This window comes from Mercenaria mercenaria, chromosome 16 (genome assembly GCF_021730395.1).
Source record: "Mercenaria mercenaria strain notata chromosome 16, MADL_Memer_1, whole genome shotgun sequence".
NCBI classification, from domain to species: Eukaryota; Metazoa; Mollusca; class Bivalvia; order Venerida; family Veneridae; genus Mercenaria; species Mercenaria mercenaria.
In genome coordinates, this window is record NC_069376.1 from 38,299,605 (window position 1) to 38,526,986 (window position 227,382).

The window sequence follows — 227,382 nt, forward strand, 5'->3', positions numbered from 1 at the left end:
AACTGATATCGTAATATACCAAAAACCAATGAAAAATATAAAGTTTCATTAACAATCTTAACAACACAACAATTTCCATCTGTAACTATCAGAGAGACTCGCGTTCAAAGCTTAGACAGTAATAGTATGATTCTCAAACAGTGGATCCCAACTTCTCAAATTTTGATTTACCTATTCATTCCTTATATGAGCCGTGCCATGAGAAAATCAACATAGTGGGTTTGCGACCAGCATGGATCCAGACCAGCCTGCGCATCCGCGCAGTCTGGTCAGGCTCCATGCTGTTCGCTTTTAAAGCCTATTGGAATTGGAGAAACTGCTAGCGAACAGCATGGATCCTGACCAGACTGCGCGGATGCGCAGGCTGGTCTGGATCCATGCTGGTCGCACACCCACTATGTTGGTTTTCCCATGGCACGGCTCAATTATATTTTTTCAAATAATAGTCAGAAATACCTTTAAGAATCAAATGATCATTCATAATGACAGTGTTCATAAAGGTTTTCAAGTATTACAGCGTAAAATTCTTCCTATATTATTTTACAATATTTTTCACTTCAATAATACATTAATGTACCTGTATATTTTTATTGCCATATTAAGGTGAATTCAATTTTTGGGACATTTTTTTTTTGGAAATTTCTGCACTTTCACAATAATGTGTTAATAAAAAAAAAATGCTTTCTTTTTTTGCTTTTGTTGGAAAATGCCCTCTTTTGGTCTACTTTGTTAAATTTGTGTAAAGTGAAAAAAAAGCAATGTAATGCCAAACTAGATATAGTATAATTTTCAGTTCTCAAAATTCAAAGCAAATTCGTGAGATGTCCCAAATTCATTTGACCTTTTCTTTTAGAAATGGCATGTGAATAAACAATGTGTCAGACAAAGAGCCTGCAGATTTAGCATATTTATATAGATGTGAAAAGAGTTGTATCTCTAATGCTATGTTATATCACATTTACGGGCAGAGTAAATACAACATTTTGGTATCTACCAGTAGACACCCAAACACAACCGGCTACATCTAACAATCACTTCACACACTTTACTCTCAGATTATAGATTCCAATATGTCATGCCATCTCCCAACAAATATAATACATATAAATCTCAGAAAAAAAATATATTCTGGCATGAGATATTGAAAATATCACAGCAATATTATTCTAAGGCAACTCCTAACCTCCTGTTCTTACTGACTTTGACCTATAAGAAAGTTCAAAATTAACCTTGACCTTTAAAAGGAGTTCAAAATTAACCTTGAACTTCATAAGAAATTCAAAATTAACCTTGGCCTTTACAAGAAGTTCAAAATGAACCTTGACCTTTACAAGAAATTCAAAATTAACCTTGACCTTTACAAGAAGTTCAAAATGAACCTTGAACTTCATAAGAAGTTCAAAATTAACCTTGACCTTTACAAGAAGTTCAAAATTAACCTTAAACTTCACAAGAGATTCAAAATTAATCTTGACCTTTACAAGAAGTTCAAAATTAACTCTTGACCTTTAAAAGAACTTCAAAGTTAACCTTCACTTTTACAAGAAGTTCACTGTTGATTAACCACAGGCAAAGAGATACAACTATTTTCCATCAAAAAAGATTATAAGTCTAGTACAATATGCAAGAATTTTTTTTAATTTTGTTGTATTACAACACTGATATCGCTATGGCAACCATACAAAGTAAAGTTTGCACAGTGAACAAATTCCAATAAATTTATCTTTCAATATATTTGGAAATGTACACAGAAGTAACAATGGTGATACAAAAATAAAATCTCCTAGCCACGACACGATTGCAGCATAAAGTAATTCAGCACCCAGCAACCGTTACCCTGGAGATCAAAAGTGTAAAGATCAAAATGAGGTCAAACATCAATGACGGCTATGATGATAGTTTTAAAAGTCTAATGAGGAAATAAGCTCATGAGTATGACATTGAAATATGTCTATGGTTTTAATACAAACATTATCACAAAAGCACATATTTTGGCGAAGCAAACAGCTAATGTTAATGCATTCTGCACAAAACAAGTCAAATAACATTAAAAGCAAGAACTTTAGAAACTACTGAATGAAAGCCACAAGATTTTTTCCATTCAAATTCTTTTTTTCATTCCACTCAGGCCAAATACGGAGAAAAGCGAAGATCAAAGTGAATTCACCGGTACTGTTTCATCCGCTTCAGAAAGACCATCACATATGGCACTGAAGTATGGGGTAAATATGAAATGTGACACAAATGACATATGATTTAGACTGGTTATCAAAAGATACTTTTTAACTATCATAGACTGGGTAATGTTTTCAGCACTTTTATTTTGCAGCTTGATAGACAACATACTTATTCATGTTAAGAATTTGAGCTTTGTAGTCACTTTATACTGCTGAAGTTAAGGCTTTCAATTTCCAGGGGAGGTTTTAAGTAGTTTGACAAAGCAAAAATGAATCCTCAGGAATATTCTTCAATGTACAGTATTTCCAGTATTTATTTTGTGGTTGAAGTTATCAGGAATATTTCTACATAATGGTGTGTTTACTCCTATAAGCCACCCACCAGCTGGATAGCTTCCCTCATTAAAGAATTCTATGCTCATAGTGAGGTTTAGAATCACCAGCCATGGAAGCCCCAATATTTTTATTGTGAAGTGAGTGGTCTTAAGAGGACTGCTTGAGGCTAATGTAGGGAAGAATCTGATGTTAATCCATAAAAATAAATAACAAAACCATTTGTTTCAACTTTAAATGTTATGTTAAGTGTGTGTAACGGCAAGACACTAGGAACAAAATTTGAAATATCAGTAAGTTTTTGAGTGAAAAATACAGAAATTCCTCTGTATTAAAAATCACAAGGGGCGAGGTACATTTGTAATTAGTAGACCTTAGGTAGAACTAAATGACTTTCCTTCAACCACCTGCACTGCCAATGGACATTAACCTTTAGCCTGCTGGCGGCAAGTGATTCTGCCTTTGTGACCAGTGCAGACCAAGATCAGCCTGCACATCCGTGCAGTCTGATCATGGTCTGCACTGTTTGCTATCCAGTCAGTAAATTTTCAGTGAACACCCCTTGGAATAACTACTGGTATTGCCAAAACTGAATGATGGACCAGTCCATTTCAGAAATTTAGCAGGCTAAGGGTTAAAGAAATTATCATGGAAGTTACATTTCTCTTCCTTTCAAAAGGTTTAACCTTTCTCACTTTTAATCTACTGAATAAAATGTCTATAGAAAATAAAATGTCATTTTCTTGATACATAAAACATTATAATTACTTTTTTTTCTATAACAAACAACCAATTTCTTTGATGAATCTATATAATATGTTTCCATGGTTACCATGTCTGGAGAAACTTTATTGCAAAAAATGGCAGCAATATGCCCAAAGAAGTTTCGAATCATAATTGAGCCCTGCCATGAGAAAACCAACATAGCGGCTTTGCGACCAGCATAGATCCAGACCAGCCTGCGCATCCACGTAGTCAGGTCAGGATCCATGCTGTTCGCTAACGGTTTCTCTAATTGGAATAGACTATGAAAGTGAACAGCATGGATCCTGACCAGACTGCGCGGATGTGCAGGCTGGTCTGGATCTATACTGGTCGCAAAGCCACTACATGTATGTAGGTTTTCTCATGGCGCTGCTCATATGTTTTTATGAGAAACTCCGGATAATTATATTTCATCTTGACATTACTACAACTGTCAGTTTATTAGAAACCCAGACAATATTATAAAATATTTACGGTCAGTTGTTGTTCAGAGATCTAGACGGCATCAAATATATTATGATCATTTTTTTCTTAAATTACATCTCCCCGCCTACCTGTGTCAGTGATATTTTCTCCACAGACTATTAAAGGGTATTGATCCTTTAAGAAGTACAAAAACAGCTTCAAATTTGTGAAGACATTCTACACTTAAGGCCTAAAAAAATAATTGTTTGTTTCCAGTATCCCGACCATTCTGTCAGTATCTTTTTGGTATGCACTCCTTTTAAAAGTTCATAGTACTGGCCAAATTGAATGATTGATAAGTTCATTATAGAAATTAAGCTGGGTAAGGATTAAAGTGTCTATGCATTTAATAAAACAATCTGGTGATAGTTGATTTCATCATAGATCAGTCCCCCTAAAAGAAGACCTTTTAATGCCAAGTTGGATTTTATTTTTTAACCACTTTATATAAAAATAATATACAAATGCTTTAAATAACCGCTATATCAACCTGATCACTATTTATGTACCCAAAACCTTGGCATCCTAACAGATCTGACATCTTCTTGTTTATGCTGAAGACATAAAAGGAAACTAGTAACAAATGTGTTTTCCTGGTTATTTTAATTTTTTCGCCATTATTTTCGAAATACTAATGTATATAAATACAAGGAGCTGCGTTCAATAAACGCTTGATGTCCCCGGTGGAATCCTTGCCGATACAAATCAACCTAAGTCGAAAACGAGGTCAAGGTCAAAATGAGGTCAGGTGATGTTTGAAGATGAGGAATGGTCACAGGTTACATCTGTATTAGTATCAATTCATTCTTGTAAGCGGTATTGATGCTAGACGAAATGGTCCCATTTGGTTAACCAAGAGATGGCCCATATAAAGCAACCTAAGTCCAAAATGAGGTCAAGGCCAAACTGAAGTCAGGTGATGTCTGAAAATGAATGGTCACAGGTAACATCTGCATTAGTATCAAGTCATTCTAGTAAGGGGTATTGATGCTAGACAAAACGGTCCCATTTGGTTAACCTTGTACGGACGGATGAACGAGCGGACGTTCCTACATATGGATACTTATGTGGCTACTCTTTTGTTCTCTCTATTGTTCTTTTAGCCAGGTAAGAGAAAAATAGCCACATAAAAGCCTTACGGAATGAATGACATCAAAGAAAAAGTACAGTTACCTATTGTTCCTATAACCACCTATGTATGCAAATGTGAGCTCGGACAAACGAACAGATGGACAGGATAATCACTATATGCCTCCCGCATCAGTAGATGCCGGGGGCATAAAAATATTAACAAAGGTAATTTTGTAGATTCTAGGTATTTCCTGAAGAATAAGTCAGTTGATAATGTCGTCCTTGATTAAATATTTTCAACAAAGATTTCAATATCCATCTACTAAATACCAGCTGATCCCAACACTAATTGGAAATCTTTTTAAACTTAATTGAAAAACGTCTGACAGAAAATCTTAATTAGTGTTTTATAGCTACCCTAATAACTTTTTATTTGTATGTAAACTCGATACCGACAACTGTCTTCATTTATTAACTTTTCAGTCTTCAGAGGAAAATTATTGTCTATGTTTTGATGATCATCTTAACCTTTACCTTGCTAAATTTCTATAAAATGGACTGGTCCATCATTCAACTTGGACTGTACCACTTATTATTTGAAGGGGTGTTCACTGACATTTACCGACTGAATAGCAAAAAGTACAGACCAAGATCAGCCTGCAAGGATGTGCAGGCTGATCTTGGTCTGCACTGGTTGTAAAGGCAGAATCACCTGCCATCAACAGGCTAATGGTTAAAGTGTTCAGATATGAGCCGTGCCATGAGAAAACCAACATAGTGGGTGTGCGACCAGCATGGATCCAGACCAGCCTGCGCATCTGCGCAGTCTGGTCAGGCTCCATGCTGTTCGCTTTTAAAGCCTATTGGAATTGGAGAAACTGTTAGCGAACAGCATGGAGCCTGACCAGACTGCGTGGATGCGCAGGCTGGTCTGGATCCATGCTGGTCGCAAAGCCACTATGTTGGTTTTCTCATGGCGCGGCTCATATTATTATAAAGCTTATTTTTGTGTATAATTTGGTAAATACAGCATGTATTCTGTGGCTTGAACATTTATACACGTGCATATCACTCTTCGCTGAAGCTTGAGGTGAATTCTAAAATATAATGTCAATTTAACAAGTACTGTAAATTGACAGAAAAATCTGACATTCCACGAAAATTTTGTCAAATGAAATCATTATGAAAAGTAACTGTACATCAGACTGCTTGTACAAAAAACAATCTACAAACATTTAAAATACCAGCCTTTTGGATGGACCTCAGTTGAAGCCCCTTTGGAAAATAACCATGTACAAAACTGTGACCTCTGCCATAATATTATACTGTAAAATCATTTATATTTGTGGGGGGATTTTTGTGGATTCCTTAGTAACATAAATCCGTATAATCAGATCCCAACAATCATCAAATATCCCTTATAGCCTATCTTTAAACTTTGAAATGTACAAATTTAAGTTTCCATGAAATACAAGTAGCTGTTTTGCCCCAAACAAGAACTTTTATGACCAAGATATTAAATTATTTCAAAGTATCATGTTAGTTGGGTACATTAACTAAATTTAAACAGCACAGAAATTACTGTCACATACATGGGGAAAAAAACTAATCATTAACAGACAAAAAATTTCACCGACATTTGTCCAAAACAAAGAGAATGGAAGCCGTCTTGCGCCCATTTTTTTAGGCTATAGATATATATATATATATATATATATATGATTTATAGCCCAAAGCAAGACCCAACAGTACTCCAAACGTTTAACAGTGTAATAGTGTTAAAGTTATAATCATCCATTCAACAGCTATACTAAAATATTCACACTTCTATAATAGACTCTAGGTATCAACAGTGAACACTGCTAAGCAGTTAAACAACAGACATGAGAAGGCGGAACAACATTCTCACAACAAAATACATGTACTCATAGTCAACATCAATTAAAAGAAAACACTTCAATGACAACAACATACACATTTTCAACTCCTGTTTTACAACATGAACGAATGATATCTACAGTAACAAATAAAGAGCGAAAAATTTAACAATTATCACAAGAAAACAAAGAGAAGATAATCAGAAAACTTCAAAATATCACTTTTAAAGCACATTTCCAATGCAAGTGTTTTTCATAATTAATTTAAGGCTCATTTCAAAATTTTCAGAATAAAATGTAACTTCAAATTTTCAATTCAAAAAATTTTCATTGTCCAATATCACTGAAAGCTCATTTCCAAAAGCTTCATTATTCATTATCACTTAAAACTCATTTCAAAAATCTTTATTATTCATTATCACTTAAAGCTCATTACTAAAAGCTTTATCATCACTTGAAGCTCATTTTCAACAATTTACATTTTGATGGAAAGAGCCCAACAATCATCCTGACTATGACATGCAAAGTAATGCGCTTATGAAATGTTTCTGAACTGACAGTCACATATATTCAACATTTAATGAACAATTCAACATTTAATGAACACAGCAAAGAAAAGGCAAAAACCTTTTAAAACACACACATTTTCCACCGGAGTTAAATGATACATACAAAGTAAATGACAGAAGTTCCAGAGAAATTACTGCATTTCTTCACACAGTACATCCATAGTGCAGAGAATACATTTTGAAAGTATAGATAAATTATGCACAAAGAAGAGAAGTGTATTTCCTCACTCATATCATTCACAATACAAAGAATACATTTTTCAGACTAAAACCAACTCATGTACAAAGTGAAGTTTAATATGTGAGACAATTTACATATATTTAATTATATACAAAAAAACATAATACCCATAAGTTTTTTAGAGGTAGACTTTGTCTTATTACTATCAATAAGCGCATTGTAAAGAAATATCAATGTCAATGGTTGAATGATATAATATATACAGTACAGTATACAACAACCCTACATTATTCTATACATACACTTTACCAGCAGGCAGTGTCTGAACACAAACAACATAACATATAACAAAAGACTTTTGAAATAGCCATTTTTGGAACCGGCCTCAAATTCATTTTGAGACTGGTTTCCCAAACTCAGTATTATAATCTAAATCTTACATGATAAATGAAGGGTACCAGTCTAAAAAATCTCTGCCTCTGATTGGCTGTTTCGAAGCATTATGTTTGAAACTGACCAATGACAAATTCTCATTCTGAGACTGGTTTCAACTGAGAAAAATGTCTCAACAAATTTGTATCCCAAGTAAATACCGGTAGTTCCTTTAACTAAAATCACAGAATTTCATGTCCACGAAAAAAGTAAGTTGTTTTGGTCAAAATCATGGAGAAATAAATGATTTATACTATCTTATAATTGTCAGAAACACATAGTCTGCTTGTTACATTTTTAGGAAGAACTTATCTTATAATTTTTTTACACATTAGCAAAATGTTTAAAATCTATAACAATGGAATGCTGGTAACTAAAACATGTAACAATACAACATACACCAGGGTAAATATCCTCCCCGTCACATTATAATGCCACCTTCATGTACACTAAAATGATCATTTTTACATATAATAACCGGTATCATAAACATGGGAGAGAAAAAAACAATGAAGCAAATAAAATCACACATATATATCCCTTGTAGAAATTATAAGTGCACATATTTTGGTACATACAGTAACATCAATAAGCATGTCAACATTATATTTACAATTACCATGACAATGAAAAATAAATGTATTTTTCAAAAATTTTGTAAAAAAAAAAAAAAAAAAAAAATTCAGCACACTTGATCTGTAACGATTGGACCATTATTATAACAGCATCAAAACTGAGGTAGTTGTTATGGAATTCAAATCTCTAAAAAAATACCTTGTACGACATAATGTACTGCGAATACATTAAAAAATAAAATTTTCAATCATAACATAATCACACTTCTAAAAACAAGAGGACCATGATGGTCCTGAATCGCTCACCTCTTCCCACATGACCAAGTTTTGAGTATGACGTCCTTTTTTCTATTATTTGACATAGTGACCTAGTTTTTGAGCTCATGTGACCCAGTTTTGAACTTGACCTAGATATTATCAAGATAAAAATTCTGACCAATTTTCATGAAGATCCATTGAAAAATATGGTCTCTAGAGAGGTCACAAGGTTTTTCTATTATTTGACCTATTGACCTAGTTTTCGAAGGTACGTGACCCTGTTTTGAACATTATATAGATATCATCAAGGTGAACATTCTCACTAATTTTCATGAAGATCTCATGAAAAATATGGCCTCTAGAGAGGTCACAAGGTTTTTCTATTTTTATACCTACGGGCCTAGTTTTTGACCGCACGTGACCCAGTTTTGAAACTGACCTAGATATCATCAAGGTGAACATTCAGATCAATTTTCATGAAGATCCATTGAAAAATATGGCCTCTAGAGAGGTCAAAATATTTTAATAATTTTAGACCTACTGACCTAGTTTTTGACCGCAGTTGACCCAGTTTCAAATTTGACCTACATATCATAAAGATGAACATTCAGACCAACTTTCATACAGATCCCATGAAAAGTATGGCCTCTAGAGAGGTCACAAGGTTTTTCTATTATTTGACCTACTGACCTAGTTTTTTAAGGCACATGACCCAGTTTCAAACTTGACCTAGATATCATCAAGATGAACATTCTGACCAATTTTTAGGGAGATCCATTCACAAGTATGGCCTCTAGAGAGGTCACAAGGTTTTTCTATTTTTAGACCTACTGACCTAGTTTTTGACCGCACATGACCCTGTTTCGAACTTGACCTAGATATCATCAAGATGAACATTCAGACCAATTTTCATATAGATCCCATGAAAAATATGGCCTTTAGAGAGGTCATAAGGTCTTTCTATTATTTGACCTACTGACCTAGTTTTTGAAGGCACGTGACCCACTTTCGAACTTGACCTAGATATCATCAAGGTGAACATTCTGACCAACTTTCATACAGATCCCATGAAAAATATGGCCTCTAGAGAGGTCACAAGGTTTTTCTATTATTTGACCTACCAGGCCTTTTTTTATGCTGATTTTAGGGCCGAAATTCGGCCCCATTCCCCAATCTAAAAAGTATACTTTTTTCCCCACCTTGGCCAAAAATTCCCCATACAAAAAAAAATGAAATTAGTTTTGATTTTCAGTCCTGATTTTAACAACTTTTCAGCAAATATATTCCTCCAAACAATGATTTCGCGACGTAAATTTCCCCTCCAAAAGGGACCTGGTACCCTTCCCCAAATTTACAAAAAAAGGGCTGCCTACTGACCTAGTTTTTGATGGCACGTGACCCAGTTTTGAACTTGACCTAGATATCATCAAGCTGAACATTCTGACCAATTTTCATGAAGATCTCATGAAATATATGGCCTCTAGAGTGGTCACAAGGTTTTTCTATTTTTAGCCCTACTGACCTAGTTTTTGACCGCAGGTGACCCAGTTTCGTTCTTGACCTAGATATCATCAAGATGAACATTCTGACTAACTTTCATACAGATCCCATGAAAAATATGGCCTTTAGAGAGGTCACAAGGTTTTTCTATTATTTGACCTACTGACCTAGTTTTTGACGGCATGTGACCCAGTTTCGAACTTGACCTAGATATCATCAAGGTGAACATTCTGACTAATTTTCATGAAGATCTTGTGAAATATTTGGCCTCTAGAGAGGTCACAAGGTTTTTCTATTTTTAGACCTACTGACCTAGTTTTTGAAGGAACGTGACCCAGTTTCGAACTTGACCTAGATATCATCAAGATGAACATTCTGACCAATTTTCATGAAGATCTTGTGAAATATATGGCCTCTAGAGAGGTCACAAGGTTTTTCTATTATTTGACCTACTGACCTAGTTTTTGACGGCACGTGACCCACTTTCAAACTTGACCTTGATATTATCAAGATGAACATTCTGACCAATTTTCATGAAGATCTCATGAAATATATGGCCTCTAGAGAGGTCACAAGGTTTTTCTATTTTTAGCCCTACTGACCTAGTTTTTGACCGCAGGTGACCCAGTTTCGAACTTTACCTAGATATCATCAAGGTGAACATTCAGACCAACTTTCATACAGATCCAATGAAAAATATGGCCTTTAGAGAGGTCACAAGGTTTTTCTAATATTTGACCTACTGACCTAGTTTTTGAAGGCACATGACCCAGTTTCGAACTTGACCTAGATATCATCAAGGTGAACATTCTGACCAATTTTCATGAAGATCTTGTGAAATATATGGCCTCTAGAGAGGTCACAAGGTTTTTCTATTTTTAGACCTACTGACCTAGTTTTTGATGGAACGTGACCCAGTTTCGAACTTGACCTAGATATCATCAAGGTGAACATTCTGACCAATTTTCATGAAGATCTTGTGAAATATATGGCCTCTAGAGAGGTCACAAGGATTTTCTATTTTTAGACCTACTGACCTAGTTTTTGATGGCACGTGACCCAGTTTCGAACTTGACCTAGATATCATCAAGATGAACATTCTGACCAACTTTCATAAAGATCCCATGAAAAATGTGACCTCTAGAGTGGTCACAAGCAAAAGTTTACGGACGGACGGACGCACGGACGGACGACGGACACCGCACGATCACAAAAGCTCACCTTGTCACTTTGTGACAGGTGAGCTAATAATGCCTTGTAAGTACTCACTAAACTTTTTCATTTACTTTAAATCCATTTATTAACAATACTGCCACCTAGCTAGATCACACATTCTGATTCTTGACCACCGAGTGTTATCAAAATGAAATGTCTTTTTCTCAAAAATTGAGTGTTGGAAAGTTTGAAGCATGTATTCTCAAAAATTGGGTGTTATTATGTTGATTTTTTTTCTTAAAAATTGAGTGTTATTAAGTGATAATTATGTTGATGTTTTTCTTCTTAAAATTTGAGTGTTATTAAGCTGAAGTGTCATTTTCTCAAAAATTGAGTGTCATCACATTGAAGTGTTCTATTCTCAAAACTGAGTGTGACTGAATTAATATAATGAATTTCCAATTAACCAGCAAAGAGCACATCTCAATAGCCTGAAGATTAAGGAAATAATGTTTTATGTCAAATGTAAGTGATAATCTCCTTAGCATGTTGAGCTTGAAAGAATAAAGAATTGTAAGTTTTGGGGTAAGCATCTTAATGTATGTGCAATTACATCTTGAAAGAATGAAAATTGTAAGCTTTTTTTTTTGTATTTCTGAAGCTGCATTCAGACACATCTGAGTGCCATTTATTTAAGTTTGGGCACAAGTTTAATATGTCCCTATTTTGGGTAGAAAGCATTTCTCAAGACTACAAAATCATTGCAATCTGAAGAGGTATAGAAATACTGACCAATCTAGAGCACACAAAGAGGAATATCCATCAACCAAGATTAAAGCCTAGTGCAATTGGCATCCATCAGCATCTTCAACTGAGGACAATCCAAAGTGCCTACAGCCATATAGCACCTCTGGTTGAGGGCAACATCACCTCCAGCCAAAGGTGAATAAGTGCTTACAGCTTTACATCACCTCTGGTTGAGGTCAACATCATTACCTCTGCTTTAAGGTGAACCAGTGCATACAGTTTACATCACCTCTGGCTGAGGTCAACATCAGCACCTCTGGCTGACATAGTGATTACAGCCCTATAGCACCTCTGGTTGAGGGCAACATCAACTCCTCTGGTTAATAGTAACATTAGCTCCTCTAGTTGAGGCTAAACTAAAGTTCTTTCGACACCTCAAGCAGTGGGCAACATCAGGACCTCTGGTTCAGGGTAGGCCAGTGCATATAGCCTTACAGCATCTCTGGTTAAGGGTAAAATCAGCATCTGTAGCTGAGGATAAAATGCAGTGCATCTGTGAAATGTGCATTTATAAGTATGCTTCTCTAACATAACAGGGGAGATGTACAAGCATAGTATCCATATACTGTAAAAGAATGGTAGTGAACAACTGGCATCTGTACAGTCCTGTCAAAGGATACATCAAATTCTTAGTGGAAGGTGTTAGAATACTGTAACTTATGAGAAATTTTCTGTCCTACTTTCAAGAGGAAGAAGTGTTTATTATCAGTAACGAACCACTAATAGTCAAATGCTGTTACTGAATAGTGTTGTGTTTTTTTTGGTTCATATAAATATATTAAAAATTTTGACATGTAATGTTTCTGTGCCATTTGCATCATTTTATGGCTGACTAGATATATATTTGATTCTATTATATAAAGTACTAGTATGAATCTGAGTACTAAATTTTATTCACACTAAATGATAATTTTTACATATAGTTACTGGTAAGCAAAAAATCTGGATCAGCTATGGCTATAGAAAAGGTTTCTTTTGTGTCTAGATATTTGATTGAAAAAAATGAAACCTCAACGCATGTTTTGGAAGTATCCTACAAAGTCATTTGTAACAATGTAAGTCTATGGCAAAAATCAATAGCAGTGTCTGACCTAATATGCATACTAGTACTGCATTAACAACTTGTACTTTACACTGTATAATCATGGAAGTCTACTTTCTTTGGATTTCACGGCTGTGTCAATTCACAAAGTTCAGTCTTTACAACAAATGTAATTGGTATACTTCAAAACAACTAAGTGTTGTTTTTTCTTTCTGTATAAATCAACAAATTCTTCCCCCTATGCTTTCATAGTCTAAGCTTGTATAAGCAGATGTGGGGTGCAACCCTACATCAGGTTTACGCCCTAACAGAAATTTGTACCTTGTTTTTATTTTCTTCTAACAAGTGCCTGATTAACAAAGAGCTAGGCTTGTTATATGACAGTAATAGAAGGTTATAAAAAGTGATGTTTTCCCTTTAATTAGGACACTAGTATAATTTTACTACAAAATTTTGTCAGTCAATAAACTCTGCTTTTTCATGCGTTTAAAATGTTGATCTTGTACAATACTTAATGGATCCGAATAAAGTGAAAACTATCCAGTTTCATTGTGAAAGTCATTGATGTGCGTTAAAGTACACGACAGCCAATAACAAGTATGTAAATACGTAGCAATTAAAGCGAGCTGCGGACCAATTACAATGACCTTGAAAGGCATGATTTTACTTCATAAAATAACGATGAAAAGAAGGCTTGGACCGCTTAGTACTTTTGCCCCATTTTTAAACAACATTACATATATCCTACTTTGCTTGGTTTATTTTTCTTTATTGCTTTATAAATTAAATCTTATAATGACCTTCTCATTGGTGCAAAAAAGATACATGCTTACGTCATTGCAGTTATAAACGCATGGGGAGGGTTAACTATTACTATGGTATGTCAGTTAAATGGAAAATATCTTTTTAGATTTTTCCTGACAAGAAAACAGTTCATGCACTAAACAGATCTTCCGGAATGACCTGTGAAAATCCCATCAGTGTGAAGTAATTTCCACTATCTAAGCATCCAAATCTGTCTGCCTGGACATCAAATGCAATCTTATTTCTCCAGAAAAAAAACAACATTTTCTAATCAAGAATAACAAAATGTGACAAAACATTTTACTTGCCCTGAAACATCTAAGCCAAGTCATATTTTCTGTAACAGTGTAAGTGGTATTATAATGACCTTCTTTCACTAAACTTGAAACCTAGTTGGACAGACTGACAGATGGAGTGAAGGACAAATGGAGCATTTACACTGTCTTAGTTTTTTTTAAAGTTTATTTTAGAGATACCCTAAAAAACATGCATAATGTTCTAAAGCAAGAGACAAACAGGCAGATAGAGGGACAGGCAGACCAATCAGTGGCAAAAAGGGACATAACTCTGTTAAAATTCAAATCAGAGTTATGGTGATTGTTGCTCCTGGTGTAGACTTTGATTGTAAATAAATATTTTAAGTTTCAAGTCAATAGCTTTGATAGCAGCAGAGATATCTGACTTCATAAAAAACTTTAACAAACAGCGATAGCGACACAGGGGAGAGTGCAATAGCTCTACTTTTTCTTCAAACAGCCGAGCTAAAATCAAAATGTCAGTGGCAAAATCAGAGGATGAGTGGCAAAAAACCAAAGGGTCAGTAGCAAAAAATAATACTACTTTTATGCTGATGCTAAAGTAATAACAAAAGCCCTCTGTGTAATCAAAGGTCGCAGACAGACTGACAGACAATGAATTCATCACCTTTAGCATATTTCATACCAGAAGACAAGCTGCTGTGAGATATTCATTTTACAGATTTAATAGGGAAAAAGTAGGCTAGAAGGTGAGTGACCGCTGGTGTTAATTTCATACATAAATACATGTTATACTGGATCAATATAGCATGGAGAGCAATGCCCTGTAACATGCTTTAACAATCAAGCTGTTAACTGTTAAGAGCAATGTCCTGTAACCTGTCTCATCAGTATGTGTTTAACAGGTATAAATACATTTGCTACACAGAAAATAATATGAAGGTGTATAAAACTTGACTCTGACCTTTGAGATACAACCATTTTATTTCAAGTTGCAGGATTTCTGTTTTAACAACCTGCTGAACAGAACATGACTGAAATGTATAACCAAGAACAGTTTTACAAGAAAATAGCCTTTGTTTAAGCTCGGCAGCAGTTTTGCAGTATGAACCTGTGTAAATAAATTTCACATTCTAACCAACATTTTCAACAGAATTTCACAAAATTGTTAAATATATTTTCCTGGATTAGACAAAATCCATACACATAGGCACATTATGAAGGTCAGTGTATTAGGACATTTTTCATAGATTTAAGAATAGTAAGTATAGCATGCTTTTACAGCATTTACTATGTTATTTTCAAGAATTTCTAAATGTTATATGTGGAACTGTATCATATAAAATTCAAAACTGGTCTCGACTACAAGATGTTTTTGTTCCATTCTTATAGACATATCATGTAGATATCGTTCAAAGATGCTCGGATCTACTAGCCACATTATATCTAGTTTGGCTAGAAAACTTTGTAAAAATGCGATTCGTTTGGCATGTCTGTACTCTATAAGGTAAATGTCAATTTTTATTGCCATCTGAGAGTCTAGACATAAAAGATGTTATAAATCAAAGTGAAAGGCAATCCCACTGACAAAACACTCATTTCTTCATAATTCCACTGACAGTCACAACATGTTTTTGTCTGAAGCTTTTTTCCTAATTTGTAAATGAAATACGAAACCCACCCCAACCCCATTAATGAGCCCATTTTTCTTACAATTTCGATGTAAATGTGTAACATAAACAGTTAACCCTTATCACGCTGGACACGACTGATTCTGCCTTTGCGACCAGTGCAGATCATAATCAGCCTGCACATCCATAGCAGGAGTCTGATCATGGTCTGTATTGTTCGCCATTCAGTAAGTAACTTTTTTGTTTGAAACACTTTCAACATTTAATGGTACTGTCCAAACCTAAAGATGGACAGGTTCATTATAGAAATTCAGTGGGGTAAGGATTAAACCTGTGCTAAAGGCTACCTGTGAACAGAGACACCCTGGCTATAAAGACCATTAACCTTAATTCCAAATAAAACATTTTTAGAGTATTTTAACCTGTGAACAAAGTACACCTGCACCTAAAATCTGTAAGGTGATCCTTTGGTAGCTTAGAAAGTAGCCAACAAAAAAAAAATTAGTAGCAGGCTCTGTCTGACCGAGTCTGTTTATGAGAGGTAATGAAACATGCATCACTCCTCATGACCACTAGCACCAGCTTAAGCAGAACTCTTTTCATACATTATTTAACATTGTATGGACTCCATGATCCCAAAAGACCAGAAAATAGAACAACACTGAGTCTACGTTTGCTTCCCAGAACATGGTGTTGGCTATGTTCAGAACAAAGGACGTCGGACACTTAGAACTAAATAACAGGCTATTGGTAATGAACAAAGTCAGGATTTTTTTTTTTCAAGGAACATAAAGAATAATGCTCTTGCCAAATAATAACTTCAGTGTTCATTTCTACTACCTATTACTCATTGCATAATGATAAAATATGGCAGGTTCTTGAGAAAAAAATGCTTTGTTTTATCTCAAGTTTAGAGAACCGTGCCAAAAATCTGACAAGTAGCTCCCAGAAATATGCCTCATCTAATTGAATAATAGATACCCATCACAGTTTTAATGCAGAATAATAGAAATGCTTATATCTATAGATGCTTATTTTTTTCTAGAAATAGTGGAATTTTCAGAACAGCCCAGTCATTATTGTTCGTCCTGCATGGAAAGATTCTGTTTCTTTGAATACATGGGAAAGACTCTGTCTGCACTTGCTTACAGCATTCAGATTAAGCTGTCCTGCTATAAATGCAATGCTGTTTGCACAAGTTTGCAATGTACCATTCTGTGAAGTTAATGCTTTTGAGTCATTTTTAAGGCTGAAATTTGGTCCCCTTTTCCTCTCCAAAATTTGTCCCCTTCATTTTTGACAAAAATTCCCCCTTGTTTTTTATTTACATTTTCAAATCAAAATTGTCAGTACAGATTTAAAACAAGTTATTTTAACATGAAACAGCATGTGACCAAGTATTGCAGCAACAAAAGTGTTCATGTACTGTTGCAGATGTTTACAGTTGCTGTGAGCACATGTTAACAATACATAGAAACTGTGCTTTGTGATATGTTATACCTGTATAGATACTGTGTTGTATGCACAGGTTTACAGTACTGATACTGTGTTGTGTGTACATGTCTACAGTGTAAAGATACTGTGCTGTGTGTACATGTCTACAATGTAAAGATACTGTGTTGTGTGCACAGGTTTACAGTACAGATACTGTGCTGTGTGTACATGTCTACAGTGTAAAGATGCTGTGCTGTGTGTACATGTCTAGTGTACAGATACTGTGCTGTGTGAACATGTCTACAGTGTAAAGATACTGTATATTATCTGCACAACTATTCAGGTCTAAGCATACAGATACTGTGTTGTTTTTACAGGTTTACAGCATACAGATACCATGTCATTTGAACAGATCTACACCATACAGATACTGTGTTGTTTGTACATATTTACAGCAAACAGATACTGTTTTGTTTGAACAGGTTTACAGCATACAGGTTTACAGCATATAGATACTGTGTTGTTTGAAAAGGTTTACAGCATACAGTGTACAGGTTTACAGCATATAGATACTGTGTAGTTTGAAAAGTTTACAGCATACAGTGTACAGGTTTACAGCATACAGTGTACAGGTTTACAGCAAATAGATACTGTGTTGTTTGAAAAGGTTTACAGCATACAGTGTACAGGTTTACAGCATATAGATACTGTGTTGTTTGAAAAGTTTACAGCATACAGTGTACAGGTTTACAGCATATAGATACTGTGTTGTTTGAAAAATTTACAGCATACAGTGTACAGGTTTACAGCATACTCTGTATAGGTTTACAGCATACAGATACTGTGTTGTTTGTACAGGTTTACAGCAAACAGATACTGTTTTGTCTGAACAGGTTTACAGCATACAGAGTTCAGGTTTACAGCATATAGATACTGTGTTGTTTGTTCAGGTCTACAGCATACAGTGTACAGGTTTACAGCATACAGATACTGTGTTGTTTGTACAGGTTTATAGCAAACAGATACTGTTTTGTCTGAACAGGTTTACAGCATATAGATACTGTGTTGTTTGTTCATGTTTACAGCACACAGATACTGTAACAGTATTATTTGCACCGGGTAATGACTTGATTGTAATCATTCACTGATCTGTCTGAACCATAAGAGTAGTTTATCACTCTGCTCTATGTCTAGGACACCAAAAACTCATTACAGATAATATCTTACAGTTTCATAAATCTAGTTTCCTTAGGTCTCTCTTATTATTACTATGCTTGTATTACCCTTAATGTCTTTGTGCACTATATACTGCTTTAGTCTAATAAAATTTCATTAAATTGATTCAATACTGTTTTTGAGTGATCTCCCTTTTATCTCTAATCTATATTCCGTACTGTTCTTTCAAAATGGTAAGTTTTGGCAAAATGCTTTCTACCACCATTTTATATTTTGCATTCCTTTGAACCTGAAATATGTTTTTTTTTTATTGTACTCATTTGGTGATCTATGCCCCTTAAAGGAGGTATAACTAACGTCTATGTCATTCTGAAGGCATTACGTGCCCATACAATTATTATGCTTAATTATGATAAATGGTGCATGATATCAAAATAAATGAATATGATTTTGAACTTGATTATGCATTTTTTTTTAAAAAAAGAAAAGAAATGAAAATTTACAATTGAACATTTCTATGGCACATTTTCATGAACAAAAATGCAAAGGTTATGATATTCTACATTATATAGGATGATGCAAGCTGAAGTCTCAGCCGTGAAGGATATCTGTGTACATGTATATAAAAATGGCAGTTCCGTCTATGTGTTTTTAATGATTTTCATCTGAAATTGTAGTGCTACGGAGATCAATAAATTTTGCGCTGCGTAGATTTTACTCACTCTAAAATGTGACTGTGTCAATATGCCTACAGTAGCTCTGAACACATTTTAGCACTAATAGAATGCAAAGCTTGTACAAAAACTAAAACATAAACTTTCATTTATCTGCCATGTTTCCCAGTAAAAAAATGTTGTCACTGTTGAAAAATCAAAAATATTTGCGATGGCTGAATTTTTACCTAATTCAGCATCTTATTATTACTTTCCGAAATATTTGCTGACTTTGGTTTCCATTACAACTTACGGGAAGTTTATGCCTGGAGTTACCGGTCATTTCTAGATCATGTGAAATTTTGGTCGATCATGAAAATATGTGACATTAGAGTATTCAGGTTAAGATTTAGTTCTTGCACAAGCCTGGCACGTGAAATTTATACCCTGATACATTTGAACACAAGACATCTTAAAAGTCATGCTAAATGATATATCGTATAATGAGAATGACTGTTTGCAGAGAAAAAATTCTAAATAAAACATAAATGCACATAACAATTAAAATCTCTTTGATACCATGCTTTCGTTGCTATAGCAACATTTTGATTATGCTTGAAGAAATTTAAAAAAAAATTCAATGGCACAATTTGTCTGTCTGAAAACCTTTGGTGGTTAAATACCATGATATAAACATAGATCTCTTACTACACATGTATACCTTTAAATGCAATTTGTGCAATTTTTAACACATTTTGTGTACAATACATACACACTATTCTACAGTCATTTTGATTGTGTAGCTGAAGCATTGGTAATACAAAAACAATTTCAAGAAAAAAATACAAGAAAGACTTAAATCTTGGATGTATCCTTAACACATATATTTCAACCTTAAAGGTTGTCGACCAATAATCACAATCGGTAATTTATGTGCAATTTCGTATTCGCATCTTCTATTTCAGCATTCTAGCTCAGTTTGCTTTCTATACCAGTCGGGAAATGCTGAAACTGTACACCGAGAGTAAGTAAACTAACCTTTAGAAACGTATTTGCCTTATGTGTTTTCAGTACAGGTCAACTACCTAAATTCAAAATTAACATTATTAAAAATTTATTTCAGAGCATAACTCTGATTATGTCTACTCCTAATTTAAAAAGGCTAATTTACATTGTCTTCAAGTTGTTTTGATTTCACATATTATCAATATAATTTTAACTGCTTCTTTAGGTCAATGCAGTTAACAGCTTTTGGCGCCAAGATGACAACACTAAAAGTACAGATTTTTATTACTGATTTTATGGTTTTATCTTATTTTGAAGTATATACACAAGTTGTGTACTTGGTACACTGCCTTCTTTCAGTGAAACAAATTTTCAAAAAAAATTACCACTGTTGTTTTCTTCACACAAATGTATAATATAGATATATATACATGTAAGTTAGACTTCAAACATGCTTGCAAAAAAAACAGCTTACAGTACTCTGTACTGAAATTGTTACATCATTTCAATTTATAAAATAAACCCTTCAAAATAAAACAAGGAAAAAAACATTTACCCGTATCGAATAGTGGATAATGCTTGATAAACTTTGGAATTACCGTCATACCATAATTACGTTAGAGTATACTGTAACAATATACCAGATATTTTAAATATCAAAACAAAAAGTATTACGTAAAGTACCCGCATAATAATTGAGGTAACAATTGTCTTATAAATGCTTATACAAAATGCTATGAAATATCAATCATAAAAATACTATGTACACAAAAAAATACAAATTTCTTGTCTCAATAACAATGAGGTAGGTGAACAAAACCCGCTCTATATCAACAATAAATTCGCAGTAAGACTATCCCCGCACAGATATAATGCCAACTTAATATGTAGTATATATAAATTGCCCTATCACTCCATAACGACATTGGTACCGTTTGATGTACTAATATTTTAAACACACATTATGTAATTAAAGTAGTACTTCTTGGACATACCAGTACTATTTCAAAAAAATATTTACTGTGAAAAATTTACTGTTGATGACACAGAATAGAATGGCTATGCCAAAATCTGAGCCAAAAATGAACAGAATCGAGGTAGATGTTCTTATTAAGGTACCACTGAACTAACAGAAATCACAGAAGATAACAAATTACATTAAGTTCAGCAATTAACTTAAAACTTAGCTCTACTGTACATGTAATTCTACGATTTAGCTAAGAATTTAGGTCAACCATAACTAATGTGTGTGTAATACCTGTGTGATTTCAAGAAGTGATCTGACAACATCTTCCATCTAAACTGAACCTTCTTTTCTATAACGTTCTGTAATAGACCTGTAATCAAAGAAATGATCAGTGTAAAAGTCTGATTTACCATACCACAGAACAATGTAGAAAAGACTAGATGAGTGTTCATATCTGACACAGGTACCCCAACATAGTTATTGAGATATGTGACACACAAATGTCTGATGGACAGATGTAGACAAACTGGCAACTCTATAAATAAAAACAAGAGAGCAATATATGCTTGAAAGTATGACCTTTGACCCCTAAGTGTGGCCTTGATTTTGAAGCGAGCCATCCAAAACATGCACTCTGCACGTCGTCTCGATGTGGTGAACATTGGTGTCACGTTTCTTTGAAATCCTTCAAGGGGTTCAAGAGTTACAGTGCAGAAATGAAATTGCTAACGGATGGACCAATGGACACCGGCGTCTTAACATAATACGTCCCTTCGGCCATATACAAATTAGGGTTTAGAGGCAAAAATGCTCTAAGTTAAGGACAGGTTCAGATACAACAAACAACGTTTCAATATGAGAATTTTCTCATCTCCTAACTCTGAAAAACAAGAATTAATTTAATAGCCTTAAGTTCAAGAAAACAGAACATTCAATCTTTATTCCAAGACAATGGAATTTTCTATCTTTACTTCATGAAAATAAAACTTTTAAACTTCAAGAAAATCAAATTCCCCATTTTATCATCAAGATATTCACAAGACGATAGTATTTCCCCTCTAAACCCTAAGGGAATAAAACTTTTAATCTTAATTTCAGCATCTACATTTAAGAAAATGAAGAATAATTCACTTTAGGAAAGGGGGAAGCCTACCTATATTTTTAGTCGTCATTGTGGTCTATTTCTTCATTGTCGTCTGGTTCAGTTATCATGTAGCTTTCCTTGAATGACTGATATTTTGGTATCGTGTGCGGGTATTTCACATGCCATACAATATGAAACATGAACTCTATACGATCCTGGCATCTTTTCAAACATGATGGACACATGAATGGGTCCTCGTCAACTGGTGAGTGTAGACTTTGGTGCAGGTTATACATGGTGAAATCGTGAAAGAAGATGTTACAATGATGACAATGGTGTATCCCTGAATCTACTGTTGGGGTGTACGAAGTTGTTGTCACATCCCGCTTTGAATCGCTCTCTGATTCGGAATCTGGACTCTTTGATGACAGGGTTGACGAGTGTCTAGCTTTCCAATCAAGTTCGCCGTCCTCTGATTCGACGCTTGACAAAGATTTGTTGACACGAAGGTCCATGACGCTATCTGAATGGTTATGCATCGAGTTGAATGCTGAGTGGTAGCTACGCTGTAACCCATGCTGTTCCGGATAGTTGAAGAATTTAGGGTATTCGGAGGCATGAGATTCATGCGAGTATGGTCTGTCATCTTTCTTTCCTTCGGGAGATTCTAACTGAGTGCCATTGTGTCCATTCATGCTGGCATATGGGGAGGTAGTAGACATAGTGGGTGGGGAGTGGGCTTTGTTTGATGCTGGTGAGTATCGTGACTGTCCTGGGCTGTGGTTATCTTCACTGTTATGGTTTTGTCGTTCATACTGACTACGTTCTCCTGGTGGTGGCGTCACCTGCAATAATATTAAATATTACTCACTTCCTGCGTCAACAAGGCTGTGTTTTAAGTTAGCTAACATAGATAAAAGAAAGACTTTGATTTGTAAAATATTTCCATATGTCAATGCATTTAACAAGACTAATATTACTGTCACAAACATAGGCTACGAAATATTTAAAATTTACAATGGTTCTACTCTTGACTAAGTGCAAGTAAAATCATCTAATCTGAAAAATCATAAAAACCGCAAAAAATACAAAATCAAACAAGAGGGCCATAACAGCCCTAAGTCCCTCTCCTGACCTTGACTATCTGACCTTGAATATATTGCATGAAAAACAGAATCATGAATGGTAACAACTGAGTTTTGGCACATGTCCAATGAAAATGCTTGATAGAATAATAACTAAGTCCACAACAGGGCCTATCTCTAGAAAAAATAATTAGACATGAAAGTTCAGACAATATGTGCATGTCCACTTTATGTTGCTAATGTATTACAAATTTCATTTCAACTGCATGGAAACATGGAGTCGGGTACACAATGTTATGATGTAGTTATAATACTCCAAAGTGGGGGAAAAAACACAAAATAGATCAAATGCCCCCATTTGAACAAATTAGAGAACACGGATGTGCTACTAACCAAGGTTAATGAAGATCCATCAAGCAGTTGTAAGGGCAAACCTTGTTCAGTTTTTAGCTCTACTGGTATCTTGGGAGTGAACCTTATATTGTTGATACAGGATAAGTTTGATAAATATCTATAAAGCAGTTCCTGACAAGGTCTAAACTAAATCTTTTTATCTGTTTCAACTCAAGTGGCCTCAAAAAGCAGCCAAGTGCTCCAATCTAAACAAATTTTGCATAGGACCTTATAAATAATGCTACAAGTCCAATGAAGATCAATCTAGTGGTTAATGAAAAGAAGTGCCTCCATTTTGATGAAGCAGTTCCTGACAAGTTGTTTGAAGTTTTTTCTATTTCAGCTCTAGCGGCCCAAAAAGGAGCCAAGTGGCCCCCGACCCCCTGAACAAATTTGTGAGAAGACCTTATATAAAGATGCCACTGACCATCATGAAGATCTATCATGTGGTTCATGAGAAAAGTTCATTTTAAGACTGTTATGTTTAGCTCTAGAGGCCTCACAAAGGGAAAAAGTGCCCCTATTTGAAAATTTTAGGAGATGGTACAGAGCAAGTCTGGTGTAATTCTGGTCAGTAGTTTCAGAGGAAAAAATGTTAAAGTTAATAAGCTGACGATGGTTGATGGACGCTGGACCATCTGCCTATATTTAAAGCTCAACCTTAACAATGTTCAGGTGAGCTAAAATTTTTTATAAATGTTCATTTAAAGGAACATGGCCAGTCAAAATTTCAATGTGAACGCTCATCAATACTTCCTTAAGCTTACCTGTTCTAGTTTAAGGGGGCGGTCTCCATTGTGAGGTAGGTGTAGTTCTTCATGTTTGTCATGATTACTGTGAGCGTTGCTGGCTGAGGTAGATACGGTACTAACATCATTATCATTCATGGCAGGCAAACTTGAAAGAGATCGTCCTGTGTGTTGGAGGTAGTGAGACGCAGTCGTCATGGCGACTGAATTCTGCATTAAACTTTCATAAGTTAAAGCGTGTTGTAAAATTGCTCGTTGCTGTAGTGCGAATGCCTGGTATGCCGCCAGATTCATCTGTCCCGGATTAGGGGCCGCAGGTGGTACAGGTCGTCCTGCGGGAGTTTTGTAACTGTACAGCTTCCCTCGCATATGCACGTTCCTCTCATGTCTTCGCAAATCATTAGACTGGGTGAAACATCTATTCAAAAACATAAAATGTCTGAATTAATCAATTTGCAACACATATAATTACTGGTATATAAACCTATGCCTGCTGTGTTCAATAAACTATAATAAGCAAAAATCTTGCATAGCTTTCTGTACTTGAAAAGACAGGAGCAAAAATAATATAAAACTTAATATGTACGAGATGAAATGGTATCGTCCACCCATTACTGAGACAAGAATTAAGATGATAGCAGGTGTTTTTAAAAAATATATAAATCTGATTAAAATCAAGAACTGTTCCCTTAATTTGTATAAAACAGCTAAAATTTAAGTTACCTGTGACAAATTTTACATTTGTAAGGTCGTTCGCCAGTATGAACACGTTCATGAACCTTCAAGTTTGATGACCAAAGGAACGACTTTCCACAGGTCGTACAAATGTATGGGCGGTCAGCGCGGTGAAGCTGTTCATGCTTTCTTAATGTCGCAACCTCCCGGAACGACCTCTGGCAGATATCACATCGGTAGGGACGAGGACCAGAAGTGGCTGGAAGGGGAACGGCTCCATTTTTGTCCCTAGTCTCTGTGTTCATCATCTGAAACATTTAAGCATACAGTGAATGAGTGATGGTTACATTGTAGCACGACTACTTTCAATTACATCACAAAATCTAATCAGAACTGATTATGAATACATCGGATTTATGATAACGTAATTTCTAGTAGCATCTCGGGATAATTATCTATACTGTGTTTTAATAAAAATCATAAGGCCTGGTGCACAGTAAAGTGCCCAATTCAGCAAAAAATCATGTACATAGCCCCCTCTTTCAAACAATACATGATAGAAATAAGATATAAAGTTTATAAGTTAGGTATGATACAGATGTAGATGTGGAGGTGAACATTTATCATGAAAATTTAGAAATAAAGTAGTGCGACAAGTTTAAGTAGGCGAAAATTAGCCATTTTTGCATGTAACAGGTTAGCATCTAAAATTTTATCATTTTTATAAGCTGTCTCACAGAAATTCTGTTCTTCTTTAAATCTTCACTATTAAATTTTGTGAAAGAAAAATATCTTAGCTTTCATTTGATATATAACATCATGTTCTTCTGTAATTCTTGTTCTGAGAATCATGGTTTGAACCAAAGTTGTATGGATGTAACGCCCTAGAAATCTGAAAAAGCTATACTTAAAAAAGTGTAGAAAAAAGTAGTATCTTTTGGTGCTAGAACATGTGAGATGGCCTTGAAAAGTTTGAAAAATATGTAAGTTGAAATAGTCAAAGTATCATTTCTGTACATCAAGTCTATAAATAAATATGGCCGAATATCTCATCAAAAGTTAGTTTGTGACAAAAAATCCGTAATGTCCGTCCCCCTACCATAAACTTCATTAAGTGTAATAAAACTAGAAATTTGCAGCACATTTTTATTACATATGATGACATGAGTAACATTTCCAAAAAATTTTGAAATCCATCAATCAGTTTTTTAGATATTGACAAAAGTGTAAAAGTTATCTGTAATGTCCGTCCCCGTAATGTCCGTCCCCACTTATCATTGATTTTGAATGTTGTATATATATTATTATTTTCTATCAAATTCAATTCCTTTTATTTCTGTTTTACCAATAAGACCTGAAATTTTTAAAAAAATGCATTTAAAATCAGTAAAATACATTATTTTGTGACATTTTTTCTTAAAAACACAGTGTGTGTACAAAAAATGTCAAAATTTGTTGAAATCTTCAGCAAAATGAATCAGTTTCATACATGAATTTTACTTTCATATAAAGAACTCATGCAAAAACATGAAAAAAGACTAATGAGTATATATATAAAGTAAAACTTTGCCAAACATTATCTATAAGCACATTTAAAGTGTTGGGGGACGGACATTACATTATTGGACTAAAACTACATGTTGGAAAAAGTAAGTAGAGTTTTAGTCTTCTGTCTTCTTGAAATTTATAGTGTTGTAATTTATAGGTTTTAACATCATATCCAGAAAACTATGCCCCTCTTTTGTCCCTAATTACAAAAACTTTTTGAAATGCTACCATAAACACTTGATCCCCCTCCCCTAGTGCCCTACTGTATATTTCTTATCTTTTATATTTTCTCTTATATTTTCATCTACACAATAAAGGATCATAAGATGCATCAAAATCATTCCTTAATAAAAACAACATAATTAATAAGTGACCTATATTGAGATGGCAACAACATGCCATAAAACACAGGTGGCCATAGAAGATCACAAAATCACACTTTCTCAACAGGGTGCCAATATACAAGGGACCATAAAACCCCTAAACTGGATCTTAATTGATCATTATGTAATCTTTACCTAAAACAACACTCTTTGATGTAAGTGTTATAATCCTGTGTATTGTATAAAATTAAAACCCCTAGTAAGGATATATTTTGCCTTTTTTGCCAAGGACTTCCACCTTTAAAAAAAAAAGCATATATTAAATTAAACCGTGAAAAATAAGACTGGTACAAGTATACAAAAAAAGACAATGTGTTGAAGTGTTATATTTTTTCAATCATAGACAGAACATTTTTATGTTATCATTATTTCTTTTTTGTACCATTAACACAACACTGATAGAAAGCTAAACTGATACAGTAATGTTATGGTCATCTACATTTAATATGCTTGTATTCTACTGGAAGGTTGTTAGATATGGATTAGTTTAAAACTTTTATGGGAATGCTTGTACTGCATGTATGTTTTTTTTTCTTTGAAACAGAACAGTACTTGCATATATGATAATATGCAGTGAAGAATTGATTGTAAAGCTGATTTTGACAAATACTGCTTAATACTAGTAGAATACTTTTTGAAAATTAGTAAAAATGAAATACTTCAATCTCGCTAGCTTTTTAACTGCTATTTAAATGAATTTCCTTTATCATTTAGTAAAACCATTTACTATATTTATAGACATATTACCTATTGAAATGACACAAATGTTCCCTTAGTTAAGAAATTTGAATTTCAGAGTAATTTATGTTTCAAAGTAGTTATAAAAGCTGAACCAGTCATTTTATGTAATGTCCGTCCCCCGTTTCCGGCACTATTTATTTATGATATTTTCTGCTTAAATGTAATATAAATAAGAGTATTTATGTTTCTACTTTGTTGTTTGTATTAATTACTTGCTTTAAAGGTGTTTTCCTGCTGTAAATGTTCCCTTTTCCAAATTTTAGATTAAAGTGAATTTTACGATTAACAGAAAATAATCGTAATTTCAAAGAAATTAGCTATTTTTTTTTTTTAAATGGAAAAGCAAAGAGTTAAGGCTTATATTTTCTTGATCTGTGACCTCAAACTATTAGAAAATACACATAAAAGAAGTGGTTTTGCATAAAACATTTTCAGTAGGAATCTAATTTAAATGAAGGTGTAATGTCCGTCCCCAACCCGACATGGCAACTTGAATCCACTTTTTTGAAAAAAAATCCCAAAAAGTTATCTATTTGGGTACTGATCCTTGTGCACAGCATGTTGAAATGTAGAAAAAAGGTATTTTTCAAGGCAAAGTAAAAACTTTATTTTTTGACTTAGATGCTAACCCAATTGGGCACTTTACTGTGCACCAGGCCATAACATCATTCACAATATCTTTTGCAAAATGCATTGTACCCTGGTATATGCTTATGGTTTAGCTTTCCTTTTCAAATATTACAATAATGGGAAGTGAAGAAAGATGAACAATATCTCTATCTAATTCTTTAAATAAATTGTATTTCTGGGAGACTAACTTTTGAATATTTTTTGGTATAGAGTTAACAAACAAAATTTAATACCAAAAAACCCCAATAAATTCCCATTCATTTCTGGGTTCAAATGTCCAGATTCACACTTTATATCCCTAATGACATAGCTGTTCTGGTCAAAACTCTTAAATTTGGTACCCAATAAATTTTAATTGATTTTTTGTCAGTAAATGTTTTTTTCTTCTGTTCTTGAATGAAATATATTTCTGTATTCCATTCTAAAGGTCTAAATACTCTTGAAATACAATAATTTTAATTACACTCACTACACTGATTGAAATATAATTTCATTTTGAAGTGCCCAGTACAAGGGCAATAACTTTGTCATAAATACTTTATAATAAATACTCAATACGCTATATACCAATAAAACAAATTGTTGTTTGTTTCATATAGAATTCAGCTACTTCAGATCAATTTTGATACAGTTTCTAGATTTTCACTCCGTCGTAGACCTATTTTCCACAAGATATCGATCCATACATTTGCTACATGAAAACGAAAGAAAAAAGGGGTGTTGAATAGTATAATGCAGCGAAATGCAAGTCAACTGAAGTTAGGTACTCTCATATTGCTGCATTTCAGAAAGCGGTCCACAGAATAAACACCCTACTTTCGTTTTGAAGTAAACAACATGAAAACATGTGAATAATTATTAGCATGAAAAGTGTCTTATTTTAGGTAAAATTCATTCCACCAGTGAAATAATGCCAATTTGGCCCCTGGTTTACGCGCAAATGCGCGAAAAATGGAAAAATTAGGATCTATTTATTAGGGACTTTTCTCTACTGATGACCACAGAAGCACATTTTTGACTGAATGGGGAACATTAGTCAGTTACTTCCCCTGATTATGTCCAAGATGTAGATTGGTCCTTCCTCGGTTTTTATCGTTGACTTCTTTGTAATTTTCAAAAGCAATATCTATACTCAATTTCATTGGATTGGAAAATGATTAAGGACAGGTTTTCTTTTAGTGGCCCTCTGTTAAATTTAGGTTGGATTAATCATTTTATTTAGAAACCTACTCATAAAAAGCATATTAATTTTGACCAACCGCAACATCTTGGATAAAGGTTATAACGAAAAAGTCAGAGGAATCCAACTCAAAGGGACCAATGTAATATTTGGTTATCCTTGCGCTTTATCATACAACAATTCAAGGGAAGTAACAAGCTAATGTTCCTCATTACTGCTTATATTATAACCAATACAATAATAACATTCACTACACTGATTGGAATATAATTTCATTTGGAGGTGCCTAGTACAAGGGCAACAACTCTGTCATGAATACTATTCACAAACACTTTGCCCAAATACTTTTCAAGAACTGTTTTGATAACATATACACACTTTCATGGTTGGACAAACTGTTTTCCCCACTTCACCAACAAAATAATTACTTTGAACATTCGATTTAACCCTTATCATGCTAAACACGACTGATTTTGCCTTTGCGACCAGCGTAGAATATGATCAGCCTGCACATTCGTGCAGTCTGATCATGATATGCACTGTTTGCCATTCAGTCAGTCCCTTTTAACAGTTAATGATTCTGTCCAAATTGAAAGATGGACAGTCAAGTTCATTATAGAAATTTAACAGGGTTAAGGGGTAAAATTGATAAGTATCACCTTAAAAGCGGTATTTTCTTCATCTTGGTTCATCTTCACTTAATTTTAAAGTTTTCATTCCACAAAATCAAAGGGGGGATTTTGTCCACCATTGTCAAATTGAGCAGGGGGAATTTTGTATTGGGGGGACTTTGTCCTACAGTCCCCCACCATCCACACCACAAACATCTACTAAGTGGCAGTAGAAGAACCACTTTGCTGGTGAAACTTTAAAGTATTATATCAGAAGACAAATATCGACGATACATCGATATACTGATTATTAAGTTAGATTAACGACCTATTTGTTCATTATGACATATAATACTATATACCTTCCTGTAAATGCTATTTTAAGTTTTATTGCCTATTTTCCATATTTCTGTTTGATTGTGATGTATTTGTATTTATGAAAAAAAAGAAATATATAAAAATTAATAACATCTTTCATTTTTATTTTGCCTTCACTCCTTTTTTGCATTCATCCAAATTTACAACTTTGTGAACTTAAGTTGTTTTTTAGGGTCTGAGTGTTTATTTGGGTAGTTTTTTCTCCCTGTAAAATATCGATTTTTGGAAATGGGAATCGATAATCGATCGACAAAAAAAAATTGTTGGTACATCGATATCGTTTCTATCGATGACAGCCCTACTTTAAAGCTGCACACTTGCAGAGCTTCTCTGACAATTTTTTTTCAAAATTTACAATTTTTTAAAGTAATTGTAATAAAACTAAATTTGAAAGTTGTAGGAACTTTTTTTAATCTGCTAAAAATTAGCACTCATTTAGCCAATTAATAGAGTATGTACAAAACCTTAATGACATTAGTCACACTATAAAATAGAAGGAATTTAGCTTTACCTTGTATCATACACATTAAATTAGAAGTTGAAATAATAAGTACTGATTCATCATTTTTGATAACAATTAATATGATATGAAGGATAATCCTGTCCCTGCCCCCACCCAACGCCAACCCCAATTCAGGAAGATGGCCCATACCCATTGTCATGGGAATTTCAGTGGTATTTTGCCCACTGGAAAAAAATTCAGTCATCCACCTCAGTATAATGACAAAGCTATTTAAGGTAGTTCTGCACGTTTGATAAACCGGAAGTGATGGCGTAACATCATTTATCCGGAAAACATGGAATAAAGCCTGGATTCGCTGTACGGAAATGAAAATCATTTTATGAATTAATAGCAACCTATGAGTAAATGTATTACAATGGCACTGTTTTTTTAAAGTTAAAATATGATATTAAAACATCTGACACGTTAAAAATTCAAAATAATGTCTTAAAATAAGCGTGAAAAGTGCGGTTCACTTTAATCATGGTCAAATATCTCAAAATTAAGCACATAGACCTATATATTTTATTTCACCATGTTATAGGCGACATGTTTATTTACAACTTTGGGAAGTTTCATTAAATTATACATTGCAGAAAGATTTCTATTCGCGAAAATGTTATGAAAATTATGGTTATCCCATAGACTTCCATTATGAAAAATTGCGTGAGGTCTAATTTTTTCAAATCAGTCTAGCAAAAAATCAAGCACACGACCCTATCTTTTTTATTTGCTGAATTTTCTAGGTATGTTCTGAAGTTTTGAAAAATCAGAGTTTAATCAAATTCTACATTGTAGAAAAAATTTCGATCCAAACGTGCAGAACTACCTTAAGTTATTACTTTTCTTTACAATGATTTGTGTTTTTGATAACTTAATTATAATTTTTCTGTGCTTTAAAGACAACACTTTTTGTTCGTACAACCATGACAACTTGGGATTTTTATCTCAAAATTTGGGGAAAAGTCTTTTTTTTCAATTGGGAATATGACCCAAATAACTGCTGATAAGAAGTGTTATCAACATAAAAAAATTTATTTAAGGTCAGGCATAAACAATATAAGTATTAACAGATCTGTAGAGCTAAATACTATCCAACGTACAAAACCAATTATTGCGTTTTATTTGAAATATTTTAAAATTTTTATGTTGAAATGGATCCTCCTCCTTTTAGTTTGGTTTTAAAATAAATTCACACTTTATATAATGTGTTTGCTGTTAATTCATTAATGTGTAAGACCAACCGATGTGTGTTAAATATGCCTTGTCTTAAAAACAAATTAAAATGCATGTCATTTTTTTTTAATTCTAAAAGACATTTTATTAGATGGGCAAAGGACTCACATGGTGTATTTACACCATTGTACACATGTTGCAGAAAGCAAGACTTAATCTGACTTGCCCAGATAAAAATTAAGTTCCATGTCCAACCTAATTTAATTCAATGACATTAATTTACGACCTTAAAACATAATATATTCCCCCGTCCCGCTAATCATATAAATTTTAAGTTCTCTCAGCACACGCGAGTGTCCAGTTATGGGTCAATGACCGGAGAATATTCCCCTCCGGCCACTTTTCTCACCGCGGCTATTGAACCTGCTTTACAAACATGTCAATTTGACTGATCCCAATACCAATTTACAGCAAAGGTCGCTGCCAATTTATCTATTTATTTGGTTTTAAAATTACTTCTTTCTTGAATTCAACTGCCCAAAATGTTAAAGAATTATTCTCCCCTTTAAAATGATACAAAAGTAACACTGATCCTTGCTGCAAAAGACGGCTTTTCGCAATTAACCTCAAAGATGCTCGCGTAATTATTACCCAACACCGACACACAACCACCTGCAATCGGCCATTGGAATTTGGAGATTGGCGGATTTACGTATACTTGTCCTTAAAACACCCACATAAACCCATTAAACTTCAATAAATATTTCTGTTAATTATCTTTAGGTACATGCAATTATGATTCAATAAAATCAACTTACCTTTAAAGCGAAAATTTATCCGAACATCTTCGAAAATGAAATTTTGTAAACAAATGGCCGCGGTGCGGTGTCTTTGTTAAGTGTTACAGTGACCTAAATACCTTAAACACGTGACATATTTTCTCGTCCAATCAAAACTTTCGCAATATTGCATAATGAATACATTAACGCTGTATTCGCTGTAGCGAGCGGCATGTTCAAAGAAACTTAATGCGGTCCAATTAAGAGATGACAGGCGGGTGATAGGTGAATGAAAAATTACTTTGGACAACAAAGTTGTTTATAATTCAATTAAAACTTCGTGGTTTAATTAGAAATTAGACACTTGAAAGTGACAAAAAGGACTGGGTTATTATTTTCGCTCGTTCATGAACAAACTATGCAATTTCTTAGAGGATACCTGCATTTTGTCATATGATGTTATGTCATGTCTGTCTGTCTGTCTGTCTGCGGCTTCTTACAGCAGCGTAGCTACACTGAGGTAGAATGTTGTCGTTTAAAAAAGTATTTTGCTGGAATTACAAAAGCACATCTGCACACATAATTTTGCCGATGGAAATTTTAAAAGGGATCTACATCTATCTACATGTTACTTCCAACAATCATTAGCGATTATGACTGGAAGGGATGTAAGTATTTAGACACAAAGGTATTTTCCATAAATGCGGTCATTGTCGTCATTAGCATATATGATCACAGAAACTTGAGGCTGAATTAAAAAAAAACAAAAACAACCAAAGAAAAAAAAAAAAACAACAAAAAACAAAACAAAAAAAAAAACAAAAAAACATGTAGATCTATCCTCCGAAAAAAAGACACCCACCGCCCTCTAAAATACATGTTTTAGCATTTTCGGAAGGTGGTTCTATGTTATTGTCTGTTTGAATATCAACTTTCTAATTAATTGCTGTTGTATGACAGGGTCTCGTGCCTCTGATTTTTTATCATTATATAACATATACTTCTCATAGGGAGAACTGTCCTATACTAAAGAATTTTATAGCTGTTTGTCTATACTAAATGCCGGAGAAACATAAAATGAAACTTGTAATCAGGTGTGCAGCATGGAATTTCGAAACCTGAGTGACGCATTCTGACAGTGGTAAGAAGATAATCTAAGGGAAGCAACAATAATTTAATTCGTAGATGGGCAGAAGGAGTTGTCTCGCTTGTAATAATAACAACAAGCACTTTGGCTTATGCCGTTTTATTTAGACAGTAAGAAATTGAATAAAATATGATTACAAAAAATGCAATATAAAGTAGTAGATAACTTGTTCTTACAACTGTCACCTGGCATTCATATTTAGTGTTCGGTCTAAAGATAACGGGTCTAGATTAGAGCAATATCAGTCTGGTTTTTTTTGTGTTTTTTTTTTCAGAAAAAAAAAGGTGTCAAGCCTAAAATACGTTATTGGTAGCTATTCAGCGGTATAATGCCCCCCCCCCCCCCCCGAGTCTGATTTAAATTCGTGAAAGTTATTTCCTTAAACAAGAAAACAGATCGAAAATTTCGCTAATAGTCTGTATAGTAAGTAGGCACTAAAACTTCTAAAAATCGACTGTGTTGCAAAACGCTTGCGGACCTTTCTTTCCGAGGTATTTCGTCAAATGTTGTAAGAAACTGATACTCTGTCGTATGTAATGGGAAAAAAACAAAACAAAACAAAAAAACCCCAGAAAATAAACAAAGAAGTCAAATATTTATGAATATTTCAACTTTCTTGCTTAAGCCGGTTTATGAAGAATGCCTGAATGTTACATACATACACATTTTTCATATCAAATTTGTTTTACTTGTATTTTGTTACATTCTTTTACAATCCTCTGTATTTTACGTTTTAATCTGACTGTAGGAAACAATGTTATATACCGATTACCGACAATACATTGCGAGGCAGCATAAATTTTAACTCTATTACCAGGTCCGTTATCTTTAGACCCATGTACATCCTTCTGAAATAGTAAACTAAAAAGCTATGCTTTAAAAAACAACGAACAGTGCACAGGTCCCAACCGGGAAGCACACATAGATTGCTTTGGCCTAATTAGCAAATACTGTAAATATCTTTGGTTTATTCTTAGCTATATATGCACTAAAAAGCCTATTTAACGCTTTTTTTCTTCTACACATATGTTTTAGACACATTATCAGTATATGTAGAAGAGTATGTTAGAACAAACATCAGTATTGCACCATTTTAACACGAGACAGTGATAAAACGACATTTAAAATCAAACAATAAGTCTGTGTCAGGCAAACAAATTTATGAAGTTAATTTTATTACGATTTTCTCTTTCTCAAAAGAAGGCTGTTTAAGGAATACTTTGTACACGACCCTAACAGGCTCCCATAATCAAGTTTGGTAATCTATATTCAGTCATGCATTCATATGTATCCAACAAATGCTTTCGAATTTCTTTGATATTTTTCAAAACAGAAAATAAACATGCTGCTGAATTTTCTTAAAAATGTAAAATTTCTTTCAAGAAAAAATGTTAAAGATAATAACTAAATACGAAAAAAAAAAAAAAAAAAAAAAAAAAAAAAAAAAAAAATAGACGACGCTCATTTTTATCACTCCCCCTTGACCACAAGTTTAACATGAGTTAATTAACAGACACTTAATATATGAACAAACAATCTAACTTTAAAGTATTGAAATATTATGCAAATGAGGACGAACATCCTAAACATTATGCTTGTTAATAAAACTGCTGGTTGAGCAGTTATTAAACGTTTGAACGTGTTTATAATGTTTCTCATTATATCAAACTTTTTGTATAAACACGGACGTTCATACATTACAAAACGTTATAATTGGTATGCTACGCCCCGTGCAGTCATCAAAAATGCAAATTTCAGCTTTGCATTTATTGTTGGCTCATGAGTCAAGACGACTGTTAGTTTACACCTCTTTAGAAGAGGTGCACGTGCTTCAGCAATTCATAACTTGCGTCAACAGTTTAACATATATATTTATCATTATCATATTCGTTGTTCTGAACAATTTATCAGTCTGATTTAATCTTCTTTCTTTTCTTCCTTGTTTTGAGTTTGAGCCTCGCCGGCCTTGAGGAAGTCTGGTGGTTCCCTCTGTTTGTACGAGGACTGGTTATCGGTGCTGATGGTGCACCTCTGTTTAAGCTGTTCCAGCTTGCCCGGGAACGATTTTAGTTTGTTATCTGAAACGTCCATCTCCAGCAGGGCCGGAAGTTTGCACACTGACTCCGGCAGCGATTCTAACAAGTTGTCTTTCAAGTCCAAGATTTCTAAACTTGTCATCTTAACCACGTCTGACGGTATGGTAGTCAAATCGTTGCTCTGTGCTTTCAGCACTTTGATTCTGTACAGATAAGGCAGGTCCATCGGCACGGTGTGCACGTGGTTTTTGGAAATGTTAAGTTCCAACATAGAGGCAAGCACATCCCAGCGGTCCTCTGGTAGCATCATGAGCTCGTTGTTGCTTATATCTAACCATATCAGTTTGTGCAGCTCGCCGAAATTTTCCGGAAGCTCAACCAGGTTGTTGAAGCTAATGTTCAGTCTTTCAAGCTGATGCAGCTGCGTTAGACCTTCGCAAAATTCACTTAATCTGTTCTGGGATACATCCAAAACCCTTAAGTTTTGCATGTTTCGGATATCATCGGGCAAAGCGCCTAAATCGTTGTCACTTAGGTCAAGCTCCTCAATAGCCCTGAGTTTTGTAAGCTCTTCAGGAATTTCTTTGATGACGTTGTGCGCTAACTTTAGAGTTTTCAACATCTTCATGTGACAGAGGCTTAGTGGCACTTCGTCCAGTTTCAAGCTTGAGGCGTCGAGGAACACCATGTTCGAGGCATACTCCCTTTCTCCAAGAAGTGCGATAACAGACTTGGGGTCTTGTGAGGGTAGAAAGAGGGGATTTCCGGCGAGGCTGATGCTTGTCAGTGTTTTAGGCATAATAAAATCGGTCAGAGCATTTTTCGATACGTCTAAGGTAAATAAAAATCTTAAAGAGTCTAAAGACTTTGGTAATGCTGATATCTGGTTCCCAGCAACTTTTAATGTTTCTAAACTCCGCAAACGTTTCATGTCCTGCGGAAGTCCTTGGATACGATTATTGCTAACGTCCAAACAAGTGATAAGCTGGTTCTCACCCAGCATCTCTGGAATCTGGCTCAAGCGGTTGTCGGACACCAAAAGTGTTTTCAGAGTAGGAATTTTGTTCAGTGAATCCGGCAACTGTTTGATCTGGTTTGATGATATATCCAGTGAAACGAGAGATTTAAGCTGGTTTATGTCATCTGGTAGTTCAGTCAGACCGTTGTTTGAAAGATTCAGCGACTCGACGGTTTTTAACCGGCTCATTCCGGTGGCAGTCGATAGCTTATTTCCAGACAGATCAAGCTCTTTTACCGCCTTTAGCTCGTAGAATTTGGACGGAACTTGATCGATTTGGTTGCTACACATTGACAAAACTTGCAACCTGAAAGTAAATCATAAGATAAGTTTTATAACAGCATTTCACATCGTTACTGTCGAAATGTATTCTGTGGATAAAATTAAACAAAGTCAACATATGCGATGGAAATTGAGCCTGAAATGATAGAATGTCTACGCATAAACATTTATTTAGTAATAAATAGCAACTGTAAGATTCTGAGTCCGAAGGCTGTGTAATCCGAAGGTTTGTGTAAACGACTGACGACTGCATTGCTCAAGAAAGCTCTTGTTACTATCATAATTTTCTTATGCCATTATAACAGCTATTTAATGCTACTTTAAAGGAACATGTAGTAGTTTTTTCAGCCACATTTTCTGAAAATGCCAATTGTTTTCAGACAGAATGTTTTACAACAGATCAAACCGTAAGATATATATCAAAGGCATTGTAGAAAGTAGTTTATGTCTAATTTTGAACGCAACGCGAAAAATCCCCCAGTTTTCGTGTTTTTTGACAATTTAAGCTAAAGTTCGATCTAAAAGTTTTCTTCTTCTTCCAAAATGAGCACTATGATATGAAACGTAAAAACACACGAAAGGAGTGGTTACAACTTTCTTATTTTCTCAGCATTAGACCAAATTATTTTCAATTTCATCTAAAACGTAGTTACATTTTCTCTTCAGCATGGGCTTCTGTTTATTTCTTTAATGATTCGCTCGCTTCATAAAAACCAAATTGTATTACCGGCATAATAAGATTACCTTTGGAGTTTATGGATGTCCTCAGGCAAGTTTTTAATTTGATTGTGCCCAGCTCGCAAGTATGTCAGCGCATATTCCAGTGTTGTTACCTGGAATAAAATGGTAAATATTCGAAACAACAACAAACAACAAACTGATTATATTGGCAACTCAATGCCTATAGGAAATATTATGAAAGAAATATGTCCTGTGAAAATAACAGAATTCGTTGTCATTCTATGTGACGAAGGATTAGTTTTCTTTCTATAGAACTGATCATTAAATTACTGAAGTTTGTATTGGTTTTAAAAAGTTTTCAATCAAATGAAAATAGTTTATGTAATTTTGCACACCAAATATTTTCTTTCAAGCAGTTGTTACATTGCCAGTTTTTCTTGCGGTTATATACCATTAAGGTATACAAACACTAAATAGGGTAAGGTGCGGAACAGATAGTATCACAAAATGGAGGATTTAAATAGTTTTCAGAGTTTTGTATGCTCTGTAGAGCAATTCACCTTACATTCATTTCACTTCTTTGCAGAAATCACATGAAAGATCTATGCTTGACAGTAGCATTTTCATCTTGAAATAATTGTATTAAAGAATTTGTGATGGAAACTTAGGTCATACGCCATCACTACAATTTGGGGTTTCATTTTTGAGCCGATTTTACGGTGTGTTTGTTTGACTGAAAATGCTTTTTCTGCCTCAAACAAAGCCCCCACTAAGTCTTTTCTTCTGGTATTTATTCAGCATTAACAATATTCTTCAAGAAAATGAAAATTACTAAGAAAGGAAATTGGTCCTAGTGTGTCATGGCTGCAGCAACTGGAAGTTTCTCAATTACATACAGAATAAAGAATACCAGCTATTTAGTGTGTTTATGCCTAAAATTCACTCTATAAGCTTTTAAATAATTTTTTAAGTATATAGGGAAGTTTTTTATATACAAAATTACTAACCTCGTCTGGTAGAGACGCGATCTTGTTGTGGCTCACATTCAGGGAGTGCAGGTACTTCAAAAGCCCAAGTTCCCGGGGCAAATCTTCAAGGTCATTGTGTGAGAGGTCAAGCCACGTCAAGGTCACCACATTGTTGATGTTGTCTGGGATATGGGCTATCTGGTTATGGGAAACATCTAAAACCCGTAAACACGGGCTCTTCACAGCAGCGTCCGGCAGCTCTCCAAGACGATTATGTTGAAGCACGAGTTTCGCCTTCAGCTCATAAATGTTCTTTTTCACAGATCTTATCACATTGTGTGAAACATCGACTAGCTCCAGCGTAGTTGATTTGTTGATTGTTTTCGGAAGAGCTTTGATTTTATTGTTTGACAAATGCAAATATTTAAGGACAGGAGCCTTGTTAATGGTCGCAGGGATGGCTTTAATGCTGTTATTCTCGGCGTTCAAAGTTGTCAAACTCTTCATCTTGAAAACTGTGGCCGGAAGTGCACCTAGAGCGTTGTTTTGAAGGTTCAAGGTCTCCAAGGCTTCAAGGTCAGAGACCTGTTTCGGTAATTTCTTCAGACGGTTGCTCTCTGCCCTCAGCTCCACAGCGTTCTGTTGAATCTCCTCGTTCGCCCATATCTCTAGTGGCAATGTCTTCATACTGGCCGTAGAGAAGTTAAGAATCACCGCTTTGCCCTGTCGTATCATGAAACGACGCAAGGGTGCGGCCAGGGCGCTGATTTTACTCCCCGGGCCCATGGCCGGGATGACCTCATCTTCTTTCTTCTTATTACTCATCGTTGTCGTCACCTGCAATGTGAAGAACAAATATTTTTAAAAAAAATTGTTAATTTCAAAGGCAATGAACGAGTAAAAGAAAACTATTTACGGACTGGCTAGGATGATTTATATACACAAATACCTGGCGTATCATTTTACGTGATCTGCTTATTAATTACATATTTGAAAAGATTTGTTGTAGCATTTTCGGGTTTGTGCCAGCCTTTTTGAAATATTAATATACTTTTGAGTATCAGGTTTTGTTTTCGACATATTTTACATTGATTTGTAAATGATTAATGACTTTTATAGACATCTTATCATTTTATATTGAACAAATATTTACAAACACAGTTCTACTACTTTTAGGTGTAAAGAACGGTATTTATCAGTTAAATTAGGCCTTAGGTATGTTTATTTCTGATTTACAACGGTTCAGAGTTCAGATGCCATGAACTGAAGCGCGCGCGTTAACCCGAGCGGTTAAATACCCAAGTACAAGTTGACATTGCTTATTTTCATTCAAACATGCTCATAGAAATATTATGATAACAATAACGCTGGGCTTCATTTATCCGAGTACTAAAATACTGGACCTGATGCGGCAATTGACGTCAACCGTTGTTTATCGCAGAATATACAACGCTTAATTTTTTTTTTGAGCAGACTGAACCATGTTAGAATTCACGTTTTAATCATTTTCATACGTCTTTAAAAAGTCGGCACAAATTAAAAGACGCCTACGGCTAATGAATATTCATCACGTTCATGATGTTATTTCATTGAACTATGCAATAAATGAAATCTCTTGATACTAACATACATTTGAAATAAACCTTGTAAGGTCGGTGTCTACACATCAAAATCACAACGGAAAGTTAAGATATTGGATTAAAATTGATCAGTGGATTGCATAATCAAAGTTGTGTCTTGCATACAAAATATTCCCCCATATTATCATGTCTCGGCCTTGTAATCTCAAACTTGATTCACTTTAAATTCGGTTGCGCAAATCCAACGTAATATTTTACAAAGATTAGCTTGGCAGATTACAACAGGCTTACACAGATTAAGCACTTTAGATTTTCATTTAGCTGACATGTATCATAGATGAATGGTTTAACTGGTCATAAAATTCTGCCACCAATCTAGCTAACACCATTTACTAATTACTTGGTTTCAATGGGACCCTAAAGTAGACAATATATCGCATGAAAATACAGTTATAATATGTAACTTTATAAATTATATATACCACGGCTTAGAAGAAAATACATAATCGATAGACTGATAGACTTACACTGACTTAAATTTCTGTCTTGGTCGTACATGAGGCTTTTAGATATGTGGCAGTATGAACTGGGCCGAACTTTATGAATTAGGTAATCTGCACAATCTTAAAATGTCCTAATCCGGTGATTTGTTTCATGAAGTACAGCTGCATAACAGTGCACATGTTGTACTAATGCCAAAATGAAGGCATGGGAAAAGGGATTATACGGATTTACTTTCTAAAATCTCGGTAAGGAGGCCATCCATTCTGTATGCGGAAGGTCAGTGGTTCTACACAGCTGGCCATCCTTTGTCTGAAATCATATTGAGAGGAGCACCTGAAAATCGTTGTAGATGACTACATCGTAAACATGGCTAGATTTTATTTATCAGTTAAACAAAGAAGAAAGTCAAGCGTTGTATATTCTGCGATTAATAACGGTTGACGCTCGGACCGTTTAGAGAACATGATTATGGTGTCAATTATGACGTCAAATTGGTACATGACGCACGCATCATCACTACTCGGTTGGGCGGTCTTCAACATATTTTATCATCATGTTTTAATTAGCATGCTATAATGAAATAAACAATTCTTTCTTTTGCGACTTATTGTCTGATTTACATGTTTCATCGTTCTGATGCTTGTATATTTAACAACAGTTCTTCTAGACATTTGTTAATCTGGCGGTAAAAGACGCAATATAAACAAACAACAAATAAAACAACACCTTTTACGGTAAATATATACATGAAAGAATGAGTACATAAATATGCCATAGATACAAACACTGATCTTTTAAAACCATAAAAAGAAACAGTTCTGCTAGATATTTTTCCACAGGATTTAAAGTTTACACTGACTATGGTCTAAGTTAATATATCGCTAAAAAAACAGAATATAATTATTATCATTTGTAGCCATGGTAAAAGTTTCATGTTTTGACATATCGACTTTTAAAACACATTCTTATCACACCTGAATTGTGTCGAGTAAGGTGTAACAAATGAAAACAACACCACTTAGGTTTTCTTAACTTTTGAAATCGTACATAAAATAAATGTTATTACGATTTTTTTCTCTACTTAAACACAGATAAGATCTTTATCAAATTATTTTTTCCCTTTTATAAAAGACAAACCTTCGATCAGTCATAAAGAAAGAATTTAGGAGATTATATCCTATTTATGTTACCAACCTGGTGATCTATGATTTAAGTTTCGATTAATTCTCCGCTAATTAAAGATTTGAACAGAATATTTTTTACCTTTAAACAGATTTAAACGAAATCTAACGCCCATTTTTATCCTTTTAATGTTAAAACAAAAAGACGACACTCGGACAGAGCACTCCTATCTGTCTGACTGATACTATGAAAAGTTAAACAAATCTATTTTCTTACCTGCCGAAACTCGGACTCCTCAAATATTTGGTTTAATGTTTGTTTTTCTCACTTAACAGTCAACTATCCGTCATATATCTGCTGTAAACATTTCATTTTCTCAATATTATGTCAATGCAAATAATATCCGACGTTTAATCTAAACATATACGAATCCAGCTCAATAACGTATAAACTTCTTTAAGTAATATAATATACATGACAGCTAGCGGCCTTAACAACAGGGGAGGTAATATGTCAATCAAGAGTTCTCCGTTATTGGAGAATTTAGCGGGAAAATCGGAATTTGATACCTGTCTGTCAAGATTAATTAATGTTTGCTAAATATTTTTTTAATAACCTCAAGATTTGAAGTGTCAAATATCCAAAGATATGGCGGTAAAATAGAAAAACTAAAATTTGATCTTATAATTTGACTGATATTGTATCATACGTGTTAGATCTAGGAAAGATTTTTTTACCGTGATATTAAAGCAATATTTTTAATGGCGAAAGGTAGTCAACACAATTTATCGTATTTTCGTATAGATCTAGTTGCCTACAGGAATCCTAAAATGTTTTTAATTTGGGTCAGAAATAGCTCTACACAGCCTCTGCACAGCCATTTCAACAATTAACTCTTGGGACATCGTATACGATGTGATATTCACCAGAAGAGGGCAATATGATATTGAGCAAGGCGATAGCCGAGATCTGTTGAGTATCATGTCATATCAAATAACTGATGAGTCCACAACTGATTTATTGTATCAATAAAACATTTTCAGAAATCTATTAGAATCTACATGTATGCTAAAACATGTGAACAATAAATATGTAACGTTGTGTTGATGACGTCATTCCACTTGACGTTGGTACTGGTACTCTTATAATATTCTGCCAAGTCTAAATTAATAAAGTCGAAACGTGTTGTGAATGAGAGTTGTGTTCTTCCTTGGAGTACACATTCTTCCTTGGAGTACACATTCTTCCTTGGAGTACACATTTCTATGTAGTATAGAACTTAAATAGATCTACCAAAACATTGAATGTTATATTCAGTGTTTTACCATTGGAAAATTAGTTTATTTTACAGATAACATAATAATGGCCTTTAAGCTATCTTAGGACTTCCTACTCTGTCATTTATACAATTTATTTTCCCCTTAAAAGTTACAACTCAATAAAATATAGTACAATAGAGGTAGTTCCAATGAAACAGCCGACCAGAAACGGCCAATATGCCAGGGGAGTTGCTAACATGTTATAGAAGAAGTTATATTCTAACTTAGTTCAGTAAAAACACGTGTAACACTTTGCAGTAACACACCCGAGACGATCTTCCCTTTGCCAACCTGCTTGAGTTTTATATTGCTCAAACAACTGTGCGGACTTTAAAAGTCTTTCTAAGTTACTCAAGTTGGACATTGCAATACATTTAAAGATGTACTTTTTATATTTTAAGTTAGAATATCCGGCCAAAATATTCATTAAATAAAAATGACAGCATCTTGTGCGCAATACTCATTTAAGTAGTTGCACGTTCGGATCGAAAAATATTACAATGTGAATTTGATTAAGCTGATTTTTCAAACTTGAATATAAATTTCTTTTTCTAAATGAGTCTAGCAAAAAATCAAGAACACGAACCTATCTTTTTTATTTGCTGAGTTATACAACTTCAGAATATACTTGTATAACTCAGCAAATAAAAAAGATAGGTTCGTGTTCTTGATTTTTTGCTAGACTCATTTGAAAAATTTGGACTTTAAAGCAATTTTCATAATGGAGTTATTGGAAATCAAAAGCTTCGTAACGTTTTTCGCGGACAGAAACTTTTCTCATTGTAGATTTAATGAATTCTAGTTGTAAATAAACATTAGGCCTTAATTGGCGAAATAAAACTTTATGTCGTGCGTTATTTATTGAGATATCCGACCACAGAGTTAAGTGACGACTTTAGCCTTAATTTTAAGACATTATTTGATGTTATTAACGTGTCAGATGTTTATATAATATTTAATTTTAGAAGATAGAACAGTGTATTGTAATAATTTATCACTAGTTGCATTAATTCATAAAATAATTTTTCATTTCGTACGCCGATATCCAGGCTTTTTCTATGTATCGGATAAATGACGTTACGCCATCACTTTCGGTTTATCAAACTACAAAACTTAAACAATGTTGAGATAATTTAGTATACCTTATGAATGGCTCACAGTCAATATCAAAACAATTTCGAAGTGTTCATGCACAGAAATAAAGAAAATGAGCTGCTTTTTTGAGAAAGTGAGTTTCCAAACTGCTAATCATCTGAATAGTATGTATCTGAGTCAACCATGCACCATACAGTATCATGGCAACTGTGTACAGAGTGATTCAGTTTTAAGGCATATCTGAAGTGCCTCGGCCGATTGGCTAGTTATCAAATGGCCGAGGACTTATTGGCAAACATTTTGTTCAAGTTGGTGAAGATGGTGAGAAGTTGATAGAGTGAGAAAGTTGTCAGAGCGATTTCGTGGACATGGACACACCAGACAGCATAAATCATATTTTCTCCCACACCATATGTGGTGGAGATAATAACTTTTCACTTATAGCTTAATTAATATGCATTAAAATTTATGTATGGAGTCACAAAATAATATTAATATCACAATTATAAGAATAATAAAAACCCTGTTTTTTTCTCAACTTTATTATCATTGAAAATAAAAATTCTCTATATATGTTGCATATATATAATATGAATGTACACAGTTGATTGTGAAAACACTAGGGAATTACACATGCAGTGACTTCAATCATTCATGGTGATTCTTTCAAACTCTGGACATATACAATGATACAGTTAATGGATTCTGTAAATGAGTGTTTTTACATGAATGTAGAACAGACTGTGATTTAGTGTATGTCATTTATGGCTTTAGTGTCTATATTTGTCTCCACAAGTAACTGACAACTTCCCCAAAAGAATCAGAGGTGGAGGACAATTGACTTCAGATGTATCATACTGTGTCAAACTGACCAAAGAAATAATAAACAACAAAACTGAAACTGGCTATTTTTCTCGTGAAATCTCTTATCATAGTGATCAAACATGAAACACCTAGACGCTTATTAAGTTAGATAAGTGATCAAACATGAAACACCTAGACGCTTATTAAGTTAACAGAAACAAAAGCATCTTCATTGATAAATGAAATCTCAATTTGGTTGTCACAAGATTTTGGGAGATTTCCCTCTTTCTTCTTTTGAGAGTTTCAAATCTTTTTCATGTCAGATCTTTGGTTGACAATAGTTGCACTGAAAAATCACTCTGATCTTTTAAAAGAACTTTATAAGACTCATTTATTTCCCAAGGTACTGATAAAGCATGCATGGCAAGGAAAAATAATAAGTATCACACTAAAACAAAATTGCAAGAAGTTACAGAACCAGTGTGTAGTAATTCACTTTAAATACTGAGTTACGAAGTACAAAATAATGTCTACAGATGTATATAGTACATTTACATAGCCAATATTCTATCAATATTTCAATACATGTTAAACTTTTTTAATGTCACAACAGTAGCTTTTCTAGCTGGTATAACAGTAGTAATAAACTCAAAACAACATGCATGCATGCAGATTTTATTTTTCTGACAAAGGAAAAAAGTTTTGCTGCAAAATTCTTTTTTTTTTTTTTCTTCAAAGATTTAAACAATTTGAGCCACGCCATGAGAAAACCAACATAGTGGCTTTGCGACCAGCATGGATCCAGACCAGCCTGCTCATCCGCGCAGTCTGGTCAGGATCCATGCTTCGCTAACAGTTTCTCTAATTGCAATAGGCTTTGAAAGCGAACAGCATGGATCCTGACCAGACTGCGCGGATGCCACTATGTTGGTTTTCTCAAGGCATGGCTCATATGGCTGTATAAGCTTGCATGTTGCACATTCAGTGCTCATCATCAACGCCTTTTCTTTCTGAAAAGATCAAGTATTCATGCCTATCGAGCAGGAAAAAGATAAGGTTATCCAGGTATGAGATAACCTCATCTTTTTCCTTAGAAAAAGTTAACCTACATGTGTGCAGACTGACGCCATAATCTGACGTCATAGCAAATGAGCAATTAAAAATTTATAATATCTTTGAAAATGTTGCAATCATATTAATGTTAGGCAAGAAAAATGATCTATGTGTCTACCTGAGTAAGACTGATGTTTTCCCAACCATTAGAACTGCGTGAATAAAAAGCTAGCCCTTGGCATTCCACCCTATGCTGTTCCTCCCGTTTGGAAAACCCTGTATTACACAGGCAGTCATATACGATCGTTATATTCTTTTTCAATAACTAGTTTGATAATTTTATACATACTGCCATTACAAGAAAACGGCTGTGAAGACTCTACACACAAAATAAATATATGTACACATATTGTGCAATTTGACACAGAATAAAGTAGTACCTAAGTTAAACCATTTTGCACAAAAAATTCTTTGGGAAAACCTGTGTTCTATATACTGTGGAAGCGCTATTTGTGGAGAACTAATTTTCTTGGATTTTAAGGTTGTGTAAATCAACAAGACCCAATGAACAAATAAAATTTCAATTTATTTTATATTTTAAGGGATGTTATCAGTTTGCTCACATTCTCTCAAAAAAGCTGTTTTGGCTATAAAAAACAATAAAATTTCATACTGACAGAACTAAATAATTTACAATTTCCTTTCTTGAAATTTCAATAAATGTATGTGCATTCATAGTTAATCCATGCTCATAACAATAAGCCTCTGCTAAAAACAGTCTACAGTCATGTAGCTTCACTATAAGCAAACGTCTATGGTTCTGAAAAAACACAGTTAGGTTTTACAAAAGTTTTACAAATGTTTACAGCTAAAATTGGTTAATATTCTGAATTTTTGACATCAATAATAGAATGAATATAAATATTCTTTAAGTACAATTTCAAATTCACTTAAGTATAAGCCCCCATACAACAGCTGTATCAAACATCTAATATAGAATATCATAGTTGCATGGACCTGTCTTCTATAAATACTTTATGAATGAATTAATACACCTAGACACTACTGTATACTGTGACTCACCTAAAATATTACATTTTTACATTTCATTAAAATATTACCATTGAAAACATCTTGTACAATCTTTAACAAGAGCACCATATGTAAAATAACACCTGTAGTTTCAACAACAGTTGTTTTAAACAAGACAATCATGACAGTCAAAGCTAAATTCACGTATTTTTTTTCCAGAAATGAAACTGATTTCATTTGGGGTTTAACAGACAGATTCTATGGCTTCAAGAAGGATGAAAAAGTTTGATTTTACATCTCATTTACATAGAAATAAAAATATGAGATGGAATAAAAACTTTAACACTTAAAGGATTCAGCAAAACCAAGTGTTCAGACTCTATAAGTCACCTGTTAGTCATGCAAGGGCAAGGTAGAGGTTCTGCATCCCAGAACAATATAGGGCAGATAGAAACTGAACATTTTATTCAGGAAAACTGCAAAACAACTCATCTAATTAAAAAAAGCTTAAAATATATTATATCTAAATTTCAAAGCTGTAAATATAATTAATTTCTACCCAGTACCTTTGTTAACATAAAATGAACAATTTTGTTTGGGTAAACAGTATTGTATGTTGCGAAAAAAATATTTTACACACAACTTAACACAATGTAATTATGTCACACTACTAGTACCACTATAAATCCAAGTTTTTTTCTAAAAACTTTTTGCGACTGTATCTCTAAACACAGTTAGTATATATATTTAGCCAATTTAAATAAATTTTAACAGGATTTTCTTGATTTAGATAAACTATTTTTAGTGAAGAGATGGAAATGGTACAGCTTAAAGTACATGATACTTAATTCATAAAATGCCTGTCACATAAACTGCTGTAACTTAAAAATCTACTAACTTAACATACAGTAAAACAAACTATTACAAAATATCATAAAAATTTAAGTTAAATTAAAATGTTTTATATTATGTTCCTAGTTTTACATTAACTTTCTATACAGTATTATTTCTTTTGGTCCATTTCCATATTTATGTAAACTAGAGTTCATTAGTTTTCTCTCCTCAATGGTCAACCTGATAATATTTTTGATACATCTACCATGCTTGATTCCTATACAGCAGAATCCTGTAATACGACCAACTCTGCATTAAGACCACCCCACTATTAAGATCACTATTTCGTAGAACCACTCTTATTAGAAAAGTGCTATCGTATTTATCAACTATATACCCAGTATCATTTGCTGCAGTTGACTGTATTGGTAAATTATTAAACATGATTAAACTATCCCGCAATGAACATTTTGCTTTTCCAATCCTTTTTTTATACAGCAATATTTTCCCTGATTTTTTTCCCAATCAAATTAATCAGTGCATATGCAACAAAATGATCAAAACAAGATATTCCAACATGGTGTTAGTAATTTCCTGACTCAGGATAACATAGAGCAAAGAAAGCCATTCAGGTCTTAGTACCTATGCTTGCTTCTTCAAATGCTCCAACACAGCTACCAGGTATTTCTGGAACTTCTATAGTTTTTGTATCAAAACACGAGTTGCAACTTTAATGCAACTCAAATTTTTGGTAGATGTTGTGTAAGAGCTGAAGTAATACATCTCAAACTGATTGCATGCTTTGAGTTAAATAAGTAGTTGTCATCCAGAAGTATAATTATATCCTAAGGGCAACAACTCCTACACATCTAACTCCTAACAATGATTTTATTTAAAGATAAAATAACTGTCTGGGCTATATATATATTTTTTTCAATTCAAATTGAAGTTTACAATATGACCATATTTGTTACTGATTGATATATCTAGTTTGGTAATAATTCACAAACATGAATTTTTGCAATATCAAGAATAAATGATACATATAGAAGGTAAAAAGTCTGCAACAATTCTAATGACTACCAAAATCATTTTTTTCCACTTCCTTTATTATTTCTTGAAGAAAGAGGAAAAGTATTCACCAGTGAACAAATAGCTAAAGTTGTACACAGCAGGTCCTATATTGTAACAGGCCATTTATTTACGCCTAATTCGTCCCTGTATATGCACATATAAGATTGTACATAGCCGTGTAATTTATTTATTTTCTGCAAAATGCCTGCAGGAGAATCACTGATGACTATTTCTTGATAATACTTGAACACACACATGCTGAAATGACCATCTCATGAAATACATGTTAAACCCTCCTAGAAATTCTGCTGTCTTTTCTTTTTAGCATCTATGGCTTCTAGAATGGGTTGTCTTTTAGCTTGGAATCTTGCCCTCAGTTCATCAATTTCACGTTCCATTTCTGGATCAAGGTCAGCCAGTCTCCTCTCCAGCTCTTCATATGCCAGATTACGTAACTAAAAGAAATTGGCTACAGTTAACAATCGTAAAGATACACAGGGTCAGACACATTTTGCGTGCGTGTCTAAAATGTTTCTCTTGCTTGAGTATTTCCATCAATAGTAAACATTTTTAACTTGGGTGACATCAGAATAAATTTTCACGAAACTGTAAAAAACCATCCATATTTATGGCATAAAAACTTCTGACAAACAGAACTGATTGATAACTATGCAGAACAACTGCACTTACACACTGTTTAAAAAACCAGCATATACATTCCAATAAATACACACATTTTCTATTTCACTGAAGTCCTGACAAAATACCTGCTGCGACTGAACCCACTAAATTTATTGCCGACAAAATTTAACAATATCATATTTTCTATCATTGTGAAAATTTCACCTAATCAACAAAGCAGAAAAGAAATTTAAAATTACTGGTACTTACAAATTCAAAGTCACCATCAATGAGTGACCTCTGGAAGTGATGAGGCGGTGTGACCTGTTTCTGTGGCACTGGCTGAGGGGCTGGGGCTGGTGGTTGTGTACGCTGGGACTGAGATTCCTGTTCTTTCTTCTCAAAATGATCCAGATAGGACGGACGATACTTCTCCTTACCTCCTGTTGCTGTACTGTGTCCTGCGGAAATAAAGTAATTCAAATTTATAAACTGTTTTGCATATTGTAAAAAGACTTCAAATTTGCGGACACTTTACTTCGTCAATTTTTGCTCTGATTTGTCTAATTCTATTTATTCGCAAAATGTTGACTCTGATCCAATGTCAAATTCAAAAACCTGAAGTGCATTCAGATATGCTATATATATATATATCATAAATTGATCAACTGATAAACTTGCAATTTTTTTTTGCAAAAGCCTTGGATTTACGCCAGATGAAACGTGACTACAAAGTTATTACAAACAGCAAGTGATTCAGAGTAGATTTCATGAAGTAACTGGAAGAATGTTTTTACCCTTGTCTGAATGATTTCTGGCAGTCTGATACATATACCAAACAGCTTTTCCCAGAACTTGACTTCCATTTCTTAAAAATCTGGTCAAAGTTTGAATCTAAATTAATGTTCTTTAATAGAAGGAACAGGTACATGTAAACAAAAAATCCCCCTCATCAAATTAAATGGATTTATTTGTTTTGTTGTGTTTTGTAAACAGATATATCATTGTTAGATAATTACAGTTCATGGGCACAAATTTCGTGGATAAGGCCAGAACAGCAACACGAATAATATGGATTTCAATGTCTGAAGATAAAATGAGTGGAAAGTTCATTTGTTTGCTGGGTTTGACCAAACCACAAAATCCACATTTATCAGTCCATCATGAAAATTAACAATTTCAAATTACAAAATTAAAATTTGTGGCAAAAAGCCCACGCATTTTAATTTAGCACTATTTTTGGCATAGGCTATCAAATAGATTTCTGTAAGTCATTCGAATGGCTCCTCCCAATGCAATTAGAAAAGTATCAGCTGTGTCTCAGACAAACAATGGTGAGGAACAAGGGATTCAAAGTCAGAACCTTTTGGCTGCAGGCGCTCTTAATCTTAAAAGACAGTCAAGAGAAAAAGAGAAAAGTACAACTATGCCAGCTCCAAATTAAACGACAGCTGTTTGTAAAACACATATCAGGGCTTTTTCCCCCTATAAACCTACCTCCGGTAAAAGGAGGTAATCCCAATTCAAAGAAGTATGTTTTTATCCCAAAGTTGAATTTAAAATTCCCAAATGATTATACCTTTTAGGGTTTTTGCTGTTTTAAGATAAGTTTGCTAATTTGTATGTATATTTAGGTAAATTATAATACTGTTGAACAGTTACTGTAATGCAATTCATTAATAATTCACACAAAAACACATTTATGTAGATTTTTGGTAATTTGCAAATTGTCCCAATTAAGACAATTTCCGAGAGCATTTTCCCAATTCCATCGGTGTCACTGGCATTCCCAAATTGATGAAAAAAGACCTGCATATATATTCTCCCCCCACCCCACCCAATAAAGGCCTGTCGTCACTGCAATCTTAACCTTTCACCTACTTACCCTCAAAACAACAGCGGTCATCTATTAAACACAGGCAATCATCCTATGAATTTTGACCACAGTAGACACAAGATTTCTACAATTACTTGTACTAATCATCGGAAACCATTTTCAGTCTCAAGGTCAAGTGACACTGACCTTCAACCTCTAAAACAGTAAGGGTCACCTACTAACCACAGGCAATTTACCATTTAAGTTTAAACATTTAGATCAAAGCATTCTCTACTTACTGATAGGAATTTAAATTGTTTACAGACAGATGGATTGACCATCATCAGCAAACAATATACTCTCTCTCAATTGAAGGCCCATAAAAAGCATCTTCATGTTCAAGTCATGCCAATAACATGAGAAATTATGAAAAGCTTAAGGTAGTAACTTGCAATGACAATCAGTATTTTCCATTTGGTCACATATTGGTCACATATTTTATTAAGCTATTTTAGCATTATCCACTTTTTATTGAAAACCAATTTTCTGTCATGTCAGAAGGATGCTGATATACAATGTACATGATACTTAAACTGTGACGAAATGAAAGATTGTCATAAATGGTCCAATAACTAAAATTCTGAGCTTGAAAAGGAGCTATGGATGGATTCTGAGACAGGTGAAAAGTTATTTTCCATTATAAAACTGAACAAGCATAAAAACATGCTATAAATACTCATTGGAAAAGAAGAAGAAAATAGTGAATTACATAAACCTCTAAAATTCCAGTCACTGTACTGTCCATTCATATGTTAAGAAGACATAAGAGTCCTTGATATACAATGCAGAGCATACACAAGTGCACAGTAAATTTACATTTATCTGGTTTCTTACTGACAAAACTGGAGACACTGGTGAGACTAGACACACCACTGGACATTGTGTCTTGACCTGATAGGTAAATCATTTCATCAAATACACATGTACATAAAAGATATATTATTATATGTTAACAACAAAAAAATTGTGAGAAACTATTAACAAAATATGACATATGGAAATGATGTGACATTTTGCGTTGTATTATGAAAGGTAAATGTAAGCAATTAAGTTGCCAAAAAAAATCATATTGAATTTTTATGGGAAAAAAATTTCATTCTAAACAATTCCCATCAATGAGCTGAAACCTTCTGCCTGACCGCACAAACACCAATTACATATGCAATAAACAAAGCTAACAGACAAGCAGTGTCAACATCAACCCCTAGTTAATGAACTTACGTTTCATTGTCCCATCATCTTCCTCCTCGGACTCGTTAATTACCATGGTACCAAGATCTGAGTCAACCATCGTCGATGCTTCACTGTTACATATAACTGTGCCACTCTCGGACTGAAGTGTACCTGAAACATGTAATATAACATAATAACAAGGACAAAATCAACCATCATTAATCTTTACCCTGCTAAATTTCTAAAATGGACTGGTCCATCATTCAACTTGGCCAGTACCACTTATGAATCAAAGGGGTGTTCACTGAAAATTTACTGACTGAATAGGGAACAGTGCAGACCATGATCAGCCTGCATGGGTGATCTTGGTCTGCACTGGTCGCAAAGGAATCAGTTGCTGCTAGCAGGCTAAAGGTTAATGCAACAAACCAAGACTGCTATTATTTTGCAGGATTGTGATCTCTGTTGCCAAAGAATCTCCTTAAGGTTTTTTTAAGCAAATCAAAGTTATATATCCCATGGAATAATTTCATTAGGGTGTAGCCCATTTGATTATTCTGTGCGGACAGTAACGAGTTCAGAGCGTTAAATTTAAATATTTAAAAACACGCTTCCTCTTATTTTGATTCTACTATGTCTTTTATGTAAAACAGTATACCGAATATGGCAGCATCATTTCTTCAAAGCTATAAATAGCTTGACACGATGTTACCGTTACCTTGAATTATTATAAATGAACAGTATTTTTATAAAATGTATTAGAATGTGACAGAAAACTGTAGACAGTTTTATCAATTTTACCTGCTTGAGATCCTTTCATAGTTCCCTCATCATTTCTTAACATGGTTCCTCCTTCTTGATCATCCTCACCCTACAAACAAACAAATAACTTTTCAGCAGAATTCATTTAAGTACTAAATAGTTGAGGTTTCACCAAACTTCACAAAACTGGCCATTTGGTGAACATGGGTAAGAAATTTTCAACCCAGAGTGGACAATGTCAATTTTCACAATTTTGAGAAATTCAAGGGCCTATCTCCAGAAAGGTTTGGAGGATCCAGTTGGTTATCAAACTGTATTATAAGGTATTATGCTCATAAACACTGTGACCAAGTTTGGTGAATCTTGGATAAGAACAGTGTTTTTATTTCACTTTAAGGAGAAGGGGGTTGGTGCCCTTTGGAGGGGGAAAAAAACGACTTAATTCTCAGAAAAGGGGAATGATGTGCAGCGATGATACTGATTTATCAAGGGAAGTTACCTGTGTAATACCAATGTATATGTAAACAAAACGCGAGAAATCTAGGTATCACGGTGGACTGTTTTCTATATAAAAATGAACAAACTTATCTGAAATATTGTCATAAAGATTGTAACCAAGTTTGGTAAATACTGGATAAGAACGACTCAAAATTAAGGCAGACAGTCATTTTTTGCAACCTTTGGTAATTCAAGGGCAATAACTTCAGAGCCACTTGGACAATCTAGCTGGTTATTATAAATATTATGCCCATAAAGATGCTGACAAAGCTGGGTGAACACTGGATAAGAACTTCTCAAGTTAAGAGTTTAGACAACTTAAGTGAAATCCTCCTGCTGCCGCTGGTGATCAAATAATAGGTCACATTTCATGGGCCTATAAAAGTTTAAGGAAAATAGCTGAGGATGAGCTGTCTGGTTATTCACTTAGATTATATGATACTTACAGATTCATCTCCATTCACTGTGTTTAGTGTTTGTTCTTCCTGTATTTCTTTGGCTTCTAGTATCATCTTCTGTAATACTGTCACAGGCTTTGCATTCCTCACAAACTCATGCTGAGAAAAGACAAAACAAGAGTTGTCTTCAAATTAAATACATATGTTTTTTATCAAACTCTGGGAGATTATAATAACTAGAGAGCAAATCTGTGCATTTTTCCAAGGATGGTACTTTTAGTCTCAAAGTCATTGTGATGTTGACATTGATCTTCTAACCAAAAACTGAATAGAGACCATCTACTAATCTACACAGCCGATCATCTGATGAAGTTTGGAACTTTTCCGAAGACTTCGAAAATACAACAGTCTATCGGAAGATAAACACGATTCAAATATAATAAACCCTCTTCAAATGAGGTCAAGGCAGGTGCATTAAAATTTCACCAACTGTGAGGCTTTAATCACACTACTGAGCAAATTTAAGATATTATTACTGACAAACAATTTCACCTACCTCTAATAATTCTTGAGCTGTTATTCTCTGCTCTGGGTTTTTGACGAGACATTTTGAGACAAAGTCTATAAACTCTGGTGACCATTTATCCGGGTTTCTAAATGATGGAGGCGGCTTTGTAGGGATCATAAATATTGCCTGAAATATTGAAACAATAGCATCAGTTTTCTGTCTAACAGCTGTAAAATAATAAACATTCACAGGGGACTACCTTTATTGTGGATTTCATGCTTTTGTCAAGTCATGAAATTAAAACCAAACAAGTAAAATCCCCATTCATTTAATCTTAGTAAAATACATGACACATAAATGACTCTGAAGTATCACTCTAAAGTGTAGAGGTCGAAACGTATTGTTACACTCAAAATGAACCGAATTTACTTATAAATGTAATGATAAATAAAATCTAAACAAATTTCTTTTTCTTGAGCTGTGTCATAACTAGTTGTTGTTGTTAGGTTTGTGACTTTAAAGCTTTTTAAACAGTGCAGGAAGACCCTATAACCATTAACACCTCTCTTCCTAATTACTTTTTAATTGTGAGTATACTGTGAAAACATTTCATGGGTACAAAATTTCACGGTTTTAGTCAAAAAAGCTATTTTCAGGGGATATGAATTCGTGAATGTTTCCTTTGCAACACTGATCAGAAATTTTACTAGTTTGTCAGGATTAGATTTCATGGATTGACCAACTACAAAATCCAGGAAAACTATAACCCTAAAAATATTAATGATTTCATAGTACTCATACATTACAGTTACTCTTTCTATGGATGAATAGATTTAACGAAAGAAACCACTTACCCTCATTGGATGAATGTCGCCATATGGTGGTTTTCCCTCCGCCATCTCTAATGCAGTAATACCTGTCAAATAACAAGATATACTTAGTACCGAATAGTCATCTAATAGGCTACTTTTGGCAAAATTGATGAAATTCTAATACAATTTTTTTTTTCTTAAAAAGAAACTGCTGATGGGGAATAAGAGGCAGAAGAACAATAATTTTATGACTATACTTCTAGTTACAAATTTTCCCCCTTTAACTTGGTTCCAAAGGACAGAGGTGCCGTCTTGAAGTAATGTTTAATTTATAATAGGAGTATTTTTCTAAATTCAGAAAAGGCCTTCACTATTTCAAAAAATCCTTTTTTTATATCTAATCAATGAAAGTGATCTCCTTCAAACCAATTCCACCCTATCCTTAATGAGATTATTACTGGAATATACTAATAAACTATGTAAACTTATTCAATTTTTATGGCATAAAATTGCTTGATTTCAGTGAAAACAGACAGCTTCACAGTTTCATAAATTCATGTACTTTAATTTCAACGATAAAATAAACTGAAGTTTCATTTGGGGATTAAAGTTTGTAGATTTATGCAACAAAAAACAAATAATGGTCCAACACAAATAATATTAATTTTACAGTATACACAACAACAATGTAAAATCTTTTTCAACCTCTGTCTCCACCAGCCATTTTCAGAGGCACAAAAAAACTTCCATCTTTTTGCAAAACCAGATATAAGTAACAATTTTTACAACAGGACCTTACAATATTTACAACATGAGGTAACTATTTACCTAAACTCCATATATCTGCTACACAGTCATAACCAATCTCTTGTATGACCTCAGGAGCCATCCAGTAAGGTGTTCCTATCACAGTATTACGTTTTGCCATTGTGTCCTATAATATATATCATAACTTAATCAATTAACATAAATTTCACTACTGGCTATAATAAACTTTGAAAATAATTTATTTGTGAAAGTCATTTTCTCATACATACTGTGGCAGTTCTTCAATTTTAAATATAAAACTGGCGGGATCTGCCATTTTCTATGTTCAGCTTTATATTAAGTCCAATAGTACAATTATAAGTTTATAACTAAGGTGACTCTTATTTCTACTGTGATCTGACAAAATTGATCTTTCTTATGTTTCACAATATCTGCAAAATGTTTCTGTGTTCAGATACCGGTAATACATATTAAAGTTCCATTCCAATAAATGCAAAAGTGGCAACCAGCTTCTACCATAAGTAGCAGGTTTATATATCATAATAATTAAGATAATGGAGCCAAGCATACAGCTTTCTTGAAACACTCTCAATTCGACTTCCTGGAAAAACTAGTACCAATGGCATTTAAGGTGGTACCCACCAACTTGACAGGCTCACAGAATATTTATAAGCCAGACCACAGCTCCCCTATCAGAACTAGTTATTAAATTCTGTTTCTAGAAATTTTCAGAATCTCAAAATTGCAACTGGAATAATATCGTAAGTCTCTACATTTACTGCTATATGTAAGTACTACTTACTGTGAGTTGACCAGCAACCCCAAAGTCAGCCAGTTTAGCATGACCTTCTGTATTCAGTAGGATATTTCCCGCTTTTATATCTCGATGAATTTTTCTCTTCGAATGGAGGTATTCTAATCCCTTCAATGTGTAGTATAAAATAGTTGCAATCTCTTCTTCATTTAACTGGAAAATAAAATGGCAGTTTTAAAACACAACAGTAGTTTACATGAATTCAAGCTTGGTCTTTTCACCCTAAGGCCACCTGTATTAAGCAGCTATTTGCCTTAAGCACCAGTCAGCTACCGGTAAATTCCCAAACTTACTTTTTGTTCTTAATCTAACCTCTAACCTGCCCTAAGCATTCACCTGTTTTAAGCAGCCAAACTATGCACATCTCCTTGACTGGCAACTTAATGCAGGTTTGATAGAATATGTATCTTTGATTTTATTCAACAAAGCAAAAGGAAACATGCTATGATCATAGAATGTGGGTGACAACATTCAGCTGAGATTAAAATCATTCTTGCAAGATAGTTTGACCTTGAAATTTTTCTGAAATTTCCAGCAAAAACTGTGTTTTTGTACAGTCCGCACAAATATTCACCTGTTGAAAGCTTAACCTAATGTTACCAAATGTTAACTGTCTTATGAAGAAGTTATTAGAGGATGTTGACAATATTATGACAGAAATAACTTACCACTTTGTTGCGTAATCTCATAATATCTGCCACAGACCCAGCACCACAATACTCCATCACAATCTGTAAAACATGGAAAGCTCTCCTCAAACTGCTTGAAATACATTTTTTGTTGGGATTTTAGTCAAACTGACACCGTTCAGTAACTTTCCAGTTTGAACAACTGAGGATGCATGTCAATGTTCCTGTCCAAACAAAATCGGACAAATGGATGTACACATGCACTAATGCAAAGACATTGAAAAGCAATTCTGATGACTTTGCTCACCACTAGCGGTCTTGACAAAAATCTGGGAAAGAAAATTCTATATCTGGGTCATATTATAATTTCCGACTTTTACTGTACTCTGTGAAAAGTAAACTGACTTTACAACACAATAATTCATAGGTTACCCATAAGTCTGTGTTTTTGAAATAACTGCCGTAATATTTGACGATGTATGGACTGTCACATTGCTGCATGATGGAAATCTCCTTGATGATTTCCTGAAGATCTGTATCCACTGGAACCTGCAATAGACATAGATCTATGTAAATATAACTCAGAAGTTATTAAAGATATTTACAAAGGTTTTATATCAACTGGATAAATAAGACATCTAGGCACGTTTATAGTGCATAGTGTTCATCTCCATGCATCCCACACCTCACTTCCATGTTCTCTTGAAACTCGAGGTATTTCATATCATATCCAAATGAAAATTATTCACTCAGTTATTCTCTGTTTTAACTGAACTTTTATCACTGTTTATAAAATAATACTAGTTATCGAAAAAGCAAACATTCTAATAAATATCTAAAATATACAGCAATTAAATCACTCTAGATCAGCAATGTTACAGCTTGGAAGTATTTACAGATAAAGTGTCTTAACTCTAAATCAACAAACTGATGTAGTAGACATTTTAGCAGGTTCATTGGACTGCCGTATTCAATAAAATGATTCTTAAATGAAACATCAGGCATATAAAACGTAAGAAACATACCTGTTTAATAGCCAGAACCTGACCAGACTCCTTGTGGAGGGATTTATATACACTGCCATATGAGCTGAAATTTAATATATTCAGGTCATAAATCTATGTATCATTTTAACATTCAGTTTCCAAACATATGATCTTCAAAATTTCAGTCATTTGAACAAGGTTTTTTTTCTAACTTTTCCATGGGAGAATCCCATAACTGATTATCTTATAATTATGAGCTTTAACAAGAGATTTGTCTGTTAAACATAATAACAGTATAAATATATCCAAAATGATTGTCTGTGACATAGGTAACTAGGTATCTTTCTATCACAAATGCCAGTTTTCTGCATTTAGTGAGTTACTGATCACAAGCATTAAAATAGTCCTTGACCTTCAACCAACTGGTACTACCGCCTGGTAATATTTTCTTAACCAAAAATCTGAGATTTAAATATGTATCACATCTTAAAAATGTAGCATTTTTTTTATCAAAATTTGGTTGAAGTGTTGTTTTTTTTTAACGATGACAATTGCAAACAATAAATATAAACATGCAGAATCAGTATACAATAACCATGGGGAAGAATATAACAGCCAAAGTAAAGCTCACAGCAATAAAGTCAAAACATAATCACAAAGTGTTATATTAAAGAAAATGTTCTTCAAGTAATTAAATGTCTTGTCCTACAAATAATTAACATGCAGTTTGGTGACAAATTCATCAAAGGGAAGCCTAGTTTATGTATCTCCCATCAGGACACTGTCACTGAGAAAAGCCTTTCAAGCTATCTCTATATACGTTACTCATCATTTTGACGATGGACAAATAATGTGCTTCTAGACACTTTTTCTCTCTTTGGATTGAAATATTTATGTATCACAGTACTTAACAAGCAAATTCGATGAATTGGTATCCCCCGCCGAAAGGGTTTGTGGTGAGGAATGGCAAAAAGATATATCCGGCAAAAAGTTAAGGATGTTTATAAGAAGCAAACAATTTCATTAGTCAGAATCAATTTAACAAAAAACAAATGTTTAATTAAAGAGTACACAATAAATGTATGATACTTTGATCCGGACTAAAGAATTTATTTTGAATGGGATATGCTTACTGTAATAAGCTTAGCTTTTAAAATTAAATGCAGTTAATTGAAATGTGAGCTTGAAAGTTAACTGGAATAAAATATTGTCTTTGAGTGGTTTGGCACCAGGTGTTGCTGTTTTGCATGTACATTTGAACTTAAAAGATCAGATGTCCTTAAGAGAACACAGATAAGATATCTTGAACATGGCTGAGGGCAAGGTTTGTGCAGTCACAACTTAACATGTTGAAAGTTTGAACATTTAAAAAAAAAAAAAAAGGAATGGAAATATATATATATCTATATATAGATATATGTATATATTTATTTTTTTAGGGGGTGGGGGTGCAGGGGAACGGGAGAGGAAACAAAATTTCACATGCTGATTATAAATATTGATTGAAAATTAAAAATGAAAAAAAAAAAAAAGGGTAAAAGGGTGAAGTTGGAGTGGGGGGGGGGACAGAGGATGCATGATCAGTGGTGGGCATGACTGGGTGGAGAAGTGAGGTGGGGGAATAGTACAACTTGGAAGGTTTGAAAAAAATCTAAAATAAGAAATGAAAAAAAAAAAAAATTTGGGAGGGGGGGGGGGAGTGGGGTTGGGAGGGGGAGGGGGGTGTGACCAAGGCAAGTGGGTGACCAGGTGTCGGTGCGCAACTTCACATGTTTATTATAAATGTTCACAGAAAAGAATGAAAGAAATTTAATGAAATTCTGCCAAATGGTAAGTTTGTTATGTACAAATATGTGGATTTTTTAGACAATTAAAGGGCAATAACTCTGAAGTTACAAAAAGAAATCCGTACAAAATTGTCTGTGCACAACCACATTATAGTGCTCTAAATTCTGTTAAAAGTTTCATAGTTCTAGGTCAAATATATCAAAAGTTATGATGCAGAAATTGGCATATCTATAGATCTATAGTACCCTATATAGTTAACACTAGAAACTTCGAAGGGCCATAACCCTGGTGTTACTTGGGCAATCTGTCTGAAACTTGATGGGCCCCATAACCTTATGTGGTGAACATGTATATGAAGTTTGTTTGAAAAAAATCTAAAATAAGGAATGTTTTTTTTTTTTTTTGTTTTTTTTTCTGGGGGTGTCGGGGTATAGGCGGGGAGGTGTGTGATCAAGGTAAGGGGGTGACCACGTGTGGGTACACAACTTCACATGTTTACAATAAATGTTCATGGAAAAGAATGAAAGAAATTTAATGAAATTCTACAAAATGGTAAGTTTGTTATGTACAAATATGTGGATTTTTATACAATTAAAGGGCAATAACTCTTAATTTACAAATAAATCCAAATGAAATTGTGTGTACACAACCACATTATGGTGATCTAAATTCTGTTTAAGTTTCATAGTTCTAGGTCAAATATATCAAAAGTTATGATGCAGAAATTGCCATATTTATAGTACCCTATATAGTTAACACTAGAAACTTCTAAGGGCCATAACTCTGGTGTTACTTGGGCAATCTGACTGAAACTTGACGGGCCGCAAGAACTCATTGTGGTGAACATGTATATGAAGTTTTGAATAAATATTCCCAACCATTTTCTAGATATGGCTCCGGACAGACGGACGGACGGAAAGACGGAAGGACGGACGGACGAACGGAAAGACGGACGGAAGGACAACGCCAAAACTATATCCCTCCGACTTTCGTCGGGGGATAACAAGTGCAAGTTTGCATAAACAGTGGATATTTTGTTTTTATAAATCTGTCTGTATCATTCATGTTTACTGAAGTGCATATAGATAAGATTTTCTAACTATTATAATTCATTTTCTTATGCATTCAAACACGCCCGCTTAGCTCAATAGGGACAGCACAGATCTATGAATCGCGGGGTCGTTAGTTCGATCCTCAGGTGGGCTGTATGTTCTCTGTGATGATTTGATAAATGACATTGTGTCTAAAATCATTCGTCCTCCACCTCAGATTCATGTGGGGAAGTTGGCAGTTACTTGCGCAGAAAAGGTTTGTACTTGTACAGAATCCAGGAACACTGGCTAGGTCAACTGCCTGCTGTTACATAACTGAAAATTGTCTGAAATACTGTTGAAAAACGGTGTTATATCCAACAAAACAAATTATGCATTTGAGCGTCATTTATTATGAAAGTCATATCATGATAATCCTACAGTCTGAAAGAGAGGAATTTTAAATATAGTTTGACTTACAATGTAAATAAAAAAACAACGAAAAAACGAAATAAATAAAGCATAGCGTAAACTAGAAGCTCCTTAGAAGGGATTTCTTTCCGAAGCCATCCTATTCCTAAATAGTGCTAGTTTATCTCTGAGATCTATACATGTTACAATTGCATGTGGATAAAGACAAGTGTTGCGGGGCTAGACAATATACACATCCTGATTAAAATCATCTCCTATTAAAGCCAAGCATTTAGGAAGATCAAGTACTTTAGTCACATTGCATTACTGGCAACAACCTTCAAAGAACTTAATGTATCCTAACTCACCTTCTATTAAACAAAGCGACAGATTTTAATGTTAACCGGAGAACAGGGACAGAAAAAAACTCTCCTTTAAATGACTGGTCATGCGGGATTAAGCCCGTGGTATTGTACTTCATTATCACTCTTTAACCTTTATCATGCTGGGCACGACTGATTCTGCCTTTGCGACCAGTGTAGATCATCATCAGCCTGCACATCCGTGAAGTCTTATCATGATCTACACTGTTCTCCATTCAGTCAGTGTCTTTTTGGTAAACACCCTTTTAATCGTTAATGGTACTTCCAAATTGACAGATGGACTAGTTCATTACAGAAATTTAGCAGGGAAAGGGTTAAGGTGACAATGGCAATTGTCAGTATCTTATTGATTGTGACTATATCCTCCAAACATAATTTCAGCATTTTCCAGCTTGTATGAAAAGTTATCGGTTTGGTTTTATACCAAAGTAAAATACAGAAAATATATATCCACATTAAAATTGCCATGTGTGCACTACCTTAAAATAATATTAAGGAGAAGACAGACACAAACACCAAGTTTCTATAGAAGAGCTACGTTAGCTTACCCTTCTCCAAGTTTGCCTAGTAAATCAAAAACCTCCTCTGGGGACTTGGCTAAATGGTCTTCACTCAGCCGCGGCAGGGGCAAATCACTAAAGTTGTAACATACACATTTACAATAAGGTAGAGCATGACTACATCAAGCAAGTGAACATTCTTAATGCATTACAGAATTTCTGTACTGAATACGTGAACTATTTACAGGGGATGGAAACATCCGATATTGTGCTGATAATCACAATGTCTTTCTGTAAAAGTACAGTACTGTTACTAATAATGACAAACATTAGGTTTTGTTCAGTTTTGTTCAGTTTTGTATTCTCAGGATGCGACTTTGAAATACTCCAACTGGTGTGGAAAGCAACGTGCTAGTGGCCAAAGAGTCCTGAAAAAGCATTTGAGAATGTGTAATCGTGCTAATCTTCCAAAACTTTGAACATAAATCATTATTTTGAAATTTCTTCACATAGACAAATACTAAGTTTTTATATAAGAAACTTAGCGTGTTCAGTACACAAATTCCTATAATTGTACAATATACCCAATGAAGGCAGCTATCTACTACATGACATATAGGGGTGCAATGCTGGGATGTTCTACAAGGGAAAGAACTGAAAATAAGAAAATCAAGAGTTATTAGCATGCACTTTGTATAGCATGCAATTTCTGTCAGAACTTATATCTTAAAATTTCAGAAAGATCTCAGTTAATCATTTTGTTAATGGAATTCATGAGTTACAATTACAAAAGAAAGAAGCTAAAAATCTGAGTGCTTGCCATATCTATGCAAAAATGCTCGAAACTAGATCAAAATGAGAGTCAAAATCCCAAGCACTACTAGAACAAGAGCGACTTCTGCAAATTCTTCCTACAGAAATTGCATGCACTGAAATGCTGTTAAACCATGCACTATGTCCAGCAAAACAAAATCAGGCACACGATGGTAATAGCAGGGCAACTACATATAGCTGTACTTGTATCCCTAGAATTTACTGTTAATGAAGGAAAAATTAAAAAAGTTTTCAACTTCCTTGAATTTAAAAGAATTCTACCAAAGTTGATAAACAGGTATCACATGACACTTTGGATCTTGTGTATAAAAAATCTTACAACAATTTTATCATATTTTGTGTTTTGTTAAATATATCATAATAATTATCAATGCTTTTTTTATAGATTCAAAATATCTTATATATTTTACGCTTATTGGTTTTACACAGCTATACATGTAAAAACTAAGGAACAACAAGCAGCAGTAGTTGCATGACTATGTGGACATTGTCGGCTTACCCTCGACCTATTTTACATATGATATCAAAGACTTCGTCAGGTTGACGAGCCAAGCTCTCGTCACTCAGCTTCATAAGTTCACTGCAATACAAAATCAATATAATCATTCTGAACATAAACTATCTAATCGTACCAATGTTTCTTTTCAGCATCTTACATCGGGATTCAAAGTTTTCATTCCTTGCTTAAATCTGGATTAAGTAGACAAATTCACTGACCATTTGCTTAGCTCAGCAGAGACAGTACATTACATATATATCCATGACCCATATTTACCAATGCTTTAAGTCTGAGACTTGAGTTTACAATACTTAATTTTCTTTTTGCTCATCACTGAATTTTACTGACTGCACTGTGAATACTTGTCGATTCAGACTTAAAACTTTGATGACTAGGCCCAGATCATATAAACATAGCTACTCTTTAGGGTCTCATTTTTCAGCTGATTTTACACTGTGTTTGTTTGTTTGACTGATAAATAATTTTCTTGCATCACACATGAACCCCACTTTTCTTCTTAATTTTCTTCAGAACTGACAATGTTCTTCAAGAAAACGTAAGTTACAGACATTTAAAGTTAGTCCTCGTGCAGTCACTGGAATTTTCTCAATTTCATATAGAAAAAAGATCAGCTATCTAGTATGTTAATCAGATCAAAAACATAGCCCATCTGGACGACGCTGCTTAATTTGAACCAGTATGGACGGAACAACATGTCCTTAAACATACAATATACACAAATGTAATAAGTAAAATAATATCAAATTGTGTCAGGGCTTTTTTCCCCTATAAATCTACCTCTGGTAAAAGGAGGTAATCCCAATGCAAAAAAGTATGTTTTTTTTCCCCAAAGTTGAATTTAAAATTCCCAAATGATTATACCTTTTAGGGTTTTTGCTGTTTTAAGATAGTTTTGCTAATATGTATGTATATTTAGGTAAGTTATAATACTGTTGAACAATTACTGAAACGCAATTCATTAATATTTCACACAAAAACACATTTATGTAGATTTTGGTAATTTGCAAATTGTCCCAATTAAGATAATTTCCAAGAGCATTTTCACAATGCCATCGGTGTCAGTGACATTCCCAAATTGATGAAAAAAAGGCCTGTGTGTATAAAAATTTACAAAAAAAAAAGTGCAATGAAAAGTATAAACTTGCTTTATTGTTTTCGTGCATACAATTTCATCTGAGTATATTTCCTGCTCTATCAAGCTACATGTATATAAGCAGCCTAGACTTGATTGATATTTCAATTTTGCCGCAGACATCAGATACTGACTTATCCCTAAAGCAGGCACCATTTGGGTTGTTTTTCTAGAGATTTAGGGTTATTTACATCTTAAATTTTGCTAAAAAAGAAATAACAAATAAGACATAACCAGTATTCACTTCAAACTTGGATCTAAATGGTTTACAGATATCAGCATTCACCCCATTGTTTACTTTTTCTTTCAAAACCTAAATAACCAAGGAACTCCAAATGGATACACTGTTCCATGCCGATTGTTTATTATAGAATAAATTGTTGATAACAGGTTAATGAGTGAATCTAACCCTTGAATGAATTATATGAAATTCAGCAGAAAAAAATTAATTTGGCATAACAATATGCACCTATTTATTTTGTTATTTAACAAGATATAATGATAATTGGCACGAAACTGATTGGTTAATAATGTTGGTTAAGTAAAAGAAACTGTTTGTGAAAACGTACCCCTAGACACTTCCATATTTATTATTTTAAAGTCATATCAACAACTAGTCCGACTAATTTGATGCGATCTTAGGAAATATTGAGATAATTTTTTTATATGGACAATATCCCCACTCGCGTAAAACACTAGAAAGATCAAACTAATTGAAGCAATTTCCGATGAAATTTTCATCGCTGTCGACGCTTTACATGCTATAGCACTAAATGCTGATTATTTCACGAATCAGCCATAAATTCAAATAAAACTTACATGTATCGAAAGGGAATTCAATTCCTCATTGATTTATGTAAAAATTATCAAATTATATCCGGTGATTTTAAACCTTTGTATGTACTACACTTGATTAACATTTACCATGTGTCTACACGCCGATATGCGTAAACGCAAAGAAGTATAAAATACACAGAATGGCAACTGGCTGTAATCTCGCGTGATCTCGTGTCAGAGATGAATCGGCGTTATCTTAGTAAAAACAAACATCGGCGAGCATGGAGTTACAATTCGTACCTTTAAAACTACATTTAAAATACATGTGACCTTCTAAAACAAAGTTAGTTTAATGTGAAATAGTCTTAAGACACAGAGTACACGTTTCTTACCATCAGAAGAAGCGTGGTCATACGGTGATAATTAATTTACCGATGAATAACTGCTTTCGCATACAAAACGGCACATGGAGAACGCTTCACTTGACTCACTTCCGGTAAACGAGATCTCATTCAGTTGTCACGGGATGTTGGCGAGATTTGCTCTATATGCCTTTCAAGTTGCTGATCTATTTATTTGGCTAGAATGCACTTTACTGGTACGCATTTCTTGCTAGGATTGTAAAAGGCAGGGTGTGCTCGTTACAATTATTTAAATGAATTGTAACAATAATCTATTTATTAAAGACAAAAGAAAAAATGGGGGTGTGGGGGCAGTAGCCCCCATAAGAATAAATATGGAGTATCTATTGAATGTGCGTACCGGTAAAGTGCAGGTCGACGCCCCAGAATTAGAAGGGCGTAAGTGTTAGTTACGCCCTTTTATGAATCATACATTTTTTGAAACTACACACCAAGGGGCATAATTCTGTAAAAAAAAAATTTTAGTCACAAACTGCTGTGTTGACCAAATTCACCAATAATAAAAGGGTGTAAGTGAAAAGTTTTTCAGAATCCTAGTAACAGAAGGGCGTATCTGCACTTAATTGTTGTACCAGAAAAGTCCACTTACGCCCTTAGAATTAGAAGGGCGTATCTGTCATAGACAGTTTTTTTCGTTTTGCCGAAAAGTATGATTTTCCACTTACGCCCTTCTAATTCTGGGGCGTCGAGGTGTCCCATTTATTTTTATAGCTCTTCGGTAAACAGTAATACCAATAACTTTACATGTATGACAGTGTACTGTGATTTATCCTCCATTATTTTGGTCCTTCAAAATTTTGACGTTAGATTGCCCATCCAGGGCCCTCGTTTGCCAATTTTTGGGGCCGAAATTCGGCCCCATTCCCCCCTCGAAATAGTATGTTTTTTTCCCCCAAGTACAGAAAAATTCCCCCTCGAAAGAAAAAAAAAATCAAGAAAAAAATCGATACCCCATAGTCTTAGGAGCCCGGGTCCGGGAGATTTTCAAAAGACGCTCAAAGGACCCGGCATGATAATTGCCTGTGCGTCACTCGGGACCGGAGACATTTTCCTTTGATAATCCTTTCTCTTACAGTCATTTCTAAAGTAAAACTATGTCACATAACAGTTATTCAAACTATTACATCGCAGTTCAGCATCTACCATGCCTTTGATCTTCATGACCTAAATACCCGCTCATTGATCCTGTGCATGCCGTGATTTTTTTTATCAGCAAGTTATACAGGTAAGTGGCACCCAATGTAATGAAATTAAAGAAGATTAATTCATAATTGATATATTTGTTAACCGTATTAGTGCATATGGCAAAAACGATTATTAATATTTCGATTAAGAACAGGAAACGTATGTGAAAAGTGTCCTCAAATATTTTAAGTCTTCATGCAAACTTTAATTTAATCATTTTTGAATATTGTACATAATTTTTATAGAGACAATCCCAACTTTAAAAATGGAAAGTAAAACTAATTTGAAGCATTTCCGTATTTCATACCTCGAGACATTATGCCAATTATTTTCACAATCACCTAAATCAAAAAACTTAATGATCGAGGTTCAATCCCATTTTTAATGAAAAATTATCAATTATATCGGAACTATTCTTTAACCTTGTGTACACAGATAACTTCCATGGCAAAAATGCGAACTGCAAGAGACAATTCACAAAAAGTGAAATCCGTGTATCCGGTCAGATGTCGGTTATTTAGAAAACAAATTGTCGAGATGGTTACAATTCGTCTTTAAACTAACATAAAATAAGTGAAACCCATTTAAAATAAGTTGATTAATAAATTTTAGACAATAGTAGCATTTCTTACACTGAAAACGAAATTTTAATTACCGATGTAAACTGTTTGCATATGTAAGTAGAGCTTAATTGACTCACTTACTAAAGAATTATTCAGTTGTCACGTGTGTTGGCAGGAATTTGCTCTTAAAGGCCCTTCAAGTTCTTGACTCAATTGGCAGGAACCTTTACTGGCGATTTTCGCTAGATTGAAAGCCTGACATTTTAACTGAATTGTAAAATAATCCTGTTTATTAAGACAAGATGGCGTGTGTGCAAGTACTCCCTTAGAAAAAAATGATATCATATTCGACATCATACAGTAAAGTGATCGACGCCAGAATTAGGGGCGTAATGTATACGCCTTAACAATGCTTTTTAACTCACACCTAGCATAACTGTAAAAAAAATTTACGTCACAAACTGCTGTTTATGACCAGAATTAGCACAATAGGTAAACGATGAAGGAAGTTTTTCCAGGCCTGTAACAAAGGGCGATATCTGCACTTTGCTTGTACAGAAAATGTCAACTCGTTAGGATTCATAACTGATTTAATAAAGACAGTATATATTTCGTTTTCAAAAGTATGTTTTCACTTACCCTTCTAATTACTGGCATCAGGTATACTCCTACTTAATTTAAGCTTCTTCAGTGTAAACATAATCCAATGAATTTCCCCATGTTGAAAATGACGTGAATTATCCCCTCCATTTGGTCCCTCCAAAATTTGAGAGAGATTGCCATCACAAATATAAAACAATCTGAACGTTGAATTATTTTGACTAATCACAGCATGCCCACTCATTTTTAAAGTTGAGGGTACAATTACCCCCTGCTTTTGCAAAATAGGGGTACACTACATGGCAGATCTGAAAATTTTCTATTTAACTACTGAAATTTGTATATTACATGTTTTTTGGGTTTGTTTTTTGTTGTTGTTTTCTTCATACAGAACTCTCGTGGGTGGGGTATAACAGATGAGATAATTTTAGAAAATGTAAAATGTTTTTCCAAAGTTAAGATAGGAAATTCTGAATCAAAACACCCCTCCCTATATTATACTAAATATAAATAATTTTTCAGCAAGGTTCATGTATTCCCAATTTCGTGAACAGAACACGATTCGTCCAAAATAACATTAAGTCAACTGAAGACTGGTAAAATTCGTCCATCAATAATAAATGGCTAAACTATTACAGATATGCAATGTGTATGAAAATTGCAGTTAAATATCGAAAAATAAAATACTGTTAACCTTTTGCTGAGTTTATTAAAGCTAAAATGCCTTTTTGCGTTTCGTATCCATTCTTTTTTTGCACACGACCCGTATGACGTCCGACTAAAACATTTACCAAACCCCTCTATACAGCTGACAATTACGTCGAGAATTCGGTGATGGAAACGAAATTATAACGTTCGTGGACCGGATCTGCGTTTTTGACCATACCAAACAATTGGCAAGTGCGCGATGAAATAAACAGCGATATTGCAGCTGAACTAGAGTTCCGAATCTCTGCGTGCATGTACCCCCAACATGTGATTTTTATGCGTGCATTTGATATTTTGTACGTGATTCACGTACTGCAGTGCGTGAATGGGCATGCTGAATCAACAACATCATGAACATGATGATGTGGGTAATTCTCTCGAAGGTATTGTTTTCATCATTAATGAGGTCTAAAACCCAAATTGCTGTGAGCCATTTGATTCATTTTGGCTCATATGTACATTATTACAATATGGTTACATTATTACAATATGGTATGTTTGAACACAGGAGTCTGAAATTCTATCAATAAGACCATAAAAGTCTATCTTTACAAAGAATACCCCCTATATATATAAAATAAACACCAGGAATGAAACGTCAAAAACCCAGGGTCCCCTGAAAATACGCACGGAACACAGGGTGATCGCAATTTAACGAGCGTAGTTAAGAAATAACACTAAAATACACCTACCACACCCGACAACATACAAATCTGATACACTTTACAAGAGTAATCAGACATTTTCTGAGGTTTTCTGAGATTTTCAACTGTCGCCGAAGCCATTCGCTGACGTCACAACAACAACAACAATTACAGCGCCGAGATAAAGATAACATACTTATTTTATCCTTTAAAATTTGTACATCGAGTAAATAAGTATTAGAATATTTATATGTTTACATCAGTCTATAATATCCACTAGATTTCTTTTGCAATAAAAAGATAATTTACAAAATTTGATTGGGAAAACCCGTAAAGGGAGGTTACTCTTGGGATAAGCCATTTACGATGCAGCGGAATATCTAAATTTCAGTAGTAAAATTTGATACTTGGTGTACAATTACTTTTTTATATGAATAGAGCAATATGAAAATGTCTGTTATGTAATTTGAAGGTAAGACAGTACGGGAATTGATACTTTCTAATTTCATCCCGGCGCTGTAATTGTTGTTATTGTTGTGACGTCAGCGAATGGCTTCGGCGACAGCTGAAAATCTCAGAAAACCTCAGAAAATGTCTGATTACTCTTGTAAAGTGTATCAGATTTGAATGTTGTCGGGTGTGGTAGGTGTATTTTAGTGTTATTTCTTAACTACGCTCGTTAAATTGCGATCACCCTGTGTTCCGTATGTATTTTCAGGGGACCCTGGGTTTTTGACGTTTCATTCCTGGTGTTTATTTTATATATATAGGGGGTATTCTTTGTAAAGATAGACTTTTATGGTCTTATTGATAGGATTTCAGACTCCTGTGGTTTGAACTAGACTTGTTCAAATGAATCTGCCTTATCCAAATAGGGCTATGTCTTTGACCCGTTTATTCCAAAAACATCCTGAACGTGTAAGAATTGTCTTGTCTAAATAAATACAAACAAAATACGTATATCTACCTTTGATTTGACATATTTATGGTCTTTATTCTTCATTTATCTATCAGAAAAAATATTTATTTGAAGCAAAAATTCAGCGTAAACTACTAAATAGTGTGTTTATTATTTCATTTTTTTCATTTCACCTTCCAACCGGAAATAACATATTTATAGTCTCAATACCAAATCAAAAATGTTTTTACGAAAGTATACTTTAACTTCATTAACTGTACGGCAATATTATAAAATTTTCTAGAATAGTTTTACTCAAACTCTAAATACCTTACACCGTTTAAAAAGATTAATATAAACTATAAATTTTTAAAGCAATGATGATCACGTGATAGTCACATGATCAAACAACATGGCTTCTGGTGTAAAATTGACACCGCTGGCTGCGATTGAAAAGCTGTCTGAAAGGATTATTCGAATTCTGGGATGCAATCCAGGGAATCATACATTACAAGGGACAAACACATACCTTGTTGGCAATGGGAAAAAGTATGACAACTCCGGTATATTTTTTTTTGTAAGGTAATGCAAAGGGCAGAAAGCACACCCTATAAACGACTGTAGCCCCCTCTTCCTCTTGCGAGTGATCAAAACAATAAACTGACAGCTAAAAGTTAAAAAAATACATTTTAAAGTGACTGATTTGCTTTGAAGGTATGTATATTTACATTTTATTGGAAGCTGAACATGATTTGTTTCTGTATATAATGTGTTAGTCTGATGACAGGTAGAATTATAGCAAAAAACTTGATTGATCACTGATTTTGTCCAGAATTATACATTGTCGGCGCCAAAAGTACTTATTTTCTTGCTTGAAGAATGACCTACATGTAAATTTCACTGTTTCATAGATGAAGAAACAATACTAGTTTGGTAAAATAAGATAAAATCATTGATAAATTCTCCAGTATGTTCATACCCGTCAATGAAAGAAGATTCGGTGTTATTTCCTGATTGTATGCGTGCTTGCTTAAATACTGTACAAGTCCTTGCGAGTTTCGTAAAAAGACTGTATGCCTGTTTGTGAGTGACTTCTTTATAAAATATCGGCGTTTCCTATGGTCCTGTAGTACTTCTTCATAATTATAACCTGCAAACAAAGTTTGAAGGAGGGTGGAATATAGCAGTCAACATGCGGTCTGTCTGTTCGGTCTGTTTGTATATGTGTCCTCATATATTTGGTTGTGCAATTACTTCAGTGCTATTACACCTACCTCTCTCAAAGATTACGTACAAACATCGGCAATATGTACTTAATGTCCATCTTATTATTTTCCTTTTTCTTTTTAAAGTAACACCTAAAGGTGAAACATGGTCTGCTTTTTTGTGTCAGTGCCGTAACTTCTTTATGCATTAAGGGATTTTGAAGTAACTTGGCACAAATGTTCACCATCATGAGACCATAATTAGACAATGTGTCGCATACAATTCTATACTTTCTAGAATTTCAAACCATTGAAACCAGTATATAATCGCAACTACAATTAATAAGATGTGAAAATATGAACAGTGAATGGGGTGATTTGGAGTGAAACGGCGACAGACTGAATCTACTAATCCTTTGTGAATCGCTTTCTTGATAGTGTCGCACAGTAAACAGCATTATTTTAGTTTTGTCTTTGTATTTGCCATAAACACACGAACTTTAACATGAAACTTGTCTTATTTTACTGAAAATACGTTCTGCGAATGAAATAAGTTCCCACTTTACAAGCAGAAGTGCCATTAGAGGAAAACCTAACCTGAGCAAGAAGTGCTCAAGGTGAGCTTTTGTGATCACCCTGTGTGCGTCGTCCTCGTCCGTCGTCAACAATTTGACTGTTAACACTGAGAGGTCACACTTTTGATCCAGTCTTAATGAAACTTGGTCATAATGTTACCATCAATAGAATCTTGGACGAGTTTGGTATTGGGTAATCAGGGCTCAAAAACTAGGTCACCAGGTCGAATCCGCAAGGACAGATTCCTGACGTGTTATCACTATCAAATGTAAATTATTTCTAACCTGAGAAATAGCAGTAAATCTTGACAGGTAGTAATCACAACGGCTGTACTACTCGCGCACGGTATTTATAACGATAACATGTTTATGTTATTATTGAGGAAGGGGGACTTGGGTAGTTAAACCATTAGGCCATTCGTGACAAAATAGTTGTACTACTTTTGAATCATGTTGACTGGTTTACCATGAAGTAAACTCTGAATTACTAATAAGGACTTAATCGACTTTCCCGGTAATGTTTTCATTATCCTTTTCTATTTATACGTTTATTCGCAGGATACTTGCGGGTGAAATAGGTTTTTTTTTAAAAATCAGAGGATCATTTTGTTGCAGACGGACAGACAGATGGGAGTCAACCTATAGTCCCCTCCTGTCTCATCTCATATTTACTTTTAAATCGTCAGATAACCGTGATTTCCGTAGGGAATCGACGGTTTATTTCTTGCATGAAATAGTAGGGACCCTGTTTATACTTTCAGTTTCTAATTAGTATTTTATGATAGTATATGCTGTGACAGGATGGACGTACCGGGGACAATAACTATCAGAACAAATCAACACCCATTACAATATTTACAAATTTATTTACAGAAAATGATTATTTACAATGAATAAATGAAAAGTGAAACAAAAATCTTATTAAAAGAAAGAAAGAAAAAAATCTGAGCTCAGTAACTCTTTTGTGAAGTGTAAAGTTCTAACACTGACTGTTCATTGACACAGATGTTTCCGTTAACTTTGAACATTAAGTAGCACAAAAATACAAAATATCTTCAAATAAAGTCCCTTTAAACCGTGAATACGTTGACTCCGTTTTGGCTACCTATGATGGTAGGTGATTGCATCCCTGAGCTGACTTCAGTGGATCACAAAAATCATCGTCTTTGCAGTTTACGGCACAACCATGGGACAAAAGCTTTGCGCTGGGACAATCACATCCAGGCGAGTGAAGACAAATGAACCTCGGGTATTGTACTTCCGCGTCGTGACAGCATCACCAGGTAAAAGTTGTCTGGTGGAAGAAGCTAAAGTATATAACATATGGTAAGCACCATAGCAAAACAAATAAGTAAGGGCATAAAACTGCTCCTTTGGGTACACCATACCTCCATAGGCTCCCATAAATAATACGTGCTATTTATACAAAATATTATGTGCTACTAAGTTCATACGTCACATGATTAGAATACGTCACTTATTACATCCATTATTTCTAAGATTACTAACAAGTCTAAAGTTAAAGTATGGAAAAGATATGAAAAGTTTATGATGAAAAATTATAGATAAGGAAATGATAAACTGCAGCTATTATTTATAATCACAAATTAATACGATGTAATGCGAAATAAACGTAATACAAAAGCAAGCATGAATATAATATAAATTTGATGTAAATTCTTCTAATGTCGAAAGTGGTGTGCACTAGGCATATCTAGTCCAGTCTATTTGTAGGGTAATGTCCCGTCAAATACTAAATTTCATGGGACTCACGGCTTATGCATGTACTCTGATTATTTGCATTTTCACGGGAATCACATTATAGCCGGGAAATCTTACTACTTTGGCGCGGATTGAAATTTACAATTTAAGGCCCGTTTTAGTGGTTTGGGGGATAAAAACATAAGTTACTGAAGTTTATAAAATACCAACTTTCTTGTTACTGAACCGAATTTAATAAAATTTACATGGAAATTTAACTTATGAAATACAGAAAAACATGAGAGGTATTTTATGCGTAAAATCTGACATTTACCTCAATAACTCAAAAATTTACAAAAAGATGATGCAATACCTGTATTTACACTACAGATGCATTGAGGCCCGTATGTCAGTTTGTGACATATGTGTGTAAAACCAACACCAAATACTTGCATGTAAACAACGCTGAAGCATTCAATTAATTATTTAATTAAGTAGAGTAGCGAGTCACAGACACTCCATCCCCACCCCAATGGTTAGTACAAGTATCGCACGAGGGGTTAGACATTAAATGACATTATAAACATGACGACTGATCAAAAGAGACAATTTTGTTTGCATTTAAAATTTCATTGACGCCTTTAAAGGACATAAATCGTCTACTGTACTCGCAAGATGGAATACAGTATCACTCGCAAATACGCGTTCAGATCAAATATCAAAATTGGCAAGTCGGCATACAGTAAATGTTTTTACACAGACTAGATAAAAAATCAATTTCATTCAAAAACGCAATAAATACGAAACATTTTATTTACATATATTTATGGAGTATGCATACATATTACAGAAAGCATCATGGATAATTGGATTACAAATCAATTTGGCTTAATCTTTATCAGTTTCGTGACTTGGACGAGTGAATTTTCATGCAATGAGTGTGATTAGTCAACATTTTGTAAACATTACCTGTCAGTTTCATCTACTATATCACCATATACACATATTTATGTTAGACTTATCGTTAAACTTTAATACACATACAGTGTAAAGCAAAATAATGAATTTGAAGACGATTCTTACCTTTCGCGTGTCTGTTTATTGTTTTGATCACTCGCAAGAGGAAGAGGGGGGCTACAGTCGTTTATAGGGTGTGGAAAGTAGGTTTAGCAACAACTTGAACAAGCACCACTTTTTGTTGATTTTGATTACAAGATGAAAATTATTTTTTTGGACCTTTGTATGTGTATGAACGACAAATAAATTGTGTTTTTGAACATAAAGTTTACTGATGAAGTTTTATTTGGTGTTAAAACTCATGTCCTAGATTTTGACACATAACAATTTTTTCATTTTTTTTTAGCAAAAGTGACCTCAGCTAATTGCATGGCTTTGCCATATAATGTTAATTGATTTATTTAAATATGACTTATTAATCTTTTACAAAGGAATATTTCCCTAATTTTTTTAGAGTGTTTATGCAGCCATTCAGTAAAAATATGAAAATGAAATTTCAGCCCCATTCAAATACATGGTACTTTCACTTTTGAAAACAGTGTATAATTTCCATTTGTCCATACTTTCTCGTCTAAAAAATTATACAGTATTTAGAATACCTTATTTGCAACATAATAAGCTAGGTTTAAAAAGTGTTTTCAAAAGTTTTTGGTTGCGGGTTTATCCCGCTACCAAAGTTACAAGTGTATTTCTGACAATCATATAGCATCTTTATTTGATTCCAAATCACATCGAAAGGATGTTCATGTGCTACACAAAATAGTCCCATTCATGAACAATGCGGATGAATTATCAATGACCAAGCAGTTCTTATTCAACCTGTATTCATTCACACTGACCATTAAGATTATACAAGATCTATCAATAATAAGGTATTCCAGCCATTGCTTACATCACTGACTTCCAGCTGGCAGTTTAGATAAGTTCATGTAAGGTCAGGCAGAGTTAATCTTAGATATAAGGCACATTTATATTTGTTTTTCATACATCTATATATTTATAGATTGGCATTTAAACAGAAAATAAATCTACCAAAACCCGCAACCACCAGACATCGCAAAGCTTTGATTTTGTTTGGGTCACATTTTTTTGAAACTGTGAACCAGGTGTTTGCAAGAGTTATGTTTCCTGTGGTTGTTGCTAGTAGGTTTTGAAAATCCCCACACTGGGCATAGGAGTGGGAGGAATAGGAGAGATCGTGTGTGTATACAAGTCCGTATTATTTTCTAATTTTATTCTCTGATAAGACATTGATTGGGTGGTCAGACGCTGAACGTCCATTTATTTTTAAGCTCACCTGAGCCAAAGCAGTTTCCTTTAAACAACATCTCCTAAACCACAAGGCCAATTTTGATGAAACTTCACAGGGATATTCCTTGGATGGTCTTCTTTAAAAATAATTAAAAAAAATTTAATTCCTTATACAACTTTGGTTGCCACGGCAACTTAAAGGAAAAAATTTAAAAACCTTCTTGTCCAAAACCACAGGGCCTAGGGCTTTGATATTTGATATGTAGCATCATATAGTAGTCCTCTACCAAGACTGTTCAAATTATCCCCCTAGGGTCAAATATGGTTCCGCCCCGGGGGTCACATGGTATATATAGACTTATATAGGGAAAAACTTTGAAAATCTTCTTGTCCAAAACCACAGGGCCTTGGGCTTTGATATTTGGTATGTAGCATTATCTTATGGTCTTTTACCAAGTTTGTTCAAATTATCCCCCTAGGGTCAAAAATGGCCCCGCCCCGGGGTCACATAGTTTAAGTAGACTTATATAGGGAAAAACTTTAAACTCTTCTTGTCCAAAACCACTGGGCATAGAGCCTTGATATTTAGCCTGTGACATCATCTAATGGTCATCTATGAAAATTGTTCAGATTATGCCCCTGGGGTGAAAAGAGGCCCTGCCCCGGGGGTCGCAAGTTTTATATAGACATACGGAAAAACAAATCTTCTTGTCATAAACCACAAGACCTAGGCTTTGATATTTGATATGTAGCATTGCCTTGTGGTCCTTTACCAAGATTGTTCAAATTGTCACCCTGGGGTTAAAAGAGGCCCTGCCCCGGGGGTCCCAAGTTTTACATAGACTTATAAAGGATCTTCTTGCCTGAAACTGCAAGGCCTAGGCTTTTGATATTTGGTATGTTGCATTGCCTAATGGTTTGCTACCAAAAGTGTTCAAATTATTCCCTTGGGGCCAAAAGAGGCCCTGCCCTGGGGTCCTAAGTTTTACATAGACTTATATATGAAATTTAAAAAAAAAAAAATTCTTGTCTGAAAGTTCAAGGCCTAGGCTTTTGATATTTGGTATGTAGCATTGCCTAATGGATCTCTAACAAGATTGTTCAAATTATGCGCCTAGTGAAAAGAAACCCCACTAAAGCGTTGGTCAGGGATTGATATTGATGTGATATTAGATATAAAAAAGTATGTTTTCAAATGTACTTATTTTAGAAAGAAATAATTTTAATAACTTACTAATGTAATAAAATATATGAAAAATATTTGTGTTTCTTATTACTATTATTTAGTTCAACTACGAAATGAAAAATGACCCTGTCTGTCTTAAATTATAGAACAGAACAGAACATTTGAACATTCATTGAAATAAGTTTTGTTTGGCTTTTTCTTCGAAATTCTGTATCACCCTTGTTATCCAGATAATACGAAATGCTGTGATAATTCCAAAATGCTACAAACTGGAGGAAATGTCAAACTTGGTATGGACATTGTTTTTGTCAATATTTTCTAAATACTTATTCTGATTGTTAAAGTATTATAACTGATTCAACATGGTTTAGAAGCTGTACCATTTGCACTAAACAGTTTGCATATGGGACATATTGTTCAGTATGGAGAGCTCCGAACAATTTATATTTTACTTTTGAGAATGAGTTGGGCGATTCAAAGCGTTGTCAACCTCATTTAATGGACTTTCGGTAATGAATATTACTTTGTATTATTCAGTTATTATATAAACAATGACATGAACATGTTCAAAAGATTTTATTTTAGATCAAATAACCCACATTGATAAATATATAAGCATAATTATATAGTAGTCGATGGATACTGACCCAAGTGTTCATAGAAATTTCGAAGATAAAGCCCGAAATACTATGAGGATAATAGCCAATATTGAAGTTTGAAATTTTGCATATGCTGTTCTAAAGGTACCGATTGTTGTTTATTGAAGAAGTATATTTGTAAAATGTGGTAACTAATGGCTGTAGCATGCCCAAAGTAATGTTTTCTACACATGGTCAGTACCAGATGTTTCTGAAACATTTTATTAATAGGGTAAATGTCTATATCTTTGTAAAATTCTGTTTTAAAATTCAGTTCCTCTGTAAGAAGGTTCTAAAGCTTACATGCATGTATCTTTTCTGCTAGATTTGGGTAAACAAGAGGGTCGTGATGACCCTAAATCCCTCATCAGAGTAATATGAGCCACATGTTTCAAATGGCAAACTGATGCTAAAATATTAAGAAGGTAGGTCAGTAGGTTACATTCATGGTAACTGAAAGTCAGTTTTAATATCCGTATACAAAACTGTACATGTCGTCCAAATTTCAAGGCTGTATCTTAAAAAACAAGAAAGTAGGTCGGTAGGTCACAGTCAAGTAATCCCTAATCACTTGGGGTCATCAGGTAATTATAATTAAACAGTCTAGGAAATATGATCTGATAATTTTTGAAGTATTTTTTCCTATTTAAATCATAATTATAACAAGTGACCCCCAGGGCGGAACCTCTTTTTCACCCCAGGGGCACAATTTGAACAAACTTGTTAGAGATCCACCAGGCAATGCTACATACCAAATATAAAAGGCCCAGGCCTTGAACTTTCAGACAAGAAGATCTTTATATTTTTTTTCCTATATAAGTCTACGTTAAACTTGGTACCCCCAGGGCAGGGCCTCTTTTCACCCTAGGGACATAATTTGAACTTTTTTGGTAGAGAAACACTAGGAAAGGCAACATACTTAATATTAAAAGCCTAGGCTTTGCAGTTTCAGGCAAGAAGATTTTTAAAGTATGTTTTTTATCCTATATAAGTCTGTGTAAAACTTTAGACCCCCGGGGCAGAGCCGCTTTTCATCCCAGGGGCATAATTTGAATAATTTTGGTAGAAGATTACAAGGCAATGCTACATACAAAATATCAAAGGCCTAGGTCCTGTGGTTTTAAAAAAGAAGATTTTTAAAGTTTTTTACTATATAAGTCTATGTAAAACTTGTGACCCCCCGGGGGGGGGGGGGGGGGGCTCTTTTAATCCCAGGGACATAATTTGAACAATCTTGATAGAGGACTATAAGATAATCTCACATGCCAAATATTAAGGCTCTATTGCCTTGCAGTTTTGGACAAGAAGACTTTTAAAGTTTTTCCTTTTGGTTGCCGTGGCAACCAGAGTTCTGCATGATATTAAATTCTTTGAACAATTTTGAAAGGGAACCACCCAAGGATCAATTCTGTGAAGTTTGGTGTAATTTTGCCCAGTGGTTTTCAAGAAGAAGATTTTTTTAGAAAATGTTGACGGACGCACGAAACACGACGCACGACGGACACTGAGCAGTCACAAAAGCTCACCATGAGCCTTTGGCTCAGGTGAGCTTAAAATTAAACAAGCCAGAACAGGTAAATTTATCACCTGAATCTAAATGTGCTGAGATTCCACAGGGGGAGTGGGTACACCCATATTTAGAAATTAAATATGCTAGGGTTCTGTTAACATTTTAAGAGTGTGAAAATTATGGCACTTTAACAGGTCAGTTTTGCTGGACTATGTTGAATACTGCTGTGAAGTCATAGAAGAAGTACATTCCCTTAACTGATAATAGTTTGATACTGTACTTATTAATTTAGTACACTTGTAAACTTTTCCATACAAAGTTGCCCCCTCCCCCCCCACCACCCCTAGAATGTTTACCCTACCAAAATTTCATCTGCAATACAAGACTCACATACATTTCTATACTGAAATACAAAGAGTTGGTCCTAGTGTACAGGAAGATCTACGTTCAATAACTTCATATTTGTTCAGTATCCCCTTCCTTCTTCTTCTGTAAGTTCAATACATGAAGTTGGTGTTATGAATTGTAACTGAGATCATTTTTTTGCTTTGTTCCTTGGACTATAATAACCATGGTATTTTGACTGCTGTTCAAAATCTGTGGCATATTTTGTGGTGTTGAAAATACTGTTGTTTTTTTGAAGACCATATTATACGTCCTGTAGATCTTGGTAGGTTGAAGATAACCTCCAGTCAAACTCCAAAAGTCATTTCTAAAGGAGCCAGAGATCTGTATAGGTTGACTACAGGAAACCGCACCCCCTTTTTTCATATCATCATGTTGTTACAAACTCATTCACCAAAACATGTCCACGCACAAAACTGGTCAATGTGTAATGAAATGTAAATGAAAGAAGTCAATGACAGCTATTATCCACTTTCAAAGACAACACATGTAAGGCATTATCCATGGTCATTTTTGGCTATTATCCATTTTTCACACAAAGATCAATATAAATGGTTTTGACATGAAAACGGCAAACGTAAACAACTTACTCTAAACTGTGTCAGATAATGAAATGGTAGGGCTGTATATACAGTGAATTACAAGCATAAAAACTAATTCTATATATTTTTTATGAATTTTCAAACTAAACTTACATGGATTTTGTAAACTATTTAACATATTGTGTATTGTATTCACAAAAATAAAGTAACTAGTTTGAGTTCCATGGAAACAAATCACCATTCGTTTTTTTTGCAACATCTGAAAAATCTCTTATCAAGCCTAAGCAACTTACCGAAAAACCTGAAATTTTCAGAATCTTTCATCTATCATTTTGTTGCATTTTGGAATTATCACAGCATTTCGCATTATCTGGATAACAAGGGTGTATATTCTGAAAATAATTTTGCAGTTTTAACATTCATTGAAATAAGATTTGTTTTGCAATGATCTTTTTTAAAATCTAAATTCTGAAATAATTATGTAGTCATTAGCTTTTATTGAAATAATAATATGTAACTGATTTTTTTTCCATTTTGACATAAAGTTATATATCTACAAATTTTGCCTAAAATAAATATTCATGCAATACAATTATTTGAAATTATTTTACTGAATGATTTAAAAGTAGGAATCATACCATTTTACTTTTTTTTCATATTTTTTGTGAAATTTTAAAAAAACAATACTTTTTTTAATAAATTATTATCCCCCGCCGATGAAATCTGGAGGGGGGTATTGAAATGGCGTTGTCCGTCCGTGCGTCCGTCCGTCTGCAGCAATTTCTCAGTAACTGGCAGGTAGAATTTCATGAAACTTGAAATAAACATGAACCAACATACTGCGATGATGCCCGTCAAGTTTTTTTTTTATTGGTCAATTATCCTTAGAGTTATTGCCCTTGATTTAATGAAAAAATGCCCAAAAATGTCCGTCCGCAGCCATTTTTCAGTAACTATCAGGTAGAATTTCATAAAACTTGACATAAACATGCACCAGCATACTTCGATGATGCCCGTCAATTTTTTTATCGGATTGGTCAGTTTCCCTTAGAGTTATTGCCCTTGATGGTCTGCAGCCATTTCTCAGTAACAAGCTGGTAGAATTTCATGAAACTTGAAATAAATATGAACCAACATACTTCGATGATGCCGGTCATTTTTATTTCAATTGGACAATTTTCCTTAGAGTTATTGCCCATTTAATTGTTTAAAAATCTACAGATTTGTACATAACAAACCAGCCCATTAAACTTCTTTCATTCTTTTCCATGAACATTTAGTATAAACATGTGAAGTTTTGTACCCACACCTGGTCACCACCTTGCCTTGGTCACACCCTCCCCCTCTCCCCCCCCCCCCCCCCCCCCCCCCCCCCCCCAAAAAAAAAAAAAATCATTCCTTTTATTATTTTTTTTTCAAACCTTCCATGAATATTTATTAGCATGCAGAGTTGTACCATTCCCCCACCTCACTCTCCACTCGGTCTTGCCCACCACCCCGATCATGCATCCCCATCTCTCACCCATTTTTTTTTTTTTTTTCATTTTTAATTTTCCATCAATATTTATAATCAACAGGTGAAATTTTGTACCCTCACCCAGACACCCCAGCTGCCCCCCACTCCCCACTCCGCTGGATTTCGTTGTTGAGTCAAAATTTAATCCCAACGAATAAGTAAAATTCCCATTCATTTTATGTTCAAAAGTTGAAATCCACGAATTCATATCCCCACGAAATTGCTGTTTTGACCAAAACCACAAAATTTCATGCCCACAAAATTAAATGATTTTACAGCAATCTAAGAGTTGCATAGGAAGGTATAAATCCCTTGGCCGCTCAGTAAACCCCTACTTTCGGCTTTGATCTGCAAAACTCTCCATTGCTGAAGTATAAACATGAAAACAGTCTCATTTTGTTTTCATGCAGAATATATTCTAGCAGTGAAAAAGTGTGATTAAAGCACTCTTTCTACATGACTTTGTGCAAAAAAATGGAAATTGTCCCATACCTCTATATCCTCAGTAATAAATTTTGCAGGTAAACTTATGTGTAAAAAAAAAAAAAAAAAGGTTCATGAAATTAAAGGGAGGTAATAAATATTTGTTATGTCATGTTTTTTTCTTCAGTGTTTATGTCAATAAAGGTATACTAAACTCATTTTATTAATGAAATCTACTGCGCAAAATGTATGAAACTGTTCCATACCTCTTTATCCTCAATAATAAATTTAGCAGGTAGGCAAACTTTTGTACAGGAAAAATAGTTCATATTAAAGGGAGATAATAAATATTTGTTATGTCATGTTTTTTTTCTCAATGACATACGTCAATAAATGTATACTAAGTAAATTTTACAAAATAACTATTTTGGAAGGCATTTTACTCACTTTTGATATGTTTTTAAAGTTTTCTAAACTTTTCTGGAATATTTCACTCTGCAACTATATTAATAGATATTTGGAGTTGAAGTGTTAGGTCATGATTTGGTCAAATTAATTGAGGATAGCCATTACAGCAGTCACTCTGCTGTATGCTAATATTGTTTGAAAGTCCAGATTGACAGTTTGGACTAACAGAGCAACATATTCTGAATTCCAGTTATGGAATTTCACACATTGAAGGTTCCACCTGCACAGCCATATGAATACATCTCCAGGGTTCAGTGCAATAAGGGCGTAACTACATTTTTGAAAATTTTACAGGGAAAGAAAAAGACTCAATTGTTTTCTTCTGTTTTTAAGTACATATAAATTGCCTTGGTTTATGAAACAGTTTAAACAGCTTAAATGAAATTCTCTTAAAACGTCTGACTTAAGCCCTTATTGCGAGATTTTTCATGTGAATCTGGAGAAATTTTATATGCAAGATGGGTGTAAGTGGACTTAAGCCTCTATTGCAGGAAAATTTCTACTGAAGGTGGAGATGTTTTGACATGCAATATGGTAGTATGTATAACAAAGTAAATGCAACTTAGGCATTCTTGCACTTTTAAGTTTTATACTTACCTTAAATAAAACTTTTAAGAATATTATTGAAATTTAAGAATGTAATAATATATTTGAAAATAGCTGACATGCACCCTTGTTGCAAGATTTTGTCATGTAAATCAGGAGAAATTCTACATGCAAAATGAGCGCAAGTGTTCTGTTAAGACTTTTGCAGATTTCTGTTAAAGTTTGTAAGGATTTTATCTCTTTTTTTTTTCATGAAAAATGATATAATGTACAATGGAATACATACAACTAAAGCAAATTTAGATTCTTGTCTGCATTTTTTATTTATTAAACTCAGTATTTCAAATAAAGTGCAGAATTTAAAATTTCATTATGCATTTTATTAACCATAAACAATTTTATTCAGCGTCATTAAATACTTTAACATTTAATTTACACACAAAAATGTTAATTGTCTGTAACAAAGTGTGCTAATGTCCAAATAATTATCTGTAGCTGCTTACATAATTGAGTGCACACAGTTTAATTATTAAATAACGGAAAACAATAAATGTCATAATGAAGTCAGACTGAATAGCGAACAGTGCAGACCATGATCAGCCTACACATCTTGGTCTGCAGTGGTTGCAAAGGCAGAATCATTTGCCACCAGCAGGCTAAATTTAAGGTTAAATATAGCAAAATCTTCCATTGGTAAGTCTGTGTAATATAAAAGTTACCCTTTCTCTGATATTTTGGTCTTCACTCGGAGACCTTTATCATAACTATACTGTTACATTTTAAAATGTTTGCAGAAATTAAAGTCTATGTGACACACAAAAGTCAGCATCCATAACCGCCACATGTCAGCAATATTTTCACTGCACATCAACATTATCATGTTACAGTGTCATGACCAGGGAAATGATACCCACCAACACAAAAAATTAAGGTTTGAAGCACTCCAAACAAAAAGCATGTTAATAATAGCATGATACCACATATTAAATGCTGGTGCTGCAACAGGGTGAACACTTGATATTATTCCTCTGGTGCACAAATTCAGTAAGTCAACATATTTGTCCCTGCTAACTTGCGCACCATCTTCCCTTAAAATTAGGGCTGGGACGATTACTCGATTAATTGGATCCGATTTGATTACTAGGTGAAACCGATTTCATTTTTGCAAAACCGCTAATCACTCTCGAACAATAAACATCCTACTATCCCAACAAAATTTATATTAATGCATGTATACACTTCTTTGACCAGCATTTAGACACGCAGTATATTTCCACTAAGAAAACATCAACATCCTCAATAGTCTCTGATTTGCTTGTCGTGATATATTTTAAATAAAATACACCAAAATATGACTTATTTATTAACACATTGCATGCAAATGTTAAAGTCTGTAAGTTCCTGATGAAGTACCTTGATACGGTCATCAGGAAAGAAAACAGCATTTTCAATATGGCGGCTGATTAACCGGTTCAATTCGATTTCATACAAATGATTAACCGGTTTCAAAATTTTGAAATCGCCCCAGCCCTACTTAAAATATGTATTAAGCTAATGATTTTGGGACATGGAATATCTTTTGATCTTAACCGCTTGAAAAGTTCAACACACTTAACCAGTAATTATTATCAGTACCAAGCCTAGTTGTGCATGTGCGAAGCAGGTCCTATTTGGATGATTTTTTCACTTTAAAAAGTTATGGCCCTTTACTAATATTTTCTTTATATGTATATGGAAAACATTTGTCCGTGCTATTTCTCTGCCCTTATATGCTATACTTTTATCAAACTTTGTAATTATCATTTGTACCAAGTCAAGTTGCGCATGTGCAAATCAATTTCCAGTTGAACGATTGTTCACTTAGTTATGGCCCTTTATTAACTTTTTCTTCATATGTATAGGGAAGAAACTTGTCCACACTATTTCTCAGTCATTGTATGCCAGACATTTATCAAACCTTATTATTATTATCATCGGTTTCAAATGTAGTTGTGCATTTGCAAAGCACGTTCCATTTGAATGATTTTTCACAAAGTTATATATGGCCCTTCGTGAAAAATAAAGTTATATATGGCCCTTTATTTGTTTCAAATATGAATAGATTTACATTGGAAAAAACTTCAGTAATTTTCTAACATATTTCATTATGCTGTTAATTATAACTAGTTGATGACCCTTAGTGATTACATGGTCGTTTGACCATGACCATGACCTTGACCTACTGACCTACTAACACCTTTTTAATTCAGATTGTCGTAATTAATTACTCAGGTCTTTGGCTATACTAGCTCCTAGACTATGATATATCTTTTTAGCTCATCTGATTTTTTGAAAAAAAAAGATGAGTTATTGTCATCACTTGAGCGGTTGTCGGCGTCGGCGTCGGCGTTGGCGTCGGCGTCTGCGTCGGCGTTGCCTGGTTAAGTTTTATGTTTAGGTCAGCTTTCCTCCTAAACTATCAAAGCTATTGCATTGAAACTTGGAAGACTTGTTCACCATCATAAGCTGACCCTGTATAGCAAGAAACATAACTCCATCTTGCTTTTTGCAAGATTTATGGCCCCTTTTGTACTTAGAAAATATCAGATTTCTTGGTTAAGTTTTATGTTTAGGTCAACTTTTCTCCTAAACTATCAAAGCTATTGCTTTGAAACTTGGAATACTTGTTCACCATCATAAGCAGACCCTGTACATCAAGAAACATAACTCCATCTTGCTTTTTGCAAGAATTATTGCCCCTTTTGGACTTAGAAAATCAGTTTTCTTGGTTAAGTTTTATGTTTAGGTCAGCTTTTATCCTAAACTATCAAAGCTATTGCTTTAAAACTTGCAACACTTGTTCACCATCATAAGCTGACCCTGTACAGCAAGAAACATAACTCCATCCTGCTTTTTGCAAGATTTATGGCCCCTTTTGGACTTAGAAAATATCAGATTTCTTGGTTAAGTTTTATGTTTAGGTCAACTTTTTATGCCCCCACTTTGGGGGGGGGGCATATAGATTTGCTCTTGTCCGTCCGTCCTTCCGTCCGTCCGTCCTTCCGAAAATGTTGTGTCGCGCGTAGCTCTGAAAGTATTTGACATAGAGTCACAAAACTTTACAAGAATGTTGGTCAGCATGTGTAGTTGTGCACCTGGGGTTTCGCGTCCGGATCCATTCAGTCATGTAGAAGTTATGGCCCCTGACTTTGTAAAAATTGGTCATTTTAATGTTCTGTCGTGCCTAGCTCCAAAAGTATATGACCTATAGTCACAAAACTTTACAGGCATGTTGGTCAGCATGTGCAGTTGTGCACCTGGGGTTTCGCGTCTGGATTCATCCAGACATATAGGAGTTATGGCCCCTGACTTAGTAAAAAATTGTTCATTTTAATGTTGTGTCACGCATAGCTCCAAAAGTATTTGACCTAGAATCACCAAAGTTTACAGGAATGTTGGTCAGCATGTGTAGTTGTGCACCTGGGGTTTCGCGTCCGGATTCATTCAGTCATGTAGAAGTTATGGCCCCTGACTTTGTAAAAATTGGTCATTTTAATGTTGTGTCGTGCCTAGCTCCAAAAGTATATGACCTAGAGTCACAAAACTTTACAGGCATGTTGGTCAGCATGTGTAGTTGTGCACCTGGGGTTTCGCGTCCGGATTCATCTAGTCATGTAGGAGTTATGGCCCCTGACTTAGTAAAAAATTGGTCATTTTAATGTTGTGTCGTGCATAGCCCCAAAAGTATTTGACCTAGAATCACCAAAGTTTACAGGAATGTTGGTCAGCATGTGTAGTTGTGCACCTGGGGTTTCGCATCCGGATTCATTCAGTATTGTAGGAGTTCTGGCCCCTGACTAATGTCATGTAGTGGGGGCATCTGTGTCCCATGGACACATTTCTAGTTCTCTTAAACTATCAAAGCTATTGCTTTGAAACTTGCAACACTTGTTCACCATCATAAGCTGACCCTGTACAGCAAGCAACATAACTCCATCCTGCTTTTTGCAATAATTATTGCCCCTTTTGGACTTAGAAAATCATTTTCTTGGTTGAGTATTATGTTTAAGGCAACTTTTCTCATAAACTATCAAAGCTATTGCTTTAAAACTTGCAACAGTTTTTCACAATCATAAGTGGACACTGTACATCAAGAAACATAACTCTATCCTGCTTTTTGCAAGAATGATGGCCCTTTTTAGACTTTGAAAATCATGGGTAGGACAATATTTCTATTATACAAAAAAAATCAGATGAGCGTCAGCACCCGCAAGGCGGTGCTCTTGTTTACATTTTATGATTAAATGTAGTGAATAGAGCCAGTCTATATCCTATGTCCAATATCATAGTCTAGTTCAATCCATGCCAATCATCTCTCTGAGAGCATTTCGAATCGTACTAGACTGATAATTTCAACAGAATTCCTCTGTGAAAATCTCTAAAATAAACTGGCTTTTGTCTGGATGAAATTAAATTTGTCAAAAAAGGAAAAATGTGGAAATATATTTATTATCAGTCTAGTGGCTAGTCTAGTCTTTGGTCTTCGTGATTAGATTACTATGCATCTGAACTCAAAACTGTGTTTTATTTGTCAAAAAGCATGCAGAACTAAAATCTATTTTCTAACTAAAAGAGCCCAGTGCACTGTCTCTTTCAACAGGTTTTAATTGTTCTGTTACAGTAAAATATGAATAATAATTAAACCATTAGCAGTTATTTCTTTAAAATTAATTCTTGGTTTATTTTGTATTTCAGGAAAATTCTCATTGATACAGGGAGCCCCGATAATGCAGAATACATGAGAAACTTGAAGAAAACTCTACAAGATCACAACAGCACTATACAAGAGATTGTAATTACACATTGGCATAATGATCATATTGGAGGAATCAAAGATATTTGCACAGACATACTCACTGGTATAACTGCTAAATTTCATCTGTTTGAATTCGTGTATGTTAGAGTTTAACGTCTTTTTCCACAGTTCTTCAGTCATATAAATGATGGTATCTACTTGTAGCAGTGAGCACAGTGCCCAGCTTTATAGTGCCGCCTCACTGGAGTATCAGCCGTAGACACGTGAAATGATACCTCACCCAGTCACATTACACTGACACTGGGCTGACCAGTCCTAGCACCATCCTCTTAATGCTGAGCGTCAAGTATACTACTGGTACCATTTTTTACGCCTTTTGTATGACGCAGCCAGGGATAAAACCCACAGCCTCCTGCACTCAAAGCAAGCACTCTACCACTAGCCTACCGAGGTGGTGTGTCTGGTGGAAATTGAGAAAGGGATGAGTCAAATTTAACGTTAAAAGCTACAGTTTACATCAGTTGATTTATATCCTGAGGTTAACATGTTGTTTTTTTTTTCATGTTATAACATCTGCAGATTTCTAAGAACATCGGCATATCCTGATGGATTCTGCAGATGCTAGAACAGGAAACAAACATTAGTTGATGTTATTCTACTCAAATGATCACCTCATCAGGACGCTGTGCAGAACTTATGAATCAGTTATGTCGACTCAAGGTCAAGGTCACAACTCAAGGTCAAATGTTTGAGCCTTCCATTTTTTGTTCACTCTGTATCTCCTAAACACCTTGAAGGAATTTCATGAAACTTTGGTCAAATGATCACCTCATCAAGATGATATGCAGAACTCATGAGTCAGCCATGTCTGCTCAAGGTCAAGGTCACAACTTGGGCTTTCCATTTTGTGTCCGCTCTGTATCTAACCCCTTGAAGGGTTTTCATGAAACTTAGGTAAAAGGATCACCACATCAAGACGATGTGCAGAACTCTGGATTCAACATGTTGGCTCAAGGTCAAGGTCACAACTCAAGGCCAAATGTTTGAGCCTTCCATTTTGTGCCTGCTCTGTATCTCCCTAAACACCTTTCAGGATTTTCATGAAACTTGATGAAAAATGATCACCTCATTAAGACAATGTGCAAAACTCATGAGTTAGCCATATCTGCTCAAGGTCAAGGTCACAACTCAAGGTCAAAGATTTGAACTCTGTATCTCCTAAACTCCTTGAAGGATTTTCATGATACTTTGGTCAAATGATCTCCACATCAAGATAGTGTGCAGAACTCATGAGTCAGCCATGTTTGCTCAATGTCAAGGTCACAAATCAAGGTCAAAGGTTTGAGCCTTCTATTTTTTGTTCGCTCTGTGTCTCCTGTTTAACCCCTTGAAGAATTTTCAAATTCATTGATGTCAACATACATGGACTATAAAATACACTTACCACCTTATACCATCAACCCTTTTACTATCCATAACAGTGGCGGGGGATATAGCTGTTTTTCAGACGCCTTGTCTTAAATTTCAAACTATATCTTTTTTGATAGTGGCCAGATTTTAAAATTCCATTCCTTGAGTGTTGTCAATGGTTATATATATACTACACCTTAGGGTTTATTCAAGAAATGAAATGAATTTTTTTGGTGTTCATGCGAAATGAACGACAGAATAGGATCGGCAAATCCATGTTTAATTTGCCGATCCTATTCTGTCGTTCATTTCGCATGAACACTGAAAAAAATAGTTTCATTTCTTATATTTACATTATATTTCCTTTCCATTTGTAAACAAGATAATATTATAAATTGCACGTATTTTGTGGCATTTAACATTAAAATCAGCTTCCCGGCCATTCTGTTCACCACACGGAACAACTGCGATGTCATCTAAGGAACGTTCTCCCTGACTATACACGGACATCGTCAAAACAGCGGTTGGTTAACACTAGGCAGCGATGACGTAAATTTCGCGCCTTTCCTTTTGCTGTTCATATGAAATAAATGTCATAATTTTCAATGGAAAAGAATAGGGCAAATGTAAATATTTGGGCATTTACAGTAATTTGGTTTATACATGTAGCAACATTTCATTGAATATTCTTTTTAATAAAGAGAGACAAAAAACAGTGACATCATATGCATTATGCATTTTTACTTTTACAAATATTACAGATCCTGTGAAGATTTCTAAATTGGAGAGAAAGTCTGTACCTGATCAAGATGTAAGTCCTGGAAAATACACATTTGTTGAAGACAAACATTTGTTTACTACAGAGGGTGCTACTCTAAGGTAGGTTTCTTTGAGCGGCATTTAGTACTTTGTGTAGATGTGACTTTTTCAAACTTAATGATGATATATCAAATTTAATGATGATATACTGATATAGTGCTAACAAGTATTTTTTTGTGGTTAACGCTTAGCCTTACGTTTTGAGGAAAAAAAATCAAACAACACCAAATCATAGAAAGAGAGAGTTGTTTCACATGGAAATTGATCAGCCTGTAAAACATGTATATTACTCTACGAAACAAGTGTCAGTATACTGATATAAGCATTGAATTCCGGAAAAGGACTGCCTAAAGGGGCCCCACTTCCGGACAGTCAAACGCCTTTAAATACTCATCATTTTCAAAGAACTGTTACATATGTTCGTTTTGATGCATTTGCAATAGCGTACAAGTGTTGAAATTTCACGTAACTAGGTGGAACACAGTTTTCAGCAATTATTTATTTTTATTTCTTTACAAATGGCATTCATTTTCAAAGGGGGACAACTTTTTCAGAATATTTTAAGTATCCGTCGTACGGGACAGTACGGCAGAACATGTAATGGTCAGGTAAAATATTGGTAAAGATGTTGTTCGTTTATCAAATATTTCTGTGTTTTGATGATATACTCCTAAACCTTAATTGTCATTTGGCATCCTTCTTCAAAGACAGTTATCCATCATGTTTGTTCTCACATCTGTCTGTCATGATAGTTATCATACCTGTCTGTCGTGTCAGTTATCATATCTATATGTCACGTCAGTTACCATATCAGTCTGCCATGTCATTTATCATATCCATATGTCATGTATGTTAAAATATCATATCTATAAGGCCTAAAAAAAAAAAGAATTCTTTGTTTACGGTAACATGCTAAAAAGAATTAGGGTAGTTAGGTCGCAAATTAAAAAAACATTTTTTTTTATTAAGTGAGACTTTTCGGGAATTATTTTTTGTGTCAAAAAATGAATACAAATAAGGGGGTTATGCCTTTAAAGCATCAGTAAGTTGATTTCTAACATCACTGACCATGTTAAAAGCATAGAAAGGGCAGTTTTGCAACTTTTTATTAAAAGTTGAAAAAACTATTCTCAAAGGCCATATTAACATTTAGGGTCACACCAAAAATGTAGGGTAGGTCGGGATACCGGAAACAAAAAATTGTTTTTACCCCTTAGCCATGTCAGTTGTTATATCCATAAGCCATGTCAGTTATCATATCCATATGTCATTTCAGTTACCGTATCTGTCTGTTATGTCAGTTATTGTATCCATATGTCATGTCAGTTATTATATCCATATGTCATGCCAGTTATCATATCCATATGCCATGCCAGTTATCATATCCATATACCATATCAGTTATCATATCCATATATCATGTCAGTTATCATATCCATATGTCATGTCAGTTATCACAACAATAAGCCATTTCATTTATCATATCAGGGCCCTCCGTGGCCGAGTGTACATATTAGGTACATATTCTTCTATGGTGTATTGGGTTAGGACGCGAGAAACTTTTTATTGCCGAGGCGGCTAGGGTTTGATCCTGACTGGGGCATGTTTTGTTTTCTTGATTTGTTATTTTTTAAGATAGTTTAGAAACAAAATGTTCTGTTCTAATGTTCATTATATGACCAAACTTTGGTTTGAAAGAAATACCGTTTAAGCGAAATTCCGGAGGTTAGTGTCTCTGAAACATGCTGAAACTATATTGTTTTAAAGATACAAGTGGTTTTATATTGCAGGGCTATACATACTCCTGGTCATACTGAGGATCATATTGTGCTATATATGGAGGAAGAAAATGCTCTGTTTGCAGGTGATACCATACTAGGCGAGTCAACTGCAGTACGTGCTAACTTTTTAAATTGGAACAGAAAAAATCCATAATAAATAGAGACTATTTTTCCATTTTTAGCTGATGAACAAAAAACTGGGTGGCTGAAGCAATATATTTTATTGGTTGATGCATTTTACATAATCTGTCAATTTTCTTAACCTTTAGCCTGCTGGCGGCAAGTGATTCTGCCCTTGCGACCAGTGCAGACCAAGATCAGCCTGCACGTCCATGCAGTCTAATCATGGTCTGCACTGTTCGCTATTCAGTCAGGAAATTTTCATTGAATACCCCTTCGAATAATAAATAGTACTGTCCAAATTGAATGATGGACAAGTTTATTATAGAAATTCAGCAGGGTAAGGATTAAAACAATAGGGATATTTACTGAGTAATAATTTTTCTATGATCAACACAGTGAAAATTTTTTTAGATACTTTTGAACAGGAGATACACAGTTTTGCTTATGTCGGTCTGTTTGGTCAATCATGCAGACGACCGATCCATCCATCATTATGTAAGATTGTTTGGTTTCTGGATACATTGGCCTATGATCAAACTTTATAGGATGTTTGCTTGTCCTCAGTAGAGGGTCACTGTTATAAGCTTTGGTATCACTAGTCCAAAGGTAAAATTCACAGCTGCTGTAACATTGAAACTGAAAATAGTTTCCAATTAATAACTTGAAAATCCAGGGGCCATCTTTAAAAAATTTTGTTTGCAGTTACCCTTACCAGAATTTTTGCAATGGGTAGGTAGGTAGGTTTTTTCCGCCTCCAAGGTATTGATCTTTTATGTGACACAATCTTACTAGTTAGAAAACACTGCTTTAGTATAAGATGTAACATGTATTTATGTCTCCCGCCTCCTTCTTGTTGAGGGGGGCCTCCTTGGTCAAGTGGTTAAGGTGGCTGTTTTCAAATCACTTGCCCCTCACCAAAGTAGGTTTGAGCATTGCTCAGGGTGTTGAATTCTTCATTATGTAAAAGCCAGGTGCTCGCCCTTGATGAAATAATACACGGAGTGGCACATGGGATCTTCCTCCACCATGAAAAGCTAGAAAGTTGCCATATGACCTATAAATGTGTCAGTGTAACATTAAATCAAACAGAAACAAAAAAAACCTACTTGTAGTGGAGGTGACAAACCAGTTAAGTGCTGCCCGTCTTTCTGTCAGTCTGTATGTTATAAAATTTTCCACGGAACTCCTCCGACACCAACAGGTGAATTTACATAAAGCTTCATAAAGTGTTTATTGCAAAAGCTTAGTTGTGTATATCATCCCTTTGTTTGGTTTGATTATTTTAACTGGAGTTATGGCCCTTTAGTTTTGGTAACTTCTCTGACACAGTTTAGTAGATTTCCACCAAATGTTACAGAGATATTAGTGCTAAGCCTCATTGTACATTTTGTCAGCATTTTACAGTTCAGTGATTTTTGACAGAGTTATGACCCTTGATTTATCAAATTTTATGATGTTTCTGTCAATTCTGTTATGTTATTGGGCATATTTCAGCCTAGCCTCATTTTGCATTATTGTTGTCAATTTTAAAAGATTTGAGTTCAAGTAAATATTTTTAAGTTTAACTGTGATTGTTTATGATAAAATAAGAAAAAAATCAGGTAACATTCAGATAGTTCAGACAATCTTTTCCACTCAAGGGAACTAATTCAGTTCAAAACCAAGACAGGGAAATATAGCAAAGAAGTGAGGTATTTGTGTACAATTCTAACATGACCAGCAAATAACCTACATACATATAGAGCAAAATCTGTCTCGGGTTATTCTGCAATAAACCACTCGGGTGCAATGACGTCATCCAATTTAGGTGCATAGCATGGTCGTAAGAAGTAGTTACCATTTTTTCTAACACTGTTGATACTTGTATGTTGTGTTAGAATCGTAATTATAAGTTCCCAAGTGTGATTTATCGTAGAATAACCTGAGATTTTCGTTCTCATGCGAAATAATATATCACTCAGGCCTACGGTCTTCGTGATACATTCTTACACATCAGAACTATTGATTCTGCATTTGCGACCAGTGCAGACCGAGATCAGCCTGCATATCCATGGTCTGCACTGTTCGTTATTTAGTCAGTAAATTTTCATTGTACGCCCCATCGAATAATATATGATACTGCCCAAATTGAATGATGGACCAGTCCATTTTAGAAATTTAGCAACTAAAGGTTAAATAAATGCTACAGTATAAGAACTTGCTGTTTATATCTGTTTCAGGTTTTTGAAGACCTACATTCCTATATGCAGTCTTTACAAAAGATATTAGATATAAAGCCAAACATTCTGTATCCAGGTAACTAAATGAGACGCACCATGAGAAAACCAACATAGTGTGTTTGCGACCATCATGGATCCAGACCAGCCTGCGCATCCATGCAGTCTGGTCAGAATCCATGCTGTTCGCTTTCAAAGGCTATAGCAATTAGAGGAACTGTTAGCGAACAGCATGGATCCTGACTAGACTGCGGATGCGCAGGCTGGTCTGGATCCATGCTGGTCGCAGAGCCACTATGTTGGTTTTCTCATTGTGCGGCTCAATATTATGTATTTTAGAACTGCTTGTATTCAAACTATTCATATATATTAAGTGTTCATACCACTGCTCATACCTACATGTTGTTTTGTTTTAAAGATCAGTTAATCTAGAGAAAGAGTAAGGATTTTATGAGGTTTTGATTGGCCAGAGTGAAGTATTGGGATGATATATAGGTGTAGGTGATAACAGAAACGTCTGACATCCACATTTTATTGTGTCCCCACCTCTTTCAAAAAGTATTTGACCTAGAGTCATCAAACCGCATAGTACTGTTATTCAGCATGTGAAGCTGTGCACTGGGATTTTGTTTTGGATTTCTCAGTTAGATAAGAGTTATGGCCCTTTACTTTATCAAAAATATGCTTAAAGGTGTCCTTCCATCACGTACAATTTCAATTCAATTGAAATCATCAACACAAAGTGGACAAGCAGCATATTATTAGGACTTCCATGTTCTATGATCATTTTAACTGGAGATATGTCCGTTTTATGGACTTTGAAATATTACCACTATATCAGTGCTTTGAATTATCACTCTGTTTTGGACTTGATATATTACTTTGTCAAACATTATCAGAGGGCATGTGTCATTGATTCTGTGTGCGCAGTATCTGGGTACACTCCCTATCCTCCCCCCAGCACCTGAAAGTTTTAAAAACTGTCAACAATTTTTCTATTGCATTTTCTGTATTTTTCTGTTGCATGTTCTGTAAGCAAACACAAAGTACTTTTGACAACTATTTTCCCCAAATTTTTAGCCAGGTAATAATGATGCAAATTTCATAATTTGACACTCTATACAGTAGTTTTCATATGTGTTAAGTCTAAAATAAAAGGGTACTTAGGTATCTTTCATTGCCAGTACAGACTTTTCGAGCTTTTTCGAACAATACAAATCACTTTTATTGCTAGCTCCAGCTCTGACGTGTGGGCACATTGGACCAGAAGTAACACCATTTGATAATGAATGTTAAGGCCCCTCTGCTCCTCCAACTTAAATTAAGAACATTTAGATAAGAGTCCCATGTATTGGTGCACACTAAAGGACCAGGGAAGCTTCTGGAATCTTTCATATCTTGCACTATCCATCGACTAAAATTTCTACATGTTACAATACTGTGAAATCATTAATATTTTTGGGGACTAATTTTCATGGATTTCTGGTTGCGTTAATCCTTTAAATTAAATCCCAATTCTAACACAATCCGGTTCATTTTCCTATTAAACAAAGAAGGCTGAAAACATTGAATTATTGTACAACAATTCACTGTTCTGACCTCACAATTATTACGTCATAGCGTCAAACGGCATAGCGGCATGCTGGAAAAGAAACCAATTGAAAATGGGCAAATATTTAATGAATGTTGTCAATAGTGTATTTTAAAATCCTTGGTTACGTGTTAGAATCTTAATAATATATCTCATTTAGTGATTTGCTCTTGAATAAAATAATTGTTTGTCATTCAGATGCGTATTATTACATCACTTGGGCTGCGCCCTCGTGATGTAATTCCTTCGCATCTGAACTCCAAACAATGATTTATTCAAGGACAAATCACTAAATGAGATATATTATTTCTTAATTAACATGTTTTGTCATCAAAACTGGAAATCCATGAGTTCTTTTCCCTATGAAATAGCCATTTTGGGTGAAACCATGAAATTTTATGGCCACAAAAATGATTTGAGAACATATTTAAGACCAGTCTCCCATATGAGCCACACCATGAGAAAACCAACATAGTGCATTTGCGACCAGCATGGATCCAGACAAGCCTGTGCATCCACGCAGTCTGGTCAGGATCCATGCTGTTTGCTAACAGTTTCTCTAATTGCAATAGGCTTTCAAAGCTAACAGCATGGATCCTGACCAGACTGCATGGATGCGCAGGCTGGTCTGGATCCATGCTGGTTGCAAATGCACTATGTTGGTTTTCTCATGGTGCAGCTCGTATGGATTGTCCAGTAGTAGTTCTGTTTTACATGTATTATTTCAGGTCATGGTATTGTTATAGAAAATCCTGTAGAATATGTGACATACTACATTAACCACAGAAATGAAAGAGAGAACCAAATTCTAGCCGTTCTACAGAAAAATACAGGGCAGAATCTGTCAACTCTAGATATTGTAACTTCTGTATATGTGGTATGTCTAGATATATTATAGAATCTTGTCAAAGAAAACAAGCACTGTGATGAGAATGGTGTATAAGTCTTTTTCAGAAATACTTACAATTTTTAAATGAAATTACACAGTAAGAGTAGTAATGTAGGTTGTGGGAGTCATACTCCAAATATTACTTCTAGTCAGTGGTTTGAACCTTTCAAACAAGTGTTTAGTTGTGAAGAAAATGATGTTAGTGCAGAGATATTTGCCGAAAATATAACTATGGGTGAAGTAGAAGCTATACTGTTTAATAATGATATAACTGATGATGAAATTATTGAAGCAGATAAATCTATCAATCCAAATAAAGCTTCAGAGGGTAATCTTGTAGCAGAACATTTTATTTATGGAACAGAAATCTTATTACCATATATAAGGAAACTTTTTAATAAAATATATAGATCTGGTCATTTCCTGTCAACTTGGACTAAGTCTATGATAACTCCTTTGCATAAAAAAGGTAACATTGATAATCCTGATAATTATAGAGGTGTTGCTCTTGTTGATATTTTTAGTAAAGTGTATATAGGTATATTGACTACACGAGTAACTTTTTACTGTAATGCATTTAAAATAATCACTGAAGCGCAAGCTTTTTTTCGCTCTGGATACTATTGATAATGAATTGAATATTTATTTTGCAAACCACAAAGTTTCATTTACGCTCAGTAACTTAAAACGAGATACTGTGACCAAACTTGGTACATACCTAGCTTTCTTTATGAATTAGGTCAATGGGGACAGTGTCACTGTTATAAATAATAGAAAATGGTTTCCATTCAATAACATCAAATAAGAATGAGTTATTGTGGCCAAAATTGGTATGCGTTTATTTGCAGTTGTGCATTTTGGATTGCTGGTGTCAAGGTTTAGGTCATTGTGACTCGAAAAAAAAAATTGTCACTCAGTTGCTTCAGTTAGAAGTGATCTATTTAGACTAAACTTGGTACATATGTAGGTTGCTTAAAGACACATCACAGCTGAGATATCTTAGCATTATTGCGATACGCAATCGGTAGTAAAATTGTTTTTCCAATACATGTGCTCATTAGATAAATCCTCAATATCTATATGAAAATAAGGGATCTGTATTGTATGATTGGGACACTGTGAGTTAGTGACAAATGTCTGAAACAATAGGAATTCTTACAAGATTTGGATAGACAAAACGACAGTAAGGTAACAATGTATTCTTTTATTGTTTTAATTTATGAGTTGTAAGCTACAATATAGAAGTTCCATTTTAAGAAAATCAAAATGGAAGGTAGAAATTACAGAAAATTTTTAATTAGGTCATGCGTCATCATACCCTGTCAAATTTTGTCATTAGTTTTCACAAGCTGTCAAAATTATTTTTATCCCTCCATTCTGCATATGCATTGTTTTTGTAAGAATCTTGGTAGGACATTGTAGTGTGTAACTTACTTTACATTTTACATTAATATTTGTACTTGAAATTGCTTTGTTGAGCTCAATGAAGTCACATAAGAATTCCTATTGTTTTAGTTTATTGCCTGTAATAAAGGTACTAAACCTCGATATTAAGATATAAGAATTGTTTCTTTCTGGTGGACAAAGGAAACTATTTGGTTGAATCATAACTTAACGGTTTTTGGAAAGAACTGAATATTCTTTGTTTTTTATCATTCACCAGAAATTCAAAACGTGATACTAACTTAAGATCATGGTTTGGTTAAGTCGCTTGGATCAAAGCTCTTGTTTCTCAAATGAAAATAGTGTTTCTTATAATTAGCCCACCATCATCAGATGGTGGGCTATTAAAATCACTCTGCGTCCGTGGTCCGTCCGTCCGTCATTCCGTCCGTCCGTCCGTCCGTTAACAATTTCTCGTTATCGCATCTCCTCAGAAACTACTGGGGGGATTTTGACCAAACTTTGTCAGAATGATGTGTTGGTACCCTAGTTGTGTCCCCCTGAAAATCAGACTGGTTCAACAATTTATGAGTGAGTTATGGCCCTTTGTTTATTTCTATATTTTACATAGATTTATATAGGGAAAAACTTTGAAAACCTTCTTGTCCAAAACCACAGAGCCTAGGGCTTTGATATTTGGTTTAAAGCATTATCTAGTGGTCTTCTACCAAGATGATTCAAATTATTTCTCTGGGGTCAAATATGGCCCCGCCCTGGAGGTCACATGGTTTATATAGACTTATATAGGGAAAAACTTTGAATAACCTCTTGTCCAAAACCACAGGGCCTAGGGCTTTGCTATTTTGTATGTGACATCATCTAGTAGTCTTCTACTAAGATTGTTCAAATTATACCCCTAGGGTCAAAAATGGCCCTGCCCTGGGGGTCATATGGTTTACATAGACTTATATAAGGAAAAACTTTGAAAATCTTCTTGTCCAAACCACAAAAACCTAAGGCTTTGATACTTGTAATGTAGCATCATCTAGTGGTTCTCTATCAAGTTTGTTCAAATTATCCCCCTAGGGTCAAAAATGGCCCCGCCCCGGGGGTCACATGATTCATATAGACTTATATAGGGAAAAGCTTTTAAAATGTTCTTGCCAATAACTACAACATTCAAATTTGGACCACATGTATATTTTTGAGTGGCAAGATGAACCTTGACATGAGTTGACCTTGATTTTGACCTAGTGACCTACTTTCACATTTCTGTAGCTACAGCCTTCAAATTTGGACCACATGTATATTTTTGAGTGGCAAGATGAACCTTGACATGAGTTGACCTTGACTTTGACCTAGTGACCTACTTTCACATTTCTGTAGCTACAGCCTTCAAATTTGGACGACATGTATATTTTTGAGTGGCAAGATGAACCTTGACATGAGTTGACCTTGATTTTGACCTAGTGACCTACTTTCACATTTCTGTAGCTACAGCCTTCAAATTTGGACCACATGCATAGTTTTGTGCACTGGAAAAACTTTGACCTTGATTTTGACCTAGTGACCTACTTTCACATTTTTGAAGGTACAGGCGTCAAATTTGGACCATATGCATAGTTCGTGTTTCAAAATGAAATTTGACATTGATTTTGACCTAGTGACCTACTTTCACATTTCTCAAGCTGCAGCCTTCAAATTTGGACCACATGCATAGGTTTGTGTACCGAAAAAAACTTTGTCCTTCACGTTGACCTAGTGACCTACTTTCCCATTTTTGAAGATACAGGCTTCAGATTTGGACCCCATGCATAGTTTTGTATTCCGAAATAAAATTTGACCTTGATTTTGACCTAGTGACCTACTTTAACATTTCTCAAGCTACCGCCTTCAAATTTGGACCACTTGCGTAGTTTTGTGTACCGAAATGAACTTTGACCTTTACATTGACCTAGTGACCTACTTTCACAATTTTAAGGTACAGGCTTCAAATTTGAACCACATGCATAGTTTTGTATTCCAAAATAAAATTTGACCTTGATTTTGACCTAATGACCTACTTTTACATTTCTCAAGCTATACCCTTCAGATTTGGACCACATGCATAATTTTGTGTACTGGAATGAACTTTGACCTTTACATTGACCTAGTGACCTACTTTCACATTTTTGAAGGTACAGGCTTCAAATTTGGACCACATGCGTAGTTTTGTATTCCGAAATAGAATTTGACCTTGATTTTGACCTAGTGACCTACTTTTACATTTCTCAAGCTACAGCCTTCAAATTTTGACCACTTGCATAGTTTTGTATACCGAAATGATCTTTGACCTTAAGATTGACCTAGTGACCTACTTTCACATTTCTGTAGCTGCAGGCTTCAAATTTAGACCACATGCATAGGATTGTGTACCGAAACAAACTTTGACCTTGACATTGACCTAGTGACCTACTTTCACATTTCTCAAGCTACAGCTTTCGAATTTGGACCATATGCACAGTGTTGTGTACAGAAATGAAATTTGACCTTGAGCTAGTCAATAAGTCTTGAAATTTGGAACACCCAAAAATGGCACATTGGTGGGCGCCAAGATCACTCTGTGATCTCTTGTTTAGATTACAAATTAGGTATTGAGACCAGATATGATATAAAGGTTCCTTGCATGGAGACCAAGGCTCACTTGGTTGAGTGGTCAAGGTCACTGACTTCAAATCTTACCCCTCATTGATGTGGGTTTGAGCCTTACTCGGGCCATTGAATTCATCATGTGAGGCAACCATCCAGCTTGATAACCGAAGGTCAGTGATTCTACCCAGGTGCCTGCTTGTGATGAAATAATGCATGGAGGGGCACCTGGGGTCTTCCTCCACCATCAAAGCTGGAAAGTCGCAGTGTGACCTATAATTGTGTCGGTGCGATGTTAAACTGAACAAAAAAAAAGAAAAAGAATAAGTGAAACCTGATTTGGGGTGTAGAATTCTTCCATGTGATGAAGCCATCCAGTTGGCTTACTGAAGGTGGACAGTTCTTTCCCAGTGTTTGACCATGATAATTTAATGGCCAAGGGGCACATGGGGTCTTGCTCTGCCATCAAAAGCTGGAAAAGTCTTATGACCAAAATGTGTTGGTTTGACTCTAAACCAAATGAAAACAAAACAAAACAAAGTTTGGTTTCATTTTGTGTTGCTAGGGTGTAGGTCTAGGACATCTTTTTTTTTTAAACAGAAACAATGGTTTTCAGTTAGGAATTAGATGTATGTTGATCAGAATACGATGAAACTTCATCAAATTAATTATTATGGTTCTGTTGGACTGGCTTAGCGCTTCCAAATCTAACAGTAATAAGACATTTGGCACTTTATGAGATGTCATTCAATTTGTATCTTTTTTAATATATTTAGAATATATCAAAAGTTTATCAATCTATACATTTGTGGAAAGTTTTTTTAATCCCGCGCCGTGGCGGAGGGATTATAGGAATGGTCTGCGTCCATCCTTCCGTCCTTCCGTCTTTCCGTCCTTCCGTCCGTAACAAAATCGTGTCCGGTCCATATCTCCTAAACCCCTTGAAGGATTTTCATGAAACTTGGGTCAAATGATCACCTCATCAAGACGATGTGCAGAACCCATGAGTCAGCCTTGTCGGTTCAAGGTCAAGGTCACAACTCAAGGTCAAAGGTTTGAGCCAGCCATTTTGTGTCCGTTCTATATCTCCTAAACCCTTTGAAGGAATTTTATAAAACTTGGGTCAAATGATCACCTCATCAAGACGATGTGCAGAACCCATGAGTCAGCCATGCCAGCTCAAGGTCGAGGTCACAACTCAAGGTCAAAGGTTTGAGCCTTCCATTTTGTGTCCGCTCTATATCTCTTAAACCCCTTGAAGGAATTTTATAAAACTTGGGTCAAATGATCACCTCATCAAGACGATGTGCAGAACCCATGAGTCAGTCATGCCGGCTCAAGGTCCAGGTCACAACTTAGGGTCAAAGGTTTGAGCCTTCCATTTTGTGTCCGTTCTATATCTCCTAAACCCCTTGAAGGATTTTCATCAAACTTGGGTCAAACGATCACCACATCAAGGCGATGTGCAGAACTTATGAGTCAGCCATGTCGGCTCAAGGTCAAGGTCACAACTGAAGGTCAAAGGTTTGAGCCTTCCATTTCGTGTCCGCTCTATATCTCCTAAACCCCTTGAAGGAATTTTATAAAACTTGGGTCAAATGATTACCTCATCAGAACGATGTGCAGAAATTATGAGTCAACCATGCCAGCTCAAGGTCAAGGTCACAACTAAGGGTCGAAGGTTTGAGCCTTCCATTTGGTGTCCACTCTCCTTAACCCCTTGAAGGATTTTCATCAAACTTGGGTCAAATGATCACCTCATCAAGAACTCATGAGTCAGCCATGTCAACTCAAGGTCAAGGTCACAACTGAAGGTCAAAGGTTTCAGCTCTGTATCTCCTAAACCCCTTGAAGGATTTTCATGAAACTTTGGTCAAATGATCACCTCATCAAGACATTGTGCAGAATTCATGAGTCAGCCATGTCAGTTCAAGGTCAAGGTCACAGCTAAAATCAAAGGTTTTACCCTTTCACTATCCATAGCAGTGGCGGGGGATTTAGCTGTCATTCAGACTGCCTTGTTTGCATCTCAAAACAGACTGAACACAACTGATTTTCCCTTATCATGCTGGACATGATGGATTCTGTCTTTACTACCAGTGTAAATCATGATCAGCCTGCAAATCTGTGCAGTCTGATCAAGATCTGCACTGTTTGCTATTCAGTCAGTATGTTTTTGGTAAGCACCCCTTTTGATAGTTAATGGTACTGTCCAGATTGAAAGATTTCATTACAGAAATTTAGCAGGGTAAGGGAAATAGAGCTTATGACTACAGAATGATCACGGTCATAAAATGGAATTAAATGTGTACCCAGAAGGTTTACAGTATTGTTATGCACTATTCCTTGCCAATTCCTTGCTTGAGAATTACACTATTCCTTGCTTGAGAATTACATTATTCCTTGCTTGAGAATTACACTATTCCTTGCTTGAGAATTACATGTATGTTGTTACAGAATATTTGGGAAAAAAAATCAGTTATGTAATCTTTTTTGTATAGTTAAAGGGATATAGCCCTCTGTCGTGATAGAATTAATTCAAAGACTCAAGCAAGGGATACTGTATAGAATGAATTAAAACTTTTGGATACAGGGGGTCAACTTCAGCTATAAGCCTTGTCCAAATATTGATGGCGAGTTAATTCCTTGTACTGACCTATACCTTTTTGTAGTTATTACCTCTTTGCTCAGGTTTTCTTTGTTCAAAGATTTGAAGGACCTTTCCAAAAAGGTATAAGTTTATAATCATATTGTCTCAATAAACTAAGTTGCCTTTCATGAGTCATTATGTCATGACTCGCATCCAAATATCTGATTTTCAAGGTCAGGTGAGCAAGTTTGGGTCTTAAAGCCCTGTGGTTTAACTATTTAGATAGTAAAGGACGTCTGTAAGTTTACATAGTTTTCTGTGTAATTCCTCAGTTATTGTTTTGTTATTGTTTTGTACATACTTCATGAATTACTGATTAAAATTGTTTGAAATGTTGGATTAACTTTCTTCCCAAGAGATGTTGTTTTAAGCACATGTTAACAGCAAGCTTTTTTTCTACCTCCAAAAGGCCTAAGAGTATAGTTTTTGAGTTTTCCATCTGTTATTTCCCCTATCATCAAAATGTATAGAGAATACAAACCTTTTTTTAATGATAGGGGATAGGAATTTATTGAATTCGCTTGTTGTTTTTCATTTTCAGGGTTTGAATCCGAGTCTAATACCATCAGCGTGTGGTAGTGCCAGGCACCACCTAAAAAAGCTTGTTAAAGATGGAAAAGTTGGTAAGTGTACTACTGTGTGTCCTTGAACCATCATTTGTCATATTGTGAAATCATTAATATTCGCGGGGGACTAATTTTCATGGTTGAGTCAATTCATGAAATTTAATCCCAACAAAATTGCAGTTTTGACCAAAACCACGAAATTTCATGCCCACGAAATGAAATGATTTCACAGTAGTAAAAGTAACTGTGATGGTATTTTTCCTTTTTCTCAAAAAACTTTAACCAACCCAGATCTATTGAACTTTATCTAATGACATATACAAAGGGTAGCTGGATAATTTTTTAGTTGGATTTTTATTAACAAGGATTTTCTGTTGAAATGGTTCTGAATTATATCAAGTCAGCACAGTTTTCAAAATTAAAAACCACTGGTTATTAGAATGCCAAATACTGTCGGACAATTTGTTAAGGCAAAGTCATCATGTCCGCTGAAAAGCTGTAGTTTTGATTGAGATATTGAAATGAAATTTGGCCTGTACGTAGGTTATGATAAGACCAGTGTAGGATTGCAGGTGGATATGACATTGTGGAGTCATATTAAGGTCACTAATAGAAAATAGAAAGACAGTGTCCATTAAAAAAAATCGAGTTTAGATAATTCAAACTGAGTGAAATTTGGGCTTTTGAAAACTTATATCAGTACTAAGACTGGGATTGTATATGGGAGCAGTGGGTCAAGGTCACTGTTTCTATAAATAGAAAAACAGTGTCATTCAATAACTCAACGACAAAGTCAGTCAGATGAAACCTTGGCTTGAAGAAGCTCACATCAGTACTTAGGCTGGGATTGCAGATAGAATCAGTGGAGGTAACTGTTGCTAAAAATAGAACTTAATTGGTGGTTGGTTTGATATATTTAAATGAAATTTGGCCTTTTGGTAGTTTGTAGTACATATAGAGATTCTATTGCATATTTAGCCAGTGGGGTCAAGGTCATGGGACAGAATGTGTGTGCTCTGTAACACAAGTTGTTATGATGAAGAAAATGAAATGAAACATATATTATGGGAAGCTTGTATCATGATCGAGCTTGGGATTAAACATTGGGCCTCTTGGGTTAAGGACAAGTCACTAACTAAAGATAGAACAAAATATTCAGCTAAATATTTCCAGTTAGGATAATGTTATGCAATAATAAAGCTGACATTGAGACCAAGATTAGGATTTCAAACAAGGTCATCAAGGTCAAATTGACTGTTTCTTAAAATAGAGAAAAAAATGATTTAACTTCGCAAAATCATAGACAAAGTCATGTAGGCACAACTTTGTTCAAAACAGTTTGAAAAAACCTAATTTGTGTGGAATTTTTGCCACTCTTTTTAAACACCCATCTCTGAAAGTGTTTTCATCCTATCTTCACCAAACTTGTTGACAATGTTTGTGGGCATAATATCTCGGTCAAGTTTGATAACCAGCCATATCGCCCCAGGCACTCTTGGATTATGGCCCTTGAATTACTCGAAAAACTGCAAATTTAGCCTTGTTCGCTCTCTAAGTCGAACAGTTTTCATCCGAACTTCACCAAACTTGCTGACAATATTTGTGGGCAGAATATCTTGGCCAAGTTCGATAACCAGCCAAATCACCCCAGGCACTCTTGGATTATGGGGCCTCCGTGGCTGAGTGGTTAAGGTCGCTGACTTCAAATCACTTGCCCCTCATTGATGTGGGTTCAAGCCTCACTGGGGGCATTGAATTCTTCATGTGAGGAAGCCATCCAGCTGGCTTACGTAAGGTTGGTGGTTCTACCCAGGTGCCCGCTCATGATGAAATAATGCACGGAGGGGCACCTGGGGTCTTCCTCCACCATCAAAGCTGGAAAGTCGTCATATGACCTATAATTGTGTCGGTGTGATGTTAAACCCAACAAAATAGATAAATAAATAAATGGCCCTTGAATTACTCGAAAAACTGCGAATTTAGCCTTGTCCGCTCTCTAAGTTGAACAGTTTTCATCCCATCTTCACCAAACTTGCTGACAATGATTGTGGGCATAATATCTCGGCCAAGTTCGATAACCAGCCAAATTGCCTGAGGCACTCTTGGATTACGGCCCGTGAATTAGGCCAAGTTCGATGATGGGCGTATTTTGTGACAGTCTGGCACACTTGTTTATAATTGTTACACATCAAATGTATAGCATATTGAAAATTGGAGCAAATATAAAGCTGTGATCCTAAATTTACTGTCAAACATACGTTTCTTTTGCAGATGTAATGTTCAAATTATGTAAGCTTCTAGTCCGTTTATACAATTCATGAATTTGTTTATTTCAGTTGAAGCAATTTTGTTGTTGTTCATTTCAGAGCTTATTAATGAGGCAGATGAAGAAAAATGGACACTTGTCACACGGAAGTCAAATATATGATTGTTTGGCCATTTGCTTGTTGACTCAAGCAGTCATCTTAAACAATATACAGTGATACTATTATGTCCACTTTTTTCCATAACAAGGTTTTTCCTTGATTTCTGTACTGCTATAAGATGCCATTATACACTATTCTAAAGGGTGGTAATGGGAACTTTTTGAATTTTCAAAATATTGTTATTAGTTTTTAATTTATTGTCAAAAATGATTTGAATAGGGTATCTTCATTATATTTGTTGTAAATTTCAGCCATTTTGGACACCAAAATCTTTCTTTTTTCTTTTCAGTTCTAACTTGAAATTTGTTGATGTTTAGTTTTAAAGTTTTAAAGTTTTAAAATTCTCACTGTATCTAAATAAGCATAACAAGAACATTTCCATTAAGTGTGTAAATCTACATCGGCCAGAATTTTGCAATGGAGACAATATATTTTGGGGCTATAAAATTAAAACTCTCTCAAAAATTGAAAAAAAAGTTCCTACAACCATGCTTAGCAACATTTAGAATGACGTATAATTTTAATCTTGGAAAACCTTGCCATGGATTTGGTGGTTTTAACCTTTAGCAAGCAGCGAAGACCAAGGGTCAGCCTGCACATTCTTTACAGGCAGATCATGGTGTGCACTGTTTACTATTCAGTCAGTAAGTTTTCAGTGAACACCTCTTAGAATAAGAAGTTTCCATTTTAGAAATATAGCAGGCTAAAGGTTAGAAGTCTTTCAGATGACTGGTTGGAGCTGATGTCTGTCCTAGCTGTAAATGCAACAGAGCAGAAACATATTCCAGAAAATTGTATAGAACACTGTGGTTCACATATTCAAATACTTGCATAAAAAAGGGAAAATTGTTGTATAATAACGGCTAATCATATACATTGTATATACAAAGTATAGTTAAAGACTCTTGCTGCAGTTTCTTATATGAGAGATGAGGCAAAAATTTCCCAATAATAGAATTTGTTCAAACTTTGTATAATATTGAATACAGTTTCATGTTAGAAACAGAAAAATGCAAAAACAGTCATAGGCCAATGCGCTTGTTTAGGAGTTATCTGCCCTTAAAACTGGATTTTCTTCAAATTTGCATATACAAGGGCAGATAACTCCTGAACAAGCATGGTGACCTTTGACTTTTTAAAATATTTTTTTTGTTTCTAACATGATACTGTGTGCGTATACAAAGTTTTCAAACAAATTCTATAATTGGGAAATGTTTTACCCAGATCTGCCGCATGCGTCCTTGGTACTAAAAATACATATCATCACTGCAATGCAAAATGTTATGAACTCCTACTTCATGTCGGTACTGGTAACCACTTTTTAAACTGAGGTTACAGATGATTACAGTCAAACTTCATTTGCTCATACTTGACAAGGCCAGCATAATTTGTGCTAGTTATTGGTATTTTGAGGCATCGGACCAAATTCATTATTAAGGGATTTTGCCGATCCAGGCGATGAGTTTAAGGGAACGTGATGTTCAAATTATCCCTGTTTGAGGGAAAGCAGTTTGATCGTATATCTCATTCAAGTGTGAGGCTAAATAAGATATTTGACTCTGTCAAAATTTAGTGTTCTTTGAAATAACTAATATTTGTGGGGGACTAACCCTTATCATGCTGGACAGGATTGATTCTGAATTGGCCACCAGTGTAGATCATGATCAGTCTGCACATCTGTGCTGTCTGATCATAATCTGCACTGTTTGCCATTCAGTCAGTATCTTTTTGGTATTAGCACCCCTTTTAACAGTTTATTGTACTGTCCAAATTGAAAGATGAACAAGTTCATTATAGAAATTTAGCAGGGTCAGCGCTTATTATCCGAGTCTGAGGGAAAGCAGTTTGATTGTATTTCTCATTCAAGTGTGAGGGTAAATAAGAAATTTGATTCTGTCAAAATTAAGTGCTTTGTGAAATCACTAATAGTTGTGGAGGACAAAATTTCCCTACTACATTGTTGTGTCAGTCCATGAAATTTGATCCTAAAATCACATTCGTTTCAAGTTTAAATGTTAACCACAAATTCATATCTCCACGAAATAACCATTTTGCCCAAAACCACGAATACAGATAGTATATACAGACTTATATTATCATCAATTCGTATTCATTTTAAAAATTCAGACCATATTTTCCATTAATTATTTTTGCCTATATAATGGATTAAAATATATTTGCGTGACTATGCTGTTAAGTTGTTGCTCAAGAAACAGGCCTTGAACTATTGTTTGGGATACCAGTTCAGTATTTTTCTTTTTATACCCCCACCAAACATGTTTGAGGGGGGTATATAGGAGTCAGTTTTGTCGCGTCCCGTCCCGTCCCGTCGCGTCCCGAAATCTATTATCTCAGTTATTACCAAATGGATTTGATTCAAACTTAAAATACATGTTCCACCTTATCACCCACATCATGTGACACAAGGTGCATAACTCTTGACACCAAGTTTTCATGAATTATGTCCCCTTTTACTTAGAATTTAGGGTTAATTTTGCTGTATTTTCACTCTATCTCAGTTATTACTAAATGGATTTGATTCAAACTTAAAATAGATATTCCACCTCATCACCCACATCATGTGACATAAGGTGCATAACTCTGACACCAATTTTTTTCATGAATTATGCCCCTTTTTACTTAGAATTTAAGGTTGATTTTGATGTATTTTCACTATATCTCAGTTATTACTAAATGGATTTGATTCAAACTTAAAATAGATGTTCCACCTCATCACCCACATCATGTGCCCACATCATGTGACACAAGGTGCATAACTCTGACACCAAGTTTTCATGAATTATGTCCCCTTTTACTTAGAATTTAAGGTTAATTTTGTTGTATTTTCACTATATCTCAGTTATTACTAAATGGATTTGATTCAAACTTAAAATAGTTGTTCCACCACACCACTTACATCATGTGACATAAGGTGCTTAATTCTGACATAAATTTTTTATGAATTATGTCCCCTTTTACTTTAAATTTAAGGTTGATTTTGATGTATTTTCACTATATCTCAGTTATTACAAAATGGATTTGATTCAAACTTAAAATAGATGTTCCACCTCATCACCCACATCATGTGACACAAGGTGCATAACTCTGACACCAATTTTTCATGAATTATGCCCCTTTTTACTTAGAATTTAAGGTTATTTTTTTACTTAGAATTTAAGGTTATTTTTTATGTATTTTCACTATATCTCAGTTACTACTGAATGGATTTGATTCAGACTTAAAATAGATGTTCCACCTCATCACCCACATCATGTGACACAAGGTGCATAACTCTGACACTAATTTTTCTTGAATTGTGTCCCCTTTTACCTAGAATTTAAGGTTAATTTTGATGTATTTTCACTATATCTCATTCTGATTGGCTTAGAGCCAAAGGGAAGTAACCTTTTTTAAACTTTTGTATGGAGTTTCTTCACCTTAAATTCCAGGAATTAGTCTATTTTTAGAAATCCTATTTTTAGATTTTCAATATTTTAGGTATTTTTCTAACTTTTTTATTATAAGTCCTATGTAAAAAGTAAATACATTTTTCTGTGGTAACATGGGTCGGTAAGACACTTTTTTGTATTCACTTTTAGTGTATCTCTAATATTAGAGATTTAATATATTTACTAGTATTACTATACTAGTATTATACTAGTATTACTTACATGTGGAAGCCCAGGATGAAGTACTCCAAAGACTAAGTATTTTTAAGATTTCTTATGGTTGCCATTCTTCTGTGACAAGACCGTATGGTGGGGGTATGAATCACTCCTGTGACAGTTCTAGTTGATTTTATCTTTACTTTGAAAAAGCCAAATCTAAGTTTTGCATCATTCTCAGGTTTCTAGGGGCATAGAAGGAATAATAACATTAAAGCTGGTGTTTAAAATGAAATTATTGAGAAGTCTTCTTGAAACACAAGTGTTGACATAGATAACATGTTAAAGCAAATTTAAAGCCGCATAGAGCAAAAATTCTCTAAACAAATTCTAATAGACCTTGAGCTGACAATTGACCCTGCTCCCCCCCCCCCCAAGGAGGAATTTTCAACTCTATGATTTTCTTAAACCGTATGGTAGTTGCTATTCACAGACAAAAGTTTGCAAGTTTCCGTTGGGGCTTTAACGAGTTACGGAGATTTAAAATACGTTACCATGCAAATTTTCATTTAATTCACCATTTATGTTAATTTAATATTATAAACATGCCTGTTGTACAATTAATCGTAATTAACAAGTTGCTTAGATATGTTTATGTTTTTAAAATAGAAATTATCATATGTTCGTATCATTTTAGGTGAATAGATGTTATGTATTATCCGTAACTTACGTTACTTCTTTTGAAATTACTAGAACATAGAAATATATCAACAATGATGATTTTTTAAGTTGTAAAATACTGATAATGGCCAATACACAGTTCAGTAATTAAATCTATATATAATAAAACTGTCCCCAGAGTATGTCACATATGATACGTTACCTTTCCGAAATATGTGTTAAAGAAAAAATATTTAAAATTTTGGTATTACCTATATGGTCAGGATTTTAAAAAATTTATACATTGGACTATAAATAAACATCACCAGACATGAACAACATTATCAAATAAATGTATATAGATTTTATAATTCATTAGAAATATTAATTAAATGTATATTAAGAATATATAGCTCTTTGAATATACCAGTATTACTGCATATCATAATTATAATTAAATAACATAGACTCCGCAATGCAAAGCAATGTTAGTCCTAAGGTATGACCTCTGACGACTAAGTGTGACATTGAGCTTGAAGTGAAAAATGGTATTCACTATACACTCTTATTAGGGGTGGCAGAGGTTTCTAACGGTAAAAGGCAGATGGCCTTAGATTTCGGTTGTTGATGATAAATACAACTGCATTCAATAGAGTCTGGTCTGGAGGAGATACTCCTCGTAAACGATTGATCCTCCTAGCCATGTGACGTCGATCCTCCTCGCTGATTTGCTGTTTCTCCTGTGACTTCTGACAGTGACCTTGGTAACCATTAACAGCATTCTCACTACACTCCCACAGCCCTGTTCTATAAAGTGGGTCATAAGGGCTTGGGGGGCCACGAATGGATTCCTTGCAGAATCAGTCATAACAGGGATACCCTGCAGGATATTTAACATGGAGGTTTTGCCAATAACAATCATACATCTAATGCGAAGCAGACCAGAAGTACTTCCTTCTTAAAACAGACGAGATTCCCCAATAGATGGTTAATTACTATACTGAAGCAGTTATTCCACACATATCTTATAATAACAAAACTTAAGGTCATGGGATACCCTGACCCAAGTTCATAAACTTCCGGGATGCCTGGAAAAAATACCAATTTATCAAGGCCCTGGGATACCCAGAGCAAATACCATAATACTGACACTCATGTATGCCAGGTGATACACATACTGTATTAGTTCATAAACTCTTGGGTTGCATGGAGAAATATACCAAATTATTACTGTGCTGGAATACCCATACTAATGTGTAATATGGGATACTCATTCTGACCTATATTTCTAAAACACAGTCAAGATACCTAGCAAAACATACAAATCTGAGAAACTTGGGTTTTCTTGAAAGTTTGGCGGATGGATGGACATAGCTTCTGCATCTTTCACAAGGATAAACCTGGGATACCCAGGAAGCTGGGAAGACTTCAAACAGATGGACACAGTTTCTGCGTCTATTGCTGGACTGAGCTTTGCCTCTGCTGACACATATCTAAACGAGGGTCTCAAGTAAATGATCCATAACCCAAAGTCCCTTTCCTAGGCCTCCAGCCCAAGAATCTCTATTGCTTAAACCAGACAGATCCCTCAAAAGATCCCGAAATACCAATACCCATCTGGAAGGGACTCGTGTTTTAACCCAAGTACAAAGGATGTTGTGGTTAGATAAAGGCTGCACAGCCATATCTACCATCAGTTTTAGAGACTGCAGTCTCACACTGGGGATAAGTTGATCTTACCGCCACTTAACCAAATCCGCACGTCCATTTACTGAGTAAGGGTAAGCAAGCCAAAACCAGACCAATAAGTGAGACTCTGGCACAACGTGCCCCTACTGGTCTATCCATCAAAACAGGAGACATGAACACATCCCACAGACCCAGCCCCTCCAAGTCGATGTTTCCATAATTGTGTAAAGCCATACTTTCAGGAGCAAGGTCCATACAGTAATTGTTGTCATAACCCAACCCTTTCCCCCGAAATGTGCACAGTAAGGGTAGTGTAAACTACCAACCTCGGAATGAAGGAATTAGTAAAATAGACATGAAGGACACTGATCCCCAAACAATGACACTGCAGTTTGCGACGCAGGACAAGTATTGCTCAACATATATTTGTTCCATAGTTGCTGTCATGGAGATGGACTTGATGTACATGCACTTAGGTTAAATGCAGGAAGATGGAACCATGTTAGAGAAGGTGGTACTGAATACAATAAGGTTTCTAGTGGTGGCAACCACCAGGCCTGTATGTCCTCATGACCTAGACAAATGCCCTCGTGACCTAGAAAAAACAATGATAGATTGACTGTTGGTACCCAACATTATTAAAAGGCAACTGCCCAGTATGATTGAAGGGCAGTACTCAAGCGGGCTTTTGATGTTGATGTTGAATAGGGTTGCTAGTATGAGGTACACAAACCTTTGGAAAAAAGTGGCCTCCGAACTTCACACAAGTGGCTTTACTTTTAGTAACAATATTCCCCAATAGTGTTATTTGTCTCTGACCTTAGATTCTCTAGAAACCAGTTGAGGTTCAAATGACTGGAAATCAAATAGGTCCTCTGTCTGGAATAAACTTGTCAATTGGTAACGGAATTCACCCGTAAAAGTTTAAAGGCCCATATTTGCCACAAAAAGAGTTAGTTTTGTAAGAACTTGCCTTCAGAGTGGGCAATCAAATGCACTTTACTTTACCTACTAGAGTTACATTAATTTCAATTGCAGAATATCCTATTTTAAGGCAGTTCCTATAATTGTCTTATTGAACTACCATCAATATATACATACCGTATTAAAGAAAGTCACAGTATTCCAGTCATGACCATTACTGGATACCAGCTCCATAGAAGATACATGTACATGGTATATCTACTTAAGGATACAGTTGAGATTGACAACATGTTGGATGAAGTCTATGTTGATGAATGAATCTACTGTACATTCAAAACAATCACAGTTACAACATACAGCAGTTAACAAAATGTAAAATGTGTGTGCATAAACATGCACAAGATTTCTAAATATCGTGATATGCCTGTTTTAAATTTAGCATCTTTATAGAGCACTGTGTTGGGCAATGTCTGTATATATTATAAGTGTGGCACTTCAATGGACTTAAATTGCTGAATATATATATCAATTGTTTAAAAAAATGTTTGGCTGCATAGTGTTCTCGTGAAGGTGTAACCATGGACCATGTAAATTAGGTTCTACAATGTGTTTAGAATTGAAAGCAAAATATTAAAAACAAAAAAAAATCATTGTAAGTTTGCTATTTTTCCAAGATAAAGTATATGTTCACAATACAGAATACATGAAAATGTATAGCTTATATGTTAGGTAACGTACAACGTAAATTGTAACGTAGACTGTTTTTTAAATACATGGGTTTAAAGTTAAAATGCAAAGCTATGTTAAAACATATTTTGATTGAATTGTAGATATGCTTTTGCTAAGTGCTACAGTATATTTAAGGTAACAGAACACAAGAGATATAGTTAGTTTGTTCGGTAACGTAAATTGTAACTTAATTTGATATATTTATACGTGTTTTAAGTTAAACCTTCAGTTTGAAATGCAAAACTATACTGTTGAGAACAGAATTATATTTTTTTTTTCAACTGATAAAGTGTGTTTAAAAGAAAATGAAGACATACAATATAATGTGTATGTTTGGTAACGTAAAATGTTATGTAGAATTCAATGTAAGACATCTTACAAGTTAGAGGTTTGTTGATAAATAAGTATATAGTTGCATTACATGTAACTAAAGAATGTCAATATAAAATTGATAGAACTTTTTTATGAAAAACATGTTTGAAGTAGGTATGATTGAAAATTAGCATATTTTGGAAGAATGCCGTTACATTTTAAGAATCGCTAAAAGTATGCTTTCCCTTAACTTATACTAGCAATCTATATATCATTGTTTTTGCTGAACTTTGAACTTTTTAATAGTAACTTCAATTTCTAATTACCTGGTCATCTAAATTTGCAATAAAAACTTCATGCCAAAAATGTTGCTTTTTTTAGGGTAACGTATCTTTTTCCGATATTTTTCTTCTTTAACATCACATTTTAGATATTGAAATTTTAGCAAATTGCAACATCTAGTATACACCTTGTAATAAAATATGCAAACTTGAAATGATTTACTTACATAATGGTACCATTTGTCTGTAAAAATTGATGAAAAAATTATTGGTTTTGAGGGTAACGTATTTTAAGGTGTTGTTACGGAGAAAAGCCCCACTCGCTAGTTGCAAACTTTATGCCAAAATGTTCACCACACATTGGAGTTTCAAAAAAATATGGTCCACAAAATTCCCCCTGTGGGGGAGCAAAACCCCTTCTGGCTCATAGTCTATAAGGCATCCAAAACCACCCTATGAAGAGAGATATTTTCTTTTCTTATTTGATAAAATTCTACAAACATTTACTGTGGAGTCAGACTGGTTTAACTTTAACCCTTTAAGTTATCATGCTGAACACAATTGATTCTGCCTTTCCCACCAGTGCAGATCATGATCATCCTGCACATCTGTGCTGTCTGATCATGATCTGCACTGTTCGCCATTCAGTCAGTACATTTTTGGTATGCACCCCTTCTAACAGTTAATAATACTGCCCAAATTTAAGATGGGCAAATTCATTAAAGAAATTTAGCAGGGTAAGGGTTAACAGTACAAAGGTGGACCCTTTGTTATTTTTTTTTTTCATGAAAACTGGTACAAAGAATGCAATATGTAGAATGTACATGTCATTTTATTTTGTATGTCTGTTAGTCCATTAGTCATCAAAGGTGGGTCTTGAAACAGTATCAAAAGTACTGGTACCTGGGATTTTTCATGAGACAGAGGACAGTACAGGAATATGGAGGTCTTATCGTTTTGTTGCAATACAAATGTATTAGAAAAATATGGTTCATATAGCAACGTATAAAAAATAAATATTAAACAAGAATTTTTTTCATGACATCTTGTAGAAAGATAGAGTGTAATATGGGTAATTTGCTGACAATTTTATTTTGTTGCAAAATCTAAAATATGGCAACAAAATGTTAGTATACATATTTTGTGATAATTTCTGATGTTGTGATAGTAAAATGTGGTTTATATGGCAACAAGAAATGTAATACCTATTTTGTGATAATTGTTGATGTTTTGATAGCACCTCTTGTTAGTTTACAGTTATTGTTGATGCCTCAACTAAATGTTAAACATACTTTCTAATTTCCGATTTGATAGCACCATCTGGTAGGGGACGTTTATTGCAACATCAAAAATTTGGTTTATATGGCAACAAAATGTTACACATTTTATGATAATTTTCAATATATCGTCGCCTCAACGCGAAACTAGTCTATGTATATATAGAAATAGAAGCAGATAGACTAGTTTCGCGTTGAGGCCACATATTGTGAAAATCCATTACCATATTGGATGTCTATTGCAAAGCAAAAGACTTGTTTGATTAACCATTGTAGGGCAACAACTTGTACAAATAGCACTACAGTTTTCCAAATGGTGTTTGTTTTAGAGAGGTGGCACTGTATTTAGGTACTTGTTTTTTTATTATAACGTGGATCATTTAGTTGTTGCTGCTTACATTTGTTTGTTGTTGTTGTTGTTTTTTTAAAAAGAATTTCTTAAATTTGACCTTAATGTTAAAAACATGTTTCCAGTCCGAGGATGTTTGATGTACAAATTTTATATTTTTCTAGTCAGATATATTAAACCAAAGAAATAGCTCTTTGATTAAACTAAGAAAAAAAATTTCACCACTTGTTTTGTTTATTTATAGGTTGTTATACCGGGTACACTAATTATGTCTCCCCCAGGAGACATATTGTTTTTACCCTGTCCGTCCTTCCGTCCGTCTGTCCTTCCGTCTGTCGTCCGTCCGCCCGTTAGTCACACTTCATTTCCGAGCAATAACTGGAGAACCATTTGACCTAGAACCTTCAAACTTCATAGGGTTGTAGGGCTGCTGAGTAGACGACCCCTATTGTTTTTGGGGTCACTCCATCAAAGGTCAAGGTCACAGGGGCCTGAACATTGAAAACCATTTCCGATCAATAACTAGAGAACCACTTCACCCAGTATGTTGAAACTTCATAGGATGATTGGTCATGAAGAGTAGATGACCTCTATTGATTTTTGGGTCACTCCGTCAAAGGTCAAGGTCACAGGGGCCTGAACATTGAAAACCATTTCCGATCAATAACTAGAGAACCACTTACCCCAGAATGTTGAAACTTCATAGGATGATTGGTCATGAAGAGTAGATGACCCCTATTGATTTTGGGGTCACTCCGTCAAAGGTCAAGGTCACAGGGGCCTGAACATTGAAAACCATTTCCAATCAATAACTAGAGAACCACCTGACCCAGAATGTTGAAACTTGATAGGATGATTGGTCATAAAGAGTAGACGACCCCTATTGTTTTTGGGATCACTCCGTCAAAGGTCAAGGTCACAGGGGCCTGAACATTGAAAACCATTTCTGATCAATAACTAGAGAACCACTTGACCCAGAATGTTGAAACTTCATAGGATGATTGTAAATGCAAAGTAGATGACCCCTATCGTCCGTCTGTCCTTCCGTCTGTCGTCCGTCCGCCCGTTAGTCACACTTCATTTCCGAGCAATAACTGGAGAACCATTTGACCTAGAACCTTCAAACTTCATAGGGTTGTAGGGCTGCTGAGTAGACGACCCCTATTGTTTTTGGGGTCACTCCATTAAAGGTCAAGGTCACAGGGGCCTGAACATTGAAAACCATTTCCGGTCAGTAACTTGAGAACCACGACCCAGAATGTTGAAACTGAATAGGATGATTGGTCATAAAGAGTAGATGACCCCTAACGATTTTGGGGTCAGTCTGTGAAAGGTCAAGGTCACAGGGGCCTAAACATTGAAAACCATTTCTGGTCAGTAACTTGAGAACCACTTGACCTAGAATGATGAAACTTTGTAGGATGATTGGTCATGCAGAGTAGATGAACCCTAACGATTTTAGGGTCATCTGTTAAAGGTCAAGGCCACAGGGGCCTGAACATGGAAAACCATTTCCAATCAATAACTTGAGAACCTCTCGACCCAGAATGTTGAAACTTCATAGGATGATTGTTCATGCAGAGTAAATGACCCTTATTGTTTTTAGGGTCACACCGTTAAAGGCCAAGGTCACAGGGGCCTGAACATTGATAACCAGTTCCGATCAATAACTTGAGAACCACTTGACCCAGAATGTTGAAACTTCATAGGATGATTGAACATACAGAGTAGATGACCCCTATTGATTTTGGGGTCAGTCTATTAAAGGTCAAGGTCACAGTGGCCTGTTCATGTAAAATAATTTTTTGGAAATAACTTGAGAACCACTTGACCTACAATGTTGAAACATAATAGGATGATTGGACATGCAGAGTAGATGACCCCTATTTATTTTGAGGTCACTTGATCAAAAGTCAAGGTAACAGGAGCCTGAACAGTGACTTGAGAACCACTAGGCCACTAGTGTTGAAATTTAGCGGGATGACTGGACATGCCAAGTAGATGATCCCTATTGCAGCCAACCATCAGTGTCTCTTTGACTTTCGCTCCTGACCCCTATTGACTTCGTGCCTATAGGACTTTGCATTGGGGGAGACATGCGCTTTTTTACAAAAGCATTTTCTAGTTATTATTCCTTGCATATTAAAATATACGATATACTCCGTGTTGACAAACATTACGTTTCAAATTTTCATTTTGAAGTGACAAATGAAGGGGTCAAATGTATTCTATTAAGTTAGCTTTTTCCTGTCACTGCAGTGACACGGTATCGCTATTCATACTAAAATTGAGATTAACTTCACCAAATATAATTCTCCGTGTTATTGTTTCTTGCCAGAAATGCCTCAAAAGTGAAATTCATATAAAAACTATCCTTATTTTATATCTCTGGGCAAAATTAGTGTTCCATAACCTGCCTGCCATTATGTGACAGCACACAAGATGGCTTCTGCGTTGATTCTTTTAGTGAAGTTAGGCGTGCATTTCTTCGACTTGTTTGATTTGTTGAGATTTAAGTAACATTTACAATGTCATAGCTGTCATGGTGTCTTATAGGTTGTCTTATTCCTGTTCATGCCAAAGCTGAATTGGATTACCAATGCTTCGTAATAATTCAACTAGCTTGTGCTGTATTTGTATTTTTATTAGCTTGGCTATTCAAAGAATAAGGAGGACTATAATTGTACTTGCCTTGATATTGGCAGCATTCTCAATTTCACCATGTTTTATCAACTACTGCCCCTTTTTTGATCAAACTTCACATAAGGGTTGGTCTTTGTAAGGGGCAGGTATAATACAGTTCAGGGTCAGGTATCCTAAAGGTAAAGGTCACTAGGGTCAAATATTGTCATAGTGCTTGTTAAAATTTTATGTCAAGCTTCTCATTTTCACTACATTTGTATGTTGTATTGACTACTGCCCCTTTAATAAGCAAAGCTCACAAAAAGATTAATTTTAGTGAGATGCATATAACTTTTAGGATTGGGTATCTTGAAGGTCAAGGTCACTGGGGTTGGATTTTGTAAAAGTGCTGGTTAAAGTTTTACAGCATCCTCAATTTTCACATATAATTCATAAATTTTCCTAGTACTGATATCACTCATATCCCTACTCCTATTTCCTGTGTCAACTTCCTATACCCATTGCCTTTCTTTTATACCTACCCTACCCAAATACCCCTCTCACAACAAAAAATCTCTTAAACTAGTTTGCATCTTATTGAAATTGCTTCTATGATTCCCTCAGACCTCTTATCTCCATCTCAATTCTCCCTCCCCATCCTGCAATAAGCGTTTTAGGTAGTGAAGGTGTAATCGGCAATTTCGTGTGGTTACGTATACTTATGCCTTTGGCATCCCTCGCCAGTTCGGCCATAACAGATAATTACTTTTATAACAAACTGAGAATGCGGTCCAGTATGAAACCAACGGAATTTACCGATTTCCATTACGGGTCCACTAACTTAATCGTAACTGCCGGTGTAATGAAGTATTTCGACCCCTATAGAATAACGACCCCCCGGTCATTATTCTATAGAAAATGTGACTCCTTTCCTGTAAAATATTGACTCCCCTTATAAAAAACTGACTCCCTTTGAAAACTCTATAGAATAACGACCCCCGGTCATTAATCTATAGAAAAACTGACCCCTCCAAGTAAAATACTGACTCCCTAAAGATGACTCCCTTCGAATCTCATAGAATAACGACCCCAGTTATTATTCTATAGAAAAAGTGACTCCTTCCATGTAAAATACTCACTGCTGAAATAACTACATTCGAATTCTCATACAATATCGATTCCCAGACATTATTCTATTTAAAAAAGTTACTCTTTCCGTGTAAAACACCGGCTCCTAAAAAGGCTTTCGACGATAATATCTATTAAAAAGTGATCCCCACCAAACCTAACGGACAATTTTACTAGATCTACAACTCTAATACCCTCCATTGCCAATAGTTAACATTTTGATTGTACTACTACTACTGGTGCCGCTACTTCTATTGTTATTACTACATGTACTTCTTCTTCTACTACTACTACTACTACTACTTCTACTACTACTACTACAACTGCTACTACTGCTACTACTATACCTACTTCCAATAATACGTCTTGTACATCTACCTCTTCTTCTCCTGCTGCTGTTGTTGCTGTCACTTATGCTGCTGCTGCTACTGCAACTGCCACTACCACTGCCACTACTACTACTACTACTACTACTACTTTCTATTGTTGCCGCTACCGTACTTAACTGCCACTGCTAAGTATTGCAACTTCTGTTAATACTAAGTTCTATGCTAGCAGTTTCTTGTGCAGTTTTCTTCTGAAGAATAACTTCATACCGAAGTTTACAGGGATTATTGACACTGGTGTGTTTTGTGAACGTATTGTGAATTGTTATTTTCCTGAAAAAATAAATGTATACACCAAGATACAGCGTCTAGAAATAGAATCCCTTTTCCCGTTGCGGAATGCTCTGATTTCTGTGTCAAGTGATGGTATCTGGGGCTAATGGTCAAACGGAAGGACGGACGGACGGACAAGGGCAAATCTATATGCCCCCCTCCCCCGAGTGGGGGCATAAAATGCAGCAATTAGGCCTTAGATACACGAGTTATCACTAAATTTGACCAGATGACCGGGGGTCGTTTTTTTATGGGAGTCAATATTCTTCGTGAGGTTCAGTTTACTTCACGTGGGGGAGTCATAGTACTATGATCTGGAGGTCATAATACTATGACCGGGGGTTCACTTTTTCTATAGAATAATGACCGGGGGGTCATTATTCTATGGGGGTCGAAATACTTCATTACACCGGCTCGCAAAAAGTTTAATATTGTTTTAGTACTGACACCATGGTGAATTGCTGTGCTTTACACCGTTTTGAAATGTTGATGTAAATGCATGTTATATAATGGTCTTTCCTAGCCGTAACGTTACCCTTGGTCTACCTAACCTTGGTTGTCAGAAATGTCTCAAACTTGTTGAATTCGAACATTTAGACGTGAAAGTTTATTTTTATTACAATTTAAATGGAATTCCCAGCCGGCAGTACTTGCGCCTGTATTATATCTTGTTTACTAAGGCATGGCATTGCTTAGACTGGCTCCCATCCCTATGTTTGTTCTTATTTACATATATCAGTTTTCTTCAATAAGAGGGAAGTTACTCCAGAAGGTTGTTTCTACATTGACATTTTTATTGCCCCTGGCTCCAAACATATGGTTTAGCCATCAGATATAATTGTGCTATTTTAGAGGCTTAAAATTTTCTTTTAAAATGTTTCCAGTATTTATATAAAAATAACCATGCAGCCAGGGAGCCAGGCTAGGCATTGCTATTCATGTTACTTTTCAAATATATGCTAATTTTATATTAGCAGTTTTTGTGATCGCTCGATGTCTGGCGTCCATCTGTCGTCTGTCTGTTTGTCAACATTTAGCTTGTGTATGCGATAGAGGCTGTATTTTTCAAGTGATCTTCATGAAATTTTGTCAGAATGATTGCCTTGATGAAGTCTAGGCCAAGTCCGAAAATGGGTCATCTGGGGTCAAAAACTAGGTCACTAGTTCAAATCAAAGAAAAACATTGTGTGTGATAGAGGCTGTATTTTTCAATTGATTTTCATGAATTTTAATCAGAATGATAACCTTGATGAAATCTAGGCCAAGTTTGAAAATGGGTCATCTTGGGTCAAAAACTAGGTCACTAGGCCAAATCAAAGAAAAACCTTGTGTATGCAATAGAAGCTGTATTTTTCAATTGATCTTCATGAATTTTTGCCAGAATGATTGCCTTGATGATATCTAGGTCAATTTCGAATATGGGTTAGCTTAGATCAAAAACTAGGTCACTAGGTCATATCAAAGAAAAACCTTGTGTATGCAATAGGGACTGCATTTTACACCGAATCTTCATGAAATTTGATCAGAATGTTTGTCTGGATGAAATTTAGGTCAAGGTTGAATGTGGGTTATCTGGTTTCAAAAACTAGGTCACCTGGTCAAATTAAAGAAAAACCTTGTGTACGCAATAAGGGCTGCATTTTACACTGGATATTCATAAAATTTGGTCGGAATGATAGCCTTGATAAAATCTAGGTCAAGGTCGAATACGGGTCATCTGGGGTAAAAAAACTAGGTCACTAGTTAAAATCAAAATAAAACCGTGTATGCGATAGAGGCTGTATTTTTCAACTAATCTTCATGAAATTTTGTCAGAATGATAGCCTTGATGAAATCTAGATGAAGTTCGAAAATGGGTCATCTGAGTTCACAAACTAGGTCACTAGGCCAAATCAAGGAAAAACCTTGTGTATGCAATTGGGGCTGCATTTTACACTGGATTTTCATAAAATTTAGTCAGAATGATTGCCTTGATGAAATCTAGGTCAAGTTCGAATATGGGTAATCTGGGTTAAAAAAAACTAGGTCACTAGGTCAAATCAAAGAAAAGCTATGTGTATGCAATAGAGGCTGTATTTTTCAATTGATCTTCATGAAATTTGGTCAGAATGATAGCCTTGATGAAATCTAGGTCAAGTTCGAATATGGGTCATCTCGGGTCAAAAACTAAGTCACTAGGTCAAATCAAAGAAAATACGTGTTTACACTCAAGATCTTTGCTCCAATTTTAATGAAAATTGGTCAGAATATTTGTTTCCATGAAATCACTAGGTCAAACTTGTTTACACTGTTATGGTGTGCTTCTCAGGTGAGCGACCTAGGACCATCTTTGCCCTCTTGTTTTTTTTGTTAACACAAATGTCCTAGATAGTCATGAAATGGCAAGAAAAGATCGAAGCATGATGTTTACTTGCAAAATTTTGCTGAGTATCATTATTCATCTTTATTTAATAATTGAACAAGCTTTAAAGAACTAAGTGCTCCATCCCTTGTCACCGTACGCACTACCTCTTGTCAGCAATAGGGCCATTTGACACCTGGGCCCAGAGCTTGCTTGTCTTCAGGCTGCTAGTTATGCTCCTCGAAGGGCAAGCATATATGTCGTTGCTTAGTCCATTCCGTCCCACAATTCTTGTCCACAACCACTGACTGGAATCGAGCTAAACCTCATAGGTATATTATCTTCATGTTTCGGTCAGATAACCTATAACTGAGTTAATGCCCTTTGATTATTCAGCATTAGTATACTGTAGCATCATTCGAGATATTGTCTGGAGTATTCCTCAGCATGCACTTGCTTGAATTTATTGAAACTTCATTGGATACTTTACTTTTAAAAGGAGGTGTGCATGTTGTCTTCATGTTCTGGTCAAAAAGTAGGTCACCAGGTCAAATCAAAGGAAAAGCTTGTTAACACTCTAGAGACCACATTTAAAACCGTATCTTCGTGAAACTTAAACAGAATGTTTATCTTGATGACCTCTAGACCAAGTTCGAATCTGGTTTATGTTGGGTCAAAAACTAGTTCACCTGGTCAAATCAAAGGAAAAGCTTGTCAACACTCTAGAAGCCACATTTAAGACCCTATCTTCATGAAACTTGGTCAGAAGGTTTATCTTAATAAGTTTTAGGCAGAGTTGGAATCTGGGTCATGTCAGGTCAAAAACTAGGTCATTAGGCCAGATCAAAAGAAAATCTTATTAACACTCTAGATACCATATTATAAGTTTGCAAACTCTTGAGAATTAGTCAGAATGTTTGTCTTAATGACCTCTCGGTCAAGTTCGAATTTGGGTCATTTGGGGTCAAAAACTATGTCATCCAGTAAAATTAAAGGAAAAGCTTTTTAACACTCTAGAGGCCACACTTTTTTACCCTAACGTCATGACATTTTGTCAGAGTGTTTATTTTGATGATCTTTAGGCCAATTATGAATCTGGGTCATGTTGGGTCAAAAAGTAGGCCACTAGGCCAAATCAAAGGAAAATCTTGTTAACACAACATAGACCATATTTTAAGTTTGAAACCCAACAGAATTGGTCAGAATGTTTGTCTTGATGATTTCTAGGTCAAGTTTTTAATCTTGCCGAATCATGATGACCTCTAGGCCAGCTTCGAATCTGGGTCATGTGGGATCAAAAAACTAAACTAGGTCATCTGATCAAAGGAAAAAGCTTATTAACACTCTAAGAGGCAATATTTATGACCATATCTTCATGAATTTTTGTCAAAATGTTAATCTTGATGGTCTTTAGGCTAAGTTTGAATCTGGGTTATGTGGGATCAAAAACTAGGGCACTAGGTCAGATCAAAGGAAAATCTCTAGGGCCACATTTTTTATTCTTATTTTTGTGTACGCAATAGGGGCTGCATTTTACACTGGATATTCATAAAATTTAGTCAGAATGGCTGTCTTGATTAAATCAAGGTCAAGTTCGAATATGGGTAATCTGGGGTCAAAACTAGGTCGCTAGGTCAAAACAAAGAAGAACCTCGTGTATGCAAAAGGGACTGCATTTTACACTGGATCTTTATGAAAATTGATCACAATGTTTGTCTGGATGAAATCTAGGTTAAGTTCGAATATAGGGCATCTGAAGTAAAAAAACTAGGTCACTCGGTCAAATCAAAGAAAAACTTTGTGAATTCAATAGGGGCTACAAAAACTATGTCACCTGGTCAAATCAAAGAATAACCTTGTGCATGCATCAGGGGCTGCATTTTTCACTAGATCTTCATGAAATTTAGTCAGAATGTTCGTTTTGATGAAATCTAGGTCGAGCTCAAATAGGGGTCATCTGAGGTCAAGAACTAGGTCACCAGATCAAAGAAAAACTTTGTGAATACAATATGGACATTTTAGGCAGGATGCTCATGAAATTTGATGAAAATGTTTGCTTTGATGAAATTTAGGTCAAGTTCAAATATGGGTCATTTTGGGTCAAACACTAGGTCACCTGGTCAAATCAAAGAAATACCGTTTTAAGCAGGATATTTATTAAATTTGATCAAGCTGTTCTTACGTGAGCGACGTACGACCATTTGGTCCTCTTGTCTATATTTTGTATTACAATGTACTTTTTGGATTGTTGAAGCAATCCGTCTATAATATTTTTCCGTTACAGTTTATTTTTAGCTCGACTTTTCGGAGAAAATGTAGAGCTATTGCACTCTCCCCGGCGTCGGCGTCACCGTTGGTTAAAGTTTTCGATAAAGTCAAATATCTCTGTTACTTTCAAAGCTATTGACTTGAAACTTAAAATAGATATTTACTATCAAAGTCTACACCAGGAGAAACAATTCCCATAACTCCGGTTTGAATTTTGACAGAATTATGCCCCTTTTTAACTTAGAATTTTTGGTTAAAGTTTTTGATAAAGTCAAATATCTCTGTTACTGTCAAAGCTATTGACTTGAAACTTAAAATACTTATTTACCATCAAAATCTACACCAGAAGAAACAATCCCCATAACTCTGATTGATTTTTGACAGAATTAAGCCCCTTTTTAACTTAGATTTTTTTGTTAAAATTTTTGATAAAGTCAAATATCTCTGTTACGATCAAAGCTTTTGACTTGAAACTTAAAATACTTATTTACCATCAAAGTCTACACCAGGAGAAACAATCCCCATAACTCTGGTTTGAATTTTGACAGAATTATGCCCCTTTTTAACTTAGAATTTTTTGTTAAAATTTTTGATAAAGTCAAATATCTCTGTTACTATTAAAGCTTTTGACTTGAAACTCAAAATAATTATTTACAATCAAAGTCTACACCAGGAGACACAATTCCCATAACTCTGATTTGAATTTTGACAGAATTATGCACCTTTTTAACTTAGATTTTTTTGTTAAAATTTTTGATAAAGTCAAATATCTCTGTTACTATTAAAGCTTTTGACTTGAAACTCAAAATAATTATTTTCTATCAAAGACTACACCAGGAGACACAATTCCCATAACTCTGATTTGATTTTGACAGAATTATGTCCCTTTTTAACTTGGAATTTTTTTTACTGGCAAAACTCTAATTCAGAGTCAAGCACTGAGAAATGTCGAGCGCGCTGTCTTACGGACAGCTCTTGTTCTTGTAGCCTTAACTTTGCAAATGCATGGCTCTGAGGCTGTGTTTGTGGTGCCCTGTGCTTCCGAGAAATCTACCCTTACCCATCATCTTCATAGGAAGCCTCATTCCCAATTAGAGATGCGCATATTATCTTCATGTTTAATATGCGGACCACAACATGTCTGAAGATAATATTCGCATTTCCTCCTGGGAGGAAAGCTTCCTATAATGTTTGGCTTAATTCAAGCAAGTGACTGCTTACAAGAATTGCGGGACTCACCAATGGACGGGAAAAGCAACTTGTATTTTCTGACGTTTTTGCATTTTTGAATGCCTTCGTGTGGGTAAGAGTTGATAGATGTAAAATATCAGATCAGGAAATAAGCAATCTCAATAACCTGAACAAGTAAGGCTAGACCAAGATCATCTTAAAGATCATAGCTTTTAATAGTATCTTTGCCAGTCGATCTCTTACTGATTACACATATTTTAGGTTAATACACGTAAGGCCCCATTCTCCTTAGTACCACTTCATGCACAATGTCTGAATAGTAGTCCAAAATGTAATATATGGTTACATGTATTGGCGAACTAAACGATGCAACATTTCCTTAGACGGGTATATCAGTAACTGTGTTACATGCTTGTACATTCTACATGCATGCTTGATGGTTCATTGGAGTGTTTAAAATCAACTGGCTTAGTGTTGGACATATTAAAGTACGTGGTAACTGGAATATATAAGCAAAAACAGAGATTAAACAACAATAAATTTTATTTAGAAAGAACGTTAGATTATAGATGAAATATCATTAAAGCATTTAAGACAGGTACTACACTGAAACGCTTTGAAAACATAACACTTTTTAAGTTGTCAAAAATATTTTTACACAAGATACTGTTAGACATATAACATGTAATTTCTTGTTTTATTTTGAAATAGCTACATATGCATGTAAAAAGAACGATTTAAGCATGTTTATGCTTTTCGATCTGCAATACGTAAGAAACGAACAATTATAATCTACAACTGGTGGATTTGAAAATAAAATATACATTAAATTTCTTTTAACAAAGTAGATTCTTTAAAAGGCAGCATGTTTTCAAAATCAAGACACGCTATCAGTGACTTGACAAAAGTTATAGGAATTTCAAGATTCTTCATTGTCACTACATGGCATTTAATTATAGATATGGCTCTATATGCAAACTTTATTAACTGATGATGATGAGGATTTTTATACATTAGCCCTTAGCCTGCTGCAGGCGAATTTAACAGCCTTTGCAAACAGCTTGGAACCAGATCAGACGCCGATTATATCGGCGTCTGATCAGGTTCCAAGCTGTTTGCTACTCTGACAATATTTCTTCCAATTTTGGAGCAAATTGAATGAATTTTACAATTTTAGCAGACGACATTTCCAGCAGACGACAATTTATCTAGCATGCTAAAGGTTAAAAGTAAATATCTAAAGATGAAATATTTTAGTGAAAGATGGCCAGTGGATATCTTTAAAACTGTATCATAAGTATCAACAATTACAAGATGTTGGATCACGGTTGATCTCATCCGCGTATCAGGTGAAATGCAGTATTTTAACCTTCAGCCTGCTGGTGGCTAGTGATTCTGCCTTTGCGACCAGTGCAGACCAAGATAAGCCTGCACATCCATGCAGCCATGATCATGGTTTGCACTGTTCGTTATTCAGTCAGTAAATTTTCAGTTAACACCCCTCTGAATAAAAAGTGGTACTGCCCAAATTGAATGATGGACCAGTCCATTTTAGAAATTTAGCAGGGTAAAGGTTAATGAATTCTGTATCATTTTGTGACTTTCATTTTTTGCTATGTTTTTTCCCCTTACAAATGAACAAGCTTGATTGTGGATTTCTTTATATGAAATAATAATATGCAATCTTTGAAAGCAGAAATAACAATGCTAGGCCCAAAATTAACATTTAATCAAAACCTTTGTTTCAAACTGAAGTTATTCATAGGTATTTCAGGTGTGCGTTTTCAAAGCGTTTCAGTGTAATATTACAAAGTACTTCATCTTATCATTACTGAACACTGCAAAGGACAAGGTTCACTTAAGCCTTGTATGGCCTACATTATTTGAAAAACATTCAAATAGGTGATACATGAATAGTTTATACATTGAAGGTAGGTGTATCGTGCTAATTTCAAATGCCAAATATGTAATACTAAATACCAATCACTTAATGCTACATGCTACATCCAAAATGCTTGATGCCATGTACTTTATGCTAAATGCTAAATGTCAAATAGCTAATGCGTATTGCTAAATGCTAAAATTTGATCATCAGCCTCTTCAAATTGATGAATTAATGTTTTATATCTTTTAACCTTATAAATGTAACTTTCGATAGTTTGAAGACATAATTATACTATTCTTCCAGTTTGACTTGAAACAATAACATGTTCTACCGGCCATAAGAACATTTGACCGAAGCTGTCCTAAAATGTATAGACAAAAGTGTTTTTTACAGAGACAAGTTTATGTATCAAAGGCCAATGACTATATTTAAAGGATATATTCATACACTGATATTTTCAGCTAGTTTACAAAGCATTTTGTAATTAAGCATTTCTCATTTATTGTTTCACATTTCCCAGTTAACAATTAGCATTATCGTTTGACAATTCTGTGGAAAGCCTGGACGCAATGCTTTCTGCGAAATGCGACATGCTTATTGCTAAATGCTTTTTACGAAATGCTTTTTGCGAAATGCCTTTTGCTTGTACTTGTACATAGAGGCTTATACAGTATACTTATAATGCGAAATGCTTTTTGCACAAAACGAAATGCTTTTTGCGAAATGCACAGTGACGAAAACAAGTTTTTAGGCATACATTGTCTAATTTTTTTCTCTTAGTTTCTGAAATAATGTTTATAAACATATCTTTACATTAATAAATTAATACACCAACTGAAATGATCGCTAATGAATTATTTGTTGAACAGTCTTTGTTTAATAAGAATGCAAACTTCATTGCAAATAACCAATGTTTTATTTCAAACAAATAAAGATATGTAAAATTTCGTCAGAATAAATTAATATTTTGCATTATATTAAACTACAATTAGGAATTTGTTGAGTATACTGTACAAGCATGTTGTATGACCATCTATGTACAAGCAAAAAACATTTCGCAAAAAAACATTTGGCAATAAGCATTTTGCATTATGCAAAAAGCATGACGCATTTCGCAAAAAGCATTGCGCCCAGGCTTTCAATACAATTCAGTTAATATTTTACACTCTGGATTTGCCAACTAGCATTCTGCATTAACTATTTGTCATTAAGCATTTGCCAATTAGCATAGTGCACCGGCCTTCCAAAGCTTAATTCCCGTGCAAGAATGTTTATATTCTGCAGTAGACAAAATCATTTTATTGTTCAAAACATGTCACCGAGTATTACTGAAATCATATAATTTTGAGAAAATGGATTTTTTTTTGTCAAATTTTGGTCATATGGGAATGGTTCAGTCTAGGATCACAAAAATATTTTGAATTTTAGCCCAGCTTCATTCACAGAATTTAATGTCAGTTTTGGATATGGTCGATAGCTGTACTCGTATTGGAAATTTCAGATTTGTTTTAATAATCGGTAAAGAAAGGACGTTTTCCAATGCCCGTATTTTTTCTTCGATAATGGATAGATTGAGAACTTTTGCATTTAGTTTGATGAAACAATAGTCCTTGATGAAAGACATCTTTGAATTTATTCCATTTATAAATTTTCAATTTAAGGCCATTTTTAGGCAAAAGTAAACCTTCTCCTTTACTTGTCTCATCTACTTCACCCAGTGTTTGCGCTATATCAAGAAACATATCAAAGGTTAAGGGGGTCAAAAGTTTCGATACATTCTTTTTAACTTTGTTTGTTAGCAAAGCTATCTATATGACATTTTGTTTACAGGTAAGCATAGCTAACATAATATTTTCAAGATAAATATTTATTTTGCAAGATATATCAAAACATGTTGCCTGTATGGTGTTGCAAGGGTCGCAATCGCAATGCAAAGTAGTAATATTTCAATGAACGACTTATAAAGTTCATGATGATGTATGATGACCCTTGCAGACCCATCACCCTAAAAGCTAAATTTAAAAAATAAAACTTACAAAACAAAACGTCTTATTTGAAAATTTAGTGTTACAAAAGGTGTATATAGACAATAGTACCTACTCGTGCCATCACAAGGATAGACTAGCCACTAGACTGATAATCAAGATATTTCTTTTTTTTGTGTTTGTCCAGTTCCTTTTCATAGAGACAAAAGCCAATCTATTCTAGATATTTACTAAGAGGACCTATGTTAAAATTATGATATTGGACATACGATATAGACTGGCTCAGTTCACTACATTAAGTGATAAAAATGTAAAAACAAATATATTATAGTCTAGGAGCTAGTCTATCATAGGGAGTATATGGATGACTTACTTCCCAATTATCTAAATATAGTCATTTTAATTTGTTTTTATGTGTACATTCATTTTTTATTGTAATCATGTCAGCAAGGATATGCATACTCATTTTCCTTAGCACAATAGAATCTAGTTGGGCGGATTCGAAACATCATCTAAAACAATGGACGAGTAGGATAGAAACAAGAGGGCCAAGATGGCCCTAGGTCGCTCACCTGAGAAACACACCATAACACACCATAACAGTGTAAACATGTTTGACCTAGTGATTTCATGGAGAAAAATATTCTGACCAATTATCATTAAAATTGGAGCAAAAATCTTTAGTATAAATAAGTATTTTCTTTGATCTGACCTAGTGAGCTAGTTTTTGACCCCAGATGACCCATATTCGAACTTGACCTAGATTTTAACAAGCCTATCATTCTGACCAAATATCATGAAGATCAATTGAAAAATACAGCCTCTATCGCATACATAAGGTTTTTCTTTGTTTTGACCTAGTTTTTGACCCAAGACTACCAGACTTTCATTACGGTTATCATTTTGACTAAATTTTAGGAAGATCAATTGAAAAATACAGCCTCTATCGCATATACAAGCTTTTCATTTGATTTGACCTAGTGACCTACTTTTTGACCCCAGATGACCCATATTCGAACTTGACCTAGATTTTATCAAGGCAATCATTCTGATCAAAATTCATGAAAATTAATTAATAATACAGCCTCTATCGCATACACAAGGTTTTTCTTTGATTTGACCTAGTGACCTAGTTTTTGACCCCAGATGATCCCTTTTCAAACTCGGCCTAGATTTTATCAAGGGAATTATTCGGACCAAAATTCATGAAGATCAGTTGAAAAATACAGCCTCTATCGCATACACAAGGTTTTTCTTGGAAATGACCTAGTGACCTAGTTTTTGACCCCAGATGACCCACTTTCAAACTCGGCCTAGATTTTATCAAGGTAATCTTTCTGACTAAAATTCATGAAGATTAATTGAAAAATACAGCTTCTATCGCATTCACAAGGTTTTTCTTTTATTTGACCTAGTAACCTAGTTTTTGACCCCAGATGACTCAGTTTCGAACTCGGCCTAGATTTTATCAAGGCTATCATTCTGACAAAATTTGATGAAGATCAGTTGAAAAGTACAGCCTCTATCGCATACACAAGCTAAATGTTGACAGACGACAGACGCCGGACATCGAGCGATCAGAAAAATTCACTTGAGCATTGCTTAGGTGAGCTAAAAAAGGTAGGTTCCAGTATTTTTGTTTTGTTTTACTAACCAAACTAGAATCTACAATGTAGGATAGTGTCTTTTTAAAAAATGGATATCTTTATTTTTAAAAAAATGGTCGGATTTTTTGTCATATGTTGCGTGACCTGTCATAATAACGTTTTTTTTCTTTTGTTTCCTTTTATAGAAAATAGTTGAGAAATATCTTCTACAACAATGAACATCATCATATTTGAACAAAGAAAGAATAAAGCTGAAGGTACAGGTATGCTTTATTGTCGAGTTACAAGACACTGTAGTGTGTTTCATTTTGTCAAGAAATTATTGCTGTTCACTAATTTGAATAGCGGAAGTGAACTAGTAACTTCAAATTTGTCTTTTTGGTGTGTTACATAACAAGTAAAATTTTCCAAAACTAAACCTGTTCTCTTTAGGAGCTCACACAGTAAAATCTTATAGATACTTCACGCAGATCGATCTGTTTCAACACACCATCTGATCTGATATAAGAAGCTTTAATAGCGATGCTGGTTAGAGCCAGCATAGTATGCATTTTAAAGGTACAGCAAAATTGAACAGTGGATAAAAACACTTGTTTTTGCAAAGAAATTGGGATAGAGAAGTAGTGCAGCCCTATTTGACATACTTTCCTTGATATAAGACACAGTCAATACCGGAACATTTAACTCCACCATCCTTGCAAAAATTTCGTTTGAAAAGAAATTTACAAATTTGAAAAAAAAAAAAAAATTATAACGGATCTACAACATTTTACAACAGAAATAAAGGCATAGATTCACTGCTATATAAGTGTCCACCCACCTCCCCCAAATCCAATATACAACTCCCATCTTATCTGCTGCTTATCAGCGATTACGTAACAGTAACTGATTAGAGGGCAATTAGCACAGCAGAGACCCCAACTAGACCATGAAGATGTGTGCAGTGGAGTTGAAAGAAATTTTTTCTTCAGTGAATGTGGAATGGTAATAATAGTAATTATTATTTTGATATTATATAGATGATAATAACTATTACTTTAGTGTTATAATAATGATAATAATAATAATAAAAATAATCATAATTATTACTATTATTATTATTATGATTATTATTATTATATTACACATAGGATGATAAAAGATACAGTAATAATATTGAAATAATGATAATAAAACACAAGTATAGTGAAAACTTCATGAGTTCTTTGTGTTGACAAACAATATTTTTCGAACTGGAAATTGATTTTCTTGTATTTATGTAATCAACATTATTTGAATATACAATTATTGTGTTCCATCTGTACTCAAATTTCAGTTTCAGTATGTTGCCAAAAGTGACATTTTTCTTGCTTTGCTTTGTAACTATGAAATGCACATTCTGTTTTCAATTCAAGTTAGACAAATGTTATTTACAGTATTCTGCAAGCTTTAGATGAGTGAAAGTCACATTTTTTATATTTAGTTTACTTATTTGTATTGATTGTTGTTTGAATAATTTTGCCATGATGCTCTAGCTCCTATCTGTGGAGGTAATAAAGAATCTATCTATCTATCCAGCCACAATTTGAAAGAATAAAAACTTGCATCTTTCTTTAAGTAAGTTTCTCTATTTCATTATTAGGATAATAAGTTTCTGATTGTTTTATTACTAGTATTGTGTTTTTTTATCAACAAATATTTTTCTTTACATAGAAATCCAAAAAAAAAAAGTATAACTTAAAAAGTTATCAATTATTCATTAATTTATAATAAACTTCTCACTAATTGATACACTTGTAAGGTAGACTGACTCTCCAATAAACAATAACCCTTGTTTATTGGAACCATACTGTGATGGTCATTAGCCCCCAACTGTGCTGGTGGAGACAGAACTCCCTTGGCCCACTGCCAAAATCTAGGCCTTTAAAAGAAATTTAAAAAGATGCCGAATTAAAAAACAAAAAGCAATTCTATCAAACAAGACAGAAACCGATTATTTCAGGTAGTGTATACCTCTAATACTTCACAGGCACTCGGCTATATGTTATCGGTTTTTGAGTAGTAATATTCCCTTTTATCTTTATTTTATATCCGATAGACTGAAATACTGTATACTGCGTAAGCATCAGACAAAATATTTCCGCGTGTGGCACGGAGGCGAGTAAAATGTAAAATCAGTTCATGAGTAAAATTATGTAAAACAATCACTTTTTCATCTCGAGTGTGTTGTATGATTTTAAAGGCTGAACACCACTAAATCCAGCTTTTCTTTATTTCATATAAAATCCACTTACTTCATAGCGGTTTTTCGACATTTTCTAGCATATCAGATTTTCAGAGGCTTATATTCCCATAAAGAACTAGATCGCTACTTTACAAAAACGAAAAGAAAAGGGTGTTAACTTTTATATAAGAAAACTACAGTTCGGTAAATACAACCCGCTGAATTTACTACTTTTCGCTTCTTTCAATTTCTTTTTTTTGAGACATTAAACTCTTACGCCGCCATTTTTACCCAACATGCGATAGGAACATGCCGATTTAAATAGAATGCAAAGTGATATATACTGAAACACGGTAGGGTAAAAGTAAGCACGTTGCTGTCGAGAAAATGCACTAGGAAAGGAAAATAGATTAGTACTATTTATATTTGGACTACTTGTGATTCTATTTGGTAGTGATCAGCCTATAAGAAAAAAAAATTATTCATTATGTCATAGACAAAACATAATGTCATACTAATATACATTGTTTTTTATTTATGCTGTATATATTCACAGCTGTTTTTTTTTTTTGCGCACAACACAATACGTTCAAAGCATACACAATAAAACAGAAGTAAAAAATCTGAAATGAAGACCTTCTCTAATTCTAGTAGTTTGTTTAGTTATGCACTTGTGTTATCGCTTAGGGCAAGCCCATTACTTTTAACTTGCTCAAACCGGTGCTAGAGGGCATGGACAGTATCATACATTTCCACTAAAAGACTTGGTCAGACCAAGCCCGCCAGTGAGTTTCCATTATATTCCGTATATTTTAGAAAGGTCTTTTATCATTTGCAAATATATTAAAGTTAAGACTATATAGACATTTATATGAGGATGAAGACTATTATAACAAGTAACTTGCCATGAACGGATTCAATCAATCGGGTCTTCCATCATTTATCTTGGTCGTGTTACATGCACCCAAATGCTGCAATTCGTTAATTATGTTACTGCCTATATGCGGCGTCCTATCATGAACACAGGTCCAATTTAACCGAGTCAGGTATTATTTTGCTTGGTTATATCCTAAGCTTTCAACGAATCAACTTAAAGTTGTTATCATCTACCGAAACAACAGTTGTAAGCAATGTTTATGGCTATAAAACGTTTTCCGCATACTTGGACTCATCGTTGTTATAATTTCAATGGGGTTTGTTCCATGTATTTGTATATTAGAATTTCGTACAAACCGTTGTTTAGTGGCGTGAAAGGTGTTGCTGCACATTTTATCACTTTCCATGAACAGGCAATCAAACCGAGCCTACTATATTTTTTGCTCGCTTGTGCTTCCAATGACATTAAAATTCCCTTTCAATTTTGTTTTAATTATAAATAACAAACTGCATTTCTATTGAAAGAAATAATTTAGTAATGGTACTTTGCTACATTTAAGTGAGATCACTAACAAATATTGGTTTAAAATTTATAAATTATTTGTTTACGCATGTATTGTTCAGTGTCATGGCTAAAACGATAACAGCTAGTGTCATGACTTATCCACCCAGAAGGACAGTCGATTCCTGACAAAAGAAATCTGCAATAAGCTTTGCTTGGTTATAGCAACAGTAAGCAGAAACAGGATTTACAATTGTTATACTGGACAAAATTTATGCATTAATCTGGGCTCAGTTGTTCGAAACTTAAACCGGCTGGCTGTTAAACTTATCGACGAGTAAATCTTGATTTAAAATATCATTCTTGGTTTGGAAGATACTAACATTTAACTTTAAAGTTTTTAGTGACCATAATCCTTACTTCATACATTTGTTTAACTAAATTACTAAACCGTCGAAATATATGCCTAAAAGTTATTCAACCGTTAGCTTAATAGCTTGTTAAATTTTGGAATAACCTGGTTCTGTAAAGTCATTCCATTTAATTGTGCATGATTTGTATTAATCTCCGAAGTTTTAACAATAAGCAAATTGTAAAAACATAATGGAAGTTTAGCATCAATTTCAAATTAAAAGACGCTTTTTTGAAGGTAACGAAACGTCTAGTTTCTTGATTAAGTTTGAAACACAGCCAGAAACTAGCAACCGTTTAGCATTCTTTACTGTGTTTATTTATTCTATATCAGAAAATATTTTTTCAGCAGTACAGCTTTCACAAAATACATAAGCTAATTACTTACCTTTAATAATATCCGCTCCATAAAGCAAAAAACAACCAAATCCTATTAAAGTACATGTATGTGTATATTGGTGAATGTCTAAAACTGTGTCAAAATATCAGGAACGGAAGATATATGTAGGAAGATATACTTGACCTCTGGTGAAAAATAAGGCCATACTTCATGTATATAGCAACATTTATGATTCCTCCGAGTGTAATATTATCGGGTCGCTGCCATTCAGCAGAATATCTTAATAACATGCGACAAGAGTCCTCCCCGTTAGCACCAGACCAGACTGAAATAACTTTAAAACTATAGACTATGTGTGTACATGTCGTTTCCTATCTACAGGTATATTTGTATTATGAAATATGATGTGAAACACATATTACAGGCCATTAATTCCCGATGCGTTATTTACGAATTCACATTTTATCACTAGTTTTGACGTTATATATTTTCTTAAACATAATTTTCGAGAGGAAATGTTTTACCTACAAATACAAAATTTCTATAAGGTGACATTGCACCGTACAATGTTCAACTGATAATTTGATTGGTTTATATGAAAGGAAGGTGAATATATTTCCAATACATGTTGTACTAAAATGTGACGAAATCAATCAGATAACAAGCTTATCTTCGTATTACTAAGTAAATTGACAATAGAGTTCTACTTCATTCATCATTCATACACTTCGTTTTATTTGAAAAACTTTTGGTAAAAAATAAATCTTCCTATCACATTTGTAAGACCAGCTGCAGCTGCATTGCTTTCTTATCTAAAATGGATTGGCAACTTGTAAAAACTTGACTTTATAGTGGATTTAAAATCAATGCCCTACACTGCTGGGTCAGGCAGACCAACCAGAACTTTACACATGGTTTAAATGAAGTTGAAACAACAACAATAAAAAGTTACCATCCGTATTTAGGTAATTTCGTTTGATTGTATATAATGCATATGTAGGATATATAGGATATGTAATCAAAGGATATAAAACACCACGAATAAGTCAATGTTTTGATAATGGATTTCACAACAAAGTCTAGTTATGAGTAGCATATAACACTCGAAGATATGTAATCAAAGGATATAAAACACCACGAATAAGTCAATGTTTTGATAATGGATTTCACAACAAAGTCTAGTTATGAGTAGCATATAACACTCTTTGAAAGGTGCGTATTCAACCACAACTTAGCGACTCTCCCCCTCTCTCTCTCTCTTAATCCCCAGCCCCAACACGCCCTACACTCATTTTGATAATGCAAAACATAAATAATAAGCTATCCTGCAAGATGACAGGCGGGCAATTAATAGACCTTTCTGTATTAATAGATGTATTTTTCAATATATTATCTGTTAGCTCTTGTCAATTTATATATACATTTTTCAGAAACATCCCAGCAAATTGATCTTGTATACTGATTTTGTGAAAAACCAGAGTCACTTTTTTGTTCAAAAGATGATAGGTAAAGGAAGATTTCTCGGAAGCACAGAGCACAAGAAAACACAGCTTTAGAGCCAAGCACTTGCAAAGTATGCCCACAACAAAATGAAGCTATATGAAATATTACAGAACGGTTGCTTAAAAAATCTAACAAGTATATATAATTTATGCCAAATATAGATAGAAGGGGAGGAAGTGGTAAGGGGCAAGATAAGTGTGTGTGTGTGTGGGGGGGGGGGGGGGGGGGGGCATATCCATGAATACTGCTGGAATCACAGATATTTGGAAAATATTACTAGTAAATGAATGGAGATTTAAAAGAAGGGAACAAAAGAATAGTTTAACCAGAGCTCCTGCTACCTTCACAGAATGTAAGGTCATCCTTTTATTTTGGTTGCAGCTGTGTGCATATTGATAAATTCAGATATATTTAGAAATCCAATTACATATTGAAGGCTTCGCGTACTTATGACTGAGAATTCCTTCAGTAATCAATAGATTGTAAACTGGTGTATGCAGTTTGATAACTGGCGAACGGGAGAAAAAAATAGACATATCTATTTCGATGAAAGGAAACTTAAAATACTACCTTTACAGATTTTCGGGTTTTACCCCATTTAGGCAATAGTATGATTATTTCGCCACTACTCATAATGTTGGATGTAAATTCTCTTTATTGTTTTAAATCATGTTATGGCGAATGTCTTACTTATCATTCAATGGAAATTTATAGCACATTTCAAAAATACCTATTGTGACTAAACAAAGTAATATCATATTTGCAATCAGTAACTACTGCGAAGTATTTTTTCATCAGCTACAAACCAAGTTGATTTTATTAACCATCAGTGCTATTCGCTATAGATCTACTACTGCATCTACAACTGACGGAAAACTCTGTAAGGCCCTGCATGCACGAATGTTTTTTGTTTGTTTTTTACTACAGTGTCGTCAACAATTTGTGACAACATGAGGATAACGCGATCGTGTCCAAGAAGTTCTGTACCAGCAAAATGAGGAGAAATGTTAGCACTGATTGATAATTTATCATATCACAAAGGTTACCCTTCAGAACAAGTACAAAAGCAATCACAGTTATGTAGTGATTTATTTCATTATGATCGAGATAATATGTCGTGCGCTCGAAATTAGATGTCGTGCGCTCGGGTAAGATGTCGTGCGCATAAGGTAAGTTGTAGAGCCCTCGAGATAATATGTCGTGCGCTCGGGACAAGATGTCGTGCGCTCGAGATAAGATGTCGTGCTCTCGAGAGTAAGATGCCGTGCGCTCGGGATAAGATGTCGTCCCTCGAGATTAGATGTCGTGCGCAAGAGGTAATATAATCTTAAAAAGCAAATACATGTCCTGAAAATACCATCGTGGAATTTGACGTTATTAATTCTATAACTGTTGATGTAATTCGTTTTCCAAAAGTATTCAATTGTTAAAAATAAGAAGACGTCTAAATTATTTGTTATGCTCTTGAGATTGCTGTTCTTGTTGCATACATGCACATATAACTTTTAGAGAAAAAAAATCAATTGGTGTAAAAAATTTGTTACAATTTCTTTCGTTTTAATACACATTATTGAATATATTATTTCAAGTACTGTGATTTCTTTTCAAAAATAAGTGCAGCAAAAACTGTTGGATGGATTTTGCAAACCAAAAATATGTGAAAAATCTTTGCATAGAATACAATCGAACAACAACACAATTGCAGACCTTACTTGATAATGTCTGTACGTGAAAGGTATTTAAATGTGCAACATCCCTCAAGCCAAATAGGGTCGGCTTAAACGAAATTCTGTTATAGTAAGAATGAATGTACTACATGATCCAAAAGTACCAGAAAATATAACAACAATAAGTTCAAGTACGGGTAAAAGGTTTACAATATTGTAAATGCCTGTCGTGCATGGCATTTGTCAATCACAAACCAAGACTGTTCCATTCATCATAAATGCCATATGATACACAGCTGCATTCCTCACCGAAGGATATGTTTGTAATGACTTGCAAAACGTTTTGACGGCTAAAGCTTCCTTTCCAAGCAATGCATAGCAGTATCCTAGAAAATTTAAATAAACGAAGTAAAACCGGTGCTTTTTAGCACAATCAACGTGGAATGATAGTATGGCGATAGCGCTGAGACATTCATTTGTATGTTTGAGATTATGTTCCGAGAGAAAAATAAGAAGATATGACAGTACAAGCGGATCAATTCTCATAGCCCATGACTCACCTTTTAGGACTTGCTCTAATATTATCACATTAGGTACATAATTATTATCTACACGTCGAAGACAGATGTCTTGCTTAAATACATCCATGACATTCCTTTCTATCTGTTTCCTAATCTCTCTATACTTCCCTCCATTGAAATCAAAAAGTGCACTGTATAAACAACTTCTTAAGGAATCGACTACTGATGCTTCGCGCAGATACTCATCTATTTTACATCTAGATACTTTTTCATCCTTATTGGAGTGCAGTTGTTCGATGAACATAGCTCTTGCGACTGCCAAATGTATACTTGGCAAAAACTGTTCAGCTTCATCAGGAAACTGACGAATGAATGCATTACTGAGTTCTTGGATCCTTGAAGAGCTAACGCCCGAAATGGCGAGTATGATAAAATTGCCGAGATCAATGTTGGCACGGAATTGGAAATCTTTGCACGAGGACGTCTTGTCCATTTCAACTTCAACTGGCATATTCATATACTTTAATCCCGCTCGGACCGTTTGTACAATATGTGAAACATTTTCGGACACATTTTGCAGGCAACTTATTGTATTTCGATTAGCATGAACAGACAAGAACCTATTTTTAAACAAGTTATTTTCTGGCAAAATATACTGCGGCAGAGCTCGTTTCCTTACATAGTGTATCAGTTTTTGTATAGAGTCATGCACCCTTGACATTAGCGCGTTTTCATTCCACCTCTCTGTTGGAGTCTCTTCTAACAACCAAAACATGGTGTTTTTCAAGTGGTATGTTTTCAGTGTATTTTTTGGCAAATCTTGTTTAATACTTTCCAACAAAATCTTCAAGATTACATAACATTTTAACTGCGTGTCATTCATATGCCAAACAAGCTCAAGTTCGATCGCGACAAACGAAACTCTCCACTGAATGTCTGCGTCCGCTGAGGATTCGTCACCAGTGGGAACGACATAGCATTGACATTTATCTGGAAGCTTCTTCAAAAGTTCTACACTAGGCCACTGGTACGTTCTCGGTCGAGTAAGCCAATCTCGTGCAGGTTTAGGCCAGCTGCGACACTGAAGTGCCCTAACGTAATCAACTTCACCTAGCAACGTCTTATTTTTGTGTGCCGGACCACATACTGTTATCCCTAAGTCTGTAAAATTATCTGGCAATCTACACCCTGACATTTTGAAATTTTCCATAAATTTTTCACTCGAAAAATACTGCTTATTTTCATGCTCCGATAAGAAATTACTGATGTCATTTAGGTAGAATGACTCTGTCGGCGGAATTTCTGACTCAAAATCGAGTTTTCTGACTTCCAGTTTCACATATCCTGGGCCGCATCCATCCTTTACCATAACTAATTCAATCGCTACATCTGATAAATCATGTTCATGTGGTTCCACGACTGAAACGCATTGTATAATATTCATGACATCGGAATCACTCTCTTTAACGTCGGTTCCTTCGGCACAACCGCCACTAGCCATATTCCTTAAACCAGTGAGGAAAGTTTCAGTGAATTCTTCCAAACGTTGGTCTCTCCTTTTGGATATCACAGAAAAATTTATTGAGGCCGTGCGTGTCCAGTATATCCGAAAGAAAGTCTGATGGTTTCCTCTGACGACGCATGTCGTCTGTTAATCTAGTCTTCTGATCACTCTTACGCGTAGCAACTGTTCTTGACGAGTTCATTTTGCAAATAAGAGCTTTAAAAATGATACAGCCAGTTACATTCTCTTCTTCTACATAGTTTCAAGAAATTTGAAACAATGTAATGGGAAGAAAATTTTCTAACAATCCTGATGTAACTTTCGCGTTAATCTTTCATATTTTACCTATTCCAGTTCGTATGTTTACCTAATACCGTTCATATTTGATTCTTTTTTATTTGGCTTAAAACGACTTAATTAAAAAATAACTGCGATGTAATACGTTTCAATTGTTCTACAGGGGTGATATCATTGAGCGATACTAATCATACAGGATAACGTGTCAGCTGAGCAGATTGACATTAGATATAAATGCGCTTAATTTATTTATATAGATCAACCCAGCTATCGGTTCTGGACATTAAATGTAAATTATAACTTTGATACCTGTTTGCTTCACCTACGTGTTTGTTTAGATACGCTTAACTGTCAATTAGTATATCTATCTATTGTTAAGCAAATAACTGATAACATTGTGGTATACGATTTAATTTATCAAGTTTGAATCAGATGTACAAGCATATTATATTTGCCTATGATCCGTTTCAAATTCCTTCTTTGTTAATTTGTGTCACGTCAAATATGTCAGTTAGTTGATCTAAGTCTAGGTCTTTCCACAGATGTACATGCATATTATATTTGCCTATGGTCCGTTTCAAGTTCCTTCTTTGTTAATTTGTGTCATACCAAATAAGTCAGTTGGTCGATCTAAGTCTAGGTCTTTCTACTGAACGGAACACAAAGCGCAAGGTTGATTGACAACATCTGGGGATGCCAGACGTGTTTAATTTCATTACATGTATTTGAAGTAATACTATAAAGATGTGATCAAATATTAAGTCAGTAAGATGACATCACTTTTTAGTAAATTACATGTTATCACAGAAATGACACAAAGTTTGACAACAAAAACCACCATGCTGTCCAACCAAAGAAAAAACGAGAAACAAAAAGAAACGCCATGATACATATTTTGTTATTAAGAAATACAGGAAAGTTTTCAATAATACGTAACTCTAAGTTCTATAATCTAAGTTCTGGCCTGGTATCAGATAACACCCTATTTAATCATGGAAGATTCCAGGACTTTCATGTAACACTAAAAATAAAAAGAACATTCTGGAAAAATAAAAAACAATCCTTTCTGAAAATAATAGTTACACACTGTTTATCAGTATTGTGGTAGAATTTTCTGGAACATAGTAGAAATTACAAGAACTTATTCACATGATGTCTCTAAACTAAATCAGTAAACAACGACTCATCAATAAAGTAAAGGGGAACGACATATACATAACAATGTACAATATACATCCCGACAAGCTAACTGCATTACAATTTTATAGCATATTACTGATGTGCTCAATGTATTACAGCTGTATAACATACTCCCCGATATGTTACTCATAACTGAATTACATAATACACATCCTGATCTGTATAGTTTTGTATAGTATACTCTCTAAAATGGTTTCCGTATTCTACTTGTACACTGAGTTGCATAGCATATATTCAAACTTGTTATCATATTTTAGATCATACCCCATACAAATTGATATGTTAACTGTATCTTGTTTTATTGTTTATATGCACCTTTAACTATGTATTTATCTAAATAAACAAATCAAGCCTTATGCTTGAAGTCTTTAATGTAACAAGTATCTAAACAAATATACAGTTTGGTCGCCAATAACGGATCACTTACGAGTTTTTTAGCAATAATTCATTTCATCTCACAAAAACTGTTTATCAACTGGTCTTCAGATGTGCATTATTATCCCCTTAATATCACAAAATAAAAAAGATTTTAAAAGATTTCATTACAGTGTAGAAGTGATTTGTAAGTGATCGGTGTTTTCTCCAATAGCGAATCACATTCACCAATACCGGATAACGTGCCAGTGTAGAGTGGGGATCATCTTAAAACCATAAAAATAACAGAAATCAACTGTTTTTTCATTCTTTAATAAAAATCTAGACATATGTAGAATCATCTTTAAAAAATTCATGTTTCGCTTAAAGAATAAAGGTTTTTCAATAACAAGAAAATAGAAAATAACCTTTAAGAAACCATTTTTAGTCTAACTAATACTGTAATCTTTTCCATTTTTTCCAGTTCCATTACATCACCTGCTTTGATGATTTTAAGCAACTGACTGAGTTTGGCAAATTAATAATCAATATATCTACTTTTTTGAAAATGTAGTAACATGGCAACACAACACCACCACCTTTCTTACCAGGAGCCGTTGAGTCTTTTGCACCAGTTAACTGCTAATGGCAACTTCACTACAATTTGCTTTGATAGCTACAACATCTTATTAAGAGCAAATTATAAGTCATTACTTGGTAATACTGGTCTAGAATGGTTTACCTCCAAGTTGATGTAGGTTTCAGGTCACCTTATATCGTTGAAAAGAAACGGGAGCGTCGTCTGCAAAATTTCACTGTCAAAGTGAGGGTTGGTTTTTCTGTGCTAAGCAAATACTTGGTCAAGCGGTTCATTTACCTTGATTATGAAGACGCAACAAATGTAAATAAACATTTTGTATTCATAATTGTAAAACATTAATATTCATGACCACAAAGTTCATTACCTTTGATAAACTTTTAAAAAAAATACAGAAACAATTATCAAAAGTGCAGAATCCAGGAACACTGGGTAACTTAACTGCCTGCCGTTAAATGACGGAAATACTGTTGAATAACGCCGTTAAACCCAAAACAAACAAAACAAACTTAAATGTACGGTATTTCCGACATCCTGGGGTCGCGAAATTTTTCAAAGTTCACTAATCTAGAAAGTAGAAAAATATCTATATTTCAAATATGAAAATGTTTTCAAAGAATGCTGATCAAATCATAAAAATATCTGCGTAGATAATTATAATTTTTAAAACTTTTCGCATGAAATTACTCTTTATAATTTTCATTCAACGCCAGAGGGTAAAGTCTTTAGTAGCTCGTGTTGTAAGACCACTTTCGGAAAGGATCTTGGCTGATCTGCATTAACCATTTTAACCCGGCATCAGTTCCTCCACCACGGCAAGTTTGCATCGTAATCGAATACAGTCTTCGTGCTCCTGTACCACGTCACCATCATTTATCGTCTGCTTGATTTGACCGAAACGACGTGAGATAATCAGACTACCATCTCTCCAAAAATCGGTTGAATAGCTCTCGCTGGAATCGAACCCGTTTATTTGCTGTGGTTTATGCTTACGTTTAGAATAGCTGAGTAATCCATCGGAGTTGTTATCCTTCGTCCATATAGTAAATGTGAAAGGGTTAGCGGCTTTGGATCTGAAGTATAGGTCGTAACGTATGTCAGAGGACGGTCATTTAGAACGGTTTCGAATTTTGTAAATATCGTCTGCAGGGATCTGTAAGTAATGAATGACCGACAGATACCTTCATTAGTGTTTCTTTTTAAAGTTCAATCATTCTTTCCCATCATCAGCCAAGCTATGGAGAGCGAATTCAGATGAATCGCCACACTGTTCCTGTACAATTGAGTTGGTCTTTCAATGTTTTGGATTCGAACATTTCCCTCAGTACAATGTATATTAGACGCTGCATGATAAGTTGTTGCGTTGTCAGATATCATCAACCTGGGAAAGGTCGCCTGCTTACAAATCCTGAAACGCTTGCATAAACAAATTTTCTGTGAGATTATGTACGTGTTCGAAGTGTACTGCTCTGGTAGCCGTACATAAAAAAGACACACATTTGTCTTGGACTCCCGTCCGGACTCTCTTCGGATGTAAAGTGCGCCACTGAAGTAAATACCTGTCATTGTAAAAGGCGATGAATTTTCCACTCTGTGTGTTGGTAATGGTGGTGGATCTGGAGCAAGGTAGGGTTCGTACTGTGCATTATATAAGTAGTGATTTTACAGATTAATGTATAGCCGGAATCCAATATTTCTGTTGTAGGTGGCAGATAGTTGCACTTGTAACTGAATGTAATTGGTTTTCGTGTGAATCAAATAGGATAGGTTTTGTAGTTGTTTAATCTTGCTGAATCCGGTCACTTCAATCACATCTTGAATTGCAAAGCTATTCTGTTACGGCATCAATATATGGATTGAAGATTCTTCTTTGGTTCTACTTCCGGTTTTGTTGTCTGCAGAAGTAGATAATACTGTTGAGACTCTATAGCGTTCCATGTCAGCCATTGAGACTTCTGGGTGATACACGAAGGTCCACTAAAGAGAAGTTACTTTTCTGAATTGTTAGGCAGGAATTCCACGGGTAAATAAATTTGCCGGATTCTCTAGAGTTGAACAATATCTCCGAGTCTGATTTCCGGTTAAAGCTGCGATTTCTGTTACACATTTTCTCACAAATCGGCTGTTGTTTTCTGTTTTACTGAGCCAAAGTAGTACAATTTTTATATATATTTTTGTATTCCTAGTGCTGTCTGTAAATTTTGTGATAATCTGGCTTCTATGACGGCTGTCATGAGTTAAAGCTTAGGTAGAGTGATTTTTTTTTACTGGTGCAACTCTGTTCTTTGCCATTATTAAGGTAGAAATATCGACTTTGCTGATGTACGCCGTAGAACCGCCTGACTGTTTTCTAGCATCGGCGAATATGTGTTAACAGGGTATTGATTTATCGTCCGCATCTCGGTTGTTTTCTGCTTTTGTAAAGCAGTATCATGAAAACTGTGCCTTCATTCAAGTATTCAAACCTGCCGTTATGTTAAAAGTCTTCGTTGATTAGTGATAGGAACCCAAACAAGAAAAGGCCCAATAAACAGTCAATAAACGCCACTAAAACCATGATTCGCAAGCGAGTTATTAATCCGATAAACGCCATCAAAACTGTGTTCCAATTTCACATGCATATGAGCTAATGGATCGCTAATTAACATAAATGTGCCATTTAATAACACGCTAATGGAGCGCACAATAGATCGCTCAATGGAACGCATAACAGATCGTATAATGGATCGCTTAACGGAACGCATATATAATAGATCGCTTAATAGATCGCTCAATGGAATGCGTTTCATCAAACTGATAAATTCCTAACTACAAGCTGTATTTAATTGAAACCATGCATTCAGTTTTGGCAAATCGTTTATGTGACTGGGTGTAGCCTGGATTTTGCAGAGATATGCAGTTGAAAAGACCTTTCTGTTAAAATGATTCAAATATTAATTTGTTACAATATTGTTAACTATATAATATGATACAAATTTAACAATCATTCAACATTTTCATTATCATTTGAATGCAGTTTTATACAAATTATTTGATAAATCACGCAGCTAACAGAAATTCCGTCTTTGTGAAATATGGATCGACAATTATTAACTAGCTTCCATATAAGTAAGTATACAGGTCATTTGAATCAGCATTTCAAAAACTATTGCGTTATATGTAATAAATCTTTGAATTCTAACATACACTTATTTCATTGAAATCTATAAAGAATCACAATGTAAACATGCATTTATTTATACTGAATTGTAAGTACATGTATACCTTTAGTTGTAAATCATAGAAAATAAATGAAATAACAACCACCATTTTCTCTTCTGAATCAATAAATCGATATCCTGCATGTCCATCCTCTACACTTATTACCTACAAAATGCACTAATCTCTGTCCCTCTATATTATACCTTAGATGAGATTACATAACATAACCGTAGCAACTAGAAGATCTGCTGTAATGGTACATTGGATGGATAAAAACCATATGTTTCCTGATAAAAGAGGAGAAAGCCTTCTGAATGGCTCTGTAAAGTTAACAACCCGCTTCAAAATCGGGATCCATTTAATGGAACACGTTCCGTAAGCGGTCCATTGCAACCATTTCTTACTAATGGAACGCACTAACAAACACCAAAAAGCGGTTCTGATAGTGTTTATAAGATGTTTTTATAGTGTTGTTTAGTATTTTTTTTTGTTTGGGCAGAGGTGTATCCCAAGTGAAACGTTCTTTCAAAATATCTTGGAAAAGTAACTGGACCGAGTATGCCGAGTGGGTCATAAATCCGTGATGTACTTTGTAAAATGTTACGTTTGGTCGTACTCGGGTTTGTGTCTATTGGTCTTTCTGCAAATGTCATCATGTCCATTTTTGCTTGCGTTACAGTTTTGTTACTTTATCTTCGTCGAGTGAATTACGATGTGTCGCCATTTCCCTAAGCAAGAGACTGCTTGAGTTCCACGAGCATGGTAGTTTAAATCCTGCAGCTGACATAAGATCACGTAACTCCCGAAAATATCTCATCACGTCTAGTTCCTGATCAAAACTGGAACAGGAAGTTGTATACATATAGGTCGTTGTACAGTAATCGCTGACCCAATTGTCGCAAGTTCAAGGTTGTTAAGTCGTTGAGTTGCGGTGGTGTAGATTGCAGACAATCGTCTAAACATGGGTGGTTTCGTGATATCCAATAACTTAAATCGTACACAATACGTATGGGTGTTGTTGAAGATTCCTTTTCCACAGTGACGGGGAATGCAGTGGACTTCCGGGTTCATCTGAAGGCAAGACTTCTTCTATGAATCCTTTCTTTCTTTGATCTTTTATTATAACACTGAAGTGGTTCAATGTAACAGGGTCTTGACGTAATTGTTCAATAAGTTTCCAGTTCTGCGTTTCACTATGTCATTGTTTGTCGGTAGGGGTGGTAGTCATGTAATCCCATATTTTTGTCGTAGTCAGAGTCATCATTTGAATTCCAAAGCTTTCAAGCTTCCAGAATTTTTCTAAATCGATTTTGTTCGGAGCTTGCGTGATTACATGTAGAGTTAGATTGAATGTAAGCGTTTGACCTGACCTCATTTATTGAATTCCCGAAGCTTGCGAGGTGTATCGTATCAGTTCCCGTTGTTGTAAGTTTGAGCTTTTCTGCTTGATTTCGCGTAACAAATGATCGTTGCGATTCCTCATCAGATGATACATTTGTGTCTACTGTACACATAATGGAAGTCACTTGTGATATAGTGAGTAGCACGTTGGAAGGGAATTGTAAGGATGTCGTTTGTTTGCGTGTAATGTCATCGTAGGTATGTGTGTCGCCGCTTGCTGCTGCACTTTGATATTACCTGAACTTGGTGTTGAATACATAGTACGTACAGTTTTGTGTCTGTTCTGCACTGCCTTTATTCTGACAAATACTTGTATGATGTCTCCTTTGACAATTTCTACACTTTTTCTGTGATTTGCATTTCTACACTTGATGCGTACTCAAGCAATTGAAGCAGAGACGTTTATTTCTAACAACTGTAATTCTTGAGGCGTAATCAATTGTAACGTTATGTACAGTCATTTGCTAAATGTGTGAAATTTGTCCGTATACATATGATTCATTATATTCGTATAGATATGATTCATTATTTTAAAGAGGCACAATTATCAAAGAAAAAATTAAGTATATATAAAGATAAAATCGCCAGTTTATAAATATAAATGTTACTATATAGCGGGAAGGTTACAGAAGTATACCGAATGAGGAGAAATCTCAGGTAAAACACATTCGTCAAGTTTGCCACTAGCAAAATAATGTCTACAAACATAAATATTTTATAAATGCTCTACTATAGTAGCATAAACTCTAACAAAAATGTTACTGTGGACAAATATCAGGAAAACACAAGATAAATATGTGTGTACAAACTCAAGAAGATAATATACTTAAGAAATAATATATCTCATCGGTGATTTGTCGCTGAATAAATCACTGTTTGGAGTTCAGATGCGAAGGAATTATATCACGAGGGCGCAGCCCGAGTGATATAATGCTACTCATCTGAACGACAAACAGTGATTTATTCAAGAGCAAATCACTAAATGAGATATATTATTTCGATTCTAACACGTTATCAAGGACTTTAAAGTACACCTTTGTCGGCATGCATTAAATATTTGCCCGTTTTCAATCGGATTCTTTTCCAGCGCGCCGCTACGCCGCTTGACGCTATGACGTAATAGTCGTGACGTCAGAACAGTGAATTGTTGTTTAATAATTCACTGTTTCCAGCCTTCTTTGTTTAATAGGAAAATGAATCGGATCGAATTAGAATAGATGCTCTGATATAGTAGTAGTATTCTGTAACGGAATTGTTACTGTGGAGACATATCAGGAAACATACAAGATAAATATGTGTGTACAAACACAAGAAAGTAATATAGATGCTCTGATATAGTAGAAGTATTCTGTAACGGGAATGTTACTGTGGAGACATATCAGGAAACATACAAGATAAATATGTGTGTACAAACACAAGAAAGTAATATAGATGCTCTGATATAGTAGAAGTATTCTGTAACGGGAATGTTACTGTGGAGACATATCAGGAAACATACAAGATAAATATGTGTGTACAAACACAAGAAAGTAATATAGATGCTCTGATATAGTAGTAGTATTCTGTAACGGAATTGTTACTGTGGAGACATATCAGGAAACATACAAGATAAATATGTGTGTAGAAACACAAGAAAGTAATATAGATGCTCTGATATAGTAGAAGTATTTTGTAACGGAATTGTTACTGTGGAGACATATCAGGAAACATACAAGATAAATATGTGTGTAGAAACACAAGAAAGTAATATAGATGCTCTGATATAGTAGAAGTATTCTGTAACGGGAATGTTGCTGTGGAGACATATCAGGAAACATACAAGATAAATATGTGTGTACAAACACAAGAAAGTAATATAGATGCTTTGATATAGTAGAAGTATTCTGTAACGGAATTGTTACTGTGGAGACATATCAGGAAACATACAAGATAAATATGTGTGTACAAACACAAGAAAGTAATATAGATGCTTTGATATAGTAGAACTATTCTGTAACGGGAATGTTACTGTGGAGACATATCAGGAAACATACAAGATAAATATGTGTGTACAAACACAAGAAAGTAAAATAGATGCTTTGATATAGTAGTAGTATTCCCTAACGGAATTGTTACTGTGAAGACATATCAGAAAACATACAAGATAAATATGTGTGTACAAACTCAAGAAAATAATATAGATGCTTTGATATAGTAGAAGTATTCTATAACGGGAATGTTACAGAAATATATCGAATGAGGATATATCTCACTGAAGGTAAAGACAAGCTACATATATATGCCACATTCAAAACAGTGTGTGTACAAACACAGGAATATAATATAGATGCTTTGGTATAGTTGCAAGTGCTTGTTTAGTAAAAAAAGGTTTTACAATCCAGGGAAAATAGAAATAAAGTCCATTTGAATGACCAACGCCCATCTGTATAGATAATACATTGCAAATCAATGAATTCCACATTCATTGTTTCATATAATTTATTGAAACTTTAAGCAATGATCAATACTGATACCTAATTATGCATCAGGGAATACTTTTGAATTGCTCTTTAATTTCCTGGATTATGCTCTTGTGTTGTTTTGTTCTATATGTCAACGAAGTCCAGGTGAATGCATGAATCACATTTGTGATAGCTCTAGTAAAATATTTCAATAGTCAAGGAATGTGACCAGTTGAGCTAAACGTTATGATATACATGAAAGGGAAATATAAAAAAATGCTAAAAACAATAACTGTCAGAATTAATAAATACATATTTTATAGATATACTTGTAGAATGAAGTAATATTATCTTCATTCAAACGTAATGGTATAGGAAAAACAAGCACGCTATTCACCCATAAGTTACTTTTTAGGCTGCATGGTCATACATACATCCGTAACAATATCTGGTCTGTATAACTTCTGACCGTAAGAAATATTTCGACATTTCTACATATGGATCATAATCTGACCAGGCAGGCAGTATATACTCCGACCACTATTATTACATTATTATTAATATGCCCTCACATTATCATTACCTGACATGTTTGTTTTCATGTTTTCTGCAGCGTAATGAATGTATGGTTATAAATGCCTAGTTATGTATAATATAAAGTATATGTCCAAATGTTACAATTGTGTTGCACGTAAAATAGTTTTATGCACATTAGTATAAAGACAAACATCAGTCGTTAGAATCCTTTTAAATAAATATCTCTGCCACTATATCCTCTGAAATAGCACTTTCAGAAAAAATACAATGTCTACTATTTTTGACTCTAGAGAGAAAACGTTTTTCTTAGAAATATCAGTGAATATGAAGAAAGAAATACATTTTATTACAAATTTCTTTTTAAAGTCTAATTAGTATATGACTGTATAGTTTTGTATAAATAAGAATAGTTTTATTAGTAACTGCATTCTTACTTCTGTGCTTCAAATTGGTTTACTTCTTGAAGGAGTTCATTTAGTTGGTAATTTCGTAGTATGAAAGTTCTTTATTCACAACTAATTTAGGTTTTTACCTGCTGACTGTTTCGGACAGTTCTCTGTCCTTCATCACGAGCACTGACTTCCGGTCATCTCCGACTGTTTCCGCCACTGTACGGGTGAGCGGCGAAAACGTAATCGTAGACACTTGCAAGCTTGTATGCCCCCTCGTCACGGTTCATAGTCGAAGTCGCTCTATATGTATTGCCTCTTTCACTTGTCGAGTCCGGGTGTCACTCTACCGAGAAAACTTTCAACGAGACGAAATGTCGGCAAGCAGAGAAACTTGTAAACCAGCAAGAAAGGGATGACGAGATCGATTTATCAGGTGAGCCATTGAAAAAGTGGGTAAAAACATTTCTAATCGTGAACTTTCCCATCAATAAACTAAGGTAAGCGGAAGAACTGAGATCAGAGGTATGCGGTATTTTGAAAAACGTCAAGCCCCCGCCTTCCAACCTCACAAACGAGGAGAGAAATGCCCTAAAAGAACTGTCCAAGGACGACCAAACCATGATCCGGATCCTACCAGCCGACAAAGGAAAGGCAACGATTGTCATGAACAATGATGAGTATGAGTCGAAAGTTAATGACATGTTGTCTGACGATAGGACCTATGAAAGGTTAAATAAGGATTCTATTGCAAAATACAAGCGTCAGCTGATTGGAATTCTGACTAGGCTTAAATGAGAGGAAATGATTGACGAGAAACAGTACAGGTACCTTTATCCAACTTCGGAAACTATACCCCGTATGTATTGCACTCCCAAAATACATAAGCCAGGGAACCTCTTAGGTCAAATTGTTGGCTACTGTGGCTCCATAGGGTACAATACTTCTCGTGAATTAGCAGACGTGTTAGGTCCAATAGTGAGGAAAACGCAGCACCACGTGAAAAACAACTCCAAACACTTGTCTGACTCTCTTGCATCTGTCATAATACAGGAAGATGAGACCTTCGCATCCCACGTCGTGATATCGATGTTCACGAACACGCCCATTGAGAAAGCCATTTCAGTGATTTCAGACAGACTTGAAAAGGATAACACCTTGAAAGACTGCACAAATTTGTCAGTGCCAGACATTATGGAGTTATGCAAGTTCATAATCACCACAAATTACTTTCAATTTAGGGAAGTAATATATAGATATGGGCAGCCCAGTATCACCCATTGTAGCCAACATATACATGGAATACTTGGAGCAGCAGGCTATAGCCACATCCCCACTGGATTGTCGGCCCGCGCTATGGAAGTGATATGTTGATGACGTCCTAGAACGCATCAAAACAGAACAATTGCAAAATCTCACAGAGCATCTGAATACAGTCGAAAGCACTGGGAGTATAAAGGTTACTCACGAAGAGGTAAAAGGATGGAACAATTGCGTTCCTGGACACACTAATAGTGCTCAAGGATGACGGAAGTGTCACGTTACTGGTATACCGAAAAAGTACTCACCCCGACCAGTACCTTAATTATCACTCACACCATCCCCTCCATCAAAAACTAAGTGTCATACGTACATTAATGGAGAGATCTTTTACAATTGTGACGTAGGAGCAAGATAGATTGGATGAGGAAAAACATATCAGAACAGCAATAGGAAAGTGTGGCTATCCTAAATGGACATTCGATAGAGTGAAGCGTTCACTACAAAACAAGAGAGACGGTAAGAAAAAGAAACAAAAGAAGAAGGATGATTCAGACAGCAAATCGCGTGGACTCGTGGTCCTCCCATACGTACAAGGGGTTTCCGAGGCAATAGAGAGAACATTCCGGAAACACAAAGTTTCAACGGCAATGAAACCACACAAGACTATAAGACACTTGCTTGTGCACCGAAAGATAAAACAAAAGTGAAAAATATGAAGTGGTGTACAAAATTGAATGTAAAAATTGTGATGAGGTATACATCGGTGAGACTGGGTGTTTCAGACCAGATTGAAGGAACATATGAGAGATACACAACAACATAAAAGATCCAATTTCACAAGTTCAGAAAGGAATAATTCACTATCTCAGTGCAACAAAAGTGCAATTACGGATCTTGTGACTCAGAAAAATCACGTCATAAACTGGGAGGGGGCGAGGACAGTAGATAGGGAGCGTGACACCAGGATACGACAAGTGAAAGAAGCAATACAGATAAAGCGCCAATCTTCGACTATGAACCGTTACGAGGGGACGTACAAGCTTGCAATTGTCTACGATTCCGTTTTCGCCACTCACCCGTGCAGTGGCGGGAACAGTCGAAGATGACCGAAAGTCAGTGCTCGTGATGAAGGACAGAGAACTATCCGAAACAGTCAGCAGGTAAAAACCTAAATTAGTTGTGAATAAAGAACTTTCATACTAATTTGGTTTACTTATTTATTAATAATTCAGTAAGAACAGCAATTATTGTTTTTTATTTCCTTGTGTAGGAAAGTCGCTAATCGATACCTAACATTCACGAAAAGTTGTTAGAAATATAGACACTTTCCCAATGGCATTCTTTTTCCTCTGTTCTGACGGTAAACAAAGTGCTCTTCACCAGTTAAGTTATCTGAGCAATAACATCTGTAGAATATATTCTTTTTCAAGATATATTGGCCATTATACAAACATAAAATATACAGTATCTTTAATTTTCAAAGTCAGTCAAAGTCAGAAATGTTATTTACTACTGCTGAATACTTTCAGGCATGATATGGTCTTAAGGAATAATTCATCAGTCAAATGAAAGAGAAAAAGTCACAGGAACATATGAATTTAACATTATCAAATCCTACAGCATTTTTATCAAATACGTTTTCCAAAAGATTTCGTGGGCTCCAAATATAGAAAATAATATAAGTCATGTAATAAAATCTGTGAGAAGGTCCATTTTAAGTTCTAATTTATGTTCATACAAAAACGGTACTAAAAACCTAAAAGTTTCTCCACTTAGCCATGTCTAAATCTTGATATCCGTTATATTGGTGATATCCGCTTGTTGTTATGCTATGTGTCCTTTTTGTATAAATACCATTATAGTAAAGAATAGCTTTCAACTGATATAAATAATTTGTTATAAACATTTTCGTTTTAATGCACATTGTAGAATAGATTCTTACAAGTTTTGCGATTGCTTTTCAAAATTAAATTTAACGGAAACTGTTTGGTGGACATTCTATATAAAAATATGTAAAAATCGTTTAGAAACATAAAACAAAATTATGAAACATACTTGGTTTGATCTTAAAGCACCAGAAGATAAAACAAGAGCGCTGCAAAGCGGGACAATATACACCCGAAGTGTTTCATCAGAGTATGGAAGCAAAATTTGAAATTCTTACCAGGTAAAGTAATGTCAGAATACATCTCAAAATTGGATATACATTCCATGTTGTACCATATAAAAGTGGCCTCGAACGGACGGAAACCGGGGGTATAATATAATACGCCCCTTCGGGCGTATAAAAACAAAACAACACTGAGTAATGGTATACATTTGACAGTCGCTTGATATCTGCATGAATAATTGACTGTCATGCATGAATTCATTTATCACCGCAAACTAAGACTGTTCCATTCACCATAAATGCCATATGATACACAGCTGCATTTGTTACAGAAGGAAATGTTTGTAATAACTTGCAAAAATTTTTGAAGGCTAAATTCTTATCTCCAAGTAATGCGTAACAGTATCCTAGAAAATTCAAATAAACAAAGTACAAATAGTGCTTTTTAACGCGGTCAACGACCAGTGATAATATTTTGAAAGCCTGGATACATTCTTTTGTATGTCTGAGAATATGTTCTGAGAGAAAAATAAGAAGATATGACAGTACAAGTTGATCAATTCTCATAGGCCATCTCTCACCCTTTAGGACTTGCTCTAAAATTATCACATTTGGTACATAATTATTATCTACATGTTGAAGATGGATGTCTTGCAGGTTTTGTTTCCTTTGGTTTATTACATCCATGGCATTCCTTTCTATTTGTTTCTTAATCGCTCTATACTTCCCTCCATTGAAATCAAAAAGTGCACTGTATAAACAACTTCTTAAAGAATCGACTACTGATGCTTTGTGCAGGTACGTATCGCCTATTCGCCTAGATACTTTTTCATGCCTACTGGAGTGCAGTTGTTTGATGAACATAGCTCTTGCGATAGCCAAATTTATACTTGGCAAAAACTTTTTAGCTTCATCAGGAAACTGATGGATGAATGCTTCACTGAATTCTCGGATCCGAGATGATCTTACGCCCGAACTGATGTGTATGATAAAATTGCCGTGATCATTGTTGGCACGCGCTTGGAAACCTTTGTACAGGGATTTTTTGTCTATTTCAACTTCAACTGTCAAATTCCTATACTGTAATCCCGCTCGCACCGTTGGTAAAACATTTTCGGACACATTTTGCAGGCAACTTATTGTATTTCGAATATCATGATCAGACAATAACCTATTTTTGAACAAGTTATTTTCTGGCAATAGATACTGCGGCAGAGCTCGTTCTCTTACATAGTGTATCAGTTTTTGTAAAGAGTCATGCACCCTTGACATTAGCGTGTTTTTATTCCACTTCTCATTTGGAATCTCTTCTAACAACCAAAGCATGACGTTTTTCAAATGATATATTTTCAATGTATTTTCTGGCAAATTTTGTCCAATATTTTTTAAACAAAATCTTCAAGATTATAAAACATTTTAATTGCCTGTCATTCATATGCCAGAAACGCTCATGTTCGATCGAGACAAACGAAACTCTACATTGAATGTGTGCGTCCGTTGAGGAGACGTCTCCAGTGGGAACAACATAGCATTGACATGTATCTGTAGGCTTCTTCAAAAGTTCTGCACTAGGCCACTGATACGATCTTTGACGAGTAAGCCAATCTCGTGCAGGTTTAGGCCAGCTGCGACATTCGAATGCCCAAACGTAATCAACTTCACCTAGCAACGTCTTATTTTTGTGTGCCGGGCCACATACTGTTACCCCTAAGTCATGGAAATTATCTGGCATAGTATACCCATGTACTTTGATATTTTCTTTAAAATTTTTACTCGAAAAATACTGTTTATTTCCACACTTCGATAAGAAATGTTTGATGAAACCTCGGAAGTCTGACTCTGTCGGCGGAAAATCCAGTTTTCTGACTTCCAGTTTTACATATCCTGGGTCGCATCCATCCTTTACCATAACTAATTCAATCGCTACATCTGATATATCATGTTCATGTGGTTCCACGACTGAAACTCCTTGTATAATACCCATGACATCGGAATCACTCCCTTTAACTTCGGTTCCTTCGGCACAGCCACCACTAGCCATATTCTTTGTTCCAGTTAGGAAAGTTTCAGTGAATTCTTCCAAACGTTGGTCTCTCCTTTTGATATCAGAGACAAATTTATTGAGAGCGTGCGTATCAAGTATATCCGAAAGCAAAGCTGAAGTTATCTTCTGTCGACGCATGTCGTCTGTTAATCTAGTCTTCTGATCTCTCTTACGCATAGCAGCTGTTCTTGACGTGTTCATCTTGTAAATAAGATCTTTAAAAAGAATAATACAGCAAGTTACATTTCCTTCTTCTACATAGTTATAAGAAATTTGAAACGATGAAATGGGAAGAAAATTTCCTATCAATCCTGTTAATCTTTCATACTTTACCTATTCCAATTCGTATGTATAACCTACTACCGTATATTTGTTTCTTTTTCATTTGGTTTTGAACGACTAAATTATAAAAAAAGAACTACAATGTAAAATGTTTCAACTGCTTTATAGCGGTGATACTATTAAACGATACTAATGATACAGGATAACTTGTCAGCTGAGCAGATTGACATTAGAAAAAAACCCGCTTAATTTCTTTATATAGGTCGACCCAGCTATTAGGGTTCTGGAGATAAAATGTAAATTAGAGCCTTGATATTTGATTGCGTCACCTATATCAAATAATGAATTTGTTTAGATATGTTCAACTGTCACTTTGTTCCAAATAATTAGTACATTTGTATGGTGTTAAGCAAATAACTGATAACACTGTGGAATACGATATAATTTATCAAGTTTGAATCGTATGTACATGCATTTGTTTTTAAGTGTGACATGCAAAATGAAAAGGTGTAGTTTGTTATTTCAATGTCATTGACGTCAGACGAGACTTATTTGATTATCATTACATGATTATTGATACATTTATGCCCTCGCATTATTATTATCTGAAATGTTCGTTATTATGTTTTCGGCAAGGCATGGGGCCAGTTAATGACATGTTATTGCTAAATCTGCCACTTACAATGCTTTCTCTGGTTAAGTTCATTATCAGGCAACTCCGATTTTTTTACTGACAGGTACTACTAGTATGTTATACTCAACAACTTTTTAAACTCAACACTTGTGTTTTTGTTTTTATCTCTGCCAAACGTCGGCGGAGATTTGAATAAAAATGTATAAACTATTGATAAATTATTTACTTTAATAAAATATAACTTTGATTACTGCCAGTCTTGTACTACACGTATTATAATGAATGTATTGTTATAAATGTATAGTCATGTACAATATAAAGTACATGTCCGCTGTATTGCATGTAGTTTTATACTCATTAGTATATAGAGAAGCATATCAGTCATCAGAGTCCTTTAAAATAAATAGCTCTGCCATTATATCCTCGAAATAGCACTTTCTGGGAAAAAAAAACAATGTCTCTTATCTTTGACTCTAGAGAGAAAATGTTTTTCTTAGAAATTATCAGTGTTATTATGAAGAAAGAAATAAACTTTATTACAGATTTCTTTTTAAAGTCTAATTAGTATATGACTGTATAGCTGTGCATAAACAAAAGCTATGTCTAGGCATAGTGCATTTTATGACGGCATATGGGAAAGACGGATACCGGATATCAGACTTTAGTTAGAAGCTGTCAATCATCAAATTGGATTAAACCAGTTCTGACCAGCCTTTTTCGCGTGGGCGCTCAGTAAACAAAGAAAGCATTTCGATTTTTTTTATGGCGGAGGAAGGACTTTTCTCAAAGGTCCTACCTTTTGGCCATTCTAAAGAAACCGCCACTGTTTGTTGGATTCTATAACTATTTGATCTTTTACATATATTGTTTTGATAATTTTGAAATTCTGCAATTTATAAATCGTAACTTAATTTTTCGGCAAATAAACAAGGTCATTTATATGACCACTAATCACAACAGTATTTCATGTCTTGCTTTCTCCCATAAGGGTCATAACGAGAAGCTATGTCCAGGCATATCGCATGTTATGACGGCATATAGGAGGGACGAATACCGGATATCAGATTTTAGTTAGAAGCTGTCAATCATCAAACTGGATTTTAATCAGTTCTGACCAGCCTTTTTCGAGTGGACGCTCAATAAACAAAGAAAGCATTTCGATTTTATAGCTTTATTAGAAATTGCATTCTTACTTCTGTGCTTCAAAAGGATTTACTTATTTATTAATATTTACTATCTGAACAGCAGTTATTGTTTTTTCCTTGAGTAGGAAAGTCGTTAATCGATACATATAACATTCACGAAAAGTTGTTTGAAATATAATAAGACCTGATGGCGACTCTGTCCCAATAGGTTTTTCTTCTGTTCTGACGGTAAACAAAGTGCTCCTCATCAGTTAAGTTATCTGAGCAATAGTATCTATAGATCCGGATGTGTTATCAATAATGTAATTCTCAAACAAAGTAAGTCAAAGTCTGAAATATTATTTGTTACTACTGAATATATTCAGGCATGACATGGTCGTAGAAATAAAACATCAGTCACAAGGAAGAGAAAACGCCACCAGAACATATGAATTTAATGTTATCAAATACCATAACATTTTTATCAAATTTGTTTTCCAAAAAGTATTCAAGGATCCTGGTCCAAATATAAAACATTATATAAATCACGAAATAAAATCTGTAAGAAGATCCATTTATGTTCACACGAAAACCATACTAAAATCCTCGATCGACATTTATCTACGTAGCCATGTCAAAATCTTGATATCGTTAAATTAGTTATATACATTTGTTGTTATGCTCTTGAATCCTTGTTGCATACATACCATTTTTAGAAGAAAAAAACAACAACTTTTCAGCTGATATAAAAGATTTGTTAAAATACTTTCGTTTTAATGCACATTGTAGAATAGATTCTTCCAAGTTCTGTGATTCCTTTTAAAAATAAAAGCAGCGGAAACTGTTAAATGGAGTTTGAGTAACACAAATATGTGAATAAAATCCTTTGGAAGCATAAAACACAAACAAGCAATATAATAGCAGGCATGGTTTGATCTAAAGGACCAAACATATCAAAACACTGATAACAAGTACAAGTATACTTTTTACAATCGCTTGATATCTGCATGAATAAATGACTGTCATGCATGAATTCATTTATTACAACAAACTAAGACTGTTCCATTCACCATAAATGCCATATGATACACTGCTGCATTTGTTACCGAAGGAAATGTTTGTAATGACTTGCAAAACGTTTTGAAGGCTGAATCTTTGTGTCCAAGTAATGCATAGCAGTACCCTAGAAAATTCAAATAAACGAAGTAATACTTGTGCCTTTTAGCGCAGTCAATGGCCTGTGATAGTATGTCGATAGCGTTGACACATCCTTTCGTATGCCCGAGAATATGTTCAGAGAGAAAAATAAGAAGATATGACAATACATATTGATTAATTCTCATAGGACATTTCTCACCTTTTAGGACTTGCTCTAAAATTATTACATTTGGTACATAGTTATTATCTATATACGTGAGATAGATGTCTTGCATGTTTTGATTCCTTTGCTTTATTACACCCATGACATTCCCTTCTATTTGTTTCCTAATCTCTCTATACTTCCCTCCATTGAAATCAAAAAGTGCTCTGTATAAACAACTTCTTAAAGAATCGACTACTGATGCTTTGTGCAGATACTTATCGATTTTACGTCTAGATACTTTTTCATCCCTATTGGAGTGCAGTTGTTCGATGAACATAGCTCTTGCGATTGCCAAATTTATACTTGGCAAAAACTGTTTAGCTTCATCAGGAAACTGATGGATGAATACATCACTGTATTCTCGGATCCTAGATGAGCTTACGCCCGAACTGATGTATATGATAAAATTGCCGAGATCATTGTTGGCACGGACTTGGAAACCATTGTACCAGGACTTTTTGTCCATTGCAACTTCAAATGGCAAATTCCTATACTGTAATCCCGCTCGCACCCTTGGTAAAACATTTTCGGACACATTTTGCAGGCAACTTATTGTATTTCGAATATCATGAACAGACAATAACCTATTTTTAAACAAGTTATTTTCTGGCAATAGATACTGCGGCAGAGCTCGTTCTCTTACATAGTGTATCAGTTTTTGTAAAGAGTCATGCACCCTTGACATTAGCGTGTTTTTATTCCACTTCTCAGCTGGAATCTCTTCTAACAACCAAAACATGACGTTTTTCAAATGGTATGTTTTCAGTGTATTTTCTGGCAAATTTTGTTCGATACTTTTCAACAAAATCTTCAAGATTATAAAACATTTTAATTGCGTGTCATTCATATGCCAGACAAGCTCACGTTCGATCGAGACAAACGAAACTCTCCATTGAATGTCTGCGTCCGTTGAGGATTCGTCACCAGTGGGAACAACATAGCATTGACATTTATCTGGAAGCTTCTTCAAAAGTTCTGCACTAGGCCACTGGTACGTTCTTGGACGAGTAAGCCAATCGCGTGCAGGTTTAGGCCAGCTGCGACATTCGAATGCCCTAACGTAATCAACTTCACCTAGCAACGTCTTATTTTTGTGTGCCGGGCCACATACTGTTATCCCTAAGTCTGTGAAATTATCTGGCATAGTATACCCATACACTTTGATATTTTTCTGAAATTTTTCACTCGAAAAATACTGTTTACTTCCACATTTTGATATGATTATTCTGAAGAAAAATAGGAATATTGACTCTTCCGACGAGAAACCCGACGCAAAATCATATTTTCTAACTTCCAGTTTCACATAGCCTGGGTCACATCCATCCTTTACCATAACTAATTCAATCGGTACATCTGATACATCATGTTCGTGTGGTTCCACGACTGAAACGCATTGTATAATACCCATGACATCGGAATCACTCCCTTTAACTTCGGTTCCTTCGGCACAACCATCACTAGCCATATTCCTTGTTCCAGTTAGGAAAGTCTGAGTGAATTCTTCCAAACGTATGTGTTTTCTTTTGATATCAGAGACAAATGTATTGAGACCGTGTGTATCAAGTATATCCGAAAGCAAAGCTGAAGTTTTCTTCTGTCGACGCATGTCGTCTGTTAATATAGTCTTCTGATCTCTCTCACGCACAGCAGCTGTTCTTGACGTGTTCATCTTGTAAATAAGATCTTTAAATAAATAATACAGCAAGTTACAGTCTCTGTTTCTACATTGTTACAAGAAATTTGAAACGATGAAATGGGAAGAAAATTTCCTATCAATCCTGATGCAACATTCGCGTTAATCTTTCATATTTTACCCATTTCAATTCGTATATATAACCTACTATTCATTTATTTTTAACGACTAAATTTAAAACATAAACTACAACAAGAAACGTTTAAACTGCTCTACACGGGTGATTATATTGATCGATACTAATCACACAGGATAACGTGTCAGCTGAGCAGATTGACAATATATATATGTATATATTTGTATATAGATCAACCCGGTCATTTGAATAAAATGTAAATTATTGGCTTGATATCTGATTGTCCAACCTGTATCAAATAAAGAACGTGTTTGTTTATAAACACTCAACTGTCATATTGTCCCAAATAATTATTCGATTTATTTGTTGCTAAGCGAATATCTGATTACTTTGCGGTATATGATATGACATATCAAGTTTAAATCGGTTGTTTACAATACATTTGTATGTTATTTTTTGTTTGTGACTTCGTTGTCATTGACGTCAGACGAAACTGTTATTTGCCCTCGCATTATTTTACAAGCATGCTTATTACTTTCTGCAACGCATGGGACCAGTTAATCCTTTAATTTCTAATGACATGTTATTGCTAAAACTGCCACCTAGATAAATTCATTTTATGCAACTTTAATAAATTTCTTTATTGACAGGTATGCTATACGCAGCAGCTTTTCAAACTCTACATCTGTGATTATTTTTATCTCTTCCAAATGTCGACATATTTGAATAAACATTAAACAAAATGTTAACGATCATAACATAACATTGATTACTGCCAGTCTAGTATTACACGTATTGTAATGAATGTATGCGTATAAATGTATACCTACAATTTAAAGTACATGTCTATATGTTACATGTATTGCATGTAAAATAGTTTTATGCACACATTAGTATAGGACTGTAAAGTTTTGCCATATATACATAATCCTGTTGCGTCACGTTAGATATCGCCCTACCAACAGGTGACAATTGTCGCCTTGTCTAAATATTAAAATTTTTACGACATTTAAGCACTTTCGCGAGGATTTTAGGGCGATAATTATCGTCTTAATTATCACATGTTACTTTCTTAATTAGTGGAACTGGGTAGGGTACTGCTACAATTATTCCGTAATTATCCTGAATTATTCGAGAAAACTGTTGTCACAAGATGATTCTTCATTGAGTTTTAAAACTTACACACTTATAAGAGACGACGCCAAAATAATGTAAAATATAGGGTGAACAATTGCGCAGTCTATGTAAAACGTATACTGTGTTTTCGTATGTACAGAGGGATCAGTTGATTGACACACATACTTATATGCTGATCAAACAACGCATATTAGATATTCATTATCAGTCGTGGTATTCTGACATGATAAATAATTCTCCGCGTTAACAGTCCTACTGTCTCTTTCAGCGCACATATTTGAGCGCGAGAAATATCTCGAAAGCATACACGACTGGAAATATTTATTAGCTCTCTAGATTTCAGGTATCTATCCGTTAGTTATTTACCGAAACAATCGGGATCAACGACTCTGCAAATTATGCACTATAAATAAAATCGAAACGGAATTTTATTTTCTAATTGTTGGTCCCAAATATAGAGACTTTTCGTTACTGGCCGAATCTGAATAAGTTTGTGCTACTCCTGAATTCTTCCTCCAAATAAGTAAGAAACAATATGTCAAAATAATAATTTCACAAATAAAAGCAGGGTTACTGTATGAGAATAAGCTACAGATATACACTTTGGAAAAATACCATTAGTTTAGTTTATACATAATTTATTTTAGGTCGATTGTCGATCACTCTCGACACCTCATTCCTGATGGTATCCATCGCCACGAGGGTATGAGAGAAGAGGCCACTTTCCCTTTTAATGCTGAGCGCCAAGCAAGGGAGCTACTGGTACCATTTTTCACGTCTTTGGTATGACGCGGCCGGGGATCGAACCCACGACCTCCCGCACTCGAAGCGGACGCTCTACCACTAGGCTATCTACCATTGTAACATGTATTTCTCTACTTGTTAACGTACATGTTATACCTTCATGTTTTCCATGTTTTCTCTCTGGTCATAATATATCTTTATCACAAGCGACAGAACGACAACGAAAGATTTTTTTTCTAAATCTCACATTGTGAAATTGGTTTTGAATTTTCCTTATCGTCTTAAAAGCCTCGCGAGGATTGTTTAATCTTGCATGTATATATGTTTTTGGACAAGGCGACAATGCTTGAGTCGAGAATTAAAATGGCACGAACAGGATTCCGTAGGTTACAGTTTAGGCTTCTGCCACAATACATAAAGAATATTTTCCACGCTCTTGTATTAGAAATGGCAAATCAATAACAGCAATAACTCGGCGTACAGAAGCCTACAAAAATCATCTATACCTTCAATTGCTGAACTATGAAAAACATCTGATATTGATTTTCACGATTCAAATCCATTAAATGTATTTAAATCAAGACTTAAAGAAAAACTTTAGTTTAAACAGTGTTTATTGATATACCAGGTAAATAAATCACATACATACAATAAAGTTTAAAATCTAAATAATGTAAAGGATCTGAAAACAAGCTTTCATTGTAAACTAATACTAATTCATTTCCTTGACAGTAAACTTTGACATGTTTAACAAAAGTATGTTTTGTGTCCAGTTATTTTTAGATCTGAATCGTAGTTAGGTGTTCATTACCAAATAGTAATCAATGGTGGGTGCACAAGGTAAGTCATTTAGGAGCACTATAGTAAGAGGCCCGAGGATCGAGCCCTGTGGCAGCCCGGCCATTACATTCCTCCATTCTGAATTGGCCTTAGTTGTGTAAGACTACGCGTTGTTTTCTGTTTTCTAAATATGAAGACAACCACTGTAAGAAGGTACCCCTTATCCCAAAAGACGATAATTTATGTATTAATCCACGGTGCCACACGCAGTCAAACTGTTTTGAACACTAAGAAAAAAATAATGTACCATATTAGAGTACGCTTTGGGTGTGTGCGACGGCTGCATCTAAGCATTTTTGTCAGGAAACATACTTTTAACAATTTTACAGGAACGCATAAAAAATAATTTAGCATTTTGCATGCTGATCTATTCAGAAACTACCTGAGAGAAAACTCGACATGCGGTTGCGGATATTTTGTTAAAGATGTTGAACATTATTTATTTTGCTGTTTAATATTTGAACCTGGAAGAGTAATACTCTCTGCAGTAACCAGAACCATTCATCCACGCAATGTTTACTTATTACTTTTTGAAACCTATATTAAAGTGATCTATTAGACTTTAAAAATAATTTTTAAAAAATTTACAGCTGTTCAAAAGTTCATTAAAAGTACTAAACATGTTCGTTGTACCGGACTTCTTTTTAAATGTACATTACTATACAACCTTTTCACTCTGATGCAACCATTTCGCATATTTGTATATATCGGTAGAAAACAAGCCCGTGTTCTATGGGATGCTGGATCTAAATGTCTTACAAATAGTATTGTTTCTGTATATATAAGAAGCAATTAAGATATGATTAACATATGTTTTAGCATATATTTTATAAAATGTTTAATGGAAATAAAAAAAATAATCACTGTTACAGTTAAGGAGAAATCTGATTAAAATGAATATGCAAAATGTTTATTTCTTTTATCAATAGGTGCCACGTTAATCATACTTTACAGAAAAAAAACAAAGCAGTTATTATAGTCATACTGCTTTATTCATGTGATAAAATGTGTTCGTATGAAATAAAATGTTTTAAGTACAGTTGAAAAAACAGCATTGCTTTGAACATAAATATTCATAAGCAAAAGCATTATGTGCATTAGTCACGTAAAAGACAAAAGAACGACTTCCTCTCTTGGACCACTGGAAGGGTCTTCGTCTAACTTGATCTGTAACATCATTATGAGGTCCTCATCAAATTTGTTCAAATGGAGGCACTTGACCCTTTTGTGGCCGCCAGAGCTAAAAATAGAAATGCCATTTAAGATTTCTTTCTTATATATCACTTGATGGATCTACATCAAACTAAATTTGTAGCATCGTTATAAGGTCCTCAGCCAACTTTGTTCAATTAGAGGCTGCTAGAGTTAAAAATAGAAATTCACTCAATCGACTTCTTCTCATGAAATGCTTGATGGATCTTCATCATACTTGGTATGGAGCATCATTATAAGATTCTCTACCAAATCTGTTCAAATTGGGACACTTTGTCTCTTTTAAAATAGCTAATAGACGCCATTCATAAAAAGTTTTGCCCATTTGCACTTTCCTTCATGCATTAAAAATTAGTGTTGTAGTGATATCTAGTTTAATTGATGACAAAGGCTAAATTGTTCTAGTTTTTTTCCGGTTTCGCTACTACACGATTTCATGCAATTAATCAAGCTGAATATGAGTGGACAGCCAACTTTTATTGTTTATTTTTCTTTCATTTTTATTTATATTTTTTTCATTTAATGTTATTCCGTATTTTAATTGATATATGTATATTAAGTTGTATGCAATGTATATATCTTCTCTGTTTGTACTTATGTTCAAATCTTCAATATTGGAGGAAAAATAAAAATCTATCTATCTATTCACCATTTACATACTAATATTTAAAACTGTCCAGTATATACCCTCTTCGGAACATACCTACACTCTGCGCTATGCGGCTCGACGATCATGCCTTTGCTGTCAATTTGTTTCTCTAATACAAATTTCTGAATCCGGGAATGCAAAGTTTCTTTTTCATTTCATGTGTTACAAATAGTTTTTAAAAAAATTTAGCGCATTTGTATGATGTTGGTGCAACATCCAGTCAGACGTGACAGTATTCATGCTTAATAGCAAACTTAGAATTTTCTTTTATCTTTTTAAAGAGAAAATGGACCTCACAAATAAGGTCCTCATTGAATTTGTTCAAATGGAGGTACTTGACCCTTTTGTGGCCGCCAGAGCTAAAAATAGAAATGCCATTTAAGATTTCTTTCTAATACATGTATATCACTTGATGAATCTACATCAAACAAAATTTGTAGCATCATTATAAGGTCCTCATTGAATTTGTTTAAATGGAGTTACTTGACCCTTTTGTGGCCGCCAGAGCTAAAAATAGAAATGCCATTTAAGATACCTTTCTAATACATGTATATCACTTGATGGATCTACATCAAACAAAATTTGTAGCATCATTATAAGGTCCTCAGCCAACTTTGTTTTCAATTAGGGGCTGCTAGAGTTAAAAATAGAAATTCACTCAATCGACTTCTTCTCGTGAAATGCTTGATGGATCTTCATCATACTTGGTATGGATCATCATTATAAGATTTTCTACCAGAATTTTTCAAATTAGAATAATGTCCACTAGCTATAGCTAATAGAAGAAATACCTTTAAACAATTTCTTCTCGTGAACCATTGGGTAGATCTTCTTCACACTTGTTATGTAGCATGATTATAAGATCTCCTGCCAATTATTTTATTCATTTGGGATGATCGGTCCCAACTAGGAGCCACTTTAGCTAAAAATAGAAATACTTTTCATGAACCGCTTCATGGGTCTTCATCGAACTTGGTTTGTAGCATCACTGCAAGGTCCTCTCCCAGATTTGTGCAAGTGGGGCTTGAGTTGAAAATAGAATAAAAAAATCTTTAAATGATATCTTCCCATGAAACTCTGGCTGGATCTTCATCAAACTTGGACGGAAGGGTCATTGTAAGGTCCTCTTCCAAATTTGTTCAAATGGGGACACTTGTCCCTTTTTAGGGGCCATTAGAGCTAGAAATAGAAAAACCGCTCACGAACCGCTTAATAGATCTTCACCAGACTTGGTCTGTGGCATTATTGCAAGGTCCTTTCCAAAATGTGTTCAAATGAATCTGCTTGGTTCCTTGTCCCAGAGCTAAAAATAGAAAGCAAAAAAAAAAAAAAACAAATAACTTCTTATCTTGAAGTTATAAGTTCAAATGCTAACGCATTTTGGCCGTTACAGCAACATGTCGAAAAAAGTCTTCGAACTGCTTTTATTTTAATATTAATAATCCAACTTTTAAACGCTTTTGTATTAAAGGGAGATAATTACAAATTTTCATAAAAAGTAATAAATCATACATTTCCAATAGGGATCTAAATCTATGTAATGGCTCTTTTTGTTCCTTAAATTAATCTCTAACAGAATATATGAAAACTGACAGTTACAGCAACATATAGAAAAATCGTCGAAAAGCTTTAATTTTAAAATTAATAATCCAACTTTTAAACGCTTTTGTATTAAATGTAGATAATTACAAATTTCATAAAAAGTAATAAATCATACATTTTCAATAGGCATCTAACTCTAATCGCTAACGGAATATATGAAAACTGAAAAATGTCAGAAAAGGTTGTGATTGACCACCTTTAAAGGATGACCACCAGACTTGGTCGGGACTCAGAAGCAAGGTTAGATTGTTAAAGTCCTTTTCAGGTGGACGACTTAGGCCCATTTGGGCTTGTTTCATTTGCGCCGACTTTAAAGACAAACAGACACTAAATAGGAAAATGGCGCGAAAAAAAGGTAGTCGTATAATGTCGGATTCAAATAGGCCTCAGTTTCTTTTTTTTATTTTTATTTTTTGCCCTGTAGACCTATTTTTGTTATTTTATTTGAAATCACATGACAGATCTGTGCTTGACATATCAGTAGCATTTTCATAATGAAACAATAACTTGACAGAATTTGTCATGGAAACTTAGATCATACACCACCACTACAATATTGGGTCTTATGTTTAGCTGATTTTGCAGTTTGTGTGTTTGACTAAAAATATATTTCTTGTATCAAACATAACCCCCATTTTTCTTTTGATTTTTATTCAGCACTGACAATATTCTTCAAGAAAATGTTAGTTACAGATATCAAAAATGGGTCCTGATGTGTCTTGTAGCCATTGGAAATATGTCAATTTTATAAAGAATAAAGAAGAACAGCTATTTTGTTTATTGTACCCTAAATCAAATTTGTATCGTATCTACATTTTCATCTACTTTGTACTGCCCAACAATCAGTTCTGATAATAACTGGGTGGCGCTTGTCTGGGACAGGCTGTTAAAAGATGAGCAAGCTTATTAGGTGCAAAGTTAAAAAAGAACTACAATTACTAAGATTAAAAGCATAGATATAGATTAGAAGGTTACAGTTGTTGTCAGCCTCTCAGTGAATAGAATCAAACTGAGGCTGGCCTGAATGTGTAGAGGAAGACCATTCCAGGAAAGAATTGTTCTTGGGAAAAAAGGAGTAAGAATGGTACGTATTGCGTATGAGATTGTGGGATCAAGTAATTCAGGTTCCTCGTAGGTGTGAGGTGGTTATGGTCAACTGCAATAAGCCTGACTGTACTTTATTAAAGTTTATTTTAAAAAATATAATAAGATAATTTTTGATGCGGCGTTGTTCAACGGATTGCCAGTTGAGATTTTTAAGCATTTGAGTGACACTGCTTGTTTGACCATAGTTGTTACATACGTATCGAGCTGCAGATCGTTGTACTCGTTCAATTTTGTATGTGTGGGATTTTTGCCAATGGTGCCATATAGAGGAACAGTATTCAAGCTGTGGGTGGACATAGGTGTTGTAAGCTTCTTTTATTTTTCTGTTGTTTGTTTTTACATTTCTTTTGATGAGTTATTTGCTTTCGATGTGATGATTATCAATGCTTTTTGACCAACTGAGATCATTACTTAGTGTGACGCCCTGGTATTTAGCAGCTTCTTTAGTTTTTAGTGCTATATTATGGAGTGTATAATTGTAGATGATAGGTTTTTTCTTTCGAGTAATCCTTAATACCTCACACTTATCCGGACTGAACTCTATTGACCAGTCCTTTTCCCAGGCTTTTAGGGAATGGAGATCATTTTGTAGGAATTGGTAATCAAGGGAGGATTTAACCGTCAGATTAGACAATAGTTTCATCTGCAAAAAGTCGTGACTTACTTTTGATGGACTCTGGGAGGTCATTTATGTAGGCTAGGAAGAGACAAGGGCCAATGACTGATCCTTGTGGAGCCCCGGAAAGAACAGGAAGTTCATCTAAGGTGAAGCCATCCACAACTACTCTTTGGGATCGGTCCTTGAGAAATGACTTGATCCACTGGGGTGCTAATGGGTAGACTCCCAGGGTATCGAGCTTATGAATCAATGGCGACTACGTCAGTCTGTTGGTCATTCTTAAGATTGTCAAATACCTCTTGTGTGAAACTTAAAAGCAGTGTTTCATAGCTATGCTTTGACCTGTAGCCATGTTGATACTGGCTAAGGAGATCATTTCTGTCAAAATGGGACATGATACTATTATTTGAGACAAGAATAAGAATATGTTCCATTAATTTAGAGGCAATACATATTATAGTTACTAGCCTTTGATTTTAGACCTTTCTTGTAAACTGGTGCAACGATTGCTCTCTTTCAGTCATTTGGGACTTGACCTGTTTCAAGAGATAGTTGGAATAGCTTTGTAATGATTGGGTCTGTCTCTTGCTGAAGCTTTTTTAGTAATCTTGGGGAAATTACATCAGGACCAGAGGCTTTATTTGGATTAAGCCCCATTAGTAACTTGTCCACCCCCTCAACAGTTATGAGGATCGTTGGCATTTCTGGTGCAGATTTGGGGTTTATTTCTTTTGTGCTGAGTTGTTACAGGCTTAGGGGTTGGGACTTTGAAAAGACAGATTCAAACTGTTTATTGAGGATGCTTGCCTTTGTGACCGGGTCTGTAGGAGTTAGACTCTCATACTTCAAGGGGGCTATACCACAACTCTCTGTTTTGTAATGTTTGCATATGTTTGTTTCTTAGATAATTGTCCTTCAATATCTAAAGTTTGAAGAAATTCTATTATTGGGAAAAAGTTCGCCCATCTCATATACAGGGAATTCTAGCGTACGCCTTCAATTGATCTTTTGGGTTGTACTGTACTGTACTGTATTGTACTGTACTGTACTGTATCATTGAAATGCTCTAAAGTACTGAAGTCTTAAGATGTTATTGCTTATACGGGAAAACCGATATAGATCATATATACGTGTATATGTCAGTTGAAAGGCATTGAAAAGCATATGTTGCTTACCTCCTCGCCTTTCCACAGTCTTTCACATACATTGCAACTACTTTCTAAAACAAAATCACTAAAACTTTACACTTGGAAAAAAATGTTGGCTTTAAAGTTGAAAGGCTCTGACTACGATGGCTATAGAGCTAAGAAATTAACCTTAAACTTATTCTAAAAGGCCCTAGACTGTTAGGAGTTTGGTAAATTAAATTGGATTTCTTGAATTCCGACCAACAGTGTTTGTTTCTGGATAAAATTCTGGTCAAGAACTTTTTAGAATGAATTTGAAATAAAAAAATTACATGTAAATGGTTGTTTGTCATTCTCCCATACAAGAGGTTTTCCATAGCAATTTAAAAGAATTGCAATAGTCTGTGTTTAGGATAACAGGATTATGTAAGTCCCGGTATCGATATTACAAAAATTTGTTAGAAGAACATGAAATAACTACATTAAAGATTTAAATCACTATTTTCAATTGTTCACCCGAAAAGAGACAATTTTCTATTTAACTGGTTTCTATGATAATAATTATTATGATTAACGGAAAATGTTTAGTTATAATTAATTTTCCTCATCTTTGCGCTGTAGTAGACGTACTTCTTTTTCTTTGCCAAATTGAGTTTTAATTTTAATGCAGTCTAAGATTCATAACAAACTTATATTGCATTCAGGAATTATGGATTATCATTAATGCAAATAATTGTGTTCAAATGCAAATAATTGTGTTAATAACTTAATAGAACATTAAACTTTATAAAAAGAATCCGTAACCAGGTATTGCCATTAATTTACGATAACACCACTTCTTTAATTTTTATAGGGCACTGTTGATTTATCAATCTTGAGAGCTCTGCCTTTTAGATAGCACCTGATTTCATACTGGTTTCCTGTTAATTGTGAGGTCCATTTTCTCTTTAAAAAGATAAGTTTTAAAAGAAAATTCTAAGTTTGATATTAAGCATGAATACTGTCACGTCTGACTGGATGTTGCACCAACCTCTTACAAATGCGCTAAATTGTTTGTTCTTTTTTTTTTCTTCTTTTTTTAAACTATTTGTAACACATGAAATGAAAACAAACTGCATTCCCGGATTCAGAAATTTGTATTAGAGAAACAAATTGACAGCAAAGGCATGATCGTCGAGCCGCATAGCGCAGAGTGTAGGTATGTACCGAAGGGGGTATATACTGGGCAGTTTTAAATATTAGCATGTAAATGGTGAAGAGATAGTTAGATCTTTATTTTTCCTCCAATATTGAAGATTTGAACATAAGAACAAACAGAGAAAATATATATATTGCATACAACTTAATATACATATATCAATTAAAATACGGAATAACATTAAATGAAAAAAATATAAATAAAAAGGAAAGAAAAATAAAATAATAAAAGTTGGCTGTCCACTCATATTCAGCTTAATTAATTGCATGAAATCGTGTAGTAGCGAAACCGGAAAAAAAACTAGAACAATTTAGCCTTTGTCATCAATTAAACTAGATATCACTACAACACTAATTTTTAATGCATGAAGGAAAGTGCAAATGGGCAAAACATTTTATGAATGGCGTCTATTAGCTATTTTTGACTAATTCCAAGACGAAAGATAACTAGTACAAGAATAGCATTTAAACTAGCAAAACTGTACCTACAAAAAAGTTAAAATGTATCCTTTTTGACTGCAATTAAATTCTAAAAGGAGAAATATTTCTTAAAATGTAATCTAAGCTGGACAATATTTTAAACCCAAAATTCAAATATGAAACTTAACAAAACAGAATATTGCAAACAGTACAGATAAGAGCACGGGTTTCTCTTCATACCAGTCATGATATGTCGTAACAAAAACTGTCCACATGGAAACCCTGTGCCCCAGCTCCCCACGCTCAAAACGTGAAACAGCCAGCAGAATGAAAGATATGCCGGCTCGATCATCACAATTTTTTGTAATATTATTACTCAGTAAACATTTTACAAAGTACTTTCAGCATCCTGAAATTTGCAAATTGTAAATGTTCATTAAGTTTTAATGCTACAGTTATCAAATTAAACATACTGTTCATACGGCTTTAACTTCACAAAAGTTTTGTACATTTGTCTGTCGCAAAGTTCAAACCAAGTCAACAAATAATTCATAACTTTATCATGACATCGCTGTACATTAGGGGTTCTATCTGACCAATCAGAGGGCTGCATTTTCGAGTACCTGCCAGTTCCACTTGGTCATAATGAAGTAATTTAATGAACATATGTGACTTAGAAATACATTTTAGAAGTCTAATTAAGATTTTCATTGCACATGCCTAGAGATGCTACAAAAACAAAACTCAAGTTTCATTTAAATATTATATGGAATTAATACCTTTATTTTAGTTTAAAGTTTGAGATTTTACACAGGGAGTCTATGATAAAGTCCGAGTAAAGTCGTGATTTCTTAGGCAATTACATATTGTGTGCTCAACAATATTTTCACAGAATAAAGTACACTTGTGGTATTTTGTTGGAAAAGACCTTGAGACAATGTAACCTAAAATTCGCACAGCAGTTTTACATAAGGGCATTAGCTCTTGCCTTTTTCTGGACACCGACCAGAGAACACACATGTTGTTCGCAGTCAACAGGTTGGTAGTTAATGGAATTTCACTGATTGTGCTGATGCGAGATAGAGTTTGTACATGGTTCACAAGAGTAACATTCTGGTACACTAATTTCTTCCATGGAACTTTTGCAGGGAATACGCCAGAGAGTACATAACTTTCAAGTACATACAATAAACCATACTTTTGTAGTATTCGATGAATATCAGCAATATAAATCCGTCATCTTGTGAGTATTCACTAATGTATCTAACTAGCCTGTTTACATATATGGATGTTTTTAGCTAGATATTTGTTAGGTAATCTAGGCTACACAACTGACCGAAAAAAAATGTAATTTGAATGCATCAATAATCCCTTCAATACTTTCTACATTAATTGCGCATGTGCGAAAAATCTGTACTTAATTAAGTGCTTACACTAAGTTCTCTGGTGCATTTTTGGGACTAGATTCTGAGCACCCAAATATCACTATTATCTTCCATGAACACTATTTTCCATCGTCAGTCCAGTCTTGACACAATTAAAGAAATGATTAGATCTACGTTCATTTAAACCAACACATTTTAAAACAGTTGCCTTTATTCACAATTTTCATAACAAGAGCAAAACCGTCAGTACTGAAAATATCAGAAAGAACAATTTATGCAGAAAGAATCCATATGACTAGGTTTTCCCGTCAGATAGGCAGCGCCTAATATCGTATTATGAAATAAAGAAGGAACTAAATTGGTATAGTGTAACCTGTTTAACCTACCGTACAGGGGATGTAAACGTTACCGTTACTAGGAAAAAAACAACAGGAGTAACCTACCGTTGCCTGGTACCCGGCATACTTGAGCTGGGTACCTGTCGCATATGTCAACAGAAAATAGGAAAATTAACCTGTTCTATTTCTAACGAAAAATTAGAACAAAATTTGAAAATGTCTTTTATACAGACACATTCTGTAGGATGGGCTATGACTCAAATTTTCTAAATTTGCACATGACAATTTATCTTGTGCACCGAAATTCCTCGAACATCAGCCAAAATATTCTCTTAAAATGACGGCCATGATGACAAATTGATTTTCTCAGATTTTTGGGTAGATTTGCAGGTGAGAAACTTTGGAAATGTAGAACTGATTCAGCTTTTCATAAGTCTGTTCTGTTTAAGGTAAGCTTTATTTAATATTGCAACAGAAAACAATGAGTAGTCCAACGGTTTTGACAAAATCTTGGGAAATACTGAGTTTAGGAAATATTGAGTTATTTTTCTTATAAATGGGCAATATCTCCACTAGCGGACCAAAATAGTGGAGGAAATTTCAGATGAAGTTTAAATGCTGATTTTGTTGCGAATTAGTCAAAATAATTCGACGTTCAGAATTGTTTTATATTAAATTGTAACAGGGCAATCTAAACGTCAAAACTTTGAAGGACCAAAATAATGGAAGATAAATCACAGTACACGGTCGTGTAAATTATTGGTGTTATCGCTTGCGCATATTGGCGTACTGTCACAGGGTAAACATTAATCGTGTTCAGAAGTGCATGTCTGAAGTGACCTACATAGCCAGACAGGCTAATTTGCTCCATATGTCCATGTAGTTGTCTAAATCTGCTCCAAGATTCGATCCTAACACATGTTGTTGATTTTACCACACATGACAATCACCAGCCCTTAGCCAAGACATTTGCAATGAACTTGGGAGTTACGCTACGTCACTTCTTTTTTATTAGCATTAAGTTTCAGCCTATTGCAATGTATCCACAACACAGTTTAAGCCAGTCCAAAGCTTCTGTTGACTTAAAGGACAGGAATAATTGAGAGTTTATGATCAGCAGCATAGAAATGAATGTTGCAGTCCGTGACGTCTACATATGGCACCCATGGGTTATGTGTACATGGTGTAGTTCTTTGGTCCAAGCACTAGTGCAGTGATCCCTTGGGCACACTGTAAATTATCAATGCAGGCGTCGACAACTCGTTATCAATGTACACTGCTTGATAGCAGTCACTTTAATATCTTGACATCCACCCATGTGCTTTGTGATTCTAAAATGACGTTCGAGGCAATATAGTAGTGATTCGTGATTATTCATGTTGAAAGCTGCAGACAGGTCGGCTGCGCAAGGACTGTTGGTAATTTACAGAACTTTGCTCAAGAGATTAATTGAAGGATGTCATTTTGTACCTTTATCAAAGCTGACACAGTTTTTTCTGTATCATACAGTATGTGTACTGCAGGCTCTGATAGAGTTTATTTTCATTCAAATGCTGCTTAAGATGCTCATGCAGACTTCTGGAAAGTTGGGAAAAATGGCTGGACATTCAGTCCGGTAATGTCTAGAAATCTGCTGGACCAAAAAACATAAAACTGGACTGAAAATGAACTTGTAATGCAGAACCAAAAAAGCCTCAGTAAACTACCATTTTAACATGCTGTTTGACAAGCTAGGCACCAATCTTTGCCATTTATATTATGATAGAACCTCTTCATTTCGCACTAATTTTTGCTTTCTGTACATTCGGCAGGCGTGTTTTTTCATTAATTTATGGATTCTGTACCAGTATTTTTTTAATGATGCCATTTTGTCTAAGATGTTGCGGTTCTAGGGATACGATAAATGCCGGTCAGTGACGAACCACACTCTGGTTAGAAAACGGCGGAACGTGTCAAAATTTTGTGGTCGTGTCCGCTGGACTGACGACTTTCCAGAAGTCTGTCATGATCTGCTACTTTTTCCAAGATTCTTTAAATGAAGGAGAGATTGGACACACTCCTGTAGTTTTTGAGAAGATTTGAGCCACGCCATTAGAAAACCAACATAGTGCATTTGCAATCAGCATGGATCCATGCTGTTCGCTTTAAAACCCTATTGCAATTAGAGAAACCATTAGTGAATAGCATGAATCTTGACCAGACTGCGCGGATGCGCAGGCTGGTCTGGATCCATGCTGGTCACAAAGCCACTATGTTGGTTTTCTCATGGTGCGGCTCAATTTGGTTCAAGACCTTGTTCCTTATATCCGAGGCATAATTTTCTTATTTTCATTCTGTTGTGTTAGATGACAGAAAGACACTAAGTCTTGTACAATAAAGAAGAAAACAATTTGTCCAGTGCAAAAAAAAAAGTTTATAAAAAATATGCAAATTTTGTTACATTTTTTGTATATAATAAATGAAATTTCCTTGGAAATGAAAATTAAAAAAAATATTTATGTTTCTTTTGGACTTTACATAACTGTTTGTATCAGTTAGGCAATATTTTAAACAAAATTTGACTGTTTCCGGTATCCCGACCTACCCTAAATTTTTGGCCCACCCTAAATGTTTTTATGGCCTTGGAGAATATTTTTTCAACTTTTTAACAAAAAGTTGCAAAACTGCACTTTTTATGCTTTAAACATGGTCAGTGATGTTAGAAGTCAACTTACTGATGCTCTAAAGGCATAAACCCCTTATTGATACAAAAATAATTTCCAAAAAGTCTCACTTAATAAAAAAAAAATTCAAATTTTCCAACGTACCGTAACCCTATTTTTTTTAGCATGTTACTGGAAACAAAGAATTTTTTTAGGCCTAAATGAAGTAAAAAGTTCAAAGCTTAATTTGACATGAAATTTAATTCATTGTTTGCTTCAGTTCTTTTTTCTAAATATTGAGTACCAATTTCAAATTTTTAGTTCCATCTATACCTTAAAAACGAGGATAACGGTGACATACCCTAGTGATCACTGATATTGATAGAATTAATATTGACATAGGAATTTTGAAAATTTATTTACAATGAAAAAAACTCTTGGTAGTGTCCTTAAAGGGACTTACCTACACATTTTCGGCAAAAAATAAATTCTCTGCTGTGGTTATCACTTGCTACACAATTTGATGGCCAGAAAGTGCTCATGGTGAGCTATTGTGATCATGCTGTCTCTGTCTTCTAACGAGCATGCATCTGTCTGACCATCTTTAACAGTTTCTTTAAACAACATCTCCTATCCAAAACCACTGTATGGATTTTGATAAAATTTGGCCTGGATGTTCCTTGCATTGTCCTCTACTAAATGTTATGTGTTCAAATGGTTCTGCTCGGTTGCACATGGGGAGGGGCCGTCAGAGCTGAAAAATAGAAAAATCCTGGCTGCCCGAGTGTGTGGTCACCTTTCCCTATACACTGTATGTATATATCGTAGAAACTTAAAAAATCTTATTGTAAGAACTGCTGGCCCGATTTTAAAATAACATCAGGCAAATTGTCCTTGTGTGACCTTCTACCAAGATTAGTCAAATTATTTGATTTGTCAAAAAACATGGCTGCTCGAGGGGGCTGTCACTTTCCGTATATGAATGTTAGTAAGCTAAGTTAAAAATCTTCTTGTATAAAACTGCTGGACGATTGTAAAATAATTTTACACAAATTGTCCTTGTTTGACCTTCTACAAAGATTGTTCAAATTATTCTGAATCCTCAAAAAAAACTGCCAGAGGGCGTGGTCAGTGATATATGGGTTTGATTCTCTGCCATAACTGTTAAAGTTACTGCCCTAGGGTCAAAAATGGACATGCCCCTGGGTGTGACGTGTACATACTATATGCTTATAATATTATATAAGAAACTTGGAAAATCTTCCCTGAAGCCATAATAGCTAGAGCTTTAATATTTGGCATGTGTAATAAAGGTTTGACTTTCTACCAAATTGTTCCAATTATTGCCGTAGAGTCAACACCCAGGCTTTGCTCCTGTGTGTGACATACACATACTACATTATAACTATAGGCTTATATATTAAGAAACTTTGAATATCTTTTTCTTTGGCTCTATAATAGCTACAGCCTAAGGGCCCTTGCACTGGCACTAGAACCGCAGATTTAGCTTTGAATGGCCTATTTTCATAAGTATTTGCATTATTTTTCAATTTATAAAGAAATATAAAAGAAATGGTGCCTTCTTATATATTATGTCCCACCCTCTGTTCTTATAGAACAGAGGGTGGGACGTAATATATAAGAAGGAGAACAGAGGGTGGGACGTAATATATAAGAAGGCACCATTTCTTTTATATTTCTTTATAAATTGAAAAATAATGCACATATTTATGAAAATAGGCCACTCAAAGCTAAATTTGCGGTTCTAGTGCCAGTGGGCCCTTGGTATTTCGCTGGTGATATCAGGGTTTGACTGTCTACACTCTACAATAATTGTTCAATTTATTGCCCTAGGTCCAAAAATGGCCCTGCTGATGTGTATGTCATGTATATAATATACTTTTATATAGGCTAATATAAAAGAAGCTTTAAATATCTTCTTCACTTAATATATAATAGCTAGAGCCTTGATATTTTTATAAACCTAACTCTGTACTTGTACCATTACGTTATATAAACACGCTTAAAGCCTTTTACACAGGTGTGTGCTATATGGTCAATGACCCTTTTGTTTACATTTGGAAAGAAAATATACTGGTAAACAATCTAATGGACACTGGAAGATAGAATTATTTAGGTCAATGTCTGTGTGAATATTGACTATTAGGCTTATTTGGTATTTCATGTGCTGTTAAATTAAAGATTCAAATAAACCACAGTACCTGGTAAAGGGAGGCCTGCACTCCTAGTCACGGGGGGCCTCCATGGCTGAGTGGTTAAGGTTGCTGATTTCGGATCACTTGCCCCTCACCAATACGGGTTTGAGCCTGCTCGGGGCATTGAATTCTTTCTGTGAGGACGTCATCCAGCTAGCTAAATACGGAAGGCGGGTGGTTCTACTTGTTTTGAAATAAAGCATGGAGGGGCACCTTGGGTCTTCCACCACCCTCAAAAGCCTGGAAAGTGGCCATTATGACCAGTAATTGTGTCAGTGTGACGTTAAACCCAACAAAATCAAAACAAAACAACTAGTCAGTCCTCTAGTCAGTCTTGTCTACAGGAATGGATCCTTACCTCTAGAATCAGGTTGTGCAGTTCTGAAAGTTAAAGGACCCATACCCTTAGATACAGTCATGTACTTCTACAAGTATCAGGAGATATATGTCATGGGCAAAATGATAGAACAATAAATTTTATAAGAATTTGTCTGTTTTTGACAATATTTCAGTCTTCATGTCAGAGGTTAATCCTTATGCAAAGATTTAAGCAAGTATTTTCTCCTTTTTTTCTCTCAAATTGAAAGTAGCTGTCAAAAAATGTAAACGTCTGTGCTTGATTATGATTGCTTATGTTTGACTTTGTTCATGTGTAAATAAATATTTATGTTTTTCACATTAATTGACTTTAATGGGTTGGATGAGTTGTTCCATTATGAGTGTTTAAATGCTGAAGTTGAGTCACCATATGACCTATAATTGTGTCGGTGTGACTTTAAACCCAACAAAACACACACTCACACACAAAAAAAATACTGAAGTTGATTTACTTAATGAGTCATAGTCTTTCATGTATTTTATGAAAAAGGAAGAAATGTAAATTATTAGATGTGTGGTTTCATAAAGTTTATATTAACTACCGTTAACACTTACTTTTTTCTCGACTGATTCTTAGTGCTTAATAATTTAAAAAAAAAAAATAATCATACAAACTATCTTTTACTTAAGTTTTTCTGATTTGTGCTGTTGTTAGTATCTTGTCCAGAGCATGTTCATGATTTTATAATCAGGTAGACCTGAAAATTGGTGGCGGCTATACTCACACAGTAAATAAGGCATTAACTTTGTGGTATATTTAAGATGTTTGGTGTCTGATTTAAAACTTTGTTTCAGTTTTATAAATGATTGGGCGACCTGGCTTTCATGTACCAACTTTTAAATGGACATTCCTTCCCCTTTGATCTTGCAGTATAGCAGTTGATTTTTTCTCTTTTCAGATGTATTATGTTTTCAACATGTAACTTGAAGTGAAAACAGAATGGCTTCTACAACCATTAAAAAACATCTGATGAGTGAGGAAAATATCCAGATACCGACATATAAAAAGCTGCCTCCAATCCAAAACACACAGAAAATGCCGGGCAGAAAAGTTATTTCTCCAGCCTCGGTTTCAGTTGACTTTAATCCACCAGATACTGTCCAATCAAAACAGCTTTTAGGTGGAAAAGCTCCTGTAAGAAAGGCTTCAGCTGATTCGATTAAATATGAAACATTGAAATCAGCAGCCAATCAGAATTCAGTTAATAAAAGGACAAGTCCAATAGGAAGCGGGGTGAAATCATCTGCAAGATCAAGTGGGGATGTAGCCTTGGATCAGCCCAACAAAGGAATAGAGCTAATTGGATACAGAATGACCAATGATCAATCAGCATCTAGTTCTGCCAAGTTGCCAGTGCCACAACAGGCCAGTGACTGGACCCCATTAAGTAAGCCATAATTTCAGACCCCTTGAAAATGCAAAAACTTCTTTAAAATGCAGTCTTTTATAATGTTTTCTTTTCATTTCTTCAAAAATTAATGATTCTATTAAAATTTTGTTTTTTCAGTTACCATGGTTAGTTGGTTACTGTCAGTTTTCAGTGTCTTTTTACATCACAATTCAATAATAATTGTATGTCATTTTGAGCATGCAAAGATTTTACTGAAATGTTTGAAGAGCTCTAGCATAAATTAATTGCATAAAAAACACATTCTACTGTCCAGATTTCTGAAAGCCAGCAAAATTTTGAGTTCATATAATATTATCTACAGAGGGGCCTCCGTGGCTGAGTGGTTAAGGTCACTGACTTCAAATCACTTGCCCCTCATCGATGTGGGTTTGAGCCTCACTTGGGGCGTTGAATTCTTCATGTGAGGAAGCCATCCAGCTGGCTTACGGAAGGTCGGTGGTTCTACCCAGGTGCCCGCTGGTGATGAAATAATGCATGGAGGGGCACCTGGGGTCTTCCTCCACCATTAAAAGCTGGAAAGTCACCATATGACCTATCATGTATCGGTGCAACGTTAAATCCAACAAAAAAAAATTATCTACAGAAATTACAAAATGAAGATACACTGATTAACTTGCCATTGAATATACTGTGAAATCATTAATATTTGTAGATGGCTAATTTTTATGGTAGCACAAATCCATCCCATGAAGTTTATCTTCAGACGTTTAAATAAGCAAATTTGTATCCCCACGAAATAGCTGTTTTTGCCAAAAGTTACCTATAATTTTCATACCTACGAAAGTAAATGATTTCACACTGTTTAACATGTTAATATATTTTAATATTTTTAAGCTGCAGTGATTTTCTCTTGTTATAGGTTCAGAGTTACCTCCCTGTAGGATTTGTGGAGATAAAGCGTCAGGTCTGCATTATGGTGTAAACACTTGCGAAGCATGTAAGGTATGTGATAGGCTGAAATTTACACATTGTTAAGAAACATAGTTTTATAGTTTCCACCCTGGAATATAGGATGTTCTAAGCATATTTGAGCCGCGCTTTGAGAAAACCAACATAGTGGGTTTGCGACCAGCATGGATCCAGACCAGCCTGCGCATCCGCGCAGTCTGGTCAGGATCCATGCTGTTCGCTAACAGTTTCTCTAATTCCAATAGGCTTTGAAAGCGAACAGCATGGATCCTGACCAGACTGTGCGGATGCGCAGGCTGGTCTGGATCCATGCTGGTCGCAAACCCACTATGTTGGTTTTCTCATGGCACGGCTCATTTTAGTTTTTGGGGATTATTTCGAAATCTGCTGCAGTCTTACATAATAATGTAATTCAAAGGAAGACAAGAAATGTTCTGTCGGAATTAGAAATGACATTCCTACATTGATATTAATGCTTAATGGTGATCTGAACTTTATAATGGAAACTTTAAATTTGGATTCGACAAAAAATGCCTCTGCTTTTAATATGATCCAGATTCTTCATGTCATTAAATAAATTTCTGTCCTGTTTGGTGATTATTTATGGCACTTTTAGTTGTCTTCAATTACTATTAAATGTATTTGAGATAGAATATTTAAGTTGGCACAAATTTCTGCTTTTATGAATTCAAGTAGATTATACACTTTATATTTTCGGAGAAGGTCAAGTAAGAACCAATACCCTCGAGTAACCAGTTTCCATTATGGTAAAGAAACAGCGCGCGATTTCGTTAATAATAACTGTATAAACTCAAAAACTATTTTACTTTGATATTAGGTGAGAATCTTTCCTCTTTTTATCCACACAGTTTCAAAACGTATTTAAGAAATAATTTATAGCAAAAGAGTGCTTTAACACTATTTATGCACGACGGGCGGTTATACATCGGGCGTAATAATTGCACAAGGGCGCAGCCTGAGTGAAATTATTTGTACGACGTATTACTGCCTGAGTGTATAAATAGTGTTAAAACACTGTTTTGCTATAAATATTTCGATTCTAATATGCCCTTAATCTAAACAGCAGATAAAATATAGAAGCGTTCTTTCTTGGTCGCAACAAAAACTTTTGACGTCACCGCACGTTGACGTGACGTCATTCCAGCATAAGAGTGTTTTAATAGAGACAAACGTATTAGAATTTATGTTGCTAACTGATGGACGCCACCATTTTTAAACATCAACCGGAACTGACTTCCATTTAGACTGGTATAACAGTTTTCTTTACCTTTGCGAAATGATTGAATTAAACAGAGTGAAAGGTACTGCAATAACAGAGACCCTGTAACATTTGAAATTTATTTGTTTTCTATCACTTTTGACACAAATATTCTGTTATGGTTAAATTTGTGTACACAAATTACCATTCACATTGGCTTTGCCAAAGATAGTTGGAGAATACTGCCCGTATAATCGTTTTGCTAGAGTTGGGCTTCTATAAACCAACAGCAATTTTACAGAGAAGTTTACAATGAACAGTCTATCAGTGAATATGACCATTACCTGTGTTTTGTTAAAATGCTTTGATTTAGACGAATCAGCATGACAGCATGCCCACAGGATTTTTAAAAAGTGGGTACCTGTACCCACTACTTTTGGAAAAAGTGGGTACAGGCTTAAAAAATCTGGGTACACTGAATTTTCCCAAAACATGAACATATGTACTGGTATGGAAACTAAAAGCAACAGATATTAGATAATGTTTACAGTATTTATTCAGTAAACTCAGTCATACTGTATTTATATAGCCTAGCCTGTTTACGATATGCTGCTAAGGCATAAAGAACAGTATTTAACTATTACGAATGTCTAAGGCCTAAATGCTTCAGCAGCTTTTTCTCTGGCTTAGGCATTTGCTTACAGTAGTACTCGATGACCATTCTGTTCTGCACATTATCAACAGTACGCCTGCAGGAACTAATGCTGTATGATGCCTATTTTGTAGTGAAAACCCAGCCTTTCATATGGCACTGAGGTCAATTTAATATTTCCACCCAGAATGAAGTTTTTCATGCTCGTCTGCCATTTTTGTTAGTGATGTATTTGGAGTAATCTAGATCGAGCAGATGTTTGCAGCTGGAAGCTTATTGGTTTTCTGTTCAAAAGCAAGCGTTTCCCGGGTTTTAGGTTAGCGACCACCAATTTTTGAGCCGAATTCGTTTATTTGCCGGCCACAACAAATATGCGTTCCTGCACGAGCGGCCATCGAAAAATTTGCGTGCACATTGTGTTTTCTGCGTGAAAAACGCAGGATTCTGCGTGACTGGGCATGCTGCATGACCTTCTTCTTAGTAACCAACAACAATACTTCAGGATTTTTTACACTGTACAAAAGTCTTTTCGAACCCGCCCGCTTAGCTCAGTAGGTAGAGCGTCGGTCTACGGATCGCGGGGTCGCGAGTTCGATCCTCGGGCGGGGCGTATGTTCTCCGTGACTATTTGATAAACGACATTGTGTCTGAAATCATTAGTCCTCCACCTCTGATTCATGTGGGGAAGTTGGCAGTTACTTGCGGAGAACAGGTTTGTACTGGTACAGAATCCAGGAACACTGGTTAGGTTAACTGCCCGCCGTTACATGACTGAAATACTGTTGAAAAACGGCGTTAAACCCAAAAACAAAAAAAAACAAAACAAACAAAAGTCTTTTCGAGTCTTTAACCATATAAGGTGGTACCTTTTTCTCTCCCATTTCATTAAATTAAAGCATTTGAACCAGTCTTCCGGGGCTGTGACCTTCTTGTACAAAATGTAAACATTCAGCTGCAACAGGCTATTTTAAGGAAACATCAATGTATTATATATAATTTAATGGAAGCAGTAAGGTGCATATTTGCATTAATCTGTTTATACTATTTCAAGTTTGTACGGGAAGTAAAACTGTTTTCTTCCACTTTCACGAGCTACACGGAACAATTTTTGGGTGCAGAAGATGACTTGACGTTTCTGAAGTTGACTTCCAGGTTATGACATCAGAAAACAAAACAGTGCGCGAGCCACATGTAAAATTTCCGGTGTAACGGTTAGTTTTTTCCCCAGTCAGTTCTTTCCCCGGGGAAAAAGCTGACTAGTTAGTTTCTTCCCCGGGGAAGAAACTGACTGGTCAGTTCTTTCCCCCCCTAGTCAATTTTTTCCCCCAATCACAACTGGTTACTTTTGATAATTCTTATGGGGGAAGAAAACTAACTAGTCAATTCTTTCCCTCTCATCAGTTTTCCTGGCTAGTCAATTATTTCCCGTGTTAGTGAATTGGAACTGGTTATTCTTGGTTATTCTTAACTGGCCTGTTTTTCATTTCTGATAGTCGGTTTTCATTTAAATTTCATATAAAATAAGAAATATGTTTCATATTTTGTGTAAATTAAAGAAATGTTTTTGAATGAACTTATTTTAATTTCTGTTGTATTTTTTTATTTGCCTTTTTCCTGTTTCAATTTCTTCTAAGGTTTTTAGGAAATTACTGCTGGTCAGTTCTTTTCCCACGTATCCAGTACTTGACCAGTAAGGTGGGGGAAGTAAACTGACCAGTCAGTTCTTTTCCCCCTAGCCTGTACTTGTTCTGTTAGGTGGGGGAATAAATTGACCGGTCAGTTCTTTCCCCCCTAGCCAGTACTTGACCTCTCAGGTGAGGAAATGACAGTCAGTTCTTTCCCCCTAGCCAGTACTTACTTTGTCAGGTGGGGGAAGAAATTGACTGGTCAGTTCTTTCCCCACTAGCCAGTACTTGCTCTGTTAAGTGGGAAGAAATTGACAGGTCAGTTCTTTTCCCCCTATCATATACTTGACCTGTCAGGTGGGGGAAGAAATTTACTGGTCAGTTCTTTCCCCTCTTGCCAGTACTTGCTAGAAAGAACTGACCATTTCTTCTCCCTCTAGCCAGTACTTACTCTTTTAGGTGGGCGAAGAAAATGTCTGGTAAGTTCTTTCCCCCCTAGCCAGTACTTGACTTGTCGGGTTGGGAGAAGAAATTGACCAGTCAGTTCTTTCCCCGCTAGCCAGTACTTACTCTGTTAGGTGGGAAAAGAATTTGACTGGCCAGTTCTTTCCCCCGAGCAAGTACTTGACCTGTCAGGGGGGGTGGGGGGGGGGGAGAAGAAATTAACCAGTCATGCAGTTCCTTCCCCACTAGCCAGTACTTGACCTGTCGGGTGGGGAAATGAATTTGACAAGTCAGTTCTTTCCCCCCTAGCCAGTACTTGACCTATTAGGAGGGAGAAAAAATAGACAAGTTAGTTATTTCCCCCCTAGCCAGTACTTGACCTGTCAGGTGGGGAAATGAATTTGACCAGTCAGTTCTTTCCCCCCTAGCCAGTACTTGACCTATTAGGAGGGAGATAAAATAGACAAGTTAGTTATTTCCCCCCTAGCCAGTACTTGACCTGTCAGGTGGGGGAAGAAATTTACCAGCCAGTTCTTTCCCCCCTAGCCAGTACTTGTTTTGTCAGGTGCGGGAAGAAATTGACCGGTCAGTTCTTCCCCCCTAGCCAGTTCTTGACCTGTCTGGTGGGGAGAAGAAATTGACAAATCAGTTCTTTCCCCCCTAGTCAGTGCTTGACCTGTCAGGTGGGAGAAGAAATTGACTAGTCAGTTCTTTCCCCCCTAGCCAGTACTTGACCTGTCAGGTGGGGGAAGAAATTGACCGGTCAGTTCTTTCCCCCTAGCCAGAACTTGACCTTTCAGGTGGGAAGAAAAAATTGACTGATCAGTACTTTCCCCCCTATCATATACTTGACCTGTCAGGTGGGGGAAGAAATTTACTGGTCAGTTCTTCCCCCTCTAGCCAGTACTTGCTCTGTTAGGTGGGCAAAAAAATGTCTGGTCAGTTCTTTCCCCCCTAGCCAGTACTTTGCCTGTCAGGTGGGGAGAAAAAATTGACTGGTCAGTTCTTTCCCCGCTACCCAGTTCTTGCTTTGTCAGGTGGGGGAAGAAATTGACCAGTCAGTTCTTTCCCCCCTAGCCAGTACTTGACCTGTCAGGGGGGGAAAGAAATTAACCAGTCAGTTCTTTCCCCACTAGCCAGTACTTGACCTCTCGGGTGGGGAAATGAATTTGACCAGTCAGTTCTTTCCCCCCTAGCCAGTACTTGACCTATCAGGAAGGAGAAAAAATAGACAAATTAGTCATTTCCCCCCTAGCCAGTACTTGACCTGTCGGGTGGGGAGAAAAAATTGACCAGTCAGTTCTTTCCTGCCTAGTCAGTGCTTGACGTGTCAGGTGGGGGAAGAAATTGACCAGTCAGTTCTTTCCCCCCTAGCCAGTACTTGCTTTGTCAGGTGGGGGAAGAAATTTGACCGGTAGTTCTTTCCCCCCTAGCCAGTTCTTGACCTGTCGGGTGGGGAGAAGAAATTGACCAGTCAGTTCTTTCCTCCCTAGCCAGTGCTTGACCTGTCAGGTGGGGGAAGAAATTGACCGGTCAGTTCTTTCCCCCCTAGCACTTACTAGACCTGTCAGGTGGGTGAAGAAATTGACTAATCAGTTCTTTCCCCCCTAGCCAGTACTTAACCTGTCAGGTGGGAGAAGAAATTGACCGGTCAGTTCTTTCCCCCCTATCATATACTTGACCTGTCAGGTGGGGGAAGAAATTTACCGGTCACTTCTTTCCCCTCTAGCCAGTACTTGCTCTGTTAGGTTGGTGAAGAAAATGTCTGGTCAGTTTCTTCCCCCACCTGATAGGTGAAATATATGCTAGGGGGGGAAAGAACTGACCGGTCATTTTCTTCCCCCACCTGATAGGTCAAGTATATGCTAGGAGGGAAAGAACTGACCGGTCAGTTATTTTTTCCCCACCCGACAGGTCAAGTACTGGCTAGGGGGGAAAGAACCGACCGGGCAATTTCTTCCCTCACCTGACAGGTCAAGTACTGGCTAGGGAGGAAAGAACTGACCGGTTAATTTCTTCCCCCACCTGATAGATCAAGTATATGCTAGGGGGGAAAGAACTGACTGGTCAATTTCTTCCCCCACCTGATAGGTGAAATATATGCTAGGTGGGAAAGAACTGACTGGTCAGTTTTTTCCCCCCACCTGATAGGTCAAGTATACGCAAGGGGGAAAGAACTGACCAGTCAATTTCTTCCCTGCACCTGACAGATATTAAATAGTAATGGCAATCAAACAGAAGTTAAAAAAATTGATTTGACAAAAAAACATTGATTAAAGTTACAAAAAAAGAAACATACAGGTTTATTCAAATGAAAAACAATACCTGTTTCATCTGAAATTTAAATTGAAAATGTATAGACACTTATATCTCAAATAACAATACTGAAAGAATCCAGTACTTGAAGGGAAAACTTGACTAGGGGGAAGGAACTGACTAGTTGGTTTTTTCCCTGGGGAAAAATCTGACTAACTAGTCAGTTTCTTTCCCTATCAGAAAACTTATTCCAAGGGAGGAAAAAACTGACTAGGGGAGAAGAAACTGACTAGTCAGTTTTTTCCCCGGGGGGAAAAATTGACTAGTCAGTTTTTTCCCCGGGGAAAGAACTGACTGGGGGAACACCGGTATCACGAAATTAAGGGTATCACGATTTAGGTTACTCGAGGGTAATGATAATGTTGATAAAAGTAGGTCAAATATTAGAGCAATTGGTTCTGTTTGAAATATATCTACCAGGCTTCAATATCATTAATCTGTAGACCAGTCCCATGGAGTCACCCTGTCATTCTAGCATAAGAAATATATCTACCAGGCTTCAATATCATTAATCTGTAGACCAGTCCCATGGAGTCACCCTGTCATTGGTCAGTTTAATTCAAAGAATACAGAATCAGACGCAGAATCAGACAGTCTATTTTATGATGATGGTATTATTTGCCTGTTAGTAATTTTGACACATATTTTTCTAGGCATTCTTTAGGCGTACCTTGAAGAAGTCGACAGTTAAATTCCAGTGCACATGTACTCCAGAGGAGAAGGCACTAGGAACTGATGAACCAAGAAAAACAACATGCCCTAAATGCCGTTATGAGAGATGCATAAAAACAGGAATGTCTAAAGATGGTATGTTTGCCCATTAAATAGGAAAGACTACTGACACTTCTAGTTATTCCCCCTCCTCCCAGTTTTTATACCCGGAATGGTGGCAAATAGTAATCATACTGTCCATCAGTTCATCAGTCTGTCAGCCAGTCTGTTTGTCTGTACCCACTTTGCTTGTCCGCAGCATAACTTAAAAAGTACTTCATACCTGAGTATAGGTAGACAGAAACTAGAAGTGCTGTGGGCAATAACTATAACTCTAGCATTAGTGTTTTTAGTTGTTCTCCTTTTTAGCTTTTGTTCAGGGTGAGCTGTTAGTAAAGGTAATGGTCCTCACTGATACTTAAAATCTCCTCTGAAACTATTGGTCAGAATTCAGGGTTTTTTCTAGCCAATTTGGGAACATAGCCTATACCCCCAAAGTTGGGAATTTTGGCATGTAAATGTTCCAAATTGGGAAATATTTAGTCCCATAGGATATATAGCAAGGATGTGTTTAAGCACTTTCTCATACACTTGTTTCACATTGTACAACCTCTTTAACATACTTCCATTACAAAATTGTCCATAATTTGGTCAATGTTTGTGCAATTTTGATGAATTTTTTTTTCAGAATGTAGATTGGGAATTTTTGCACTCATTTTGGGAAAAAAAACATACTTTTTGGCATTGGGAATATAGCCGAATAACGGCTATAAAAACGGCCGAAAAAAACCCCTTGAATTACACCAAACTTTCAGTAGCATCCTGGCATGAACCTCTTTGATTTGTTCAAATGCTTTGGCTTGACGCCTTATAAGGACCACCAGGGTTAAAGATTGAGGAAAAACTCTTTAAATGACTTCTTCTCATGATCGAGGCACATGAAGGATTTTCACCAAACGTTGTCTCCTGCATTCTTGTATGCACTGATACTCATATTCCTCCCATTATTGAATACCAGTTTGTATAATACTGAATCCAGTGAACTGATTAATTTTATTATTTAGGTCTAAGTAATATATGATGGGGTTAATTTCAAAACCAACAATTCCGACCAATAAATTGAGGCAAGTTTATCACTTATCGTCATTTCTGTTACAATATCAATGAACATTTTCCGTTTTATGCCTTTCAGCAATCAAGATAGGTAGATATACGATTTCCCGTAAGCGACAAAATGACCAAGAGGTGAAGACAATGAAAAAGGGGGAAAGAACTGTGGGAGTACGGAGGGTCAGTGAGAGCTCTAAGAGTACATCCTCGAGTTCCCCATACAGTACAAGTAAGTTTATCTAAGTCTGATAGGATATTGTTACAGACTGTAAGCTTGCTATTGGTCAATTTCAAATTTGTGCTAAAAACCAACCAACCAATCATATGACAGTGTTGAGACACATCTTCAAGCTCAGTTTTATAACTTTGGATTTTAAACACATCTGTACCTAAGTCACAGTCTTTATAAGCTAAATTGTTAACTATTCGGCTCGCCTCGGCTTGAAACACCAGGGTACAGTTTTTCATCATGCAGCTTCTGTTGTCTGTCCAACTGACAGCATTTCCAATGCTAAGTGCTTTTTGGAATTAGCCAAAATTTGGTTGGAAGTAGGATTTAAAATTGTAAAAAAGATGGCCCTTATCTTGTGTATGACAATTGATGAGGTCTGTTAGATGTTACATTTATCATTGGATTAATATTACATTTTCCTCCTAGAAATATGAAATGCACATGATCGAATAAAAAAAAAAATTGGTTAAGAAAATTCTCCTTAGGAAGGTTTTCTGAATTATGATCACTTATCCAGTCCATAACTCTGTCCTTCTTGAAGGGATTGGCATAAATGTATCCCATAATATTTGACCTCGAATATGTTATAAATCTGTGCTTTCAGGTCAGAGTGTTAGTTCTCCAGAAGAGCTTTCTTCTGATATTACCTCCCTTAGTTTACAAGAGACGAGAAACACACACAGTGCAAAGAAGAGACGCCATGACGACGAAGATGGTCTCCTGTATCAATCTCTTACAAACAGTATTTTTCAGTCCTTGATGGAAAACCAGTTTTCCACTCCAGTGACAGCAGTTGAGAAAGATTTGTCTCCTGTTGAACAGTTACTCACTTCCGGTACGAAAGTCAACTCTGATGTTACACCAATGGAACAACTTTTAATCTCGAACCCGGAGACAAATTCTGACATAACGACAAATTCTATTCCCGACACAGATTTATCTGCTGTTGACAGTATGATGTTTAATGGGCAGGAGGAGGAAGCGTTTTCTCCTTTAGCTCATATTCTAAGTACGTTGGAGGAGGCATCGCCGATCGAAAATCTTTTAACACAACCAGTCATTGCCAACTCTTACTCCGAGGGAACTGGAGTTAATAGTAAGACAGAGGTTCAGTTGTCACCGAGTCAGATTCAGAATGGAAATAGCGGCCCTTTTGTTGAAGTGTCGAATAACTCCGTTGACGAGTTGGTGTTGACGACTTCACTGTTCGGAATATATGATGGGACTCAAATAAATTCTAAAGCAGGAGATGCAGAACAGTTACATGACAGTGAAACAAGTGAAGAATCTCCTATTGAAAATTTATTGAAGGCACCGCTTCAAAGTATGCCTTATTCTCCGGCTGTCTCTAATGATAATGGGTTGTCCAGTGTGACGTATGATTCAGACATGACACATTTTAACAATGGGAGATCACCAGATGAGCCTGTTGTCAACGATGGAATACCACAGGAACTTTCCTTTCAAGATGCTGGCTTTCCAACAAGTGATGTTAATACTAACCTGCTAAATGGAGAAATTAACGAGACAAATATTGTAGGAGAACTTGAAGGAAACGTATTCGTAGCCTCCAAACTGAGTGAAAATGAGGAATCTCATTGTGGTGACTCTGAACGTGGAATTTTCACTGGAAAAGTGTTGAATCAGGAAGATTATACTTTGAGCCCAGAAGACATAGAAATTCAAGAGCAGCAGTTGTCAAGATTTGAGAATCCGGCAATACGAGTTGGTGAAGGGTTGAGTGTGAAAGAGGCGACTGACATTATTTTGACGTTGGGACAGGCAGCTGGCGTCCTCTTTGAAAGCTCGAAAAAAATGTCATGTGAAGAAATAAAAAAAAGGCATGCTGATTACTTGGTATGTAAATGTTTGTTTGTGAACCTTTAAATACTAGATCTACTATTCATTCATGATGTGGGGAATAATTATGCCTCCCCACTCTTAAAAAGAGGGGTATATTGTTTTGCTCATTGTCTTTATCTGTCTGTTGGTCATTTGATAGATTGTTCAGTTTCTAACCAATAAAATTTTAATAGAGAATGCTTGGTCTAGCTATGGTCAAACTTAATAGAATGATTGCCTGTGGTCAGTGGATAATCCCTAATATTAAAATTTTAGGGGTCAGAAGATCAAAGTTCAAGGTCTTAAGTTCAGAGTTGAAGTGACATTGAGACCGAAAATGTTCTTTGCTCAATAAACACAGTTGTCAAACCTCATAAAATGATAACGTGGTCAGTAGATGACCACTTGTTTACTGGTCAGTAGGTCAAGAATCAAGGTCACATTGACCTCAGACATGATACAATTTCCTCTTAACAAATAAAGAACACTTGTACCTAATGCTTTTTAACATCATAGAATAATTGCCTAATGTTTTGGGGTTAGTAGGCAGAAGGTTAAGGTCACACTGACCTTTTAATTAAAAATGGTTGAATATCTGAATTAGTTTTTGGCTTTCAAATTTCATAGAAGGGTTGCCTGTGGTGAGGAGATAACTCCTGTTGTACCTCACAGATTAAAGCCACAGTAACCTTGATATTGAAAACCAGCTTACTATTCAATTACTAGAGAAAGCTTGGCCTAATAATTGGCTGGCAATTTTTATGGGATGGTTGCTTGTTGTCAGTAGGTAATCCTTGTTCTTTTTTTTTTTTTGGTCAAAAGTCAAGGCTGCAGTATAGTAAACAACATACCTACTTGCTTCCTGTAGGATGTCATGGTGGCATAATATTATGTGGTTTAAAAACATTTCTTGTTTTCAGAAGTTTTTAAGTTGCATTTATCTGTAATCTCAATGAATAAGTAAAATTCTTAGTTTTATGTACACAAGAACTTTAAATAGACAAATTAAAATGTCTGTTTTGGTCAAAACTATGAAGATAATGCCAACAAAATGCAAAATTGACACAAAACTTCTCTACTGGTTGTAGTTAGCGGAACTGTTTGTAATAATAAACAGGCGATTAAGCTAACGGTCGATTAACTTTCAGAGTTATATTTCAACACTTTAGAAAACTTAGAAAAACTAATTGATGAGCTAATGATAATGAACACTAAGATGTCTTTACAGTAAAACTATAATATTGTATTAGTATTTCCCACCAAGACGTGTACATTTGTATTTTGAATCAAAATTTAACAGCCAGTTAGTTTACCAGCCTGTTAAAGTTTCGAACAACTGGGCCCAAGTCGGATCTATGCATTTATACCCATCCTGCAATTCACTTAAGGGAGAAAAGATTTTATTTTCAGCTTTTCTTAAAGTCCAGTGTAAAATGGTATATAATTATGGGAATCATGTTGAACATCTAGCTAAAGCATTATAATGCAGTACCATAACTAACCAGGGCAGGTTGAGAAGTGTGCAGCTCTGTTTTCATTAAATATTATATTTGGGTCAAAGTCACACTCGCTTGCTGAAAGAGTAAAACATCCAGTTTTGCTTCCTCGGAGCTGATTTCTACTCATATTTACATGTATGAGCAGACAGGTAGATTTTTGGAGCCCTGTCATGAAAATTTCTGATTTTATCTCCAACTATTACAGGAACAGTATGTTACGAAGATGCAGGTGTTTGGTAATATGTCAAACATCTCCAAGGAAGAGTACTTGGACTTTTACAACCAGACCGGCATCGATATAGACAATCGACAACAAATTCTCATAGAGGCGTTGAAGTATATGGAAGAATCTATCGGGAAACTTGTAAAATTTGCCAAAGCTATCCCGGGATTCTCTGACCTTGACATTGATGATCAAGTGAATCTTGTAAAAGGTAAGAATATCTTTATACATAGTGTAAAGTATAATTATTAATCCCCCACCACAAGTGGTGGGGGGTTATAGGAATGGTCTCCGTCCATCCTTCCATCCGTCTGTCCGTAACACTTTCGTGTCCGCTCCATATCTCCTAAACCCCTTTTAGGATTTTCATGAAACTTGGGTCAAATGATCACCTCATCAAGACGATGTGCAGAACCCATGAGTCAGCCTTGTCTGCTCAAGGTCAAGGTCACAACTCGAGGTCAAAGGTTTGAGCCTTCCATTTTGTGTCTGCTCTATATCTCCTAAACCCCTTGAAGGATTTTCATCAAACTTGGGATAAACAGTCACCTCATCAAGGCGATATGCAGAACATACGAGTCAGCCATGCCGGCTCAAGGGCAAGGTCACAACTGAAGGTCAAAGGTTTGAGCCTTCCATTTTGTGTCCGCTCTATATCTCCTAAACCCCTTGAAGGAATTTTATAAAACTTTGGTCAAATGATCACCTCATCAAGATGATGTGCAGAACCCATGAGTCAGCCATGCCGGCTCAAGGTCAAGGTCACAACTTAGGGTGAACGGTTTGAGCCTTCCATTTTGTGTCCGCTCTGTATCTCCTAAACCCCTTGAAGGATTTTCATCAAACTTGGGATAAACAGTCACCTCATCAAGGCGATATGCAGAACATACGAGTCAGCCATGCCGGCTCAAGGGCAAGGTCACAACTGAAGGTCAAAGGTTTGAGCCTTCCATTTCGTGTCCGCTCTATATCTCCTAAACCCCTTGAAGGAATTTTATAAAACTTGGGTCAAATGATCACCTCATCAAAACGATGTGCAGAACTTATGAGTCAGCCATGCCAGCTCAAGGTCAAGGTCACAACTTAGGGTCAAAGGCCTTCCATTTTGTGTCCACTTTGTATTTCCTAAACCCCTTGAAGGATTTTCATCAAACTTGGGTCAAATGATCACCTCATCAAGAACTCATGAGTCAGCCATGTCAACTGAAGGTCAAGGTCACAACTGAAGCGCAAAGGTTTGAGCTTTGTATCTCCTAAACCTCTTGAAGGATTTTCATGAAACTTCGGTCAAATGATCACCTCATCAAGGCGTTGTGCATAATTCATGAGTCAGCCATGTCAGTTCAAGGTCAAGGTCACAGCTAAAGGTCAAAGGTTTACCCTTTCACTATCCATAGCAGTGGCGGGGGATTTAGCTGTCTTTCAGACTGCCTTGTTTGATATTTTATTGAGGTAGATAATAATATTTGTTTTAATTTATTGCCTTTAAAGTTCCATTATTAATCTTTAATGAGTACAAAAGCAGAGTTGAATTGCATTTTAAGCAAATCAGTTTTGAAAAGTTAAAAAGATGAAAGACCCTCCCATTATTCCAGAATCCAGATCGAAATTTTTTTTAGAGATCAGTATTTTGACAGAAGCTTAGCTGTTTGTTTTCAGTACTTCTTTGAGCTTTCTGGTTTTTAGTAAAGGTATTAGATTATAGATTTTGCTAAAATTTGACTGAACACTCGAATATAACCAAGATGTTGATTTTTAGCTCAACTATTCGAAGAATAACTAGAGCTATCTTACTCACCTGCGTCGGCGTCACACCTTGGTTGAGCTTTTTGTACCAGTCCACATTTTGACAGAACCTTTTGAGATAAAGCTTTGAAACTTTCAACACTTGTGTACCATCACCATGTCCAGTTTTAGGCAAGAGTACATAACTCCATTAAGGATTTTGGGTGAATTATGGCCCCTTTTAACTTAAAAACCTTGGGTTAAGTTTTTTTGTACCAGTTCATATTTTGTGTAAACCGTTTGACTTATGGCTTTGAAACTTTTATCAATTGTTTATAATAACAGTCTCTACTTATAGGCAAGAGTACATAACTCTGCCGGCTATTTTAGCTGAATTATGGCCCTTTTTTCGACTTGGAAATTGGTACAATTTTTGTACAAGTCAGTGTTTTGTCTAAACTATTTGACATATGGCTTTGAAACTTTTATCACATGTTATCATCGTGATTTCCATTTGTAGGAAAGAGTACATTACTCTGTCAACTATTTTGGCTGAATTCATAATGGCCCTTTTTGAACTTGGAAAATGGTTCATTTTTCGTACGAGTCCACATTTTGTCAAGACTATTTGACATGTGGCTTTGAAACTTTGAAAACTTACTTATCATCATGATTTCCATCTGTAAGCAAGAGTACATAACACTGTCAACTATTTTGGCTGAATTATGGCCCTTTTTGGATTTGGAAATTGGTTTAGTTTTTGTACAAGTCAACCTTTTGTCAAAACTATTTGACATATGGCTTTGAAACTTTGAAAACTTGTTTATTGTCATGATCTCCTTCTGTAGACAAGAGTACATAACTCTGTCAACTATTTTGGCTGAATTATGGCCCTTTTTGGACTTGGAAATCAGTTAAATTTTTCATACCAGTCCATATTTTGCCTAACCTGTTAGTCATATGGCTTTGAAACATTGACCACTTGTTTAACATCATAGTCTACGTATGTAGGCAAGACTACATAACTAGGACGAGGACTTTAGCTCAGTTATTGCCCTTTTTTGACATAGAAATTAGGTAAGTTTGGCATACCATTCCATATTTTGTCTAAACTGTTTGATATATGGCTTTGAAACTTTGAACAGTTTCTTACCATCATGGTCACACATTGCCATATAGTGCAAGACTTATCCAAATCTGCAAATACAGGTACATTGTTTGTCTTATCTATTTTTCTTCTTTTGTCTGAAAATCTCTGATAATATTTTGACCCCATACTTCCATCAGTTCTTCGAATAGTCGAGCGCGCTGTCAACAGACAGCTCTTGTTTCAGGTTTTACTAGCATTGAATTTACATTTTAAGAAACTGATTTCAACTGTGACAGATTTTTTTCTAGGTGTACATGTATTGACTTTCTTCCAGTTACTTTTATATGTTATATGTATTATAAAACATTATATTACACAGATGTTTATTAAACATAAAAAAGTTTCAATTGAGAAGCAATGGATGTACAGTTGAATTTGACATCGAATTGGTTGCATGAACTGTTACAAGATATAAGCACCTTGTCTTATTTAAGTGTTTGGGGGTGCGGGGATGAGGTGGGAGATGCTGATTGTTAAGGAAAGGTTGTTGAGGCAAAGCGTGGAAATTATATATATGTTTACTGAATCATATAAAATATAATATTGATGTTGTATATATTATACTCTATACTGATGTATATATATGTATATATAATATTGTCTATTATATAATACCATCTATTTATGTGTGTGTTATATTATGTTGATTTTATCCTCAAGTCAGATAGTTTAGTCTATATATCAGACCCTTTTAGCAGGGTTCGACACTAACGGTGTCCCGGGGGCCCGAGGATCCCAAATTTTGAGGAGGAACACCAACTTCTAAAAGCTTGGATTCCGGCTGGATACCTATTTTTTTTTGTCAATTATGATATCCAAAAAGTAAAAGATAAATACCTGTTTGAAAAATATTTTAACCATTTCCCACATCGATACGTTTATCACCGTATCTATCGATTACCAAACAGAAACGTATTGACCCGTGTCTATCGGTTACCCGATAGAAACGTATATTACCGATTAACGGCCATTTGAACAGAATCGTTTTATCCCGTGTCTCATAATCATATTTTTGTTCTTTTCCTAAAGAAACAAATTCCGGATGTTTACTAACTCAAAATATGGGATTTCGTCATCATTATTTACGTACAAGATCATGTGGTTACTATTTAAATATATCAAGTACTTTGCAAAGAAAGACACCGGTTTTTTTTTCTTACATGTGCACGACGCTATGTCGTGGAAAATTACTGAGAAAACTGCTTGCAACTGGCCGGTTTGCGGGACTTTCCTCGTTCTAAAAATAACAACCATTTAACATCAGATCTAAGTATTTTTAAATGTGTTAGGTCATGAAGGTCACGCGTGATACATGCAGATTTCCCCTGAACAACAAATTTGTGTTTACGATGGCTTGGAGTTTATGGCCTTACATAACGGGAAGTGTTAATCAAAACAGAAGGACCGCGGCTTCCAAATATTTTATGACACCCCAAGAGTTAATTGCAGCGGAAGTCACCCGTAATGTATTGACGTTTGATCATCAAAATATTACGTATACTATATTATCTAAAAATATTTTAATTTTTAGCACAAGAATACAGTAGTCGGTTACGAGTCTCGATCTCAGCGATCTTTTTGCACTTTCAGAAATTTTACGATCCGTTATTTTTGTAGTGTAGTGTTATTCAGTTTGATGGTTGTTTTTTTTTAGCTCACCTGTCACAAAGTGACAAGGTGAGCTTTTGTGATCGCGCAGCGTCCGTCGTCCGTCGTCCGTCCGTGCGTCCGTCCGTGCGTGCGTAAACTTTTGCTTGTGACCACTCTAGAGGTCACATTTTTCATGGGATCTTTATGAAAATTGGTCAGAATGTTCAGCTTGATGATATCTAGGTCAAGTTCGAAACTGGGTCACGTGCAGTCAAAAACTAGGTCAGTAGGTCTAAAAATAGAAAAACCTTGTGACCTCTCTAGAGGCCATATATTTCACAAGATCTTCATGAAAATTGGTCAGAATGTTCACCTTGATGATATCTAGGTCAAGTTTGAAACTGGGTCACGTGCCTTCAAAAACTAGGTCAGTAGGTCAAATAATAGAAAAACCTTGTGACCTCTCTAAAGGCCATATTTTTCATTGGATCTGTATGAAAGTTGGTCTGAATGTTCATCTTGATGATATCTAGGTCAAGTTCGGAACTGGGTCACGTGCGGTCAAAAACTAGGTCAGTAGGTCTAAAAATAGAAAAACCTTGTGACCTCTCTAGAGGCCATACTTATGAATAGATCTTCATGAAAATTGGTCAGAATGTTCACCTTGATTATATCTAGGTCAAGTTCGAAAGTGGGTCACGTGTTTTCAAAAAGTAGGTCAGTAGGTCAAATAATGAAAAAACGTTGTGACCTCTCTAGAGGCCATATTTTTCATGGGATCTGTATGAAAGTTGGTCTGAATGTTCATCTTGATGATATCTAGGTCAGGTTTGAAACTGGGTCAACTGCGGTCAAAAACTAGGTCAGTAGGTCTAAAAATAGAAAAATCTTGTGACCTCTCTAGAGACCATACTTTTCAAAGGATCTTCATGAAAATTGGTCAGAATGTTCACCTTGATGACATCTAGGTCAAGTTCAGAACTGGTTCACATGCCATCAAAAACTAGGTCAGTAGGTCAAATAATAAAAAAACCTTGTGACCTCTCTAGAGGCCATATTTTTCATGGGATCTGTATAAAAATTGGTCTGAATATTCATCTTGATGATATCTAGGTCAAGTTCAAAACTGGGTCAACTGTGGTCAAAAACTAGGTCAGTAGGTCTAAATATAGAAAAACCTTTTGACCACTCTAGAGGCCATATTTTTCAATGGATCTTCACGAAAATTTGTCTGAATGTTCACCTTGATGATAGCTAGATAAAATTTGAAGCTGGGTCACATGTTGCCAAAATTAGGTCAGTAGGTATAAAAATAGAAAAACCTTGTGACCTCTCTAGAGGCCATACTCTTCATGAGATCTTCATAAAAATTGGTGAGAATGTTCACCTTGATAATATCTAGGTCAAGATCAGAACTGGGTCATGTGCCTTCAAAAACTAGGTCATTAGGTCAGATAATAGAAAAACCTTGTGACTTCTCTAGAAGCCATATTTTTCAATGGATCTTCATGAAAATTGGGTCATGTGGAGACAGGTGAGCGATTCAGGACCATCATGGTCCTCTTGTTATATAAATACTTACCGATTCCAATTTGGAAGATAAGTCTATTAACTATAAATCAAGCTTTCAAACATCAAAATGAAATTGTATATGAATTTCAATGTGAAAGTAATCCAAAACAGAATTTTATGCCTAAAAATATAATTCCCTTACTTTAACACTTTATATCTTCAAACCTCAAAGAGAAACTACAATAAATTTTGAATCATCGGAAATATAAATGCCAGGTAATATTAAGAGTTTATATTTTAAAATATATGAAGAGAAGTCAAGAATTTCAAGAATTTTTTTTTTTGATATTATAATTTTTAGTGGTTGTCACAATAGACTTGACAATGATTATATCTATAAGATACAAGTGTCTCCAAAGTCGAGACCTTGTCTTGACATTGGCAAATGTATGTGAATTGATATCAATTTGGATACATTCTTCTGTAGTAGTTAAGGTGTCAACCACTCAATACAGAGGTTGCGGGTTCGAATCCCACTGGGGTACAACCGTAACTTCTCATAAGACACCTGTTGTGATTGTTTTTATATATCATATTATGAGGGATCCCAAAGCCTGAGGAGGACCCTAAGATTTAAAAATTAGAGATTCCTTTGGGAACCTTGTTCAAATAAGTTAGTGTCTAACCCTGCTTTTAGGCTGATTCACTTATACACTGAAACGGAAATGAAACTAAACTTGAAAAAAAAAAATGGACGTACAATGGCTAATGAGGGTTTTCACATATACAATTATTAACCCACATGCTGGAATGATTGATTCTGCCTTTGCATCCAGTGCAGACCATGATCAGCCTGCACATCCATGCAGTCTGATCATGACCTGCACTGTTGGCCATTCAGTCAGCTTACATGCTGTTGCATATTCTGAAACCACAGAAAGCGGCTTTGGTTCAACTTCAGTGTATATATGTGAAATGGCCTTAACCGGTATCAAATATAGTATCACTATATTTGCAAGGCTTTTAAAGGAACTATTGGGTTGTGTATTGTCCACCAAAGTAATGTTTAAAGGAGAAGATAAGTGAATAAAATGATTTTGTTATTTGTTAGTCTTCTTTTTTTAATAATTTTAACACTTTGTGCATATCATTTCTTACAGAGTTCAGTGCTCTGTATCATTTCTTTTGTAAAATAATTTTTTGTTCAAAAAGTTACTGCGATTTTTCCTTTTTTCATCTCAGTTTTCAAAATTAATCACAGGTTAAGACTGTGGTGCCATAGTCACCTCCTTGAACCTTATCATATCTGTCATCTATTTCTACAGCCTTGTACAATACTTAATTGTCTTCCCACAGTAATTATTTCCAGAGGGACTGGAGAACAGTCAAACCTGTATTATGCAGCCAGCCAATAGAGCAACACAGTCTGGCTGCTTTAAGGCAGGTGACTGCTTGAGACAGTTTGAACTTAAAAAAAACAAAAACAAAAAGTTAGTTTGTGAAGTAAATGGTCTGGCTGCTCAAGACAGGTGGTTGCTGAATACAGATGGTTGCTTAGGCAGGTTTAACTGTATGTTTTAGCACTTTTTTACAGCATCCTTCAGTAATGGGTAAGATTGATAAAGTGTGGGGGCCTCCTTGGCCAAGAGAGGAAATGGGTTGGAGTCCCAGTCAGGGGCGCTGAAGTCTTCATGTGAGGAAGCCATCCAGCAGGCTTATGGAAGGTCGGTGGTTCTACCTAGGTGCCCACCTGGGGTCTTTCTCCACCATCATAGCTGGAAAGGTGCTCTATGACTTGTAATCGTGTTTGTGTGACGTTAAACCCAACAATTTGATAAAGTGTCAAAGAAAAGTGTAAATAGAATAGTTTTGATAAAATTGACTAGGTTTACAACTTCTTTAACCTTCAGCTTGCTGGCGGCAAGTGATTCTGCCTTTGCGACCAGTGCAGACCAAGATCAGCCTGCACCTCCATGCAGTCTGATCATGGTCTGCACTGTTGCTGTTCAGTCAGTAAATTTTCAGGTAACACCCCTCAAATGATAAATGGTGTTGCCCAAATTGAATGATGGACCATTCCATTTTAGAAATTTAGCAGGGTAAAGGTTAAGCATGAAATGATACAATCAGAGATCCAGTCACCAACATTGAATAGGTACATAGGGAATGATTTTTTTACCGAAACTGTAATAGATTTTTTCCATTAAGAGTGGGATGTGAATACTTGATTTACTGTCTATATAAAGATGCTGTGAATGTATTTCAGTGGCACGATTTGAATTCTGGGTGATAAAACCTCCTGGCAATAAAACATGCATCAAATCACCTTACCAGGTTGCGACCACTCCGTGGGAAAAAGAGTATCACCTAGAGGAATTAGGAAAACTGTACCCCCTTGAATATTTAGACCGAAAATGTGCGATTATGAATGAATTTCAGAATCATAAGTTGTCAACAGAAGAGACAATATTGATAAAAGCTATCGTGCTGACGTTTCCAGGTTTGTTTTTCGGAAATACTATGAAGTGTTACACTGGCATTTAGAAGGATTTATTCGGTATAAGAAATTTCTATCGCAATTGTAAAGTGGTTACATTGGCTTCATAGCATAATAAGGTTACATATCATTTATTGACCAAATGATATTATTATATAATAAGTTTTACAGTAACGGAGCGCATTGCACGTGAAGGCAGTAACTTGATTCGTTAGGTCAATAAATGATCTTAAAACTGTTTATAGTCAAATAGGTAAAACTGTAGGTAATGATAATTAGCCCCAAGATATGGGTGAAATAGATGATTTATGTTATAAATTCACTTTCTAAGTTAATTGTGTAACCTGGTATAATAAGTAAGTTTAAAATAGTGCTTCTTGCTGATTGGATGCTAAATATACTAATAACAAGATATATTTCCCACGTTTCGTGTGTCTAGCCTGTTTTGCTGCCGCCACTTAGCTTAGCTGTTGTTATCTCCTTAGAAATGCTTGCTTCTTCTCTCGTACATACCAAACATGCTTTCTTTCTTTTCCTAGTTAAGGAAGTTCTGCACATTTGATTAATTCTGATTTTTTTTGTATCTTCAAAACCTAGAATACTGCCAGGTAGCCTTTATAACAATTATGCATATCGTAAATGTTGCTTGGATTCTATTTAATTTTGTGTTTAAAATGTTGAACAGTTACACTACTGTCTTCATTTGAGCCGCGCCATGAGAAAACCAACATAGTGGGTTTGCGACCAGCATGGATCCAGACCAGCCTGCTCATCCGCACCACAAATAAGTGAGTCTGGTCAGGATCCATGCCCTTCACTAATGGTTTCTCTAATTGCAATAGGCTTTGAAAGCAAACAGCATGGATCCTGACCAGACTGCGCGGATGCGCAGGCTGGTCTGGATCCATGCTGGTCGCAAATCCACTATGTTGATTTTCTCATGGTGCGGCTCATTTAGTGTTAATTTTGACAATAGAATTGTATACGCATAAATCGAGAGGGCTGTGGCGCTTTCCTGTGGAGGTGAAGGCTCAGCTTCCATTCCTGGCTACTCTCATGCACTGCTCTCATAATGCAGTGTGTCTGATTGACCAGAGGACCAGTATTTTCAAATGGGTTTAAGAAAAATGAAACACAGTGATGATCATATCTCTGATTTTGGCTAAATTTCCTCCAGATTGAATAATACTTGGAAAAAATATTAATTTGTAAAATTATACATTGTAGAACGATATTTATTTCTAGCACACAGAACTACCTTAATCGTGTATAATCTCTTAATTTCCTTGAATTTTCTTGCCTCTCTTTTTGTTATTTGCAGCGCCTTTTTGTATTGCAGAATGTTTCATTACAGATAAAAATAAGTCCAGCTCAGCAGTTCATGAGATTTTTTATTTGATTAAATAAAATTATTTTGGGGTATTTTTTCAGGAAATAAATTCAAGTTGTATTTATTCTATACATACCTGTCTGATCTGACTGACTTAATGTTGCGTTTGAGACTTCATTATAATCAAGCCCTTCTGCTCATTTTGTTCATTCTGAAAAATTCCTACATTGTGGATTCCTCACATCCAAAAAAAAGACAAAGTGCAAAAAGACATAAAGTGCAGAAAGACAAAGTCCAAATAGACATAAAAGTCAAAAAAGACATGTAATACTAAAACCATAAAACACTAATGATAATTGAGAATATAATTACGGACGGTCTTTTAAGTTTGAGGCACGTTTCGGTGTATAGAGTGATTTACTTTCATGTGTTCAGGATCTTAAGGTTACTTTCCTGAATAAATTATGTTTTTTATTATCTCTCTCATAAATTTTTTTAAGAAAATCTAATCTTGAATCATCACTTGCAACTGCTGCAATGCCTTAGGTTGTCAGACTGTTTTTTCTCTAATTTTTTTGAATATCTGATTAGGAGACCAGGATGCACAGCATTGAGTTTTTGTGCACACCTGGCATCAAATTATATTTGCCTGTCATACCAGGTTGATTAAAAAAAATATTAACAAATGCATATAAAAATTTGTGATCTCATTAGTTGATATTGTGGAACATGTGTGACAAATCAGCCAATAACTGTCTGTTAAAAGGGTCTCCAGAATACTGTTAAACAGACTGTATTTGTTAAAACCTTGGTCTTGTAAATTTTTGCTTGTTTCGAAAATACACGAGACAATACAGCTGCCACGCAGCACTTAAAGGCTGCTGTTGCGATTGTAAAATCTGAAAGACGTCCTTTTGGCACATAGAACACAACCAAGCTAAAACAGTAGCAAACTTTGTTTAATCGTGTCTGATCAAGAGAGGTTATGAAGTGAGCCGCGCCATGAGAAAACAAACACAGTGCGTTTGCGACCAGCATGGATCCAGACCAGCCTGCGCATCCACGCAGTGTGGTCCAGATCCATGCTGTTTGCTTTCAAAGCCTATTGCTAATTAGAGAAACCATTAGCGAACGGTATGGATCCTGACCAGACTGCGCAGGCTGGTCTGGATGCATAGGCTGGTCTGGATCAATGCTGGTCGCAAACGCACTATGTTGGTTTTCTCATGGCGCGGCTCAAATGTGCAATACTCATCAGACCCACTGTAACACAGGCTTTAAGCAAACAGTACTGTCTATATGGATTTTATACACCCCATGATTCCAAAGCCAAGGCCTATTTCTGCTTTAGCAACTAATACTGAGTGACCAATTTTTTTTTCTAAATTTGAAAATTTTTGACCCGTTTGGATGCATGTCACTTTAAAGGTTTAGCTCATATTTTCCTTTAAGCGCACAATAAAATGTCACAATAACCACTGTATCCAGTCTGTTCACTTCTTGCAGCATTATCAGTGCAGTGGCAGATAGAGAATGTTGTAAAATTTAATTTTCAGTCCAATGTTAGGCATTAGTTACAAAAAGATTTTTTTTTTTTTATTAAGAAATGTTTTTAAGATGATCATCTGAAGTTATGAAAAGATTTTATTTAAAGAAATGTTTTGTAGGATGATCAGCTGAAGTTTTCAGGGTGCAAGAACATGATGAAACGCAAACAAAAGTTTTGTTATGTGCATTTCAAACCAGAAAAGTGCGTCTTTGGGCACGCAACTTTGAACAGGTCAAAGGAATATGCCCAGCTGTGGCTGCGTTAATTAATGGGATGGTAATATTTCATTTCAGTGTCAAGATTTGAGCAGGGCATGATACAGTTTGGGAAAGTGGGAAAATGTGTCAAATCTTCGTTGAAAGTGGCTACGTTACCATGGAATAAAGAGTACCACTTTGACGAAATTAGCAAAATTTTCCCTAGAAATTACTGTACCGCACAGATTCAGAATTTGCAACAAGTTCTACAGCTTGGTCTGAGTTTTGAGGAAACGGTTGTATTAAAAGCACTGATTATTACATTCCCAGGTGCGTATATCTATAACTGTAGTTCCTACTTCCATTTTGTGAGGGGTACTAAATTTCACTTATTATTTGAAATTAAAAAAAAACACTAATCTCAACACCAACACACAGACTGTCTAATTTTTGCGATCAGTTATTAAAGAACAGGGATGTGTGAAGATGGATGGCTTCCAGTCCATTTAATCTTTTGGCAACCTCGAATACAGTAGGCTTGGAGTGACTTTTATTTTTTTATGGTTGAAAAAGTCACCTAACACATTTTTCTGTCACACTGACAAGATTTTCATAGATTTTGTTGTCAAGCTTTTTCTTTGCTTAACCAAAATGCTCTTATCACCAGTTTCTCACTGCATGCCCCCTCACTGCATGTCCCAACCCTCTGCTGCATACACAGATGCACTTGTAGATAATTCTCTTGAGATGCTCAAGCATTAGAGCTTATTTTAAAATTTGTATATTTATGTGTGCTAACATTGTGCTGGATTAAGTCTGTAGTTTTCGGTGGTCAGTACTAGTGAATTCATTCCATGGGCATAAGATTTCATGCTTTTGTCTTTATGTTTGTGGATTTCCACTTATAAATCAAGATCAGATAAATTGGAATTTTGCTTGTTCATTGGGTTTGAATTTCATGGATTGTTGCAACATAAAATTCATGAAAATTAGTCCTCCACAAATATTAATGATTTCACAGTATTGAGCCAGCGCCTCAGTAGCCTAGTGATAGAGCGCCCGCGAGTGAGGGAGGACATGGGTTTGATCCCTGGCTGCATCATACCAGAGATGTAAAAAATGGTGCTAGAAATTTCCTCGCTTGGCACTCGGTATTAAGAGGATAGTGCTAGGACTGGTCAGCCTGGTGTCAGTATAATGTGACTGTGTGGGATATCATGTCACATGTCTACGGTGTGATATTCAAGTGAGACAACACTATAAAGTTGGGCATTCTGCTCACTGCTACAAGTAGACATGTTGTTTATATGACTGAAAAATTGTTGAAAAAGAGACTTAAACCTGAAGGCACACTCGCACACACTCACAGTATTGAGATATTTACTGTATAGAAGTCAGAAGTAATTGCATGTAAATGATAAACGCTTCCCAGGTTACATAATATAACACACAGTTTAAAGTACATGTAACTTCTAAATGGCAGTGTAACCTTCTTTAGCCCACCATCATCAGATGGTGGGCTATTCAAATCACTCTGCATCCGTGGTCCGTGGTCCTTCCTTCCTTCCTTCCGTCCGTCCTTCCGTCCTTTAACAATTTCTCGTTATCGCATCTCCTCAGAAACTACCAGGGGGATTTTTACCAAACTTTGTCAGAATGATGTATTGGTACCCTAGTTGTGTCCCCCTGAAAATCAGACTGGTTCAACAATTTTTTGTAAGTTATGGCCCTTTGTTTATTTCTATAATTTACATAGATTTATATAGGGAAAAACTTTGAAAATCTCTTCTTGTCCAAAACCACAGAGCCTAGGGCTTTGATATTTGGTATGAAGCATCATCTAGTGGTCCTCTACCAAGATGATTCAAATTATTTCCCTGGGGTCTAATATGGCCCCGCCCCGGGGTCACATGGTTTATATAGACTTATATAGGGAAAAACTTTGAAAAACCTATTGTCCAAAACCACAGGGCCTAGGGCTTTGATATTTTGTATGTGACATCATCTAGTGGTCTTCTACTAAGATTGTTCAAATTATCCCCCCAAGGGTCAAATATGGCCCCGCCCCAGGGGTCACATGGTTTACGTAGACTCATATAGGGAAAAACTTTGAAAATCTTCTTGTCCAAACTACAAAGCCTAGGGCTTTGATATTTGTAATGTAGCACCATCTAGTGGTTCTCTACCAAGTTTGTTAAAATTATCCCCCTAGGGTCAAATATGGCCCCGCCCTGGGGGTCACATGGTTCATATAGACTTATAAAGGGAAAAGCTTTTAAAAACTTCTTGTCAATAACCTACAACATTCAAATTTGGACCACATGTATGGTTTTGAGTGGCAAGATAAACCTTGACATGAGGTGACCTTGATTTTGACCTAGTGACCTACTTTCACATTTCTGTAGCTACAACCTTCAAATTTGGACCACATGCATAGTTTTGTGCACTGAAAAAAACTTTGACCTTGACATTGACCTGTTGACCTACTTTCACATTTTTGAAGGTACCGGCTTCAAATTTGGACCACATGCATAGTTTCGTGTTCCGAAATGAAATTTGACGTTGATTTTGACCCAGTGATCTACTTTCACATTTCTCAAGCTACAGCCTTTATATTTGGACTACATGCATGGTTTTATGTACTGAAACAAACTTTGACCTTTACATTGACCTAGTGACCTACTTTCACATTTTTGAAGGTACAGGCTTCAAATTTGGACCACATGCATAGTTCTGTATTCCGAAATAAAATTTGACCTTGATTTTGACCTAGTGACCTACTTTCACATTTCTCAAGCTACAGCCTTCAAATTTGGACCACATGCATGGTTTTGTGTACCGAAACAAACTTTGTCTTTTACATTGACCTAGTGACCTACTTTCACATTTTTGAAGGTACAGGCTTCAAATTTGGACCACATGCATAGTTCTGTATTCCGAAATAAAATTTGACCTTGATTTTGACCTAGTGACCTACTTTCACATTTCTCAAGCTACAGCCTTCAAATTTGGACCACTTGCATAGTTTTGTGTACCGAAATGAACTTTGACCTTAAGATTGACCTAGTGACCTACTTTCACATTCCTGTAGCTACAGGCTTCAAATTTAGACCACATGCATAGGATTGTGTACCGAAACAAACTTTGACCTTGACATTGACCTAGTGACCTACTTTCACATTTTTGAAGATACAGGCTTCAAATTTGGACCACATGCATAGATTTGTGTTCTGAAGTGAAATTTGACCTTGATTTTGACCTAGTGACCTACTTTCACATATCTCAAGCTACAGCCTTCAAATTTGGACCACTTGCGTAGTTTTGTGTACCGAAATAAACTTTGACCTTAAGATTGACCTAGTGACCTACTTTCAGATTTCTCAAACTACAGCCTTTAAACTTGATGCACATGCATAGTTTTGTGTACAAAGAACTTTGTCCTTGAAATTGATCTAGTGACCTACTTTCACATTTCTCAAGCTACAGCTTTCAAATTTGGACCACATGCACAGTGTTGTGTACGGAAATGAAATTTGACCTTGAGCTAGTCAATAAGTCTTGAAATTTGGAACACTCAAAAATGGCACATTGGTGGGCGCCAAGATCACTCTGTGATCTCTTGTTTAACTTTATTATTTTAAAGAATATTGAGGGCTATTCTACTCACCTCAGCGGTTGCAGCGTCAACCTTGTTACACCTTTGTTAAAGCTTTGTGTGCAAGTTGATATCTCAGTAATCCATGTATGTTTTTGATGGAAACGCCACACAAGGCTTCCTAGTCATCAGACTCTTTGAAATGACCAAGTAAGATAACTCTTCCTTAAATTTGGTACAAATTATGACCCTTTTTGGCAAAGAATATTTGGTTAAAGTTTTGAATGCAAGTTGTTATCATTGCCAGTAATGCAATTTTAATTTGTTATAAATTGTTATGACATAACTAAGTTTTGCCATGTTTAATGGCACTTGTTTGACTTAAAAATTGTTGAATAATCAATTGTTTTTGTCTTACCAACAGCCTTTGATTTATAACTTATTTTAGAATGGAGTAATTTTCATGAATTAAATATAGTAAAGGGTGTTGTTAGCAGAAGCTGTGCTGTGACAAAGTAGAATGGAAAGTGTTTTTTTGCCAGTCTGTTGCAACATGTTGTTGATTCTATAAAGATATTTAATTTAGCATTTTACACATTTTTAATTGCATTTGCACTTCTGAAATCAGTTACTCAAGTTTATAGTTTTATAATGTTCAGTCAGTTTGTATTGAACCAGACATATTGTTCCTTTTATAGAATTGTTAGATGTCTTTGAAGTTGTATTCTTAAACCCAATTTTATTAATTTTAATCTTATTAATAAATTGTTTTCTAGGATGTTAAAGGTTTGCAGATTTGCAAGAATTTGTTCTTGTGAGATTTTTTCTATTTTTTTTTATACACTCAGGTACAAAGTAAATGAGGGATATAATTATTTGAGTCTCTGATGTCCATTGGTTTGTTGATTATTTGTGTCCACTCAGTATCTTCTGAATCACCGGGAAGACTTTCACAAAACTTGGAACAGTCATTAACCCAATGAAGATGAGTTGTGAATCACTAGGTCTAAAGTCAAGGTCACACTTTGAGCGCGTATATAAAGTTGCTTAACACTCCATATATCTTTCAATCACTTGGAAGATTTTCATAAAACTATTATGAAATTTTTATCTGTTCTAGAAGATATGCAAAGTGCACAATCCAGGTCACATGGTCAAGGTCAAGGTGACTGTTCAAGGTCAAGGCCATGATCAAAACATTTTACATTTCTAGGATCAAAGTGGGGTTTGAGGATATTAATCACTTTTAGTGATAGCTCTAGTTTTATCTAGCTGATATGCAAAATAGTGGTGTCAACATGTTGCTTGAAACAGCTAGATGACTAACTGACTGCTGAATCTTAAATTCATGATATACAGAGATTTGGTCATCAGTCAACAATACTGAATATCGGAACAAGTTTGTTGCTGATTAAAGATGAATAAGTTTTCGAGGATATTCTTTTGTTGGCATTAATTGTTCCACAGCCTGTTTAGTAAACTTTTGTTGACTCTCCCATACCAAAGTAGCTTGGTCTTGTCCTGTTTATTAAGTGTCTTAAAGTAAAGGACTTTAAGATGTGCCTATTTCAGACAAGAATCAGAGTGGAAAATGATTTTCATAAACAGGCCCTAAATTTTAAAAAAAGACATCCTGCCAATTTTGAAGCAAATGGCCAATGGTGTCAGTTTGGTATCAACTTCCAATTTGTAACAAAAGTTGATATTTGAAAATGCATTCCATGCTTAAATTTCAACACAAGCTTCACACACACAGTTATCAGAAGTCAAGTTTTACAAACTGTACATAAAAAACATTGCATTTCAGTCAGATTTTATAGTAATTATAAATGAAAAATTTTGTCAGTATATTTGAACAAGCTTCAGCTTAAACTGGTCCAGATTGTCAGAAAATAGGGGAAAAAAGAAACAACAAAGGTTCATTTTAACCCCCAGCCACCCGCCCATATACCCATATAGCTTGATTTTAGGTGATACTGTGTTTTCGTAAAAGAAGCATTTGGTTAAAAAAAAAGTACCAGATGTCCAGTAGTACTTGGTACCATCTGCAGTTGAGTGGTTACAAATAAGCCACACTTTACATTATCTCACAGCTGCTGTTGTTTCAAAACCCAGACTTGGTCAGTTTTTTTTCATTCCTTCCTGGATAGGTTAGTACTTCTAGGCAGCTGCTACCAGTATTATTATGCTCTACAATGAATTTTTTTGTCGCCTATAGCATGACCTTTTTAGATATCTTTTGATATATACCAGTACTCCAGTAGGTATTTCAGTGTGCAGGTGAAAGAATTCTGTGGTGGGAAATGAAGTCGTATTGTGTTTTTTAAAACTTCTATTTAGCACAATTATGTAGAACATAATTATGACTTTCAGGCTTATAGGGTCATAGGTTTGAATCATGTGGTTAGAGTGTTTGACCTATTGATTGATTGAAAACAATACATTTTAGGCCATTCATACTCTCATTCTTGTAGATCAGTTCATTTGAGCTGCACCATGAGAAAACCAACATAGTGCATTTGCGACCAGCATGGATCCAGACCAGACTGAGCATCTGCCAGTCTGGTCAGGATCCATGCTGTTCGCTTTCAAAGCCTATTGCTATAAGAGAAACCGTTAGCGAACAGCATGCATCCTGACCAGACTGCGTGGATGCGCAGGCTGGTCTGGATCCATGCTGGTTGCAAATGCACTATGTTGGGTTTTCTCATGGTGCGACTCATTTCTTCTTAACTTACTTGTTAAGAATGAGTTAGTATAGGTAAGGAAGCCAGGAATACTGGTTTGGTTAATCAATTGCAGTTTAATTAAATACTGGTGAAAAACTGTGTTAAACACAACACTTTAAGCAAACAAACTCTGGATTTATGTTTTTTCGCCAGCATTGTGCTCAGCCTGAGTAAGGAAAACTAACCTTATTATTAGCAATTTAGCACCTTTGTGTTCTTTCCCAAGGAGGCTGCTCTTTACTGAAGAGTCATTAAATTTTCCTTTTTCCCCTTATGCTGGAAAAGGATGTTGTTGTTATAAGATTAGAGACAGTTTCATAGCTGCATACCTATTCCGTCTTGGCCTACCTACTTAGCTGAATAGAGAGTGCACAGAACTATGGTCATGAATTTGATCCCCTGGTGTGCATGCTGTCCATGATGATTTGGTAAAAGACATTATGTTTGAAGTCATTTCTTCATACACCTCTGATTCCTGTGGAGAAGTTTGCAGTTATTTGTTGAGAATAGGTCAATACTACTACAGAATCCAGGAATACTGAAGTTATGTTAACTGCCCGCCATTACGTAACTGAAATACTGTTAAAAATGGTGCTATAACCCCAAAAACAACAGAAACACCATCTGTGTTCTTAGGATAGCAGAAGTTGTTACTGTTGTTTATCTGTTACACATTTAATACTTTGAAATTAAATACATGTATTGAGAAAAAAATGGTTTTAATTGTAAGAAACAATTTAGTTTTTGTTATAGTTTAATAAGAATATGACTATGTGTTCAAAGAGGCATTTCAGCAAATTTGTGAGCAACACCCTTTATTAATTATACTGGATAATTCAGCAGTATCCAGATTTCCTGGCTGCAGACTAGTCTGGATTACTTGCCCCTTAGCTGCTACACAGTGATACTATTTATTATTTTAAGTAAACGCCACTAACCTTTGTAGTTGCCATCCACTTGATGATCTGAAGTTTGTGGCAATTTGGGCAATACCTGTCTATGTCAGTGTATGAGATAGACGCTGGATTTTTAGTTGCTTTAAACTGTATACATACATAGAAATCTTCTCAGGAGTACCACATACAAAAACATAAGTATGTAAAAATGACAGTCCAAAATCGCAATTTCATTGCATATATTTCACTGGCTGTATAATCTTTATAACTGAATGATAAACCTAATCGTTATAACTGAATGATCAACCTAATCGTTACAACTGAATGACAAACCTAATCGTTATAACTGAATGATAAACCTAATCATTATAACTGAACGATAAACCTATTAAAATATGACTAATCTAACTTTGGTGCTTTTGTAGATCGTTGTGAACTGAAGGAGCCGGAGAAGGTAGAATATTTACATAACAAACTGATAGCCTGTTTCCTCTTAATGTTGGCACACAGGCCGCCAGATAAACTGGTCACGGTTCAGGCAGTCATGGGAACATTGTTTCGGATCCGTCACCTTGCCGCCTGGGATACACAGATCATTCAGGAGATGTTTGAAGTGTGGCCCGTCACTTCTAATCATCAGTTGGTCAAGGAGTTTGTCTCGTGAAGCTTTCCTGATCATTGGAAAATGCTGATGATTTGGAAAAAATATTTGTGTCACTTTTTTGATGATCGTGACTTTATTTTAGATAATTGTGACTTGTTTGAGATAATTTTGGAGTGGAGTTTGTGAAAGTGTCTTCAGATTTCAGCATTACATTTCTGCAAAATATTTGCCTTACATAGCATATGCTTTATGTTTTACATTTCAATTTTCAAAATCATAAATGTAAATATATTGATAAAAAAGGGGAAATATGGCCGAAGAATGGAACTGTTTTGAAAACCTTGCAATTTATCAACACTAATATGCTATGACTTATGAATTAACTGGTTGCAGAGGCGAGTTTCAATTAAAAGATAAAGAAGGGGGAATTATAATTATCTTCTTACGGAATTATTACTCGGTATTGTGTGTAATGGATCCATGGTGTTCAAATTAGTTAACCCTTTACTCCATACAGATACAATAGTATTGATTATTGATACCCAAACACTCAGTTGCATTATCTGTACACTATCTCCATACAGGTTATTGGAGAAAAATGCAAAATTTATACCTGTGTTACTCAGATCAAAATTAGTCTATGAATACTTGTTTTAACCATTTAGTGTCCAACATAATTTATTTTTAGAATTAAATTTCCTTTCTGATGGTATATTTTTCATAATTTTGTGGTAAATATTTTTCACAGTAGAAAGCTACAAACCTAAGACCTTAGAATATTATTATAATTTAGCTGTTTTATGCATGTGATGCAACAGAAAAGAAATATTTTTACTGTTACAAATGCACAATTTTATTAATTGAAGGTAACTGAAAGACTAGAAAGGTCTATATTAAGTGATTCTCAAAATAAGCAAACCCATTTAATTAATCATTAAAATCTACACCCCTACCAAACTTGCAGAACTTCATAGATCATAAAATTAATTACATAATGTTTTGATAAGAAGCACTGATCAGAGACACTTTCTATAAAATTTGTTGATCCACATCATAAATAATGATGCAAACAACACCCTAATTGCTTTGTTTTGACAGCTGTGCACAATAAACACACTTCCAAGGGGTCCAGGTCAATTAGCATAAATTCCATAATGTTGACAAGTGATCTATGGATTTTAATGGTTGTTATGGTAACCACACCTTTTATTACACCAATTTTATGTGTCACTTTTACATAATTTGCCATAGTTGAATGATAGAATGCAAAAAATAACTTGTTTTTGGGTCATCTATGTACTTTTCCATCCATCAATAGCTGTCCTAATATATATAAAGTCAGTGTGATTTTCAGAAAATGCCACCTGAATTAAAAGTGATAATTATCAATAAATTAAAATTATAACCACAAGTTTTTCTGAAACTGATCTTTTATTAACAGTTTAAACTTCACAAATATGCTTTTGTGGGCTTCATTGCCAATATATTTTATTGGTATTTTGCATTAAAACTATCAGTGTAGTAGAATGCGTTAAAAGGAGTATCTATGGAGTATGCATAGATGCGTTAAAAGGAGTATCTATGGAGTAATGCATAGATGCGTTAAAAGGAGTATCTATGGAGTAAAGGGTTAAGGTAGCATACCTGTAATGTCTCTCAGAAATTATTTTGTCTTTACGTATTCTCGTTAGAAAGTTCGGCATTTTTCAGAAAGAAATACAGTTGTTTGCGGGAACTCAGATAATTTGAGCACCAACATTAGCTCAAACTCAATGTCAAGTTTCAGCAAAAGCCTTGTTTAATGTATGTTGTTAAATGTTTATGGCTCGAACTACTGATAACTTGTAATAATTTTTGCTGGTCCCATTGAATTTGAGCGAACAAAGTTTGACTGTATAGCTGTTTTCCGTAAAAAACAAAGAATGGAGAAATCTCATTACGGATCATACATAAATTGCAGATTTTTCTTTATGGGTGTTTCACCTTAAAACAATTCTTTTCTATATATTTTCATTGCTTTTTATGTATGTCTAAAATGAAACATTGAATCACAATAATTGGTGGCTACAGGTGGTTTGGTGGAACATAAATGTTATTACAATTATATATGTGATATGTTGCTTTATTATTTTTGATAATACATGCTTGACAGAGTAATGTACATGGGCACAATGTTTTACAGGAATGTTTTCTATTTTAGTTTGAATAAGGCCTAAAAAAAATTCTTTGTTTCCGGTAACATGCTTAAAAAAATTAGGGTAGGTAGGTCGGAAATTATTTATTTTATTTTGGAATTTTTATTATTAAGTGAGACATTTCGGAAATTATTTTTGTGTCAAAAAATGAATACAAATCAAGGGATAATGCCTTAAGAGCATCTATAAGTTGATTTCTAACATCACTACCATGTTTATAAAGCATAAAAGTGCAGTTTTGCAACTTTTTGTTAAAAAGTTGAAACAAATATTCTCATTGGCCATAAAAACATTTAGGGTCAGGCCAAAAATCTTGGGTAGGTCGGGATACTGGAAACAAACAATTTTTTTTTTACGCCTAAGGAATACTGATTTTGTTATCGAGCTGTTTGTAATAATATGTAAATAAATAGGGAATATACATGTTGTAAAACCAGGGTGTTGATCTAAGCATTTATATCTGAGACATCGAGTTTGTTGTGTCACATTTTGTTTCACATTGTAAAATCAATCCAAACATGACTTGATTGACAGTTGAACAAAGAAGAAAGTCAAGCTTTGTATATTCTGCGATAGACAATGGTTGACGCGCAGACCGGTAAGAGAGCATTACGATGTCAGTTATGATGTCAAATTGTCACATGACGTCTGGTTCTTTACTACTCAGTCAGATGAAGCCGATCAGCATAATTTTTATCAAACATTTCAATGAACATGTAAGAATGAAAACAATTCAAGGCCTTCTTTTAGTTTGTCGTCTAATTTTCCACGGTTCATCGTTCAGATGCTTAGATACTAGTAGTTCAAGTTAGTGGTTCAATTCCGGTGCATCTGAACTCCGTACCGTGATAAATTAGTTGACAAACCACTCCAAAGCTTTGATTATTTGTTAAATATACTTCACTTTTGACAATCAGTTTTACACTTTCACAGGTGACTGTGACAGTCATGAAAACATTGCATTTTGTGTTCAGTCAGTGAAAGATATTCTAATCTTTACTGAACTAAGGAAATTACCTGTATATATATATGGTGTGGTTCTTAACCCATCCACAGAAACAAATAGAAAATATTCTATTTCTTTCATATATATATTTATATATAGTTATCATAATGCCATTATAGATTTATATTGATTAATCTGCAGTCCATTTAGGATTGATGCTTAGGTACATCTTTCATTAAATTAAATATGTGCAATGAAAAACAATATTTTCTTAAAATATTTCTGGTATTAAACATTATAGCTCACCTGAGATCTTTGTCTATGAAATCTAGGTAAAGTTTGAAAACAGGGTTGCTGGAGGTAAAAAAAAACTAGGTCAGTAGGTCAGATAACACTCTAGAGGCCACATTTTCTTCTTGGTCATCATTATGTTTGTCAGACTGTCTACAAGATCTAGGTCAAGTTCAGAACTGAGTCACCTGAGTCAAAGTCATAGAAAAACCCGAAACTAATAAGGCCCATTTTTGACTTGATCTTAAAACACTTCAGCAGTATGTTTGTTTCTGTGAAATTTAAATCAAAGCTGTGTAAACTGGGCATTTAAACTAGGTCTGTAGTTCCAATTATAGAAAACCTTGTGCCCAAATGTAACATGGTGATGTGATGAGATATTGCAGACTGAGTGCAGTGTAGCAACAAAAACAGTAGTACAAGCTTTTCTGAGAAGTATTTCTTGGGATTTTTCATATATGAGCTGTGCCATGGGAAAACCAACATAGTGGGTTTGCGACCAGCATGGATCCAGACCAGCCTGCGCATCCGTGCAGTCTGGTCAGGATCCATGCTGTTCGCTTTTAAAGCCTATTGAAATTGGAGAAACTGTTAGCGAACAGCATGGATCCTGACCAGACTGCGCGGATGCGCAGGCTGGTCTGGATCCATGCTGGTCGCAAACCCACTATGTTGGTTTTCTCATGGCGCGGCTCATATTTCATTTGCCCAATGAGCAGCTGAGTATGATTATTTTCTCCCCAAACTCCACTTTTACCTGCCCTGGGCAATAGGGCAGCCTTTAAAGGTTGAGAATCAGGCTGCATTATAAAAAGAACTACAACAGAAACTGCAGAAATTTTAGTGTCTGTGAAATGAAGGTCCAAGAAATTGATTGTATAATTGTATATATTATAACTGTAAACATTTTTGTACAGTCAAATAGTTAGGGTTATGTTTTGTGGATTTAATAGTTTATTATAAAATGCTTGTTAAAAAATATGTATAGTTTATTAATGCATAATAAATTGTTTTAGATAATAGGCAGCGTTAACATGGGGGTTATGTATATGTTACAAGTAGCCATTTTGAATCACACGTTTTATTTATAGTAAATGTTATGGCAGCTTCATTTTAGACAAGTTGAAAGTAATGGCAAACCTAAATATGAGCCGCGCCATGAGAAAACCAACATAGTGGCTTTGCGACCAGCATGGATATAGATCAGTCTGCGCAGTCTGGTCAGGATCCATGCTGTTCGCTTTCAAAGCCTATTGCAATTAGAGGAACTGTTAGCGAATAGCATGGATCCTGACCAGACTGTGCAGATGTGCAGGCGGGTCTGGATCCATGCTGGTCGCAAACGCACTATGTTGGTTTTCTCATGGTGCGGCTCACATAATGTGTTATATAAAATCAGTCTGTGCCTCCAGCATACTAATTATACTTACAGTTTTTTTCAGTCATACAGTTGTTAACATTTTATTTAGGTATTCTTTTGCATTATTAGAAAAAAAACAACACAGTTTTGTCATACACATGTAAGGAGAACATACTGTTTTTTTTGTTTTTTTCCTCTCATCTCTCCATCTGTTCTTAATAGCCTGACCATGCTGTTTAACCCTTAGCATGCAGGACACGATTGATTCTGCCTTTGCGACCAGTGTAGGTCATGATCAGCCTGCACATCCATGCAGTCTGATCAAGATCTGCACTGTTTGCCATTTGGTCAGTATCTTTTTAGTAAGCACCTCTTTTTACAGTTAATGGTTCTGTCGGGACAAGTTCATTCTAGAAATTTAGCAAGATAAGGGTTAAATTGACAAGGAGGAAAAAAGGCTGATATAAGTCACAGTCTAGCTCCATCCAGAATTCCAGTTAACAGCCCCAGCCAAGTTTGCTGCTTATTGGTGATTATGTGCTAGTAGTCAATTGGAGGCCAATCAGCATAGCAGGGGGTCCCCATTAGACCATGAAGATGTTTGCAACAGAGTTAAATAAAATACATTGTTTCTTCTCCTCACATAATGATACAGTTTCAAAATAAACAGTAGCCCTTGTTTATTCGGACCATACTGTAGAAGTCATAGACCCCAACTGTACTAACGAAGACAGAAATCCCTTGGCCAAATGCCAAAATCGAGGCCTTTAAGGGATCATAATCCTCTGTCAAAATTTGCTTATTGTGATTCCAAAAAGGGTAAAAAAAGCATTTAAAAAGGCCCCCAAAAATATATATATATATATTACTCCCCTTGTCATGTCTAGTTCTGGAAATGACCCTCAAAAGTTATCAGTCGAAAAGGAATGGGGCTACCTCAGCCCTGTGTTATTGATAATTTAGTCTTTATGCTGAAATACGTATCAACAGCCCCTTTAGTTGATATAAAGAGATTCAATCTTTCAAACAACTTATCATACGGCATTTGATTGATTTACATAATACAGTATGTCATAATACTTAAGGTTAAAACATCAAGGTCAGCTAAGCGTGTTTAGGGCCATTTCAGCTGTCTTCTTTAAAAAGTGATTTTATATCGTATGACAACAAAATAAGTGAAAGAGTTGTCAAAACAGGCTATTTACACGTAGCTGTATTCATTCAAGTAACATCTGTGGTGACTATTCAAAGATTTTTGATGATAATATTAATTTAAGTTTTCATTGTCGCTAAATTCCTAGGTGACACTTAAATATGAATTTGCATAATTAGTATATTTACATGTAATCTCTCATGCATGAACAGAATGTAAGGGTGTATGTTAAATAATTAAGCAATGTGGGGACTTATATTTGAGCCGCGCCATGGGAAAACCATCATAGTGGGTTTGCAACCAGCATGGATCCAGACCAGCCTGCGCATCCGCGCAGTCTGTTCAGGATCCATGCTGTTCGCTAACAGTTTCTCTAATTGCAATAGGCTTTGAAAGTGAACAGCATGGATCCTGACCAGACTGCGCAGATGCGCAGGCTAGTCTGGATCCATGCTGGTCGCAAACCCACTGGTTTTCTCATGGCACGGCTCATTTGTATACATTACTTTAGGTTAAGCTAGGTCACTGACTTGAATCTCTTGCTCCTGACCAAATCAAGTCAAGTCAAGTAATATTTATTTACAAGTCGGAGAATAACTAAAAGTAACATAAGCTCTAGTGAGCTTTTTGCACCTACTTACAAACCAGTTATACTAAAAATATAAATATTCATTAAGTATGAGACTACAGAAACGTACTTAGCTAAAAGATCTAATCAGCACATATATCTAAAAAGTTAAGCACAATATAAAGAGAAAGTTAAGACAAGTAGTTACATAGCACATATATTAGCAATTTAAGCAAACTAAACAGCTACACAAAGCAAAGTTAAACACAAGCACATAAAACTGTTTACACATTGCAAACAAACATAGGCAGCTAGAACAAAGAAAATATAGAAGCAGTAAAATAATATGAGCATTGCAAGCAGAACGTCACAACTAGGACATAAAGCAATAAAGTACATGCTGAGGAGTGGCTTTAGATAGGAACTAGACTAACAGCAAACTAAATAAATAAGCAAAAACCCAGGCTTCAAACATTGCTCAGGGCATTGAAGAGATCATTTGTGTAAAGTTTCATCAAAATCCATTCAGTGATTTAAGCGTTGAATTCTTCATATGAGGAAGCCATCCAGCTGGCTAATATAAGGACAGTGGTTCTACCCGGGTGCCTGCCAGTGATGAAATAATGCGTGGAGGGGCACCTGGGATCTTCTTCTACCATCAAGAGCTGGAAAGTCACCATATGACATTTAGAGTGAAACTCAACAAAAACTAAACAAAAAAAAATTTTCTTCTGGAATTTCTGAATTCATCTTCACCCTTATCTTGCTTGGCATGACTGATTCTGCATTTGCAACCAGTGTAGATCATGATCAGCCTTCATATCTGTCAAGATCTGCACTGTATGCCATTCAGTCAGTATCTTTTTGGTAAGCACCCCTTTTAACAGTTAATGGTTGTGTCTAAATTGAAAGATGGACAAATTAATTATAGAAATTTAGCAGGGTAAGGATTAAGACTGGTACAACTGTCAGTTACATGGTCAGGCTAATACAAAGGCAAAAATTATTTCTGTTGCACAAAGTTCTAGTTCTGTGTTTGGTGATTTTTAATTTGAAAGTATTAGATATTTTATTATTTGTTTTGCTTTATGCTGAGCCAGGATTTGTTTACTGTTTTTACCATGAAATGGTTTTTATGCCCTAAGGGATGTTTTTTTGTGATGGCCCAGGTATTAATTATGTTTAACAAGAGACTTTTATTGATCACTTGATTCGTTATCTATATACATTGTATAAATTGATTTGTTAAGTTAAAATTGTTTAACCGTAAAATGTTTTTTATATGCCCAAAGGGATGTATTATGTGATGGTGCAGGTTGTCTTTACATATGTCTGTCTGTCTGTTAGCAAACTTGTTTCCACACAATAACCTAAGAATGCTTTTACCTAAGATCCTCAAATTTAATATGAACATCACTTATTGACAGTGGATGACCCCTTTTAATTTTAAGGTCAGTGCACTTACTTAGCGCAAAAGTGAGAGTGCAGATCTATGGATCATAAAGTTGTAAGGCCAGTTCTGCAGCGATGCACATGTTCTCCTTGTTGATTTGGTGGAAGAAATTGGGTCAGAAATCATTTATTCTCCACCTCTGATTCATGTGGAGCAGCTGACCAAACTTGACTGGCATGTGGAAAACTCCTATTGATTATAAGGTCAGTGGGATAAAACAAAACAATGATTGCTCATTATCTTGAGAAGACCTTGACCTAGATTCTCAAACGGGATGTGCTTATCGCCCTGCCGTAGGGAATTGCATAACTATTGATTTTGAGGTCATAAGGTCAGAGGACAAGGTCACAGTTACTGTTAATACAAACACCATTTGCAATCATTGTAGTAGGAACATTTGACGGAACATTTTCAAGCTTGACAGACACATTGCTCTTGGGCACTGCATGGCTTGTTGAATTTTAGACCAGTGGGTCAAAGGTCAATGTCATAGAGACAAATACCTTATCTGCTATATATCTTGAGAACCCTGCTTACTTCCGGGCACATTGCTAATGGGTAGTAGATGACCTTTATTGATTTTGAATGTAGAGTGTCAGAGGTGAAGGTCATACAAACAGTTAGTACAAAAACAGTAACTGTTTATTGTCAATATTTTGAGTTCGATTTGACCTGCATCCCGATGAATATGCAGGCACAATTTCCTGTGTGAAGTAGATGATTGATTTTTAGGTCAAAGGTTAAAGTCATGGTGGCTTTTAAAGTACAAAACCTTTTCCATTCAATAGTTTGAAAATAACTGGATCCTAACCCTCAGGGCAGTGAATGGTCCACTCATGATTCAGAGGTCATTGGGTCTTGAGTTAAAATCTGAGTGACCATTGAGGTCAAGGTCACTGTCATGTAAAGTGATCAGATCAATTGTATTTTCTGGCAGTGCTGCTCATCCATAAATCTGTTCACGGTTCAGTTTCTATGACTTGATGGGCACATTGCTTTGGGCGTATGATACTTTGCACAGAAGTGCTAGTGTTAACCATGAAATGGTGTTATATACGTGTTAGAATTTAGATTTTGTTGAACAAAATTTTGTAAGAAATGTTAGATTTTCCATTACTGTAATAGGGTTTTATGTCGATTTATTTATATTATGTTCATTTACACTTTAGTCTTTGGAACTTGGTCATGAACATGTTTCATGCATTAAGTCAAACCTGTGTTAAACAGCCAGCCAAGGGAGTAGTATAATCAGGCTGCTAAAGGCAGGTGGCTGCTTAAGAGAGGTTGAAATTAGAACACAAAGTCAATCTGGGAAGTCAGCTGACTGTCTGCTTAAGGCAAGTGGCGGCCTAATAGAGGTGACTGCTCAGGCAGGTTCAACTGTATATCAGTTGTTTTTTTATTATTCAAAAAAAAAAAAAAAATCTAGCCTATATAGCAGATTACTTAAACAGTTTTCAACTTCATGTATATGACAGACATGTGAAGATGTTTGTGACATATATTTATGTCTGGGGTAGTGAGAAGGGACCTATGCATTGCCCCATTCCCCCTTTCTCATCCCCTGCCAAAAATGGAGGGATATAGTTTTGGCATTGTCCAACCATCTGTCTTTTTGTCCGTCCAAAGCTGTATCTATAACATGATTTGGAGCATTTAAAGAAGACATGGTTTAATTGTAATTGTTAATTGTATTAGAGAATTGCTACCCTGCAAGTTGCAGTCAGATGCGCCAGAAAGACAAGATTAATCGTTCTTTGCACATGCATATATGTTAAACATGTTTTTTTTCCATTTTCTGTTCATCTTGAGTCATATCTCACGGTTTTAACATTTTGAATAAAACATGAGAGAAAATCTGGGGCTCTTATTTGCTTTTTTTCAGACTTTACAACTGATTCTGGTAATCTAAAAATAAATGCTCTTCAAACTATCTGCTTTCTATGTGATTATGGGGGCACTAGTGCCTGTAATATTATTACTAATGTGTTTTAGAGTATTTTCTTGATTGTACATATATTTTTCATCCAAATGGTGTAGATTATGATGATCAGTGTGAAAGTTTGAAGTTCTGAAGACTGTGTGTAAGTGTCATATTTAAAGAAAAAAAAAACTGAAAAATGGAAAGGTTGCCTTTAATGAACCATGTTATAAAAAAAAAAACTTTACAAAAGCCAAATTATGTTTTAAGCTTTGTTTTTTGTACATTTACTTCACTGTTAAATTGCGCGATACTCTTGCACATAAATGGAGTTTAAAAGGCACTCGCCAAAAGATAAAAATTGTTCTTGTGATAGGCTGTCAACTAATTGATTTTTTAGAGATTTTTTTTTTGTCTTGGGACCTTCAGTATTTTTAGAGATTTGCAATATATCTGAGAATTTCCTATTTTTGGAGAGATTTTTTGTGTGTAAGAGGACTTTCTTTAATTTTGAAGGATTGTGAGGACCTTCTATATTTAGGAGAAATTTCCTAGATTTCCTATACATAATTATATGTGAGGACCTTCTATATTTAGGAGAAATTTCATGTATGTGTGAGGACCTTCTGTATTTAGAAGAAATGTCCTATATATATGAGGACCTTCTATAGTTAGGATAGATTTCCTATATATGAGGACCTTCTATATCTAGGAGAATTTTCCTATATATGAGGACCTTCTATATCTAGGAGAATTTTCCTATATATGAGGATCTTCTATATTTAGGATAGATTTCCTATATATGTGAGGACCTTCTATATTTAGGAGAGATTTCCTATACATATATGTGAGGACCTTCTATATATGTGAGGACCTTCTATATTTAGAAGAAATTTTCTATATATATGAGGACCTTCTATATTTAGAAGAAATTTCCTATATATATATGAGGGGAGAAATTTCCTATATATATATGAGGACCTTCTATATTTAGAAGAAATTTCCTATATATATATGAGAACCTTCTATATTTAGAAGAAATTTCACATATATATGAGGACCTTCTATATTTAGAAGAAAGTTCCTATATATACATATATATATGAGGACCTTCTATGTTTAGGAGAAATTTCACCTATGTGTGAGGACCTTCTATATTTAGGAGAAATTTCATGTTTATGTGAGGACTTCCTATATTTAGGAGAGATTTCCTATGTATGTGAGAACATTCTATTTTTAGGAGAGATTTTCTGTATTTGTGAGAACCTTTATATTTAGGAGAGATTTCCTATAGATCTGAAGGCCTCCAATACTTTACTGTAATTTGATTTATTTTTCAATATTTCTATATCATTTTGTCCAAAGTCAGCGAACAGCCTGCAAAGAGGAACTAGACTTGGTAAATGTTAAAACAAAAATAAGCTGGGATAAATCATTTTAATGTTTTATTTTAATCAAGATACATGTAATATAAAAGGAATATAATAGTATGTAAGAAACAATGACATTTTACCATTAAGTAACTGCAATGTATGGCTGTTAAGAAATGCTACACTTATAATGGACATGTATCTCAACATAAAATGTATTACTAGTAACTTTTACGTGTAAACTTCAATGTTATACCATCGTTCATTTTGAAATAAAAAAAACACAAAAAGCAGTTGACTTTTTTGCTGTATTATAATCTTTTCAATCAACACTATAACCTTATTAATGCTGTTGATTAGGTAATCATATTTTCATGGTTTCTTGTTGAAGAAACCATGGTTCAGACAAAGAGTATATGAGACAATTAACCACAAGGTGTGAGATTATTATAGTGTCATTTTAACATACATATAGAAATATGATAATGATATACATTCATTATGCTTTCATGAATCTCGCGTATTGCTACAGAATTTGTTATTAGGGTCTCCACCCTGCCCTCAACTTAAGGATTTACACGATTTACATGCACGACTTCCTGTCTTTGTCACGTAATGGATTGACATCGGGTGACAGTAGTAGTTAGGGGGCCTGTAAAGTCTACCATGCTCCCCTCCCCTCCCCATCCCTTAGACAATAAAGGTAAAAGTAACTCTTGTGATAAAATGAACGACCCTATTTAACAGTTAAAACCAATTATATCATGCTTGTACCCATGAGGCAGTCGTGATAAAAGTGC

At 35.2% G+C, this 227,382-nt stretch overlaps 6 protein-coding genes across 16 annotated transcripts; 2 read left to right on the plus strand and 4 right to left on the minus strand.

The window, feature by feature from the left end:
- Positions 1-11,176: 11,176 nt before the first annotated feature.
- On the minus strand, positions 11,177-33,169 carry LOC123541358 (ikaros family zinc finger protein-like). Its single transcript, XM_045326787.2, has 5 exons — positions 33,088-33,169; positions 25,169-25,428; positions 24,464-24,863; positions 22,288-23,063; positions 11,177-21,504 (listed from the first exon to the last, which is right to left on the minus strand). The coding sequence occupies exons 2-4, from the start codon at positions 25,426-25,428 to the stop codon at positions 22,296-22,298; spliced, it is 1,428 nt and encodes a 475-aa protein (XP_045182722.2). The 5' UTR covers positions 33,088-33,169; the 3' UTR covers positions 11,177-21,504; positions 22,288-22,295.
- Positions 33,170-34,278: 1,109 nt separating this feature from the next.
- LOC123540257 (leucine-rich repeat protein soc-2 homolog) lies at positions 34,279-42,861 on the minus strand. 2 transcript variants are annotated; one of them, XM_045325121.2, is made up of 4 exons: positions 42,663-42,861; positions 39,220-40,017; positions 38,276-38,364; positions 34,279-37,556 (listed from the first exon to the last, which is right to left on the minus strand). In XM_045325121.2, exons 2-4 carry the CDS (start codon positions 40,003-40,005, stop codon positions 36,113-36,115), a joined length of 2,319 nt encoding a protein of 772 aa, XP_045181056.1. In that variant the 5' UTR covers positions 40,006-40,017; positions 42,663-42,861; the 3' UTR covers positions 34,279-36,112. The 2 variants fall into 2 exon arrangements, with proteins under 2 accessions (XP_045181056.1, XP_045181057.1); XM_045325122.2 differs by lacking the exon at positions 42,663-42,861 and adding an exon at positions 42,528-42,621.
- Positions 42,862-45,518: 2,657 nt separating this feature from the next.
- Positions 45,519-72,074, minus strand: LOC123540778 (serine/threonine-protein kinase 3-like). 5 transcript variants are annotated; one of them, XM_045326051.2, is made up of 15 exons: positions 71,908-72,068; positions 63,604-63,690; positions 59,482-59,545; positions 58,889-59,005; positions 58,496-58,558; positions 57,816-57,980; positions 57,074-57,179; positions 56,288-56,349; positions 55,482-55,619; positions 54,974-55,084; positions 54,069-54,138; positions 53,316-53,438; positions 52,929-52,985; positions 50,489-50,679; positions 45,519-50,052 (listed from the first exon to the last, which is right to left on the minus strand). In XM_045326051.2, the coding sequence occupies exons 1-15, from the start codon at positions 71,919-71,921 to the stop codon at positions 49,894-49,896; spliced, it is 1,527 nt and encodes a 508-aa protein (XP_045181986.1). In that variant the 5' UTR covers positions 71,922-72,068; the 3' UTR covers positions 45,519-49,893. The 5 variants fall into 5 exon arrangements, with proteins under 5 accessions (XP_045181986.1, XP_045181987.1, XP_045181988.1 ...); XM_045326052.2 differs by lacking the exon at positions 63,604-63,690 and adding an exon at positions 64,889-64,969 and having other exon boundaries at positions 71,908-72,066; XM_045326053.2 differs by lacking the exon at positions 52,929-52,985 and having other exon boundaries at positions 71,908-72,066.
- A 157-nt stretch (positions 72,075-72,231) lies between these two features.
- On the plus strand, positions 72,232-118,145 carry LOC123540779 (endoribonuclease LACTB2-like). Its single transcript, XM_045326056.2, has 8 exons — positions 72,232-72,387; positions 89,556-89,719; positions 91,788-91,905; positions 93,636-93,738; positions 95,969-96,044; positions 98,285-98,433; positions 105,648-105,729; positions 108,039-118,145. The coding sequence occupies exons 1-8, from the start codon at positions 72,251-72,253 to the stop codon at positions 108,098-108,100; spliced, it is 891 nt and encodes a 296-aa protein (XP_045181991.2). The 5' UTR covers positions 72,232-72,250; the 3' UTR covers positions 108,101-118,145.
- Positions 118,146-161,447: 43,302 nt separating this feature from the next.
- LOC128549638 (uncharacterized) lies at positions 161,448-164,259 on the minus strand. The gene has a single exon (XM_053526772.1). It carries the CDS (start codon positions 164,042-164,044, stop codon positions 162,047-162,049), a length of 1,998 nt encoding a protein of 665 aa, XP_053382747.1. The 5' UTR covers positions 164,045-164,259; the 3' UTR covers positions 161,448-162,046.
- Positions 164,260-176,648: 12,389 nt separating this feature from the next.
- LOC123539582 (uncharacterized) lies at positions 176,649-215,819 on the plus strand. 6 transcript variants are annotated; one of them, XM_053526767.1, is made up of 10 exons: positions 176,649-176,970; positions 182,657-183,145; positions 184,029-184,111; positions 190,988-191,141; positions 192,238-192,384; positions 192,992-194,244; positions 195,934-196,162; positions 204,195-204,428; positions 207,598-207,831; positions 215,147-215,819. In XM_053526767.1, exons 2-10 carry the CDS (start codon positions 182,698-182,700, stop codon positions 215,383-215,385), a joined length of 3,021 nt encoding a protein of 1,006 aa, XP_053382742.1. In that variant the 5' UTR covers positions 176,649-176,970; positions 182,657-182,697; the 3' UTR covers positions 215,386-215,819. The 6 variants fall into 6 exon arrangements, with proteins under 6 accessions (XP_053382742.1, XP_053382743.1, XP_045180162.2 ...); XM_053526768.1 differs by having other exon boundaries at positions 176,649-176,911; positions 182,553-183,145; XM_045324227.2 differs by having other exon boundaries at positions 176,649-176,911.
- Positions 215,820-227,382: the final 11,563 nt, after the last annotated feature.

Coding starts and splice junctions, on each gene's coding strand:
- LOC123541358 (XM_045326787.2), bottom strand. CDS start 25,428: ATGATGAACACAGAGACTAGGGACAAAAATGGAGCCGTTCCCCTTCCA. Junction 24,864..25,168: donor AAATGTAAAATTTGTCACAG/GTAACTTAAATT, acceptor GTTTTTGAATAG/ATGTTTCACCCAGTCTAATG. Junction 23,064..24,463: donor GCCCCCTTAAACTAGAACAG/GTAAGCTTAAGG, acceptor ATATTATTGCAG/GTGACGCCACCACCAGGAGA.
- LOC123540257 (XM_045325121.2), bottom strand. CDS start 40,005: ATGAGTAATAAGAAGAAAGAAGATGAGGTCATCCCGGCCATGGGCCCG. Junction 38,365..39,219: donor TCGCGTCTCTACCAGACGAG/GTTAGTAATTTT, acceptor ATTTTATTCCAG/GTAACAACACTGGAATATGC. Junction 37,557..38,275: donor GACATCCATAAACTCCAAAG/GTAATCTTATTA, acceptor ATTTACTTTCAG/GTTGCAAGTTTTGTCAATGT.
- LOC123540778 (XM_045326051.2), bottom strand. Junction 59,546..63,603: donor CTAGGCAAACTTGGAGAAGG/GTAAGCTAACGT, acceptor ATTAAATTTCAG/CTCATATGGCAGTGTATATA. Junction 54,139..54,973: donor CAGTGAATGGAGATGAATCT/GTAAGTATCATA, acceptor GTTTGTTTGTAG/GGTGAGGATGATCAAGAAGG.
- LOC123540779 (XM_045326056.2), top strand. CDS start 72,251: ATGGCTTCTGGTGTAAAATTGACACCGCTGGCTGCGATTGAAAAGCTG. Junction 91,906..93,635: donor ACAGAGGGTGCTACTCTAAG/GTAGGTTTCTTT, acceptor TTTATATTGCAG/GGCTATACATACTCCTGGTC. Junction 105,730..108,038: donor TGTTAAAGATGGAAAAGTTG/GTAAGTGTACTA, acceptor TGTTCATTTCAG/AGCTTATTAATGAGGCAGAT.
- LOC128549638 (XM_053526772.1), bottom strand. CDS start 164,044: ATGAACACGTCAAGAACAGCTGCTGTGCGTGAGAGAGATCAGAAGACT.
- LOC123539582 (XM_053526767.1), top strand. CDS start 182,698: ATGGCTTCTACAACCATTAAAAAACATCTGATGAGTGAGGAAAATATC. Junction 183,146..184,028: donor CAGTGACTGGACCCCATTAA/GTAAGCCATAAT, acceptor CTCTTGTTATAG/GTTCAGAGTTACCTCCCTGT. Junction 184,112..190,987: donor ACACTTGCGAAGCATGTAAG/GTATGTGATAGG, acceptor ATATTTTTCTAG/GCATTCTTTAGGCGTACCTT.